Here is a 288,358-nt window from a genome sequence, read left to right on the forward strand (position 1 = left end):
TTTTTGTGTAAGTCCTGTAATCTCTTCTCACCCATTTGTACTTGGAGAAATTCTTGAAATTCAAGGAATTTGGAGCAGTTCATTTCTGAATTCCTAAAGGTAATAATGACAATTGTGTGACAGGTCAAGTTTGAGGGTACATCATTAGAAGAACTTATTAGAATATATTTATCCCCCTTAGTCTCACAGATCTTGGCAAAATGGAACTGGCCTGGAGAGGAGTGCTCATTCTCTGGTAGGGGTTTTTACTTCGAGACAGGAATTGGCCTATATTATGATCTATTGGCATGAATTCAGAAAAGAAATAACTTACCCTTTCTATGTGTATTTTCTGAATATGAAGGATCCTACACACATCTTTATCTCCCTAGGCACTTTGTGTTTTCATCTACCAAATATTGAATGTTCTCATGCGTCAGGCACTAGGGGGATGCAGAGATTAAGAAGAAATGGTCTCCGCCCATGAGTAGCTCCCAAGCTGGTAGGGGCGGCCAGAAACATAAGCCAATGATTATAATGCACAGGGATAAGTGTAAGAATAAAAGTATGAATTAAGTACATTAGGTTTTCTTAAAGATCTGCTTATGTAGAACATTATTTCATACAGATATAGATTAAATCGCATAGGACTTTTAAAAGTACATAATATAAACCTAAAAGAATGTACTTAACCACTTAAAAGTTAAATTGTTATTCAGTTGTGTGAGCCAGAAGGTATACAAACAATTACTGGCCACCTGTAGTATTCACAGCACTATGGTGGTATACTATCAATGTTGAAAGATACAAAAGAATATACAGCCTCATAATGAGCTGTTAGCCTCAAAGAAGGCAGGATTAGTGTGCTTTTAAAAGCAAAAGCCACCAACCCTTGCTGACATAAAATCTCAGCAGAGTTTATGGAAAGACCAGTGCTTACATTTGAAAAGCTATCAATAAGCAGATCTGGTACTTTTATTTAATACAAGGAAATTACTCGTGTCAAAAGCATAGTCACATTACAAACCTGAGTAGGAATTTTGGCTGCCAGTGACCATCATACGGTACTCTAGGAGCCACTGCATTCCATGTAGCTGTTAATCAGGGTTACACTGGATGTACTGAAATTTTATATAGTGGTAACTGAAGGATGAGATTCAGGACAAATATTAGCAGGTTGACCTGTGTGGCATTTGTTTCAGTCATTTTTGATAGAAAAATTTAAAGGGATATGAATATGAAAATTGTTTGAAGCCTAAAATACTTCCATAATGAGCTGATTGCCTATCTTCTTTTCCATGCCAAGCTGGGACATACTTTATAATTCATTTCCCAAGTGAGAAGTTGAGGTATAATATTTTGTCACTTGGCTTGAAGTTTTCATTTCCTGTTGTCTTTGTATTCTATCACAAATGGACTCCTCTTCTTTTACCTCCTCTAAGTGGTTTGTGTTTGTCTGTAGCCCAATAACTTCTATATATTTTATACCCATTACTTGACTGAATTATCTTTTTATTTCTAACAGTTTTTCTGTTTACTCTTTTCAGTTTTCTGATGATACAGTCATGCCATCTGCAGAAATTACTGTTACCCGATTTCTTTTTCTTATCTAATTGCACATGCTCATTGTAATATTCAAGCTGATTCTAAATTCTAATACTCATATTTCAAAGGGAGGTTTTAAAAATAGCCACAGTTTTGGAGGAGAATATCAAGGAAGAACCTGCCCTGCTATATAGCAAGACTTATTTGGAACAGAGTAGAGCCCAGAAACAGACCTGCGTCAATGTGGAGACTTGGAATAGTAAGAAGGTGGCAATGTAACACATCCCTATGAGTGGAATGTTCAGTAAATGGTGCTGGGACTGGAAATGAAAGTTAACATGTCAAAACAGAACTCCTCATGTTTCCCCCAAAACCTCCTCCTCCTGCCATCTTCCCCATTTCAGTTCGTGGTAGCGCCAGCCTAGTCGCCCTGGTCAGGAACCTTAGAGTCATCCTTGACACCTTTCTCTCCCACATCCCATGTCCAATCAATCTGTCAGGAGAGCTTGTTGGGCTCTGCCTTCAAAACACGTCTAGAGTCCAAGCACTTCTCACTGAGCTCCCACCACCATGCTGGTGTGTGCTGCCTGCCCTCTCCCGTGTGTGGCAGCGATAACCTTCTAGCTGGACCCCCTGATGCTACCTTTACTTTTTTCTACTCTTCTCAGCATGGCAGCCAAAGCAGATCATGCCACTCGCCTGCTAGAAACTGGCCAGGTAGCTGCTCACCTCACCCAGAGTCAAGGCGCAAGTCCTTACAATGGTCTCTGAAACCTCGTGTAACCCCCCCACCCCACCCCTTACCTCTGTGACCTCCTGGCATCCTCACCAACAACCTTTCTCACATGCTCAGCTTCAGCCAGACTGGCCTCTGCTCTTCTTCAGGCACTCAGGTATCCACTTGACGCCCTCCTTCATCTCCCTTAAGTCTTTCCCCAAAAGTCACCTCTTCAGTGCAGCTCACTCTGACCATCCAGTTTAGAGTGGAATCCTGTTACCCTGCTCTAGTCTTCTGTAGAATTGATCACCTTCAAACATTCTGTGAAACTCCCAGGATCATTATGTTCGTTGTTTGTCCGTCTCCCCCTACTAGAAGATAAAGGCCATAAAAATAGGTATTTGGGCCTCCTTTGTTCACTGCTGGATCCTGAGCACCTAGAACAGTGTCTGGCCCTCAGTTGAATTTTAAGAGAAAAATGGGCAAAGGATATTAGCAAGCATCCCACAGCACTTACTGGGTGTTAGGCATTCTACCAAGCGTAATGCTATATATGCATTTTTGAAAAGCTTCCACTGCCAGGCCACACACTAAAAGTCACAGTGATCATAGGGAGAATGGGATTAAGAGGTTCTGCAATCCTATGGGCCTTTGTAACCAGAGCACTAATGAAAGCAGCAATCCCAGTAGAAATGTGGGCACGGTTCCATGTCTGCTGCATTTGTACCTGGCTTTAGCTGATTCACGCCTTGGCTGCCTGTAGTGGGTAGAATGGTGTGTCCCCCCAAAGGACAGCGACCCACAACCTGTGAATGTGACCGTATTTGGGAAAAGGATCTTTGCAGTTGTGATTAAGTTTAGGATCTCAGGATGAGATCATCCTAGATTTAGGGTGGGCGGGCCCTAAATCCAATGACAGATGTCCTCCTAAGAGAAAGGAGGGGAAGATTTGAGACCCAGACATAGAGGAGAGAAGGCTATGTGAAAACAGGCAGAGATTGCAGCGATGCTGCCATAAGCCAAGGAACACCTGGAGCCACTAGAAGCTGGAAGAGGTGAGAAAGAATTCTCGCCTAAAGCCTCCAGAGGGTGTATGGCCCTGCTGACACCCTAATTTGGGGCATCTGCCCTGCAGAACCATCAGAGAGTAAATTTCTGTTGTTTTAAAAGCCATGCAAGTTTGTGTTAAATTTTTTAGGGCAACCTCATGGCTCATGCTCCCTTCTCTAGGATACAGGTTCTAGAAAGTGTCTGCTTCTAATAGAGACCATTCTCCTGAACATTAAAAATTGGATCCAGGCCAGATACAGTGGCTCACATCTGCAATCTCTGCACTTTGGTAGGCTAAGGCAGGAGGATCACCTGAGCCCAGAAATTCGAGACCAGCCTAGGCAACATAGTGAGACCCCCTCCTCCATCTCTACAAAAAAAAAAAAATTGTTTTAAGTAGCCAGGCATGGCAGTGCATGCTTGCAGTCCTAGCTACTTGGCCAGCTGAGGCAGGAGGATCGCCTGAGCCCAGGAGTTCGAGGTTACAGTGTTCAAGATTTTGCTGAGCTACGATTGCACTGCACTCCAGCCTGGCAACAAAGTGAGACCCTGTCTCTTTAAAAAAAAAACAAAAACGTAATACTAAACCGCAGCATTCTTCATCAGTGCATTGTCTTCACAGCTTCCTTGTTGGTGTGCACAGCTTCAGCAAATAGTTCAACACAGTAGAAAGCAGGATGGTTCTGGAAACCACTACATGTGGAAGGCACTTCTGTAGACGTTTGGCTTTTTTCTTTTTTTTTCCTTTCTTTCTTCTAAAAAAAAAGGGTGGGGGGATACATGTGCAGAACGTGCAGGTTTGTTACATAGGTATACGTGTGCCATGGTGGTTTGCTGCACCTATTGATCCATCCTCTAAGTTCCCTCCCCTCACCCGCCACTCCCCAACAGGCCCTGGTGTGTGTGTTCCCCTCTCTGTGTCCATGTGTTCTCAATGTTCACCTCCCACTTGTGAGCGAGAACATGCAGTGTTTGGTTTTCTGTTGCTGTGTTAGTTTGATGAGGATGATGGCTTCCAGCTTCATCCATGTCCCCGCAAAGGACATGATCCCATTCCTTTTTATGGCTGCATAGTATTCCATGGTGTATATGTACTGCATTTTCTTTATCCAGTCTATCACTGATGGGCATTTGGGTTGGTTCTATGTCTTTGCTATTGTAAATAGTGCTGCAGTAAACATGTGTGCATGTGTCTTTATAGTAGAATGATTTATATTCCTTTGAGTATAATGGGATTGCTGGGTCTAACGGTATTTCTGGTTCTAGATCCTTGAGGAATCGCCACACTGTCTTCCACAATGGTTGAACTAATTTACACTCCCACCAACAGTGTAAAAGTGTTCCTGTTTCTCCACAGCCTCCCCAGCATCTATCATTTCCTGACTTTTTAATAATCGCCATTCTGACTGGCATGAGATGGTATCTCATTGTGGTTTTGATTTGCGTTTCTCTGATGATCAGTGATGATGAGCTTTTTTTCATATCTTTTTTGGCCGCACTGTATGTCTTCTTTTGAGAAGTGTCTGTTCATATCCTTTGCCTACTTTCTGATGGGGTTGTTTATCTTTTATTTTTATAAATATGTTTAAGTTCCTTATAAATTCTGAATATTAGACCTTTGTCAGATGAGTAGATTGCAAAAATTTTCTCTTATTCTATAGATTGCCTGTTTACTCTGATGCTAGTTTCTTTTGCTGTGCAGAAGCTCTTTAGTTTAATTAGATCCTATTTGTCAATTTTGGCTTTTGTTGCAATTGTTTTTGGTGTTTTTGTCATGAAGTCTTTCCCCATGCCTATGTCCTGAATGGTATTGCCTAGGTTTTCTTCTAGGGTTTTCATGGTTTAGGGTTTTACATTAAGGTCTTCATATATTGCTTAAGCTTTCTAGAAAGTGCTTGCCCCTGATCCCTTCAAAACATTAACTTTCTGGAGTACTGTTCTGTTCTATATTTTGACCTGGGTGTGATTACCTAAATGTATACGTATGTCAAGATTCACTGAGCTGAACATCTGAAGATTTTGCACTGTGTGTGGTTTATATCTCAGTACAAAACTTTTAAAACTTAACATGCTGGGAGAGTCACGTTATGCTCCAGCCTGACTTCTGCCTTTGTATCAACATCAATCCCTTGTTTACTCATCAAAGTAGTCACCATTGTAGCAAAACAGATGCTATTAACTCACTTCACTCACACAATGCCATATGAGGGCTAGGCTGTTTTGATTCCCATTTTACAGATAGGGAAATGGAGGCACACAGAAGGTGAGGGGGCAAACCCAGCATTCATACCCAAGGCGGAGCATAGCAGAGCCGCTATGGCTGTCAGCCATGTATTCAGATGGGCAATAAGCACATGAAAAGATGTTCTAGCAGAGCAATACAAACGAAAACTACTGTGACATACCATGTCACAGCCCTCAAATTGGAAAAAAGAATAATAATCGTATGCTCCCAAGTTCTAGTGAGAACGCAGAACAATGGGAACTGCCAGGTATCACCAGCAGGAGCCTCTCTGCAGGCAATTTGGCAGCATCTGTTGAGGTTGAAAAGACCATATTCTACTTCTCAGCAGTTCCACCCCTAGGAAAATTCCTTAGAGAAACACTCGCATATGTGCTTGAGGAGATGTGTACAAGGATACTCAGTACAGCATTGAACACACTACCGAGGAGTCGTGGAAATCACTGATTACCCATCAGCCTGGGAAGGGGTGGAGAAACTGGTTTATTCCTTCAATGCAACTTAACAAGGATGAAATTCAGAAAACATGTTGGGTCAAAATGTCAATTGATAAATACCAGATGGTACCAGTGATGTAAACTTTGATAAAACACAAAGTAATACTGTATTTTGTTGCTGGATACTCACAGGAAAAGTGTCACAAATCTGCACAAAAAGGAAGGTCACATGGCAACTTGAGAAGTGTTGTCCCTCAGAGTGAAAGAGGACAGTGGGTCTGGGACGGGCAACACGGGAGACTGGAGCTGTGTCTCGGCTGACATATTTTCAAAGATGGTGACACGTGTGAGGAAATGTGTACATTAGGTATTTCTTGGTGAACAAATACTTAGTACTTGGGTGTTTAGTACTCTGTGTTGTACTTTCCTGTATGTGTCAGTGAGGCAGTAGTTAAGGAAAGTATGTATTATGGTAAACTTTGAGTAAAGGGCTTATTTACAAATCAGCAGTCACAGCAGATGGGTGGAACACGTGAGTTCTCATGACGTGCCTGGCGTAAAGTGTAACTCAAGTCTCTGGTTCTCTCCAGCAGCCGAATCCAGTGGAGCAGCGTTACATGGAGCTCTTAGCCTTACGCGACGAATACATAAAGCGGCTTGAGGAACTGCAGCTCGCCAACTCTGCCAAGCTTTCTGATCCCCCAACTTCACCTTCCAGTCCTTCGCAAATGATGCCCCATGTGCAAACTCACTTCTGAGGGGGACCCTGGCACCGCATTAGAGCTCGAAATAAAGGCGATAGCTGACTTTCATTTGGGGCATTTGTAAAAAGTAGATTAAAATATTTGCCTCCATGTAGAACTTGAACTAACATAATCTTAAACTCTTGAATATGTGCCTTCTAGAATACATATTACAAGAAAACTACAGGGTCCACACGGCAATCAGAAGAAAGGAGCTGAGATGAGGTTTTGGAAAACCCTGACACCTTTAAAAAGCAGTTTTTGAAAGACAAAATTTAGATTTAATTTACGTCTTGAGAAATACTATATATACAATATATATTTTGTGGGCTTAATTGAAACAACATTATTTTAAAATCAAAGGGGAAATATGTTCGTGGAATGGATTTTCCTGAAGCTGCTTAACAGTTGCTTTGGATTCTCTAAGATGAATCCAAATGTGAAAGATGCATGTTACTGCCAAAACCAAATTAAGCTCAGCTTCCTAGGCATTACCCAAAAGCAAGGTGTTTAAGTAATTGCCAGCTTTTATACCATCATGAGTGGTGACTTAAGGAGAAATAGCTGTATAGATGAGTTTTTCATTATTTGGAAATTTAGGGGTAGAAAATGTTTTCCCCTAATTTTCCAGAGAAGCCTATTTTTATATTTTTAAAAAACTGACAGGGCCCAGTTAAATATGATTTGCGTTTTTTAAATTTGCCAGTTGTATTTTCTAAATTCTTTCATGAGCTTGCCTAAAATTCGGAATGGTTTTCGGGTTGTGGCAAACCCCAAAGAGAGCACTGTCCAAGGATGTCGGGAGCATCCTGCTGCTTAGGGGAATGTTTTCGCAAATGTTGCTCTAGTCAGTCCAGCTCATCTGCCAAAATGTAGGGCTACCGTCTTGGATGCATGAGCTATTGCTAGAGCATCATCCTTGGAAATCAATGCCCCAGATGTACATGTGTTGAGCGTATTCTTGAAAGTATTGTGTTTATGCATTTCAATTTCAATGGTGTTGGCTTCCCCTCCCCACCCCACGCGTGCATAAAAACTGGTTCTACAAATTTTTACTTGAAGTACCAGGCCGTTTGCTTTTTCAGGTTGTTTTGTTTTATAGTATTAAGTGAAATTTTAAATGCACAGTTCTATTTGCTATCTGAACTAATTCATTTATTAAGTATATTTGTAAAAGCTAAGGCTTGAGTTAAAACAATGAAGTGTTTTACAATGATTTGTAAAGGACTATTTATAACTAATATGGTTTTGTTTTCAATGAAGTAAGAAAGATTAAATATATCTTTGTAAATTATTTTATGTCATAGTTTAATTGGTCTACCAAGTAAGACATCTCAAATACAGTAGGATAATGTATGAATTTTGTAAGTATAAGAAATTTTATTAGACATTCTCTTACTTTTTGTAAATGCTGTAAATATTTCATAAATTAACAAAGTGTCACTCCATAAAAAGAAAGCTAATACTAATAGCCTAAAAGATTTTGTGAAATTTCATGAAAACTTTTTAATGGCAATAATGACTAAAGACCTGCTGTAATAAATGTATTAACTGAAACCTAACACTGTTTTCAGGGCTGTGAGTGTGTATGTGTTGGAAATGTGCATGGTGGCCATCTGATTTCTTTGCCCGGATCTGCTTCATGTACTTTTTATCTCACTGGCAACCTTGCAGGGCTCTCCCAAAATTTCAGCAAGATTGGGCATTTAAGTGTATTAAACAGTGCAGATTTTAAGAGTCACGACTGTCTATGAGGATGGTTTTTGCAAAAGTGAACGCGCAAAACTTCAGGCTCTGAATAGGGAACACAGCAGTTGATAGTAAGGGATGCGAAGATACTGGTTAAGTAAGCCATAGTTGACGTCTCGTTAGGTAAGAATTTTTAAAATTCTTCAAACAATATTGCCAGTTGGAGATTATGTCGTTTACATATGTACGTTCTAAGAATGCTGAATAGTTGTAGCAGTAAACTAAAATTGACCATTTTTTGGCAATCAGAATAGATCACGTCCAACAGAGCTTAAAGAAAAAAAATCAGAATAGGACTCTTAAATGACTTAAGTGTATCTTTCATAACGATGAGTATTTGAAGTGCTTTGTGAAGTCCTTCCTCAGACATTGCCTCATTGAACCCTCACTAGGACCTTATGAGCTAGGGGGCATTCTGTTACCCCTATTTTTCGACTGAGGAGAATGCTGTTGTTCCAGGCGTTCACTGACATGCCCCACGTCCTACAGCACCACCACAAGTTTCATACTGGTGTTAGCCTGAAGTCTACATTTGAGTTCCCACTGAATGGCCTGAGCTCTGCCTTCTTCATTGAAATTGAAAGAACCTCTCTTCCTGGGACAACTCTTCAAATAATTCGGAATCATATACTTTTTAGTATAGGTTTTGTTTCTAAATATAGTCATAGCACTTTCTGACCTGTTTTTGATAATGCAGCAAAGCTTATCCTTTTGCTTTTTTGGAGGGAATAATATTCAAAAAGTCTCAGAATAAGCTGAGTAGTATCTTATCACTTGCATAATGCAGCTCTATGGTGTCATTCAGACAACTCCTGCGGCATTTGGTTACATTAGGCAAAAGCAGGACTGTCTAAAAGGAAAATTCTTAATGTGGGAATTTATTAAAGAGTGTATACAGCTGTTACTGGAGGATGCACCCACTGGTGGCCATTAAAGCAAAAGAGGGGACACCCGAGAGAAATGGGAAATGTATGCAGTGCGCACCCCACAAACAAGAATAATAGCACATTTGCAGAAAAGCGTTACGTGGTTGAACTACATTTGAGTTGAATTTTTTAGGTTTACAGAACCACTACAAGTATGAAGCTAGAATACCAATATTTGAAGTAGTCTGACATGCCAAACTTCATTGGTAGATTTAAAGTTAAGGGGTTGTTATCAAGGTCTTCCTTCCATATTGAACATACTTGGAAGAGGAAAGGGTAGTAAAATGCAGTATTCTCACTTTCTTATGAGGCTTAGATTCAGACATGGATTAGTTCTTATTTGCAATTTCTCCTTTAAAATCGAAGGTGATAACGTATTTTAAACACATAAAGTGGCTCAATGCTTAGACACGACCATTAAGCCTTAGCAGTTTGTTTCTCCGGCTTTTGAGAGCGCTGCTTATTCATTTACAGTGGTTCTGAAATTGTTTCACGGTGGCTTCCATGCAAATTATAAAAGTTGCTTACATTTTATGAACTCTGTATCACAAAGCTATATTAGAATCCTGGATGGGATGTGTGGAAACCAGGGTTCTCATCGGCACCAGCACTGACTTGTGGCCCTATTTCCTGAAGGAAAGATGTGAGTGAAGTCCTCCTAGCTCCCAGATGCTACAGATATGGAGAAGGCCTCAGCCTCCATCTGCTCAGTGAGGGTGTGGGCTGCACGTTCTCAAAGTTTCCTTACAACTGAAACACAGCCCTTCTCAGAAATGGATTTTTAATGACATTTCATGCAGAGATTCACCTTTTTAATTTTATTAAATTTATAACTGACACATTGTAATTGTATGTACTTATGAGGTAAAATGTGATGTTTCAATGTATGCATATAAGCCAGGCGCAGAAAAACAAACACTGTATGGCCTCACTTACGTGTGGAATCTTAAAAAGTTGATCTCATAGTAATAGAGAATAGAATAGTTACCAGAGACTGAGGAGGGTAGTGGGAAAGAAGGTACCAGGAGAAGTTGGTCAATGGGTGCCAAGTTACAGTTAGAGAAGAGTAAGTTTTGGTGTTCTCAAAAATGCATTTTAATCACTTGTGCATGTAAAATATTTATCACACAAGATGGCATTTGCCTCATATGAGTTTCCTGTTTCTGCTGTAAGAAATCCTCACAAACTTAGTGGCTTATCATCTTAAGACACAAATGCATTATCTTAAAATTCTAGAGGTCAAAAGTCTGAAATGGGTCTCACGGTTAAAATCAAGATGTTGGCAAGGCTGTGTTCCTTCTGGAAGCTCAAGGGAAGAATTCTTCTCCTTGCTTTTTCCAGCTTCTCGTGGCCACCTGCATTCCTTGATGCCACGGCCTCTTCCTCCATCTCCAAAGCCAGCAGCAGAACATCTTCAAGTCTCTGACTCTCTTTTTGCCTCCCTCTTTGACTTTTAAGGACCTTTGTGATACATTGGGCCCATCTGTATAGCCTAGAATAATCTACCTGTCTCAGGGTCAGCTAATTGGCAATCTTAATTCCTTCTTGTCTTGTAACATAGTCACGGGTTCTGGGGATTGGGCTGTGGGCAACTTGTGTGTGGGGGTGCATTATGGTGCCTACCACACCTCAGTTCCTTTAGCTTTGGATGGTCAGAGAGTACGCAAGGTGAGAAATCAGACACTGCTAGGCTTTCCTATTACAAGCTATGCAATTATAATTAGGTAAATGACTAGTTCATTTCCTTATATCTCAGACAAAATTTACACTTACAGTTGCCTTCAGTTTTATTCTCTATTTCTATTGTTGCTTCTATCCAAAGCCCTAGACCATGTACTTCAACTCCCTTGGTCTCTAAATGGAAGAAAGGGAGCTATTAATTTGGGCCATATGTGCCAAACACTGTACTATTTAGCCTCCCCATAACCTTATAAAATTGATCATAATTTTTTGGTCATTTTACAAATGAGAGAGGCTCAGAGCCAGAAGTATTTTTTATTTAAAGTAAGATCACTTCAACAAATATTTTCTATTATAACACAGACCCGTGCCAGCTGTCGAAATACAAATAAATAAAACAGTAGGCTCCTTCAAGGAGCATCTGGCTTAGTGGGAAGACAATCCAGTTAACCAGTAACTTCCAAGCAGGGTGCTGCCTGCAAGGGTAGAGACAGATGGTGGACTTCTGGGCCAGTATAGGGAACTAGGGAGGAACTTCTTGGCAATATTGTCAGAACTGAGCCTTGGAAGCTAAGTAGACATGCAAGGCTGGTTTAACATATAAATCAATGTAATATACCACATTAACACAATGAAAGATAAAAACCATAAAATCATCTCAATTGATGTGGAAAACCATTTCACAAAGTTTAGCATCCTTTCTTTTATGATAAAAACTCTTGATAGTTTATATTTAAAAAGTTTATCAACATAATAAAAGCCATTTATGAAAAACCCACAGCTAACGTAGTCAATGGGGAACAATTAAAGGCTTTTCCCCTAAGATCCAGTACAAGGCAAAGAAGCTCACTCTTGCCACTTTTATTCAACGTAGTACACAGTGCCAGGTGCAGTGGCTCATGCCTGTAATCCCAACACTTTGGGAGACCGAGGCAAGGAGATCACTTGAGGCTAGGAGTTGGAGACCAACCTGGGCAATATAGCAAGACCCTGTCTCTACTTAAAAAAAAGCCAGGTATGGTGGTGTGTACCTGTAGCCCCAGCTACTCAGGAGGCTGAGGCAGGAATTTGAGGCTGAGCCCAGGAATTTGCTTGAGCCCAGGAATTTGAGGCTGCAGTGAGCTATGATTGCACCACTGCATTACAGCCTGAATGACAGAGCAATTTCAGAGACTGCACCCTGTCTCTGAAAACAAAAACAAAACATAGTATTGGAAGAACTGGCAAGAGCAATCAGACAAGAAAATTAAAAGGCATACAAATCAGAAAGTAAGTAAAATTATCTCTGTTTTTATTTTTCTTTGAGGCAGGGTCTCACTTTGTCACCTAGACTGGAGTGCAGCAGCGTAATCATAGCACACTGCAGCCTTGGCCTCCTGGGCACAAACAATCCTCCTGCCTCAGCCCCTCAAGTAGCTGGGACTACAGGCATGCACTACCAAGCCCAGCTAATTTTTTTGTACTTTTTATAGAGACGGGGTTTCACTATGTTACCCATGCTGGTCTCAAACTCCTGAAGTGATCTGCCCACCTCAGCCTCACAAAGTGCTGGGATTACAGGCGTGAGCCACTGTGCCTGGCCCAAAATTATCTCTATTTGGAGATGACATGATCCTATATGTAGGAAACCCAAAAGACTCCACACACAAAAAAGCTATTACAACTAATAGATGAATTCAGTGAAGTTTCAGGATAGAAAAATCAATGTACAAAAACCGGTTGCATTTCTGTACACAAATAACAACCTATCCAAAAAAGAGATCAAGGGAACAGTCCCATTTACAATGGCATCAAAAAGAATAGAATGCTTAGGAATAAATTTTGCCAGGAAGGTGAAAGCTCTGAACACTGAAAACTGTAAAACTCTAATAATAAGAAATTGAAGAAGACACAAATAAATGGAAAGATATCCCATGCTAATGGATTGAAAGAATTAATATTATTAAAAAGGGTCATACTACCCAAGGCAATATACAGATTCAACACCATCCCTAGCATAATGGAATACTACACGCCCAGGATAAATGATCAAACCACAGCTACATGCAACACAGTTGAATCTCATAAGCATGTTAACTAAAAGATGCCAGGTACAAAAGAATATAAAGTAGCTCCCCCTTATCCATGGGGGATATGTTCCAACACCCCGAGTGGATGCTTGAAACCACAGATAGTACCAAACCCTATATATACTATGTTTCTTTCCTATATATACATAACTATGATAAAGTTTAATTTATAAATTAGACACAGTAAGAGATTAACAGTAGTTAATAACAAAATAGAACAATTATAACAATATGCTGTGATAAAAGTTACATAACTGTGTTCTCTCCCTTTCTCTCCCACTCTTCCCCTCTTGAAATACTGTAATATTTTCAGACCATTGTTTATCATGGGTAACTGAAACCATGGAAAGAGAAACCTCAGGTAAGGGGGGAACCACTGTATACAATATTGTTCCATTCATATAAGTTCAAAAACAAACTAAATTCATGTTTTGGGATGCATGTGTGGTAAAACAGCAAAGAAAAGCAAAGAAACCATCACCATAGAAGGGAACACTATGAGCAGAAGCAAATGGTGCATTAAGTAGGATGCAGCATTTGTGGAACTCAAAGCAAGCAGGTATCCCTGAGTCATAATGTGAACGGGCCTGGCAAAAGATGACTGAGACACAGGCAGGGGCAAGTCATGGAGTGCCTTGGGGGTCATGGGTGGGAGATGGATTTTAGGGTGGCAAGGTTGGGGACAGAAAGGCAAGTTTGAGGCTGATGTAGTTGACCAGATGGGGAGAACTGAGCCTGGAATAGAGACAAGTAGAGATGGAGATTGAAAAAAAATTTTTTAAGTTTGTGACTGAAAAAAAGAGACAAGAAAGAAGTCAAAGATGGTACTGAAGTTGTTGGTGGCTGCAATTGGTTGGCAAGTGGTATAATTTTCAGAAATAGAGGATATCAGGAGAGGATCGAGTCTAGAGCAATGCTGAGGCCAGTTTGGGATATGCTGAATGTGAGGAGAACAGGTGTCCAAGATGTGGTTAAGTTTAGCTCTGAAGCTCACAAAAGAAGTCGGAAACACAGATTTGGGGATAAAACTATGGAAGTAGATGACATTGCCCATGCAAGTAAATGGAGAAAAGTGGCACGCCCCAACTCCAGATTGTACGGGACAGACAGAGGAAGAGGAGACTTGGGATGAGATGGAGAAGGAAGGTCAGATAAGTGCAGAAGCAAACAGTTGCATCATGGAAGGTAAAAGAAGGATAATTTCAAGGAGTGAGTGCTTAGCATGGGAGATCTGGTGAATCAAGGATAAAAAAAAAATGTCCAGTCAATTTGGAAAGTAAGACGTCCCTGGAGGACATTCGCAAGAGCTCTTCCATTGAGGCAGAAGTCAAAGAACAGCGAGTTAAAAGTCACCAGCCAGGATTCTAGCTCAAGCAGCTAAGGGGTGCAAAAGGCCGGAAGCGCACCCAGTTTGAGAAACTATTATTTTGGCATCAGGGTCTGCTTTAGCACCACTAAGCTTCAAAAAGATGCGATGGCGTGTGTTCTAGGTCCTAGGGCAAGGGCCATGTAACAGTGAAGAGAAAAGAGAAACTGAAGAGGAATAGCCCCACCTCCTGCAGTCATTTATTCAACAAGTACCTGTGAGCTCTATCAGTTTAAATGCGACTTGATTATGGCACTCTTCCCCAGTGCCCCTCCCCTCAATACTATCTTAGGTCCCAGCGCTCTATGCTCCCTCAGGGCCTTATACCTCTCCTACTATTGCACTTGCCATACTTTGTTGAAATGAATGTCTTTCTTTTTCACTGCACTCTAAGCTGCCTTGTTTTTAGCTACAATGCCCAATAGGCTGCCTGGCACATGGTAGGTGCAAAATATATATATTTATTTGAATGCATGAATTAGTGAGTGAATGCACGAAGGGTACACAAGAGTGGGATTCTCTCTCTAGAGGGTTTGCTATAATGAAAGGTGAGAGTGGGGGGAGGGGGAGGGATAGCATTAGGAGATATACCTAATGCTAAATGACGAGTTAATGGGTGCAGCACACCAACATGGCACATGTATACATACGTAACAAACCTGAACGTTGTGCACATGTACCCTAAAACTTAAAGTATAATAATAATAAAATTTAAAAATAAATAAATAAATAATAAAAAAAGATTGACAGTAAAAAAAAAAGAAAGAAAGGCGAGAGATTGGATAATAACTGTTGAGAAATGAGACAGACAGAATGGGCTTTTGAAAGGAAGAGACTTTCTTGGGATCATACATCGGGAAGAAGCCAGTGGCGAATGAGAGACTGCATAGAGAAGAGGGAGCTGTTACCTGATTGAATAAGGCCTCAGAGTGGGGAAGAGCCCAAGGACACAGAGGGGGATTTGCTGTGCACAACATAAAGGACTCCTCTTCCTCAGCAACTAGAGAAGAGGAGGGTGGGTGCAGATGAAGAAACATTGACGGAGGGAATAATGGTTCCTCAAAGATGTCCATGTCCTAATTCTCCAGAACCTGTGAATATGTGAGGTTACATAGCAAAGGGGAATTAAGGTAGCAGATAGAATTAAGGTTGTGATACTAGCTGACCCTTATATGAGGAGATCATCTGGATTATTGAGGGGAACCCAATGTCATTACAAGGCTCTTTAAAAGTGGAAGCTGGAGGTGGAAGAGACATCAGAGTCATAGCCATGCCATGAGAGAAAGATGACTGGCCATGCTGGCTTTGAAGATGGAGCAAGGGGCCAGGAGCCAAGGACCGCACAGCCTCTAGAAGCTGGAAAAGACAGGGAACAGATTTTCCTCTAAAGCCTCCAGAAGGAACACAGCCCTGCCCACACCTTGAGTTTAGCCCAGTGAGACCTGGGTTGGACTTTCATCCCCAGAAATAATAAATGATTAATATAATATTAATAATAATTAGTGAGATAATAAATGTATGTTGTTTAAGCCACTAAGCTTGGGTAATCTGTTACAGCAACCATAGGGTATGAATACAAGGGGGATAGGGAATTTGAGGGAGTTCATGCCTGATTACCTCGATGTTCTTACACACTCCCACTATACCCACGATAGCAGAGGCCTGTAAGGAAAATTGCTTGGCCCAGAGCAGAGGAGAGGGAAGAAGATTCAAATGTCCCTGAGAAGTGGTGCTCACTAGCAGGCTTTCCAGTATAGTTCAAATTCACTTCACCTCAGTAGTTCAAAAATCCTCAGGCACCAGTCTTGTGGTGCCCCCAGGTGCCTGGTGGAAGCAAATGCTCTATGGAGGAACACACCTTTATCGCAGCCTCTAAGAATTGTCGCAAATCATTTTTCAAAGAAAATGAACATCTCTCAGTGAAAAATAGCAGACAGAAAGCCTTCAGCGAACATCAATAGAAACAAAAAAGCAGAAAACGACTTGTAAGGCTTCAGATTATTCAAATTATCAGACACAAGCAGTCATTCTGCTGGAGTTGGCTTATATAGGTTTGTCAGAGACAACTGTGAGCATCTCTTCCTAATTCTGTATTCAGTGATGTCAAGGTGGTACTTTGAAATTGGCCAAGCTGGGAAGAGTTACACCACAGAAATGAGCAAATGCTACAAATGAAAGCTTTGTCTTTCTTCAGAGAGCTGATAATTAAAAATGTACTAGAACATTGCTGGAGGCAGATTATAAAAATGAATATGAAAATTATCTTTAAAGAAATAAAATCTAGGTGATCTTGAGTTTGACAATGAGTGTTTAGATATAAAGCTCAAACACAATCTTTGAAAGAAAAAATTAACAAAATGGGCCACATTAAAATTTAAAACTTCCGTGAAAAACAGTTAAGAGAATGACAAGACAAGCTGCAGATTGGGAAGAAATCTTTGCAAAACACATATTCGATAAGGACTGTTATCCAAAATATAAAAAGAACCCTTCAAACTCAACAATAAACACAACACAATTTAAAAATGGCCAAAAGACTAACAGACACCTCACCAAGGAAGATCTACAGATGGCAAATAAGCATATGACAACATGCTTCACATCGTATGTCATCAGGGAAATGCAAATTAAGACAGCAATGAGATACCACTACACACCTATTAGAATGGCCAAATCCAAAGCACCAATGACATGAAATACTGGTGAGAATGTGGAGCAACAGGGCCGGGTGCGGTGGCTCACGCCTGTAATCCCAGCACTTTGGGAGGCCGAGGCGAGCGGATCACGAGGTCAGGAGATCGAGACCATCCTGGCTAACACGGTGAAACCCCGTCTCTACTAAAAATACAAAAAAATTAGCCGGGCATGGTGGCGGGTGCCTGTGGTCCCAGCTACTCGGGAGGCTGAGGCAGGAGAATGGCGTGAACCCGGGAGGTGGAGCTTGCAGTGAGCCGAGATCGCACCACTGCACTCCAGCCTGGGCAACAGAGCAAGACTCCGTCTCAAAAAAAAAAAAAAAAAAAAAGAGAATGTGGAGCAACAGAAACTCCCATTCATTGCTGGTGGGAATGCAAAATGGCACGGACACTTTGGAAGACAGTTTAGTTTCTTACAAAGCTAGACATAGCCTTACCATATGACCCAGCAACCATGCTCCTTGGCATTTATCCAGATGAATTGAAAACATGTCTAGGCAAATCCTTCACACAAACGTTTCCAGCAGATGCCCCATGTTTGTCACATAGTTGCCACAAATTGGTAGCAGTGAAAATGTTCTTCAATAGGTGAATGGGTAAACAAAACTATGGTACATTCAGACAATGAAATGTTATTCAGCACTAAAAGGAAATGAGCCTATCAAGCCATTAAAACACATGGAGGAAACTTAAGTGCATATTGCTAAGTGAAAGAAGCCAATCTGAAAAGGCTATATACTGTATGATTCCAACTATGTGACATTCTGGAAAAGGCAAAACTGTAGAGACAGTAAAAAGGCCAGTGGTTGCCAGGGGTTCAGGGAGAGGGAGGGAGGAAAAGAGGGAGGGATGAGTATGTGGAGCACAGGGGATTTTTAGAGCACTGAAACCAGAAACCATTGTTTATGATACTATAATGGTGGATACATGCCATTACCATGTATTTGTCAAAACCCATAGAATGTACAACACAAAGAATGAACCCTAATGTAAACGGTGGACTTGAGTTAATAATAATGTGTCAATATTGGGTCATCAATTGTAACTTGTGTACCACACTAATGCAAGATGTTGATAATAAGGAAACTGGGATGGGGGGTGGGGCGTACTGTGAGAGGGTATATGGGAATTCTCTATAATTTCCACTCAATTTTTCTGAAACCTAAAACTACATAAAGAAAGGTCTATTAATTTTTTAAAGGCACCCCAGGTAATTTTGTGCAGCTGGCCCAGTGCCAAGTGTTTAGAACTGACTATTTCAGGCAATACCTACATACTGGTCAAATTGCATCCTTAAATAGATGTCATTGAAAGAATTAATCACTGATTACAGAGTTAGCTCCTTTTGGAAAGGTGTGTTGTATTGATTGATACTTTGGACAGAAATAGGCTTTAAATGTAGAGATTTCTTTCTTTGGCCCTACACCTGTAGAAGCACTGCCTGGTAGGATTTCGTAGGAGGAATTCAATCATCAAGTGGGATGTGGATTGGAAATAGGAAGACATTAGATTAGCGTTTCTTTCAACCCAGTAAGTCTGTGAGTCTCTACGCCACTTATCAATGCGTTCTCAGCTCCAAAGCCATCCTCCTTTAACTGCTCTGTGATAATGGAGATGGGCTTTGTAAATATTTACCAGCTGGCATAATGTAAATCCTTGTCAGTAGAGGGCGCTAGAGAGACAGACCAGAGGAGAAAAAAGTTTTATCTTCCAGATTCTGGGGTGCCTCATCTTCTTGCCTCCTCCAGAGCACAGCTTGCTTTCTCTGTTGCTGGGCTCCTATGCACATGCTTTCTTTTGAGCTAGGCCCATGCATGTATCATCCCAAAGAAAACTACGTCAAAGCATTTAATAATCAAACGGCCAAAGATCAAACATTAAGAAAGAATCCTAAAAGCAGTAAGAGAATAGAAACAAATAACATACAGTGGAGCCCAAATAAGTCCAGCAGCAGACTCTTCAGTGCAAACCTTACAGGCCAGGAGAGTGTGGCATAGCGTATTTAAAGTGCTAAAGGAATACAACTTTAATGCTAGAATAGAATATCCAGCGAAAATATCCTTTAAGCATGAAGGAGAAATAAAGATCTTCCCAGACAAACAAAAGCTGAGGGATTTCATGAACACCAGACCTGTCCTATAAGAAATGCTAAAGGGAGTTCTTCAATCTGAGAGAAAAGGATATTAATGAGCAATAAGGGATTATCTAAAGGTACAAAACTCACTGGTAATAGCACAAAGAAAAACACAGAATATTATAAGACTGTGTGGTGTGTAAAACACTCAAGTAGAAAGACTAAACAATGAATAAATCAAAAATAATAACTAACTTTTCAAGACATAGGCAATACAATAAGGCAAAGGGAAACAATAGAAAGTTTAAAAACAGGCAGATAAAGTTAAAATGTAGAGATTTTATTAGTTCTCTTTTTGCTTGTTTATTTATTTGTTTATGCAATCAGTGCTAAGTTCTCATCAGCTTAAAATAATGGATTATCAGATAGTATTTGCAAGCCTCATGGTAACCTCAAATGTAAAAATATACAACAAATATGCAAAATGTAAAAAAGCAAGAAATTAAATCATACCACCAGAGAAAATCACCTTCACTTAAAGGAAAGAAGGAAGACAGACAGGAAAGAAGGAAGAAAGACAGGAAAGAAGGAAGAAAACACCACAGAACAAACCGCAAACAAATTACAAAATGACAGGAGTAGTCCTCACTTATTGATAATAACATTGAATGCAAATGGACTAAACTCTGTAATCAAAAGACATAGAGTGACTGAATGGATGAAAAAACAAGACCCTACAAGAAACTATCGCTTACAAGAAACACACTTCACCTATAAAGATACACAAAGATTGAAAATAAAGAATGGAAAATATAGTCCATGCTCCTGCTTCTCCAATGGACTCAAAATCTCATCCAAGAAAAGCATTTATCTTTCTCATCCCTAAATAAACACATCTGCACACCTCTCCTAAGACCTGATGGTTACTGTCTATAAATTTCAGCCTCTAATTACATCAAGTCAATTACTATGCTATTTCAGACTTAGAGAAATGGATAATCCATATATAATATCTGATGTTTTAACTTATATTTGAATGTGAATATCTCTAGTGTTTGAAAAATCTCTAACATTCAAACAAGAGTGTTAAAACTCTGCGCTGAAGGCCTTACAAAGCAGTCCAGCTTTGGAGTCCAGGTCTCCTGCTGCCCAGTCCACCCTAGGGCTGCAAAGCATCACTGCCCGAGCCCAGACTGAGTTGACGGCTGTCTGCATAGGTGGCAAAGAGACTGTGTGCTTTTCTCCCCACTTTTGGTGAGCCCCATGTGGTGGTGCTCAGGATGAAAAGGATCCCTCTAACTCCGGCTGACATCTACTTGGCAAGCAGGGCAATGGAAGGCTTCAACACTGGTTCTCAAAGATGGAGCCTCATGTACACAGTCCTTACTTGGCAGTCATATGTTATGGTCCTGGCACACAACAATGGCAACAAGAACAATGGCAACAACAACAACAACAACAGTGGGTCTCGGTTTTGTTTTCATTTTATCGGTCCATGCAACTCAAAACCTGTGACTAGGTGGTCTGAACTCACTGTCTCTCTTTTTGCCCTCCCAGTCATTTCTGTCCCTTGGGAGTGCTCTCAGCAGAGTCCACACCACCTCCTTGCAGTCAAATCCAGGGAACACTTCTTTGTCTTACCAGATGTCCCAGCAACACTTGACACTCTGGATCACTCTTTCCATCTTAGAACTCTTGACTTTCTTGGCTCCCATGCCCCCTCTGCCCTGACTCTTTGCTTGTCTCTGCCAACCCCTCGAGCTCTTCCCGGGCCGCTCTTCTTTCACCTGCCCTGTCAGTGCCAATGATCTAGTATGTCTCCTTGGCTCACTTGTCTTCTCATTTTACATGTTTTCCCCAGGCAAATTTACACATTCTCATCAGGGCCAACTTCATGGGTGTTTGGCCTGTGCACTCACACAGGGCCCCATGCTTAGAAAGGCCCCATTCCTGATTCAAAGCTTTCCTATCACCATCTGGAAATTTGTAATACTTTTGAACAAGGTACCCTGCATTTTTCATTTTGCACTGGGCCCTACACATTACACAGCTAGCCAGTTCTGCCTCTCGAGGTTTTACACCTTTAGGCTGAAATCTGTAGCCCGGCCTTTCTCCTGGGCACCAGACCCATCTACCCAATCACTCCTGGACATGTTACAGGCTCTTCCACTTCAAATAGCTTCTCTTTCTTTTTTTATTCTTTATTTTTATTTTTTAATCTCAGGGACTGGCATCACTTTCCACCCAGGCACCCAAGGTCAAGATTGATTCTGAAGACAAACAATGTTCTTCCTTTGACTTCATTGACAACCTCATCTCCTGGACCTCCTCCTATTTTGGACTCTTCTCCCTCCTTTGCAGACCACTACATCTCAGCTGCTTGCTTAAATGTGGCTGCCTTAAGGGAATTTATCTGGGAGAAATTTATGTGTTTACTGAGTGGGGCAAAAAGTGTGTCTCTGAAATATGCTTGCCAGGATGAGGCAAGTGGAGTCTCTGGAGCTTTAGAGAGTATGAGGTCTCTGGACCGCAGTCTCTGTGTGAAGGCGAGCTTGACACTGCATTGTAGAGCACCTGTCATAAGACTGAGGATACAGGAATCTCAGCATCAAAGAATGGTGGAGATGATGGGGGTGGTGAAGGCAAAAGCCTCCCGAGGCATCCTTTAGCCTTGCCAATAATTGAACTTGTGGCTGAGAACCTTCCAGATAACTTCTAAAGGCAAAGTTAAGTCATCTGTGGTGTTTTTTCTGTAGTTTATTGTTTTAGTCCATTTTCTGTTGCTTACAACAGAAGACCTGAAACTAGATAATTTATAAAGAAAATAAATTTTTTCTTACAATTCTGGAGGCTGGGAAGTCAAAGGTCAGGGGGCCGTATCTGGTGAGAGCCTTCTTCCTGGTGGGAACGCTGTTGCATCCCAAGGCAGTGCAGGGCCTCATATGGTGAGGAAGCTAGGCGTACTTGCTCGGGCCTCTCTTCCTCTTCTTGTAAAGCCACCAATTCCACTCCCATGATAATCCACTAACCCATTCATAAGGGCAGAAGCCCTGCTCTTTTGAGCTGACACTACAAACCCTCCAAATGATGGGAACATTTCTCTGCAGTGCAGTCACATGTAATTCCATTGAGGATTAGCTTTGCTCAGTCCTAGCAAAATTATGTTTTTGAGAAATTTATTTTACAAGGGATGATCAGGTCCACTTTCATTTGCTTAATTTGTTTTCAAGAAATGAAAGTGATGATCCCAACCGTAGTTTCCAAATCGTGAAGCTGAAGGTTAAATTACAAAGAGTTCCTCTGTCCTCAAATTTTACGAAAATTAGCCAACTTTTTATTACCTCTCTTTCCTGAGTTCCTTTCCAACTGTCTACTGGACGTCTCCACTTGGATACCCATAGGTACCCCCCAAGACTGCTATGCATTGTTGCACAGGTTGTGAAGTGCACAAGGGGGCCACATCTAAGGGGGACTGCTATGGTCTGAATGTCCCCAGTATTCACTTGTTGAAACTTAATCCCCATGGTGGTGGTGTTAAGAGTTGGGGCCTGCTGGGAAGTGATTAAGTCATGAGGGCTTGTCCTCATGAATGAGATTCAGTGCCCTTATAAAAGGGCTTAACAGAAGGTGTTCACCCTTTTACCTTCTGCCATGTGAGGACACAGCGTTTCTCCTCTCTGAAGAATGTAGCAACAAAGGCATCATTTTGGAAGCAGAGAGACCAGGCCCAGACCAGCGAGAGGTTTGATGTTTCACATCCCAGCCTCCAGAACTTGTGAGAAATAAATATCTATTGTTATCTATTGTTTCTAAATTACCCAGTCTGTGGTATTTTGTTGTAGCAGCACAAACAGACTAAGACAGGGATCCTTCAGAATGAGGTCCACATAGATTTCTAGGTCTATTATGGCAGTCTCTTGGCATATGGCAGCCAAAGGTTGAGCTTTAACAAAATTGGTTATACTATGACAATTTTATGACTAACAGAAGTCCAGTGTTGTTAGGAAGGGTTTTCTTTTTTCTAATATACACAAAGGCAACTTATGGGCTTGGACTTAGGGTGGGTCAAGCTCAACATGTCTAGAATGAATTCATCCTGGTCACTGACCTCTCCCACCTGCTTGTCATCTTGGATTCCTTATATCGGCGGCTAATATCTCCTTTACCCAGTTTTCCAAGTCTGAAACCTCAGTGCCAGGCTTGGCCCACATTGGCGTCTCCTTCCCTCCTCACTTCATGTCCAACATTCCATCAGTCACTGAGTCCTGTCCAATGTTAGGGTTCATGCATCAGGTCTTCCTTGATTATGACAACAACTTCTTAACTGACCTTCTCACAGCCACTCTTGCCCCTCCAGTCCATCCTCCATCATGCAATCCTAGTGATCTTTCTGGAGTGGAAATATGATCAGTTCACCCCTTTCCAAGATCTTGCTGTGGCTCCTTGTCACCTCTAATAGGGTTTCTCAAAGTGTGGTCCTCAAACCATGTATATCAGAATCACTTGAGGTGCTTTATCAAATGTGGATTCTTAGCACCCACCCTAGCTAACTACTAAATTTTCAGATTCTCTGTGGTGAAGCTCATGAATCTGCACATTAATTGATGTCCCAAGTCGTTTTCATGCGTGTAATTTTGAAAACTACTACTTTCTACATAAACATGTCATAAACATGCATAAACATGTAACAAAAATGCAGCATACTCATATACATTTCCCACTTCCCCAGCAGGAACTGCAGAGTGCAGCTGGGCATTCAAAGGAGGCCTTTCCTGTTTCCTGGTGAGCATCACCACGGGCCTGAGAAGTCACTCTTCACCTTGCCTCCCACCACACAACTCCAGCTCCAGGTGGCATACAAAAACCATGTGCCTGTCCTCTTAGAGTGATTTCTAGGAATGCAGTATAGTCAGCCCAGCAACTATGACTAGAACCCCATGTGGGCAGAAGGGGGTGGTAGGGCCTGTGTGTGTTTGGAGACAATTCACCATGACTATCTCAGGTTTCAGCACGGTCAGGGTTCTCTGAGGAAATACATTTACAGCCACGTTAATAAAGTTGGTATGAGGAGACATTCCAATCCAGGGTAGTAAATGTAAATCTCCACAAAGGACATTTGTTTACATCTGATCACTCATTCCAAGGTAACGAGTAATCTCTCTCCCTGCAGGGGAGAATGGGTAGGTCACTAGTAGCCAGAGTTTCCTGCGTTGGGGTTTTCTCTCCTGTGGTGTATCCCGTTACATGTGCAGATACTATCTAGCCTCCTATTGGTCAAAGGCAGTTACAGGCCAGCCCCCATTCAAAAGGAGGGGAAATAGGTACCACCTGTTTTTGTTATGTTTTGTTTTGTTTTGTTTGAGACGGAGTCTCGCACTGTCGCCCAGGCTGGAGTGCAGTGGCAGGATCTCAGCTCACTGCAACCTCTGCCTCCTGGGTTCAAGCGATTCTCCTACCTCAGCCTCCCAAGTAGCTGGGATTATAGGCATGTGTCACCACGCCCGGCTAATTTTTGTATTTTTAGTAGAGATGGGCTTTTGCCACGTTGGCCAGGCTGGTCTTGAACTCCTGACCTCAGGTGATCTGCCCACCTCGGCCTCCCAAAGTGCTAGGATTACAGGCGTGAGCCACCACGCCCAGCTGATACCACCTCTTAATGTAAGAGTGGCAAGGTTGCACTGCAGAACAGGATGCCACCCTGTAGAGACTGGGGTTCAGGATGCAGATCCAAGATATTGCTGTGGCTGCTGATTTCGCTGTGAATAATAAACTGTCTTTGTTTCGGATCCAGAGGCTTTATATTTTCTCTCAGAGTGTTAGAGTGTGGTGATCAACTAAATTTTCAGCTTGCTAGTAGGGTAAAATCTTAGATTATAACAGCTTCTGACCTACTACTGTGGAGTACCCTCCTTGGAGTGTGGCCGTGATTTGTGCATGGATTCCTACAGCTGAATGGGGAAGGGAGCTGAGCAGGTAGGGGATTACTTCTCTGGATCATTCATCAAGAGCAATGCTTGGGTGCTCTATTGCTGCACAAAAAATCACCCCAAAACCTAGTGGCTTAAAACCATAATTCATTAGTTTTCAAAAATCTGTGAGTCAATTGTATGATTCATCAGCTTCATGTGGTGTTGGCTAGGCCACCAGAATGACTGAAAGGCTTGAAATGGCCTCACTCACATAGCTGGCAGTTAGTGCTGGCTTCTGGCCATGTTGCCTGGGGAACTCAGCTAGGGCTGTTGGCTGAGAGCTTTGGTTCTCTTCCATATGGGCCTCTCCCTGTGGCTGCTTGGGCTTCCTCAGAGTATGGCAGCTGACTTCCAAGAAGGAGTATGCACAGAAACCAAACTGGAAGTTGCAAATCCCTTAAGGGTTAGCCTTGGAAATTATACAGCATCACCTCTGCTACATTCTATTGGTCAAAGGGGTTACAGGGCCAGTCCACATTCAAGGAGAAGGTAAACAGAATCCACCTCTTGATGTATGAGTGGTAAGGTCACCTTGCAAAAGAGTGTGTGGGATGGGGGATATTATTGCAGCAGTCTTTGGAAGCACAATCTATCAAATGGACGTAGATGGGGGACTATACAATAGTATTTCTCCAAGTGCAGCGAGCCCCGCATCAGAATCATGGGAGCATTTGCTGAAAATGCAGACTGGGGCTGATTCTTGCACACTAACATTTGAGATCTGGTGAGCTGCAGAACAAAGCTCAAACTTCTTGGCCTACCACCAGTCCAGATCCTCACTTATCTTGTCTGACTTTATGCTCCAGTAACACTCAATTTCTTGGCATTCTCTTGCACATAATAAGCTATTTAACCTACAGATAGAGTTTGGATGTTTGTGCCGTCCAAATCTCATGTTGAAATGTGAGCCCTAATGTTGGAGTTGGGGCTGAGTAAGAGGTGTCTGGGTTGCAAACTGGATTGTGAACATCCTGAAGGTGGACCCCTCAGGAAAGGCTTTGTGCCCTCCCCGTGGTAATGAGTGAATCCTTGTTCTATGAGTTCATGCAAGAGCTGGTCGTTTGAAAGAGTCTGGTGCCTCCCTCACCTTTCACTTGCTCCTTCTCTCACCATTTGACATGCCTGTTTCCTCTTCGCCTTCCACCATGATTGTAAGCTTGCTGAGGCCCTTACCAGAAGCAGATGCCAGCACTATGCTTCTTGTACGGTCTGCAGAACTGTGAGCCAAAATAAGCTTCTTTTCTTTATAAATTACCAGGTCTCTGGTATTCCTTTACAGCAAAGCAAAACAGATTAATATACCTACTAATCCACACCTCTGCCCATAACTGTGCCTTCTGCCTGGAATAACTTGACTCCTTTGCCTCATCAAGGATTTACTCATCTTTAAAGATTCAGTTTTATGTCACCTTTTTGGGGAAGTTTTCCTGACCTCCTCTTCTCCTATGGATTGGGGTAGGTGTTCCACATCCTGTGCAGTTGTCCCCATTATAGCACTTGCCAACTTGTAATGTCATTGTTAATTTGTCTGTCCCCTTCACTGGATTGTGAACATCTTAGGCAGGGATATGTCAGATTCATCTCTGTCCTCTAAATCCTAAGTGTACTTAACTGAATTGGAAGTATGACAGCGTCACAGTGAATTCCTCTTTGGCCTAATGTTTCTTAAAGAATATGGTACTTAAAATATGCTTAAAGTTGCACTGTTTTCTTTCTGACAATTCTCAGCACAGCTAAGATGCTTGCAGCTACTTGTAACAAAATACCCAACTAAAAGTGGGTGTCTTAGTGTGCTTAGGCTGCCAAAACAAAATACCATAGACTGGGTGGCTTAAACAACAGAAATTTATTTTCTCACAACTCTGGAGGCTGGAAAGTCCAAGATTAAGTGTCCAGCAGGGACCTAGTAAGGGCTCTGTTCCTGGCTTGCAGATGGCCACCTTCTTGCTGTGTACTTACACGGCCTTTTCTCAGTGTGTGCATGTGAGTGCATGAGATCAAGCTCTCTGGTGACCCTTCTTAAAAAGCACCAGTTCCATCAGACTAGAGCTTGGCCCTCATGACCTAATTGCCTCTCAAAGACCGCATCTCCAAATACCATCACACAGGGAATTAGGGCTTCAACATATGGACTTCAGGGGGATGAAAACATTCAGTCCATAACAGTGGGTTAACCATTTGATTTAATAATTTTAGAAAGCCAGCAACCTGCAGTCGGTGATTCTCCAGTGTGAGATAGGAGCTATTATTGTCTGGGGATCTTCCTTTCCTTCCTCCTAGCCCTCCTCACTCTGTCATCTTACCCCAGGCTCACCTCCTCTTGTGCGTAAAATGGCTGTCGGGGCTTCAGGCATCATATCCTCAAAGTTCAGTTTGAAGTTATTAAGCTGGTGGGGCAGGATGGGTTTGGGATGGGCATGAGTAACTCCCTGTCTGCAGATCTGCCTTTTAACAGTGAGCAAATTGTTCCCTTTATATCTTCTTTTCCAGACCTGGGTCGCAGGCCTCCTGTCTACACCCAGAGCAATCACAGGCAAAGAGGCTTAATCATGAGCCACACACCCACTCCCAGCTTAATCAGGGGTGAGGTGAGAGGGGATGAGCTGTTGGATATTCGAACCCAAACAAAATGAGCAAGGAAATAAATCTAGCCCAGAAAGCAAATGTCCTAAATGCCTCACCAAGATATTGGCTTGATTTTCATAGCAGTGATTTTTTAATCAACAGAAGTTAAATGTTACTCTTAACATAAACCATGGGCGGAAGTTCCGAGGGCGGCATCAGAACACTTGGTTGCCCTACAGATGGCAAGGGGGTGGGTTTGGGGCGGGGCGGGGGGGCGCGTATGGAGGGGGAGAGTGGAGGGAAGAATGGGGTGGGGAGGAATTGCTAAAATGCACGGAATTGCTCCTGCTTCAAGATGTCAAGACCGAGGGAGCTTGAGCTGTCCTATACCTTTTCCGGGAAGGACAACTGAGGGGGGAAATCATTTTTGATACTTGAATGTCTTCAAACTTCTTTTTACACCCCACGTCTCTGCAGTCAACCCGGTGTGACTATAGAGTGAAGCACGCTACGCATAATCCGTTTGGGGATTCCGAACCCCAGTGGCTCTGTACGCACCCAGGTCGCTGGAGCAGGAGGTCCCAGATCCCCGCTCCAAGGCTCCGTGGGCGAGCGCCCAGGTGGGGCTGGGCGAGGTAGGGGTTCCCGGCGCCGGCCCCGCGCGCCGCCCTCCCCGCCCCCGCTCCCGCCCCCCGACCCCCGCGCGCGCGGCCTTGTGGGTAACGCGGGGCCGCCAGGTGACAGCTAATGGCGGCGGCCGCCTGAGGCGGGCGGGCGGTAGAGCGGGCGGCAGGAGGCGAGCAGCGAAACCTTCCCGGCCGCCGCTCCCGTCCCGACGGCGGCTTCCCCAAGGCGGCAGGACTCGGCGCGCCATGGACAGGCCGGCGGCGGCGGCGGCGGGCTGCGAGGGCGGCGGGGGCCCGAACCCGGGGCCGGCGGGCGGCAGGAGGCCTCCTCGGGCCGCGGGGGGCGCCACCGCCGGCTCCCGGCAGCCCAGCGTGGAGACCCTGGACAGGTAAGCGGGGCCCGGGCTGCCCCGGCCTCCCGCGCCCCGACTCCCGAGGGCCCCGCGCGAGGCCCGCCCGCCCCCTCCCCGCGCGCTGCGCAGGGCCTGGCGGTGGCGGGGTGGGCGGCCCCTCTTCATCCCCTCTGGCCCCTCCTCCCCCCCACCCCCGGAAACCTCAGCGCCCCATCCGGGGGCTGCTGCCCTCGGACCTGCTGCGGGCCGCGCACCTGGCTCACTTCCGCCCCGAGAGCCCCAGCTCCTGGAACCCCGGGAGGGGCTTCGCAGCTGTCAAACCACTTCCCGCGCCGCCACCTGCTGCCCTTGGCGATCGCTTGGCTGTCCCTGCCCAGGCCACCAATCCTCTTGGGAGGGAGATCCCACCCGGGCTCTCCTCTTTTAGCATCACCTTGCCTCGTGTGATTTTAAGACCCCAATTCTGCTGTGGCTGCTTAGGGTCTTTGATGGGGGGTTGGGAGTGAGGACGGGGAGATGGGACCCCGCGGGCGTGGGAGCTGGTGCAGATCGAGGCAAAAATCTGAGATGGAAAACGTCCAAACTGCTCAGGAGGCAAGAAAACAGAACCATTTACTTTCAGTTCTTCACACTTTGAGGGAACCAGTTTATTGTTTTCATGAACACACAGGCAAGCCTACTGCTTCTGAGGCAGCTGCAGAACTAAGAGAAATCAGTTAGAAACATAAAGTGACCGTGTCGAACTGGGAGGGGCCACCGCCTCCTCCGACGACAAGAGATGGCCTATCGTGTAACCCGGAACATCCAGTTTTCCCACAACTTGGCCATTTCCCTGACACCAGAGTGCACTCAGGCAGCATGCACTGTTGGAATGTAGCTCAGTCAGTTTTACATGCCCATTCCTGCCTGTCTTGGTCATCCCATCGTGCCAGACTTTTGGGAGTTTCCAAAAGCACAGAAACAAGAAACGTTCCCTTCACTTTTGTTTCTACCTCAGTGTAATTACAATATATTTTAATAAATTAATCACCCAAGTGGTTAGTGTCACTGAAAACCAGTCACAGCTAAGACAGCACTTGAAATGGTGAGGACTTCACTCATCTGCAAATATTCAACCACACACGAGGTCTGGGCGATTCAGAGAATAGCACAACACGGCTTTTGCTGCCTTACCATTTTGCTAGGCTTACCATCTAGTGGAGAATACAAACCAACCAACAGTGGAAATCGAATGTGATAAATGAGATAGGTGGTAGAGGCGAACACAGAAGTACTCAGGATGGGCATGCATCAGAATCATTTAAGAAGCCAAAGGAGACCAGAATGTGTCACCCCCAAATATGCCTCATCTTCTGGTTTCCTTCAGAGATTTTGATGATCAGGGAAAGCCTGAGAAAGCTGACATTTGAGTAATGCCCCCAAAGAGGCGAGGGATCCAGCCATACAGATACCTGGGGGTGATAGTATTCTAGTCAGAGGCCTGTGCAAAGCCCCTGAGGTGAATGTGAGCCAAGTGTTCCTAGATCAGCGAGGAGACTAGGTGTCACTAGCAGGGAGGGAGCTAGGGAGAGACAAGTAAGGGATGACGTTAGAGAAGTCACAGAGCCAGATGGTGGAGAGCCTCAGAGGCCATGGGGAGCCACTGGGGACTTTGTGCAGAGGAGTGACATCATCTGTTGTAGATTTCAGTAGGCTCTCCATGGTGCTATGTGGACAATAGAGTGAAAGGGGAAGGAGTTGAAGCAGAGACTGTCAGTAGGAGGCTATTGTAGTAACCCAAGTGAGATGGTGGCTCAGGCCAGAGTGGAGCGGAGGAGGGGAGAAGTGGTCAGATTCTAGATGTAATTTGAAGACCTGCAGGGTAGAGCCAATGGGGTTTGCTGAAGATTGGTTGGTTGGTATGAGAGAAGAATCTGGGAGAATTCCAAAATTTTAGCTTGTGGGAAAATTGTGTTGCTGAGATGGAGAAGTCTTTCTAAGGTGGAGCAGGGTTAGAAAATAGCAGGCTCTTCGCTCTGGACATATCAATTTTGAGATGCCAATTATATGTCCCAGAATAGATGTCAAAGATATAGTTGGTCTATCTGAGCCTGGAGTTCAGGGTTGTCTGGGCTGGAGATTCAAACTGGGGAGTCATGGGCTTATAGATGAGGCTTAAATTCATGAGGCAGGTGGAGTTCACAGAAGAATGATGGAGGTCTGGAAAAGGGAATTGGGCTAGGAATAGGGCTGGGTGGATTTTCAAGATGCTTACCAGGTAAGAGTGACCCGACATGGTGAGCATTCAGATGTGAGGGGGGAGTGCTGGGTGGACTCCAAGGCAAACCTCAGCTTTCTAGTGTGTGGGGGCCGGATAACTGGCTGTGCTGCGCCCTGAGTTAGGAAACACGAGCGGAGTAGGTTGCGGGGCTGAGCGGCTGATGCTGGTTTAGACAGGTTGAATTGGTAGGGTCTCTGGGCCAGACTAGTGGACAGGTCTTGTAGGAACATCAGCATTGAGATCAGGAGAGTCCAGGTTGGAGAAACAGAGCTGGGAGCCTCCAGCCTGTAAGTAGTTATTGACACCAGGAGTATAGACGGCAATTGCACAGACTACAGAGAAGGGATGGGGGAGGAATCATGGCCTCCTTTCTCAGTTCTGTCAGCTCAACAAGCTCAGATTCACACTTTTCTTTGAAGAGTGACCTCTAGAATGGAACCTGGCTCTATGGGTGGGACTTGGCCATGTCCCTGGGACTATGGGGCCTTCACTTCTCTTCTGAATACTGTAATTAATAATGAGGAAGCTGTGGTCCTGTAAGAGGATGTGTCTTGCCAAAGATCATGGAGTTAGCTGGTGACAGAAGCAGGTCTCATGTCCAGGCCTCCTGTCTGCTAACCCACTGTGCTTCACTGTGTGTAACTACATTGGCCAGGATGCTTCTGGTTGCGGGTGACAGAAACCACAGTTCAATCTAGCTTAAGGCAAATGAGATGCCCTGGCTCACAGAACTGCTCCAGACAGGAGGAGAGATGGCCACAGGCACAGTTGAGGTCAGGATTGCAAACAGTGTTGTCGGGACTCCCCATCTCTCTCTCCCTCTCTCTTTTTTTTCCCTCACTTTTTAATCGCTGTGAGTTCCTTAAGATGGTAGGGGTGGGGTGGGGTGGGGAGTGGCCTCCAGCAGCTCTGGATACAGATCCATGTATTTCAGGATCCAAGGGGAAAAGTCTGGGATTGGCTGGTCCTAGGTAACTCACCTACAAGTGGGAGCAGGTGGAGGAAGGGGTCAACCTTCTTCTCCGCTTTCCCCCACAGAAGCCTGTGTTGTGGGGAAGGGCAGTTCCCAAAGTAAAGAGGAAGGTCTTTATCAGAAGAAGGGGGAAGGCATGCTGGGCAGGCAGGTGGTAATAGCAGGTCACACTCATGCTCAGCAGTTGGGTTTCTGCAGTTTCTTCCTGTATTTGCAACTGGTGGGTGCTGAGAGAAAAAGGCATTATGACAAGAAAAGTATGATATATGCGGGAATGAAAGTGACTTAACCTTTAAAAAGGAAACAAATTTCTCCCTTTTCCCTCCTTCTCCCCCTCAGGTCGAAATTGTGGTATATAGATTCCTGGCATGTGATAGGAATTTCTGCTCATTCAGTATTTTCAACCATACAGATAACCTCTGGTCTGTTTTGATCAGAGACTGCAATTTGGATCACTAGCACAGAACTTCAGTTTTCTTTCTTTTACTATTTGGGTCATTTTCCATATTGCCTGGGGATTCCAGGTGTTTCTGTCCTTCAGATATGTGAGTGTGGGTTTAATTGGTGATATCATTTTTTTTTTAAAGGCCTGAAACATTCTTTACAGTGAAAGCTACCTGCAAGGTAAACTTTTGTTAGTGTTTTTAGCCCTCTAGCTTGATTTCTTAGTGTTTTGCCAAATTGTGAGAGGAACCCGGCCTCTGGGGGCAATTGTTAAATCTCTTACTGCGCTAGTTGGCTTATGTGGCCTTTTAGGTCAGGTGAGTACAGCCTGACCACTTGCCAGTCGTGTGACCTTGGGCAAAACTGGACCTTAATTTTTTCATCTGTAAAATGGGTCACTGTGAGGCTGGGCAAGGCTACGTGTGTGAAAATGCTTTGATGCCTCAGAGCTCTGTGGGAGTGAAAGATGACATTTCCTTTGCATTGCTGTGTTTTCATATAAAGCGGTTGGCTCGCATCTGTGCTGCTGGCTTCAGTGCAGTGAGTCAGTCGCTATTGGTTGTTCCATGTCCTGTTGAGGACAGCCACTTTCTCACGGGGCATGTCACCTCTGTGCCTCGATTTTCTCTCCTCAAAGACAAGTCGGCTAGTCCCTGTTCTGCCTTCTCATCACACCATGGTTGTGAGGCTCTGATATAATAAAAACCATTTGTGCTTGTAATCCCAGCACTTTGGGAGGCCAAAGCGGGCGGATCACCTGAGGTCAGGAGTTCAAGACCAGCCTGGCCAACATGGTGAAAACCCGTCTCTACTAAAAATACAAAAATTAGCCAGGCATGGTGGCACACGCCTAAATAATCCTAGCTACTAGGGAGGCTGAGGCAGGAGAATTGCTTGAACCCAGAAGGGCAAAGTTTGCAGTGAGCCGAGATCGCGCCACTGCACTCCAGCCTGGGTGACAGAGCAAGACTCTGTCTCAAAAAAAATAAAAAATAAAAAAATAAAAACCATTTGTAAGTTGTCAAAGCACTTATAGAAGTGTAAGGTATGTATTGTTAGTACTACACAGAGAACATCATTTTTCTAGGCTGTAATTTATAAATCTCATGTTCAGCTTTACTTTTCTGAGTCACTTTGCTTCACTCAAAAGTATACTATTTTCTAGATTTAAAACTACCAACATGAAATTGATTGAATGTTTGAAAAGCCTATGCTGTAAGATAAATATTTCACATATTTCTCCCGGCTGGATGTGGTGGCTCATGCCTGTAATCCTAGCACTTTGGGAGGCTAAGGCGGGTGGATCACTTGAGCCCAGGAATTCGAGACTAGCCTGGGAAACATGGCAAAACCCTGTCTACACGCGCACACACACACACACACACACACACACACACACACACACACACACACACACACACACACAAGCCGGGCCTGGTGGCATGTGCCTGTAGTCCCAGCTACATAGGAGGCTGAGGTGGGAGGATCACTTGAACCTGGGAGGTTGCAGTGAGCTGAGATTGCGCCACTGCACTCCAGCCTGGGTGACAGAGTGAGACCCCATCTCAAAAAAAAAAAAAAAGAAGTATTTCTTCCATATAATTTTAATAGAGTAAAATTCCATTAAATGGTAGAGAATAGTAAGCTTAACTAACACCTAGAATCTTCAACTTTTTTTGAGAAAATTGGGTGATTCATTTAAAATTAACCTGGAATCTAATCTTATTTCCTAGTTGTCAGTCGCTATTTCAGTTCTTACATTAAATGTAAAGGTGACCAAAGAGTCTAGTTAGTTCATCTAAAAAAGGAAGTGTTATCATATTCCTATTCGGTGCTCAGTTTTTCACCGAGACCCTATGAGATAACGGTTTGTAATCCATGCTATTTTTTTTAGTCCCACAGGATCACATGTTGAATGGTGTAAACAGCTTATAGCTGCTACAATTTCTAGTCAGATTTCAGGTTCAGTGACATCAGAAAATGTATCCAGAGATTACAAGGTAAGCAACATTGAGTGTTTAATTCATTTTCAGTATGCTAAGTAGCCAAGAAGCTTTGCAGTTTTAATTCAAGTGAGCTGTTGGCCTTTTGATGCAACATGGCCATTTGCTCGAGAATAAGGATGAAAGGTTCTCTGTTGTTAGATCTGAAATGTAGAAGAGAAATTTTACCAGTATCCAGTACATGTAGTCATAGTTTTGTAATTGAAAGGAGAAGCTGTCTTTAGATGACGATGATTCTTTTAAAAATCAAGTTCCATTTTATAATAATAAATGCATATAGCTTCTTTGTTAGTATTGTGAGTTTCAGAAAATATCTTGATGTACAGTACTTCCCTAACTTCACAATTTTTTTATTTATGTATTATCTGTGAGTATTCAGCATTAACATGTGATACTAGAATGTATAAAAACCCTTCCAGAATCTCAAAAGAGTATTGTATGGGCAGCCTCATTTTTCAGTCCTTACTGAAGTGAAAATCTCTTTTTGTTCATTTTAAAAGTTAGATTCCCTGCTTATTCTAAATTTAAGTGATAAGCTCCTTGTCAGCAGAGACTAGGGCAGTTTTACTCACCACTGGCTTCCCAGGCACAATCCTGGAGCATAACAGTTGCTCAATAAATATTGAATCAATTAACAAATCAAAAAAATCGCTTGTTCCATCTTTGTTAAGGCTAAAGACTAACTTCGTTTTAATGTCAACAAACTATTAATAGGTATATTAAATGAAATCACATTTATATTTCAGTACTGATGTTTGCCTAAGTTGGGGTTTCTGTTTATTAGTAGTCATTTTTCCTGCTAGTAAGAGATGATTGATTTTTCACAAGTGTGTGTAAAATGCATTTGGTATCCCAGACTACCATTAGTTAATAGTCTCTCAATATCATGGTCCTTGCCAGACATCAAATCTTACAAATATCAAGAATTACAGTAAAGATCCTAATTAATTCTTAATAGGTACTCCTTGTTTAGGAGCTTTATCTTCAGTTCCTCTTTAGAGCTCATAGGGTAATAACAAGTGCAGAAACAGGCTCAGGAGGCCAATTAATTGAGATCTGGCTATGGTGCTGTCTCTTGCCTCATCCAAACTGGCAGATGCTGTTGATTATGCCTACCAAAGGAAGGCATAGCTGTGGATTAGCAGAAATTGGATAATCTGCCCAGCTAGAAGAGTGACAGTGTATTTCTTAATCATTTTTCCTGCTATCTGGTGTTCATGTTTGCCCATAAAAGAGCAGCTGGGGCTCCTGGACCTTAAAACCTGGTCGGGCAAACACACTGTCTCCAGGTGGGAGAACCATTTGCTGCATCACTGATGCGTGAATGGCTGGTCACTGAGCAGCTGCGGATCGCATCAGTTCCAGTTGCCCTATTGCCTGCACCTTAGCTGAGAAACTGCCCGCTGAGTAGAGAGACTTAAGAACCCATTTTAGCAGAGAATAGCTCTCACACTTCGGGGTGATTTTCTTTATGGACAATTATGAGTTAACTGTAATGTTTTCATTAAGGTTGAATAGTTGTTAGTGTTGTGTGTGTCCTATAAAAGACTGAATGTCGACTGTGTGCATAGCTTTCTAACATTGCATGAATAGATCAGACTGAATCTGTACTTTAACATGAAGCAACTAAGTTTTTTCAATCTTAGTCTATTTACAAATTTTGTGTAGCTGAATTAGCTCATGTTGGAATGGTTGAACAGATGGTATTCAGAAAAAATAAGGCTTTCTTTCTTTTGGAAATTAAATTTTAAGTTCCTACATCAGATCATAGCTAAAGTCTTTGATGAATTATTGTAAGGGAGCATGTTTTATAATTGTCTTTGTTATATTTGCCCTGTAGCCAAATCTGAAAATTTGGTGTTAAATTTATAACTCAGGGGTTGTTACACTTTCTTCAAGGAGAATTTTTTTTTTACATAATAAATACATAAAATATTTCTAAACCACAAGGATAATTGTACATGTTCCCTATAAAGTAGTTCTTAAAATCAGGGTAACCAAAATGGGCCTTTGGGACCCCTCTGGCATGGGAGCTATTGCATGGGGTTGACCCTGAAGATCCAGATAAAGTTCCTTGAGTATTTAAGTTGTAGTCATCAGCTGATATTTGAAATTATCTGTTGTGTAAATGTCTTATTTGAAATACACACTTAATTTGGGGGCTAATTTATTATAGATTAAACTCAACATCAGTAATTAAATGGGAGCAGATGTTTATGTGGAGCAGAATGCTTGGCATCTTATTTGAAATGCTGATTGTCTTCTGAGTTGTAACAGGCTGTCGAGAATGGTTCTATGTCATCATCATCATCATCATCATCAACCCTCTAACACATACAGGCTCTGGGGTTTTGTAATGCTTTTTGACATGCCATCCAGTTAAGCCTTAAAACAACTTAGTGAATCTGGGTGTGGTGGTCTGTAGTCTCAGCTACTTGGAAGGCTAAGATGGGAGGATCACTTGAGTCCAGGAGTTCAAGGCTGCAGTGTGTTGTGGTCACACTTGTGAAAAGCCAATGCACTCTAGCCTAGACAACATACAGAGATCTTGCTTCTTTAAAAAAGTCCATTGAGGTAGCTATTATTACAATCATCATTTAATGGATGAGGAAACCGAGGCCTAGAGAGATGAAATGACTTGCTTAGGGTCATACAGTTAGACTTGGGATTTGAACTCAAGTCATCCTATTGAAAAGCTAGAGTGATTTTAAGATTTTGTCCCACCCCCATTCCCATCCACTGCTTTTCATTCTTTTTTTTTCTTCTTTTTCTTCTTCTTCTTTCTTTTTTTTTTTTTTTATAGAGATGGGGTCTTACTACGTTGCCCAGGCTGGTCTTGAACTCCTGGGCTCAAGCGATCCTCCCATCTCGGCCTCCCAAAATGCTGGGATTACAGGTGTGAGCCACCATACCCAGCCTCATCCACTGTTTTTCAAAATGTGACCCTTGGGTCTTCCCAAGACAGCATTCTCTGGAGCACCTGTAAAAATGCAGCTTCCCGGGCTCCATCCAAGATTTACTGAATCAGAGTGTCTGAGGGAGGGAAACAAGTGTCTCATATATTTCTTATGCATGATAAAATCTGAAAACCTAGGCTTCCTGAGTTTCTATCTGTTGAAACTGGTGATGGGACCCTGCATTTCTGGTGTATTACTAAGAATCTGAATAATTAGCAACTCAGACATTGGAGAATAATTATTTTATTATTTACTCATATCATAAATTGTCAGTCAGCCCAGGGTCAGCTCATCTAAAGTACAGTAAGAATATCGCTGGTATCACGTGACATGAGTTTAGATGGTATGTCCATGGACGTATTTTAGTAGCTATGTAATTATTTTCTTGTGTATTAGAAAAATCAGCACATCAGGCTTGTGATTTAGTAGATGTTATGGCTTAGAGCAGGCAAAGTATTAAAAAGGAATGGATTTTAAATCAATATAAAGATAAATATAAAATTAGTATGGGCAGTTTGCAGATACAGCAAGCCAAACTTGTTGAGGTGGTATGTGAAATGGCAAGTTTGGCAAGCATTGTCCTAGCTGAAAGAGTAAATAGCTATTATACTGAATTGTGTGGCAGCTAAATTAATAAATGCCTGATTTAATACCGAGTCATCCTGAAGATTGGCCTGTTAATTAAGACTATTAGACAAAATGTAATAAAATATTTGTTTTGCTTGTCCCCCCTCCACTACCAACTCAATTGCTTTCATTTTTACTAGGCTAACAAATGGTAAAAAATCTCTCTTGAATTTGTCAGAAATTTTAAGAACAAAATTTGAATGTAATCTTCTGTAGATTAGATGAAATAATACAGTTACAAATGGAAACATTTTTAGGAACTATTAGTAGAAGTGACATCATTGGTCAGAGCTTCCATTGTTTGGAAAGTAGGACTAGGTTATGAAAAGAGAACATGATGGAGTAGTACAAACAATATTGGTTAGCTTGTGACCTTGTATAGTCTCTGAGGCTCAGTTTCCTTTTCTGGAAGGATAAAGGGGCTTGGATTAGATTATTCACCTCTAAATGCCTTTCTTGCTAGAACATTATTCAATTGTGTTCAAAAGAATTTGATCTGGGCCAGCTTTATGAAAATTAGGACACTATAGTTTTAATGTGATCATTTTCCTTCCTCTTGCTTCATCATTATCATCAGCTCTTCTCTGTTCTCCTTCCCTCACCCACACACACACAGTAGCTATATCTCTTCTTTCAACATTCTGAAGAAAAATGAGAAAATGGAGATGGCCTTATACTAAGTTTAATCATTGGATGGGATAGTACAGTAATTACATTTGGAGGGAAGTCAAAGGCAGAGTATAGGAAAGACTTCATTATGCTTGAGCTGGGTCTTGGTTAACATTTCTTAAATTGGGCCCTAGTCTATGAAAAGGGAAGCTTTAGCATGAACCTTCAAAATCTACTTCTGTAATCTATAGCCTGGCCTTGTGACTTATAAATCAGAGCTTGCAAACTCAGATGCCTTCATGGAACAGTTCACAAATCTAGGCAGACATGGAGGAGTGCTGTAGAGAACTGGAGAGTACAGAATGCCCACCTAACAGCAATTAAATTTTTTTTAAAAACCATAGGCCTCCAGTTTTGTAACCACTGTAATAGATAGAAGAGTGCTATCCTATCATGGTTTTTGTGGGAAATAATTATTTCTTAAAAATGTTAAGATTTAGACTTCTGTTTCTGGAAAAAATGGAGCAAATGTATTTTCTCTTATTCTTCGTACTAAGTACAACTAAAAACCTTGGACATTATCTGCAAAATAAACATAAGAATACTCTGAAAGGTAGAAAAGGCAGACTAGCTAGGGACCTCAAGACCCAAGGAATGACATGGTTGTGAGTTTCCTGGGTTTGTTTTTGCCACGTATGTCCCAGACTCATTGCTGAAGAAACCAGTGAGTCAGAAATGCCAACAGGCGCAGATAAGAAAAGCCTACTCTGTCTAGCCAGAGGACCAGGAAAGGGGCACCTAGCAAAAAGAAAACACACTAACTACTCTACTCCAGCCAAACACCACAGAAAAAAATTATGACCCCACACCCACTCCACCAACAAAGCCAGTTGGGAGAGCCTGGTTTCCACCCTTGCCAGGCTATAATGAGGCATACCAACTCCCTGCAGTGGTGGTGGTGTCAGGGGAGACCTAGTGAAGAGTCATGACTTTCACTGTCATCTATTGGTAGGCAGGTTGCCCCTTCTACTGTGGTGTCAGTAGAGGCCGTATCAAGGGCAACAATGAGGCACCCCTTTTTCTCTCAGCCAGGGAGGTTTCTGTGGAAGCCTAGCTGGGAGCTAGAACTCTCACCCTTGCTCAGCAGTAACGAGGAGCCCTCCACTCTGCAGTGTCAGTGGAGGCTGAGTACGGAACCTGGACTCCTACCCCTACCTAGAAGTAATGAAGTAGTGCCCCTCTTCTGTTGGAGCAGTGTCAGAGAAAGCCAGCTTAAACAGAGGGTTTGAATAAGACCCAGAGTCTTAAAACATAATGCCCCAAATGTGCAGATTTTAATGAAAAATCACTTGTTATACTAAGAATGAGGAAGATCTCAAACTGAATGAAAAAAGAGAATCAACAGATGTGAAAACTGAGATGATAGAGATGTTAGATTTTAAAGAAGTCATCATAAAATTGCTTCAATAAGCAATTACAGGTATGCTTGAAACAAACAATGAAAAAAAAAATAGAGAAGTTTCCACAAAGAAATGTAAGAGACAAAGAAGAACCAGATGGAAATTTTAAAACTAGAAAATACAATAAATGAAATAAACTCAAAGGATAGATTCAACACCATAATAGAGAGGACAGACAAAAAGAATCTGTGAACTTGAAAATTGAACAATAGGAATGACCCAATTTGAATAACAGAGATAAATGAACAGAGCCTCAGGGAATTGTGAGAGTATAACAAAAGATCTAACACTGATGTCCTCAAAGTCCCAAAGGAGAGAGAGGGGATGGGGCTGAAAAAGCACCTGAAGAAGTAATGGCTGGAAGCTCCCCAAATTTGGCAAAACACATAAGCCTACAGATTTAAGAAGCTGAGTGAATCCCAAATGAGAGAAATCCCTTCAAATTCACACAAAGACACATTATAGTCAAATTTCTGAAAACTGAAAACAAAGAAAAAAATATTGAAAGTAGTAAGAGAAATAACACTTTACCTATAAGGAAAATTAATTCTAATGACAGTGGATTTCTCATCAGAAACCATGAAGGTCAGAAGGAAGTGGCACAACATTTTCCAAGTGCTGAAAGAAAAACATCAACCATGTAAAAATATGCTACAGGAATGAAGAGGAAATCAAGACATTTTCAGATGAAGTAAACTGGAAGAGAAGTTGTCACTAGCATACCTATCCTAAAAGAATGGCTAAAGAAAGTTCTCTGAACAGAAAGGAAGCAATAAAAGGAGGAATCCTGAGACCCCAGGAAGGAAGAAAGAACACAGTAAGCAAAAAAACCTCCTAAATCTAATAAGTGAGTTTAGTGAGGTCACAGGATACAAGACAATATAGATAGATATAAGATTAATATACAAAAGTGAGTTGCATTTCTATGTACTAGCAACACGTGGGGACCAAAATTAAAAACACAGTGCCGTTTACATTAGTATTATAACAATGAAATACTTAGGTATTGTCTTAGTCTGTTTGCTGCTGCTGTAACAGAATGCCACAGACTGGGTAATTTATAAAGAAAATAAATTTTTTACTTTCAGTTCTAGAGGCTGGGAAGTCCAAGTTTGAGGGGTGAGCATCTGGTCAGGGCCTTCCTGCTGCATCATGACATGGCAGGAGACATCACATGGCAAGACAGAGCAAACCTGCTAGCTCAGATCTGTCTTCTTATAAAGTCACCAGTCCCATCATGGAAGCCCTACCCTGATGACCATATCTAATCCCAATTACGTTCCAAAGGCCTTACCTTCAGTCAACATGAATCTGGGGATTCAGTTTCCAATACATGAAATTTAGGGGACATGTTCAAACCCCTACAGTGGCTGTACCATTTTACATTCCCTCCAACAGTACACAGAGGTTCTGATTTCTTGATGTTCTTGCCAACAGTTGTTATTTGTGATGTTTGTGGTTTTTGTTGTTGCTGTTGAGACGTAGGAGTTTTTTTATATGTTCTGGGTATTAATACCTTGCCAGAGATGTGATTTGCAAATATTTTCTTATGAAATTTTGGGGATGTATTCCAACCATAGCAAGTATAAATCTAATAAGACATGAACAGGACTCATAAGCTGAAAACTATCAAATATTGATTAAAGAAATCAAAGAAGATCTAAATTAATGGAGACACACAGTGTTGTTCATGTATTTGGATGATTCAATATAGGGAAGATGTCACTTCTCCCGTAGTTGATATACACATTTAGCACAATTCCTATCAAAATCCCAGAAAGATTTTTTGTAGATACAGATTTAAAACTTATATGGAAAGGCAAAGGAACTGAAGTAGCTGAAACAATTTTGAAGAATAAAGTGGGAAGAATCAGTCTAAATGACTTCAAGACATGTTGTATAGCTACAGTAATCAAGACTATGGCAGAGGTACAGACACATAGATCAGTGGAACAGAGCAGAGAACCTAGAAGTCATCCCACAGAAATATGCTCAACCGATTTTTTTTTCCACCAAGACATGAAAACAATTTAATGGTTGAAAGATAGGCTTTTCAACAAATGCTGCTGGAGTAATTGGACATCTATAGACAAAAAAACAAAACAAAACAAAACAAAGCCTTGATCTAAGTCTCACATCTTATACAAAAATTAACTCAAAATGAATCACAAACTTAAAAATATAAAACTTTTACAGAAAAAAGAAAATCTTAAGGATCTGGGGCTAGGTAAATCATTCTTCTTAAACTTTACACCAAAAGCACAATCCATAAAAGGAAAAAATTGATCAAAATTTAAAATCTTTTGCTCTGTGAAAGACTCTGTGAAGATGAAAAGACAAGCTACAAAGTGGAAGAAAATATTTGCACACCTCATATCTGACAGATGACTAGTATTTAGAATATATAAGGAATATTTGAAACTCGACAGTAAAAACGTCAAACCATCCAATTAGAAAATGAGCAAAAAACATGAGGCATCTCAACAAAGAAGATATACACATGGCAGGTAAGCACGTGAAAAGACGTTCAACATCATTTCTCAATAGGGGAATATAAATTAAAGTCACAGTGAGATATCGCTATATCCTATTGGAATGGTTAGAAATTTTTAAAAAGTGACAACACCAAATATGGAGAACCAGATTATTCACTGATTGCTGATGGGAAAGTAAAATGGTACAGCCACTCTGGAAACACAGTCTGGCAGTTTCTTAAAAACGAAATGTGCACCTGCCATATGACCAAACAATTGTACTCCTGGGCATTTGTCCAAGAGAAATTAAATCTTATGTTTGCATAAAAACCTGTACATGAATGTTTTTAACAGTTTTATTCATAATCACCGAAAACTGGAACCCACCCAGATGTTCTTCATCAGGTATATTGTTAAACAAATTGTAGTACATCCATGCTATGGACTATATTACTCAACAATAAAAAGAAATAATCATACACACAAGCAACTTGGATGAATCTTAAAGGAATTACGTGAGTAAAAAAATGGCAGTACCAAAAGGTTACATACTGTATGACTTCATTTATATGACATTCTTCAAATGGCAAAATGATAGAAATAAAGACAGATGAGTGGTTGCCAGGGGCCAAGAAGAGAGGAAAGCAGGGAGGGGAGTAAGATGTGGCTATAAAAGGTCAACAGTAGAGTTCATTGTAGTGATGAAATTTTTCTGCATCTTGATTGTAATCAATGCCAATATCCTCGTTCTGATATTGTACTATAGTTTTGTAATATGCTACGACTGAGGAAATTGGATGACTGGTACATGGAATCTGTATTATTTCTCACAACTGCATGTGGTTCTACAATTATCCCAAAATTTAAAGTTTAATTTTAAATAAGTCAAGATTTTTAGACTGCTGAATGATTCTATATTACATGTAAAAATTTGTATCATTGTATTTATAACAACTGAAAAATATAGTTATACTAAAAAAGATGTTAGAAGTTAACTATTGTGTTTCTTATGTTAGATTTATATAACAACTGAAATATATAGTTATATTTCAGTTATATATATATAACTATATAACAACTGAAAAATATACTAAAAAAGATGTTAGAAGTTAACTATTATGTTTCTTATAATAAATTTAGTTAACGACAAGATGATGCAGTATGCTTGCTTTCTTAAATAGATTAAGATCACTATCAACTTTTTTTGCACCTTCTCATAGGTTCTTGACATGTTTAGGAGTTGAGGGAGGGGATGTGGGGCATGTGAAAATAGTTGTGGCACAAGTTGGGGCAGCTGAGACTCATCAACTGAAAAAGGTTACTTATCCACCCCAGGTACAATTATCTTAACTGATTTAACCCTGCCAACAATCTGCAAGGGAGGTGCTCTCGACATCTCCCATTTAGAGAAGAGGAGACTAAGATTCCAAGGTGGGTGTGTGGTTCACCTGAGGTCCTGTGGCCAGTAAGTAGGTGCTGGAGCTGGGATTTCACTCTGGAGTGTGTTCTTTTAACCACTATGCTGACTTACCTCCCTCAGCCTCAGTTTGGCAGATGTTTTCTTAAGTCTTCTAATGAGGCCTAGATACCCCGAATCCTTCGGAGTTGGGAACTGGTAGGGTCCTGGCAGTCATCCCATAGACTCCCCTCATTTTATGTGTCGAAACTGAGGCCCAGAATGCAGGCATTAGGAAGCTCTGTATCATCAGCAAAAGCTGGCTTCCAGGCCTCCTGGCTTACAACCTATTCTCCTACGGCTTGCATCAGAATCACATTTAAGAAGAAAATGAAGCTCTGTGCATGTGTCTGAAATGGCTTATTTCAGGAGAGGGACATGGTGAACCAGAGAAAACACAATAGGTATCAACTTAGAGACTTTTGGGTAAGCCTCCATTGACCTTCTCCCCTCCACCCCCATACCAGGAACACTGAGGATTTCATGGCAGTAAGTAAAGAATTATGTGAGTTTAAAAGCAGATTATCATCTCGCCCCTTTGCACCCTTTTTCAAGTTAGTTTCTCGTTCTAGTGGCAAAGGCCTATTGACAAGGAGTTATAGCTCCCATATATGAGGTTTGTGTTAGGCTGTTCTCACGTTGCTATAAAGAAATACCTGAGACTGGGTAATTTGTCAAGAAAAGAGGTTTACTGGGCTCACAGTTCTGCAGGTTTAACAGGAAGCATGGTGCTGGGATCTGTGTCGCTTCTGGGGAGGCCTCAGGAAGCTAACAGTCATGGTGGAAAGCAAAGGAGATGCTGACGTCTCACATGGCCAGAGTGGGAGCAAGGCAGCGGGAGGTGCCATACACTCTTAAATAACCAGATCTCAAAAGAATTAATTCACTAGCTCAAAGACAGCGCCCAGCCATGAGAGATCCACCCCCATGACGCAAACACCTCCCACCAAGCCCCACCTCCAACACTGGGGATTAGAATCCAACATGAGATTTAGAGGGGACCACGTCCAAACTATATCGGGGTTCAATTGCACAATTTGGTTCTGCAGTGGACAATATTTTCATAAAGATTTTGTTGTGAATGTTTTTAGTTTTCAGTTTTTACTATCAATTTATAGATAAAGCATCCAAACATTAATTGTAGTTACAGAATGGAGGTTGGGAGGTAGAGAGGTGGAGGAAGGGTTAGTGGTATTGATTTCTTCAAAAAACCTGAAGGGAGTTAAGAGATATTTAACATTTGAGGGGTCAAAATAGGTTTAGGGCTGTAGTTCAAATGGTTTAATGATAGAGGCGCCATGCTGAGGCAGTATAGCAGAGTTGTTATGGGCACAAATCCAGAGCCGGACTTCCAGGGTTTAACTACTTGCTCTGCCACGTTGAACTCAGCCAGATTACTTAAACTGTGCCTTGGTTTTCTCATCAAAACATGGGGCCAGTTATAGGTGTTTTTTCTGTTGTTTTGTTTTGTTTTGTTTTGTTTTTTTGAGACAGAGTCTGGCTCTCACCCAGGCTGGAGTGCAGTGTGTGATCTCGGCTCACTGCAACCTCTGCCTCCCAAGTTCAAGTGATTTTCCTGCCTCAGCCTCCCAAGTAGGTGGGATTACAGGCTCCTGCCACCAAGCCCGGCTAATGTTTTGTATTTTTAGTAGAGACGGGTTTCACCGTGTTGGTCAGGCTGGTTTCGAACTCCTGACCTCAAGTGATCCACTTGCCTCGGCCTCCCAAAGTGCTGGGATTACAGGCGTGAGCCACTGCGCCCGGCCATAATAGTTTTTATCTTATAAGGTTGTTCTGAGAATAAAATGAGTTAATACAGTGCTTAGAAGAGTATCTGAAACATAAAAATCATGAGTGTTTTTTATGATGCAGCAGCTGCTGAAGGAAAACAAAAGAACTCAAAATTAGCATTTCAATCAGCAGAGATTGGGAAGAGGGAGGTAGTAGTTTGAGAGTTAATTTTCTCATCTTTTAAAATGGGAGGTTAATAGACACTTTAAAGTTGACAAATCAAGAAATGGAAGCATAACTATCACAATGGAAGCAATTCTCAGAATTAAAAATAGATCTAGTTAAGTGTGGTTATTACTGGGGAATGAAGCTCTGGGAGACTTACTATTTTGAGTTATTACCATAAACATACTACTTTTATTTATTATCAAATTTCTTGATGTGTAGTTAACAAATGATAAACCTCAAATATTTAAAATATGCAATTTGATAAGCTTTGACAGAAATACACACATTTAAAGCCATCACCACAATTGAGGTAAACATATCCATCCTCCCAAAAAAAGACACATTTAAGCTTCTCAGTCTGAATAGTCTGTGTTTAGTAACTTATGTATAGACTTTGTCTTTTAGCTATATCATCACTTAATTCAGATACCTTTTAATGACTTCAAAGATTATTTTAATGATAATACAGTGATTTTTTTGAATCTGTATCATGCGATCTTATGCATCTTGAGTGAAACCATAAAGCTAGTAAGAACCTCCAGTGATTCTTTTTCTGATTATTTGTTTTCATAGGACATTCAGTGGTCAGAAGACAGGATTTCAGACTTTGAAATGGGGAACAGAGATGGTTAAAATCTTCCCAGGCTGTTACAACTATTTGCTTTTTAAAAATTCTGGCCATTCCCTCTGACCAGGGCTTTCTGAATGTGTATGCTGCATGTTCAATTAGGATTCACAGGCCTCAGGCACAACAAGAATATTGTTGCTAAAATCAGTGTCCCTGCTGAATAAAGCTGGGCTTTCCCTCCTCTCCGGGAACAGCCACTTACCTCTTCCCGCGTGGAGCCCCCCTTTGGCCATGCAGCTGGTGCTGGGGCGGGGAGCAGGCACCCTCCTCTCAGTAGTGGCCACATTGGAGTCCCCAGTATGAATTGGAAATGTAATTTCAGTAGAAAGCAGGTTAAGCTTTGCAGTTAACTCAGCTTTATGATACCATCAATGCAATATAGCTGAGCTGTGCTTGCTCTGGGTCCAAGGTGGGGATTTCTGTGGTTTTTTGGTTTTGTTTTCCTGGGCTGGTTTGGGCATATAACTGCCTTTTTTTTTTTTATCATTCATTTTTGGGGAAAATGCATTCAGTATTCCAAATGGAAACTAATGAACTTTTTGAACACAGCCTGTTCACAATAACTTGTAATAGCACTTGACAGAAGGGGTTTGCGTTTAAGGTAATGTAGTTAGTCTTAGCCTAAGGGCAACATGTTTCTCCAAATCATAGACTTCCCTGAAAATTATAGGACAAATGTGTTAGGATTGATCTGATATTGAATGAAACTTAGAGGGCAAATGTGTTATGATTGATCTTGTTGGTTTTACTTAGAGGATTATGATGTTTCTTAGGGAATGGGCTGTTGAACTTAATGGCATCTTTCACAGGTCAATAGTAACATATCCATGATGATGATATTCTGTATTTTAACTAACAGGTTTTCAGGAGGCCTGATATAAGGGTAAGGATATTTGGCTTTCAGCGGATGGGCCTCCTACTTGTGTGTGTCTGTGCTTTATCGAACACTTAGTCTATTTAGTGTTCTTTACCTTCTCACTGGTTTTTATGAATCACTCAGATCAATTTGCTCTGCTGTGTTATAGCTTTCAGTGTTCACTAGAAACGCTTTATTTGTTACAATGTTTTCATGTGCAATAAAAGCCAATGTGTGTGAGGGCGGGATGCTAAAATTGTTACCAGTGTGCAATACTGACTTTTGTTGTACTACATGAATTATGACCAAATGGATATTCATGACTGGGGTTATAAGGCTGGGGCTACTGAGGTCTCTTTTAATCTTGTTTATTGTGTAATTCATGCTACAGAATTTAGCAACTAAAAAAAAAAAAGGTTAGTTGGCTGTCCTATCTAAGTAAGATTTCAAGTCATGTTTGTGTTTGCATGTTGAATCCAAAAAAGCGGAAGTGCTAATCTTGAAGCTAAATTTAGCAAAATCAATCCCAGTTACTATTTTTTAAAATACAGATATAGTGGGTTACAGCTTATATTTTCCTCATGATTTTCCTTCCCTTTATTTCAGAACATTCATAAAGCAAGACAAAGATTGGTAATGTGCATGCATTTAACAGACATTGAAAATTAACCTATTTCTATTCAAGGAAAACAATGTGGATTTTGATAGTATAATAACTTCAGTTTAAAAGTTTTAATCTTATTGAAGCCAATGAAGTAGTACAAAAATAAGCAAGTTAAGTCTTGTTATTCTAGCTGGTTTTCCTTTGTTTAGTCTTGTTTTCATCATGTTTTCTTTTGCTTGTGGGAATCATTTTCTTTCATTGATTCACATTGTTAAATATTAGTGCTTGGCTTTACACTTGCATGAACTTTGAAATGTTGTATTTTTTGTTCATTGAGTTTTCTGTTTCTAAAAACTTAATTATTCGATTTTCTTTATATTTAAAAATTGGAAATTTCAAAAAACTGGCTGCACTGAAAAATTACACTGCCTTGAAGTATGCTAAACTATACCAACTGTGTACTAAATTCAATCTGATGATAAAATATAAAAGTACATTAAGGAGTTATTGTACTTTATTGACAAAAATGGAAGGTGGGAAATAGTAAATTCTTTTAAAGCTTTACTAGTTCTTCACTGGTTGCCTTTGTAAAAACGATAATCATTGCAACCAAAGTTTCATGAAGCAAAAATATATATAGGCTAAATTTTAATATTTTTAGCCTCGGAGACTTGATAGAATTTTAAAAAGAGATTACAATCTTGTCATCTTCAGTATTCATATTCTTTTTACCACCTGCTGAATAAAAAGCCCAACTTTTAAAGTTTCAAAAAATAGATTCTATAAAGAAATTAAGAACAGTATACCTTTAAAGGGATTGGAAAAAATTAAAGATGTGCGGCCTTTTAGCTGTTTCTTGGAAGTGCGTTGATAGAGTAATTAGAAATATTTAATATGATATTGAGTTATAAATAACAGAATTTAATTAGCAATAAGCAATAAGAAACAGACATGTATATATATGTGTGTACACACACACACACACACACACACACATATATATATATAATCTCCAGCATGTGATATATGCATGTGTGCAGTGGAATTGATCCCTGAGCAATGTAATATGAATACTTACTGTGTTTAAAATACATGTCTATAAACTGCCTTTGTATTTTGGCTTGACTTTGCCCTTTACCAGTTTTCTGTGGTATGCTTTATTTTCTGTGAGCACATTATGTGCCTGTTATTTTGTTTCTTTGCTATATGCTGTCTATTGCTTGGTTTTGAAAAGACAGTACATTCTTTGAAATCCATGATGTTTGTTTGCTTTTCATTTTTCTACCCCAACACAAACACAGAATAGATACTCCATTTTAGGCTGAGGATGCTATAGATGGCCTACATGTTATTTCCTTAACTCCAAGAGGGAAAATGTTGTGATTTGCAAAGTCATGAAAGGTGTGTCGACTTTTACATGCTTACTGTCTCCTTAAAAAAGAAATTCTGTCCTTTCACCTGTCTGTTTGCACGTGTTTCTCTTTCTCCTCTTTGCCTTTTCTTGTCCATGCACCTGGTGCTGTGCAGGAGATTCAGGAAGAACACAATGGCTACCCTTCTGAAGCTGAAGCTGATCAGGTGGCAAGTTCTACGTGTTCATCTGTTTGTAGCTACAGATCGTGTATTTAGAAGCCATTTCATTCTAGACTTCTAGATAATAAGCAAAGCTTTCCAGATGCCTCTACCACAATAGTAGTGCCCTCCTGTCCAAATTTGGTAGATTCCATATGACATTATTTGCAAAAATTGGTTTATCCAACATTTTGTCAACTAGAAATTTGTTTGTCTGTGTTTCTTGGTTTGCCCAGATAGGGTTATTGATGGGGTTAATGACCCTCCATCACGGTAGGATTCTGCAGTGCCTTTACATAGACATAGAGGGGACAGATACATATGCTAAGGGTGCTCCTTGAGGGTGCACACTTTGCTTTCTTCAAATATGCATGATCTATGCCCAACACAGTACCTGGTACCGTGTAGATATTTGTGGAATTGGTACATATATTAATCAGAATACAAAATTATTCATAGAGTATTCTTGAGTGCTTACTCTGCTCAGTACCTCTAGACCCTCTCTGGAGTCTTTTAAAGCTGCAGTACTTTCCCCAATGCTTATGTGAAACAAAGAGAAGAGCAGCTCCAGGGATGCGTGGCATGCCCCAGGTGCTCAGCTGCACCATTGTCCACCATCATCCAGCCTCACTCTCCTTTGGTGACCCTGGAAGCAACTTGAAGAGCCCAGTTTGAAAGCCACTGCTTTTGGCATGCAACCATTATATAAACTATCCACCTGGCGGCTTGGATTCAGGCTGAGGAGAAAAGTAGCGGAGAGGCCAGGGTTGTTGGGTGGGCTGGAGCCCTCAGGATCAAGTTCAGGGAGCTGGCAGACTTCGGCTAGACCTTCAGGGTCACTGGAACAAAGTTGGGATGAGGTCATCAGAGGGAATTCCCCAGCTGGGCAACACTTTGAGCCATGGCACCAAGAGGAATGGGTGTGTTTATGAAATCAAATTTAGTTCATAAGAATATTCCATCCTTTGATTGTGCTGAACATGGGTTGGATAAATCAAGGGTCAAATCATGTCCTGTGCAACCTTGTAGTTGCAGTAAAAGCTTAATGTAGCACAAGTGTGAGTCCCTTCTCCTAACAGCAGCTTCATAAAGGGAATCTACTATACTCACCAAAGCAAACAAAAAAACCTCCAGGCTTTTAAAACTCTTCTCCTCTTGAGTTTCTATGCTAAAGCTAAATGTGTTTCTTTTACAAAAGGAATCTCCTACGGGGAAATCTGAAGCAATTGGGTCACTTCTTTGTTTTATTCCAATAGTTGTTCTTTTTTGCCATTTAAAAAGCATGTCCCAGATTTATCAATTAGAGGTTTGCCTTACTGTGTCTCACTGACATATAAATGCACAGAAGTTTCAAGCCAAACTTGACATGACTATGGGAAGAGAAGAGAAATGCTTGATTTTCAACTTCTATCTTGAGAGCATTGTGTATCCCTAAAATGGTCCTAATCACCTCTGTCTCCTATATGCAGCATTTTATTAGCTAGTCCTGGATTGAGGACTTTAAAATGTTTGATGTGGCTTGCTCTAAATAGAGAGAGTCATACCTTTCCTAAGCTCCTCCAGATTCAGTTGATTAAAGCAGCTTGCTTTAGTAATTATATTTCAAAATAATCTATTTTCACTTATTTTTAACATATAAGAAACTTAAGTCTGTATAATACATGATAATTAGCCATTAAAATAGGCTTTAACAATGTAACATTTGAAGTAATTTAAAACTCTGATATTGATTAAAATAGCTTTCTCACTTCGTGAGATGCTATACAGTTAGTCACTAGTTCAGGCAATAAAGCAGTTTCAAATTAAGGCTTCTAAGATTGGAGATCTTTTAGTGTTTCTAAAACCAGACATTTATAAGTATACCTGTTAGTTTATGCTTTATTGCATAAAATATATTTCCAAAACAGATGTGAGTATAAAAATGAATCCATTAATCGTTCTCCACACCTACCCTTAATGTGTTTACTTCCAAAAAATTTTGGCAGAAAATGTCTTTAAAAACCAGTCTGGGCTAAAAATTTGAATTGAATTAACTGTTTGGAGGTAACGATGATTCCTAATCTATATTATTTTAACCATGCATCTTTTGATAAGGAGGAGGATGGACCATGTCATTTTGTGGTCTCCCAGTAGAACTAACATAGCCCTGACCAACATTTAACATTGAATTTGTTGTTTATAGTTTGGCTTTCTTCCTTGTATAAAATTTGATGAAACTACTATGTGTAGTATTTCTAAATTGACCTTTAGGTCCTTTAATAAAACATAGTGAAATATTCTTGTAACTATGAAAATAATTACTATTTTGAATTTTCAATAATTTAGAATTATAAAAGATATCCATTTAAAAATATTTTGCTTTACAAAATTATGCTGAAAGCGTAGTATTATTCGACCTATTTTCCACTGAACACTAGTGGCCTCCGATGTTAACAGGTGGAAAAAGCAGTCCCGATCAAATAGGTATGAGAAATGCATTATACTATGGCGCCCTCTTGCGGATTCGGTGTGCATTAACACACTAAAGATGTCTCACTAAAAAAAGCAGATGAGGCCGGGCGCGGTGGCTCAAGCCTGTAATCCCAGCACTTTGGGAGGCTGAGGTGGGCGGATCACGAGGTCAAGAGATGGAGACCATCCTGGCCAACAATGTGAAACCCCCGTCTCTACTAAAAGTACAAAAATCAGCCGGGCGTGGTGGTGTGCGCCTGTAGTCCCAGCTACTCGGGAGGCTGAGGCAGGAGAATTGCTTGAACCCGGAAGGCAGAGGTTGCAGTGAGCTGAGATTGTGCCACTGCACTCTAGCCTGGCGACAGAGCGAGACTCCATCTCAAAAAAAAAAAAAAAAAAAAAAGAAGAAGAAAAAAAGCAGCTGAACTTGTTTTGCTTAACCCAGCATTTCCCAAACTTTTATTTATTTATTTATTTTTTAAGACCTATTCACATCTCTTGGGAAAGTAATGCTCTATGAAATACAGCTTTGGAATTGCTGGGGGTTTTGATCACCTTATTCTTATTCATGACACATTATGTCAGAGATGCCAAGGAGAAAGTGACTGGTTTCCTTGGCAGCGTCTCACAGGGTGGCGGTACCTTGGAATAGGCCCCGAGTTCAGGCTTTGGTCCCTAGCTTTGTAGTTCAAGAACACCATTTTCTCACCTCCCCTCAATTATCTGGCACTATCCAACCAAGCTCACAAGGGAGTGGCTACTGGGCTGCAGTGCCTATCTGCTAATTTAAAAACGTGGGCGTGTATTTTTCTGGCCATCTAAGGTATCCTTTTCCTAGCATCATTGTAGCAAGGAAACCTAGTAAATCATTAGCAATTTTCTTGGTGAGTATGAAATTACTGCAAAGTAAATTGTCTTGAGACATGCCTGACGAAAACACCCTGCTCCGCAGCAGGGATTGGAATACTGTTGCCTGCCAGATGAGAGCACACTCTCTCATGGCCTGGATTGGGTGAACACTGACAACTTCACTCTTCATGTCCCTGGTCATACGCTTTGTGCATGCATGTCCGTGTGCACGAGCACACACAGACACACACACACATAGCTGGGCTGCAGTAGCAAAGCCTAGGCTTTTCCTTAGTTGTGTACTCTACCGAGACTATTCTCTGGTTATTTTCATTAGACTTCTGGCCTTCCCAAACTTTCTCTTAGGCTGGGTCATTTCTACAGTTAGCTAAGCACCTATAGCTCATGTTGGTTTCATTTGTATTAGTTTCATGCTCAGAAGGTAACCTTTTTCTGGCCTTATTTGCAAATTCTAGAGACACCTTTTAATAGCTATCTGTGTAGTGATTACAGTATCTTTCTGTCATGTCAAGCCATTTCTGTATTAATGCTTCCTAACTGTGAAATTTAAATATGTTGTAACAATTTGCTAGAATATGCAGCATGGTGTCTTGTGATGCTAAGCTTTTAAGTTGTCTTTGAAGGGGTTGGGTGCTTATTTTGCACGCTTCTGTAGCCTTATAGTGACATCACAGAACACCGAGATTCTTCACAGGTATACGGAAAGTGAGATTTACTCCCGTTTGGTGTTTTTTTTTTTTTTTTTGCCAGGCTCTAAGGGATGGAAATAAGCTGGCACAGATGGAAGAGGCTCCACTTTTCCCAGGAGAATCAATTAAAGCCATTGGTAAGTTTAGTGTGTACACTTTGCTTGTTGAGATCCATAAAATGAAATGGCACTTAATTTGCAAGTGGAGGTGATGTGTGTGCTGGAGATCAGCCAGACCAACTTAATTAGGGGACAAATGGACTAGATCTATTCATCCTCATTAGTGTCATCATGACCTAAGAGATAGAAGACTGCAGAGGATCCCGTTAAGTTCCAATTGAATATTTGATGGCATTCCCAACAGAAGAGGGGCCTGACTTTTCCTGGTGAACTGAAAGCTGATTAGAGAGTGTAATGTCAGTTCACTGCTTTGTTGGAATCCTTCAGTATAAGGAAAATTTATCAATAGGAGATCTATATCATGTTTTAATAACAGTTTTGAGAACTCAGCAAAGAAATTTTAGTGGTTTATCAGATCCCAAAAAGTACAATTTTGGTGCATGGCAAGGGCTTGTGTTGCCATCCTGGCTTTTAAAGGTGATGGCATGAGGGCTCCCATATCCCTCCATGGTGTACTGCCAGGCCTTTCAGGGAGTAGTTGATTGTGCCATGGGTGGATGGGAGGGGCAGCTGGATGCGACCCGTTCATCTCATCGCTTGGTTGGGTCGGACAGTCTGGTTTTCTAGACTGTTTCCTTCTTCCATCATGGCTTTCTCCCAAAGAGGCGCACTCAGTCTCAGAGTATAGTCATCTTGTGCCAAGAGTATTTGAGTAGTGGGGCTCTCCCACCAGATCCTCCAATCAATTATTGCTGCTGAATATCCTAGTCTGTGTCTGTGGACCATGCTTATCTTGTCCTTGGTTTTGAAATTATTTCCTTGGGTTCTAGGACTTCATTCTATCCTGGCAGTCCTCTGGCCTCTTTGTTCCTTCTCTGGGCGTTCTTCTAGCTCTGCCCTCATACTGTTTTCTTAATGATCTGTTTAAAATGCAGAGGTAATTATTGTCATGCCCCTGCTTCTTCTTCAGACAGTAAACAACACAGGCGTAAAATGTAAAATGTGAAGAGGTTGTTTTTCACTTTAGTTTTATAATTTGTCAGTGAGTCAAAGTGAGCTCAGAAAAGATTAGAGCTCATGTAGGTGATTGACAACTTTGCACATCAGATACATATTTTGAATGAGCAGGGAGCGTTATAAAAGCTTGGATTGCAAGCTCACAGTTGTTGTAGTAAGAAGAGAAGGCTTCAGTGGATTTAGCTGCAGTCCTGGTGCTCTTTCTCTCCCATTTTCTTTTCCTTTCACTCTGGAAACAGAGCTCAGAGAGAGAGAAACTCCTGCCTGGCCCCACTCCAATACGAATTATTGGAAATATCTTAGAGTTAGATCTTAAGGACATCTGCAAATCCTTAAGTGATGTAAGTATGCTTTATGCTCCTCTGGTGGCTTGCAAAGGGTAAGTAAATTGACCCTCTACTTTTTAATAAAATATGTTCCTGGAGGCAAACTATTTAAATAGGTCATTGTGAAGTAAAGTACTCCGTCTAGAGTATTAATTCAGTTTGTCATTGTCAGAATGTGAAGAGTTTTGACACAGTGTACACCTGAGAAACCATCATCACAGTCAAGGTAACAAACATATCCATCACCTCCCAGAAGTTTTCGTTTCCTTATTCCCCTTTATAATCCCTACTTCCTCTGCCTTCTCCGCCATCCCCAAGCACTATAGGCTAGCTTATGTTTTCTAGTGTTTTATGGAAATATAATCATAGAGTATGTTCTTTTTTTGTCTAGCTTCTTCAAATCAAATAATTATTTTGATATCCATATTGTGGCATGAGTTAACAGTCATTCTTTTTTATTGCTGGATAGAATTCCATTATATGGCTACATGACAGTTTGCTTATCCATTCATCTGTTGGTGGATATTTGGGTTGTTTCTACTGTTCGGCTGTTACAAATAAAGCTGCTGTGAACACTAATGTACAAGTCTGTATGAGCATACCTTTTCTTTTCTCCTGAGTAAATACCTAATAGATAAGTGGCTAGATCATATGATAGCTATACAGTTTCTTTAAAAAACTGCTAATGTGTTTTCCAAGTGGTTGTACCAGTATACATTTCTAGTAGCCGTATATGAGCATTCCAGTTTTTCCCTTCCAATTTGAATGCCTTTTATTTCTTTTTCTTACCCTATTACTCTTGATTGAACCTCCAGTATAATGTTAAAGAGAAGAAATGAGAGTGGACATTCTTGTCTTCTTTCTGATCTTGGGAAAGCTTTCAGTCTTTCACCATGAAGTATAATGTTAGCTGCAGGTTTTTACTATGGATGCCCTTTATCATGTTGAGGGAGTTCCTTTCTATTCCTAGTTTGCTGTGAGTTTTCATCAGGAATTGATGTTAGATTTTCTCAAATGCTCTTTCTGCATTGATTGATGTAACCATGATTTTTCTTCTTTAACCTATAGTATCCTGGGTTACATCAATTAATTTTTGATTGTTAAATCAACCTTGCATTCCCAGGATAAACTCATCTTGCTTATTATGTAGTATCCATTTTATAAATTTTTGGATTTGGTTTATTAAAAGTTTGTTTAGAAGTTTTACGTCAATATTCATTTATGAAAGATATTGGTCTGTAATTTTCTTGTAATTGCTTTGTCAGGTTTTGGTATCAGAGTAAAGCTGGCTTCATAGGATGAATTGAGAATTATTCTCTTCCTTAGTTTTCCGGGATAGCTTATTTTTTACTTAAATACCTGGTAGAGTTTACCAGTGAAGCTGCTTGGACTTTGTGTTTCTTTTGTGCGAAGGTTTTTAACTACAAATTTAATTTATTTAGTAGTTATATGACTGTTTAGACTGTGGTTTTCTTTTGGGTAAGCTTTGGTAGTTTATGTCTTTCTAGGATTTTGCCCATTTAATCCAAGTTGTCAAATTATTGTCATAAAGTCATTTATCATATTTCCTTACTCTTTAATATCTGTAGAATTTGCAGTGACATCTTTCTCATTTCTGATATTATTAATGTGCATGTCTTCCCTTTTTTGTTTTTCTCATCTGTCTGGCTAGAGGTTTATTAATTTTATTGATCTTCTCAAAGAGTCAGCTTTTGGTTTTATTATTTTCTTTGTTTTCTGTTTCATTGATTTCCACTCTGATCTTTATTATTTCCTTTCTTCTGCTTACTTTGGGTTTAATTCACTCTTTTTGTAGCTTTTGAGGTGGAAACTGTGGTCATTTATTTGAGATTTTTGTTATTTTCTAGTATAGGCATTTAGATTTTCCTCCCACTGCTACTTTAGCAGCATTTCATCAATTATGACCTTGTGTTTTTATTTTCATTCAGATCAAAATGCTTTTGAATTCCCCTTTTGATTTCTTCTTTGACCCTTGAGTTATTTAGGAGTGTGTCGTTTAATTTCCATATATTTGTGAATTTCCCAAATTTTCTTCGATTATTGAGTTCTACCTTCATTCCTTTGTGTTAAGAAAACATACTTTTTATAACTTGTATATTTTTATGTTCATCAAGTCTCGTATTATGTCCCAGAATATGCCCTGTCTTGGTAAATGTTCTATGTGCAGTTGAAAAGAATGTGTTTTCTGCTGTTGTTGAGTAGACTGTTCTATAAATGTCAATTAGATTTTGTCGATCTGTATTCTTAGCCATTTTCTGTCTATTTCTACCAATAGTAGAGAGAGAGGTTTTGAAATCTCTGACCATAATGGTGGATGTGTCAGTTTCTCCTTGCAGTTCTATTAGTTTTGCTTTATGTATTTTGAAGCTGTTGTTAGATACATACATGTTTAGGATTCTTACGTCCTCCTGACGAATTGACCTCGTTATTATCATGAAATGACCTTCTTTATTCTTGGTAATATTCTTTGCTCTGAAATCTACTTTGTCTGATATTATTATAGATATTATAGCTTTTAAAAAATTTTACTAACATGATATACCTATTTTCATTCTTTGAATTTCAAACTATTTGTGTCTTTATATTTAAGGTGAGTTTCTTTTAGGCCACATATAGTTGGTTCTTTCTTTTGTCTCCAAACTGACAATCTCTGCCTTCTAATTGGGGTGTTTAGATCATTTACATTTTATATAATTATTAATATAATTAGGTTTAAATCCACTATCTTGATAATTGGTTTTTATTAGTCTCATTTATTCTTTGTTCTTTTTTCCCTCTTTTTATGGTTGAATTGAGTACTTTTGTTTTAAACTTTTTTTATTTTTTTATTTTTTTATTATTATTATACTTTAAGTTTTAGGGTACATGTGCACAATGTGCAGGTTAGTTACATATGTATACATGTGCCATGCTGGTGTGCTGCACCCATTAACTCGTCATTTAGCGTAAGGTATATCTCCTAATGCTATCCCTCCCCCTTCCCCCCACCCCACAACAGTCCCCAGAGTGTAATGTTCCCCTTCCTGTGTCCATGTCTTCTCATTGTTCAATTCCCATCTATGAGTGAGAACATGCGGTGTTTGGTTTTTTGTCCTTGCGATAGTTTACTGAGAATGATGATTTCCAATTTCATCCATGTCCCTACAAAGGACATGAACTCATCCTTTTTTATGGCTGCACAGTATTCCATGGTGTATATGTGCCACATTTTCTTGATCCAGTCTATCATTGTTGGACATTTGGGTAGGTTCCAAGTCTTTGCTATTGTGAATAGTGCCGCAATAAACATACGTGTGCCTGTGTCTTTATAGCAGCATGATTTATAGTCCTTTGGGTATATACCCAGTAATGGGATGGCTGGGTCAAATGGTATTTCTAGTTCTAGATCCCTGAGGAATCGCCACACTGACTTCCACAATGGTTGAACTAGTTTACAGTCCCACCAACAGTGTAAAAGTGTTCCTATTTCTCCACATCCTCTCCAGCACCTGTTGTTTCCTGACTTTTTAATGATTGCCATTCTAACTGGTGTGAGATGGTATCTCATTGTGGTTTTGATTTGCATTTCTCTGATGGCCCTATTTTAGGTACATATGCATATAGGTAAACTTGTGTCATGGTAATTTGTTGTACAGATTATTTTATTACCCAGATACTAGGCCTAGAACCTAGTAGATATTTTTTCTGATCCTCTCCCTCCTCCCAACCTTCACCTTCAAGTAGGCCCCAATGTCTGTTGTTCCCTTCTTTGTGTCTGTGTCTGTGTTCTCATCATTTAGCTCCCACTTATAAGTGAGAACCTACAGTATTTGGTTTTCTGTTCCTGTGTTAGTTTGCTAAGGATGATGGCCTCCAGCTCTATCCATGTTCCTGCAGAGGACATGATCTCATCCTTTTTTATGGCTGCAAAATTCCATGATGTATATGTACCATATTTTATTTATCCAATCTGGCATTGATGGTCATTTAGATTGATTCCATGACTTTGCTATTGTGAGTAGTGCTGCAGCGGACATACACGTGAGTGTGTCTTTATGGTAGAATAATTTATATTCCTTTGGGCATATACCTAGTAATGGGACTGCTGGGTCAAATGGTAGTTCTATTTTTAGCTCCTTGAGGAATCACCACACTGCTTTCCACAACGGTTGAACTAATTTACACTCCTACCAACAGTGTGTAAGCGTTCCCTTTTCTCTGCAACCTCATCATCTCTTTTATTTTTTTTACTTTTTAATATGACAATAGCCATTCTGATTGGTGTGAGATGGTATCTCATTGTGGTTTTGATTTTCATTTCTCTAATGTTCAGTGATACTGAGCTTTTTTTTCATATGCTTATTGGCTGCATGTATGTCTTCTTTTGAAAAGTATCTATTCTTGTCCTTTGCCCACTTTTTAATGGGGTTGTTTGTTTTTTTTCTTGTAAATTTGTTAAATTCCTTATAGATGCTGGATATTAGACCTTTGTCAGATGCATAGTTTGCAAATATTTTCTCCCATTCTGTAGGCTGTTTACTTTGTTGATAGTTTCTTTTGCTGTGCAGAAGCTCTTTAGTTTCATTAGATTCCATTTGTCAACTTTTGCTTTTATTGTGATTGCTTTTGGCATCTTTATCATGAAATCTTTGCCAGTTCCTATGTCCAGAATGGTACTGCCTAGGTTGTCTTCCAGGGTTTTTACAGATTTGGGTTATACATTTAGGTCTCTAATCCACCTTGAATTGATTTTTGTGTATGGTGTAAGGAAGGGATCCAGTTTCAGTCATCTGCATATAGCTAGCTAATTATCCCAGCACCATTTGTTGAATAAGGAATTCTTTCCCTATTGCTTGCTTTTGTTGAAGATCATAGGGTTGTAGGTGTGCACCCTTATTTCTGGGTGCTCTATTCTGTTCCACTTGTCTATATGTGTCTGTTTTTGTACCAGTACCATGCTGTTTTGGTTACTGTGGGCCTGTAGTATAGTTTGAAGTCTGGTAACATGATGCCTCCAGCTTTGTTCTTTTTGCTTAGGATTGCCTTGGCTATTCTTTTTGGTTCCATATGAATTTTTAAATAGTTTTTTTCTAGTTCTGGGAATGTCATTGGTAGTTTGATAGGAATGGCATTGAATCTATAAATTGCTTTGGGCAGTATGGCCATTTTCACCATATTGATTGTTCCTATCCATGAGCATGGAATGTGTTTCCATTTGTTTATGTCATCTCTAATTTCTTCGAGCAGTATTTTGTAATTCTCATTGTACAGATCTTTCACCCCCCTGGATAGCCATATTCCTAGGTATTTTATTCTTTTTGTGGCTATTGTGAATGGGATTGCGTTCCTGATTTGGCTGTTGGCCTGGCTGTTGTTAGTATATAGGAATGCTAGTGATTTTTGTATGCTGATTTTGTATCCTGAAACTTTATCAAAGTTGTTTATCAGCTGAAGGAGCTTTTGGGTCGAGACTATGGGGTTTTTACTTTTTAGAATTCTATTTTATGTCCTGTGATTGCATATTAGCTATAATTGTTTGTTTTGTTATGTAACTAGTTATTTTACATCTTTATGTCTACCTTCAAATGATTGTATGCTGCTTCATGTACAGGATAAGAACCTTATAGTAGTATACTCCCATTTGTCCCCTCCTACCCTTTATGCTGTTGTTGTCATCCATTTTACTTTTACATATGTTATAAACCCCACAATATATGGTTTTTGTTTTTGTTTAAACAGTTATCTTTTAAGGATAATGATAATAATGCCTTAGTCTCCTACAGAAGCACTTGCCAATCCGCTCCCTGCCAACTTCTCTGGCCTCATATTCCACTGTCCTCACTGCACCCATTGATCCAGGCATACTAACCTCTAACAACTTATCACTGTGCCCTTCCTCCCTTCCTTCTCTTACTCCTCCTACCCACTTTCCTATTGAGTTAAGTTGATCCTTTTCTGAACTTCCATTGTAATACTTTGTGTCCACATTGTTATTTTAGCTTTTGTCAACCTCTAGTGCAGGGATCCCCAACCCATGGGCCGTGGATCAGCACTGGTCCATGGCCTGTTAGGAACGGGGCTGCACAGCAGGAGGTGAGCAGTGGGCTAGTGAGCATTACCGCCTGAGCTCCGTCTCCTGTCGGATCAGCGGTGGCATTAGATTCTCACAGGAGCGTGAACCCTGTTGTGAATTGCGCATGTGAGGAATCTAGGTTGTATGTTCCTTATGAGGGTCTAATGCCTGATAATCTGAGGTGGAACAGTTTCATCCTGAAACCATCCCCCTACCTCTGCCCTGGTCCGTGGAACAATTGTCTTCCATGAAACCAGTCCCTGGTGCCGAAAAGGTTGAGGACCTCTGCTCTAGTATAATGGCGATTTTTCTGTGTGGTATCTCTCACAGGTGATGGGCTGCTCATGGACAGGAACTTTTTCCAATTATACCCAGAATCCCAGCAATAGAAGGCTCTCAGTACATAAGGAGTATAGAAAAGTTAAATGGAAGTATTCTGAGAATTTGGTTCAGTGACGTTAATGCCTTTTGTTGTCTCACTTGGACTCATATATAGCTATGTATATTCTTGTCATTCCAGTGGAATGGCACTTTGGGAAAACATGAAGATGTGGTATCTTTGTGATAGAAGTGAGCTTCTTAACACTAATGGGAATTAAATATGTCATGCACTTAATAGATAATAACAAAAAATTACAACTGATAAGGGGATAAGGAATTTGAAATAAGTCTTTTTCCATTTCATTGATGTGGTTCTAGGTTTTGTCTTCTGTAAAAAGAGTTTCCTTTGGAGATGCATTAGGAGACAATCTTTAGTTTTCATTAGTTTTAAGTAGCAGTAATTCATGAAACCGTAGCCCAGGGTTTTCAGAGTTTAATTAATGTTTTGAATATGATTAATTTATCACCCAGGGAAAATGTTAACTACCTAGGAAAAATGACAGAATATAACTTCTTATGAGGCCCTTTACTTAAAACCTCATTAAGTAGCAAATCAGAATTTTGTTTTAAAAAATTGAAATTTATTAGAAGACTATGCATCTCTCTATATTGAAAGTCATAATTGATATAATCCTATAAAATACAAAATTCCTAGAAAACTGGAATCACAAATATATATTTGGAAAACTTGTGTTTTATGGAAGCACAAGTCTATGGCAGTAGTTGCTACTTTGGCCTTTTTCTTTCAGTGAAAGATGTCATGTATATCTGCCCATTTATGGGAGCAGTGAGTGGAACCCTGACAGTGACGGACTTTAAGCTGTACTTCAAAAATGTCGAGAGGGTGAGTTTTTTAAAGTGTGTTTTATTTTAAAAGAAACACTTTTAAAAGAACACTAAAAGAAGAAAGTGAAAAGTCCCCTGAAATCCCATTACCCTGAGATAACCACAGGTTGGGTTTTGAGATGTACACATTTGCAAACAGATGTTTGTATCTTGAAAACAAAGGCTGTTAAAGTACCGCTTAAACCTGGAGGGGAAATTCCATTGTTGTCTCAATATATATTTCATAAGGAATGCTATCAATCAGACTTCAATTTAGCTGGGACAAAGAGGAAATGCGAAGTAAACAAACATGTTTTGTAACCCAGCAAAGACTTAAAATATGAAAACTGTTGACTGACACTAATAGGCATTGATCTTAATTTTTGAACCTAGGACCCGCATTTTATCCTTGATGTTCCCCTTGGAGTGATCAGCAGAGTTGAGAAGATTGGAGCACAGAGCCATGGAGACAATTCCTGTGGTATAGAGATAGTGTGCAAGGTATAATAGAAACGCCAAGTGAAAACTAAAAGAGGGCAATCAGCTCTGAACTTTTTCTCCCTCAGTCTCTTCATGGTCTTTGGACAGTAGAATAATTTGTACTGCTAGTAACTCAAATGTTTTCGGGATAGCAACCTCTTCAAATCTCATATCGAATTTAAACTATTATGTAACCCTTTGAAGTAAACCTTTTCTGTCGAAGTCCAATTGTCCCTTGGTATCGGTGGGGGATTGATTCCAGGACCTCTGCCTCAGATACCAAAATCCATGGATGTCCAAGTCCTTTATATCAAACGATGTAGTATTTGCATATAACCTAAGAACATTCTCCCGTATACTTTAAATCATCTCTATATTGCTTATAATAACTAATACAGTGTAAACACTATGTAAATAGTTGTTATACTGTATTGTTTAGGGAATAGTGACAAGAAAAAATGTCTGTGCATGTTCAGCACAAATGCAACCATCCTTTTAAAAAATATTTTCCATCTGCAGTTGTTCGAATCCTCCAATGTGGAACCCATGGATAGGAAGGGCCAACTGTATTTCTAATTAACGTGGACCTATAACCTAAGTGATTGTTTGTCACATCTCAGAGAAGTCAAGTGAAAAGCAGAGACCAATACATTTCCCCAGTTTGTTGTTTTAAGACTACGTTCAGAACAATGTGGATGGTCAGAGACTTCCTAAAGGGACAGCAGTGGCCCATAAATTCTGTGATTAAAAATGAGATTAAGTTTCTTGGCTATGTTGGAATTTTTATGTTGAGCTGGGCTTATTTGTTTATTTTGTACCCTTCTTCTAATAATTTAAGTAGAAATGTGTGTGATAACTTTAATCACGAAGTCATGTAGGACCCACTCCTAATTGATGTATTTTATTCCCAGTGACTTGACTTTGGTAATGTTTACCAAAAACCCTACCTGAAGTACCAGAAAAGAGATCCTGCCTGCAGGATCATCAGCGCCCCTTCCAAATTTTGGGTTAGGATTCCTTACAATCTATTTATTTTGATTCAGTCTCTGAGGATAGCTCCCTCTGGTTGGTCCTAGACTGCGTTCAAAACCATTTTTTTTTCCAAAGAACCCTTTACTCTTCCAGATCATGAATCTGTTGGCTTACTAAACTTACTTTAGTCACTCCCTGACAACTGTCCTTCTCAGGCAGGGTTCCCCATATGGAACAATGGCAAGCAGAGGGGTGACTTGATCGGTTCTGCAATTTTGAAACATGTTGTCCCCTTTCTCATGACGCTTGAGTATCTTCCCATTATCCTTAGACTAAAAGAAAAACTCTCCTTACAAGACTGCTCTGCCTGACCCACTTTCCTCTGCAGCTTCGTCTCGAACTGCCCTCCTCTCATTCTGGCCATCCCAGTCACATGGGCTTTCCTTTGGTGGTTCATACTTGACACACCCACATACACACACACACATCCCAGAATCTTTGCATGTGCTCTTTCCTTAGCTTGTAAGCAATCTTAAATAGCAAGTCAGCTCAGTCAGCCACCAAGGTGTATGTGTGTAGCCATGTAGCTTAGAGGGAGGGCATGTCAGGAAATTATGTTGCTTAGGCAGGCGTCCTGGGGCTCTTTTACTAAGATATTTTTATGGCCGGGGTGAGCATTTGCTAACAACTGCTTTAATTGTTCTCTAACCTAGATTACTAAGGTAATGCTCCCAGCCTTCTCAGATCATGCCTAAGAGCCTTACAAGGTGTGGGGTTTATTTTTTAACAGGTGATATACAATTCAAAAGATACAAAAGCTGTATATAGTAAAAAATCAGTCTCCTTCCACCCACCACCCTGCCACCCTGTTCCACTCATTTCAGGCACCCACTGTGACTGATTTCTAGTGTAACCCTCCACAGATAGCCTATGCACATGAGAATGTATGTATAGTCCTTCTTTGAAAACATAAGTGGGGCCAGGCGCAGTGGCTCATGCCTGTAATCCCAGCACTTTGGAAGGCCGAGGCAGTTGGATTACGTGAGGTCAGGAGTTTGAGACCAGCCTGACCAACATAGTGAAACCTTGTCTCTACTAAAAATGCAAAAATTAGCGGGTAGTGGTGGTGGGTGCCTGTAATTCCAGCTACTCGGGAGGCTGAGGCAGGAGAATTGCTTGAACCAGGGAGGCGGAGGTTGCAATGAGTGGAGACTGTGCCGTTGGAGCAAGATAAAGTATAAAAGGAGAAATGAATAAAAAAAAAATTTCCTTATTTATGGCATGGTATCTGGCTTATAGGTGCCTGATGTATGTTGAATAACCGAGTTTTGCTAATTGTTTAACAGGATATGAGGAACTTGCGGCTTGCTTATAAACAGGAAGAACAGAGTAAACTAGGGATATTTGAAAACCTCAACAAACATGCATTTCCTCTTTCTAACGGACAGGTAAATACACCAAAGTAAACCTTTTCTGCATGCATTTGTGGGGGTCCAAATATCCTATGTTTAATTATTCCTTTTTCCAGAGGTTTTTTTTTTTTCCTCTCTTTTTTCCTCTGTTGGTGACTAATATTAGAATATTTGAAATTTGTCAGTTCTGGGTAATGCTTAAGAAAAGCTGCTACTTTGTTGCTGTAAAATTTACAGACTAAAATAGGAATCTTAATACACTCAGCTCATATTAGAATGAAAAGCTTTAATATTGGGTATATGATATAAAAAGAAATAGTAACATATATGTTTTGTGGTTTTTGTGTCCAGGCACTATTTGCATTCAGCTATAAAGAAAAATTTCCAATTAATGGCTGGAAAGTTTATGATCCAGTATCTGAATATAAGAGACAGGTAAAGTATATTGCTTATCAAACTGAAAATAATAGGTTGAGCATCTTTTTCTCTTCTAAAAGGTTAGAAATGATGTGGTGGAGAAGAAACTTTTTCAAACAAGTTATGCACAGGTTTAACTGCTAGCTTATAGGTTCTCCATCTTTCCTTGATTCTCTCTTCTCCCTGTGCCAAACCTTAGACTTTGTCATTGTTTGTTCATCCTGTTTCCAGAGGGTGAGTGGGACTCAAGGACAAGGACGGGTTTAAAAACCAAATTTGCCAGATGGTTTTTATTAGATGTTCTGGTAAAGAATTGATGAGTAAGGATCCAAACCACTGACTACAGTTAGATTCGAAGCATGTGGTGTGACTACATCTGTCTGATCCAGTGTTCCCGGGTCTGGGAACTCTTCAGTGCATTGTCAGCTTCAAATTATTCCACTAAGATCTTATTTTCATGACGTTTGTTTCATGACATTGTCTCTACCTTATATTTGGTATAATGTTTTACGTTACTTATTTTAGACATTTGTAAGAGGTATCTGTGTTTCTAAAGGACTTTTGAGTATATTCTCAAAAATAACACTGAGCTCATTATTTATAGAAAATAGGACAAGAAATATATAGAAATGTGATTCTAGCGTATAATTTTCATGTTTTAGTATGGTTTGGATATTCTTATGCTTCTTTAGATTTTTAGAAATGTCTAGGAAATGGGTTTTACCGAATAAATATATATATTGACTTTTAAGTTACAATAAACAATAAATTATAAACGGATTTTAGTTGCAAATAAGAAATGGATGTAGTTCATGCTTAGTACTTTTTAAAAGTGTAAAGTCATGCATTTCCCCCTCTTCTTCTTTCTCCAACACCTTACAGGGCTTGCCAAATGAGAGTTGGAAAATATCCAAAATAAACAGTAATTATGAGTTCTGTGACACCTACCCTGCCATCATTGTTGTGCCAACTAGTGTAAAAGATGATGACCTTTCAAAAGTGGCAGCTTTTCGAGCAAAAGGCAGAGTCCCTGTAAGTGATAAACATTGTCATTTATATAGGAATATATATTGTGTTAGATCTAATATGGAGAGATTTAAGACAAAAAAGAATCTAGTGAACAAAAATGGAAAGCAGAAAAATAAGCTTATAAACCTGAACATACCTTTGATTCTCAACAAATGCCTAATTATATAAACAATCTGTTTGCTATGACTCCCTCTTTTACGATTTCCTATAACTAAGTATAAGGGTAACTTCAGTCATACCCTCAAAAAGTAGTAGAGAATGACAAAGGAGTAGCAACAACAAGTTAGCATGCTATTGTATTACCAGTTGGCATTGCTGGTTTCACTGAATCATCCTAGAGAAAATGCTTCTTTTTTAGATATTGAGCATGATGCCATAGCTGCGTGGGAGGGACATCATTACAGAAGTAGTAGCAGACAGCTGGGAGTAATGGTTTGAGCCCAGAGTTTGCATCTGGTGTAATCCTGAGTCACTTGGCCACGGGAGGAAAATGAGAGGTGGGGTGGCAGAGTGTCAGATTTTATAAGAGACTGTATATTCACTTTGTCCTTACCCTGCCACGTATATTATCGTTGAGATACAAAGATGTTTTTAAAATTAGGAGACAAGGTAAAATTAGTCAATCAAATTGGAATGGGGCTAGATTTTAGTAATAGTTTGATTTAGGATTTGTTTTTCTTAGAATCATAGAATATTGGGGGTGGAAGGGGATTCTTAGAGCTCATGTAGTCAGAATTGTTTCATCCTGACCAAAACATTGAGTCTGATGGCCACTACAATGCTGTGATTGGCCTGCCCACTCTCACTTTTGAAGAAAATATGTATAAGAGACCGTGCTTGAGAAGGGAACTTGTTTTTCCTACCAGGTAATTAGAGCATACATTGCTTTAGGAACTGTACTAATATTTATTGCTTAAAAACACTAGGTGTTGTCATGGATTCATCCAGAAAGTCAAGCAACGATTACCCGTTGCAGCCAGCCACTTGTGGGTCCCAATGATAAGCGCTGCAAAGAGGATGAAAAATACTTGCAAACAATAATGGATGCTAATGCACAGTCACACAAGCTTATCATCTTTGATGCTCGACAAAACAGTGTCGCTGATACCAACAAGGTATATTCTTAATAGCATTGCAGAAACACTGGATATTTTCATGTCCTGTCTGTAAATCATTATGCAGTTGGAATAACTCATTGATTTCCTCACCACCTGAAGTTAGAATCATTTGGAGTCCATAGCTATTCCTCCCTGGTGTATGCTCCTTGGGCTGTGTTTGGTGTCTCACATGGGTTGGGATCTTGTCTGTTTCATTGCTTCTCTACAATATCCTGTCTGCTAAATCAATTAAGCAAAGACCTAGAAAGACAATTATCATCTAAAGGATTTAGCATTTTAATGAAATGATCGTGAGGTCCTTGGAAGTCCGTTTAAGGAATATAGTGGTTAGTTGATTAATTCATGTCTGGTCTGAATTTCTTTTAGAATGGAATCAGCCATGTGAAATGTGTAAATGTACAAAGTTTCCATAAATCTCATGGAGCACCTGTGTAGTGTACCTCGGGTGGCAGTGAGACATGGTTAAAAACACCTCCGTTCCCATGACTTTCATGATATCACACCCTGAGTTTCTCTCGCTCTTCAGCCTGGCCTTCTCCATCTCCTTCACTGATTTCTCTTCCCAGTCTTCAAATGGCATTGCTCCTCGAACTTGGTCTGGGGTCCTCTTTGCTCTACACAGACTCCTGGGGCCATCTCTGATGGCACGGCTTTAAACACTGTCTGTATGCTGAGTCCAACTTGAGCTTGACACTGCAGTTTCTCTCCTGTCCTGATCCCTCCTAAGGTTGAAACTGGATTTCTATCCCATTGTATGGTTGACATCTCTGCTTGGCTGTTTCCCAGACCACAAACCCTCCGTATATTCCAACTGGCCTGAGAGGCACGATGGCAAGTTGGTGAGACCCCTTGGCTTTGGAATCAGTTACACCTGGGTTTTCCTCCAGGTTCTGCCACTTGGTGCTCTAGAATCCTGAGCCGGTTACTTAACCTCTCTCTGTGCCTCAGGTTCCTCTTCTGTAAAACAGGAGATAATATCAGTGTCTCATGTCATGGGTTGTGTGAGGATTAAAATTCAGTGAGAAGAATGCATGTAAATGACTTAGCACAGTGGTGAGTGCATCCTCAGGGCACAGTACATGATGCTGATAAGCTCGCCACCCCTGTGGTCAAGGGGGCTGCCCAGGTGTCTGACTTGAGGGTGAATAGTGGTGTCTGTTACTGAGATGGGGAAGACTGGGAGAGGAACAGGGCAGGGAGCAAGATGGGGAAGTATTAGTTTTCTGAGGCTGTCATACAAATTACTACCAACTTGGTGGCTTACAGCACCAGAAATGTATTGATCACAATTCTGGAGGCCAATTCTGCTCCCTCTAAAGGTTCCAGGGGAGAATCTGTTCCTTGCCTCTTCCAGCATGGGGTGGCTGCCCCAGCCTTCCTGGGCTTGCAGCCACATCACTCCAATCTCTTCTTCCGTCATCACATGACCCTCTCTTGCTCTGGGTTTCTGCATCTCCTCCTTTCTCTTCTAATGACACTTGTGATGACATTTAGGTTCCGCCTGAAATAATCCTGGATCCTTAAACACATCTGCAAAGACCCTCTTTTCAATTAATCTTGGAATCCTTAAACACATCTGCAAATCTCAGGATCCTTAAACATCTGCAAAGACCTTCTCTTCAAATAAGGTCACATTCACCATTGCCAGCGATTCGATGTGGATGTCTTTGGCGGGGCCACTTTTCAGCCTACCATAGGGAAGCGTCCCTCAGTGAGGCCCCCTTGCTCCCCACATCTGGATCATTAGCTGTGTCAGTCTTTCTACATCTCTGCCTCCCACCTGTCACCACCATATCCCAAGGAATTACAAAATGTGAGAAAAGCCATATTGGTGGAGGCCATCTTCAGACTAGCCAACAGGCTGAGGGCAGTTCATTGTGTTTTATCCCATGCAGGAGAGATAGAGACAGGACACTAAATTGTATATCTAGAATAATTTTAACTATGGCAGTATATGTGTCTAGGAAACAGAGTATTTTCTAGGTCTCCACTGGTTCTTTGTATATAAGATTATGTCATATGCAAATCGAGATAATGTGACTTCTTCCTTTCCAATCTGGCTGCCTTTCATATCTTCTTCTTGCATTGGTATTACATTGGTTGATTTTTATATGTTGAACCACTGTAGTGGATTGAAAAATGTCTCCCAAAACTTTGTCCAACTGGAACCTCAGAATGTGACCTTATTTAGAAATAGGATCTTTGCAGATGTATTAATTATGATGAAGTCATCTTGGAGTAGGGTTGGCCCTAAATCCAGTGCCTAGTGTCCGTATAAGAAAGCCATGTAGAGACACAGGCACACACAGAAGGAAGATGGCGATGTGGCATTAGAGGCAGAGATTTAAATGATGCAGCTAGAAGCTGAGGAGTGCCAAGGACTTCCAGCAACCACCAGAAGCTAAGAGAGAGACATGGAACAGATTCTTCCCTATACCCTCCTAAAGGAACCAACTCTGCCAGCACCCTGATCTCGGACTTTCAGCCTCCAGAACTGTGAGAGAATAAATTTTATGTTGTTTTAAGTCCCCCAGTTTGTGATAGCACCCTTAGGAAGCTAATAAAACCTCCTTACATTCCTGGGATAAATCCCACCCGTTCATGGTATGTAATCAGTCCCCTTCATATACTCTTGGATTGGGTTTGCTAGTATTTTGTTGAGGATATTTGCATGTATTTTCATAAGGGATGTTAATCTGTGGTTTTCTCTTCTTGTGATGTCTTTGTCTAGCTTTGGTATCAGGATACAGCTAGCCTCATGGAATGAACTAGGAAGTATGCCCCCCTCTTCTAGTTTTTGGATGACCCATCATCTCTTACCTCACCTACAGCAGGAACCTTGAAATTGGACTTCTGCCTCACACCCTGCAATCTCATCTCCACATTATGACCAGAGTGATCTTTTTTTTAAAAAAAAACTTATTGTTACTATTTCAATTGATAAATGAATTGTATATATTTATGGTGTACAACGTGGTATTTTGATTGTGTACACATTGTGGAATGGCTAAATCAAGCTAATTAACACACCATTTTTTGTGGTGAGAACACTTAAAATCTACTCTCTCAGCAATTTTCAGATACAGACTACATTGTTATTGACTGTAGTCACCATGTTGTACAGAGTGATTTTCTCAGTGGACAACTCTGTGCACGTCCCTCAGAGCCGCAAGGCAGTGATATCCAGGTTCCTGAACAGGGTCTCCAAAGCCCTCCACCCACAGGTCCTTTCCTTCCTGTCTCGCCACATCTTCCAGGTCCATGTCTCAGCTATGTGAGGTTCTTTTCAGTTCCTTAAGCACATCCCACTGTTAGCTCAGAGATATGTTGCAGTCCTAACTCCAAGTACCTATAAATGTGGCCTTATTTCACAATAGGGTCTTTGTAAATGTAATTAAGTTAGGATGTGGTCATATTGAATTGGGGGGTGGGGGTTAAGCCAAATGACTGTGTCCTTAGAAGAAGAGGAGAAGAGACAGACACAGACAAAGGAAAGAAGGTCAGGTGGAAATGGAGGCAGAGATCAGAATGATGTGTGTATAAGCCAAGAACACCTGGGGCTATCGGAACCTGGGAGAGCCAAGGAAGGATCCTCCCCTAGAGTGTTCGGAGGAAGCATGGCACTGCCGATACCTTGAATTCAGACTTCCAGCCTCCAGAACTAGGAGAGAATAAACTTCTGTTGTTTTAAGCCACTGAGTTTGTGGTTCTTTTTCCAGCAGCCCTAGGAAACTCATACAAGGATATAGGAGGTTTATTTGCAGATGAGTTTGTTGCTTCTTTAGTGGTCTGTATCTCATAGCACTAGAAAGAATAGAAAAGTTAATTCCAGATAATGTGATGTATTTCTTTTGTTTTTCGTAGACAAAGGGTGGAGGATATGAAAGTGAAAGTGCTTACCCAAACGCAGAACTTGTGTTCTTGGAGATCCACAACATTCATGTCATGCGAGAGTCACTACGCAAATTAAAAGAGATTGTGTACCCTTCGATCGATGAGGCGCGGTGGCTCTCCAATGTGGATGGGACGCATTGGCTGGAATATATAAGGGTAAAGAGATCCAGCACTTTATATGCTTTCCAGTTAAGACTTCTTTGTGCCTGTGCCATAAATACGTATATCTCCAAGTGCCTCTTTGCTGTGTGCATGAACTTTCTTATTCAATAGTTTCCATGGACAGCATCAGACTGGGGTCTTTGTGGAGGGCTTTTGTGACATAGTGAAAAGGGAAAAATGCTTGCCTTAGGTCAGGCTTTTAAAGAACTTCGTGGCCCTTTAATAAGGAACCATATTTACTCCTGTAGTTTTTCTCCAGTATAAGATTTTTTCTTTTCTTTTTATTTTTTTAATGTGATGCTAATATTTCCTAGAGATTCTCAGCTGATTGCGTGCCATTCTTGTTTGGTTTATTGACCAGAACTTCCAAAGCTCTCCCCAGAATTATTTTACATTGTTTTACATTTAATTGAAATTCAATGTAGCCTGGTCTAATGTGCCTTTTTTTTCTGAAGATGCTGCTTGCTGGGGCAGTAAGAATTGCTGATAAAATAGAATCTGGGAAAACATCTGTGGTGGTGCATTGCAGCGACGGTTGGGACCGAACAGCCCAGCTCACATCTCTGGCTATGCTAATGTTGGACAGTTACTACAGGACCATTAAAGGATTTGAAACTCTCGTAGAAAAGGAGTGGATAAGCTTTGGACACAGGTTTGCACTGGTAAGTTCAGACAGTGAGGTTTATGCTGGACTGTTTTGCTGTATCATATGGATGTAAACGTCATGTGTGACACACATAAGCGCATATACACACACACACGTGCAGGCTTTCTCTTCTGTATCATATCAGACCTGAATTGCCATAATAAAATACATGGACCTCAGGCATTGTATGTTCCTCATAGGGCGTTTTTATTTTAGTGTATTTATGCCTTTTTAAAAAATTGAGGTAAAATTCATATAACATAGAATTAACCATTTAAAATGCTCAATTCGGTGTCCTTTAGTAGATTCACAGTATTATGTAACCATCACCTCTAGTTTGAAAACATACTCTGGCCAGGCGCAGTGGCTCATGCCTGTAATCCCAGCTCTTTGGGAGGCCCAGGCAGGCAGATCACCTGAGGTCAGGAGTTCGAGACCAGCCTGGCCAACATGGTGAAACCCCGTCTCTACTAAAAATAAAAAATTAGCCAGATGTGTTAGCGGGCGCCTGTAGTCCCAGCTACTGAGTAGGCTGAGGCAGGATAATTGCTTGAACCCGGGAGGCAGAGGTTGCAGTGAGCCGAGGTCATGCCACTGCACTCCAGCCTGGGCAACAGAGCAAAACTCCGTCTCAAAAAACAAAACAAAACAAAAACCATACTCTTCACCTCAAAAGGAAATGCTGTACACATTAAACAGTCATTCCTCACTTCCCCCAGCCCCTGACAACCACTAATATTTCTGTCTTCATATACATTTGCCTTTTCTAGGTACTTCATATAAGTGGAATCCTACAGTATTTGTCCTCCCATGACTGAGTTACTTCACTAAGCATAATATTTTCAAAGTTCATCCATGTTGTGACAAATATCAAATTTTCATGATTTTTTATAGCTGAATAGTATTCCCTTGTGTGTATATACCACATGTTGTTTATCTGCTGAGGGATGCTTGGATTGTTCCCACCTTTGCTATTGTGAAGAATACTGCGTGAATGTTAGTATATAAGTTTTTGCCATAACAAGGTACCACAGACTGCATGGTTGAAACAACAGAATTAATTTTCTCATAGTTCTGGAGCCTGGAAGTCCAAAATCAAGGTCCCAGCAGGATTGATTTCTCTTGAGGTCTCCCTTCTTTCCTTGCATATGGCCACCCTCTGGCTACCTCTTCACAAGGTCTTTCTTCCCTTTGGGAGCTACTGGACACCCCTGCTGTCTCTCTGGGTGGCCAAATGTCTTCATCTCATAAGGATACCAGTGAGATTGGCTTAGGGCCCACTTCAATGCCCTCATTTGAACTTCATCACCTCTTTAAAGGCCCTATCTCCAAATATGGACACATTGCTGAGCTACCGAATGTTCAGGCCTCACTTTTGGGGATCACAAGTCACCCTATAACAACTTGCTTACAATCTAGGGGGTTATATACCTAGGAGTGAAATTGTGAGGTCATCTAGTGGGGCATTCTTGGGCTGCCATTTGTGTTTTAGTCCAACTGGCAGCTACTTCTGGTCTGTCTAGGCCATTGAGCTGTTAGGGATCTGTCTGAACTGTGCATTGAATGGGAATACTCCTGAAGTCCCCATTAGACTTGCTATGGAAAGCGGGAAGATGGGTAGTGCAAGGATTTCATTGGCTTTGGTGTGAGTGTGCCAAGCTTCCAGCTGTCCCTGCACTCCTGGGATGGAGCGCCTGCAAGAGGACCTCCCAGAGAGAAGGGACAAGTCCGCAGTCTCTGAGCTGCATGCCCTTTGGGAGCTACTGGCAGATCCCTGGGCATGTTCCTTCCCCTCTCTTGCCTTGATTCCCTCCTCTCTGAAATGGGGCATTGTGTGGGAGAAATGAATTTATATGTGTCAAATGTTTAGGGCAGTGTTTGGCCCATGCTAAGTGCCAGGGAAGTTTTAAACAACATCACCAATTCCTTTGTTTCTTACCCCCTCAGCAAAAGCTGGTCTCGGTAAGGAAGAGAGAGTGTGTGGAATCTTTCCAGATGTTTGTACTGGGCCATCTCAGAAGACTCAGAGGCCACTGCCTTCTACCTTCCTCCCCAAACTGTATGTCCTAGGGGAGAGAAAGCTTGAATGGGTGCTTTGCCAGAGGGGTAGTGGTGAAGGCTGTCTAGCGAGATGCCAGCGATGGCAGCATGTACTGGGACTGTGCAGAGGTGCATGCATCAGGATGTGCCTACAGCGCCCTGCTTCCATCCCTACTTGCTAATGCTGGGGCTCACTGCACCATGGCCGCAGTGAAGCCAATAGGACTATCAGATTCCTAATGGCCTCAATTTACTAAGCCACCACTATGTGTTTGGCACTGTTAACGTGCAGCATCTTGTTTAATCCTGATAGTACTCTCATTGACAGATGGGGAAATTGAGGTTTCAAGAGTGTGTGTTATCTGCCTAAAGTCACACAGCTAGTTAGGGTGGAGCCAGCCTTTAAACAGTGATTTCAAGCCTGCAACCACCCACCCTCTGGATCTGTGTACTCTACTTTACCTGGAGTTCTGTGATTGAGCCATCAGGGCTTCCACCTGAGGCTGATCCTGCCCTTGCCTGCTTGCCTCCATCATGGAACTTTCCAATTGTTCTTCCCTTTATCCTGCCTCCATTCCCCCCTCTTCCCTAGATCATTCCCATTGGTGTAGAGACATTCTGTTATATCCTAAAACAAAAACCCTCTTGACCCCACAGCCCTCCTCAGCTGTCACCCTGATTCTCTGCTCTTCTTTACAACAGTCTCCTCAAAACTGTTGTCTGTACTCACTATCACTATTTCTCTCCTTCCAGACTGTCTTGAAAGCACTTCAGCCAGGGTTCCTTCTCACAATGCCCCCCCCCCCCAATCTGGTCGTGTCACCGTCATCACTTGTTTTATTTGGCCTGAGCATTCGATGCTGTTGATTCTTCCTTTCTTCCAAACACTTTCTTCATTCGGCTTCTAGATTTCTATGACCTTTTGAATTTCCTCCAACTTTCAGGTCTTCCCTCATCTTCCCAACCTCTTAATGTTGGGGTGTTCCAGAGATGAGTCCTTGGATCATTTTTCTTCTCTTTGTGGTTAACCTGTTAGTGATCTCAGCCAGTCCCATAACTTTGAATATATGGATAGCGAATCTGTGATCTCATCTCCATTGCCCCTGATGCTCCCGTAACTCAGGCCTTATCAACCCCCTTAGGCAGTCTCCTAGGTGGCTGTCCTAGTCTGTTTGTGTTTTTACAATGGAATACCTGAGGCTGGGTAATTTAGAAAGAAAAGAAATTTATTTGGCTCACGATTCTGCAGGCTGTACAAGAAGCATGGTGCCGGCATCTGCTTCTGGTGAGGGCCTCAGGCTGCTTCCACTCATGGTGGAAGGTAAAGGGGAGCCAGTGTGTAGAGATCACATGGTGAGAGAGGAAGCAAGAGAGAGGGGAGAGGGTGCCAGGCCCTTTGTAACAACCAGCTGTCTCGGGAACTAATAGAGAACTCACTCACACACTCCCCCATCCAAGGAGGGATTAATTTATGTATGAGGGATCCACCCCCATGACCCAACACCTCCCATTAGGCTCCACCTCCAACATTGGGGATCAAATTTCAACACGAGGTTTAGGAGGACAAACATCCCAACAATAGCAGTAGCCTTTCTGCAACCTAGCTCTGTCTAATCCATCGTCCCCATTGGAGCCAGATGGAGCATTCCAAACAACAGATTGGATGCTGCCACTCCACAGTGTGAGTCCCTCAGCACCTTCCTGTAGCACACAGGTTTATGAGCAAACTCCTCAGTGTGCACTCAAAGCCCTTGGTGATCTGGCCCTAGCTACATCTCCAGCCTCACCTCTCATCTTCTTTCCCTTGCCCCGTCTAAGACTCAGCTGTGCCCAGCTACTTGTGGCTTCCTTAGTGTTCCCCACCACATTCCCACTGGTTATCAATTCCTGGCTACCTGGGAAGCAGGCATCTCCCTGTCCTTCAAGGTTTATCTCAAATGAAATGTCCTTCATGACTATGACTCGCATGACTGTCCCTCCCTGTTCCTTCCCCTACCCCATCCTAGGATGGTTCACTCATTCCCTTTTGCTCCCACCATACCCACTGCATACTTGGAAGCCCTTGGAACACTTTATTGCCCTTGTGATTTATACATCTTTGTCCCTTGACTAGACCACAAATGAATTATTCATCAAGCACAAGTACAGTGTCTCATTTGCTCTGGTCTCCTAGGGGCCTAGCCAAGGACCGGGCCTCTACCAGACACCATGACAATGTCTGACATTCCGAGGGCCAGGCATGATGCCTTGCACACGCCATAGGAGTTCCATGGCTATCTGTTGAAAGAATGATCCTAAATTGTGAACTGTCATTGTAAAACAGTTCCCTAGGTGCCTTAAATACTGAACAGCAGGTCCTACAAGAGATTTTATAGTGGGGCAATGCATGGAGCTACTATGGAGAACAGAATGGCGGATACTCAGAAAATTAAACTTGGAACTACCACATGATCTGACAATTCCGCTGATGGGTATATACCCCAAAGAAGGGAAAGCAGGGGCCCAAACAGATATTTGTACATTGGTGTCCATAGTAGCTTTATTCACAGTAGCCCAAAGGTGGAAGCAACCCCAGTGTCCATCAGCAGACGAATGGAAAAACAAAATGTGGTCTATATATACAGTCATGTGGTGTGTGATGATGAGGATACATTCTGAGAAATGCATCATCAGGTGATTTTGTAATTGTGTGGACATCATAGAATGTACCTTACAGAAACCTAGATGGATAACCTGCTAACATCTAGGCTATATGGTACAGCCTGTTACTCCTAGGCTACATACCTGTGTGGCATGTGACTATACTGAATACCGTAGGCAACTGTAATACCATGGTAAGTATTTCTGTATCTAAACGTAGAAAAGGTACAGTAAAAATATGGTATTATAGCCTTATGGGACCACCATTGGATATGCAGTCATCATTGACTGAAACGTCATTATGTGGCACATGATTATACAGTGTAATGTTAGTCTTAAAAAGGGAAATTCTGGCATGTGCTATAACATGGATGAACCTTGAAAACATGCTCAGCAGGCCAGGCGCGGTGGCTCACGCCTGTAATCCCAGCACTTTGGGAGGCCGAGGCGGGCGGAGCACGAGGTCAGGAGATCGAGACCATCTTGGCTAACACGGTGAAACCCCGTCTCTACTAAAAATACAAAAAAATTAGCCGGGCGTGGTGGCGGGCGCCTGTAGTCCCAGCTACTCGGGAGGCTGAGGCAGGAGAATGGCGTGAACCTGGGAGGCAGAGCTTGCAGTGAGCCGAGATTGCGTCACTGCACTCCAGCCTGGGCGACAGAGTGCAGGCTGGAAAAAAAAAAAAAAAAAAAAGAAAGAAATCATGCTCAGCAAAATAAGCTAGCCACAAAAGGACAAATATTTATGTTTCCACTTGTATGAAGAAACTAGAATAATCAAATTCATAGAGACAAAAAGTGAAATGGTCATTGCCAGGGGCTAGGAGGTGGGGAATGGGGAGTTAGTGATTAATGGGTATAGAGTTTCTGTTTGGAAAGATTAACAAGTTCTAGAAATGGTGATGGTTGCATAATAACATGAGTGTGCTTGATGCCACTGAACTGGACACTTAAAAATGGTTAAGATGAGATTGGATGTAGTGGCTCATGCTTGTAATTCCCAGCATTTTGGGAGGCTGAGGTGGGAGGATCTCTTGAGGTCAAGAGTTCAAGACCAGCCTGGGCAGTATAGTGAGACCCCATCTCTACAAAATAAAGAATTAGCTGGGCATGGTGGCTCACACCTATAGTCCCAGCCACTCTGGAGTTTGAGGTGGGAGAATCACTTGAGCCCAGGAGTTAGAGGCTGCAGCAGGCTATGCTCGTGTCACTGCACTCCAGCCTGGGTGACAGAGCGAGGCCCTGTCTCTAAAAAAATAAAAATAAAAATAATGGTTCAAGTGATAAATTATATGTCATGTGTATTTCACCACAATTAAAATTTTTTTTATAAAGAAGGTAATACACTGTTACTCTGAGATGTTAATATTGATTTTGTCATTTCTTTGTTTTCATGTCTTTCCAGGTGGCAATTTCATAGAGTATTTTTGCTCTAAGTGATTGCTTTGTATTTTCTTAATGAGTTTTTTTCCCCACATCCTTTTGCTCATAGTCAAATTATTTGAAGCTTCTCTTAGAATCCTCACCCTTCAGCTATCTTTTTACTTGTGGCATTTTCAGTGTTTTGGCAATCCTATTTGTGTATTTGAGAATACTATCTTTTACCTTTTGGTATGAATCTATTGATGTCTTACAAAGTATCAAAAGATATGAAATACAATACTGGACTGCCTTAAGCAAGGACCCCACCTTTACCATTTCAAGATTGAGTTGTTGGGGTTCTCTGAGTCATGAAGAATTGGTTAAAAGTTGTAGATTGCTAATCATTATTTTGATTCTCAGACTTCCTGACATTTCTGAAAAATGGAAAAAATGTTTTTATACTTGTAGAGAAAATGGCATTCATAATGTGCTTTATGAACTGCTAATTGGCATCCTACGTTGACACTGTACACTGAGTGTGGTGGCTGGTCTTGACCCTACCATTTTAACTGAAAAGTTTGCTAGCTAGTTGCTTATACTTTCTTGATATCAGCTATATTAAAGAGAAATTATAAAACAACATGTAAAAATACTGTAAACTGAAATTTTGTTTTCTAAAAGTAATGGAAGTCGTTTCGATTTGATAGACATTTTTGAGTGCCTGTTATGTGCCAGGAATTCTATTAGGCCCGATGAGATGTGATTCTTACCACTGGACAACTTACAGTGACTTTCAAGAGGACTATAACATACGTTAAAACGTTTAACCTTCTGTTTCTGTTCAGCGAGTGGGCCATGGTAATGACAACCATGCGGATGCTGACCGATCTCCCATATTTCTGCAGTTTATTGATTGTGTTTGGCAAATGACAAGGCAGGTGAGAGATTTCAAGTATATTTCTATATAGTCTTTGCTTTAAATGTATCTTAAAGATTAAACTATTATTGCTGTTTCATTCAAGATGAATTTGTGTAAAATATGACCCCATTATTTAACACAATTTGATTCTAATTCACTTAGAAATATAAGCAGAACATTAGAAACAACCAATTTCACACCAAAAGTTACTTGTCTTTGCAAATGGTTTTTATCAATCATCTTGTCCACTAGGTCCAAACCAAGGCCCTACTCCTCTATAGATTCTGCTGCTTTTGCTCCCCTTCAAAAGGTTAAGGAAGTACAGTCTCCTGCTGAGCAGTTCATCTAAGATTTGGCCAGATGTTAGAAATGAGGATGGGAATGAACTGCTAGTATATGGGATTAGACCAGGCAATCCAGGAATCTCCACACTCTGCCCCAGTCCAGAGCCTCTCCCACCCCCAAGGTCACTGAGGGAAATGAGTGTCCAAGAACCAATGGCATAGAGGAAGCTGCATAGCATTTTGCTATTAGCTGGTGCGTCGTTCCCAAACCCCAACGCACAGGGCCCTGGTAAAGAAGGGAGCCATCTAGGGATCCCCTTCCCTTGAGCTGGTCAGGCCCTTTGGCTTCAGTTCAAAGTAGGCCATAAGACCATAGTTCCTGCACTGTTTTGTTGTTGTGGTTGTTTTCCCCCTCATCTCCAACATCTAAACCTGAGTTTGGTCTCCTATCCTTATGATAAGAGACAGTGCCAGGGCAATGGACCTGGAACCAGAGACAGAGAGAGGCAAAAGAGAGTAGTTTCCCCAGTGCCTGCTGCGCAACCTGGCTGAGGGTGGGGCTGTGGGGTACAGAACAAGTTAGGGGGCTGAGATCCAGGGTCTGAGCCTTCTCTTGCTAGTCATTCACCAGGAGCTCTGGCCTTGGCTGCTTCAGTCACGGGGAAGGGAAGCAGCCAGGACACTGCCGGTGATCTGCAGGGATGCTACCAACAGCCCTGCTGCTCTTGATTGATCCTCCTGCAGCCTTATCACCATCAGCCCAGGGCCTTTTCAGAGGACATCTGCCTCCCTACTGCAGAAAGTCTGTGAAATACTAGGCCTGTTTCCCCACTGAGAGCTACTGTTACTGATGGCAGTGTGTGTTGGGGCAGAAGGAAGGTTGATAGTCATGATGCTGCCTGTGCTGTCCGGCTCCCCAGCAGCTCTGCCCTGAGGAGGACCTGGAGAACTCAGAAGATGGCTCTCCACCTTGAGTGCACACAGCCAGCCCCTGGGAACCTTCTTCCTGTGAGCCTGGAGACAGGCTCAGGTGTGTGTAAAAGTTCCCCAGGTGATTCAGATGTGCAAATGAGTTTGACAACCAGTGATCTAGCTTAGTGCTCCAAATGTGGTCCTGAGAACTCGTTAGAGACACCAAACTTCAGCCTCACTGACGACCTTCCAGTGCTCTGGGTGTGGGGCCCAGCCCTTTGGTTCCACAAGCCCTTCTGGGGGCTGATGGATGCTCAACTTTGAGACCATTGCTGTAGACTAACATTGCTCAAACCTTAATGAGCACACAAATCCCCTGGGACTCTTATTGAAATGCAGATTCTGATTCAGTGGGGCTGAGGCAGAGCCTGAGATGCCACATTTCTGATAAGCTCTCAGGTGATGCCATCGGGTCACAGATCACATTTTCAGTGGCAAGGGAGCACAGAGACATACCTCTAGAAATAAGGAACAAAGGGGAGGGAGTCTGAATAGCCAAAGTAGATTTCATGGAGTCCTCAGGCCCTCACTTAGAAATTAACACTGACTTTTACACCCAGCTTCAACAAACTGATTGGGGTCTCACATGATCTGATGGCCAGGTCACAGGTGATTAAAGATAGCCTGTTAGAGAGCTGGCCCGGGTAAGAGGGGCTGGTCCCAGAGGTAGGTGTGCTGATGGTGCATGTGAAAGGTAGCAGCAAACACACTCCAGAAGCACGAAGACTGGCCTGAAGCCTTACTGTTTGATAGAGCCAGGCACTGTTGCTATTTGTGTTGATGCTGAGCCAATAACAAAGTTAAATGATTGTCATGTTCAGGTTAGGACAAGAAAGTATGAAACACATTTTAGAAAAATTGCATAAAAAGGTTGAACACAAAAAATAATTGCAGTGCTTCTAAAGGGATGAGCACCATTTCTGTGGATGTGAAATAGCTTATTCTTCCCAAATGTGGATTTTTTAACATCTTCAAACTGACCTCCATTCTTTATACTGCTTAGTGACTGTTTTCATGTCTAAGCCATGTCATTTTTGTGCTTTTATTGGATTTTAAGAAAAGGGGTTTGAATTAGAAGATTTCAGATGCTTCTCACAGCTCTAAGATTCTGTCTGTGAAATGTGTGTATAATTAATTTCTTTTAAAATTACATTGTTAATGCATTAGCACAGACATCCATGACTAGTCTTTATCAGTTCATTAAGAAATGAATGAGATATATAGCAGGTATAAGATGCAGTCATATGAAAGATTATTTTTAGGTTGCCTACTGTTAAGTAAGCTATGCAGTGTAAAATTGTCAAAAATATCAGAATAAAATGAACTAGTCTGTATGTGAACAAAGAAACTAAGGGAAAAATAATTGAGGGACTCTTTAGAGTCCCAAAGACACTCAATAATATCCATAGTTTAATACAATCCTTACTCCTCTGGATAGGTTTAATAGTCATTGATATTTTTGTTCCTCAAGAGGTGCAGAATTGGGGCCAGGTGTGGTGGCTCACGCCTATAATCTCAGCGACTCAGGAGGCTGAGGTAGAAGGATCGCTTGAGGCCAGGAATTCAAGACCAGCCTGGGCAGCATAGTGAGACCCCCCATCTCTTCAAAAAAAAAATTAAAAAATTAGCCAGGCATGGTGGTGTGCACCTGTAGTCCCAGTTACTCGGACGGCTGAGGCAGGAGGATTGCTTGAGTCCAGGAGTTCAAGGTTACAGTGAACTATGATTGTACCAGTGCACTCCAGCCTGGGTGACAGAGTGAGACCCTGTCTCTAAAACAATAAAAAAAGAGGTGCAGAATTTTATTATAGATTACTGTGCTATGTATTTTCGGAAATCATACTTTTAGGTAAAAGGTACAGTTTCCAGGAGAAGAGGCCAAAACAAACTATGAATTGCAGCGACCTAATCTTTCGTTTATATTACTCCACCTGCTACTGTTTCCCCCAATGAGCTGTTTTTTGAGTTGAGCTTAATGCCATGACACCCCCTGAGTTTAAATGGCAGTCTTGACCCAACATGAGTAGGTGGAGCCTTTGTTTTCCAGTTTTCATGGGTGCCAATGGGCTTGGACTGAGCCCTGCCCACTTTGACCTCCCATATCTGGTACCCAGTGACCAGAATAAGGCTTGTTGTCACTGACTCTAGAACACACCTTTCCAAGCTCCCAGATCTACAATGCAGGCTCAGGGGCTAGGAATGAAGACTCATTGTCATAGTCTGTTTGGGCTGCTGTAACAAAATATCATAAATGAGGTGGTTTATAAACAACAGAAATTCTTTCTCACAGTTCTGGAGGTTGGGAAATCCAACATCAAGGCCCCAGCAGATTCAGTGTCTGGTGAGGGCTTGCTTCCTGGTTCATAGATTAGCTGTCTTTTCATTGTAACCTGACATCATGGAAGCAACAAGAGAGCTCTCTTGGGCTTCTTTGAGAAGAGCACTAATCCCATTCACGAGAGCTCTACCCTCATGACCTGATCACTTCCCAAAGGCCCCACTTCCTCATACTACACCTTGGGGATTAGAATTTCAACATAGAAATTTTGGGGGGATACAGATATTCAGTTCATAGCACTTATATGGCTTGAAAATATGTCAGTAATTTGCTATCTTTTAGTAAACATTTGTTTTTAAAAGTTTGAGAATTATAAAATATAGGACAAAACCCTGGATCTTTCATTCCTATCCTTGATTTAATAAGGCTTCAGTACACAAAAATGTCATATATTTGCTTACAATTCACAAATTCTGTGGTGCCAATAATTTATGAATAGGGCATAACTAAGCAGCATAGAGAAGTCCTGGGAAAATTGGACATAGTGTGCCTGGCCTGTTAAAAGATAGCTATTTGAGCCGGGCACGGTAGCTCATGCCTATAATCCCAGCACTTTAGGAGGCCGAGATGGGAGGATCACTTGAGATCAGGAGCTCAAGACCAGCCTAGGTAACATAGGGAGACCTTGTCTTTACAAAAAAAAAACAAAAAAAAACTAGCTGGGTTGTGGCAGTAGTCCCAGCTACTTGGCGGGCTGAAGTGGGAGGGATCACTTGAGCCTGGGACGTTGAGGCTGCAGTGAACCACAGTCGCACCACTGCGCTCCAGCCTGGGCAACAAAGTGGGACCCTATCTAAATAAATAAATGCATGAATGAGAGAGAGAGAGAAATAGAGAAAGATAGCCGTTTGAAATGTGAGGCCACTGTCAGAGTTGCGAGGGGCAATCTTAAAGGCTCCAAGAAAGGATGAACCAGTAGATATTGTTAGCATTTCAGCCAGAGACATCACATCGTTGATTTAGTTCATCTAAGAACAAGGGGGCCAGTAAGAACCACCAGAATTAGTTTCCAGAGGTTTCTGAAGCAGTAATATTCTGATGGGATTCCTTAGAGGAGAGTTGTGTGTTTCTGAGAGCAATCCTTAAGATGGAGAGAGAAGCAAATCTTAATCCACGGTATCTGAGCATAATTCCTTAAGTCAGCTAATGTAATAGCCTGGTGAAGAAAGCAGTTTCAGGTGGAGTTTGGACAGTCCTGGATTGACCATTGTTCTAATTGAAAAGCCTGGTGCTAGTCTAGTAGTAAAGCTAAACTAAAAAATAAACTTCTCTACCAGTGATCCTGATGTGATCATTCTGGAGACGTGAAGATTTGTCATGATAGTGTGCACACAGCACTCTGATTGAAGAATAGGTTTTTAAGTAAACCGACTTAAATACAAGCATGCTGGGTAGTACTATTTGGCTTTGCTTCATTGAATAGGTGATGAATATTTTACTGTGTTTTTACATTAGAGTTCTGGCACATGGTAGGCACTCAGCACATGCCTGCTGTTAGGGTAATTATTATCACTTCCAGATCATCTCATGGCCACAACACACCAGCTACTGGCTAGAACCTGCTGGCAATAGTAATAGTCTTCATTGGAATTCTGCAAAACCCCATCAAGAATTACCTAAAACAATCAAGACGATCTGTGGTTTTGCTCCCTCACTCTGCCAATATGGTGAATTACAGTAACTGATTTGTTTTTGTAACATAGATTTTCATATGTTAAGCCAGGCTTACATTCGTAAAGTAAACCCCACTTGGTCATGTTGTGTTACCTTTTTAAAATATATTGCCAGGTTCAGCTTGCTCATTTACACTGGTAAGAAGTCAGGCGTGCTGTAATCCCAGCACTTTGGGAGGCCGAGGTGGGTGGATCACTTGAGGCCAGGAGTTCGAGACCAGCCTGGCCAACATGGTGAAACCCTGTCTCTACTAAAAATACAAAAATTAGTCGGGCGTGGTGGTGCACACCTGTAATCCCAGCTACTCAGGAGGCTGAGGCAGGAGAATCACTTGAACCCTGGTGGCGGAGGTTGCAGTGAGCCGAGATGGTGCCACGGTGCTATTGCACTCCAGCCTGGGGGACAGAGAGAGACTCCGTCTCAAAAAAAAAAAAATTCAGGGGTGTATGGTCATGGAGTTGTCTTTGTAGGAAGGTTCTTAACTAGGAGTTGTTTATTTAATAGCTGCAGAGCTATTCGGATTTTCTATTCTTCTTGAGTCACTTTGGGTACATGTTATGACTGGATCTACTGCTCCCCTTACCCCCGACCTGGGATGTGGCTGCAGTGGGGAAGCTGACACAATAGAGGGCTCCCCTCATTTGTTTCCCTTCTCTCAGGGTCACAGTCCAGTACTGCCTGTTGCCAGTGTCTGAAAACAGTCATTTCTTATATTGTATCCAGCTTGCTAGATGTTTCTGACAGAAGGGTGAGTCTGGGCTCTGTCCTACCGCCATGGTGAGAAGTGGAAGCTACATAAGCTTTTCTGGGCATTGAGGACAACAAATTTAGTTGCTGCTGGTTGTTTCTCAGCCAGATCTATAAGTTTGGGCCTAAAACTATAGGTAGTTGAACTTTACATGGGCTCAGTCTTCCTTTAAATGTTTGACTATATTCCAAGTTGTAGTTTCGCTGTCTTTCATAAAAAAGTAACATTACTTTTAGAAATTGGACTCTATGACTAAACCTTATTTTTCTCTTCATTTAAGTTTCCTTCAGCATTCGAGTTTAATGAGCTATTCTTGATTACAATTTTGGATCACCTTTATAGCTGTCTTTTTGGGACCTTTTTGTGCAACTGTGAACAGCAGCGATTCAAAGAGGTGAGTATGCTGCATCCTTGTCTGTTGCTTTCCCTGTGGCTCAGGCACCTCTCCTCGGAAGTGCCACTGTAGGAGGGCTGAGGGGAGGGAGGACTGCGCTCTGGTGCTATTGCTGACTGTAAATGCCCTCCCAGGGTTCTGGCCAGCCCCACCGCATGTGTCTAACACAAGCCCCTTCCTTTCTAGGCATGGGGGGCTGGGACCCAGCGAGCCCGTGGCTCTCTCAGGAGTAGATGAGTGCTAGACCCTGGACCTCCTGACTCCGAGTTCATGTAGTCTCCGCTGCACCAACTCCAAAACCGTGGGATTCTGCTTTTCATCCTCTGTGGTGTTGGCCAGATCGTACTTGAAGGCCTTGGAAATGGAGTCTGCTGATTAGCCAAAAAGCCCACTTTAGGTAGCAAGCTAACACTTTTTTACATCAAAGTAGTAAAGAAGCAGTTACCAAACTTCTCAGAGTTACATCTCATTTCTTTCTTTTTTCCTCAGTGTGGGATAAAAGAGAGACGTGGTCAAAAGTGAGAAGGCATTGGAAAAAGGCAGCTTAAGGAGTATATGATCCTGTTAATAAACAAGGACCAATGCCTGTGAGCCGAGTATGTTAGGACAGTATAGAATTCAGGAGAAAGCAGTCTGTCAGTAACGCCCGCCTCCCCCTCTCTCAGCAGCCTCCCCACAGTTGACAGTGCCCTCATTCTGTGACCCCACCTCGTCCTGCCTCTTTCCTGCCTCCTCGGCCTCCCCTGCTCAGTCTCCTCTGACTGGCTGCCATTTTAACCAGTCTCTAAAGTTGGAGTCACCTGGGCCCAGTCCCAGGTCCTCTTCTCCCCTCGACTCTTGTTCCGTCTTTCTAAGTGACTTTGTCTCGCCTCAGGGACCTAAAAGCCTTTTCCTGCTCCTCCCCTGCTCTTTTGCATCTCAGTTCACAGCACCACTGGCCATCCAGATGCCGAGGCCAAATACACGGGAGCCACCTTCCACTCCTCCCTCACCCTCACCCTAGCTACCACATCCAGTCCCCTGGTGAATGCTGCTGGCCTTGTCCCAAAGTATATTCTTTTTCTTTCTTTCTTTTTTTTTTTTTTTTTGACGGTGTTTTGCTCTTGTTGCCCAGGATGTAGTGCAGTGGCGCCATCTCAGCTCACTGCAAGCTCTGCCTACCACATTCAAGTGATTCTCCTGCTGCAGCCTCCCGAGTAGCTGGGATTATAGGCACCCGCCACCACGCCCGGCTAATTTTTTGTATGTTTAGTAGAGACAGGGTTTCGCCATGTTGGGCAGGCTGGTCTCAAACTCCTGACCTCAGGTGATCTGCCCGTCTCAGCCTCCCAAAGTGCTAGGATTATTGGCCCAAAGTATATTCTTAATCTGCCACTTCTTAACTGCCTTACAGCTATAAGCCTAGCTCAAGCCCCTACTGTCTCACACTCCTACTGTCTCACATCTGGACTAAGGCAGAAACCCAGGAATGGGCTTCCCTGATTCTCTTTCTGACCTTCAGTAGTCCATTCTAAACATAGCAACCAGAGCGAGCATTCAGTAACTGAAATCTGAAGCCTCTCCCCTGCTTCCCACCGCAGTTAGAGTAAAATCCACACTCCTGCGGGCCCAGTGTGATGGGGACTTGTTAACCTCCTAATAAAAAGAAAAACATTTTTAAAAGAGTGAGTTTTATGTTACGTGAATTATGTCTCAAAGCTATTTAAAACAAATAAAATCAGAAGCAGAAGAATGAAGTTCATATATAGAATTTTAACCATGGCTTTATCTTGTTTTTTTTTTTTTTTTTTTGAGAGGGGGAGTGCAAAATTCATTCTTAAAAAAATGAGCTCTCTTGATACATAATTTACATACCATAAAATTCACCCATCTAAAGTGTACAATTTCATGGTTCTAGCATATTCACATATTGTGCAGCCATCATCAATATTTAATTTCATAAAATTTCTTTATTTCTATTTTTTGTAGCAATTGGGGTCTTGCTGTGTTGCCCAGGCTGGTCTCAAACTCCTGGCCTCAAGTGATGCTCCCGCCTCGGCCTCCCAAAGTGCTGGGATTATAGGTGTAAGCCACTGTGCCTGGCCTAAGTTTATAAAATTTCTGTCACCCCCAAAAGAAATGGCATACTCGGTAGCAATCACTTCCCATTTCCCCCACCCCTATCCTCTAGCAACCATCAGTCTGCTTTCTGTCTCTACGGATTTGCCAATTCTGGACATTTCATAGAAATGGAATTATACAATAGGTGAACTTATATGACTGTCTTCCTTTGCTTAGCATAATGTTTTCAAGGTTCATCTATGCACCAATACATCCTTTTTATGGCTGAGCAATATTCCGTTATATGGATAGACCACATTTTGTTTATCCATTCATTGGTTGATAGAAATTTGGGTTGTTTCCACATTTTGGTTTTTAGGAATAATGCTACTATAACTATTCATGTACAAGTTTTTATGTGGACATACGCCTTCCTTCATTTATACCTACGAGTGGAATTGCCGGGTCATGTGGCAACTATGTTTAACCTATTGAGGAACCGCCAGATTGTTTTCCAAAGCAGTTGCACACACGAGCAATGTCTGAGGCTTCCAATTTCTCCACATGTCACCAACGCTTACTATTTTCCTTTTTAAAAAAATTATAGCCATCCTAGTGAGTGGGAAGTGGTATGTTGTGGTTTTAGATTTGCATTTCCCCAACGACTAATGATGTTGAGCATATTTCCATGTGCTTATTGGCCATTTGCATATCTTCTGTGGAGAATGTGTATTCAGCTCCTTAGTTCATTTTAAAATTGTGGTGTTTGTCCTTTTTATTATGGAGTTGTAAGAGTTCCTTATACATTCTTTATATATTCAAGTCCCTTATAAGATACATGATTTGCAAAAATTTTCTCCCACTCTAGGGGTTGTTTTTTTTACTTTCTTCATGGTGTTCTTTGAAGCACAAAAGTTTTTAATTTTGATGAAGTGCAATTTATCTTTTTTTTTCTCTTGCTGCTTATACTTTTGGTATCATATCTAAGAAACCATTGCTTAACCCAAAGTCATGAAGATTTGCTCCTGTTTTCTTCTAAGAGCTTTATACTTTTAGGTCTTACATTTAGGTCTGTGATCTGTTTTGAGGTAACGTTTGTATACGGTGTGAATTAAGGATCCAACTTCATTCTTTTGTGTGTTGGCTATCTAGCTGTCCCAGCACCATTTGTTGGAAAGATTTTCTTTCCCTCATTCAATTTTCTTGCCAACCTTGTTGAAGATCAGTTGACCGTAAATGTCAGAGAGTTCATTTCTGTGCTTTCTATTCTGTTCCATTGATCTGCATGTCTGTCCTTACGCCAGCACTGCTGGCATTGATTACTGTAGCTTTGTGGTAAGTTTTGAAAATGGGAAGTATGAGTCCTCCTACTTTGTTCTTTTTCAGGATTATTTTAGCTATTCCAGATCCTTTGAATTTTTGTTGGTGTTTCTCTTATAAATAAATAAATGTATACAAATTGAAATGGTCCTAATTGAATGTTCCTGTATTTAGATAGCTCATGGGAAGTCAGCAGCAGAATGGGAGAAAATGCTGTTGGCCTTGCCATTTTCTCATTTGACTTTGTCATTGTGCTTGATCCATTGTTTAATATTTACCTGCCTCACCATGCCTGCACATTTGGGTGTTTTTGTTCAGATGAGCAATGCAAGTAGGTACAGTGATTCTGAATAGTGTACTACAAAATTAGGGGAAGAAGAGATAACTTAGTGATATATTTACTTGTCTTTATAAAGCTTCTCCAGCCTGCACCACAGCACATTGTCCTCCAGATAGCTATGATTTTCCAGCACAAGGAACCTTAACTGTAAAATCTATTCTCATTTCTCAATATTAAGAGCCACAGCCAGGTGAGGTGGCTCACGCCTGTAATCCCAGCACTCTGGGAGGCCGAGGTGGGAGGATCACTTGAGGTCAAGAGTTCGAAACCAGCCTGGGCAACACAGTGAATCCCTATCTCCGCCAAAAAATACAAAAATTAGCCGGGCGTGGTGGCGTGCGCCTGTAGTCCCCAGCTACTCGGGAGGCTGAGGCAGGAAAATTGCTTGAACCCGGGAGGCAGACATTGCAGTGAGCTGAGATCATGCCACTGCACTCCAGCCTGGGTGACAGAGTGAGACTCCATCTCAAAAAAAAAAAAAAAAAAAAGGAGTCACAAAAGCTCTATTTTCTTTTAGAGGCAGGGTCTTGCTCTATTGCCCAGGCTGGAGTACAACGGCACAATCATAGCTCACTACAGCCTCAAACTCCTGGCCTCAAGCAATTCTGCCACCTCAGCCTCCTGAGGAGCTGGGACTATACTTGGCTAATCTTTAAATTTATTTTTTTTGTAGAGACAAAGTCTCACTGTGTTGCCCAGGCTAGTCTCAAACTTCTGCCTCAAGCAGTCCTTGCAATGTGGCCTCCCAAAGTGCTGGCCTTATAGGCTTGAGCTACTGTGCCCAGCCTACAAAAGCAAACCTTACACCAGAATTCAAAATTATATTTGTTATTGGTGGGCCCTATCATCCTGTGGTTGTTAGAAAGTTCTCACTCTGCCTTTCCATAGACACAGTTGTCGGATGCTACCTAACTTCAGCAATATGTTTTTCCAGGACAGCAAGCAGTGTGTTTTCATTTCATCCCACCATGAGGCCATGAGTGGGAAGAAGGTGGGGCTGGGACCTAGTAAATGTTCATGAATTTTTCAGCATTTGAATTCACTTCATTATTCAAGTCCTTTTCTCGGTGTAATACTAATTCTTGATGATATGAAGAAAAGTTTATTTCCAATGTTCTTTTTTGTTTTTCAGGATGTATATACAAAGACGATATCTTTATGGTCGTATATCAATAGCCAGCTAGACGAGTTTTCTAATCCCTTCTTTGTGAATTATGAAAACCACGTGTTATATCCTGTTGCTAGTCTGAGTCATTTGGAATTGTGGGTAAACTATTATGTACGATGGAATCCACGGATGAGACCTCAGGTATCTTTTTGTTTTTCTTTTCATGAATGAGAGAGTTTGCCTTTTTTTCCAAGTAAAGATGGTGGTATGAAAATGTGTTAATGGTAGATATTAACATACCATACTGACCGTCTTCTGCCCTCTCCTGTCAGGGTTCAATCCTTTGCATTCATGTTCCAGGAGGTTCCACCCATACGCCAACTCTGATGATGTTTGCTGGGTTACAGTTAAAAAGTCTTAGCACTTCTGTCTCGTACTGATGAGGTACATAAAATGCTATGTACTCCAGTGCTTGGCCCTTCATCTTATAAACTACTTTACCTGCAGATATGGGGGTTGGGGTGGCAGCCCTTTTCCCTGTTTCCACATAGAGGTGGTAGAAAGGCATGTGGAAAATGCATCAGGGCTACAGTGTATAGACCCTGTTAGTCCAGCAGTAGGAGGGCAGGTGCTTGAATCACAGAACAGGTGCCCCTTTGAAGAAGGGGGAGAGTTTGCCCCTCCCCACCACACTTTTTCACTGTAATATTTTCTGAGATTGAACAAAATTAGAGAATGGTGCACTACAGGGGCCAGTCCGCCAAGCCTGTGTCCTCTCTTTGTGTTCAGTGGCTGAGCTCTGGCTGCGGGTTCCTGAAGGGCTCCCCACATCCTCCACTGTGTTGTGGTTTGGATTCAGTCCTGCCCCGCACCCCCAGTCTCCACATGGGTGGCCAGGTCATGGTTGGTTCTGGGTGGTGAAGAAGACAGATAGAGGCAGCCTGTACCTCCATGGACAGATAACTGTCTGCTGAGACTTTTTTCTTTTTTCTTTATTTATTTTTTGAGACGGAGTCTTGCTCGTCACCCAGGCTGGAGTGCAGTGGCATGAGCTTGGCTCACTGCAACCCCTGCCTCCCAGGCTCAAGTGATTCTCCTGCTCTGGCCTCCCAAGTAGCTAGGATTACAGGTGTACAGCACCATGCCTGGCTAATTTTTGTATTTTTAGTAGAGACGGGATTTCACCATGTTGGCCTGGCTGGTCTCAAACTCCTGACCTCAAGTGATCTGCCCGCCTCGGCCTCCCAAAGTGCTGGGATTATGGGTGTGCACCACCGCGCCAGGCCTGAGATTTTTCTTTTGACTTGAATACTCTCATCAGAGTTTAACTGCAGTCCATCAGGAGTGTGTACCCAGGGCATTGTTTAATAGCATTGCTCTGTCAGCCAATGATACAGAAATCTGCCTTTCCTCTCCATCCTCCTGCTCCCTCATCCCTCTCACCTAGGGTCTTCATGATCTCTAGATCGTCTCCACACTCCACTAGCCATGGGGCAGTCTGAACTGCTCATGTTCCTTTTCAGCTGCCTGGCCCTGGAACCTCAAGGATACGTCACTATAGTACCCCGGCCTGCCAGCTGGAAAGCTCCCTCACTGGTGGCCTTAGCCCCATGCTCCATCTGCTGGGCGCTCCCCGCTGCCCCAGGCCGCTGCTTGGCCACTCCTCACTGGATCCTTTGCCCTCTACCACAGACCAGGCTGGTCATCACTTACCTCTTCTTTCCTAGATGGCTTTCTGTTTTGTTCCACAAAGCTTCCGCTGCAAACGCTTTTCTCCTCTGGACCCTCTGAGTTGGCCCTGCCACCCTTATGACCTCAGGAGTGTTTTCCAGAACACTGTGATGGGTGCCCACTCAGCCTAGTACTTGTACGCTGGGCCTGGGGAGTTGGGAAGGAGTCCTGGCTGCAGGGGTGCTCCTGCATCCTAGGGTGCCCTTAGCCACATCTCCCCTGTACACGCCCTGCCCCTGCTTGAAGCAGATCCCCCGTGTGAATGAGCCGCCCTTTGTGTCTTCACATGTATGAAAACAACTAGTGTTTGATCACCTCTTTCAGCTCTTCCCAGAGTCTTCCTTGGACAGGAGAGACTTGCATCTGTGTCCCTCTCCCACTAGCCAGGGAGCTGCTGGGACTTGTGCTGCCCTGGAGCCTTTCCCGTTGAGCGCCCTCTTCCCTGTTCACCTAGTGCTCTGGCGGCCCTATGTTGATTGCCCAAACTAGCGTACTTTGAGAAAGAGAGCGGAGGCGCTGCTAATAATCGGTCTGTAGAATTCCCCAAGACACTTGATACTGCACCGGCCTGTTTGCCTGCCTGCTGCCCCTACACACCACAGGCTTTGAAACCACAGGGCCCTCAGGATCTAGCATGGTGTTTGGCAACTAACGTAGACTCGACAGATGTGACTGAGTGAACGCATGAGTGAATGAAGAGGTGCGCCCCTCTGCTGCAGGCCAGTTCCCCCTGCACATCTGCTCTCTCCAGCCCCTTGAACCTGCATTTATTCCTTCTCCCTGTGGTGGCTCTTGCCCCTGAGCCTACAGAGGACTCACACCTGCCCACCCTAAACCTGTCCTGTCCCCACTGGCCTCTCCCTCAGGTCTCCCCTCCACACCCAGTCCTCTGGGATATTGGGACAGCTTTCTACCTACTCTCCCCGCCTCAGTCTGCCTTGTGTCCACACTCCACCTTCCTCCAGAGAGGCCTTTTGCTCCTGCCTAACAGCCCAGACATCACCTTCTGTGGCTGCCCGATGGCTCCAGCTCCCCACGCCCTCTGCCACTTGGCCACCACCTGAGCTCCTGGCATCAACTTAGCTTCCTTCTTCCTCTTTTTAAAAAAATTTACATTTCTGGCCGGGCACAGTAACTACGCCTGTAATCCTAGCACTTTGGGAGGCCGAGGTGGGCAGATCACGAGGCAGAAGTTTGAGACCAGCCTGACCAACATGGCAAAACCCCGTCTCTACTAAAAATACAAAAATTAGCCAGGTGTGGTGGTGCACGCCTATAATCCCAGCTACTCAGGAGGCCGAGGCAGGAGAATCGCTTGAACCTGGGAGGTGGAGGTTGCAGTGAGCTGAGATGAGATTGCGCCACTGCATTCCAGCCTGGGCGACAGAGTGAGACTCCGTCTCAAAAAAAAAAAAAAATTACATTTATCTCTCCCTTTAGGCTTTGTGCTCTGCAAGACTAGTCCCTGCTTGTTATTAATTGATCTTTAAGTTATTAATCTAATAACTGCTTGTCACTTGATTGAATCCTTCCCCAGATGAGAACTGAGTTTGAAGGCGAGCTGTCTTTGAAATGGTCCATGTGCCCAGGAACTATGAGTGAGCGTGAGAGGTTGCTGGTCCCATTAGCATCTTCTTTCCTGGCTTTCAGCCCAAGAAGTCTATGTGCAGGGTGACCTGCTGCCCTGTCACTGGAGTCTAGGTCCAGCACTGCCCTCCTTTCTGACTTCAGGTGCATTATTTGAGATGCTAAACACAGGGGCCCATCAAGCACTTCTTTCCAGTCAGTGGTCAACTTGGGAACCAAAGCCTACATCCCCCTTCCAGCACCTTCCTCTTCACTGATGTGTATTTCTACTTAGGCATCTTGCTGAGTTATTCTGTCCTGGGTGGCTTCTATTTCATCTGTTTTGGCAACAGGGAAGATGGGCTACAGAGAGTCAGAAGTCACTATGTTACTGAAATCACATAGGGTTACCAGGTGATATTGTTGGTGACTCAAAGGCCCGGGTGGTTGGTGGAGTGTCATGAACATTAGCAGAAAATCCAACAGAACCATGCCTGATCTGGAGTGCCTTTGGCTAAACAGAGCCTCTCGATTACTGCAGGAGACCCCCGTACCCCTGCCATGCTCCCCCTTGTGCAGCAGGTTGCAGAGGTGAAGAAATGCTGAGCAGCAGAGAGGGTTAGAGTGGTGTCCCACAGGGGCGCACCCAGGCTCAGATTCTTGCCCGCTGCGTGAGGCAGGGAACAGACCTTTCCTAAAACCCACAAACTGCGCGACAGATCTGTTCCCAGATGTGGTCAGGTTCTCACTCATGTAAGCGAAGCCACCTGCAACATCATGATGATGATGGAAACCACAGCGACCGCGCCTGTAACCTGCAGTCCTCTTGTGTGCCAGTGGGTTCTATACACACATGACCCCAGTTAACGCTCCCAGCAATTCCACGATGTAGAGAATGAGGGAAGGGTCAGAGAAGCAGTGACTTGGTTGAAATCTTGCTGCCCAGTGCGTGTAGTTGTGGAAGGATGCCCCCGACAGGGCCAGATCCCGTCTCTGGCAGTGACTCACCGCCTGATCTGCAGCAGGGTCCTGAGCCTCACGGGGACCTCACGGGGTTGCTGAGCAGGAAGTGAATCCATTCCAAGTGCACTGTGCTCGGAGGGTAGTAGGTGCGTGGTCCTGCTTTTTGCATTCTCCCTCCACTGTGCTACACAGAAGAGAGAACCAAAAAAGAGTACATGGGCCGCAGCTTGTTATCCTGTATGCAACAGGCATGTGTCGGACACCTCCTAGGTGTGGGAATGGGGGTGGGGGAGTGCATTGAAGACAGGCAGAGATCAGTGGCTGGTGTGGGTGTCCAGTGACAGGGCCTGAGGAGCCAGGTGAGGCAGAGAGAAGGAGGAAGAGAGGGGAGGGGAGGGAGTGCAGGGGGGTAAACGACGGGAGATGCAAGCCTGTTGGGCCTCTTTTCTCTGAGAAGGCAGTGGCTCGATTGGCTGCCGAGAAAGGGGTTCTTTGGGCATCCATCAGAGGATGGCTGGGTGTGGAAGGCCCAGGGGCGTCCTATTTCCTTTGGGACTGTCTTGCCTTATGTCTTGTGATGCTAGCACCCATGCGGCAAACATGACTGGCCCTTAGATGGGAATTTTCTCTAACACAATCCTCTGTTTAAGCCTCTGAGTTTTCTATTCCTTCAGGCATGCCCTCGATTTGTTGCAAATGAAAATATGTGAGTAGGCCAGGCGCGGTGGCTCACGCCTGTAATCCCAGCAGTTTGGGAGGCCAAGGCGGGCACATCACTTGAGATCAGGAGTTCGAGACTAGCCTGGCCAACATAGTGAAACCTCATCTCTATTAAAAATACAAAAATTAGCCAGACACAGTGGTGGCGGGCGCCTGTAATCCCAGCTGCTCAGGAAGCTGAGGCAGGAGAATCGCTTGAATTCAGGAGGCGGAGGTTGCAGTGAGATGAGATCGTGCCGCTGCACTCCAGCCTGGGGGAGAGAGTGAGACTGCATTCCGCCTCAAAAAAAAAAAAAAAAAAGAAAAGAAAAGAAAAGAAATAGGTGAGAAAAGATGCAAACAGCTGGTGAAGAGATGATAGTGGTGCGTTTGAGCAGTGCTGGGTCTAGCCCTGGGTGTGTGTCAGTGGGTGTATTTCCCTGCGTGTCTTGCTTCTTGCTGAGGCCACATGCCTGTAGATGGATAATGGGAACTTGATTGCAAGGCGTCCCTTGTCTGATCAGAATTAAAGATCCTACAGACAGGAAAACGCATGCCAGGTGGGTCCTAAGGGTAAGAGAGGAGCTGGTGCCACCTCCCAGAGGCCTGTGGGATCTGCCTTTGCCATCACACTCCACTCCTGTCCCCTCTGTTCTTCCTGTGGCCTGCCCAAGGGGGTCATTTCTTCTCAGCCCACTGGGTGCCGGTTACTGAGCACCTTGTTATTAGAGGGACCTGGCTGCCCTCTTGCGGTCTCGCTCTCATCCTCCTTCCGTCTCCCCCTTCCCTCCAGGAGGGCTGATCACCATTGGCACACACGGTGGAACAGCTCAGTCTTTGAGGGAGTGGGGGAAGGACCTGGTGAAAGATGAGCCAGAGGGCCAGGCTGGGGCCAGACTGTAGAGGGCCTCGAGGCCCCTCTCAGGGCAGGGGGAAGAAGTCCCTGGAAGGTGTTAAGTGGCCAGTCACACACATGGCCTGGCTGAGGCTTAGGAGCCAGCCCTGTGGCTGCTGTTTACACATGGGATCAGAGACAAGGGAAGGCTAGGGAGCTCCCCAGACCCCACCCTGTTTCTCCCTCAGCCCCAGTCGGTGACCCCTCGCTCTGGTCAGCCTTGCCCCCAGCCAAAGAGCTCCAGGTGAGAAAAGCTGGGTCTCGGATGTCTGGCCTCCTAGTAGCTGCTGGGGACAGCTTGTTAGGCGAGTGGGTTGGGTGCTATGACTATAAAATAGCAGGACTGGATGTCCCATATGCCCCAGGAAAACCTTTCTTGTTTATATTCACCCCTGCCCCACAGTTGATGGGTTTAAAAGAGAAAAGCTAATTAAGGTGAGGCATTGTGGTGATGCTGAGCAAGGAGGGAGGGGTTGGTCCTTGGGGAGGCTCCCCACCCCCCTGCCGGCACTGCCCGCTCCAGGGGGCTTCTGGCAGATCCTGCTCCAGTTGATGAAAACACAGCTTCAAGTTGTAAAAAGTGCTGATTTAACAGAAGGATTTTCAGTCAGCAGAGCTATTTATAAAAATGCAAAAATACTGAGATAATGGAGATGCTGGAAAGGGGTCTGCGTGGAAACATTTCTGACGCACAGTCTTTAGGACACTGCTCGTGCCGAGTCTGCACACGGCGCCCTCGGTTGATCCATAGTGCGCAGTGTCCCCGCGCCTGCTTGTCTTCTGAGAAACTGTGGGAGCCTCCCCATGGTGCCTTTTCATCCCGGCTCAGCGGCTCGGCCCCCGGAGCTGCAGGGCGGCCTCAGTGGCAGCCAAAGCTCATGGGATGGGGTCCCATTGTCCACCTGACGCGAGATCGGTCAACGCCTCAGGAGACTTTGGCCGCTCCAGGAGTCTGGATGGTGAAAAGCTCCTGAAGCCAACAGCATCTCCATGTGGAAACGCTGTGGTAGGAGGATGGCCTGATAATGCAGCTTTGTCTCTGCTCCCTCCAGATGCCCATTCACCAGAATCTCAAGGAGCTGCTGGCCGTCAGGGCGGAGCTGCAGAAGCGTGTGGAGGGCCTACAGCGGGAGGTGGCCACGCGCGCCGTCTCATCCTCATCTGAGCGGGGCTCCTCGCCCTCCCACTCCGCCACCTCCGTCCACACCTCGGTCTGATGGGCGAGGCCAGCCTGCTGCTCCACTGTCTCCCGGTGGCTCAGGAAAGGGACCTGGCGATCACTGTTATGGCTGTAGCTTGTGATCTTGTCTTTTAGGATTAGGCCCAGGGACCATTTGTGTGGCTAGGTGACAGCTCCCACTGTTGGCAAGTGCTTTTCGTTTTGTGAACAGCCCGTTACCCTCCTGTCAGCGGTTTCACAGGGGAGCCGTCTGTCACGTTCACCCTGTGAAGCAACTTCTGGCATTCAGGCAGCTTGGGAGAAACTAAGTGAACGGAATGCAGTACTGAGGTTCAAGAAAGCTGTACGCCATTTCTTTCCAACTTAAATCCTTCAGTAACAACAAACACCACTCACTTCGAGATGCATTGCCAGCCCCGTGGCTTCCCTCAGCTCTTGGCCACAACTTGAAAACTGTTTTGAATGAAGTACTTGGGGAGAAGACAGGCCACTGCCCTCTGTTCCACAGTTCTCTTCATGCACGGGGTCCTCCTGTTAACAATTACTGTTGTGTACATACAAGGTATTTTTAGAGAAGAGAAACAGGCCTTTATTTTCCTATGTCCTTTTTTACGTTTAGAATAGTCACCCGAGGAGGGATCAGCTCAACTGTACTGTGGGAGAAATTCTTTTCCAACAAACCTCATGCTCGTTTTTCTGTGGTGCAATTTCAAGGGCAACGTGTTCTGTCCTCACCTCACTCTGGTACTCGCCTCTTGGGGCGGCTCAGCCCATTCATGGGGATGGCACCAAGCGGCCATGCTCAGTCTTCCAGCCCCGCTGAGGGTAAACCGAGGCCTCTGGCAGCTGTGCACAGGTGCTGGCCTCTGGCTCCTTCAAGGAGCACTGCCTGTCACTCGCTCCTGGGCTGTCTAGCCATGTCTCCCACCCCCCACTTTACCGCAGCCAGCTGCTGGGATCAAAGCAAGTCTGTTCTTATGTTATTTGCCTGTATGAAATCATTTCTCATTTTATCACAATTCCTTCAACTCAGCTTACTCGCATGGCTGCCTGTTCATATTTGAAAGCAGCCACCGTGCTGTGGCTTTGGTTTGGAAAAGCATAGCACGCACTTCCCTTGGTTTTCCCTTCCCAGAGCCGACCGCAGCTGGTCAGCCCTCTCTTCCCGCTCCTGAACCTTTACTTACTGACTTTGAGCTCTGTGACTCTGTCGGTTCTCGCAGGAATTAACTTACCACCAATTGGTTCAATCCACTTGAGCGCCATAGCTCTGAGCTCCTCTGTGTGACATGCCCCTCCCATGTGCCGTGCCTGCTGCTGCAACTGCCCCCCACCCCGCCACTGGCTGCAGGAATTCAGCCTTTAGAGGCAGAGGTGGCTGCAGCGGCCCCTAAGGTCAAACCCCAGTGTGACTGCATAGCAATGTTAGCTGGTTGGTTTCAAACTACTGGATTCCAGGCAAAGTCCTACAGATTGACCTTATTTTTGAAAATATGTTAAGGGTTTTTTCATAGAGAATGGATTTTTTTTTTAACTGGGAACCTCCTGATTCTTACGGAAAATTATCCTTCTATAAGATACCAGAGAGATTTATTCAAGGTAATTTGATAACCTAAAATCAATTCTCCATTTTTTATCACATGTGGGATTTGTTGCTAAATCATGTTCGACATTAGCTTTTATGTTCCTAACATATCTGAAAGCTTATTTATGAATGGATGTACTGGATTATTGATATACTGATTTTTTTTTTTTAATTGGGACATTTGCCATTTTCTTCCCAGAAATACGTAATCCCCTGGCTGACTAGGACTGTTAAACATAGTGTGGACTGGATGATGCCTTCGACAAACCAGAGAAGCCAAGTTGGGGGGAGCTGGTGCCTGGAGTGGGCCCTGTGCACCTCACCTGGCGGAGGCTGGGGGGCTCTGTCAGCAGGATCCTAGAGACTCTCATTCGATTTTAAAGAAGCACAACGGGTCATTTTCCTTTTTATGTTCCTAGCGCAGAACTGTTTCTAAAACAACTTGAAGTATAATTTTGTTATCTAAGCAATTTTTGTTTTAAGTGTACTAGAATGCGAAGCCGTTACGGTTCAGGTTTTTAAAAACTGGTACAGTATTGTATTTGTCTCATCTGTTGCACTGTATTTCAATCTGTAATTAAAATGATCATATGTTTGCTCCCTGGTCTTTTTTAAGTATCTTAGTAGATTTTTCCTTTGAGGAAAATCGGTAATAAAATAACATGGATTGAATGTTTACTGTGCGTCAAGCACAGTTAATATATGTAAAAAGTAAAAGTAAAACTTTATGTGATTTAATTCATTCAGTAAATCGTAAATGTATCATGAGTCTTAAGTATTTTGGCTGAAACAGGAAATACTGATTGATTTGATTGTAAAGAAGTCAGAAACGCCCTCAGCTCTAACCTTGAGAAAACGTGGACGACTTGGGGAAAGGTCTGGAGACACCTGAGAGGAGCCGGTCAGCGTGATGAGTCCTTCGCATGCAAGTGCAGTGCTCTCTAAGGCCTCAAACTGCCCCCACCCCAAAGGGGTGTTCACCTTTTCAGGGCTACGAAGGCCTGGATGAAATCGCACCACCCCCTGTGCCCTCTGTGTGTTGGTCTTCTTCTTCTTAAGGGTGTGGGGTCCCTGTCCCTCTCCACACACGTTACTACTGAGTGAGCCAGAGAGCCCGGTATTTATTGGGCACAGAGGATGCCCAGGGGACTGCTTGCCAGCCAGCCTTCCCCAGCAGTGAGACCAGAGCAGCAAGCAAGGCTGGGAGGGCTGCTGCGCCAGGCCCCCGCTAGCCATGCAGAACTCCTGCACGAGACAGGCATATGGTGGTCTCGGGTTTGAGAGGACCTGATGCTATTTCACTAGAAGCCGAGGTTGGCAAAACAAAATGAAAAAACAACCGACCTCCATGTTAAAACCCAGGGTCCACTGCATCTTGTTTTCATGCTGAAATGCCCTGAACTGAACTGTCGTCTTCTCAATTTGAAGCCAACATGCGAGCTGATAAGAAGGACATACTTCATCCCAAATGGGCCACTCTCCATGAGGCTGCAACAAGTGACGAGGTGCAGGGCTCCTTTCTCACCCAGCTTTCTGCTTGAAAAACAACTGCGCGTTAACTGGAACCGCCACTGGTTACCAGTGTGCTTTGAAGGCGGCAGAGCAGTCGACTTGGGATTTCTGAGCCTGGGACTTTGCTGCTTCCAGGCCCCGGACTGCGCAACCCATGTAGCCCGGGAGCGGCCCCGCAGCACTCTGCTCCTGCCTCTGCCCTCTCTAACCCCAGGACATTGGTCGCTCCACATCCCCTGGCCTTAGCTGCTTGTACGGTGAGGGGTCACCCTTGGCAGTCCTGACACTGAGCTAGTCACTGAGGGGTAAATGCAAGAATTCTAAGCTTCTAGAGAAATACCTTCAGCTGGGGGCGGGGCGGGGGGGAGGGGGAGGAGGGCAGCTCTGCATCATAAATTACTTTAGGGAAAAGTGGCAACACTTGACCAAGGGCGTGCCTTAACACCATCAGAAGACAAGAATCTGCTCGGTGCCATTTTATTTAATGCAAACACTAGACAGTTTACAAGTCACACCTGGACACAAGCACGTGAACAGATGTACAGGGAATTCTGGAATTTTGAGATCAGTCCCCATTTCTTCCTCAGGGCCCTGGCACTGAACCCCAGCCCCTGTCCCAGAGCCTCCCCTCTGGGTCCCACCCCAGAAGCCACGCACACCTCCTTCCGCCCAGCTTTATCTTTCCTTGAGCTGTGACTTCACCCAGCATGTGCTCAGAGTTGTTACGAATTTTCTCTGCCAAATTAAGCTGATAGAGATTGGCCACTTTCAACCAGTCCTTTCAGTCCACTGTGTCTCCCCTCTCGCTTGGGACAGGCCCATGCTGGCCAGTGCAACCTTCAGATAGACACCAGAGCCCGCTAGGCTTCTGCAGGTGGCAGTGTCGAGCAAGTGTAAGATGTCTGTGGGAAGGAGAAGCTCCTGAAATGAACGTTCTGCAAACAGAAGGCTGAGGGGTCTTCCAGGCATGTCCAGTCACTAGGAGCTGCCACCGGTGGGCTTGAGTGCCAGGCTCTAGGCTTTGTGCAGAAAGCACCCGGGGCGGGGGGCGGTAAGGGAGAGCAAAATGGGTCTCTCTCAACTGCAGTCAGTGCTACTGTGAACATGGTTTCACAGACAGCACATATTCTACGTCACAGCTCTAGGGTTTCAAGGACTTAGCCATCCGACAGGCCTCACCATAAAGGTAAAGTGGACAAACCCTGAGGTCACACTGTCCAGGTGGCGACAGGCCACGCATGCCAAAATCCTCCATAGCCACCTCCGGCCCAGCACCAGCCAGAGGGTGGGGCCATCAGGTCTTGACATACTTGGTATCAGGGAGGGACAAGCCTGACAAAGTTCACAATCTGGCCAATGAGTGTGGGAGGCCCTGGAAACGGGCCAATCCTGCAAGCCACCCCACCCTTACTAACTTCCTGAAGCATGGGAAGCTTCTCGAGACCAGGCCAAGGTTTCTTTCCTTCATGGCACCACGCAGAGGCATTTCTTCAGCCACACAGTCCAGGTCTGTCAGGGATTAAAGGGCTGAGCAGGAAAAGGGGTGGTAAGGAGCTCAAGGGCACGCACTGGGAATGGCCTCACAAGGCAGCCTTGAGACACACAGTGCTACAACTGACTACCCTCCACCACAGGCATGTTTGCAAAACGAACACGAGGCATGCGTTAGACAGATGCATGTGGGGGCTGCAGATTCCAGTGGTTTCCTTAAGAAACTGGAGTTGGCTCATCCCACTCAGCAGACAATCCCGCTCAGTGGACAGCCTATGAAACGCATGGGGCCATCATGCAGACCAAAGAGGCCCGTGAGTTTTGTAAGATCCTGCCTGTCTAGTGACTCATATCTGCTTTCAGAAGTGGCCCTAGACCCTAGCGTGTGGTTCTGTCCCGTGAGCCTCTGACGACAGAGCTCACCGGGACAGAACCATATGTGGGCCAAAGGAACATTCCAGGAAACCAGCTCTGCTCCAGCCCAAACCAGGCAGCTCCATGCCAGGTGAGGGGCTAGTCATGGGGTTCCTGCGTTTGCCACGGTGAGCATGGGTCCCCACGCACTCTCCCTCAGAACAGACAAGTAGGCTGACCACAGAGCTACAAAGTCACGTGTGTTTCACTAAACCAAGCGAATGTCTCTTTCCCCTCTCCTCCCCCGCCGCCCCCAATTACATTTTTAAGCAAACAAGCATGATTCTGGCTTTGATGCTCGTTCTTGACATCGGTCACTCTTGCTACCAAAACAGGGATACAGGGTGGAGGGTGAGCACCTCTCCCCAATGCAGGATAAAACTCATCTCCAATGCAGAAATGATTGCTAAAGACCTTTCTCATGTCAACCCAAAGGCCACACCCAGCCCCCTATGGAATCAGATGGGAAACAGGCCTACGAATTGCTTCATACTTATCCGGAAGATTCCTAAGCTCTCAGGGCAGGACTATCACGAGATGCATGTTTGTACTTAAATCACTGAAAGCTTCCGCTTGGACCGGCTCTCCGGAAGCCCAGCAACATAAAACCTGGGATGGGGAAGACTGAAGTGAAACCATCATCCTGGGTGCTGCGTGTGTGTGGTGTTACTTGGTGCTGACCGGTTCGCTCCTTGCAGGGGCTCCAAGTGGGTGCGGGCTGAGCCCCCCACCTGCAGCTCCTTGAGGCCACTGTCAGGGGCTGTCTATTGGCAGAAACCTGCCACAATGAGCCACTCCAGTGTGCAGGGGTCACAGTCCCTTGAGTTCAAACTCTTGTCCCCTAAGCACAAATGTCATCAGGCCTCAGCATCATCTTGGCCCCCGCATCCTGTGCTCAGTAAAGCTGGAGGCAGGCTGGCTTTGGGAGTTGGTGGCTCACCAGCTCCCGAGGCTGGTGCTGGCTTTCTATCAGAGCTGGCTCTTGAATTTCGGCACCAAGTCTCAGCACACTTGGGGCAGGGCAGAGAAACCAAACTCACAAACACCCAGAGCTCATCCGGAAAACTCAGACCAACAAGGAGCCGATGACACAGAGCAGCACAGCAGCTGCGGGTCCAAATGAAGGGGTGGGGGGAGCCGGGTGACAAGCGGTGGCACCATTGTGCATGCCTGCAGCTGGACAGGGCCCTCAGATCCGGGCTGGTTCGGGCGGCGGCGGCGGCTCTGCAGACTGCGTGTGCAACGTGGAGTATTTCACTAGGGGAAAAAGAGGCCGTCAGAAGGAATTCTGCTCTGTCTTGCACAGAAGAAGCAAATACAGCAGCAAGCCCGTGCTGGGAACAGAACTGGGTTTCCCTTTGTATCCCGTGGGGGACCGCTTAGCCCTGCCTGTGCAACCTTCCCTCTGGGACCCACTCCCTGTCCCCAGTCAGGACTATCCTGAGCCTGGGAGCAGTTTTGGGCGGGTCAAGGGGAGATAAAGAGAAAGCTGGACAGGCCCTGGAAACAGCTCAGCCTCCATCTCCTCACCTAAAAAATGAGCATGTTCCTGCCAGCACTGCTGGAAGGGTTATTTTAAATAAAGTGCTCAACCTAGCACCTGCCCACACAGATGCTGGCCTCGTGGTGGCTAACCGTGGCAAAGCTCATGACAGCGGAATCCATTTTTCCACATCTGAACCCAGGCCTATTTTAGTTCATTTGGTGCAGCACTGCCACCCGTCTTCAGCAGCATTGTAGGGCACCTGGCTCCCAGTACACACCACACAGGCTGAGCCCCTCCTGGTCTCCCAGGCCCAGTCCCCACGGCTGCTGCACTGTGGTTCCACTGGCAACACTCGCCTGAGCTGTCCTAGTCTCCCTGCCTGCGCCACCAGGCCTCAGCTGCTGGGAAGCCGGCCTGCTCCCCGACCTCAGCAAGCCTTTCCGGACCTCCTCATTGGCATCCCGTGGGCACAGGTCATATCTGCCTCGAGCAGTTGGGCACTCTAGGCCTGTGGCCTGAACTTATGCGACCTCAAATTGCCAACAGCTCCTGAATCCAGAAAGTGCTTGATGACCACAGAAGGGGGAGGGAGGGGCACAGGTGTTGACAATAGGGTCTGGGTTTTACCCAAGTTCCCTCTTGCCTGTGGCAATTTGCAAAGGGAAAAGTTCTAGGTCTAGGTGAAAAGCTTCCCCATGGCTCTGTTCAGGATGTAATTGTATTCGCTGATGGGGAGCAGAGGTGCCTGGGGCTCTGGCTCGGACGAATCAAGGGCAGGGGCTGAGCAGCCGCAATGCCCAGAAGTCACAGGCATGGCAGCAGATGGCCCTGGCTGTCACCCCAGCATCTTTGGGCTCCTGAAACTGGGAGGCAGGCTCATCAGGGCAGGCTTTTGCTCTGGCCGGACATTCTAGAAGCAGACGCCTCTGTGTTTCCCTGCTTCTCTAGCACAGTTCTGCTCAGTGCTGGGACCAACTAGGAAAGCGTCAGCAAGGGACAGTGAGTACAAAGTTCTCACCTTGGGGTTCCTCACATACCACGGCTTCCAGGTTCTCTCCCTTCACATAGTCTGCGTTGAGACCCTCTGCAAAGGGAAAAGGGCAGAGTTAGTGATGCGCACAGGACCTAAGGGTCCCCAATCGTGACTGAGAACTCCTGACCAAGTCCTCTGCAGCTAAAAAAGCAGCACAGCTCCCCTGAGGAACTCAAAACCCTGCACCCTGAGCCACCTGAACATCCTTATCTGGATGAAGACTGTTCGTCCCAGAATTCACTGCCCAGGAGTTCTCATCATCGTCCTCAGAAATAACAACGACATGCAGCGAAGGCTTCCGGCACTCCATCCTCATAGGGCAGCTGCCACCGCGTCAAGACGGCAGCTCCGCCCAGTGGAGGGGGCACCCGATGGCAGGGCTCAGCACCATCCACAGGTCCGTGTGCGTGTGCGGCCCGGGGGCCAGGGAGCCAATTGCTATGAGTGATTGATGGATGCAGGGCAGGGAGGGGCGGACGGCTGAGTGGGGCTCACCATGTAGATGCAGCAAAGCCTCCTGCCAACATGCAGCCTCCCAGCAACACCCGCGCGGAGGCCAACTGCTCCTCCCAGCAGCAGGAATAACCACTGTGTCCACCTGAGCTTGGAGGGGCCAGCCCACCAGCAGCTGCTTCAGTCTAGTTAGTTATCTAGGCTTTCTCTACACCTGTTTACAAGAGGGATTCGGGGACTGTACCAAGCATTCCCTCCCGCCAGCCAGGGCCAGTGTTCAAGTTCTTAGAGTGGACCCCACCCCTGCTGCTGCTTGCAGAGTCAAGAGTCTGTGTCTCATCCCTGCGTAGCACAGGGACTGGAACCCTTCAGCCCCAGGTCTGTGGGAAAACTGGGGCATGGTTCCAACCAACCGACCGACCGACCCGGCACCAGTGCAAGTCAAGCCATCGTCCTGGGCTACAGGCTCCTTGCCTAAACAAGAATGCCCACCACCTGCCTGCCCCGGTGGCTGCTGGGCTTGGGGTGGGAGCCAAATGGGCCTGTGGCAAATGTGGGCGTTGCTCTTTGGCAGGTGTGGCCGGCCCCACGCAGAGCGGGGCAGGTGATGAGTGCAGTGGAAGCTGCCCCAGGTGCACCTTCCCAGCTGACAGGTGGAGGCCAGGAGACATACCCTGAGCCTCGTGATCACTGCTAGCTGCCAACCCAGTGGGCGCTGGATTGTCTCCTTCCTGTGGGTGGCCCTCTATGTGCTCCCCAGGCATGACCACCAGTGGGCACCTGAGTCCTCACCATGGCACCTCAACTCTCCCCCCGCCCCTGCCACATCCAGCCTGGGGACAGAGTGTCTGGCAGGTGGCATCCTCTCACACGCATCAGGGTAAGCTAAAGATGGTCCTGGTTACAGTCACGTCGGTGAGTGCCAGGGAAGCAGGAGGGAGAAGAGCGGCAAGGAAGCGCCAGAGCAGGGGGCGAATGAGGAAGCATCAAGGCTGAAGCAAAAGGAAAGTGAGGAAGGCAAAGCAGCGTTACCTTGACCTGCTGCTGCATCTGAAGGCAAGACACAAAGCTTAGAATCCCTGGAGTAAGAGCGCTCCTGACAGCAAACATGCGGGCTTTCCACACTGAGGGCAAAGGCAAGGGAAGCCAAGGGTCCCCAGCATGGGCCTTTTGGCAGCAGCAGAGGCCGAGAGCACCTGAGGGCCACAGTGGTGGGGGCAGGCCTTCCTCGCAGCCACCTCCTGCTGTCTCCCCAGAGCTTGGTGTTCTGCACCCCGGTACCCTCTACCGCCATCTCCATGTGGCAGTGGCTGAGACTCAGGGGAAAGAGTGGGGACAGGAGGCCCAACCCCCAGCTTCTCAGTGTTTTCAGCCACCCCACAAACGTCTGCGGGACTCCTCCTGATTCTGGCCCGGGCCAGGTGCCTGGGACATGATGTACACGCAGCCCCGCCACGGAATGGACGGTCCAGAGACTCCTGATCACGGAGGGGGCAAGGCGAGCCGGGAGTCGCACACACAGAAACCAACCGGCCCAATCCCGCCCCATGAGCACCAGGTGAGGTCAGCAGGGGGCGCTGTAGGACCACAGGCTGGGAGAGGCTGCTCCAGGCCTGCAGGGCGAGAGGAGCTAGGTCAGGACGGGGGACAGCAGAGGCCCGGGATGGGGATGGAAGAGCACATGGCGCCCTCGGGAAGTGAAAGGCCTCTGGGAAGCCTATGGAGGGGAAAGGATGTGGTTGGGACCAAACCATGAAGGGCTTCCACTGCCAAACTCAGGCTCAGCCAGGACCTTGAGGGCAGCAGGAAGCATAAGGGGGATCCAGGCATTTTAAAACAGGTCCTGCTGGAGGAGCGTGAGGTGTGGAGGAGACTGGACAGGCAAAAAGGTCTATGGAACCTTCTGGATGGGAGATGAGGAGAAGACCTTGGCTCTGGACTGGCAGGGGCCATGGCAATGGTGATAGGGAGGTGTGGCTCAAGAGGAGACCTACACAGGTGGCACAAATCCCAGGATTGGGGAATGCACGGACATGAGGTGGGGGGACAGGAGGACTCCCAGCCTCTAGCTTGGGGAGACAGCCACATAGGAAGGCGCCATGGGAGAAGGAAGGTTGGAGGGGAGGGGAAGGGCACTGAAATCCAAGATGGACACACTGGGCCGATGGGGTTCCTGGGAGCTGCCCCGCTTTGCCTGCTGATCCAATTCGCAAAACCTCACACTGGCCCGTTTTAGGAAATAAGCATGAAAATAATGTATTTTCCTTTCATTTTAATGTCCCACAGAGACAGATACAATCAAGATGTTCACTTTGTGCTTTGGAAATCAACCTATTTTTCTCTCTCTGTTCCTACTGACACCTGAGCAGCCTCAAGCCAGCCTCTGACTTTTTAATTCCAGAGCAGAAGGAAGTCGAGATACCCTTGATGGGGAAACTGAGGGCCCAGCAGGAGAGGGCCCAAGCCGGCCACCCTGTCTGCTCAGCCCAAGAACTCTCCCCATCCACGGCCCTGCCCTTGCCAGGCCGAGTTACAGGGCTGGCTTTTCACCCACGTGCAGAGCCCGGAAGAGAGGCAATGGCAGGTAGGTGGCAAGCGCACGATGCCCGGGACACTGCTCTTACTAGGAACTACAGACCTGTAGTTTAAATAGTTTCTTTTACCCAGCATGCTTTTTAAAGTCTCAAAGCCATCCTTTGGCCTGGCCATCTCACCCAGTTTTGTAATGGGCATGGATTTGAAAACTGTGGACTGTCGCATCTCACCATTAGGCTGATGATGCTATAGTGAAGAATGCCCCGCCCCATGCCAAAAAAGATCTGCGTGTGTCCTCATCCCTGGAACCTGTGAACATGGCCTTATTCAGGAACAGGGTCTTTGAAGGTGTAATTAAGTTAAGGATGTTAAGATGAGGTCATTCTGGATTTAGGATATAAACCGAGATTGGAATGATACGGCCACAAGCCTAGGAACATCCGGAGTCCCCTGGAACTGGGAGAGAATCAACTTCTGTTGTTTTGAGCCACTCAGTTTGTGACTCTCTGTTCTGCCAGCCCCAGCGAACTCATACAGCTTTGGCAAACCTCACCAGTGAGACCTTTTGGCTCCCAGGGCATTAGCCTTTTCGTTCAAAGAGCTCACAACTACTTTGTTGCTACGAACCAAACCTCCTTGCCACCCCAGCCACCTAGAAGGGGAAATCATCAGAAAATCAGGCCAAAATGTATCTGACATGGTGCTTCCAGCCAAATAAGCTCTCCAGCAAAGCTCCACACAGGAGAAGCCCTCTAGCCAGCCACCAGGACCTCCCCTGCCACTGTAGCCTCCATTTTGAGGACATCTCTGGGTGTAGGATTTTTTTTAATAATAAATATTTGTTCAGTGACATTTTAGTTACCAACTAGTTTAATCAGTCATACAGGAAAGATTTTTCTGTCAGTCAGTTCTAACTTTGTCCTGCAGATCTGGTTTAATCTAAATCTGGGCTTTTATCTTTTCCCAAGAGGCCACCTTGAGAACCTGGATGCTTATCCAAAATCTTCACTCCTCTCCTGGCAAGCGGGATGCTCTGAGTTGTTCTCCCAAAGTGTCCCTGGCCAGGTCCTTGCTCCCTCTCCTCTAAAACAGGGAGGGGAGACGAGTATGGAGAGTTCCCAGCCCAAAGAGCAGTTTCAAATGAGGATCCCTGGCCGTGGGGAAGGCCATGTGGATTGAGCTGTGTCCCAGAATCCCCATCTCGTTCCAATCCACCTGCCGGAGGGAGAGCCCACGGAGGACAGCCTTGGGGCCTCTTGAACAGAAAACCCCTGTATTAGGCGGCTTCTACTTTTTTGCCAAATGCAATAAGAACACGGTCAGAGATCAAGGGCTGTGACTATGTACCTGGTTGCCCTGGGCTCCTTGTTCCAGGCACAGCCCAGGAGGCTGATGCAAAACTGCCCCCGCCGCACTAAATGCAACTCGACCCTCTCGCCCAATGTCTCCTTCTAAATATCAGTGTCCAGGCAATTAGAAGGTTGGATTCCCATCTTTTTCACCAGTTAGAGGATTCCTTGATTTTTGATTTGAGGGAAAAGGGTAACTCTAAAAACAATCCAGTCCCCAGCCCTGGACTCTGTCTGACCCATTCCCTGCTCATGCCACTCTACAGTCAAGCTTCCGGATCCACGGTGGGTCCGTGGGATCTCAAGCAGGGTGGCCATGAACAGTTTTGCAGGCTGTGCACTGACATGTCAACGTGCTCCTGCAGTACTGCTGTGCCTGCTGTGTGTGTCGCCCTGGTCAAGAATGTTCTACAAGAGTGAAGCAAACAAATATGATGGTCAGATTAATAAACAATTGGAGACTTCAGTAAAGCATCTTGGGACCCAGGTTAGTTTTCTGGGAAGCTCAGCTCAGGCTAGACTTAAGGGCGGAGGACCACAGCAAGGGTAGGGAAAGACCCAGGTGGGTTGCTTCTAAGCTTCCCATTGCATCAAAGGGGCCGAGGAAGGAGTGGAAAGAGACAAGCTACAGCTGAGTCACATTCTGTCACTTGAACTGAAAATTGCCAGCCTTGAACTGGAGACACGCTCCACTCAGCAAACAGTGACACAGCATCCATCTGTGCTTACAAAAGGGACAAGCAAGGTCTTGTTCCCTCAACGGCATCCCCACAGGGCTGCCTGATGTGGGGCGCCGATGGATGAAGACAGGATTCCATTTGTAACTATTCCATTAATCTATGACTTCCAGACTCACAGCTACAGCATGAGATGAAAACTGTCTTTAAAAACCTAGTAAAGGGTGGTGGATGGGGGGGAACCACACCATTCTTTCTCTCACATTCCTACTTCTTTGGAGCAATTAATGATTCCATATAGTTTGTGGCTCGTAGGGGGAAGAGCACCAGGCAGTGACTTCTCAGGATGTGACGGGGGCACTGCCAGAGCAATAAGGGCCGTGCTTTGCAAACCTCCAGGAACTGCTGCCCTCTGCTCCTGAGGGAGCCAGCAGCATGGGAGGGAGCTGGTGACGCAGGGCCTCCAAAGGCCCTCATCCGCTTGGCTGAAGTCTGAAGCTATGGGTGCAGTCCAGGGTCCCTCCCATTCTACGTGAAGGAAACATCACAGTGGTCACTGAGCTCTGTCCCCACAGAAATACCCCTGGGAGCTGGGGCCCTGGAAGGTGAAGGTCATCAGGGCCAGCCCCATGCGCTCTTGCAGGGTGGTTTACACTTTAATTCAGCCTAGATCTGTCCCCAGGGATTTCCAAAACTGTTGCCTCCACCCCCGTCCCAGGAAGTCTGCTTGGGAGTGGGTCTCAGGCAGGCTGTGGAGGGATCTGGATCTGTGCTGGCCCCTTTCCCTCCAAAGACCTTGCCAGCTGGTTCCTAGCCACGAGTGGGTGGCTGCACTTACGCTGAATGCTGAAGCAGAACTTCTTCTGCTGGTAGGAGATGTAGCTGGAGACGGCACCGATGAGGGCCATGGCCAGGGCGCTGGCCACCCCGGCAATGGTGCCGGGCTCTGCCACCATGCCTGCGTGAAGAAGGGGGAGAAATGAGGACAGGTGAGGTCAGAGCCAAAGCACCGCAGGGAGCAGCCTGGGAGCCTGCTTCTCCTCTAGCACCAAACTAAGCTCATTCAGACGCCCCCAACCCCCAAGCCAGCAGGAGAGGGCCATGCCACACAGATCTACGGCATTACAAAGACATGGTGCCCCTTGGATTTGCCTAGGACTTCTCGTTTTCTGTAAGGACTTCACTTTTGAGGAGCTTGAAAGGGAGACATGGAAATGGTGCAGAGCTCTCTGTGACTGACGCCCTGCAGGCTTCCCACTGGGCTACTTCCCCCGGCACCCCAATCTTCATGCTTCCTTCCTTCAAATGGCTACACCCCTCTATTGGCCTCATGATTATCTATTGGAAACGTTCAGAGGAAGGCCAACTCTGAGACCAGAGTGGGTCAGCACTATGTCTCCTTGTAGTTGCTGTGAAATATCTGAGACGGGCCTCAATCAATTTAGAAAGTTTATTCTGCCAAGGTTAAGGACACACCCATGACACAGCCTCAGGAGGTCGTGACGACACGTGCCGAGGTGGCAGGGGCACAGCTGATTTTATACATTTCGGGAGACATGAGACATCAATCAATATGTGTAAGACGTACATTGGTTTGGTCCAGAAAGGTGGGACAACTCAAAGCAGGGGTAGAGGTGGGGTGCTTCCAGGTCATAGGGAGATAAGAGAAAGAGACAAAAGGTTGCATTCTTTTCAGTCCTTGACCAGCCTTTCACTGAATACACAATTTTGTCTGGCTCAGTGAACCTGCATTTTTACATAAGCAATTGGGCAGAGGAAGCAACCAGAGATGCATTTGTATCAGGGGAGCAGAGGGACGGCTCTCTCTCCCTCTGTAAAGATCAGCTATCAGTTTATATTGCCAGGGTGAAATTCACAGAACTGTTTTAGGGTAAAGATATTGAGGCCCACAAGAAATTTCTTGGTAGGCAAATGGTGAGGGAGGTGTGCAGCTTTTTCCATCTTTGTAGCTGTCTTATTTAGGAATAGAATGGGAGGCACGTTTGCCTGATGCAGTTTCTAGTTTGACTTTTCCCTTGGCTTAGTGATTTTGGGGTCCTGAGATTCATTTTCCTTTCACATGGCCAACAGGAGCCTCAGGATTCAGAAACCCACCAGATCCAGGGTCGTCATTGCTGCCGTACCGGCCATCACCTGAAGAAAAGACAAAAGCACTTAGTGCCAGCGACCAGCCAGCTCAGGCTCGAGCTCGGGCCTCTGCGAGATGGATGGCGGTGCCGGCCCTTCCAATCCCACCTATGCGACAAGACCCCAACCAGTGGATCACCCGTAGGCTTCTACTGGACTGCAGCGAGGCCTGCTTTCTTATGCCTACCACCTGCAAAGCCCAGGCCACCAGGTGGAACGTTTTATTATTAAAATGGCAGCCACCTTGCCCTGAGCATGCCTCACATGCCGGGCTCTTTAGACACAGTATTCTATTTCACCTCTTTGCTACCAGTGGTGCAGCTGCACATAGCAGCCTCACCATAAGTGGGGGGTGGGGTGGGGTGCTGTGCCGGGACAGCCCGACTCTGAGTGCCACCACCACGGGTCTCTGACATAGCCACTGCCTCAACTATAGCTGAAGTTGCTCTTGGAACATAAACAAATGTAGGCTCACAATCCCTTATCCACTATTTTGAAATTCAAAAGGATCTGAAGTATCACAGAGATGGAGAACAGATGAATGCTGGCAGGGGCTGGTGAGAGTTGGGAGGGAGGGAGTTGGCTATGATTATAAATGAGCAACAGTCAGGAGCCTTGTGGTGACAGACCGTTCTGTATATTGACTATGGTGGTGGTCACACAAATCACACACGATAGTACTGCAGAGAGTTAAATTCACACACGCACACACACACGCACGCACCCCTTCCACAGACAGCTACTCCCTGACAAGCCACTGGTGCCATTTCAGTACCTTAATTAGCGTTGAGTTCACCATTCATGCCACCCTCTTCTCAGGGCCGAACACTCATTAATGGAGGGAGACTGTGTTCCCAGAGCCCGGGGTTCTCAGGGGAAACCGCCCTGGGATATTGAAGGCAAATGAGCTCCAACATTTCCTTCACCAATCAAAGAGTCAGGAGGAATGGAGGTTCATGGGTTGTAAAAATGTACCACTCTGGCAGGGTGGGGGGGTATTGATAGTTGGGGAGGCTGTGCACATGTGGGGGTGGGGGAAATATGAGAACTCTCTGTACCTTCCTCTCTATTTTTCTGTGAAACTGAAACTGCTCTAAAAAATAAAGCCTATTAAAAGAAAAAGATTCATGTTGGTGTGCTGCACCCATTAACTCATCATTTACATTAGGGACATGTACCCTACAACTTAAAGTATAATAAAAAAAAAAAAATATATATATATATATATAAATAAAAGATTCTTGGGGAAAAATGAGGTTTGTTATGTTCCCACCTAAGGCTGAATCCTTGAGCTCTATGCAGTGTATAAAGATCCCTGATTGGATATGAATGGTTATTAACAAAGAGCACCAGCATTAAAAACAAAAAAAACAAACAAAAAAATACACACACACAATCATTGCTGTTGGAGAAAGGCATAACCAACAGGAAGATGGGGGTCACTGTGTGCAGCCAGATCAACAGAGAGGTCCCCTCCGCTATGCTGGAGGTGGCTGTCGTGATGGCATCCTCTGCTAATGTATTCATGTCACTAGACTTCCATTTTTCTGGACCCTGAATAATTCAACCTATTCTTTCACCTCAAGGCAGAAGGAAACTGAGTGTTCTCAGGTCTCCTTTCCCTTAGGAGTACTTGGCCACAAGGATTCCCAGCAACTTAAATATCACAAGACTGTGGAGCAACAGGCTGCGATAAGAAACATAAACAGGTCGAACCCCTTCCTAATTTCCCCCCAGGGACAAATGGACAGACGGGCTGACTCTCCCAGCCTTTCAAAAAGACTCAAAGCTCAATAGTTCACAGCTCCAGCAATTCCTAACTATCTGACCATTTGTGATTGTTGGAGGTCTTGTCCTAAAAAGATGACAAAAATGTGCTTCTCTTCCTCCTCAAAAAAAGTGATCCCATCCTGTGGGCAAGTCTTCTCAGATGGGCATGTGAACTGAAACTACTGTGAGGCTAAGAAACATCTGGAAGAAAAAACAGCCAGTCATCTTAGATCCTTCTGTCCTTTCTCACTGCATGAACCTGAAGTCAGCCACACAGGCCACTGGAGTTAACCAAGCCGAGGTCATCGCTTTGAGCCACGCTGGGCTACCGAGCTCCGCTTACTTCCTCTAGGCACAGGCTGAACCCCGTTACTTTACAAAATGCACACTGTGCAAAAGATGGTATTGGTGATGAGTCACAGGCATAAAATAAAATTACCCAACCCAATGCCATCCATGAAGATCAGTTCCCAGTAAAAATAAAGTGGATAAAGGCGTAAAAGCACTATAGAAAAATTTAGGGGTAAGGAATTTCTATTAGCTTGGGGTAAAAAATGACTTTCTAAATATGATCCTAAAGCCAGAAACTGAAAATGGAAAAGATCAGATCAAAAGTGAAAACTTCAGTACTAAAAGTGCAAGCAACAAAAGAAAAACTAAATTGGGCTTTGTCAAAATTAAAAACTTGTGTGCTTCAAAGGACATCATCAAGAAAGTAGAATGACAACCCACAGAATAGGAGAACATATTTGCAAAATATGTATCTGATAAGGAGCTAGTATTGAGAATATATAAAGGACCCCTTCAGCTCAATAATAAAAAGGCAAATCATTCAATCTAAAAATGGGCAAAGGACATGAAGAGATGTTTCTCCAAAGAGACATACAAATGGCCAATAAACACATGAAAAGATGCTCAACACTGATGGTCATTGGGGAAATGCAAACCAAAACCATAATGAGACACCATCTCATATCCACTAGGATAACTATAATCCAAAAAAAGAAAAAGGAAAGAAGACAAGGGGAAGGGAGAGAGGGAGAGAAAGGAAGAAGTGTTGGTAAGGATGTGAAGAAACTGGAACCACCCCTAAACATTGCTAGCGGGCATGTAAAATGGTGCAGCTGCTATGGAAAACAGTTTGATTGCTCCTTAAGAAGTTAAACATGGAGTTACAACATGACTAACAATTCCATTTCTAGATATATACCCGAGGTAACTGAAAACATATGTCCACATAAAAATGTGCACACACATGTTCATCGCAGTATTCATAAAAGCTATAAACAACCCAAAGGTTCATCAACTGATGAATGAATAAATAAAATGTTTATGGAATATATAAGGGCTTCCTAATCTCTAATGTAAAAGGAGTCCTTAAAATATATGAGAAAATATGCAGAAATATGCAGAAATGAGAAAATATGCAGACCCCAGTAAAAAAAAAAGTGGGCAAAGAACACAAACAGGCAATTCACAAAATATTTTAAGAGTGTCTAATAAGACATTGAAAAAGTGTTTCACTTCCTTTTAGATTCAAAGAAATGCATATTTAAACAGGATAGCATTTTGCTCTGAACAAATCTGCAAAGATAACAAAACTATAATGCCCAGTGGAGGTGATAATTTGAGAAAACAGGCACCTGTTTACTTACTAGTGGTGGAAATGGAGGTTGGCACAACCTTAATGGAATATCATTCAGCAGTACCACTCAAAGCGTCGCATCTTTAAAAGTGTCTGCTTTCTGTGACCCAGCCATTTGACTTCTGGGAAGTTATCTGACTAGGGTTGTGCACATTTGGCTAAGACAATGTTCATCACAGCACTGTGCAGAGCAGCAAAAAGCTGAGGGGAATCTCTGTACAAAAATAGGGTCCTGGTTAAATAAATTATGGTATATCATAATGTAATGTAACCACTGATATGGTATTTTAGAAGGACCCTTTAATGACAGAGAATGATATTCAGTGTATTATTGAATGACAAAAATGGTTTCAGGATAGCATGATCCCATTTTTATTTTTTTAAAAATCACAAATATTTACAAATATATACTTATGCATAGAAAAAGTACTCCAAGCACGCAGTCAGAAATATTACTAGTGATTCTTCCTGGATCATGAAACAACAAACAAGTCTTTTTCATGTAATTTGTAAGAAGTTTTAACTCTGCAAGCCCCATGCAAATCTATCCACCCCTCTTTCCCACAGCTGGAGAGAGAGCTCAAAGAGGCAATTTCACAGGTCACTGGAGGACTCTTCAGTTTCAGTATGTTTTGTATTCCCACCTGCCTTCTGAGTTCACAATTATATGCCAAAGAGACTACAGTAGCTTTCTAGTAGACCAGAAGTCTCCCTGCACAGTGTATCACATGCTGCAATTTGCTTTGAGTATAGATACCTATGCATATAGGTAGCTGTATGGACTGCCATAACTCTAGGGACTGCTGCCGTTGCTACAGCCACACCATAGCAATAGGGACCATCACTGTAGCAATAGTGACCACTGCCATAGCAGGTCTCATAGCTATAGGAACCTCTCTAGCTATAGCAACCACCATAGCTACAGAGGCCCTGTAGAAAGGAGGCATGACCTCAGTGAGAAAGTTGTGAATAAGCCCTGCGATCAAAGGAAGTGTCAGACCCTCAGCACCTCACAGACAAAAGACAATGCTATACGCATACATGGCAGCCTTGATTCCTACATAGCCATACATCTGGGGGAGGCGGGGATGCACCACACGGAGCTGCCCTTCTCTGACAGCAGCACAACCTGGGCTCACAGTGAGTGCCTGACCCACCTGGTTGCCAAGGGCATGGAGAGTAACGTAATGGTAGGAAGATTATAACTGCTGGGGGAGATGTTCAAGTATTTAAAGACATCTATAAGTGTTCTAGACTCTTCTAATAGACACAGCTAGGGCTTTTAGATATTTTAGAAATGTATTTTCATTATCTAAAAAAATGGCCAAAGTGCAAAATAAAAACAACTTTTAAAAAAATGAATAAACAAAGAGAAGAAAATCTTGCATCAAATACCCCATAGTTACCAAGTCAAACTGAACTGAAAAATCTACCAAAACATGGCTGCCTATGCTAGCCACTGGGTAGGGTACTCCTCACTGTTCCAGGAAGTCTCCAAGGCCCAGATTTTATCCATCCCCCACCACAGGGATGGGAATGCCCTCCCTCTAGGTAATATAATGGGTATCCCCTTCCAATCTGATACAGACCCTTAAAACTCTCCTTGTCTTACGTCAAACTCCTGAGATACCAGCAAGGTGGTCATCTGGGACAAAAGCCATGTTCACGCCGTGTTCCCAGGTACATGTTTGGGGAAGGGGAGTCTAAGGGAGCAAGTGGGTCTCTTCACATCACAGAACACCAGAGCTGGGGAGCTATTCCTCACATCTGAAACATCCTATTTCTTTACATGTTATGAAAGCTGAAATGAATGTGGAAATAGGTCCAAAGAAGAGAACTCTCAGGTATCTCTTCTTAAAACTAATCCCATCACAAAGACCCCACCTTCAAGACCTCACGTCACCCAAAGGCCCTACCCTCCAAATAACATCCTATTGGGGGTTAGGGTTTCAACACATGAATTTTCAGGAGACACAAACATTTAGTCCATAACAGAAAGGGATCATGAGAGGGCCCAGATACTTGAAGACAATGACTGTAAACACAGTGAAAATGGAAGAGAAATGTTTTCTTCAAAAACCCAAGAGGGTAAATGGATAGATAAAATGTGGTCTAGCCACACAATGGAATATTCAGCCATAAAAAGGAAGGAAATGCTGGTGCGTGCTACAACACAGATGAACTTTGACACTGTGCTGAACAATGAGAACACATGGACACAGGGAGGGGAACATCACACACCGGGGCCTGTCGGGGGGTAGGAGGCTAGGGGAGGGATAGCATTAGGAGAAATATCTAATGTACGTGACAGGTTGATGGGTGCAGCAAACCACCATGGCACGTGTATATCTATGTAACAAACCTGCACGTTCTGCACATGTATCCCAGAACTTAAAGTATATCTCTCTCTCTATATATATAAAACCGGGATCAACAGGCTACATTTCGAGGGAACTAATACTCAAAGTTACAGTCAACCAACTGATCATAGTCAGTACCGTCCCCTTTAACCCTGTGAACTACAAGTGAGGGCGTTCACACTTCACACTTGGGGACATCTCTAGATAGCCTCTGTATGCCACCCAGACACATGGGTAAGAGAATGTCTGTATGTCTTTAGAAGGAGGGTTTTTAGTCTTGGCTCAGTGTTTAAGAACTGCATGCTTTGGCCTTAAAAAAATGCCATCTTGGTGTAAAAATGTGCCCAATTTGATTCTAACATTTTCAAAATAATTTTTTTCTGATTAAGAAAAATGAGGCAGTGTTTCAGCCCTGTGAACCCACAGTAGTTATGAACAAGCAGTGTATAGCTGAGTGAGCCCAGCATATGGGCTGCTAAACCCAGCAGGTGGTGATCCAAAGAAAGGAATCAGTACAGTGAAATGCTGGGTGCTGCAAAGCAAGTTTCACCTTTAGACCCTGAAGGAGAAGTTCAGGTAGTGCTCCTCTCCTTCTGGTGTTCTCTGCAGTGCATGGAGGGTTTGCACTTGGAGCAGACACAAGGTTCACCGTGAAGACATCCATTTCGTACAACCCAAGGCCCCAAGTAGCACCCTTGAAAGAGCTGTCACGAAAACTCTAGCTTTGAGCAGACTCAGAAGTTTGGGAAAGGTCTGCAGATAACGAAGGAGAGGGTAAAACACCTAGCCCGAGCAATGGAGTAGACACTGCTTAGGGGATCCTTAAGGAGCACAGAAGGAAGACTCTCCTTCTGGGGATAGGGAGAAAGGAAAGCAGCAAATGGCCTCTTTCCCCAGCCAGCAGTGCCCTTGCCCCCATTTGGTTCCTTGCCCCCATTTGGTTCCTTGTGTTAATTTATCAAGAGTCTTCTGACCAACAGGCCAGTGAGGGTGATCCGGGAGTGCTAATAACACCCCTCCCCGCTTCTCCTCCCCTCCGGGTTCTTTACCAACTGAGAACAGATGTAAGGAGCCAGAGAAAGATCAAAGGTAAGGCATCTGCTTGATGAAGAGGCTAAAGTACAGCAGCACCCTCAAGAGCAGGGCTTCTGCGTACTAGTTAGAGGACATGGCCTGAGGCCACACAGAAGCTACGTGTTACTTCTCTCCCTTTTCCCTTCTCACAAAAATCATCCCAGAGCTCATGTGGGGGAAAGCTGGGCTTATAGAGCAGACACAGGGTTCACCTACTATAAGAGTGCACACTTCCCCAGCTAGCGATGTGGTGGGCCCTGGCTCTCGCACTCCTTTGAGGTTCCAGGAGAAAGCAGCAGGTCATGCCATGATCCCACCAGTAATGTGGCCCAGAGGATCAGCAGGCTCACCCTGGCTTCGCCAATCAAAAGTATCACTCTAGCCTTCACAGGGACGTGTGACAGAGAAGGCAGAGAGCAAAGCTGGGTGTTTGCTCCACAGTCCTCATGCCAGCAAACCTGCATGGAGGTGTCAGGGATACACAGGAAGCCCAGTCTAGCAGAAGCAAAAGAGATAAACACCACCCGCTGTGGTTCAGAATGACATGTGCTATCCTGTACCAGCGGAGTGACAGAAGCTCTAGGAGAGCCCAGGGGCAGGAGATGGAAGCTGTGCTGCAGGGCGGAGAGTGGGCAGGGAGACAGGACCACAGATGGGGGCAGCCTCCTGAGAGGAGGGGATCTCCAGCATGGGTAACTTAGCACTTGCTTGAGGATGACTGGGAATTTACATGGTGGAAGGCAAGCAGTTTAGACCGAGGAATGTCATCTGCAGGCACTGGCATATGTACCTACTGGCCTTTCTCCATGTTTGGAGATCACAGGAACCTGGCGGTCTAGGGCAGAAAGAACATGTCAGCAGACTAAGGGGCTTGAACTTATCTCGTAAGCAGTGGGGAACCACGAAAGAGGCTTTTGTTGTTGTTCCTGCTTCTTTAATTCTTTTCACCAACATCTAATTAAGAAAAATTTCAAACATACAAAAAAGTTTAAAACTTCTTGCAGTGAACACCCAAATTCCCAGCACGCAGACCTGTAATTAACATTTTGCATCATTCACTTTATCACGTCTGCCATCCCTCTTGTCAATCGATCTTATTTTTGTGACACATGTCAAAGTTACAGACATCAGTATACTTCAACCTATGGTTACCTAGCATTTTATATTTGCTTACGATTCCTTTTTTAAGGTAAAATTTACATATAGTGAAACACATAAATCTTCCACGTACCAGTGGATAACTTTTGACAGATGCACACAACTATGAAACCGAGACCCCTATCAAGACACAGAGCATAACCATCATCCCAGAAAGTGACGCCCAGTTGATCTTATTCACACACCTAACCCCCGCAGCCACAGATCTCATCTCTATCATTATAGCTTAGTTTTGGCTGTAGTGGAACTTCATATAATTGGGCTCAAATAATACATACTCTTTTTTCATTAGCCTCTTTTACTCAGCATATTGTTTTTGACATTTATCCATGCTGTCGTATCAGTAACTCATCCCACTGCAATAAACATATAAATGTATCACAGTTTGTCGATCAATTCTCCTATTGATACCTGGGTGTTTCCAAGTTTTGTTTTTGTTTTCTGCTATCGTAGATCAAGCAATGAGCATTCTTTTATAAGTCTTTTGTTTTGTTGTTGGAAGTGGGCAGAACATAGCTCTCATTTCTCTTGAATAGGGAATGAAATTGCTGGGTCGCTAGGTAGGTCTATGTTCAGCTTTAGAAGAAACTTGACATCCCTACCAATGATGTATGAGAACTGCAGTCACTCCACATCTTCATCAACATTTGATACTACCTTTTAAATTTTAGTTATTCTGGAGGATGTGTTGTGGTATCTCATTGTGGTTTGATTTGTATTTCCCCAAAGAATAATGATTTTGGTTTTTTTTAAAAAAAATATTTTAGGTTCAGGGGTACATGTGCAGGTTTGTTATACAGGTAAATTGTGTGTCATGGGGATTTGTTGTACAGATTATTTCATCGCCTAGGTATTAAGCCTAGTATTCATTAGTTATTTTTCCCGATCCTTTCCCTCCTCCCACCCTCCACCCCTTGATAGGCCCCAGTGTGTGTTGTTCCCCTCTATGTGTCTATGTGTTCTCATCATTTAGCTCCCACTTATAAGTGAGAACATGTGGTATCTGGTTTTCTGTTCCTGAGTTAGTTTGCTTAGGATAATGGCCTCCAGCTCCATCTATGTTGTTGCAAAGGACGTGATCTCATTTTTTTAAGGCTGTGTAGTATTTCCTGGTATATATGTACCATATTTTCTTCATCTAGTCCTCTGTTGATGGGCACTTAGGTTGACTCCGTGTCTTTGCTACCGTGAATAGTGCTGCAATGAACATACACATGCATGTGTGTTTATGATAGAGCAATTTGTGTTTGGGTATATACTAAATAATGGCATTGCTGGCTCAAATGGTAATTCTGTTTTAAGTTCTTTGAGAAATCACCAAACTTTTTTCAACACTGGCTGAACTAATTTACATTCCCATCAGCAGTGCATAAGTGTTCCCCTTTCTCCACAACCTCGTCAGCATTTATTTTTTGACTTTTTGATAACAGCCATTCTGACTGGTGTGAGAAGGTATCTCATTGTGGTTTTGATTTGCATTTCTCTAATGATTAGTGACGTTAAGCTTTTTTTCATATGCTTGTTGGCCGCATGTATGTCTTCTTTTGAGAAAAGTCTGTTCATGTCTTTTGCCCACTTTTTAATGGGATGGTTTGTTTTTTGCTAGTAAATTTGTTTAAGTTCCTTATAGATTCTGGATATTAGACCTTTGTTGGATGCATAGTTTGCAAATACTTTCTCCCATTCTATAGGTTGTCTGTTTACTCTGTTGATAGTTTCTTTTGCTGTGCAGAAGCTCTTTAGTTTGATGAGGTCCCATGTGTCGATTTTTGTTTTTGTTGCAATTGTTTTTGGTGTCTTTGTCATGAAGACTTTGCCTTCTGACAAAGGTCCTATGTCCAGAATAGTATTGCCTAGCTTGTCTTCAGGGTTTTCATAGATTTGGGTTTTACATTTAAGTCTTTAATCCATCTTGAGTTGATTTTTGCATATGGCAAAAAGGTAGGGGTCCAGCTTCAATCTTCTGCATATGGCCAGCCAGTTATCCCAGCACCATTTATTGAATAAAGAGTCCTAACCAACCCAAATGTCCATCAATGATAGACTGGATTAAGAAAATGTGGCACATATACACCATGGAATACTATGCAGCCATAAAAAAGGATAAGTTCATGTCCTTTGTAGAGACATGGATAAAGTTGGAAACCATCATTCTGAGCAAACTATCACAAAGACAGAAAACCAAACACCACATGTTCTCACTCATAGGTGGGAACTGAACAATGAGAACACTTGGACACAGGGTGGGGAACATCACACACTGGGACCTGTCGTGGGATGGGGGAGGGGGGAGGGATAGCACTAGGAGATATACCTAATGTAAATGACGAGTTAATGGGTACAGCAAACCAACATGGCACATGTATACATATGAAACAAACCCGCACGTTGTGTACATGTACCCTAGAACTTAAAGTATATATATATATATATATATATATATATATAAAAGGAGTCCTTTCCCCACTGCTTGTTTTGTCAATTTTGTTGAAGATCAGATGGCTGCAGGTCTGAGGCATTTTTTGTATGTTCTCTATTCTGTTCCACTGGTCTATGTGTCTGTTCTTGTACCAGTACCATGCTGTTTTGGTTACTGTAGCAGGACACAATACAAAAAGAAAACTTCAGGCCGATATCATTGATGAACATAGATGCAAAAATCCTCAACAAAATACCAGCAAATTGAATCCAGCAGCATATCAAAAAGCCAATCCAACACAATCAAGTAGACTTTATCCCTAGGATGCAAGATTGGTTCAACACACATAAATTATTTTGAACATCATGTAACTTCTTTTGTGATGTGTCTGTTCAAATCCTATGCTCATTTTTTAATTGGATTGTTTGTCTTTTCATTGTTACACAGTATTTTTTAAACAGAGCAATGACAGGGTCAGATTCATGTTCTTGATGGTTCTCTCTTGCGGCTGCATGGAGGACAAGCTGGAGCAAAGATACCAGTTAAGTGGTTAAGGTCAACACTCTTAACCGCTTAGCTGGTCATCCCAAGGGAGGGTGAAGATGGCCTGGGCTTGAGGGGAGATAAAGAGAAAGAATCATCTAGATTCAAAAGATACCAGGGAAGAGACTTCTGGCATGAGACAGTGAGGAGATCAACAAATCCTCTCCTCAAAAAGCAACTATAAACCTGGACAAAAAGTTAGTCATTTCAGGAAAGTCATTTGATTTCAGTAAAAACAGCTTGAGTCCACGGCATTTTTACCCAAGGCTGCTCTCATTTTTCCCTTCCCTAAGTCTGTCAGCAGACTGTTCAACCGGAGCAAAAACCAGCAATAGTGTATGACTGCTAGGTCATATGGCAAGTCTATGTTGAACTTTACAATAAACTGTCAAGCTCTCTTCCAAAGTGGCCGTACCATTTTGCATTCTCACAAACAATGAATGAGCGTTCTTGTTGCTCTGCATCCTCATCAGCAATTGATATTATCAGCTTTTTGGATTTTAGACATTCTAACAGGTGCATAGTGGTATCTTGTTTTCATTTGTATTTCCCTAGTGAGAAATGACGTTGAATATCTTATTTTCCTATTTTATATTCTTCTTTGGTGAAGTCTCTTCATATTTTTTACCCATTTTAAAATTGGGGTTGAGTTCTTATTGTTGACTTTTATGAATTCTTTTTTTCTTTTTTTTTTTTTTGAGACAGAGTCTTCCTCTGTCGCCCAGGCTGGAGTGCAGTGGTGTGATCTCGGCTCACTGCAACTTCCACCTCCCAGGTTCAAGCGATTCTCCTGCCTCAGCCTCCCGAGTAGCTGGGACTACAGGCACGTGCTACCACGCCCAGCTAATTTTTTGTATTTTTAATAGAGACGGGGTTTCACCGTGTTAGCCAGGATGGTCTCGATCTCCTGACCTCGTGATCCACCCGTGTCGGCCTCCAGAAGTGCTGGGATTACAGGCGTGAGCCACCACGCCCGGCCTATGAATTCTTTATATCATCTGAATACAAGTCCTTTATCAGGTATATGATTTTGCAAATATTTTCTCCAAATCTGTGGCTTGTCTTTTTCTTTTCTTCATAGTGTTGTTCACAGAACAAAAGTATAAAGTATTATGTGTATGTCTACACAGAAACCTGTATGTAATGTTTAAAAATGTTTATAGCTGGGCGCAACAGCTCACACCTGTATCCCAGCATATTGGGAGGCCAAGGCAGGAGAATCACCTGAGCCCAGGAGCTCAAGACCACCCTGGGCAACATAGCAAGACCCCATCCCTACAAAAATTTTAAAAGTTAGTCAAGTATGGTGGTGCGTATCTATGGTCCCAGATACTCAGGAGGCTGAGGTGGGAGGATTGCTTGAGCTCAGGAGGTCAATGCTTCAGTGAACTGTGTTTGCATTACTGCACTCCAGGCTAGGCAACAGAGTGAGATCCTATCTCAAAAAAAAGTATTTATAGCAGTTTTATTCATATTCACTCCAGACTGGAAGCAACCAAGATGTCCTTCAGCAGGTGAATGGATAAACAAAGTGGTACATCCATACAATGGGATATTGTTCAATGCTAAAAAGAACAAACTACCAAGCTATGAAAAAACATGAAAAAACTTTAAATGCATATTGCTAAGTGAAAGAAGCTAGTGTGAAAAGACTATATACTGTATGGCTCCAATTATATGGCATCCTGGATAAGGTAAAACTACAGAGAAGTAAACAAACCAGTGGTTGCGCTAATAGAAACTAGATTAGGGTTGAGGGAAGGGGGAGTGGCTGACTATCAAGGGCATGTACAGAAGTCCTTGCATGGTGAGGAAACTGTTCTGTATGGTACTTGGGTGCTGGACATGTGACTCTATGCATTTGCCAAAACCCACAGAACTATATGTTACAAAGAGGGAACTTTAATGCCTACAAGCAGAAGAACAAAACATCAACCAGGTGGGTGGGGGACTCCGAGGATGGAATGCAGACTATGACAAATGAATCTAACTCCATTATAAATGGGTGGCATTACTGTACTGAATGGATGAGGAAGGTAAAGGAACCGACCTAAGTAACTTTGAAAAACAGTATTTTGACTGGAAACTGTAAGGTAAAGACAAAAGAAACTGAACATAAACACTGGACTCTAGTTGGTAAAGTTGTTTCTCCTGGGGGTATGAGTTAGCAATTCTGATGCTCTATACGTGTATACCTGAATTGAGTAAGACAGTAAATGAATGACAGGAGCTAGGTGTCTCACTGTCAGAGAGGAAAGTTATACGTAAGTGAGAAAGGAAGATCAAAATAATCCTTCTGGCACTGGATTACAGTTGGAGATATAAGTATGAAGTCATGTTTAGGTTATATACCTGCTGACGGTTAAAAGAAATTATTTTGGATATGGGTATATATATGGTGTTATGTACTGAACATTTGTATCCCGTCTCTCAAGGTCATATGTTGAAGTCCTAACCTCCAATGTGATGATATTAGGAGGTGGGGTCTTTGGGAGTTAATTAGGTAATGAAGGTCGACCCCTCATGATAGGATTAGAACCCTTATAAGAAGAGACACCAGAGCTTTCTCCCCACTCTGTCCTCTCCACCAATCAGGGACACAACAAGAAGATAGCCATCTCCAAAACAGGATGCAGATCCTCACTGGATACTGTATCTATCCATGACTTGATCTTGGACTTCCCAGCCTCTAGAACTGTGAGAAACAAATGTCTGTTGCTTAATTATCACCCAGTCTGTGGTAATTTATTATAGCAGCCTGAAGTAAGACACATGGGTTAGTATATATACATATATTTCCTATTTCCTATCTCTGTCTGCTTAGACAGTCTAGAAGTAGCGATATACCACTAAGCAATGAATACTCAGATCTTGGTTTCTAATACCATTCTCTTTCCCAGTGAAAGAGAATGACATACAGAATTGGACACCAAGGAAATAAATTCAAGAGGCAGCAGTGTTCAGAAAGAAGCAGTGAATGAGACTCATGAATAAGACCAGTCAATGAGTGAGAAAGGGCCCAGGAGGAAAGAATGTTAAGGAGAAGGTGATCATCAAAGTCAAATGCTACAGAGGCCACACAGGACAGAGGGCTGTGACCATCAGGAAGCCATTGGGAACCACAGTGGGAGTAGGGGCTTGCATACTCTAGGGTATACATGGCAGGGGGGCCATGAGGAGTTGAAACATTGGCCTCAAATTTCTCAAAGTGCTATGGAAAGCAGTCTGTTGGCAGAAATGGGGGACAATCAGAGTCCTGCCCAGGCTGGGCAGGAAGGAAATAAGGGCAGAGGAGGAGGGCTTATAGGCCATCACCTTCTTAGAGAAAGGCAATAGGACCTGTTGACAAAAGACTGTCATCGTTACCTATAGGCAAAATGTGGGGCTTCTACAGGGTAAGAGGTCTTCCTGAGAAAAAAATCCATAACAAATAATGTATTGTTTCAAAAATACACTCCAAAATATAGCTGAATGTATGTGCCTAAGACCCAAGCCTGAAAAATGCATTAATTAGGATTCTTTTCATGCTGAAGATCATAATTTATTGAAATGTGATGTTTTACCTTTGCTCACAGCATTAGCATATTTTTGTGTAAAGGACAGTGTCTGAGAATTCCATGGTGTGCTTATCATAACCATGTTTCAGTTTCACACTTGTCCTTTTTTCCACGACCCCCTTTATCTTCTTTTCCTGACACCTATAATGGCAGAGGGTATAACTTAAGCTAACAATTGATTATTCTTTACAAGAGAAGTTCAAATATGAGCCTAATTAAAGAATTCCTGAACACTTCTTCCTTGCTAAAACATGCACTTTTAATAAGGAAAAGCCCCTGACATGCCATTCAGACTTTCATTCATGTGTGTGCTTACACGTGTGCCTACTGTTCTCATTTCACCATCTGGAAATACCACTTATCACCCAGAAGTAATTGGCTAATTTGCTGGATTTGCCCTTTAAATGTTCCATGTTCTCCTGACACCTGTAGGTTTCATTTAGAGGCTTTTTGTGCTTTTTAGTAGAGATGACTCTGTCTGGAAAGGTGTTTCAAAGGATAAATTTAACTATGGTATCCTTTAATCGGAAGAGAACACTATTCCCATACGAAAGGCACACCGTTCTTGCAAGAAAAGAGCAAACACTAGTAACCACAGCCAAGACTGTGGGGAGTGTATCAGAGTTACAACCAGATACACCCATAACTTGTCACACTTATAACCGGGTGTGACAGCAATTTGCCATTGCAACAGGTTACAACCAGAGTTACCACAATTTACCATCATAACATGTTGCTATCACAACAGATTATAATCACAAGTTACAATCACGACAGGTTACAACCACAAGTTACAATCACTAGCCTGCCTTGCCACATCAACAAATCTGGCTAATATTCCCTCCAGACTTGATGTATACTATGATAAAAGGTTGAAATCTTTGGTAGTTTGGGGAATTAACACTATCTGGCCTTGGGGAGGACATGACTATTCTGGGGTAACATGAGGGAACTTCTTTGTGGCGATGGAACAGTTCTGCCTGCTAATTATGGTAATGGTTACTCAAATCTACACACATAACATTTTATAGACCTACCCATACTCGCTCACACACGCATATCTGAATGCATGCAAAATCCGATGAAATCTGAACAAGGTCTGTAGCTGACTTAACAGTACTGTACTAATGTTGACTTCCTACTATGGTTATATAAGGAGAAGCTAGGGGAAGTGTACACATGAACTCTCTTGAACTATTTTTACAACTTCTTGTGAGAACCATTTCAAAATAAAAAGGTATTTTAAAAGATATCTGACTTGCTATGGGTCTCTTAAAAAAAATGCTCGTCATGATGACTTTGCTCCTCCCATCCCAAGAGTGAGTGAGTCTCTTGAAGCTGAGAGGGCTGCTTTCAGAGTCCACTGGCCCCCAGTTATTATCATTGGTGGTGTTGCCTTGGCAAATAGGCTTCAGCCAGCATGAAACGTTAACCTATCAGCACTGCTGCTTAAGGAACATCAGGGGAAATGTGGGGCTTTTCCAAGATGGCTTATAAATCCCCCCCTTGAACTGCATGGCTCACATCATTCCAAATGAACCCCAACTGGCAGGCTGGGATGTCTGGGAACTACCACTCATTTCCCAGAGGCTCAATTAATCTGGTTGCTGCATAATCACCTTTTTCACCAGAATAAGGGTTGTGTTGGCACAAATCAATGCTCCTACCTTTACCCTTGTCAGGTTTGTATTCTCCACCCCCTACTATGTCTTCAAGATCCTTGTCTGAAAAACCTGGAGAAAATAAAACATACATTTCAACAACAAGAAAAAAAAATCAGCAACAAGAAACTTGTGCTAATGTTGCCCAAAATTCAGAAAATGATTCCCAGTTCCACTTAGAAATGCCCTTGATGAAATTCTAAGAGGTCCCCCCAGACCCCCTCCCACTGGTGTACATGTCCCGCATAATGTCCCACCACTCTGAGTGTGAGTGGAACCATGGATAGGATGGCTATATCACTCCCATGATTAGGTTAGATTACATGCCAAAGGTGAAGGGATTTTGCAGAGGTGATTAAGGTACCAAATCAATTTGACTTTGCATTCATCAAAAAGGAGATTATCCTAGATGGGCATGACTTAATCAGGTGATATCCTCAAAAGCAGGTTCAGGCCTTCTCTGAGCTCAGACATGAGAAGCAACAGAGTCGGTCGGTCTCTCCTCCTTTCTCCCCCTACCAACCCGTCTGTTGGTCATTCTCCTGCTAGTCTTGAAGCAGCAAGCAGTCATTATTTCTATAGCTGCAAGGGAATGTACTGTCAACAACCAATTGAGCTTGGAAGGGAACCCAACTTCAGACGAGACCCCAGCCCTCACCAACACCTTGACTGCAGCTATATGAGCTCCTGAGCAGAAAACTCAGCTTAGCTGTTCCTCAACTCCGGACCAAAGGAAACAGTGGGATAATAAATGGGTGTTGCCTTAACTCAGAGTTTCTGATTTTTGTTATGCAGCAAGGAAACTGACACAAGGAAGCAGAAAATTTATGAACGGGTAAAAGGTCCACTGAAAGGACAAGATAGTCCCACGGAACCAAGTGTGGAAAGTTCACTGATAAGAGTTTCACACTCCACACTACGCTTAACCTGTAAGAAACAACTGTTTTTGTTGGGGCCAAGTTTTGGTGTCCTATCCGAGAAGATTATCCACAAGGATCTGAAAAGTCTGTGAAAATATTCCTCCCTTTCCCCACTGCCTATGGGTGTGAGGCCAGATTTCCTTCATATACTTCAACCAAAACAACATCTCACGATGGAATAAAGTGCCTGTGAGAAGCCAGCTGCTTCCATCCAGCCAGACATGAGAGAAATCTGCAAAAATGTAACAGCATGCCGCTCTCCTCAATACAAGTTTTTGTCTTGCCAAGCATAGTTATTTCTCATAAAAATGTTATTTATGTTAAATGTATGGGTTTAATGTTGTTCATTTTAGATTGATTAATAAAGTCTTTGAGTTTTAAATTCTATGATGAGTATTGATAAATGTGACCCACATAAGCAAAATCTCTCTTGAGATCTCAATGATTTCAGGAGTCCCCAGACCAAAAAAGTTTGAGTACCACCATTATAGGGTTCTTCAGTGGCTTGAAGTGCCTCCAGCTCTGCCAGGCCCAGGCTGGCTCTGGCTCTGTGGGATGATGTAATTAATGAGACAGAACCAGACCAGGTGGGACTCACCTCCTCCTCCAGCAATTGGTTTCCTGCGGCCATCATCTCGATCATTTCGATCATCCAGGGCATCAGCCAAGTCAAAATCATTTCCTTCATGGGGTCCCAAAATAAAAGAAATACTCAATTAGTTCATCTATGGGTAGCTCATTTGGATCCTGTCTCAGAGGGAGCCCCATGGGATCCTTGCCTTACTACTCTCCTCAGAGCGGCCACCTTACCTAAAGTATTTGCTGGAGCTCTGGTGGTTACTGGCCTCTTGGTCGTGGTGGTTACATGGTTCCATCTCTCTAAAAGGGGAAGGGAGGACAGCAAAGGGAGCACATTTAGGAACAAAATGCAGCAGTCATTCATGGCTCAGGGAAGTCACATCATGAATATTCTTGTCTTGGTCCTTGAGGCTCCTATAGGACCTCTGCAGAATCACTTTGAGATGGATGACAAAGAGATATAAAAGGCTTAAATGAGGTGGGTTCTGTTCACTTTTCTTCAGGGGATGGGGGTTATGAGGCAGACATAGTCCCACATGTGGCCAGGTAAGTGGTAAAGCTGGGACTTGAGCCCACATCTGCGGGAGATGACCACATGGACCAAGGAGTTCTAGAGCTTGAGCACGAGCGCTTGAGAGCTCCAAGCCTTGGTTCCACCACTGTCAACCTGGCACTTGAACTATAGCTAATCCTGCCCAGGGATGGACAGATTGAGGATGCATTCCCAGTGGACTGTGATAGTATCTTATACACGGAAAGTGGTTACAACACACACATATATAATTTTATATAACTGTGGTTACTATTATAAACATCAGGTCTCTGGGCTCAACCAGATTCCTTTCAAATATGGACTTCTTTCACACCAATTACACAGATGGCATTCATGAATTTTCCAAATGATTCTTCTCTTGAACTTCAGAAGACTGTGCTGTAACTGTTCCCACTATTGAAGTTAATAGAGGGAAAAGACAGAGACAGTGCTATATACAGCAAGCAACTGGGAGAGAAATAGCGATGTACGTGGGGAAAAAACCTAAATGAGTTTTACAGAGCAATAATGTGATATCCAAACTGCCTAGGGACATTTAAAATGTATTGCCTATCATTTTTCGATAGACCTTTGGTGTTGTCTGTGGATCAAAGAAATGTAGGTCTGAATCTTCTGCAAAGAAAATACAAAAACAATACAGTAAGTCAAGTCATAACCCAACAGTTCTCAGATGGAATGAAGAGGGATATTATAAAATGATAAAAGGATCAATCCACCAGGAAGACGTAACAAAATCCTGAATGTGTGTGCACCTAACAATAGAGTGTCTAGACACATTAAGTAAAACCTGATAGAGCTAAAAGGAGAAATAAGCAAATGCACATTTATAGTTGGGGACTTCAACACTCCACTCTCAGCAATTGGTAGAACTACTAGACAGAAAATCTACAAGGATATTGAAGGAGTGAACAATAATCAACCAATGGGATTTAACTGGCACAACAGGACACACCAGCCAATTACAGCAGAGTAAACAATTGTTTAAGCACTCACAGAATATTCACCTGAGATCATATTCTGAACCAGGAAATAAACTTCAACAAATTTAAAAGTATTGAAATTATGCAGAGAGTTATCATTGATTATACTTAATTCAAATTAGAAACAGAGAAGAAACAATAGAAAACAAGAAAATCTCTAAATATTTGGATATTAAACAACATATTTCTAAATGAAACAAGGGTCAAAGAAAAAGTTTCAAAGGAAATTTTAAAAAATACATAGAACTGTGTGAAAATGAAAACACAACATAGCAAAATATGTGGGATCTAAAGTAGTGCAGAGAGAAGTTTATAGCACTCAATGCATAAGTTAGACATGAAGAAGAGCCTCAAATCAATAATCTAAGTTACTAATTCAAGATGCTAGAAAAAGAAGCTAGCTAGATACTAGAAAAACAAAACCAAAGCAAGCAGATGGAAATAATAAACACAAGAGCAGAGATCCATGAAACTGAAAATAAGAATGCAATACTAAAAAAAAAAAAATCAATAAAACCAAAAGCTTATTTATACAGTAAAAAGGGATAAACCTCTAGACTTACTAACAAACATAAAAGTTAAAAAAGATGATATGCCAATAAAAGGACTGAAATGGGACACTGTAGATCTTGTAACCATTAAAAGAATAATAATGGAATAATATGAACATTTTTTAGCTCACATATTTGACAACTTGGAAGAAATGGACCAATTTCTCAAAAACCACCAACTATCAAAATACAACCTAATCCTGTGTTCATGGATTAGAAGACACTAAATTGTTAAAATGGCAATGCATACTATCTAAAGCAATCTACAGATTCAATGGAATCCCTACCAAAATCCCAATGACATTTGTTGCAGAAATAGACAAATTCATCCTAAAATTCACATGGAATTTCAAGGAATCTCAAACAGCCAAAACAATCTAGAAAAAGAACATAGAAGGGTCACACTTCCTGATTTTAAAACTTACTACAAAACTACAAATATCACAACACGTGTGGTACTGACATCAAGAACAGACATACAAACCAATGAAATATAATAGGAAGCCCAGAAATAGGCCAGGTGCAGTGGCTCACGCCTGTTATCTCAACACTTTGGGAGGCTGAGGCAGGTGGACTGCTTGAGCCCAGGAGTTCAAGGCCAGCCTGGCAACATTGTGAAATCCCATCTCTACAAAAAATACAAAAAATTAGCCAGGTGTGGTGGTGTGAGCCTGTGGTTCCAGCTACTTGAGAGGCTGAGATAGAAATATTGCTTGAGCCCAGGTGGAGGCTGCAGTGAGCCGTGACCACACCACTGTACTCCAGCATAGGCAACAGAATGAGACCCCGTCAAAAAAAAAAGAAGAAGAAGGAGAAGGAGAAGAAGGAGGAGAAGGAGGACAGAAGAGAGGAAGGGAGGGAGGGAGGGAGGAAAGGAAGGAAGGAAGGAAGGGAGGGAGGGAGGGAGGGTGGGAGAACAAAGGAGGGAAGAAGGGAAGGAAGGGAAAGGGGAGAAAGGAAAGGAAAAGGGAAAGGAAAGGAGGAAGGAAGGAAGAAAGCAAGCCCAGATATAAACCCTTGCATATACGGTCACTAGATTCTCAACAGTATGTCAAGACCATTCGATCAGGGAAAGGACAGTCTTTTCAACAAATGGTGCTGGGAAAATTGGCTAGCCACATGCAAACGAATGACTTCGGACCCTGACCTATACTATATACAAAAATTAACTCAAAATAGATAGAAGATTCTTAGACATGGTGGCATGAAAAAAAGAAATAGTTCAAAGACCTAAATATAAAAGCTAAAACTATAAAACTCTCAGGAGAAAATATTATGAAAAAGTTTCATGATACTGGATTTGATGATGATTTCCTGGATATGATACCAAAAGCACAGGCAACATCAACAACAAAAACAAAATAAATAAATTGATCTTCATCAAAATTTAAAACTTTTTTTGAGACAGGGTCTCACTCTGTCACCCAGGCTGGCTGGAGTGCAGTGGCACAATCATGCCACTCACTGCAACCTCTGCCTTCCAGACTCAAGTGATCCTCTTATCTTAGCCTTCTGAGTAGCTGGGACTACAGGTGTGCACCACCATGCCCAGCTAATTTTTGCATTTTTTGTACAGACAGGGTTGCCCCATGTTGGCAAAGCTGGTCTCAAACTCCTGGACTTAAGCCATCCACTTGCCTTGGCATCCCAAAGTGCTGGGATTATGGGCATGTGCACCATGCCCAGCCTAAAATTAAAAACTTTTGTGCATCAAAGGACAATATCAAGAGAGTAAAAAGATAACTCACAAGAATGGGAGAAAATATTTACAAATCTTACATCCAATAAAGGATTAATATCCATACTATATAAAGAACTTATACAAGTCAACAACAACAAAAACCCTGATTTTAAGGCTAGGCACAGTGGCTCATGCTTGTAATCCCAGAACTTTGGGAGGCTGAGGCAGGTGGATTACTTGAGTCCAGAAGTTCAAGACCAGCCTGGACAACATGGTGAAACCCTGTCTCTACCAAAAAAAAAAAAAAAAAACACACACACAAAAATTAGACAGGTGTGGTGGCACACCTGTAGTCCCACCTCCTCAGGAGGCTGAAGTAGGAGGACTGCTTGAGCCTGGAGATGGAGGTTGCAGTCAGCTGAGATCATACCACTGCACTCCAGACTGGGTGACAAAGCAAGACCCTGTCTCAAAAAAAAAAAAAAGGAAAAAAACCAAAAAAGTGGTTTTAAAATGGGCAAAGGACTTGAATAGACATATCTTCAAAGAAGATATACAAATGACCAATAAGCACATGAAAAGCTGCTCAGTGTCACTAGTCATTAGGGATATGCAAATAAAAACTGCAATGAGATACCAGTTTGCACCCATTAGGATGGCTATTATTAAAAGAAAAATGAAAAATTACAGGTATTGGTGAGGACATGAAGAAATTGGAACCCTGGTATATTGCTGGTGGGGATGTAAAATGGTGCAGCTGCTGTGGAAAACAGTTTGGTACTTCCTCAAAATGTGAAAGAGTTACCATATGATCCAGCAATTCCACTTCTAGGCCCATACCCAAATGAATTGAAAGCAGAGACTCTAACAGAAATCTGTACACCAATGCTCCTAACAGCATTATGCACAACAGCCAAAAGGTGGAAACAACACAAATGGCCATCAACATATAAATGGATAAGCAAAATATGGTATATACATATAATGCAATATTATTCAGCCTTAAAAGAAAGAAACTCTGGTACGTGCTGCAACATGGATAAACCTGGAAAACATTACATTAAGTGAAATAAACCAGACACAAAAGAACAAATATTGTGCAATTCTGCTTATAAGAGGTACCTAGAATGGGCAAATTCTTAGAGACAGAAAGTATAATAGAGGTTACCAGGGGCTAGGAGTAAGGAGAAATGAGGAGTTACTGTTGTATGGGTATAGGGTTTCTAGCTGGGCTGATGAAAAACTTTTGGAAATGATCATGGTAACAGCTGCATAACATTGTGAATACCGATGATCCTCCATATCCATAGGTTCCACATCCAGAATCATGTGTTTGACCAACCATGGATCAAAATATTCAAAGAACAAAAAACAAAAAATTATACAACTATAAAAATAATATAAATTTTTAAAATACAGTATAATAACTATTTACATAGCATTATATTGTATTAGGTATTATAAGTAATCTGGAAATGATTTAAGCTATATGGGAGGATATGTGTAGGCTACATGCAAATACTATGCCATTTCATATCAGAGAATTGAACATCAAAGGATTTTGGTATTTGCAGGGGGTCCCAGAACCAATGCCCAGCAAATACTAAAGGAGGGACAAATGTCTACTAAGTACCACTGAATAATACACTTAAAAATGGTTAAAACAGTAGATTTTATATGTATACTTACCACAATAATAAAAAACTCAGCTGGGTGCAGTGGCCCACACCTGTAATCCCAGCACTTTGGGAGGCTGAGGTGGGTGGATCACCTGAGTCAGGAGTTCGAGATCAGCCTGACCAACATGGAGAAACCCTGTCTCTACTAAAAATATAAAATTAGCCGGGTGTGGTGGTGCATGCCTATAATCCTGGCTACTCGGGAGGCTGAGACAGGAGATTTGCTTGAACCTGGGAGGCGGAGGTTACAGTGAGCCGAGATCACGCCATTGCACTCCAGCTTGGGCAACAAAAGTGAAACTTCGTCTCAAAAAAAAAAAAAAAAAAACCAAAAAAAACAAAAAAACAAAACCTCAACCTCCAGGACTTGGTGATTTACCTGGAGAGTTCTACCAAACATTTAAAAAGGAATTATCACCAAATGTATACAATCTCTTCCAGAAAGGAGACAAGAGGAAATACTTCCCCATTCATTTTGTAAGGCCAGTATTACCCTGGTAACAAACACAAATAAAGACCTGTATTAGTTCGTTTTCACACTGATATAAAGATACTGCCTGAGACAGGGTAATTTATAAAGAAAAGAGGTTTAATTGACTTACAGTTCCTCATGGCTGGGGAGGCCTCAGAAAACTTACGATCATAGTGGAAGGCAAAAGGGAGATTGGCATCTTCTTCACTTCACAAGGTGGCAGGAGAGAGAGAGGAGCAAAGCGGGAACTGCCAAACACTTTAAAAATCATCAGCTCTTGTGAGAACTCACTATCGTGAGAACAGCATGGGGAACCATCCCTATGATCCAATCACCTTCCACCAGGTCCCTCCCTAGATGCCTGGGGATTACAATTTGAGATGAGATTTGGATGCGGACACAGAGCCAAACCAGATCAAGACCTTATTAAAAAAGAAAAAACATATAGACTAATGTCTCTCATCAATTTACATGCCAAATCTTCAACAAAATATTAGCAAACAGAATAGAATGTATAAAGAGAATTAAACAGCATGAAAAATGGAATTTATTCCAGTCAGGCAAGTTGGATCAATACTTGAAAATCAATGTAATCTACCCTGTCAACAGGCCAAAGAAGACAAATCACATATCAATGGACATGAAAAAATCTAACACCCATTTATGGAAAAAAAATACTTTCAGCAAATTAGAAATAAAGGGGAACTATCTCAACTTCATAAAAAACATCTAGAAAACACCTATAGCTATCGTCAGACTTAATGGTGAAAGACTGAATGCTCTTTCTTTAAGGTCTGAAACAGCAAGGACATCACTCTTACCACTCTTATTTAATATGGTACTGAAATGTCTAGCATTGCAATCTGAAAAAATATATACAGATTGGAAAGGAAGAACTATATATGTTTCTATTTGCAGATGACATGATCATGTACATAGAAAATTCCAAGAAATCTACAAAAAATTTCTAGAATAAGTGAGTTCAGCAAGGTCTCAGGATACAAGTTCAACAATATTGATCACATATCACAGCAGTGAACATATCAAACCCAAAATTAGCCATTCACAATTGCTCCAAAGAAAATATTTAGGATGGGACGGTGGCTCACGCCTATAATGCCAGCACTTTGAGAGGCCAAAGTGGGCAGATCACCTGAGCTCAGGAGTTTGAGACCAGCCTGGGCAACATGGTGAAATCCCATCTTTACTAAAAATACAAAAGTTAGCCAGGTATGGTGGTATGTGCCTGTAGTCCCAGCTACTTGGGAGGCTGAGGTGGGAGAATCTTGCTTGAGTCAGGGAGGTGGAGGCTGCAGTGAGCCAAGATCACACCACTGCACTCCAGTCTGGGCAGCAGAGCGAGACTCAGGCTCAAAAAAAAGAAAAGACAATTTTTTTTTTTTTTTTTTGAGACAGAGTCTCGCTCTATCGCCCAGGCTGGAGTGCAGTGGCGTGATCTTGGCTCACTGCAAGCTCTGCCTCCCAGGTTCACGCCATTCTCCTGCCTCAGCCTCCTGAGTCGCTGGGACTACAGGCGCCCGCCACCACGCCCAGCTAATTTTTTGTATTTTTAGTAGAGACGGGGTTTCACCATGTTAGCCAGGATGGTCTCGATCTCCTGACCTCGTGATCTGCCCGCCTCGGCCTCCCAAAGTGCTGGGATTACAGGCGTGAGCCACCGTGCCCAGCCATTTTTTTTTTTTTTTTTTTTCTGAGACAGAGTCTCACTTTGTCGCCCAGGCTGGAGTGCAATAGCGAGATCTCAGCTCACTGCAAACTCCACCTCCCGGGTTCAAGCAATTCTCCTGCCTCAGCCTCCTGAGTCGCTGGGATTACAGATGCGTGCCACTACACCCCGCTAATTTTTGTATTTTTATTAAAGACAGAGTTTCACCATGTTGGTCAGGCTGGTCTCGAACTCCTGACCTCGTGATCTGCCCGCCTCGGCCTCCCAAAGTGCTGGGATTACAGGCGTGAGCCACCACACCCGGCTAGAAAAGAAAATATTTAAACATACATTTAAACATGTACAGGATCCTCTATACCAAAATTTACAGTGTTCTCAAGAAAAGACATCAAAGAAGACATAAATCAATTGAGAGACATACCGTATTCATGGATTAGAAGACTCCACAAAGTAAAAATGTCAACTGTCCCAAAATGGATCTATGTTTAATACACATCCTATCATAATCCCAGTAAGTTTTTTTCTAGACTAGGCAAAGACAAACTTAATCTAAAATTATATGAAAAGGCACAGGCCCTAGAAGAACCTTAAAAGAACTTGACAAAGCAGAATAAAGTGGAACAAATCACTCTAACCAATATTAAAGCTGAATTTATAGTTATAGTAATCAGGACTGTGGCAGAGGGACAGACAGACAGATCAATCAAACAGAATTTATAGCCCAAAAAGATCCCAAATACACTCAAGTGATTCTTGATAAAGGTACAAAAGCAATTTGATAAAGCATAGTCTTTTGAACAAACGGTGCTGGAGTAATTGGGCATCAATAGGTAAAAACAATGAATCTCAACCTAATCCTCACACCTTATTAAAAATGAGCTCAAAATGGATGATCATCTTTACTTAAATATAAAGTTATGAAACTTCAAAAGAAAACATAAAAAAAATCTTTGGGACTGAGAGCTTGGTAAAGAGTTCACACAATTGACAACAAAGCCACGTTTCATAAAAAGAAAAATTGATACATCCACCTTGTGAAAATTAAAACATTTCCTCTGTAAAAGACCTGGTTAAGAAGATGAAAATATTCCATTTTCAACAATGGACAGGTCATCCAGACAGAAAAATGAATAAGGAAACAGTGGGCCAGGACAACACTCTAGACCAAATGGACCTAACAGACATACACAAAACATTCTATCCAACAGCAGCAGAATTCACATTCTTTTCAAGCACACATGGAACATTCTCCAGGATAGGTCACATGTTAGGTCACAGAAAAGGTCTTAATAAATTTAACAAGATTGAAATCATATCAAGTGTCTTTTCCACCCACAATGGTACAAAACTAGAAGTTTGAACAGAGAATTGGAAAATTCACAAATGTGTGGAAACTGAACAACATTCTCCTGAACAACCAATGGGTCAAAGAAGAAATCAAAAGGGAAATTTAAAAAAATTTTGAGACAAATAAAAATAGAAACACAACATACCAAAACTTATGAGATGCAGCAAAAGCAGTCCTGAGAGAGAACTTTATAACAATAAATGCCAACCTAAACAAAAAACAAAGATCTCTCCAGGCACGGTGGCTCATGCCTATAATCCCAGCACTTTGGGAGACCATGGTGGGCAGATCACGAGGTCAGGAGTTCGAGAACAGCCTGGCCAAGAGACCAGCCTGGCCAACATGGTGAAACCCCATCTCTAGTAGAAACAGATGAAATAAGTAACAGAAGAACAATAAAGTCTATAAAAACAAAAGATGGTTTTTGAAAAGATCAACAAAATTGACAAACCTTTAGCAAGATTGACAAAGAAAAAGAGAGAGGACTCATTACTGAAATGAGAAATGAAAGAGAGGATATCACTAATGACTTAATAGAAATAAAAAGGATTTTAAGGGAATATCATTGACAAAAGTATGCCAATAAATTGGGCAGCCTAGATGAAATGGACAAACTCCTGGAAAGATATAAACTACTGAAGCTGACCCAAGAAGAAACAGATAATCTGGCCAGGCGTGGTGGCTCATGCCTGTAATCCCAGCACTTTGGGAGGCCGAGGCAGGAGGATCACCTGAGCACAGGAGTTCGACACCAGCCTAGGCAACATGGTGAGACCTTGTCTCTATTAAATTAAATAAAACAAAATAAAAATAAACTGAAACTCTACTAAAAATACAAAAATTAGCCAAGAGTGGTGGCAGATGCCTGTAATCCCAGGAGGTGGAGGTTGCAGTGACCTGAGATGGCGCCATTGCACTCCAGCCTGGGCAACAGAGCGAGACTCTAACTCAAAACAAACAAACAAACAAACAAACAAACACAAAGATCTCAAATAAACAACCCAACTTTACAACTCAAAGAAAATTAGAAAAAAAACCAAAACTGAACTCATAGAAGCATAGAGCAGAATACTGGTGGCCAGGGGCTGGGGTGGGGAGTAGGGAGATGCTAGTCAAAGGGTGCAAAGTTTCAGTTAGACAGCAGGAATAAGTTCTGGAGATTTATTATAGAGCAGGGTGACTATAGTTAATAATAATATATTATATACTCAAAAATTGCCAAGAGAGTAGATCTTGAATGTTCTCACCACAAAAATATGTTGGTAATGTCTTAACAAACTAAACCTATAACAACCACACAACCCAGCACTCACACAACTTAGCATTTATCCCACAGAAATGAAGAGTCATAGTCACATAAGAACGTGTATGTAAGTGCTTATAATAGTCAAAAACTGGGAGCAACCCAGATGACCTCCAAAAAGCGAATGGTTAAACAAACTATGGTACGTCCACACCATGAAATACTGTTCAGTGAGGAAAAGCAACAAATTATTGATATATACGGTGACTCGGAAGGATCTCAAGGGAATTTTGTTGAGTGAAAAAAGCCAGTCCCAAAACAGTATATACTCTGTGATTCCATTTTTGAAATTGCCAAATGCTACAGATGGAGAACAAATTAATGGTTGTCAGGGGTTAGAGACAGGCAAGGAGTGAGTGGCAAGAGGGGGTGTCTGTGTTTATAAAAGGGCAACAAGAGGGATCTTTGTGGTGATGAAATAGTTCTGTCTAGACTGTCATGGCAGATACACATACCCACACAAGTGATAAAACTGCATAGAAGTAAACACACACACACACTCAGTAGAAGTAAAACTGAGGAAATCTGAATAAGATCACCAGACTATATCAATGTCAATATCTTGGTTGTGATCTTATACTATAGTTGTGCAGGATGTTACCACTGGGGGAAACTGGGTATGGGGTGCATAGGATCTCTCTGTATTATTTCTTACAACTTCATGTGAATTTACAATTACCTCAAAATTAAAAGTCAAATTACCACGATTTGAGCATCAAGGTAATTTCGTGTTTTTTGAGACTGGGTTTCACTCTGTCACCCAGGCTGCAGTGCAGTGGCACGATCATAGCTCACCACAGTGTAGAACTCCCAGGCTCAAGTGATTCTCCCACCTCAGCCTGCTGAGCAGCTGGGACTACAGGCATGCACCACTATGCCCAGCTAATTTTTTCATCTTTTGTAGAGATGGGGTCTTGCTAAGTTGTCCAGGCTTATCAAGGTAATTTCTGATGCAAAAAAAAGGTCTGACATGCAAATGGCTGGTCTGCAGAGACTCAGGAATGTCTATTAATTGACACTAAAAATAAAATAACAAATCATGTAGACCTGACTTCGGAAAAATGGCAGTAGAAGGCCGGGCGTGAAGGCTCAAGCCTGTAATCCCAGCACTTTGGGAGGCCGAGATGGGCAGATCACCTGATGTCAGGAGTTTAAGACCAGCCTGGCCAACATGGTGAAAACCCGTCTCTACTAAAAACACAAAAATTAGCCGGGCGTGGTGGTGGGAGCCTGTAATCCCAGCTACTTGGGAGGCTGAGGCAGGAGAATCGCTTGAACCCTGGAGGCAGAGGTTGCTATAAGCTGAGACCATGCCATTGCACTCCAGCCTGGGCAACAAGAGCAAAACTGCACCTCAAAAAAAAAAAAAATGACACTGGATAAGAACATCTAGGAATGAGATGGTATACACAGGCAACTTTCCAGAGAACTAAAGCTTGTTCCTTCCTATGGCCAATGGTTTGTGTAACACTGATAACCTTCCAGATAGCAAATCTTTACAGAGCAATAGTAAATCTTTACAGAGCAAATAATACAGTTCTGTCACTTTGACATGAGTATACAGAATACCACCTTTCTTGGGGCAACTTTTCTGTTATTGCACTGTGCTTACCTCTTAAAGAGAAGTCCCTTTTTCAGCTTTCTAGATTTTTGAATCTAATCTTCCATTCAGTAGGAGAGCTGCCAAGCAGACCAGCAGGCACTATATATCAAAGCTTGTACTTTTGATTTTGAGGTATTCCAACAACTCTTTGGGGCAGGTTGACCTGTTCATGAATAGAGGATTTTCCAGGGTTTCTTTGGCCAAAGCACACCAATTGACCCTAAACTCGTCTTTTGGGTTATCAGTACCTTCTCTATGCAGACACTTCTCATGGCAACATGTTGTAGAAGAAAAGGCCCCCAAGGTAAAGCCAGGATCCCTGCACTTCAGGCCAGTTGTGCTGCTGGCTTGCAGCGCAACCTTGGACAAGTCCCTCTCATCCAAACAATGAGGGGAAAGGCCTCTCTCGTTCTCCAGTTCTAATCTAGAGTTCTTCCTCATTAGTAAAGATCACTTTAATTTTTAAGGTTTATTATAAAGGTAATATTTGCTCAATATAAAAAATACCCAGTGGTGTAGATTATAAGAAAAAAAGCCAGCCTCAAATCTATCCTAAGAGGGGGCTGCTCTGTACCTTTTCAGATCTGCCTGCAGGCCTGTGTGTGTGTGCACTCACATCCACTTATATTTGATAGAAATTGATTCATACTACATACATCCTGTTCTGTGACTTGCCTTTTTCATGTCAGTTCCAGAGCTCTACCTTATTTTTTGCAATGGCTTCAGAGTATGAATGGTTTAGAATTTGTATATTTCACTAGTGGGATTTAAGGGTGTTTAATTTTTGGCTGGTACAAAACACAAGAAATCACAAACATCATTTAAAATGTACCACTGCACACATGCATACGTATACCTAGAGGGAAAATGCTTTGAAGTAGAACTGCTCATTCAAATATTTTACTAAACTGCCCTCTCAAAAGGCTGCATTAATTTATATTACTTTCTACAGAAGTAAAACTGAAAAGGTGTAGCTTGATACAACAAAAGACATCTAAAGCAAGCTTCCTGCCTGCTGTAGCACCACAATACATGATTGCTGTACACTGATATCGAAAACATCACTGACCTGAATGAAAACATACTGATGCCACATGGCTGTGTAAGGTCATCTCCACAAATGGTTGTTCTCAAAGAGTGTTTCAAGGACCCCTGGGCTCCATAGATTATGAAAAACTATTTTCATAATCATGCTTTTATGGGGTTGGCACTTGCACTGTGGTGCAAAACCAACAATGAGTAAACCTGCTGGCCCTTAGCATGAACCGAGGCAGTGGCACCAAATGGTACTAGGAGTCATCAGATTCTTCACCACTATACAATGGCAGTTGAAAGAGAATGCCAGTCTTACTTAAGCATGTCCTAGATAAACATGGTAGACAGAATTCTAAGATGGCTGGCAAAATTCCCACCCCCAAGGTATACACCCTGTATAATCCTCACTCATGAGCATGGGAGGGTCCCATGAATAGGCTAGATATAACTGCTGTGATCAGATTATGACATAGCAGAGGTAAATGGATTTTGCAGATGTACTTAAGATGTCTTTGATGGGACTCTGAATTACTCAAAAGGGAGATTATTCTGGGTGATTCTAACATAACCAGGTACAGCCTTGAAAAGAGGGGTTTTACGCCTTCCCTGAGAAGACACTACAGGCAGCAGAAATTTTCTTACTCTTGCCAATCGTAAAGAAGGAAGCAGCCACGAGTTCTGTGATTATCCTGAATTATCTGGGTGGGGCCAGCAAAATCATAAGAGTCCTTATAAGGGAAAGGAAGAGCAGGAGAGTCAGAGAAGGAGATATGATGATAGAAGCAAAGGTAAGAGTCAGAGAGAGATTTGAAGATGCCACACTGCTGACTTTGAAGATGAAGGAAGTAACCACAAGCCAAGAAACGCAGGTGGCCTCTATAAGCAGGAAAAGGCAAGGAAATAAATTCTCCCCTAGAGTCTCCAAAAGGAATGGAGCCTGGCTAGCACCTTGATTTTAGCCCAGGAAGACCCAATTTTGGATTTCTGACCTCAATGATTATAAAATAACAAGTTTATGTTGTTTAAGCAATCAAGTTCATGGTAACTCATTACAAAAGCAATATGAAGTAATATAATATCAAACTTCAGACAAGACCCCTAGCCCCAGATGACATCTGAATTGCAACCTTGTATAAGACACCGAGCAGAGGAGCCAGCTACGTAGGACCCATACTCCTGACCCAGGGAAATTATGAGAGTGAATGAATACTACTTTAACTTGCTAATTTTATGGTAACATGTTATAAAGCAATACAAAATAAATATCAAAAAGCAGAAAAATAATTTTATTAGAGCTCAACCATGCGACTGGTGGTGATATTAGCAAACATGAGTTTTGAGTATTGGATAAGGAAAAGTGTCATCATTCAGAAACAACACAACTCACTCAGGGCATCAATATTTTCCAAACAACCTGTACAGGATGTTACAAAATGGTGAATGGACAAAAGATCCATTCATAAGATAAAATAGTCCAATGGGGTTCAATAGTAATGAATAGGGAAAGGTCACTGATGTTACTTAACCTTAAACAATAACTTTCCAATTTTGATGTCTAAATGTGCATTTGAACATTAATAAAAACAAGAGAAAGTGGGAGTGGTTATATTAATATCAGGTAAATGAGATGTCATAGCTAGGAAAATATTTTAGACAAAAAGAGTAACACAACACAATGATAAAAGAATCAATCCACTAGGAAGACATAATGATCCTAAATTTGGATGTATCAAAAAACAGAGACTCAAAATATATGAAACAAAAGTTGATAGAGCTAAAGGGAGAAACAAATCCATAATTATCGTTGGGGAAATTCCATACCCTATTGCCATCATTAATTGGATTAGTGGACAAAAAATTCACCATAGATGTACAACTGACCAATACAATAACTATCGAAATCGAAGTGACATATAGAGAACATTCCACCCAACAACAGCAGAATTTGCATTCCGCTCAAAGGCACTGGGAACATTCTCCTGGACAGACCTTCTGATATGCCACAAAACAAGCCTTAATAGATTTAAAAGAATTAAAATCAAAGAAAGTATGCTCTCCAATCATAATTGGAAATCAATGACAGAAATAAATTAGGGAAATTCACAAATATGTGGAAACCAAACAACACACACCAAAATAACCAATAGGTCAAATAAGAAATCAGAAGGGAAATTTTAACTTTGAGAAGAATGTAAACAAAAACACAATCCACAAAAACTTATGAGATACAGCAACAGTCATGTTTAGAAGCAAATTTACTACTGTAAAGGCCTATATTAAAAAAGGAGAAAGATTTGTAATCAGTAGCCTAACCTTTCACCTCAGAAACCAGAAAATGGAAACCAAACACAGAGCAAGCAGATTGAAGGAAGAAAAAAAGATGAGAATAGAAGAAAAATATATGAAAGTAGAAAAAAATGAAATAAATAACAGAAGAACAATAAAGTCTATAAAAGCAAAAGATGGTTTTTGAAAAGATCAACAAAATTGACAAACCTTTAGCAAGACTGACAAAGAAAAGGAGAGAAGACTCATTACTGAAATGAGAAATGAAAGAGAGGATATCACTAATGACTTAATAGAAATAAAAAGGATTTTAAGGGAATATCATTGACAAAAGTATGCCAATAAATTGGGCAGCCTAGATGAAATGGACAAACTCCTAGAAAGATACAAACTATTGAAGCTGACTCAAGAAGAAATAGAAAATCTGGCCAGGCGTGGTGGCTCATGCCTGTAATCCCAGCACTTTGGGAGGCCGAGGCAGGAGGATCACCTGAGCGCAGGAGTTGGATACCAGCCTAGGCAACATGGTGAGACCCTGTCTCTATTAAATTAAACAAAATAAAAATAAAAATGAAACTCACCAATAGAAACACAATAACCCAATTTAAAATGGACAAAGGATTTGAATAGACATTTCTCCAAAAAACATAAACAATATTCAATAAAGCACATGAAAAGATGCTTGATTTCATTAGCATTAGGGAAATGCACATCAAAACCACAATAAGACAATAAGACACCACTTCACGCCCATGAAGATGACTGCAATAAAAGAGACTTAAGACTCTACTTTCAGGGATCATTTCTGTAGTTTGTTATTAGAGAAGATTCTCTGAAGGTGTAGAGCATCAAAAATAAAATAAAATTTTAAAAAGGAAATAGAAAATCTGAATAGACCTACAATAGATAGAATTAATAATACAAAAAACTTCCCCAAAAGAAAAGCCCAGAGTCAAATGCCTTCACTGATAAATTCTATAAAATATTTAAATAATTAACAGCAATTCTTCAGTAACTCTTCCAGAAAATAAGAGGAGACAACACTACCTAAATAATCCAATGAAATCAGTAGTGCACTGGTATCAAAACCAGACAAAGACATCACAAGAAAAACTACAAACCTATTTCTGTTAGTAATATAGATGCAAAAATCCTCAACAAAATATAAGGATACCAAGTGCAACAAAAACAGTTATATTCCAAATGATTTTTTTAAGGCTCAAAAACAATTCAACGGGCAGATAGTCTTTTTAACAAATGGTCCTAGAACAATTAGACATTCACAGGCAAGCAAGCGAAGTTTCAGGAAAAAAAAAACATAGGAGAAAATCTATAAAACCTAGGTATAGGCAAAGAGTTCTTAGACTTGGCATCAAAAGCATGATCCAGGCCAAGTGCAGTGGCTCATGCCTGTAATCCTAGCACTTTGGGAGGCTAAGGTGGGTAGATGGCTTGAGCCCAGAGTTCAAGACCAGCCTAGGCAACATAGTGAGACCCTATCTCTGCAAAAAATACAAAAATTAGCCAAGTGTGGTGGTGTGCAACTATAGTCCCAGCTACTTGGGAAGCTGAGGTGGGAGGATCACTTGAGCCCGGGAGGTCAAGGCTGCAGTGAACCATGATCATGCCACTGCATTGCAGCCTGGGCAACAGAGTGAGACCCTGTCTTGGACAAAAAAAAAAAAAAAAAAAAAAGTATGATCAAAAAAAGGAAAAATTGACAAACTGAACATCATCAAAATCTAAAACTTCTGCAAAGGACTCTGTTAAGAGGATAAAAAGACAAGCTACAGAATGGAAGAAAATATTTGCAAACCATATATCTGACTAAGGACAAATGTCTACAATATTTAAGGAACTCTCAAACTCAATAGTAAGAAAAACAAAAAATCTAATTAGAAAATGGACCAAAAACATGAACAGACATTCCACTGAAAAGGATATACAGATGGCAAACAAATACATGAAAAGGTGTTCAATATCATTAGTCAGAGAAATGCAAACTAAACCACAATAAGATATTACCACACACTTATAAAATGGCTAAAATGGAAATAGTGATAGCACCAAATACTGGTGAAGATACAGAGAAAATGGCACTGACACAATGAATTAGGGACTGCAAAATATTACAGTCTTCATGGAAAACTGATCATTTCTTATAAAACTAAACATGTAGCTACCATGTGATCCAGTCACTGCACTCTTGGGCATTTATTCATAAAGAAAGAAAAATTTATGTTCACACAAAAATACTATACATGACAGTTTACAGCAGCCTTGTTCATAATAGCCAAAAACTGGGTTCAATACATCAAGTAAACAAACTGTGGTACACCCATCCCATGGAATACTCCTTGGCAATAAGAATGAATGAGCAATTAATACACCCAACAATATGAATGGATGCCAACTGAATTACACATGAAAAAGGCCAATTCCAAAGGGTTATCTACTTTATAATTACATTTACATAACATTTTTGAAATACAACTTTTTTTTTTGCCTCCCCCAAAACTGAATGTCATGAAATGACAACATTTTACAAATGGAAAACAGATCAATGGTTGCCAGGGGTTAGGAAAGGGATGGGGAAGGGGAAATAGAACTGTAGGAAGGTGGGTGTGATTATAAAATGTAATCATGGGATACTTATGATGACGGAACTGTTTGTATCTGACTGTGATGATAGATACACAAACCTACACACGTGATAAAATCGCAGAGAAGACACACACACATGTGAGTGTAAACAAAACTAGGAAATTTGAATAAATGCATAGATTATATCTATGTCAATATATGGCTATGATAGTAGAGTACAATTTTCAAGATGTTGCTATTAGGGGAAATTGGGTGAAGGGTACAAGGGGTCCTTCTCTATTATTTCTTACAACTACACATGAATCTATGATTATCTAAAAATGAAAGTTTAATTTTTAAAAAGTAGGTAAAGAGAAAGTTGAGAATCAAGGGTCATTTTGTCAAAAAAGTTTTGACGCTTAAATGGCTGAACTTCAGCAGCGCAGGGAAACCTAGAAAATAACTGAACATGGTTTTAAGCTACTAAGTTTACGATAGCATGTTCAGCAGCACTGGAAAACTAACATGAGGAAGTTAAAAATGTTTTAATTGTATTAGAGCACGACCTTTTAATATTTTCTAACAAAACAGGAAGTACATTTCAAGCATTTATGTGGCACATGGAAATACAAAAGTTGACATAAAAAAACAGCTTTATGTGATTATTTCCATTCTGAGCAGTATGAGCCACTCCTCTCAAAGAAGATTTTTTCCTTGAAAAAGTGAATTGAAGAGTAATTAATCAATATTTAAAGATTTTTTTAAAACCAACTATGGTTTTGCCAACTTTAATATCTATTAGATGTTTTCTTGAAAATGAATGAGCCTGTCAATTTAAAGAAACCCACTCATGGTATTTGTTGCCAATGATAAGATTTCAAGGAAAAGTTAGAACTTCAAACACATCTTTTTCTACCACTGTGAGTTTAACAGTTTCCCCAATGCATATTTTTTTCAAATGAGATGGGTGATGATATGAACAAATATGACTTTCAGTTTTACACAATGACGCATGACATTACTTGGAAGCTCGAAAAACCTCAAGGCACTAATATTTTCCAAATGACCAACATGCAATGTTACAAAATCATGAATGGGTAAAAGATCCATTGAAAGGACAAGACAGTCCCACGGAACCAAGTGTGGAAAGTTCACTGATAAGAGTTTCACACTCCACACTACGCTTAACCTGTAAGAAACAACCGCTTTTGTTGGGGCCAAGTTTTGGTGTCCTATCCGAGAAGATTATCCACAAGGATCTGAAAAGTCTGTGAAAATATTCCTCCCTTTCCCCACTGCGTATGGGTGTGAGGCCAGATTTCCTTCATATACTTCAACCAAAACAACATCTCACGATGGAAATAAAGTGCCTGTGAGAAGCCAGCTGCTTCCATCCAGCCAGACATGAGAGAAATCTGCAAAAATGTAACAGCATGCCGCTCTCCTCAATATAAGTTTTTGTCTTGCCAAGCATAGTTATTTCTCATAAAAATGTTATTTATGTTAAATGTATGGGTTTAGTGTTGTTCATTTTCGATTAATAAAGTCTTTCAGTTTTAAATTCTAAGATGATGAGCATTGGTAAACGTGACCCACATAAACAAAAATCTCTTGAGATCTCAATGATCTGGGGAGTCCTGAGACAAAAAAGGATTGAGAACTACTGTTACAGGGTTCTCCACTGGCTTGAAGTGCCTCCACCTCTGCCAAGCCCAGACTGACTCTGGCTCTGTGGGATGTTGATGTTGTAATTAATGAGACAGAATCCTGTAGTAGTTTCAACCAGCAAAGAGTTACCTGTTCCTCCTATACCCGGTTTCCTGTGGCCATCATCTTGATCATCCAAAGCATCAGCCAAGTCCAATCCACTACCTTCAGTGGGCCCCAAAACATAAAGGAAATAGCCAACTGATTAACAACTGGGTATAAGATTCCAAAATAAGCAAAATGCCCATGGGTTCAACTGATCAGTACCAACAATGGGTTAAGACAAAGAGACTTATATTGGAATCCGATTCTGTGTACAGACATTGATAATGAAAATATCTGCAGGATAGAAAAAGTTACTACTTTCTGACTTTGCAGTATACCACCAGTTTTTCAATTAATTTATATTCCTAGGTATTTTCTGCTTAGGCTAGCAGTCGGACCATTTTAACAATATACTCACTGACTGTAGGTATTAACCCAAAATTCAAAACCAGGTACACAGAGTCCATAAAGAGGACAACCAAAAGGGAGAGGTCATGTGGTCATGAAGCACCCCTTTGAATGTGGAAATGTGAAGAAATGAGGGCAAATCATAAAGCAGCAGTGACTTTCTTGCATCATCAGTGTCTCTTCGGAAGAAAGGTAGCTCTCTACCGCACAGAACTTTTATCATGCCCCGGACTACTGGTAACAAGTTGCTGGATGGGAGCAATGACTGGGATCCTAGCCACACCGTCACATTTTTCTTTACATCAGTGAAGATGTCTAAATCGTAAAGTGGCCCATCTGAAGAAAGGGTCAAGTGACAACAGGAAAGAGTTGTTAAGAAGAACCAAGTCCCAAAATCCTTTACTGAAAGATGACACTGTAAAATAAATGCCATTCCAAAATGTTCCATCTGCCTAAAGAAAATGCTTGATCGGCTTCATAAAACCTAAACAATTACATTTTCCCTGATTTTAGAAAATGAAACGGCTAAAAAGGGGAAGAAGTCCAAATGCATTTTCCTCTTGAAATTTTCCCAGGCAGGACTTTTCATAAAAAACACAGAAGGCATAGTGATCAGCCAGGTATGCACTCTATTAAGTTAAACTCAGCGTTCACATGGACGCCTTGATTGTTTCTGCACACATGGGGCTTAAAACTATAGGTAGTTCACTTGCATGCTACCCCAGAGGGAACTCCAGAGGGCCCTTCCTCACTGCCCTCCTTAAGGCAGCCACATTACCTGGAGGTTTTGCTGGAGCTCTGGTGGTTCCTGGCCTATTGGTTGTGGTGGTGGTGGTGTGGTCCCATGGCTCTAAAAGGGAGAGGGAGGACAGCAAGGGGAGCACGTTTAGTAACAAAACACAGCAGCTACTTTATGACTTGGGGAAGTCACACTGTGAGTAGAATATCCTTGTCTTGGTCCTTGAGGCCCCTCTAGCTAGGAGCTCCAGAGAATCACACTGAAAAGGATGACAAAATGATATAGGTTTAAATGAGATGAGTTCTGCTCACTTTTCTTTGGAGGCTGAGGGTGGTGAGGTGGACATGGTCTCACATGTGACCTGGTGATTAGTGAACCTGGGCTTGCGCCCAGATCTGCTGGAGATGACACGTGGTTCAGGGAGTTCCACAGCCTGAGCATGATCCTTGAGGGCTCCAAGCCTTGGTTCCACAACTATCAACCTGGCACTTTAAACATAGATAATCCTGCTGAGGGATAGACTGAGGTTACATTCCTAGTGGAATATGGGAGTATTTCATAAACTGAAAGTGGTTACAAGACATGCACACAATATTTTATATAAGTGTGGAACACTTTTACACCGTTGGTGGGACTGTAAACTAGTTCAACCATTGTGGAAGTCAGTGTGGCGATTCCTCAGGGATCTAGAACTAGAAATACCATTTGACCCAGCCATCCCATTACTGGGTATATACCCAAAGGACCATAAATCATGCTGCTATAAAGACACATGCACACGTATGTTTATTGCGGCACTATTCACAATAGCAAAGACTTGGAACCAACCCAAATGTCCATCAGTGATAGACTGGATCAAGAAAATGTGGCACATATACACCATGGAATACTATGCAGCCATAAAAAATGATGAGTTCATGTCCTTTGTAGGGACATGGATGAAATTGGAAACCATCATTCTCAGTAAACTATCACAAGAACAAAAAACCAAACACCGCATATTCTCACTCATAGGTGGGAATTGAACAATGAGAACACATGGACACAGGAAGGGGAACATCACACTCTGGGGACTGTTGTGGGGTGGGGGGAGGGGGGAGGGATAGCTTTAGGAGATATACCTAATGCTAAATGACGAGTTAATGGGTGCAGCACACCAGCATGGCACATGTATACATATGTAACTAACCTACCTGCACATTGTGCACATGTACCCTAAAACTTAAAGTATAATAATAATAAAATAAAAATAAAAAATAAATAAATAAAAAAATAAAAATAAAAGTGGTGACCCCAAGAGGCTTGCAGCACACTTCTGGGTCCCTTAAGTTGTATTATATAAGTAATTTAATAAAGACAATGAGCTAATTGACGATTTAAAAAAAATTATCCAAATAAAGTTAACATATTAAGATCCTCAAAAGCAAATAAAAATTATCAAATAAAAAAATAAGTGTGGTTACTACTGGAAATATTAGCTCTTTTGAGCTCAACCACATTCCTTTAAAATTGTAGATAACTTTCACAAGAATAATACAATGTGCATGAAGTTTTTCCAATAGTTTCTTTTCATAAACATCAAGACTATGTTGCACATATTCTCACTATTGAAAATATCAGAGAAAAAGATTTAAGGAATGGGAAAGGCAAAGGTGAAACAGGTTTAGCTTTGAATACAGCAAGTACCCAATAATTATTGACTATTCAGAAAACAAACAGCAAAAATAGAAATAAGTTGAGGTCAGGTGTAGTGTCATGTGCCTGTAGTCCTAGCTACTTGGGAATTTCAGGGAGGAGAATTGCTTAAGCCCATAAGTTTGAGGATACAATGCACTATGATCATGCACTCCAGCCTGGGCAACAAAGCAAGACCCCATCTCTAAAAAACATAAGTTGAAAGTAACAGAATGGAAGAAGATATACTATGCAAACAATAACCATAAGAGAGCTGGAGTAGCTATACTAATATCAGATAAGATTTACATTATAACAAAAATTGTTAATGGAGTCAAAGAGTGACAATTTATAATTATTTATAATGATGAAAGGATCAATCCAAGAGGAAGACATAATAATTTTAAATATATATGCACCTAACAACACAGCCCCAAAATACATGAAGCGAAAAATTACAAAATTGAAGAGAACAGATGATTTTACAAAAATAGTTGGAAATTTCAATGTCTTCTTTTCAATCACAGAAGAAACAAGTAGGTAGATATATATATATATATATATATATATATATATGACTTGAACAACTTTATAAACCAACTAGACCTAACAGACACCTATAGAACATACCACCCAATAGCAAAATACACATTCTACTCAAGTGCATGTGAAACATTCTTCAAGTTAGACCATATGTAGGTTACAAAATAAATCTCAATAAACTTAAAAAGACTGAAGCCATACAAATTATGCTCTTCAGCACAAATTATGTTCTTCAGCACAACAGAATGAAAGTAGAGATCAGTTTCAGAAGGGTATTTGGAAAATTCACAATTATATGGAATTAAAGAGCACACTCCTAAACAACCAATAGGTCAAAAAAAACCACAAGGGAAATTATGAAATACTTTGAGATCAATGAAAATGAAAACACAACATACCAAAACTTATGTGTTACACTGAAAGCAGTGCTTAGAGGGAAATTTGTAGCTGTAAATGCCTACATTAAAAAAAGAGAAAAATCTCAAATCGATAACCTAAACTTTCACTTTAATAAACTAGAAAAAGAAGGCTTTGCAGACACTGCCATCGTCAACCCCGGTCCAGTCCACTGTGTTCTTTGACACCGTCACTGTCTAAGGTGAGTCCTTGGGCCAGGTCTCCTTCAAACTGTTTGCAGACAAGTTCCAAAGACAGCAGGAAACTTTCATGCTCTGAGCACTGGAGAGAAAGGATTTGGTTATAAGGGTTCTTACTTTCCTAGAATTATTCCAGGGTTTATGTGCTAGGGTGGGGACTTCACATGCCATAATAGTAATGGTGGCAAATCTAACTACCAGGAGAAACTTGATGATGAGAACTTCAACCTGAAGCATACAAGTCCTGGCATCTTGCCCACAGCAAACGGTAGACCGAATACAAATGGTTCCCAGTTTTTCATCTCCACTGCCAAGACTGAGTGGTTGAATGGCAGGTATGTGGTCTTTGGCAAGGTCAAAGAGGCCATGAATGCCACAGAAGCCATGGAGCACTTTGGGTCCAGGAATGGCAAGACCAGCAAGAAGATCACCATTGCCAAATATGGACAACTCTAATAAATTTGACCTATTTTATCTTAACCACCAGACTATTTCTTCTGTAGCTCAAGAGAGCACCCCTCAATCCCATTTGCTCTCAATATCCTATAATCTTTGTGCACTCACTGAAGCTCTTTGGGTTCCATATTTTCCTTATTCCCTTCCACGTCTAGCTGGATTGCAGAGCTAAGTTCATTATTATAAAATAAAACCTACATAACAATTTTAAAGAGTAACTAGAAAAAGAAGAGCAAACTAAACCTAAAGCAGGCAGAGGAAGAAAACACCAAAGATTATAGCAGAAATAAAATGAAAGAGAGAAGAGAAAAATAAAGAACAAAAGAGGAAAGATCTCTTAAGATCAACAAAATTGATAAACTGTAGAAGACTTACCAAGATAAAGAGAGAGAAGACCCAAATCGCTAATTTCAGGAATGAGAGGATATTACTACCAACCTTAGAGAAATAAAAAATTATAAAGGAATATCTTGAACAATTATAATCCAAATAAATTCAATAACCTAGATGAAACAGATAACTTCCTATTAAAACACAACTACCTAAACTGACTTGAGAAGAAATAGAAAATCTGACTAGACTTATAGCAAGAGATTGAGTCAGTAACCAAAAACTTCCCACAAATAAAATTCTGGAACCAGAAGTCTTAATTGCTGAATTCTACCAAACATTTAAAAAAGAACCAACACCAATTAATCTCAAACTCTTCAAATAAGTAAATAAACAAACAAACCAAGAGAAGAGAACACTTCCTAACTCATTCTATGAGGCCAGTAGTATGTTAATACCGAAGTCAGACAAATACACATAAAAACTACAGAATACAGTTATGAATATAGAGGCAAAAATCCTCTTATGAATGTAGAGGCAAAAATCCTCAATAAAATACTAGCAAACCAAATCCAGCACCATATTAGGACTGACCATGACCAAGAGGGGTTTATCTCAGGAATGTAAGAGTAGTTCAACACAGTAAAATCAATCAATGTACTATCCCATATTAATAGAATGGAAGGAGAAAAAAAAAAAAACAAGATTACCTCCATAGATGCAGAAAAGGCATTTAACGAAAGTCAACCACCATTTCATGATAAAAACACTCAATAAATTAGGAATAGAAGAGAATTTCCCATTTTGTTCTGCTTACTTCATCAGAGTCTACTCTCTATGTGCTTTTTAATGATAATTAGGCTTACTCTATTGGATTTTTAAAAGCATTTAGATGGTTTATTTTGGCCTCATCTGTTAACTTCCTAGAAATAAAAGAGAATTTCCTCAACCTGATAAAGGGCATCTGTGAAAAATCTGCAACTGACAGCATACTTACAGGTGAAAGACTAAAAGCTTTTTTCCTAGAATCAGCAACAAGACAAGGATGTCCACTCTTACCACTCTTATTCAACATTGTAATGGACGTTCTAACTAGAGCAATTAGTCAAGAAAAAGAAAGAAACTCTTTGAGATTAGAAAGGAAGAAGTTCAACTATCTCTATTCACAGATGCTATGATTTTATATATAGAAAACCCTAAAGAATCCACACCAATAAAAAAAAACTATTAAAGCTAATGAGTTCAGCAAAGTTGCAAGATATAAGATCAACATGAAAATAAGCTGTATTTCTATACACTAGCAATGATCAATACAAAGAGCAAAAGAAGAAAATCATTTCATTTATAATAGCAATAAAAATAAAACTGTTAGAAATAAATTTAACCAAGGAAGTATAAAGACATGTACACTAAAAGTTACAACACACTGTTAAAAAATTAAAGACCTAAATTAATGGAATGAAATCCTACGTCCATAGATTACAAGACTCAATACTGTTAAAATGGCAATATTTCCCAAATTAATCTGCAGATCCTGTGCAATCCCCATCAAAATACCAATTGCCTTTTGTGCAGAAATGGACAAGCTAATCCTAATATCCACATGGAATTGCATGGGACCCTAAATAGCCAAATCAATCTTTAAAAAAAGAGCAAAATAGGAGTCACACCTCTCAATTTCAAAACTTACTACAAAGCTACAGTAACCAAAATAGTGTGGAACTAGCTTAAGAATACACATATAGATCAATGTTATAGGATTGACAGTCTAGAAGTAAACCTTCATATTTATGGTCAATTGATTTTCAACAGGATGCCAACACCATTCAATGGAGAAAGGACAGTCTTTTCAACAAATGGTGCTCAGACAGCTGGATAACCATATGCTAACAAAACTGGACCACTACTTCTCACCATATACAAAAATTAACTCAAATGGACCAAACATCTAAATATAAGAACTAAAACCACTCTTAGAAGAAAACATATGGGTAAATCTTCATGACCTTTGATTTGGCAATGGATACTTAGCAATGACATGCAAAGCATGGGCAACAAAAGAAAAAAACACATAAATTACACATTAATCAAAATTTAAAATTTTTGTGCATCTAAGGACATTATCAAGAAAGTGAAAAGACAATCTAGAAAATAGGAGAAAATTTGCAAATCATACATATGATAAATGTATAAAGAGATCATTAGTCATTAGTCTTTAGGGAAACGCAAATGAAAACCACAGTGAGGTCCCACCTCACAGCCACTAGGATGGCTTTCATTAAAAAAAATAAATAAACAAGTTGGCAAGGATGCAGATAAATTGGAACCCTCATACATTACTGATGGGAATGTAAAATGCTTCAGCCACTGTGGAAAACAATTTGGCAATTCCTCAAAAAGTTAAACAGAATGACCATAGTAACCAGAAATTCTACTCCTAGGTATATATCGAAAAGAATTTAAAACAGGTATTCAAATAAGTACGTGTATATAGCATGTTCATAGTAACATTATTCATAAGCTAAGAGGTGGAAACAACCAAATGTCCATCAACTGATGAGTGGATAAACAAAATTGTGGTATGTCTACACAATGGAGTATTACTTAGCCATAAAAAGGAATGAAGTACTTATACATGCTACAACATGGAAGTGCCTCCAAAACATTATGCTACACAAAAGAAGCCAGGCACAAAAGGCTACATGCTGTCCAGTTCCATTTATATAAAATATCCAGGATAAATTCACAGATACAGAAAGTAGGTTGGTGGTTATTTGGGGTTGGGAAGATAAAAGAATAGAGAGAAACTGCTCGATAGGTAAGGGATTTTTGCTGTGAAGTGATGGAAATGTTTTGGAACTGGATAAAGGAGGTGGTTGTACAACATTAAGAATATCCTAAAATGCCACTTAATTGCTCACTTTTAAATGAAGGGTAAAAGATACAAAGTAGCAGATATGTAAGATGAATAAGTCTAGCGATCTAATGTAAAACATGAGGACTATAGCTAATAACATTGTACTGTATTTGGAATTTTTGCTAAATGAAATATTGCTCTTCTTGTCCAACAAAAAAATTGGGTAATTATGTGAAATGATGGATATATTAACTTGCTTCACTAGAGTAACTATTTACCAAGTTGTATATGTATCTCATAATATGTTATATACCTCAAATATACACAATAAATTTTAAAAATAAAATGGTTAATTTTACATTGTATGATTTTACCTCAATAAATTATTTTTTTAAAGAAGGATGTCTGATATGGTTTGGCTGTGTTCTCTCCCAAATCTCATCTTGAATTGTAGTTCTCATAATCCCCACGTGTCATGGGAGGCACCCAGTGGGAGGTAACTGAATCATGGGGGAGGTTACCCTCATGCTGTTCTTGTGATAGTGAGTTCTCACAAGATTGGATGGTTTTATAAGGAGCTTTTCTCCCCCTTCACTCTGCACTTCTTCTTGCTGCTTCCATATGAAGGACATGTTTGCTTCTCCTTCCACCATGATTGTAAGTTTCCTGAGGCCTCCACAGCCATGATAAACTATGAGTCAATCAACTCTCTCCTTTATAAATTACCCAGTCTCAGGTATGTCTTTATTAGCAGCATGAGAATGGACTAACACAATGTCTTAGTCTTTTTTCTGCTGCTTATAACAGAATACCTGAAACTGGGTTGGTTGGTTGGTTATTTATTTATTTATTTTTGAGGCGGAATCTCACTCTGTCGCTCAGGCTGGAGTGCAGTGGTGCAATCTTGGCTCACTGCAACCTCTGCCTCCCAGGTTCAAGTGATTCTCCTGCCTCAGCCTCCCAAGTAGCTGGGATTACAGACATGTGCCACCACGCCCAGCTAATTTTTGTATTTTTAGTAGAGACGGGGTTTCAACACGTTGGCCAGGCTGGTCTCAAACTCCTGACCCCAAGTGATCCACCTGCCTCACCCTCCCAAAGTGCTGGAATTACAGGCGTGAGTCACCACGCCCAGCTGAAACTGGGTAATTTATAAAAAAGAGGAATTTATTTCTTACAGTCATAGAGGCTGAGAAGTCCAAGGTTGAGGTGCTGCATTTTGTGAGTGAGGGCCTTCTTGCAGGTGGGGACTCTCTGCAGAGCCTCAAGGTGGCACAGGACATCAAATGCCAAGTGGGGCTGGTTGCTAGCTCAGGTCTCTCTTTCCCTTCTTATAAAGCCACTAGTCCCACTCCCATGATAACCTACTAATCCATTCACCTATTAATCCATGAATGGGTTAATTCATTCATGAGGGCAGAACCCTCATGACCCAATCACCTCTTACTCAGGAGGCTGAGGTGGGAGGACCACTTGAGGCTAGGAGTTCAAGTCTAGCCTACGCAACGTAGCGAGACAATGTCTCATTTGTAGGAAAAAAAAGAAGAAGAAGAAAGAAGAAGAAGAAGAAGAAAGAAGAAGAAGAAGAGGAGGAGGAGGAAGAGGAAGAAGAAGAGGAGGAGGAAGAGGAGGAGGAGGAGGAAGAGGAAGAAGAAGAAGAAGAAGAAGAAGAAGAAGAAGAAGAAGAAGAAGAAGAAGAAGAAGAAGAAGAAGAAGAAGAAGAAGAAGAAGAAGAAGAACTTGCCTGTCAATACTGCCACATTGGGAATTAAATTTCAACATGAATTTTGGAGGGGAAAATCTTCCAAACCATAGCAAGGGGGTTGCTGCAGTTAGCTGTTTTAGTAAAAACTGTATTTGGAAGTTGAGAATATGGGAAGTCTTTCCCTTAAAATGATAATGTTTGCACACTACTCCTTAGGAAGATTTTGGGTACCCTAACTCATACCTCACTGTGAAGACCACACACCCCAGTGAATGGATATTTATGGTAAGAGAACCACATGTGATAACCTGTAGTCATTATGTGTGTGTATCTACGTATATATTTAATCTATCTCATCATCAGTTTAGAGATACTTTTGTCTCTAATTTCCATTTGACTTTGTACCAGTAAAATGCAAGAGTACAACTTGTCTAAATGAGTTTGTTTATGTATAATTATGATATAGATAGGTAAAAAAGAGGAATTACTGAAACCATTATTTGAGCAAGTTCCAGAAAAGCAATTGCCACTTATGTAAATATTACCTTAAAATTTGCATGACTCAAACAACTCTTGTGTAAAAGTATTTGTTTATCTGTCTTAAAGAAAATTAACTGACCATAAATATAAAGGTTTATTTTCAGACTCTCAATTGTGTTCCATTGACCTATGTGATGCCAGTACCACACAGTCTTAATTACGGTACCACATAGTTCCACACAGTCTTGATTACTTGTGCAGTTCTGCCCTGCAATTCCAGTTCTGGAAACGTCTCGTTTCTCTGAAGATCTGCAGGTGCCATTCAAGAAACAGCAGTCCCTACATGCATGTGGAATCAGTTGTTCTGTCAGAGCCCAAGCTTGTATTGATGTAGAACAAGAACTTCAATTTATGCACATTTTTAGAAACTATTAACTACAGATTTTCGTGTTGTGAGTCTTTAAATGGGATTTCTCATTCGTAATTGAGATGAGAAGAGTCTACTTATCAAGGACTAAGAATAGTAGGTCAACTTCATCAAAACACTTAGCTCCTAAAATAAAGAGACCCATTTCTGTGAAGCCTTTCTCAAAATGACAAACTCAGAAAAAATTCTTAGCTGCTCAGCAAATGCTTCCCGCAATATGGCACTCTGACCAGGAGTGATTCTCTGTAATATTGTGCTGTACCGAAACAGTAAACAAAACAGGGTGGGTTCCCCCAGGTGTGTCTGAATAATGGTAACTGCTTGGTCTGAATGTATATGTCCCCCCCACCCAGCCCCAAATTCATGTTGAAACTTAACCCCCATACTGATGGTATTCAAAGGTGAGGACTTTGGGGAGGTGATTAGGTCACAAAGGGCACCGTTCTCACAAATGGGATTAGTGCCCTGATAAAAGAGGCTTGAGGCAGCCCTTTTGCCCCTTCTGCCATGTGAGAACACAGCTAGAAGGCACCATTTATGAAGCACAGAGCAGCCCTCACCAGACACTGAATATGCCAGCACCTTGATCTTGGACTTCCCAGCCTCCAGAGCTGTGAGCAATATACTTCTGTTATTTATAAAGTATCTAGTCAAAGGCATTTTGTTATGGCAGCACAAATGGACTAATACAGGGCCCATGGTATTCCCAGGGAATGGGGACATTCATAAGAAGCTTTATTTGGCCGAATCAGAAGTGTGTTCCCCCATGAGATGATTACACACACAGAGAGAAAGGAAGAGATGGTGAGAGTGGTGGAGGACTCTGAAAGCAACATGGGTGAGCCTTGAAAACATTACACTAAGTGAAAGCAGCCAAACATAAAGTCCACATATTGAATGATTCCATCGATATGAAATATTCAGAATAGGGAAGTCCATGGAGACAGAAAGAGATTAGTGGTTGCTTGGGGGTGAGGGGTGGAAACAAGAAGAATTGGGGGATTGGGAAGTGATAGGTAAAGGATACAATGTTTCTTTTTGAAGTAATAAAAGTGTTCTAAAACAGACTGTAGTGATGGTTGTGCAACCTTGTGAATATACTAGTAAGATCCTGTGTGATCTGTCCCCTGACAACTTCTCTGTCTTTTCTCCAACATTCTCCAAACTCCAGCCACACAGGCTGCCTTCCGGGCCACAGAGTAAGCCTGGCTCTTCTCTGCCTCAGAACTCTTACAGCTGATCTCTTGGCCTCGAAGGCTCCTTCCTCACTTCCTTGCACATTACCTCTCCTCAGAGATGCCTTCACCACTTAATTTTAAAGTAGCTGCCCCTAATCTTGGGCCCTTGCTATCCCATCACCCTCTTGAATTTGGTTGAGAGTACTCAGCAATATCTGAAAATATTTTAGGTACTGTATGTCTCCTTCCAGAGAAAACAATTCATAAGGGCAGTGACCTCTTCCACATTGTTAGGCCTAGCACCTAGCAGCAAGCCGGCACTCAAAAAACATTGCCGAATAAATAAATAAAGGTCATTTACGATACAATCTCTGGCCTAGGTGGTTCAGGGGTTTTTAAAACAAGCAGAGGAATGCACAACGTGCAGAGAAGAACATTCTCTGCAAGATAAGTATCTGGACCAAGGTGAGGTGGAGAGGCCTATCTCTTTGAAACCTCAGTTACGAGAAACATAAGCTAAGATAGAAAAAAGGGTGGCAGCATGATGTGGTCTTGTGGGCTGTCATTCAAACACATACATCACATACAGGTGGTTCTAGGGGTTCCCAGAGACACTGGCTGATGGGTGCTGATGAGGAAGATCAGATGGGCCAGCACAAGACTCAAAAAGGGATTTTATATATTAAAAAGTCCCTGTCGATTGGAGATATGATATGCTGAGATTTTAAAAGTTCCCATCAAGAAGTTGACAAATTTATTGAAAGTCTATTTATATTTATCAAGTTTGTTTTGGTCCTGTTTGTTTTGGAGATGTTAAATGATTTCATTAAAACCATCATTGCTAATAAATTAAGTGTATTTATTTTCCTGGGGATCTAAGAGGACACCTGCATGCAGAGGACAGCATGAATATCCAGGAAAGACCTGAGAATGCCCAAACCGCTCACCTCACACTGTACACAAAAATTAACTTCTAAGAGACTTATACTTCCAGGTTTATGATCAATTTGGAGTTAATTTTTGTGTATGGTGTGAGGTAACGGTCCAACTTCATTTTTTTGCACGTAGATATCCTATGGTCCTAAGCACTGTTTGTTGAAGATTGACTGTTCTTTTCACTTTGAATAGGTCTTGGCGTCTTTGTCAAAAATCAACTGACCATAGATCTAAGGGTTTATTTCTAGACTCTCAGTTCTATTCCACTGATCTCTAGCCAGTAGCCTACTATCTTGATTATTGTAGGTCTACAGTCAGTGCTACAATTGATAAGTTCTCCATCATTTTCTTGTTTTTCAAGATTGTTTGGCTATTCTGAGTCCTTTGAATTTCCATATGAATTTTAAAGTCAGCTTATCCACTTCTGCAAAAAATCCATCTGGGATTTTGTCAGGAATTGTGTTGAGTTTGTCACTCGATTTAGGTCTGCTTGACTCACACCACAGGCCCAGCCACAGTCAGTCCTTCCAATCAAGTCAGTCAAAGAACAACAGTAAGGCTAATGCTTACTGAGCACTCACCTTGTTCCAAGGACTGTGCTGAGTGCTTCACATGGCTCCTCCCATGTCATCCTTACAGTGATCCTAGGAGGTAGGGCTTCTTATTATCTTCATGTAAGAGATAAGGAAACTGAGGTGCAGACAAGTCAGGTGACTTACCCAAGGTGACAGTTCAGAAGTGGCAGAGGTAGAGTTTAGACCCAAGAAGTCTGACTCCAAAGCCCTTGACTTTCTCAACTCAATATATAATACAAAGAGATCTTAATAAACCCATTTTTAAAAGGCAAGCAATCTGGCAGAAAAATGGGGGAAGAATGTGAACAATTTACCAAAGAGGCAAATGCAGATGGCCAGTAAATATATGATGCTCCATTTGACTACAATCAGGGGAATGCATAATAAGCAATGAGATATTATTTTGTCCATCATATTGGTAAAATATTTTTATTGATAAAATTCAGTGTTGGCGTGGGTCTGGGAAAACAGGTACTATTATAACAACATCAGTGACAGTGCATAATGGCAAATCCACTTTGGAAAACAATTTGGCAGAGTTTTTTATAATATAAAAAACACATATCTTTGGTCCTAGCAGTCACACTGCACTTAGGCACAAAGGACATGGACAAGAATGTCCACTGTAGCCCTATTTGTAATTGCATAAAAAGGAAATAAACCACGTGTCTGCCAGTAAGGAAATGGCAATACAGGTCATGGCCAAATCCACACTACTGGAACGCTGGCTCCACAAGGCACAGGTTTATGTGTGATTTGTCCATGGCTGTAGCCCCAAAGCCTAAAACAGTAACTGATACACAGCTGGCACTCAGACATTTACTGAATGCATACTATGGTATACTGTGCAGTGCTTAAAACGAATAAGGGATGTGTGTATATATATATGCGCACATATACGTATGTGTATATATATTATATATCTATAAATATATATTTCCTTATTTGGAAAAAGGATCTCTGCAGATGTAATTAAGTGAAAGATCTCAAGATGAGATCATCCTGGATTATCCAGGTGGGCCTTAAACCCACTAACAAGCATCTTTGTAAGAGAAAGGAGAGAGACACAGAAAGGGGAACACCACGTGACAACAGAGGCAGAGATTGGAGTGATGCAACCACAAACCAAGGAACACCTAGAGCCACCAGAAGTGGGGAAAGTCAAGGAAAGATTCTTCCCTAGACCCTTCAGAGAGAATGTGGCCCAACCAACACCTTGATATAGAACTTCTAGCATCCAGAACAGTGACAGAATAAAGTTCTGTTGTTTTAAGCCATCCAGTCTGTGGTACATTCCTAAGGCAGCTGGAAAAAACCAACATAGACATGTTCTCTAAGGACTTCAATACACATTAAATGAAAGAGCCTCACACCTGTTAACATTAAAAAAAAAAACAAAAAAAAAGACCAAACAATTTCTATCTATAGATGCACCTAACAGCATTGAAAACTAATTGGGATCAACATGCCCCAAACTGACTACAGTAGTTCTCATGTCAGTTAGAAGAGAGAAGGGTCAAGGGAAACCTTGGCTTTACTTTATAAGCAGTTATCATTTTTTAAAAGAATGGTTTAAGGAGGCCAGGCGTGGTGGCTCACACCTGTAATCCCAGCACTTTGGGAGGCTGAGGCGGGCGGATTGCCTGAGCTCAGGAGTTTGAGACCAGCCTGGGCAACACGGTGAAATCCCCTCTACTAAAATACAAAAAACTAGCTGGGCGTGGCGGTACGCACCTGTAGTCCCAGCTACTCGGGAAGCGGAGGCAGGAGAATTGCTTGAACCTAGGAGGGGGAGGTTGCAGTGAGCCGAGATTGCACCACTGCACTCCAGCCTGGGTGACAGAGCGAGACTCTGTCTCCAAAATAAATAAATAAACAAACAAATAAAGTTAAAAAATGAAAAAAAAAAGGAAAATTGATAACAAAGCCTAGCATTTAAGAAACTACACAGACTCCATTTTAAGAAAAGCCATGACTAGGTGTGGTGGCTAATGCTCATAATCTCAGTATTTTGGGAGGGCAAAATGGGAGAATCACTTAAGGCCAGGAGTTCAAGACCAGCTTGGACAAAACAGTGAGATTCTGTCTCCACAAAAAAATTTAAAAATTAGCCAGGTGTGGTAGCACACACCTATAGTTCCAGCTACTCGGAAGGCTGGGATGGAAGGATCACTTGAGCCTAGGAGTTTATGGCTACAGTAAAGCTAAGATGGTGCCACTGTACTCCAGCTTGGGCAATAGAGTAAGATCCTGTGTCAAGAAAAAAAAAAGCCATTATAAAATCAATCTAAAAGGAGAAACAAATCTTTTATTCACTTCAAAGTGCCTTTTTTTCTGAGTTAAGGAAGACAGCCCTTGGAGGCCACTGCTGATATGTCACACCAGTAGGGGCTATGACTTGAGCTACAGAAAATGATATATCAGTTATCACACATTGTTAGGTATTCTTAACAAAGGATTTAAATATTCAAATTTTATTTTAAATAATACAACCATTTCTTTTCTTTTCTTTTCTTTTTTGAGACGGAGATCTTGCTTCATCACCCAGGCTGGAGTGCAATGGTGTGATCTTGGCTCACTGCAACCTCCACCTCCCGGGTTCAAGCAATTCTCCTGCCTCAGCCTCCCGAGTAGCTGGTATTATAGGCATGCACCACCACACCCGGCTAATTTTTGTATTTTTAGTAGAGATGGGGTTTCACCATGTTGGCCAGGCTGGTCTCGAACTCCTGACCTCAATGATCCTCCCACCTTGGCCTCCCAAATTGCTGGGATTACAGGCGTGAGCTACCGTGCCCGGGCACTATCCATATTTCATCTGATCAAGTAAAATATATTGTTTTTCTTGCGCATATATTCTGAGTGGATGATACACATTAATCACTATTATTTGTTTTTAATAGTTTATTTGATTTACTACTCACGCTTTACTGAGGAAGTTTCTTTCACTGCATCCTCCAGGTTAAAATCATCAAAGTCCCCAGATCCTAAAAATTAAAAAAAAAAATTAAACTATCTTTGCATAAAACAAAGTAATAATGAAATATCCTCTAGAAATGGTCATTTCCCTTTAGAAAGTGAAGGAATAACAAAAGGTATTCCATGCAAATAGAAACCAAAAGTGAGTGGTGGTAGCTATACTTACATCAGACAAAATAGAGGCCAGTATTGTTAGCAAACTACTATACGAACAGAAAACCAAGTACCACATATTCTCACTTATAAGTGGGACTAAATGATGAGAACACATGAACACATAGAGGGGAACAACACACACTGGGGCCTATTGGAGAGTGGAGGGTGGGAGGAGGGAGAGGGTCAGGAAAAATAACCAATGGGTGCTAGGCTTATTACCTAGGTGAGGAAGTAATCTGTACAACAAACCCCCATGATACAAGTTTACCTATATAACAAACCTGCACATGTATCCCTGAACTGAAAATAAAAGTAAAACAAAAAAAATAGACTTTTAAAGTCAAAAACTGTAAAAAGAGACAAAGAAGGTCATTATATGCTAAAGGGGTCAATTCATTAAGAAAGTATAACAATTGTAAATATATGCACACCCAACATTGAAGCACCTAAATATATAGAGCAAATATTAATAAATCTAAAGAGAGAGACAGACTGCAATGCAATAATAGTAGAACACTTCAATACCTTACTTTCAACATTGAACAGATCATCTAGACAGAAAATCAATAAGGAAACATTGGACTTGAACTACACTTTAGACCAAATGAACCTAACAGATATTTACAGAACATTCCAACCAACAGCAACAAAATACACACTCTTCTCAAGTGCACACGAAACATTCTCCAGGATAGATCATATGTTAGGCCACAAAACAAGTCTTTACAAATTTAAGAAGACTGAAATCATATCGAGTATCTTTTCTGACCAAAATGGCCAGAAACTAGAAATAAACAACAGGAGAAATCTTGGAAAACTCACAAATATGTGGAAATTAAACAATCAACAGGTCAAAGAAGAAATTAAAAGGAAAATTTAAAAATATCTTGAGACGGCCAGGTGCAGTGGCTCACGCCTGTTATCCTAGCACTGTGGGAGGCCAAGGTGGGTAGATCACTTGAGGTCAGGAGTTTGGTACCAGCCTGGCCAACATGGTGAAACTCTGTCTCTATCAAAAAATACAAAAATTAGCTGGGTGTGGTGGTGCATGCCTGTAATCCCAGCTATTCATCTCAACAGATGCAGAAAAAATCATTTGATTCATTCAATAGTGAAGAGTTAAAAGCTTTTCCTTTAAGATCAGGAACAAGACAACTATGCCCACTCTCACTACTTCTATTCAACAGAATAAGTTATATCCAGAGCAGTTAGGCAAGAACAAGAAATAAAAGGCCTCTCTGTAGGAAAGGAAGAAGGTAAATTATCTCTGTTTGCAAATGACATGATCTTATGTGTAGAAAAACCTAAAGACTCCACCAGGGCCGGGCGTGGTGGCTCACGCCTGTAATCCCAGCACTTTGGGAGGCCGAGGCGGGCAGATCACGAGGTCAGGAGATCGAGACCATCCTGGCTAACACGGTGAAAACCCGTCTCTACTAAAAATACAAAAACAAAAAATTAGCTGGGCATGGTGGCGGGCGCCTGTAGTTCCAGCTGCTCAGGAGGCTGAGGCAGGAGAATGGCATGAACCCAGGAGGCAGTGCTTGCAGTGAGCCGAGATCGCGCCACTGCACTCCAGCCTGGGTGACAGAGCGAGACTCTGTCTCAGAAAAAAAAAAAAAAGACTCCACCAGAAAACTATAAGAACTGATAAACAAATTTAGTAAAGTAGCAGGTTACAAAATCAACATACAAAAATCAATAGCATTTCTATATTTGAACAATGAACCGTCTGAAAAAAAGAAAACAATCCCATTTATAATAACATCAAAAACGAAAATACTGAGTAGCAAACTTAACCAAGGAGGTAAAAGACCCGTACCTCCTAACCTGTACCTTGAAAACCATGAAACAATGATGAAAAATGAAAAACACAAATGAAAATATATCCCATGTTCATATATTAGAAGAATATTGTTAAAATGTCTATACTGACCAAAGTGATCTACAGATATGATGTAATTTTTATCAAAATTCCAATGTCATTTTTCACAGAAATGGAGAAAAAATCCTAAAATTTGTATGGAACCAGAAATGACCCCCAATAGCCAAAGCAATCTTGAGCAAAATGCACAAAGCTGGAGGCATCACACTTCTTGATTTCAAAATATATTATAAAGCTATTGTAATCAAAACAGCATGATACTGGCATAAAAACAGACACATGAACTAATGGAACAGGATAGAAAGCACCAAAATAAACTCAAATATTTACAGTTAATTGATCTCCAACAAGGACAGTCTCTTCAGTAAATGATGTAGAGAAACTGGATATGCACATGTGGAAGAATGAAACTGGACCCCTATCTCATACCATATACAAAAATTAACTCAAAATGAATAAAAGACTTAAATGCAAGACCTGAAACTGCAAAGCTACTAGAAAAAAACACAGGGAAAAAGTTGCACAACGTTAGTCTGGGCAACCATTTCCTAGATAAGACTCCAAAAGCACAGGCAACAAAAGTGAAAGTAGACAAATGAGACTGAATAAAACTAAAAAGTTTCTGCACGGCAAAGGAAACAACAGAGTAAAAAGACAACCCATGGATTAGGAGAAAATATTTGCAAACCATACATCTGAAAAGGGGTTAATATCCAAAATACATAAGGAACTCAACTCAATAGCAAGAAAACAAATAACCCAGTTAAAAATGGGCAAAGGCAAAGGAGCTTCTCAAAAGAAGAGATATGAATGGTCAATGGGTATATGAAAAAATGCTCAATATCTCTAATCATCAGGGAAACAAATTAAAACCAAAATGTGGGCTGGGCACAGTGGCTCATGCTTGTAATCCCAGCACTTTGGGAGGCCAAGGCAGGCAGATCACGAGGTCAAGAGATTGAGACCATCCTGGCCAACATGGTGAAACCCTGTCTCTACTAAAAATACAAAAATTAGCTGGGCGCGGTAGCATGTGCCTGTAGTCCCAGCTACTTGGGAGGCTGAGGCAGGAGAATCTCTCGAACCAGAGATGCAGAGGTTGCAGTGAGCTGAGATCGCGCCACTGCACTCCAGGCTGGTGACAGAGCAAGACACCATCTCCAAACAAAACAAAACAAAAACAAAAACAAACAAAAATGTGATGTCATCTTACATCTGTTAGAATGGCTATTATGAAGAAGACAAATGATATTTCTTGGTGAGGATATGGAGAAAAGGGAACACTTGCACAAGTTGTTAGGAATGTAAATTAATATAGCCATTTTGGAGAATGGTATGGAGGTTCCTCAAAAAAACAAAAAATGAAATTATCATATAATTCAGAAATCAGTCCCAGTTCTGTGTATGTATTAATATCCAAAGGAATTGAAATCACTATTTTAAAGAGATATCTGTACTCCCATGTTCATTTTGGTTTTACTTACACTATCAAAGGTATGGAAGCAACCTAAGTGTCCATTAACAAATGAATGGATAAAGAAAATGTGGTACATATATAAATGTAGTACTATACATCCTTTAGAAAGAAGGAAATTCTGTCATTCATGACAATATGGATGGAACTGAAGGACATTATGCTAAGTGAAATAAGCCATGCACAGAAATACAAATATTGTATGATCTCACTTAGATGTGGAATCTAAAAAAGTTGATCTGACAGAAATAGTAGAAAGGTAGCTAACCAGAGGCTGAGGGGAGGGAGAAGTATGGGGAAAGGGAAAGTGTTGATTAAAGAACACAAAGTTTCAGTTAGACAGGAGGAATTAAGTTTTAGCAACCTATTGCACTGCATGGTGACCACAATTAATAATAATGTATTGTATATTTTAAAATTGCTAATAGACTTTTACAATTCTCACTACAACAAAATAAGTTTGTGAGATAATGGATATGTTAATTAGCTTGAATGAATCTTACTACAATGTATACACAGACCAAAACATCACATTGTACCCTATAAATACATACAAAGACTATTTGTCAATTAAAAATAAATGTTAAAAATTATTTTTATTAGCCAGGCATGGTGGTGCACGCCTGTAGTCCCAATTACTTGGAAGGCTGAGGAAGGAGGATCGCTGGAGGCTAGGAGTTTGAGGTTACAGTGAGTGTGTATTGCTCTCTAGCATGGGCGACAGAGTGAGGCCCTGTCTGTAAAAAGCAACGATAACAAAACAAAGATTTTAAAATTTAACTGTCTTTGTATGAAACAAAATAATACTGAAATTCTCTCCTGAAATGGTCATGGCCCTTTAGACAGTGTCATGAATGTAACTCCACAAAAGGGAAATCTGTCAAAGCCACCCAAAGATATACTGAGCTGATAGCCTTCCTCAAACAACCTATCTATCCCCACCAAAAATAAAAATTAAAAAATAAAAACAAAACAAAACCCCAAGCTTCAGTCCACTAGAATGTTGAAGGCTCAGGTGTTTTGAACATGAAGTACTATCTCACAGAAAACCTTCTCCATAGAGAAGTAAGAGGGGTCATTGGAGCCCACAGCTCCACTGATGAGGGGACAAGTTCTTCCACCCCACCCCAGGTCTCACAAAGGCTACTCTATACTTTGTCAATCCAGGGTACCTTCTCTCCGATCCCCAGTACCCCACCTAGACTAGAGGCTCTGGCTAATCACACATAACTGAAAAAGCTCTGGGGAAAAGTTTTTCACAATAGAATTTGTCCTCACAAGTGGACCCATCTGCCCAACCTAGCGTCCTACTGAACTTGATAGCTACTGTTTCCTCTAGATGGGCACGTAGTTTATCATAAGGGTGTATAGCTTATCAGTTCTCAAGCAAACCATTATGCATGCATACTGGAATTGTCCTAAGTAAATGGATAGGGGATGGTGGGAGCCAGGTTTCTCACTATCAGAGAGAGAGGTTACAGATAAGAGGGGCAGGCTAAAATGACCCATACAAAAATGGATTAGAGTAGGAGACTTTAAGCTAAGTATGAAATCATATTTAGCTTAATTTTTTTTTTTTCTGAGATGGAGTTTCGCTCTTGTTGCCGAGGCTGGAGTGCAATAGCGCAATCTCAGCTCACCAGGTTCAAGCGATTCTCCTGCCTCAGCCCCCCAAGTAGCTGGGATTACAGGCGTCTGCCACCACGCCCAGCTAATTTTGTATTTTTGGTAAAGATGGGGTTTTTCCATGTTGGTCAGGCTGGTCTCGAACTCCCAACCTCAGGTGATCTGCCCGCCTCAGCCTCCCAAAGTGCTGGGATTACAGGTGTGAGCCACTGCACCCAGCCTAGCTTAATATTAACATAGTCATGTGTTGCTTAGCAACGGGGATACGTTCTGAGATGTGTTTGTTACACTTTTACCATTTTGTTATGCAAACATCATAGGGTGTCCTTACACAAATCTAGATGGTGTAGCCTACTACACACCTAGGCTGTATGGTAGAGCCTATTTCTCCTAGCCTACAAACCTGTACAGCATGTGACTGTACTGAATACTGTAGGCAACTATAACACCATGGTATTTGTGTATCTAAACACAGAAAAGGCACAGTAAAAATAAAGTATTATAATCTTATGAGCCCAACATTGTATATGTGGCCTGTCAACCAAAATATCACCATGTGGCACGTGACTATAAACAGATAGCTATATACAGAAATATTTATAGCCATGAGTATACATATGGGTTAGTATAAAGACACATATTCCCTTGCTCTGTCAACTGGGGGGAGGGGGGGCTGGAAGCAACAACACTCCGTAGCAATGAGCACATCTAGCACCCAGGTCTTCGTCTCTAATCCTACTCTCCAAAAAGGGAACCAGGGCTCCTTGGCTGATTTGACTGGGACAGAAAATATGTAAGATGAGCTTGAATCTTGAAGCATCTTGAGGTGCCAGAAAGTAAGAAAGTATTATTATTATTATTTTTTTTTGAGACGGAGCTTTGTTCTTGTCAGCCAGGCTAGAGTGCAATGGCACAATCTTGGCTCACTGCAACCTCCGCCACCCAGATTCAAGCAATTCTCCTGTCTCAGCCTCCTGATTAGCTGGGATTACAGGCACCCGCCACCACACTTGGCTAATTTTTGTATTTTTAGTAGAGACAGGGTTTCACTATGTTGGCCAGGCTGGTCTCGAACTCCTGACCTCTAGTGCCACCCACCTCGGCCTCCCAAAGTGCTGGGATTACAGGCGTGAGCCACTGCACCCGGCCTGGAAGTCTTTTTAAAAATCACATCAATTGGTATCTGTCAAAGGGGCACAGGAACCAACTGAAAGAGCTCCCAGTGGCTACGGCTGGAATAAATTTTTAAAGACTTTTTTCAGGACGGATATTAGCCGGAACGATTTGAAGAACAAAATAAAGTAGTATTGGGTTATAACCCCAAGTATAACATAAGTATCCACGAGTCCATGCTGAATGAATAAGTGATTACATAAATAAACAAAAGAGAGAGAATAGACAAATCTCTCATACAGAATAATTCAAATTCATTTCTGTAGCTATCTGTCTCTCATGGAGGTGAAGCACAATTCACCACTCCCTACGTATTAGCCACACATAGTAACTTCCTTCCCAAGATTACAGTATGATAAAGGGGAAATAGAAAAACTTTACTCTTTACAGAGGAGAAACCTGACAAACACTACCTAAGCCAGGTGACCAAGGTCAACAAGTACAATGATGAGTCCTGTTGACAGTATGTTCCCTTGATATAATGTGACAGGATGTGATGCGCATGGCACTTTGCCTCTGTGGTCTTTCTTTCAAAACCCCGTAACTCCAGTCTAATCATGAGAAAAACATTAAATAAATCCTGACTGGGGGGTGCTGTACAAAATAGCTGACCAATCTTCAAAATCACCAAGGTCATTAAAACCAAACAGAGTTTGAGAAACCGGCATAGCCTGAGAAGCTTAAGAAGACGTAAGGACTGACAGTCACATGGATTAGACTGGATCCTGGATTGGATTCTGGAACAGAAGAGGGCTTTACATAAAAACTGAGGAAATCTGAATAAAGTATAGACTTTAGTTAATAATAGTATATCTATATTGGTTCATTAACTGTGACAAATGCATCATGCTAATATAAAATGTTAATAGGGAAAACTGGATATGAAGCATATGGGAACTCTGTCCTAGCTCTGCAATTTTTCTGTATATCTAACTGTTCAAAAATAAAACTTATTTTAAAAAATCAATTTCTTATAGCAAAACCAATTAGGGGCAACTGCTAAATGAAGAGATATAGGATATATAACCTCAAAACCCATTTAAGGGGAAAAAATAAAAGGACAATAGCAACAACCAAAACTCAGTCAACCCCACAAAAGTCACCAGAGGTTAAAAAAAAAAAAGAACTATGATAAATAGAAAACAAACTTTTTGGGTTTTTTTGTAGAGATGGGGTCTCACTATGTTGCCTAGGCTGGTCTCCAACTCCTAGTCTCAAGCAATCCTCCGGCCTTGGCCTTCCAAAGTGTTGGGACTACAGGCATGAGCCACCATGCCCAGCGGAAAACATGAACTTTAACATAGGAATACGTATAATCATATCAGTAAAAAAAAAAAAAAAAAAAAAAAGGGGGGGGGTGTAAATAGGCTAAATCTCCCATTACAAGACAAATGAGATTAAAAGATATCTAACTATAGGCTATTGATAAAATGTACATTTAAAACAAAATGGCAAAAAAATGTAGAGAATGAACAAATATATACCAGGCAAACACTAACAGGAAGGAAACAGATATGATATTAATATAAGATAAAATTCAAGACCCAAAGCTCAAAGTAGGAAAAGAGCAATATTTCATGGAAATAAAGCATATAATATACCAGTAAATAAAAGTTATGGCACTTAATAACCTAGCTTCCAAAATTCTAAGGTAGACTTTTGCTTCTTGCTATGAGAATAACTGGGATCAGACCCGCCTTTCCACTGTAAATCATAAAATGAACAAAACCCATGAGGCAAAATCAGCACTGAACAAGAAAGAAGTGAGAGCCTGCAATCCTTGAGATTAGGGAAATTATAACAGCTAAATCCAACAGGTGATCTAGGATTGGATCCTGAACCTATAAAGGCCATTACTGGGACAATCAGCAAAGTTAAATTAGGTCTGTAGACCAGCTAGATGATAATACTGATCACTGTCAATTTCTGGTCTTGATGGAAATACTGTAGTCAGGAAGAGAGTACCCTTGTTTTTAGAAACTGCATACTGAAGTATCAAGAGGTAATAGGTATAGGCTTGGTACAGTAGCTCATGCCTGTAATCCCAGCACTTTGGAAGGCTGAAGCGGGAGAATTGCTTGAGCCCAGGAGTTCAAGACCAGCCTGGGTAACATAGGGAGACTCCATCTCAACAACCACAACAACAACAAAAATTTAAAAATTAGCCTGGGGTTGGGGGACCAGGTATGGTATCTCATGCCTATAACCCCAGCACTTTGAGAGGCTGAGGTGGGAGGACTCCTTGAGCCCAGGAGTTCAAGACCAGCCAAGGCCACATAGCAAGACCTCATCTCTACTAAGAATAAAAAAAAAAAACTAGCTGGGTGTGGTGGTGCATGCCTGTAGTCCCAGCTACTTGGGAGGCTAAGGCGGGAGGATCACTTGAGCCCAGGAGGTTGAAGCTTCAGTGAGCTATGATCATACTATTGCACTCAAGCCTGGGCAACAGAGTAAGACTCCGTCTCAAAAAAAAAAAAAAAAATTAGCTGGGCATGGAGGCACATGCTTGTACTCCCAGCTACTCTGGAGGCTGAGGCTGGGGGGATCACTTGAGTCTGAGAGGTTGAGGCTGCACTGAGCCTTGACAATGCCATTGCACTCCATCCTGGGTGCCAGAGGGAGACCCTACCTCAAAAAGAAAAAAGAAAAAAAGAAAAAAGAAAGAAAGAAAAAGAAAGAAAAAAAAGAAAAAAGAAAGAAAAAAAGGTAATAGATCTAATGTTTGCAACTAATTCTGAAATGGTTCAGGAAATTCATACACACACATGCACGTGGGGTGGGGAGAACACATACATATATAGAAAATGTGATAAATCTGGAAAATTTAGGTGAACAACATATATAAACTTTTTTTTTTTTTGAGACAGGGTCTGGCTCTGTCACCCAGGTTGGATTGCAGTGGTGCAATCACGGCTCCTGCAGCCTCAACCTCCTGGGTTCAAGTGATCTTCCCACCTCAGCCTCCCAAGTAGCTAGGAACACAGGCACATGCCACCATGCCTAACTTTTTTGTATTTTTTTGTAGAGATGGGGTCTCACTATGTTGCCCAAGCTGGTCTCAAACTTCTGAGCTCAAGCAATCTGCCTGCCTCAGCCTCCCAAAGTGCCGGGATTACAGGCATGAGCCACTGCGCCCAGTCAAGAACTCTTTGTATTATAATAGACATTATTGGGACAATTGTTAAAACTTGGATGGGGTCTGAGGATTTAGTGGTAATAATGTATCAATGTTAGTGTCCTGATTCTGATGGTTGCATTGTAGATATGTAAGAAGATGTCCTTATTTGTAGGAAATGCACTCTAATATATTGGGGGTGGGGGTGATAAGGCATTAGGTAACCAATTTACTCTCAAGTGGCTTGGTGGGGGAAAAAAAAAGTTCCTTGCACTGTACTTGCCAATTTTCTGAAAGTTTATAATTATTTCAACATTAAAAAATTAAAATATGCAAATACTTCAACCCAGCAATTCAATTTCTAGGTACCTGTTACAGACGAATACTAGAAACACGTACCCAAAGAAGTATGGACAAGGATGCTCACAACAGGAAAAAGAAATGGAAACAGTCCAAGGGTTCAGCAAAGATGACTGGTGAAATGAAATATGGCTCTTCCATACAATTAATGATTGTGTAGCTGTTAAAAAGAATGGGATAAGCCTATAATAGTGGCATGCAAGAGATCTCCACAACACACTAATAAATAAAGCAAAGTGCAGAGAAGTATTTTTCCATTTGCGTGTCTGTATCCATATCTATATCCATAAACATCTTCTGGAAGTTTACACAGGGAAACTGGTAACAGTAGTTATGTTTAGGGAATGAGAATAACGGTCAGGGGAAGGGAGAGGGAGCATTTTACATTAATTTAAACTCTTTTCTGCCTTTTTGTTTTCAATCCATGTACGTGTATTTCTCCTAAAAGTTCTACATCAATCCCTCCAAAGCCATAAGCCTACCATCTCAATGGGTCTTCCTTCAAATCTCTATCTCTGCTTCCTCACCCAAGAATTGCAAAAGTAGGTTCTCTGAAATGACATCTTACACAATAAGACGTTTTTAGCCTCAGCCATTCCCCCTACTGCTTGCTGATATATCCTGCTACATGTCATCGGGTAAATATGTTAAGAGGAACATAACACAATGTTGTGCTATGTACCCATCCCTTGTTGACCTTGGATTCAACAGACTCAAACTATCTGTGGATAAAACCATTCAGTTTCAATCTAGATCCTGAGCTATTAAGATGTCTTCAAAGCCCACAAGCAAGCACAGTTGCTAAAATCAAGTTCAGAAGAAATATTCTCAGGAGATACAATGCACCTCAAAAGGTGCAAAATAGGGTCATGTTCTATACCCCTTCTATGCAAGTTATTAACTAAACTCAGTTTTGGATGCAGGCAGACCACAGTCCTCTATGTTAGTGACACAGACTAACCCTCTGGCACCAACACGCATTAGAAAACAGCTGATTCACCACAGGCTCAATTCACAACCCCCAGTCCCTGTATCTGGGCAGCCAGTATTCAAGTATTCAGCAGAAAATTACTTCCACCGCAGAGGGCCACCAAGAATTCCTTTTAATGTAAAAAGCACCTAATGAGCTGATAATACTTCTCTGAAAATGTCCTTTGGAAATGTTGCCCATGGACTTGTGCATGTCCTTGAGAAGATTAATTTCATAAGAAAAGTGCTGTTTCCACCCGCAGACACTCCAACAGCCAGTGTCTGTCCTGGAGTAGATTTTGTCCCTTTGGGAAGGAACACAAGCTTGACCTCATGTTGCAATTTGACCCAACAGGACTGGCATCTAAAGCTAAGGCTAAGGGTGCACTTCAATAAAGGCTGTAAAACAAGGCACAGCTGCCCTTGTTAGAGAATTCCACCCTGAACTGGCTGTGATCCAGCACCTGCCAATGCCTGATTGAAACGTCTGATCCTTGAGAGAGATCATTTGATGGGCCCCTTAAGTAGCCTTTCATTTGGATTTCATTAATTATTCATTCCCTCCTCTGTTGTTGCTATCCACTCCACTCAGTTCATCCTGAAAGTACAGCCATTCCAGTTAAGTGTTTTTATGTGTCCTCTCTCTAGACTCGCCCCACTTAACATGGTAGCCACTAGCCACATGTGGCCATTTAAATTAAAATTAGCATTCGATAATTTTTTTAAATTCTGCTTCTTTATTGCACTAACCATATTTCAATGCTTGATAGCCACATGCAGCAGGTAACTACTGTGTTTGACAGCACAGACAGAGAACATTTCCATCATCACAGAAAGTTCCATAGGACAGTGCTGCTCTAGACAGTGAGCTGCCTTAAGCAGGGACTGGCACTTGGTAATTTCCATGCCAACACCACACACAGACCTGGCAGCAAGAAAGCATTTCCTAAAGGTGTGTTCATTTTGATTACCAAAACTCTGTCACCAGTAGATAGTACCTGATATTACTTTGTGACAAAATCCATTTGGATTTCATGCCAAGAGCAAGCATCTCTGCAGAGGAACGTGTGTCTGCTGCCTGCTGCTGGATTAATAACTGCAGAGGCAGCTGGGACCCCTGGCTGCCAAAGATTTCAGACTCAAAGTAGGGATTCTAGCAGGGAGACTGGCACCTCTCAAGCGGCCAGTTAGATTTATTTCCCCTGCTTTCTAAGGATGGTTTCTATTCTACCTTCCTTTGTACATGTAAGCAGTTTACAATTTGGGGGGAAGATGGGCCAGTATAAATCCTAAGTGAATGAATACTCACCTAAACTGCATCGGTTTTTAAATTTTAAAATCCTGACCCTTTTCTGGGCTGGGCACAGTGGCTCACGCCTGTAATCCCAGCACTTTGGGAGGCCGAGGCGGGCGGATCACAAGGTCAGGGGTTATAAGACCAGCCTGGCCAACATAGTGAAACCCCGTCTCTACTAAAAATACAAAAAAAATTAGCTAGGCATGGTGGCGGGCGCCTGTAGTCCCAGCTACTTGGGAGGCTGAGGCAGGAGAATCGCTTGAACCCAGGAGGCAGAGGTTGCAGTGAGCCAAGATCATGCCACTGCACTCCAGCCTGGGCAATGCAGTGAGACTCTGTCTCAAAATAATAATAATAATAATAATAAAATAAATAATAAAATCCTGACCCTTTTCTGTAGATGAATAAGAAAGCACACCAGGGACATCTTAGTCTGGTAAATCATAGATGCATCATCTCAGGATTTTCCATTTCTCTGCCTTAATGGAGGCTAAGTACTCACACTATCCCTACGTTTGTCCAGGAAAGCCAGGACGCCACTCACATGCCTGTCATCTGGGCTTACTGCCTGCACCTACACCACAAATTCAAGGGAACAGAGCTATTTATCAAAAAGGAAACCAACTTGGTCAATGGTGAGACCATTAACAAAAGCAAACAAGGCCCACTATAACATGGACCAGAATCAAAGCTGGACCTGAGGGATTGAATCGTGACCCAGCAAATGTGACAGTGGCACAAGCCTCTAGATCACTTGGGTTCAAGGAATAACACTCAAATCAGTCCCAGTAGATTGAGTCTGCTAATGGACGGGTGGGGAGCATAGCTTGATTCAACTTGAAATGAGCCATTTAATAAGAATGTTTCACCATCATATGATAAAGACCTCACCTGATGCAGCTGCTTGCAAAGCCTTGCCTTTCCCCTGCCCTCTGGCAAGGGGGTGATTAATCAAAGGAAAGCCTGCAGGTCAGAAAAACAACTTCACACCTCCCTGTCTACCATGGAAACATTCCTGGACACTGCTTGTGGGAAATCTATGCGACAAACTCACTGGTATGTATGGCCAATTTTACAAATGTCTCTTTGGTGAAAACAACTTCTCTCCCTTAACACAAACAAGTAGGTATCCCTCTCCCACCTTGTGCTAGAGAGGGTGGGGGAAAACCAAAAATGCTAGTTGTTAGTCCCCAGTTTCCCTGAATGTTTGCACCATTTTAACTCTTGTTACCTCAGTCTAGATTTGAACACATTTGTCTTGATGAATTTATGCTTTCACACCTCAAAGCATGCTGAGTAATTAATATCCTCTGGGCTTGCTAAGCACTGCAGCATTGCAAGTGAACATGAAAATGGCTTTCCTCTTATTCTGATTACTAAATGGATTTAGCTATTGCCACCTGAGCTCCAAATAATTTCACGAATAAATTTAAATCACTCCCAGAGAGGACAACAATGACATGAAGCATTTCAGTCCACAACAGCCACAGCCACCAATCCACCTGCAGTGGCCATAAGAGGTCTGATCCGGTCACTGACAGGGCACGCCTCTTCCAGTCACCCACTATGGAAAGGAAAACATGATAAATAAGGGGTCACTGAGATGCAAGCGCCTTGTCTAAAAGTCTTAAAGTGCTTTTACTTATTCCCGGGAAGTATCTAAGCGTCCGTATGTAGCAGGTTGCTTAATTTAAATGCAGGGGAAGGACTTTTTTTCTTTTTTAACAAATTGTATAAGTCACTTCGTTGATGAGTTTGTAATTGAAAGGCCAATTTCAATCTTCCTTTTCACACAGAAACGTAAATGTCTACAACGGTTGTTCACAAGGAAATCCCAAATGTGCTTCAGATGCCTGCAAGGATAACCTTTTCCAAGAAGTCAGAGCTGAGAGCTAGGGAACTACTTAGCAAAAGAAAAATGGAGTGGGCGCCAGGGGCTAGGGAGTGAAGGGAATGAAGACTGACTGCTAGAGGCTAAAGTGCATGGGGTTTCTTTTTCACGTTGTGAAATGTTTTCTAGAACTAGATAGTGGTGATAGTTGCACAACATAATGAGTATATTAAACACAGAGTCGTGGGCTTTAAAATGGTGAATTTTATGTTTTGTGAATGATGCCTCAGTTTTTTAAAAATGGTGTTAGTGTGTCTCCATATACTGTCCCTGGCATTCCACTCTGTGGGGGAGTGCCCTGGGACCTCAGAGATCAGATGTCCTTTTTATGGGTGGGAGCCCAAGAGCCACAGTGGTTAATCATTAGGTAGCAGACATAGAAATTGCCCCAAAGCCAGAAGATGCAAGGTCTTGTCCCAGACTGCCACTCACTGACTGGCGGTCCTAGAGCAATCACTTGATCCCCTAGGAGTGACCTGTTCCCCATGTGTAAAATGAAAGTGTCATACCTGATTACTCCTCCTCCCATGGTATAAGGTGGATGGCATGATAGAAATAAAACTAGCAAAGACAAATAAGGTGCTGTCATGATGTGTCACGAGGCTCAGGGTCCCATGATAACCCTATGACAAGTGGCACATTGCTCTCAGGGCCACAGTGTCTGTGAAGCAGTGCAAGATACTAAGTGCTTTGTTAGCTGGGCGCAGTGGCTTACGCCTGTAATCCTAGCACTTTGGGAGACTGAGGCGGGCAGATTACCTGAGCTCAGGAGTTTGAGACCAGCCTGGGCAACATGGCGAAACCCCGTCTCTACTAAAAATACAAAAAATGAGCCAGGCATGGTGGCATATGCCTGTAATCCCAGCTACTTGGGAGGCTAAGGCAGGAGAATCGCTTGAACCTGGAAGGCGGAGGTTGCAGTGAGCCAAGATTGTGCCACTGCACTCCAGCCTAGGCGACAGTGCGAGACTCTATCTCAAAAAATAAAAAATAATAAAAATAACTTAAAAATAAAAAGATACCACATGTTTGTCAAAGGTGACACTGCTGGTGTCACACACACAATTGGGGCCAAGGTTTCCAAACTCTGGTCAAAGGCTGTTCCAGGGCAACACATGAGGATATCAGCAATGGTGACCAGCTTTGGAGCCAAACAGGCAGGATGCAGACACCAGCTCTGCCACTTAGCAGGAGAGACACCTTGCGCAAGGGACTTAACAGTGCTATACCTCAGTTTCCTCATCTATAAAATGGAGATAACAAGAGACCCTACTGCAGTGAGTTAATGTGAGGATTAAATAATCATTATATATAAAGCATTTAGCACAATATGTGACATAGGAATCCCTCAAATGTTAGCTAATATTATTATTAAATTTGGTATTAAGTAGAATCCACTAGTAAGTAGAAGGCCTTCAATAAATATGCATGAGTAAATGGCTTATAAGAGAATCATTAAAATGTTCAAAAGCTTAATGGATGAAGAGAGAAAAAAGCCACACTCTAATCTAAACTCACCCAGTGCTTGATAAGCCTTTAGATTCTACTGATGCGACATAAGTTTGGGAAACTGAGGCACAAGAATGTAAGTGATTTGGACAAGGCCACCCCAAATCAGTCTGTTGACTAATAACAAATGCACATGGTATTTCCTTCCCCTGAAGGCAGCATAAACACCAATGGATCCTGTGTACTTTCTTAAGTCAGGTAAGAATCTATGTCTAGTTGGTGTTGCATGTATGAACATTTCCAAATCAGAGCCAGGCAGAGTGGAACAGGACCTCAGAAATCATCAAGATTTTCAGCCTTGCCATCTGGCCAGGCCAATGCAGAGGGAGAAAGGCACTGAGCACGAGGCACCTCCTCCCCTGTATCCCCAACCCAGACCTTTGTCCTCAATTCCAATCCTGCAGGTCCTGCTACCCAGGGGAGATTTCCATAGCACCTCCAAGGAAGCATGTCCTGAATTGGACTCTGTCTTCCCTTGTGCTAGTAATCCTGGTCCAGCTATCCTTGTGCTAGTAATACCCAGTCTTAACTACTGTTGTGTTGTAGTAAGTTTTGAAATTGGGAAGTGTGAGTCTACCAACTTTGTGCCTGTTTTTCAAGCTTGTTTGGCTATTTTGGGTCCCTTGGATTTCTGTATGAATTTTAGGATCAGCTTGTCAATTTCTGCAAAAAGACAGCTGGGATTCTGATAGGGATTGTGTTGAATCTGTAGTTCAATTTGGGAAGTATCATTCCATCTATTTTTAAACATGCTCAAATCTCTCCCATTTTAACTAGAAAACCCTCTTTTGACTGTACATCCCCATCTTGATACTGCTTTCTCTCCCATCCCTTCATAACCAAACTCATAAAATGACTATCTATCCTTGCTGTATCTGCTTGCTCCCTCTCAAATCACTCCTCAATATCTCACAGCCAGCTCCCACTCAGAATCCACAAAACTAAATGCCAAGCCCTGCCTCTCCAACCTAGACCCTTTTCCTGAGTTCCCTGTTTGTTTCACTGAATGGCACAGCCACCCACTGCATTGTCCAAGCCAGAAAGCTGTACACTGTCCTGACATCTTCTCCTTCATTCTCCACAGCCACCCTGTCACCAAGAACTGTCAATTCCACTCCCAGCACATGCACAAAGCCCACCACTTTTCCACTGCCACTACCAAGCCAGGCAGCGATCATCTTTCCCCTGGACAGCCACAAGCACCATCCTCCTGCTCCTTCCAGGTCTATGCTCCATCCAATCCATTCTCCACACAGCAGGCAGGGAGTCCTCCTTTTTCCTTTTTAAACAAACTTCAAGGCACATCACTTCCCTGCTCAAAACTCCCAAAGGCCTCCTCACTACACTGAATATAAGCTCCATATGCCTAACTATGGCCTGCAGGCCCCCCCCCCGCCCCTTGTACTATACCTCTCACAGTATTACATAAATTATATTATCTGTTTTCAAATAATGTGTGTCCACTGTGAAAATCTTAGAAAATGCAGAAAAGAAGAAATAAAATAACGGCAAGTGGTTAACAATATGGGTGAACCTTGAAAACATTATGCTAAGTGTAATAAGTCAATCACAAGAAGGCAAATACTATATTCCCATTTTATGAGGTCCCTAGAGTAGTCAAATTCACAGAGATAGATGGTAGAATGATGATTGCCAGGGGCTGGGAAGAGTGGGAGATGGGAAATTGCTTAATGATTAGAGGTTCAGTTTTGCAAGATAAAAAAGTTATGGAGATTGGTTGTACAACAATGTGAACACCCTTAACACCACTAACCATACACTTAGAAATCATCTAAGATGGTAAGTATTATGTGGGTTCTTTTTCCACAATTTAAAAAAAAAAACAGCAAGTGATGCTTTTTAAAAATCAAAATTCAGAAAGACAAAGCCAATTATCTCAAGGCATGTTAACTTTGGACAGAATCTGAAATATCATCTAATTGACCATCCCTAAAATGCAGCAAAGTAATCTCCAGTGTATAATAGAGGTTCTCAGCCAGGGAGGATGAGCTGACCAACCTCAGAAACCTCCTCCCCCTCAGAATTCACTGGGCTGGGGACCCAGGCATGTGCTTTGGAAGTACATTCATTCGTTGGAAGAGTCACGTTTTTGGAAAGTTTTTTTGTGTTGACCCCAAAACTGGCCAGTAGATTACCCTGGCACTACAAAGAATAAGTCTGTCCCCTGCTGTCGTGTGCTCCCTTAGACATGTGGATCCTGCGCTAAGGGTCACTGGCTACCCGCACCAGGAGATCTTGTCTCCCCGCCACAACCTCCACTTCAACCACTTCCTCCCTTTGACTTGTGCAACTTTTCTCCATGAACTTGTCCATGTGCGTCATACTGCCAGGAAACAGCTTGCTCAAATTCCCTTCCCAAATATACCTAATGGCAGACTGTGGCCTCTATCAACAATCACACTCAAATTCAACACCTGTGTACACAGTTAGGCGATGAAGCCCCAACAGCCGTTGGCACTTCTGTGGTGCTTTGTAAACACTGACTAAGCAATCTGGTGAGCAGCGTCAAAAACAGAATGAGGCCAGGCACGGTGGCTCATGACTGTAATCTCAGCACATTGGGAGGCCAAGGCAGGATGATTGCTTGAGCCCAGGAGTTTGAGACCAGCCTGAGCAACATGGTGAGACCCTGTCCCTATAAAAATTTTTAAAAAATTAAAAATTAGCTGGGTATGGTAGTACATGCCTGTAGTCCCAGCTACTTGGGAGGCTGAGGCAGGAGGATTACTTGAGCCAGCCAGGGTGACAGGGTGAGACTCCATCTCTACAAAAAGTTTTTTAAGATTAGCCAAGTGTGGTGGCATACACCTGTAGTCCCAGCTACTCAGCAGGCTGAGGTGGGAGGATTGCTTGAGCCCAGGAGGTTGAGGCTGCAGTGAGCCATGACTGCACCACTGCGCTCCAGCCTGGGAGACAGAGGTAGACTCTGTCTCAAATTGAAACTATACAAAACAAAACACAGAATGAGCTAGCCCTTGTATATCAGTACATCCTGCTCCATAACCTTCTGAAGCCAGCTTGTCATGGAAGCAGGCAATCAGTCTGGCTCATTCCACACCACAAATCTTCCAAGTGAGTAAGAACCCACTGATTCCTGCATCTGTAGAAAATGGGAGATAGGATGTATGACAACTTCAAGGAACATAACTAGGCCCACATCTGCTTGATCTGGCCAACTAAATCCCTAAGCCAGTTCTATATAATATAAATTAAATAAGCATTTAATACTACGCAAAATAAAATTACAGCTATTCAGCTGACCTTTCCCCTTTTCCACTCTGTATTTGTGCCTGTTTACAAGCCCAGTGGGGAAGGTATGCCAAGAATATAGATGTTCTGAGGACACAACAAGCCAATTAAAACAACAAAACAAAAAACTAGAAATGACAAATATCCTGCAAGTCTAGATTGTTGAACATGCCTGATCAGGTTGGAGAGGGAAGCAGGAGGAGCCCAGAGAAAGTCTCCTGTATGTCCTAAAGTGGAATCTAGCTTGCCTACTTTCTAAGCCACATTCCAGCCCACATGTGTGCCTTAAGACATGAACCAAGCCAGGCTTGGCAGCAGGCACCTCACCATTAAGGCCAGCTCAGCAGTGGCCATGCTCACCACTCAGAGCCCAGCAACTTAGTAGACCACGTTTATCCCCCAGTTTCACAGAACACATGCCCCTGACAGGGATCCCAAATTTCCCATCCCTACCTAGAACATGAAGGCACCAGCGGACGTGCACATAGAAACAAATATTACACCAGAGGGCTACTCATGTTGCAACAAAGTGATTCTCACAGAGATAAATGTTGCAACAAAGTGATAGAAACACAGTACAACAAAGTGATACTCCATAGAAACAAATGTTGCAACAAAGGATGATCTTATTTGTGTGAAGGACTAATATTTCCTATTCCATTTTATCTCATTCAATATGCTAGTTGCAACTCAACTACTTGCACAGGCCACTGATGGGTTGAGCCCCAGGTGCAACAACATTGTACAGATGCTGCCTAAGAAGTGAGGTGTTTCTTGTATCACAGCCAATCCAGGACTGAAGAAACTCTCTAACCAGGAGTACTTTTTTTTCTTTTTTTTTTTTTTTTTTTTTGAGATGAAGTCTCGCTCTGTCACCCAGACAGGAGTGCAGTGGCACGATCTCAGCTCACCGCAACCTCTGCCTCCCGGGTTCAAGCGACTCTCCTACCTCAGCCTCCCAAGAAGCTGGGATTACAGGCACGTGCCACGGCACGCGGCTAATTTTTTGTATTTTTAGTAGAGACAGGGTTTCACCATGTTGGCCAGGCTAGTCTTGAACTCCTGACCTCAGGTAATCTGCCTGCCTCGGCCTCCCAAAGTGCTAGGATTATAGGTGTGAGCCACCGCACCCAGCCTACCATGAGTATTTTCTAACCAAATGTGAAAGCCCTCCCCTCCAAGTCAAGACATCTGAATTCTTCACTTGATTCTGTGTCTTCGAACTTGGGCAAATTGCTCCCATCTTCTTCCTCCTTTTTCCCATTCTGTAGAAGGAAGGGATGGGATTAGATAATATAGGACAACATCCACTTATTGAGGACCTAGCAAGGAGCAGCTGCCATGTCAGACGCATGGCATCAACACTTTAGTGGTTTGTGAGCTGGCATGGTGCCGATGAGCAGCCTCTTTCACCAATGAGGAGCCGAGGCTCAGAAAGATGCAGCAGCACGGGGTCATGCAGCTGGACAGGTCTGATTCCACCACACATGCCTGCCCCTAAGGTGCTCTAAAAGTAAAGTGCTATGATGAGACAGCTGTATTTTCTATTGGTGCTATAACAAATTCCCACATAGTGGCTCAGAACAGGACAATTTTATGACCTTGCAGTTCCAGAGATCAGAAGTCTAAAATGGGTGGCCCTGGGCTAAAACCGGGGCACCAGCAGGCTGTGTTCCTTCTGAAGCTTCCAGCCCATTTCCATGCCTTTGCCAGCTTCTGGAGGTCACCTGCATTCCTTACTTAGCTCATGGCTCTTTCTCCATTTTCAAAGTACATCACTCCAAACCCTGCTTCTATCATCACATCTACCTCCCTCTTTGACATATCAGGCCCCCTTTGATCACACTGGGCCCACTTGGATAATCCAGGACAATTTCCCATCTTAAGATCCATAACTTAGCCCTATTTGAAAATCCCGTTTGCCATGTAACGTCACATATTCACAGGTCCCAGAGATTAGGATGTGGACCTCTGAGCAGGGAGGGAACATTAGTCTACTGACCACAACAGCCAATAACCATCATCTGTTTTACTGTTTCAAGCATTTAAATTGTTCACTACTGCTTGGATGAAAGAACTCTTCTCCACATCATTACTCCAGAGTGAAAATCCACTTTATGCTGGGTAGTTAAGGAAGGTGTGCCAGGGTGGTGAACTTACACTAAAAGGGGCCAACTCTGGAGTTGCGGAAGTGCATTTGGCCAAAACAACATTTTTAGAAGTTCGCTCTGTTGTGTGGAGACTTGTTTGTAGGAGGCCAGTTGGGGAGCTGTGGTTGTTTTCCAAACCTGTAAGGACAATGGCTCAGCACAGGATGACAGCTCCCCATCACACCCTGGACCTCTGGACTTCACTTGGTTGCTAAACCTCAGCAGGCTCTATCCCACCTCAGGGCCCTCAGGGGTCCCTCTGCCCGGAAGACTCCTCCCATCTCTTCCCTTCACTAAATTCTGCTTGGGCGCCTCAGACTCCTTTTTGAAGAGCTTTGTTGAAAGTGTGAAATTCAGTGATTTCTAGTATATTCACAATGTTGTGTAACCATCACCTATCATTTTCCACATTTCCATCACCCCAAAGGGAAAACCCGGACTCATTAAACAGTCCATCCTCCTCATCATCCCTCCCCCAGCCCCCAGCAACCACTAATCTCCTTTCTGTCTCTATAGATTTGCCTGCTCTGGTCACCTCAGATGAATGGAATCATCCAGTACATGGTCTTTCATGACTGGCTTCTTTCACTCAGCATGTCTTCAAGCTTCATCCATGTTGGAGCATAGATCCGAATTTCCTTCCTTCTTACGGCTGAAAAAAGTCCACTGAATGAGTAGACTACATTTTGTTCATCCATTCATCAGTTGATGGTCATTTGGGGTTTTCTTTCACTTTTTGCTATAATTATAAGTAGTGCTCTGTGAACATGTACAGACGGGTTTTCAGTTTTCTTGGGTCTATATGTAGGAGTAGAATGACTACTTTGACAGTAAAATACAATAAGCAATCACCACGGCAGTTTCTGAAATCCATTCATGCTGCACGTTCCTGCTGCTTATCACTGACCCCTCTTGACTCCCAGTCCTCAGGGAGGTGTACAGGGGACTACTACCCCACCATTCACAGCCACTTTAGGCCGTGTCACCCAGACTTGCACCTTCAGACAGACACAAGAACACACGTAAGTGCACCTAGACATACTCCAGTAAAAGTGAAATGATACGTGTATAGGATGAACCCAAGAAATGGAAAAGTTTTACCCACACATATTTGGAAATTATTTAGGAAGAAGAGCTCTGAACACTGTAACCTGCTCTGACATCCATGCTGTGTGGTGGTGGGGACAGCAAAGAGCACACATGCTAAAATCAGATCATCTGGGTGACAGTCCTGCCTCAAACCCCCCACCCACCCACTTCACTGCTGGGCACTTCAGTTTCCTTGCCTGTAAAATGAAGATGATAAAACAGTCCCTGCTGCATCAGGCTCTTGTGAGGACTCAGTGAGCTGGCACAGGTAAAGCACAGTGTTCGATAAGCATGCACAGTCCTCCCCTTCCCCTAGGAGCTTCAAGGGGCTCCAGCAGTCAAGGCCAGTCAGTTCTCCTGGTTTACAGCTCTGCCAAAATAGACCTAGCAAGAAGGGGTCTTCTCAAGGTCACTCAGCTGGTTGGCACAGGTCTGCGACTATAATCTCTTTAATGATATAAAAGCACAACGAAACTCCCTTGGGAAGACGAACTTCAGAAGTGATAAGCCTTTTCTACAGCACAAGCAGCAATGCAAGCCCCATTTAGCTGAAACAATCCAGTGCACCATGTTCAAACTATTCAAGAGTAATAACAAATCTGTGTTCAGTCCCCCATCTGGCAATCACTGCTATTACCATGAAGGTCCAATCCCAGAGACATACCTGAGAAGGATATGCCTGAGAGATGTTCCAGTATGATATGACAAAAAAGGAGGAGAAAAATCCAAGTAGCAGAGAATGGCTAATGAGCTATGAAGTTACAGTCAGATAGGCAAGATGCACCTCCTTTGGGAGCCCTTCTCTGATGTGTCCCCTCCACACCATCAAAACACCAGGTGTAATATCATCAGCTTCGCTCTTGCAACCCCCACATAACAGGAGCCCATGGGGCAGTGAGGAGACCAGTCCTCTTTCTTGTCCTAGGCCTGAGCCCAGAGCCTGGGCCCAGAGAATGCACACTTGAACTTTCGCTCTACTCGTAAAACAAGCGGCCCACCAAGTGCTTTTCCCAATAGCAAGCCACTCTTGAAATAATTTAATCTGAAATTATCCTGTCTGTTTTACCTGCCTACTCTGTCTGCCTCCACTTTGGGTCATTTAATTATTGCTACCCATAACAAGATGCAAAACTGCTTAGGAATTCCCTGGGTGCTGGTTGGCTGGGGACTTGTTGGCAGCTAATCCACAAAGTCTTAGCATAGGCAAAGAATGATGCCTTATACTTTTTGTTATGGGCTGAATTGTGCCCCCTCCCAACTCATACATTGAAATCCTAACTCCTATTAATTTAGAATATGACCATATTTGGAGAGAGGGTCTTAACAGAGGTAATCAAGTTAAAATGAAGTCATTAGGGTGGGCTCTAATTCATTATGACTGCTATCTTCATAAAAAGGGAGCATTTGAACACAGATGCACACAGAGAGAGAAGACAATGTGAAGAGACACAGAGAGAAGATGGATACTGATAAGCTCAGAAGAGCGGCCTGGAACAGATTCTGTCTCACAACCCTCAGAAGGAACCAACCCTGCCAACACCTTGACCTCAGATTTCCAGCCTCCAGAATCATGAGATTATACATACCTGCTGCAGAGGCCCCCGATTATGTGGCATTTCATGACAGTAGCTCTAGGAAACTAACATAGCCTTCATGGCTCCCTGTGGCTGCCTGCTGTCCCCCCTCCCCCCGGTGGTTCACTGCAGCTGGTACAATAAGGGAGGAAAGGGGACCCATGGAAACAGACAGATGGCCTAAAGAAGACATCTGCCTCTCTGCCAGGAACCTGAGCAATCGTGAGGAAGTGACTTTGCTGCTCTGTGCTCTCCATATGTAAGATGGAAGTAACACCTGCTGCCACGCACAATCACTACTGACTAGTGCATGACTGGTTATTGCTGTGGTTTGTACTGTGTCTCCCAGAAGGAAATGTTCAAATCTGAACACCTGGTACCTGTGAATGTGACTTTATTTGGAAATAGGGTCACTACAGATGTAATGAGTTAAGGTGAGGTCATACTGGAGTGGAGTGGGTCCCATATCCAGTGTGGCTGGTTGTATTAGTCCATTCTTGCCTTGCTATAAAGAACTACCTGAGACTACATAATTTATGAAGAAAAGAGGTTAAATTGATTCACAGTTCCATAGGCTATGCAGGAAGCATGGCTGAGGAGGCCTCAGGAAACTTACAGTCATGGTGGTAGGTAAAGGGGAAGCAGGCACATCTTCACATGGTGGAGCAGGAGAGAGACAGTGAGGGGGGAAGTGCCACACACTTTTAAACCATGAGATCTCGTGATAACTCACTCACTATCATGAGAACAACAAGGGAGAAATCCGTCCCCATGATCAAATCACCTCTTACCAGGTCCCTCCTCCAACGATGAGGATCACAATGAGACATGAGATTTGATTGAGGACAAAAATCCAAACCATATCACTGGTGTCCTTATAAGAAGAGCAAAAGATAGAGGCACACAAGGGAGAACTCCATGTGAACACGGAGGCAGAGATTGAAGTGATGTAGCCGCAGGCCAAGGAACACCAAGGATCGCTACCAGCAGCTAACGGGGGCAAGAAAGGACCCTCCCATACAGCTATCAGAGGGATTGTGCCCTGCTAACACCTTGATCTCTGAATTCTAGGCTCCAGAACTGTGGGAGAATGCATCTTTGTTGTTTTGAATCACATCATTTGTGGTTCATTGTAATGGCAGCCCCAGGAAACTCATACAGTCACTTAAATCCAAATTCATGGGCCTGGCACACAAGTCCCTCCCCAGTCTGGCCCTGACCTGCCACTTTTAAATTCTTCCCTATCATTCCCCACTGCACACATTCTGTATGCCCTGGCTGTGGTGATTCCCTGAAGGACAAACCTTGCCCACACTTTGGCATCTGCCATTTCCTGGGTCTGAAGCGTCCTTCTTTGTATTTTATGCCCAAGGATAGTTATTGCCTAAATTGAACATCATATCCTCTAGGAAGCCTCAGCCCACCCCACCAGACAGAGGACAATTTCCTCCTGTGTATCACACCACATTCCTGTGGCGGTTCTTGGCAAACAGAATATTCTAACTTCCATTCATGGCTAACTTCTCTACAGAACGGAGGTCTGAGAGGCTTGAGGCCACAGCACCTAAGGCAAGGCCAGGTGTACCACATGCCGACTGGGCACTCAGCATGCTTGTTACATGAAGTCACCTGGCCCAGCATTTTTCAGTAACACCAAAATGTTCCAGAGGAGGCTTTCCTCATCTGAGAGGGAAAGAAATGAATGATGGACATACACAATGACATGAATGAATCTCAGAATAATTATGCTGAGTGACAGAAGCCAGGCCAAAATAATAATAATAATAATAATAAAGACTACATGCTGTGTGATCCCATTTCTATAAAACTCTAGAAAACAAACCATAGTGAGAGAAAACAGATCAGACATCAATGTAAAAACACAGAAAACACGAAAATGCAAGGAAGTATGACACACCAAAGGAATACCATAATTCTCCAAAAAGAAACCTCAATAAAAAAGAAATTCATGAAATCCCAGAAAAAGAATTCAAATTATTGATTCTAAAGAAGTTCAGTGAGATACAAAAGAATTCCAAAAATCAATACAAAGAAATCAGTAAGACAATTCAGGATATAAATGAGAAATCTACCTCAGAGACAGATATAAAAATGAACTAAATAGAAATTTTGGAAGTGAAGAATTCATTGAAAGAATGACAAAATACATTCAAAAGCTTCAACAATAGACTAGCTCAAACAGAAGAAAGAATCTCAGAACTTGAAGACAGGTCTTTTGAGATAACCCAGTTGGACAAAAATAAAGAAAAAAGATAAAAAAAAAAAAGAATGAGCAAAGCCTTCATAATATATGAGAAATCATAAAGTGACCAAATTTACAAATTATCATTATCTCAGAAGGCGAAGAGAGAATGTAAGAGGTTGAAAAACTAATAAAATAATAGATGAAAACTTCCCATGCCTAGCAGGGAATATAGACATCCAGATCCAGGAGGTCCAGTGATCCCCAAACAAATATGATGCAAAAAGGTCTTTTCAATGGCACATTATAATCAGAATGTCTGAGGTCAAATTTAAAGAGCAACCCATAAAAACGGCAAGAGAAAAGCATCTAATCACCTATAAAGGAACCCCCATCAGACTAACAGCAGTAAAATTACAGGCCAGGAGAGAATGGCACGATATGTTCAAAATGCTGAAAGAAAAAAAAAATCTGCTATCCAAGGATACTATCCATCAAAATCATTCTTCATAAAATGAAGGAGAAATAAAGTCTTTCCCAGAGAAGCAAAAGCAGAGGGTATTCATCGACACGAGACTGGTCTAATAAGAAATGCTCAAAGGAGTCCTAAACCTGAAAGTGAAAGGACAACATTTACAATCATGAAAACATACAAAAGTAGAAAACTCAATGGTAAAGCAAACACACAAATGAGAAAGACAAAGGACTCAAATGGTACCACTACAGATAGCCACCAAACCACAATGGCAAACAATAAGAGAAGAAAAGGACAAACAACATACAAAACAACTAGAAAGCAACTAAAAATCTGACAGAGATGAAACCTCAGATATCAATAATAACCTTGAATGTAAATGGATTAAATTCTCCACTTTAAAAAATATAGACTGGCTGATGGATTAAAAAACATGATCCAACTATGTGCTGCCTATAAGAAGTGCACTTTACCTGTAAAGATACATATAGACTGAAAGTAAAGGGGTGGAAAAAGATATTCCATGCAAATGGAATCCAAAAGTGAGCAGAAGTAGCTATACTTACATGAGGTAAACTTATATCAGTTAAATGGACTTTAAGGCAAAAATAATTTCAAAAAGACAAAGAAGGTCATTGTATAATGATAAAGGGATTAATTCAGCAAGAAGAAATAACAATTCTAAATATATATGCATATAACACTGGAGCACCCAGGTTCAAAAAGCAAATATTACTACCTCTAAAGAGAGGGACAGACAGAGAGAGACTCAAATACGATCATGGTGGAGGACTTCAACACTCCACTCTCAGTGTTAGATCATCTAGACAGAAAATCAACAAAATAAAAATTGGATTTAAACTGGACTTTAGATCAGATGGACCTAATAGACATTTACAGAAGACTTTATCTAACAACAGCAGAATGCACATTCTTCTCATCAGCATGTGGAACATTCTGCAAGGCAGATCATATGTTAGGCCACAAAACAAGTCAGTGAATCTTTTTAAAATTAAATCACATCAAATATCTTCTCAGACCACAATGGAATAAAACTAGAAATCAATAACAAGAAGAACTTTGGAAACTATGCCAATGCATGCAAATTAAACAATATGCTCCTGACTAACCAATGGGTCAATGAAGAAGTTAAGAGAGAAATAAAAAAACTCTTGAAACAAATGAAAATTGAAACACAACATACCAAAACCTGTGGAATACAGCAAAAGCAGTATTAAAAGGGACATTTATGGCAATAAACACTTACATCAAAAAGTAGAAAGATTTCAAATAACTAGTCTAACAATACACCTCAAGGAACTAGAAAAGAATAATCCAAACCTAAAATTAGCAGAAAGAAAGAAAGAAAGATCAGAGCAGAACTAAATGAAACAGAGATTAAAATACAAAGAATCAATGAAACAAAAAGTTGGTTCCTTAAAAAGAAACAAAATTGATAAACCAATTTTGCTAGGCTAACCAAAATAGCTAGGCTAACCAAGAAGAAGAGAGAAGACCCAAGTAAACAAAATCAGAACTGAAAAAGGGGACATTACAATTCATGCCACAGAAATACAAAAGATTATCAGAGACTATTATGAACAACTATACACTAACAAACTGGAAAACCTAGAGGAAATGGATAAATTTCTAGAAACTACAACCTACCAAGATTGAATCAGGAAGAAATAGAAAATCTGAACAGACCAATAATGAGTAATGAGAGTGAATCAATAATAAAAAGTCTCAGCCACGTGCGGTGGCTCACGCCTGTAATCCCAGCACTTTGGGTGGCCGAGGCAGGTGGATCATGAGGTCAGGAGTTTGAGACCAGCCTGGCCAAGATGGTGAAACCCCGTCTCTACTAAAAATATAAAAATTAGCCAGGCATGGTGGCACGCAGCTATAATCCCAACTACTCGGGAGGCTGAGGCAGGGGAATCGCTTGAACCCGAGAGGGGGAGACTGCAGTGAGCCGAGATCGCGCCATTGCACTCCAGCCCAGGCAACAACAATGAAACTCCATCTTTTTTTTTTTTTTTTTTTTTTTGAGATGGAGTTTTGCTCTTGTTGCCCGGGCTGGAATGCAGTGACGTGATCTCAGCTCACTACAATCTCCGCCTTCCAGGTTTAGGCTATTCTCCTGCCTCAGCCTCCCAAGTAGCTGGGATTACAGGCACCTGCCACCATGCCCGGCTAATTTTTTGTATTTTTAGTAGAGACGGGGTTTCACCATGTTGGCCAGGCTGGTCTTGAACTCCTGACCTCAGGTGATCCACCTGCCTCAGCCTCCCAAAGTGCTGGGATTACAGGTGTAAGCCACCGCGCCCGGCAGCAAAACTCTGTCTTAAATAATAATGATAAAATAATAAAAAGTCTCCCAACAGAGAAACGCCCAGGACAGGATAGATTCACTACAGAATTCTAAAAGACATATAAAAAAGAACTAACAGTAATCCTCCTCAAACTATTCCAAAAAATTGAGGAGAAGGAAATTCTCCCTAACTTATTCTATGAGGCCAGCACTACCGTGATACCAAAATCAGTAAAGGACACAATACAAAAAGAAAACTACAGGCCAATATCCCTGATGAACAAAGATTCAAAATCCTCAACAAAATAATAGCAAACTGAATTCAATAGCACATCAAAAAAAAATACACCACGATCAAGTGGAATTTATACCAGGGACACAAGGATTGTTTAACACACACAAATCAATAAATGTGATACATCAACAGGATGAAGAACAAAAACCACACGATCATCTCAATAGACATAGAAAAAGCATTTAATAAAATGTAATATCCCTTCATGGTAAAAACTCAAACTAGGCATAGAAGAAACATACGTCAAAATACTAACAGCCATATTGACAAACCCACAGCTAACATCATATTGAACGAGGAAAGGCTGAAAGCATTTCCTCTAAGAACTGGAACAAGACAAAGGTGGCCACTTTTACCACTTCTATTCAACATAATACTGGAAGTTCTAGTCAGAAAAATCAGGCTACAGAAAGAAATAAAAGGCATCTATATTGGAAAAGAGAAAGCCAAATTGTTCCTCTTTGCCGATGACATATCTTACATTTAGAAACACTGAAAAACTTCACCAAAACAACTTTTAAAGCTGATATATTCAGTAAAGTCTCAAGATACAAAAATCAACACAAAAAATCAGTAGCATTTCTATACACAAATAATGAAACAACCAAAAAAGAAATCAAGAAGGTAATTCTATTTGTAATAGTTACCAAAAAAAGTAAAATAAATTTAACCAAGGAGGTGAAAAATCTCTAAAAGAAAAACTACAAAACACTGATGAAAGAAATTGAAGAGTACACAAACAAATGGAAAGACATTCCATGCTCATGGACTGAAAAAAAGAATATCATTGGCCAGGCGTGGTGGCTCATGCCTGTAATCCCAGCACTTTGGGAGGCAGGTGGATCACGAGGTCAGGAGATCAAGACCATCCTGGCCAACACGGTGAAACCCTGTCTCTATTAAAAACACAAAAAATTAGCCTGGTGTGGTGGCAGGCGCCTGTAGTCCCAGCTACTCGGGAGGCTGAGGCAGGAGAATGGCGTGAACCCAGGAGGCGGAGATTGCAGTGAGCCGAGATCGCACCGCTGCATTCCAGCCTGGGTGACAGAGTGAGACTCTGTCTCAAAAAAAAAAAAAAAAAAAAGAGTATCATTAAGATGACCATACTGCCTAAAGCAATATACAGATTCAATGTAATTGCTATCAAAATACCAATGCCATTTTTCACAGAAATAGAAAAAACAATCCGAAAATTTGTATGAAACCAACAAGGAGCCCAAATAGCCAAAGCAATCCTGAGCAAAAAGAATAAAGCTGGAGATATTACACTATCTGACTTCAAAATATATTACAAGGCTATGGTAACCAAAACAGCATGGTATTGGTGTAAAAACAGACACATAGACCAATGGAACAGAATAGATACACAGAAATAAATCCACATATTTACAGCCAGCTGATTTTTGATGAAGGCACCAAGAACATGGACTGGGGAAAGGATAGTCTCTTTAATAAATGGTGCTGGGTAATAAAAAATGATAAAGGGGATATCACCACTGATCTCACAGAAATACAAACTACCATCAGAGAATACTATAAACACCTAGCTGGGCGCAGTGGCTCACGCCTGTAATCCCAGCACTTTGGGAGGCTGAGGCAGGCGAATCACAAGGTCAGGAGTTCAAGACCAGCCTGGCCAACACGGTGAAACCCCGTCTCCACTAAAAAAAAATACAAAAAATTAGCTGGGCGTAGTGGCGGGCGCTTGTAATCTCAGCTACTCGGGAGGCTGAGGCAGGAGAATAGCTTGAACCTGGGATGCAGAGGTTTCAGTGAGCTGAGATCACTCCACTGTACTCCGGCCTGGGCAACAGAGCGAGACTCTTTCTCAAAAAAAAAAAAAAAAAAAAAGAGAGAGAGAGAGAGTACTATAAACACCTCTACGCAAATGAACTAGAAAATCTAGAAGAAATGGATAAATTCCTGGACACATACACCCTCCTAAGACTAAACGAGGAAGAAGCTGAATACCAATAACAAGTTTTGAAATTGAGCAATAATGGTAGTTGTCCATAGATGAGGTCTATTTTCTTATTTCCTGAGAACTTGTTATGTTTATATTTAAAAGCAATAAAACTATCTTTAAAAAGCACTGTGATATAATACAAAGGTAATAGCATCCAATACCCCTGTGGTAGGCAGAATTTCTCAAGGACATTCCCATTCTAACCCCCCAGAGCCTGTGACTCTTGTCACTTTATGTGGCAAAAGTGACTGCCAGATGTGATTAAGGATCCTGAGATGGAGAGATTACTCTGGATTACCTGGGTGGGCCCAAGGTAATCACAAGGGTCCCTATAAGTAAAACAGGGATGAGTGAGGGCCAGAGTCAGTGTCATCAGAGTAATGTGGGTCCAAGCCAAGGAACGCAGGCAGTCTCCAGGTCTCCAGACACTGGAAAATGCAAGGAATGGATTCACTCTCAGAGCCTCCAAAAGGAGCACAGCCATGCTGACACCTTGAGTTTAGCCAGTGAGACCCTTGTCAGCCTTTTAACCTCCAGAATGCAAGCAAATATACGGGTGTTGCTTTAAGCCTGTATGTGATTTGTTATAGCAGCCCTAGGAGACTGCTGGTCCCTTTCTTCTATGTATGTGTTAATCTGTTCTGTCAACAAGCCTTTGCTGAGCTCTACTATATGCCAGCCACCATCCTGGGCCTGGGGAATAGCATGAACATTACATCCCCTGGCCCAGAGAAATGGACACAGCAGTTGTCATCTATTTAAAAGAAACCAGGTGTGAAAGAAAGAAAAGAAAGAAAAAAAGAAGAAAGAAAGAAAGAAAGTAAAGAAAAGAAAGAGAAAGAGAGACAGAGAGAGAAAGAAAGAAAGAGAAAGAAAGAAAGAAAGAAAGAAAGAAAGAAAGAAAGAAAGAAAGAAAGAAAAGAAAAGAAAAGAAAAAGAAATCCACCAACCAGGTGCCCAACTTTGTTCTTAACAGATTTGCAGTATCCATTTGGAATTCATTCTATATCCTGTTCTGCTAAACCTTTAACGTCACATTTTCAACAATCACTTATTCTTAAAAGAGTGACCCTACTTACAATTAGGTATATTCTAATTGGGCAATATGACAGACAAAGGCCTTAATTATGGCCCACAATTCACACCTTAGTATGTTATTATGCCTTTGCTACAAGTTGGCATTTATGAACATTACACCATGGTTCTGTTCTTATTGTTCTTGCAGGGCATTTGTGTGAGGTAAGGTGACAAACGATGGCAGTCCAACCACCAGAGCCTTTTATTTACCTGAGGAAAACATCTTTTGGTCACTGGAACCCAAACCATACGGAGGGGCTTCCAGTAGGGATCAACTCTGTCCACAAGGAACTTAATTTGCTACTCTTGTAAATTATTGCACTAGTCATGTAAAGGTAGGATGATCACACTCCTATTTTCAGATGAGAAGACTAAAGCACAAAGCAATCAAAGGCAGCAACTCAAGGAGCAAGAATTCATTTGCCATCTGTTTCACTTTCCATGTGGATCTTGTAGCAATGGCTCCAAGAGGAGCAGCCACATAAACTTCCAGGCTGGCTCATGATTGGGGCATGAGCAGCCTTTCTTTTGGTGTTTTTTGTTTGTTTGTTTGTTTGTATGATTCTACTTGCTGCAGTGAAATCTGCCTGTATCACTGTACTGGGTTGAATAGTGTCCTCCCAAATTCATACCCAACCAAAATCTATGAATGTGATCTTATTTGGACGAATGGTCTTTGCAGATATAGTCAAGTTAAGCTGAGGTTATAATGGATAAGTGGGCCCTAATCCAACAAGAGGTGTTCTTATAAGAAGACACAAACTTGGAAACAGACTCAGGAGAGAATTCCATGTGAAGAGGGAGACACAGAGATTAGAGTGATGCAGCTGCAAGCTGAGGGATGCCAGGGACTGATGGCCACCACCAGCAGCAGGGAGAGACAAGATTATTCTACTTAGAGCCTTCAGGGAGAGAATGGCCCTCCCAACACCTTGATCTCAGACTTCTAGCCTCCAGAGTTGGGAGACAATACATTTCTGTTGTTTTCAGCCACCCAGTTTGTGATACTTTGTTACAGCAGCCCTAGGAAAGCTGTACAAGCACACATTACCTAAGTATTCTAGAATAATCAAGAGTAAGGAGTAGAGTAGGTAAGTTAATCTGACAGGCTTCCTGGAAGCTAGGAGCTTGAGAGAAGGTTCTTAAAGGAGGAAGAACACAGCTTGGGAAGGAGGATGACAGGTAACAAATGACATCTTCATCTGACCAAACTAAAGATTCCCTCCCAGGCCAGAAGATAACAAGGCATCCACACGTGCACAAAGCACCATGCATGACACTGCAGATATGCAACCTTTATCACAGCTGCTTAGCACGAGAGACTTTTCACATCTACCATGAAGGCAAAAATTCAAAAGATGAATGGATTTGGGAAGGATGTGGAAATATGGAAGCCCATGGGCCCTATTGGTGGGAGTATGAACCAGCAGTCATCCTAGAAGCCACCTGGCAGCACTTGGGGTGTGCCCCATGATGTGATATTCTGCTCCTGGGCACATGGAGAAGGATGCTTGCTGCTGCACTGACTGTGGAACAGGGAACTGGAGACACCTTGGGTGTCACACCCTAGGACAATTGGAAGCAACAAAGCAGATATAGCAACATGAAGAGATCTTGAAAACACGGTTCTGAGTGCAGACAGTAGGAAACAGATCAGCACAATACTATTCATAAAAAGCACACATGCACTCTACATATTTCACAAGGATATGTGCATATTTAATGACATATAAAGAACAGGTGCTTCACAACCATGTGAATGTACTTAATACCATGGAATTGTAGACTTAAAAACTGTTAAGATAGTAAATTTACCTGCCTGGGCAACATGAAACCCCATCCCTGTAAAAAATATAAAAATTAGCTGGATGTGGTGGTGCACACCTGTGGTCCCAGCTACTTGAAAAGTAGAGGCAGGAGAATTGCTTGAGCCCAGGAGGCAGAGGCTGCATTTGGTCAAGATCATGCTACTGTACTTCCAGCCTGGGAGACAGAGCGAGGCCCTGTCTCAAAAAAAAAAAAAAAAAGTAAATTTTACATATGTGTATTTCACCACAGGAAAAAATTGGGAGGAAAAAAAGAGTGGTGCTTAATGGGGGGGGGGGGGGGAAGTATAGATGGAGGATAAACGGGAATATAAAGTAATACAAGCGAAAGTAAGGCCTGGCATGGTGGTACATGCCTATAATTGTAACACTTTGGGAGGCCCAGGAGGGAGGATCTCTTGAGGCCAAGAGTTTGAGACCAGCCTGGGCAACATAGTGAGATTCCATCTCTATAAAAATTTAAAAATTAGCCAGGCATGGCAGGGTGGGGGTATGCCTGTAATTCTAGCTACTTGAGAGGCTCAGACAGGAGGACTGCTTGAGCCCAGGAGTTCAAGGCTGCAGTGAGCTATGATTGATTGACTGACAAATTAGATAGACTACACAGATGGATAAATAGATAAATAAATAATGTTTAAAATAAGAGAGGGGTCTTGCACACCTTCCATGGTGACCTGAGATGTGAGATGAACTCCACTTTCTGCATCAGAGAGCCAAGAGGGTTAGACTAGGACGCCAAACAAGGCCTGGCCCATCACAGTGACTGCACGGGAGGCCTTCAGGAAGTGGTGACTCTCCCCATCCCCAGCAACAACACACTTTTCCATGGACCTACTTGGAAATGGAATCATTGAGTCACCTTAAACTCCATCAGATGCAATAGCAACAGGAAAAAGAAGATGAAAACTACACTGAAGTTTGGGTAGTGGTATTTTTAAAAACTTAATTTAGGGGGCCAGGTGTGGTGGCTCCCACCTGTCATCCCAACACTTTGGGAGGCCGAGATGGGAGGATTGCTTGAGCCCAGAAGTTCGAGACCAGCCTGGCCAACGTAGTGAAAACCCATCTCTACAATAAATACAAAAATTGGCTGGGCGTGGTGATGCACTCCTGTAGTCCGTGCTACTCTGGAGGCTGAAGTGGGAGAATCGCTTAAGCCCAGGGGTGGTGGAGGCTGTGGTGAGCCGTGATTGTGCCACTGCACTCCAGCCTGGGCAACAGAGTGAGACCCTGTCTCAAAAAACAAAACAAAATAAAAAACCAATTTTAGGAATCCTTCAACTATCAGCCTGCAGAGAACCCAAAGACATGGGGAACTGTGCTCTTGGAATTCTTGACCATTCAGCCCAGCAATTCTCAGATGCAAAATGCCCAGGTAGGGGATGGGATCCTGGAACAACAACAAAAAAAACACATCAGGAAAAAACTAAGGAATTCTGAATAAAACATGGACTTTAATAACAGTGTATCAATACTGATTTATTGATTATGATAAATGTACTATACTAATTTGCAATGTCAATAAGAGAGGGATAAAGAGGTCAGATAATGGGTACAAAAACGCTGGGTGCAGTGGCTCATGCCTGTAATCTCAATACTTTGGGAGGCCAAGGCAGAAGGATTGCTTGAGGACAGGAGTTCAAGAACAGCCTAAGCAAAATAACAAGACCCTGTCTCTATTAAAAAAAAAATTAAACTTTTAAATGAGTGCAAAAATATAGTTAGAAAGATTAAGTTCTAGTATTATATAACACAGTAGAGTGACTCTAGTTAACAAGAATTTATTGTATATTTCAAAATAGCTAGATGAGAAGAATTATAATGTGCTCATCACAAAGAAATGATAAATGTATGAGGTGGTGGCTATTCTAATTACCTTGATTTGATCATTACACATGATATACATGTATCAGAGTATCACAGGTACCCCTACAATATGTACAATGATACATCAATTTTTATAAAGGTTTTTGAACAGGTGAAACTGGGTGTGTAGCACATGAGGAGACTCTGCTATTTTCACAATTTTTCTATAAATCCAAAATGTTCTAAAATTTAAAAATCAAAAGAAAAAAAAAACAGGTAGTTCCTGGGACCTATTTCATCCTACTCATCAGCCTGTTTTTTTTGTTTTCTAGTTTTTCTAAATGTGCAAAAACACTTTCCTAATTACTGTATGTTTACTGAAGACATTCCTTTTTTACTTTTATTTTTTAATTGACAAATAATAGTTGTACATGGCTGGAGGTGGTGGCTCACACCTGTAATTCCAGCACTTTGGGAGGATGGGGCAGGCAGATCACTCGAGTCCAGGAGTTCAAGACTAGCTTGGGCTATGTGGCAAAACCCTGTCTGTACCAAAAATACAAAAATTAGCCAGGTGTGGTGGGACACGCCTGTAGTTTCAGCTACTTGGGAGGCTGAGGCAGGAGGATCACTTGAGCTTGGGAAGCAAAGGTTGTAGTGAGCTGAGATCTCCCCCACCGCGCTCCAGCTTGGGCAACAGACTGAGACCTTGTCTCAAAATAATTAACTGTAGTACATATTCATGGGGCATATAGTGATGTGCTGATACATATAATAACATAATGTGGGCCAGGTGCGGTGGCTCACGCCTGTAATCCCAGAACTTTGAGAGGCCAAGGAGGGCGGATCACCTGAGGTCAGGAGTTCGAGACCAGCCTGGCCAACATGGTGAAACCCTGTCTCTAATAAAACTACATGGCCGGGCACGGTGGCTCACGCCTTTAATCCCAGCACTTTGGGAGGCCGAGACGGGGGGATCACAAGGTCAGGAGATCAAGACCATCCTGGCTAACACGGTGAAACCCCGTCTCTACTAAAAATACAAAAAATTAGCTGGGCGTGGTGGCATGTGCCTATAATCCCAGCTACTCGGGAGGCTGAGGCAGGAGAATCGCTTGAACCCGGGAGGTGGAGGTTGTAGTGAGCCAAGATCGTGCCACTGCACTCCAGCCTGGGCGACAGAGTGAGACTCTGTCTCAAAAAAAAAAAAAAAAACCTAAAAAAATTAGCTGGGCGTGGTAGCACATGCCTGTAATCCCAGCTACTTGGGAGGCTGAGGCAGGAAAATAGCTTGAGCCCGGGAGGCGGAGCTTGCAGTCAGCAGAGATCGTGCCATTGCACTCCAGCCTAGGCGACAGAGTGAGACTCCATCTCAAAAATAATAATAATAATAATAATAATAATAATAATAATAATAATATATTGTATGGTGCCCACATTAGTGTAATTAGCGTATCCATCATTTCAAACATTTATCATTTCTTCATGTTGGTAACATTCAATATCCTCCTTCTGGCTATTTAAAACCATATATTCTTGGCTGGGTACAGTGGCTCACGCCTATAATCCCAACAGTTTGAGAGGCCAAGGCGGGCAGATCACTTGAGATCAGGAGCTCGAGACCAGCCCGGCCAACATGGTGAAACCCCATCTCTACTAAAACTACAAAAATTAGCCGGGCATGGTGGCACATGCCTGTAATCCCAGCTACTCGGGAGGTTGAAGCAGAAGAATCGCTTAGCCTGGGAGGCAGAGGTTGCAGCAGTGAGCCAAGATCTCTGTACTCCAGCCTGGGCGACACAGTGAGACTCTTGTCACACACATACACAAGAAACATATATTCTTGTTAACTGTAGTCATCCTAATAGTATAGAACACTAGACTTATTCTTCCTATCTAGCTGTAATTTTGTATCCTTTAACAAATCTCTTCCTAACTGCCCCCTTCCCCCTACCCTTCCCAGCCTCTAGTATCCTCGAATCCACTTTTTACTTCTATGAGGTTAACTTTATTTAGCTTCCATATATGAGTGAGAACATGTGGTGTTTCACTTTCTGTTGCTATCAGCCTGGGTTTTAAGAGGACAGAGGCTCAGGGATGTAGGTGGTTTCCTGTGAAGACTCCAATCCTTTGAATAGAATCCATGGACGCATACTTGTGATGGCCTCGTGGCAGATGATGATTAAAACTGAGTTACACACATCAGAATCAATAAACAAAGATGACTATGATGCTGGATCAGATTTCTGTGATGTTCTCTTTTGCAATCTGCCAAATTCTCTGCTCTTCAACAGTTTCTCTCATGGTCAAGGCAAGTGAATGAGACTTTCCTGGATAATAAGTTTAGTATTTTCTGAAAATGAGCTTGTCCCGATGATGGTCCCTGTGAAATGCCTCTCCTTGTGAGTCTGTTCTCTCATCACTAGTAGGAATGTCTAGGTTCTGTATCCAGCCTAAGAACCTCCAAAGGAACCTCCTGGAAATCTCACCTTGTAAGTTCACTTCTCAGCATCTAACTCCCATGTGTGCAGGGAGACCTGTACAAACCATTGCCATCTGAGGAAATGGCACCACTGCTCCTCAAGCCAGAAACTTGGGCATTACCCATGACAACTCCTTCCCCTCACCACCCACATCCGACCCATCAATGAGGCCAGTCAATTCAACCTAACAAATCCCTCTTGCATCCAGTCATTTCCTTCAGGCCCACTGCCATCACCCTGGTCCCTCCACTAAGCACTTTGGACATACTTTACTCTCTAGTTCATTTCCACTTTGTTTCTATCTCATATTTGTATGTAATTCTAATGTTTTCTGTATATGTGTGATTGTGTCTTCTCCAGATTTCTTCTGGATCTTCCCAAGGTGCTCTACTGATCTGACAGAAAACACCCTTCAGAGTGCTCTGAGTGGCTGCCAGTCCACAGCTAGCCAGTCAGGAGAGGACGGCATGTGCTTGTATCACTGTTGCCAGCCAAGGCGTCTGCTCAGGCCCTCTCTTTGCCTTCCTCAATAAAGAGCTATTTTACAACCTTTGTACTAAAGAGAGAAGAAAATAATCAGACTCCCTCTTTGAGAAGTGTTCTTTGAAAATGACTATCCATATAAGCAAGTAGTTTTAAAAAAAAAAACTCTTTCAAACATGTTTGTATCTTTGGCCTTTTGGAGGAAGATGGGGAGGGGAGACTGGGGAGGGAAGACTGGGGAGGGAAGACGGGGAGGGAATAGCTGACTGGCAAGGTTGTTCTCATCCCCACCGCTGGTGAGGCATTTGATTTCGTAAGTATTAATCAGAATCACTCTTGATTATAGCAAAAACAACCTTTGCTATAATTTTAATGCAATTAACTAGAATATATGGTAATTCTGAGCAATCTTGCTCTTGAGATTAAAGAACAGCCTGCCAGGAAACATACGAATAAAGCTTTAAGATCAAAATTTGCATAATTAGGTTTCTTCCCTGCTCTGCCCACCCCAACCCCACCCTCTCTGGCTATGCTAAGTTCTGCTTAAAGGAGATATTCAAAGTCAGCAAGCCTACTGCCTGGGCTTCCCTCCCAGGCTGGCATGTTCCTCTGTGAAAGCATGTTTATGTTCCGTGCAACACAGCTCTGATGGACTAACAGACAGCCAAAGACAGGCGGACGAATTACAGAGTGCACAGATTTTGAGCCATACTTCCAGAGGCTGGAGTAAACAAGTCACAATGCCTTCATGGTACTAAACTGCCAGGAAGCAGTCTGTACAAAAATGAGTCGGGCATGGTGGCATGTGCCTGTAATCCCAGCTTCTCAGGAGGCTGAAGCAGAAGAATTGCTTAGCCAGTGAGGCAGAGGTTGCAAATTTGTCATCCTGCTCTGTGGAGGTATCATACTAATCAATGCATCAAACCCCAGAACTACAGGTTTCATATTCAATGTTTTAATGCCTGGTCACAAAGGATGTCCTCATCACATATTCCTCCCTCCTCCCAGGCTCAGGAACTGCTGCCACCAGAAAGGCTCCACCTCCTACACCCCTCCTTTAACAGGGGCTAGGACAGCCAGAGCCACTGTCTCACCCCACCGCACTGCACCCCCCTATCCTAGCAGCCCCAGAATCCCTAACTCTCTTGGGAGAGTCCGCCTTGCTCCAGGAGGGAAGAAAAGGCAGCAAGCAGTTATTTTCCTAAATAAGGGACAAGCAGAACTGTGCACATACACTCCTGAGAAGAGGGGGAATGCGAGGAGTGACGGGAGCACTCGCACCCATCTGGCACGCTGGCTGAGGCCTGAGCATCTACAGGAACTAGCGAAACAATCCCTATGCCTCCCACACACAAAAGGATTTTTAACATTTAAAATTGTGGGAAATGTCGACAGTCCCATTTCCTTTTAAATAACTTATTCTTGGATGTGCAGTAAGGCTTGGGCCAAAAGGTTAATATTCCTTTATCAGAAGGCTTAGAAGACACAGAAATCATTTTTGCTATTTGCTGCTTTGAAAATGCAGAAAGGAGGAAAATGACAAGACAGGGGAACAGTTGGTCCTTTTTTTATGTTCAACTTCAAGCTGTAACCCCACACCAGCGATTACTCACATAACTAAAAATAGGCTCTGACCTCTTGCTCAAGCACTGATATTTATATCCTCTATCTCTCAAAACCCCTGGAAAATATCAGAAAAGCAGCCTACAAGCAAATACATTCATGAAAGCACTAGAAACAGGAGGCAGGTAGGGAGGGCATCCACAGATTCAGACTGAAGGTTGATAAGATTGGAATGACAGAAAAATCAAAGCCGGAGGAGCTGAACACCAGCAAATATTGGATATGGTGCAGAGGAACTGGAACTCATATACTGCTGGTAGGAGTAGAAAATGGTACAACCACTTTGGAAAACTCTGTTTCTTAGAAAAAGTTAAACATATTCGCACCCCATGAGTCAGCAATCTCACTCCTAGGTTCCATCCAAGAGAAATGAAAACATATCCCCAAAAAGCCTTGGACACAAATATTCACAGCAGCTTGATTCGTAATAGCTCTAAAGTGAAAATAACCCAAGTGTCCGTCAATAGGAGAATAGATAAATAGAATAGATGCACATAATGGAAAACTGTTCAGCAGTGAAAAGGAATGCTGATACATACAGTACGGCTGAATCTTGAAAACATTATGCTGCATGAAAGAGCTAGAAACAAAAAAGGAAATAATCTATAGTTTCAATTCTATGAAATTCTAGAAGAGATAAAATTAACCTATGGTATAAAAATCAGATCAGGCTGGGCACAACGGCTCACCTGTCATCCCAGCACTTCAGGAGGCCGAGATAAGAGAATCACTTGAGCCCAGGAGTTCAAGACAAGCCTGGGCAATGTAGGGAGACCCTGTCTCTACAAAAAAGTTAAAAATCAGCCAGTCATGGTGGTACATGCCTATGGTCCCAGCTACTTGGGAGTCTGAGGTGGAAGGATTGCTGGAGCCCGGGAGGTCAAGGCTGCAGTGAGCTGTGATTGTGCCACTGTACTCCAGCCTGGGTGACAGAGTGAGACCCTGTCTCAAACAAAAACAAACAAAAAAACACTCATAAACAGATCAGTGGTTGCTGGGGGCAAGGTGGGGAAGTGCTATGAGGGAACATTCTGGGGGTGACAGAAAATGTTCTGTCTTGATATGCACTCATTGAAACTGACTGAACTTAAAGATCTTAATATGTTAGCATTTTACTGTATGTGAATGATACCTCATTAAAAAAATGTTTAGGAAACATACCAGAACTGAGCAAACAAAATTTTAAAACACTACCAAAGATGACTACTGAAGATCTTAATATCAGAAAGTTTTCCTGTGTGTAAATTATACCTCAATATGTAAAAAAAAAAAAAACTTAAGAACTATACTAGATACGAGTGGAAAAATATTTAAAACACTACTGAAGGCTACTCTGGGCACACTGCCTATAAGGCAGCCCTGCTCTGCAAGGAGCAGTTAAAAAAAAAAAAAATCCCCCACTACTGAAGAACACAAAAGAAGACTTGAGCAAATGAAAAGACACACTAGGTTGAGGATAAGGGGACCCAATATCAAAAAGACATCAATTCTCCCTCTGTTAATTTCTAAATAGGACAGTGTTTAAAATGCAAATAATAACAAGGAAAGGTATGGGAAGGAGCAAAGCTCAGCAAACAGTAGAGGATGGGCCAGTGGCCTGAGCAGGCCTGGCACCAAGAAGCAGTCCCTGTTCAGTTGGCCCCAACCTGGTCACTCACCACCTACAGCTCCAGCATGCAGCCTTCCCCCTCCACCTGTGTCCACTCCCATCCTCCCAGCCAGCTCTCCACTGAGGAATATCACCGAGCATTACCAGACACCGGGAAAAAACCAGCAGCCTCTATTCACTTATCCAACAGCTGGTTACCGACGAGCATGAACAGGTGCCCAGCTCTGATCTCAGCCCTGAGAAACATCCTCAAATGAGGTGGCTGCAGCTGATGACCTCACGGAGCAGAGTTCTAGTGGGAGAGGTACATCCATGTAGTGGAATATAATCCAGCCACAAAAAGGAACAAAGACGCATTGATCCATGCTACAACCTGGATAAGCCTTGAAAACATGATGCTAAGTGAAACGAGTCAGTTGCAAAAAGCCACATACGGTATGAGTCCACTTACACGAATGTCCAGAATAGGCAAATCCATACAGACTAGAGGTAAATTCGTGGTTGCCCAGGGTTGTGAGGTGGGACAAATATGGAGTGACTGCTTAATAGATACAGGGTCTCTTTTTGCAGTGATGAAAGTGTTTCAGAGCTGGTGAGAGACGCACAGCCTTGTGAACGCACTAAATGCCATTGAATTGCACACTTTAAAATGGTCAATTGTATGGGATGTGAATTATAATCTCAATTTTTTTGGAGCCATAAAAAATGAAAAGTCCATTTCAGGATCCTACGTTCACAGGGAAGGTAGCATAAAGATGATTCTAGTGAGACACTGCAGGGAATCAGGTTGGAGTCTACCATCTAAAACTGAGGCTGGTCTGCATAACAGGAAAGGAGAAGAGGAATGAGAAGGAGCCAAGCACCCAGAGCATGAGATGGGGAAGAGATGAGTCACATGCCTGGCTCACTATAAATACACCTGGCCTCCAACCAGGGCCTGAGCCTGACTACCCAAACATGAAACAGGATGTACCTTCCAGGGACCAGGGTGCCCTGCTTGAACACAAGTTCTGAACCTGCTGCTGTGATTCAAGTTTCTGCAAATTCAATCCTATTTCCAATGACCTAAGGAGCTTTCATTTCAAAGGAAATCCTGCAGTGAATGCTTTTCATAGGGTTGTAGAACCAGGAAGTTAGCATGGGACCATTTAGTCACCATAAACCAAAGACCTATGGAGTACCAGGTACTAGAGGAGACAGAAAGATTAGAAAACCAGAGTTCTTGGCCTCGGTCTAGTGGCAGAGACATTCAAACAAATGGGGCTATGAGAGCCTCACACGTGAGGTGCTACCTGATGCCAGCAGCAGCCACTAGCTCTGCCTGCAGGCTTTTAGGGAGTAGGTAGCATTGGAGCTAGGCTCAGAGACGTGAGCAGCCATTCTCTGGGAGCAGAGGGAGATGGCCTTCAGGCAGAGGAAACCTCCTGAGTCAGGTATTAGTGGTTTAGTAGCCCATCATTCTCAGAACAGGAAGATGCTAGTGAGGAAGAAGAAATTGGGAGAGTGGGAACAGAGCGTGTGGCAAGGAACGGCCACAGGAAAAGAGGAAGGCAGGTGAGAAAGGCCAGTGGGAAGAGTTCATAGGGGCTGCAGGAGTAAGAGGGTTGTGAGATGACCTACATGTGTCCCCTAGCCTACAGGCTAGAAGGATGGCACCATCCACCAAATGGGGGGTGGGGGCGGGGGGAGTATCGCAGGAGAGGGAGCCTTCAGGAGAAATGCCACACCCAGGTTTGCACCTGGCAGGCTTGAGGCCTCATTCTTCTGACTCCTCTACTGGCTTTGATGTCACTGGGCAACCTTCCTTGAAACACTTTGTCCTAAACCTCTGCAACATTTTCCTCCTCTGAATCTTGTCCTATCTCACTCATCACTCCTACTTGGTGGCCTTCACTGATCTGGCTCTGTCTAGCTCTTCAATTTCAGTGTTCCCCAGAAAGACAGAAATCTTTCATGTTCCCCCATCCTCCCAGACTGATTCCACCTGTTCCTATGATTTTAGTTTTTATTTTAGCTCCCCTCCACAAACTAGGTCCCCACACTCAGAGTGGCTCCCAAGCTCTGAACCCAGGCCTTCCTGCCAGGCATCTCTCTCTATCTGATCAATTACCTTGAGATCTGTTTAAATACTTCAGTGTTTCTGCCACCTCTTTCCTCCCTTGGCCTCCCCTTTTCTGAGTACAACCCTCTTGCTTGGTTGTTTTATACTATTAAGTAGATGTCTCCAGGAGGGTTGCTGAGTGACATGTAATTCCTAAAGCATTATATTATTTAATTGAAATTTTTATTGAGATAATTACAGATTCACAGACAGGTATAAGAAATAATACAAAGAGATCCCTTGTACACTTAGCTCAGTTTACTTTACCCAAATATCACACTATGCAAAATTATAGTGCACTATCACAATCAGGATGCTGACATTGATATAACCACACATCGTATTCAGAATTTCCCCAGTTTTACTTGCACTCATTTGTGCATGTTCATTAAGTTCTATACAACTTTATCACATGAGTGAGTCATGTAACCACCACCACAGTCAAGATAAAGAACAAGTTTAATCCCCATAAGGATCCCTTGTACTGCCCTTTTATAAGAGTACCTACCTCTCTCCCACCTCCTCTTTCCCCCACACCTGTCCCTAACCCCTGACAACCACTACTCTGTTCTCCATCTCTATAATAGTGTTACTCCAAGAATGTCACATTAGAATCATGCAGTACGTGTTTGATATGGTTTGGCTGTGTCCCCACCCAAATCTCATCTTGAATTCCCATGTGATGTGGGAGGGACCTGGTGGGAGGTAACTGAATCATTGGGGCAGGTCTTTTCTGTGCTGTTCTCATGATGGTAAGTCTCACAAGATCTGACAGTTTTATGAGAAAGAGTTTCCCCGCACAAGCTCTCTCTTTGCCTGCCACCATCCATGTAAGATGTGACTTGCTCCTCCTTGCCTTCTGCCATGATGTGAGGCCTCTCCAGCCACGTGGAATTGTAAGTCCATTAAACCTCTTTCTTTTGTAAATTGCCCAGTCTCAGGTATGTCTTTATCAGCAGCATGAAAACAGACTAATACAGAATTCTTCTAAGACTGCCTTTGTTCATGTGGCATGATGCATTTGAGATCCATCCAGGTTGTTGTGGTGTCAATAGTTTGTTCTTTTTTATTACTGAGTTGTATTCCATGGTATGAGACATGTGGGCTGATTCCAGTGTTTGGCAATTAGGAATAAAGCTGTTATGAACATGTGTGTACAGGAAGCCTTACATTTTTCAGAATGCTTTTGTGTTGCCTCTCCATGAGAATGACAACTTAGATCACACACTTTTGCCCTCTAAGTTAGTAGAGGCATTACCCCAATTTCTTCTGGCATCAAATATTGTCAGGAAGAAGGGTGAAGTGAACCTGAGTTCTTTTCTTCTAATAGGTGATTTGCTCCTTCTGCCTAGTTTCTTTTAAAAATGTTCACCAAAAGAGATCACCTCACTAACTTAATCAAGGGAAAAAAGGGCTGACATAAATTAGGAATGAGAAAATAGTAACTACTAATACAAAACAAATCAAAATAATGGTAAGACAAAGCTTTATACAGCTCCATTCTCATGAATGGGAAAAATCTAGCTTTATTTACTGATTACCTCTTTCATTTATTTGACAAATATCTACCAACACCTAGCATGTGCCTTATCCTGTTCTAGGTCCTGGGAATACAACAGTGAACAAAACAGATTTTTTAAATCCTGCCTTTATGAAACTTATATTCAACTAGATGAAATGGTTATCATCATAGAAATATGTACATTTTCAAAATTTAGTCAGGAATAAAGACAAAAATCTAAACAGAGAAAATGCCACGGGGAAGAACAGGAAAGTTGTCTTTGAATTACCTCTTTAAAAGAATCAACCTAAGCTCAGTCCACAAAAGAATTATGTCAGTCCTCAAAAGACAGATAATTTCTCTCCTGTTCCAATTTTCCAGAGCAGAGAAATAAGAAAAACTGCCCATTTCTTTTAGTAACAGCTGGAAAAGGTAGTACAGAAAAACTATACTACAGTCTAATCTCACTTTTAAATACTGATATAAAAATCATATCTAGGTCAGGCATGGTGGCTCATGCCTATATTCCCAGTACTTTGGGAGGCCAATGCAGGAGGAATGCTTGAGCCCAAGGGATCGAAACCAGCCTGGACAACATAGCAAGACCCTGTCTCTTAATAATAAAAAAAAAGAAACAAAGAAACAAAAAAGTCATAAATATACAGAAAAACTATTGATAGAATTTACTACATTAACAGGTTAAATAGAAGCAGAGAGACCTTGGGAGACACCAAAGGACCACTTGATAAAATTTGGCATCCAATTCTGATTTTTTAAAAAGACAAATCCTTAGTAAAAATAGGAGTCAGGATTTATCCTTAATGTGATAAAAATACATATCACAAACCAAAGTCAAGAACAAGCAAAGAGACTATTAGCACCACTATTATTTAATAGCCGGTAGAATCATATAAGAGAACCAGATAAGTGATTATAAAGGGAAAAATATTGGAAGAGGAAAGTCATCACTATTTGCAGATAATATGGTTATATACCTGGAAATGCCAACAGAATCAAGAGCAAAACTAGGAAAGGCCAGGCACGGTGGCTCATACCTGTAATCCCAGCACTTTGAAAGACTGAGGCAGGAGGATGGCTTGAGGCCAGGAGTTTAAGACCAGCTTGGGCATAACAAGAGCCCGTTTCTACATAAAATTTAAAAATTAGCCAAGTGTGGTGGCATGTGCCTGTAGTCCCAGCTACTCAGGAGGCTACGGCAGAAGAACTGCTTGAGGCCAGGAGTTTGAGGCTGCAGTGAGCTGTGATCGCACCACTGCATTCCAGCCTGGGCAACAGTGAGTCCATGTCTCAAAAAAAGAAAACAACACTAAAAATATACAAAACAATAAAACTACGAGAAATAAAAATAAAAAGATTGTTAGGTAAAGTGGCTAATGAAGAATGCTAGGCACTCCAGGCTGGGCAACAGAGTAAGACCTTATCTCAAACACACACACACACACACACACACACACACACACACACCAGTAGCTTTCTCAGACACCAACAATCATCACTAAGAAAACACAGTAGGGGGCCAGGTGCAGTGGCTCACGCTTGTAATCCCAGCACTTTGGGAGGCTGAGGCAGGTGGATCACCTGAGGTCAAGAGTTCAAGACCAGCCCGGCCAACATGGTGAAACCCCGTCTCTACTAAAAATACAAAAATTAGCTGGGCATGGTGGCACGTGCCTGTAATCCCAGCTACTCAGGAGGCTGAGACAGGATAATCACTTGAACCCAGGAGGCGGAGGCTGCAGTGAGCCAAGATCATACCACTGCACTCCAGCCTGGGCAACAAGGGCAAAACTCTGTCTAAAAAAAAAAAAGAAGGGAAAGAAAACATCATGGGGGAAAAATGTCCCATTCACAACAGGAATATATACTACAGAGCACTTGAGAATAAGCCTGACAAGCAATGTGAAAAATAAACTTGAAAAAAGTCATAAAACACAAAGACAACAGAACTAAATAGAGAGAGACCTTGAGTTTGAATAGGAAAACTTAATACTACTAAAAAAAAAAAAAAAGAAAGAAAAGAAAAAAAAAAAGGAAAAAAATGTTGATTTTCCTAAGACTCTCACCTAGTCAATGCAAGTCCAATCAGAATCCCAATGGACTTTTTTTAAAAACTTGACTCTAAAGTATATGTGAATAAAATGCATGGGAAAATACATTTCAAAACAAGAGTAATTTTTTAAAGGCCTGCCCCTATCAGATTCTAAAATTTCTGCAATTTATTAATCAAAGCAACATTTAAATACATTTTTTAAATTGCAGTACACATATGACCCAGCTACATCATTAACTGTTTACATTCAATGCTTGACCCCAATGTCAATTCAAAGGTCATTGGGGTCCATTATTTGGATATCACTAATGTAGACATTTCCTGCTACCAACTCTAAATAAGCAGTTCTATGCCACATTGCTACCATTGCCTGCTCTCTATCAAGCTAATTTAAGGACTTTCTTATATACATTCTCCCAAATAACAACTCTACAGCAAGGAGTGAGGTCACCCCTTCCTTCCAATTCCACTCATCAGAGAGGTCACTGGTATCAATGATTTGGGACCTGCTACTTCAATAATCAACCTAAAAAATACAGGCACCCTGGTGGCCGTAGAGAAACCTTCCAGTAGACAAGAGGGGAAGATGACAGAAGTCACACTCCAGTTTGACTGAGAATTGAAGGCAGATGAGGTAGAAAGGTAGGGAGTGGAGACCTAAAGGAGAAAGGAGATAAGATACTAGCTTATTAAAAGGGAGGCAGAGGAAAGAGAGATGTTGAAGGATGAAGGAAAACTTTAGCTTTTTAGGTGAGTGGAAAGAATTAAGAAAAGGGAGAAGGTGGCAATTGAAAACATAGAGCAGAAGTGTTGAATTTGACCATTAAGGTCCCTGCTCTCAAGTAGGAAGATGCATTTATAAAGGAATGATATACCATGAAGTACCTGGCAACAGATAAATCTAACAAGAAACATGAAGGACTCACCATGATTCAGGGTATGGCCAGGGCCTCCTGGTTCCCGGTTTAGTGCCCTTTGCCTTAAACAGAATTTTACTCTAGAACACATGATCTAATGAGCACATAAAAGGATGCCCAAGCCAGGTGTGGTGGCTCACACTTGTAATCCCAGCACTTTGGGAGGCCAAGGCAGAAGGATCAATTGAGCCTAGGAGTTCAAGACCAGCCTGGGCAACATGGCGAAACCCCGTCTCTACAAAAACTAAAAAAAAAAAAAAAAAAAAGCTGGGCATGGTGGTACACACCTGTAGCCCCAGCTAATCAGGAGGCTAAGGTGGGAAGATTGGTTGAGCCTGGGAGGCAGAGGCTGCAGTGAGCCTTGATGGTGCCACTGCACTCCAGCCTGGGTGACAGAGCAACACCCTGTAAAAAAAAAAAAAAAGACACCCAACTTCATTAGTCACTAGGGAAATGCAAATCAAACCCAAACCCATCATGAGTTACCACTTCACACTTACCAGGATGACTAAAATAAAAATGAAACAGAAAATAACAAGTGTTGGCAAGGACATAGAGAAACTGGAACCTTCCTACACTGCTGGTGGGATTGTAAAATGACACAGCAACTTTGTAAAATAGTCTGACAGTTCCTTACAAAGTTAAACATAGCATTACCATATGACTTCACAACTCCACCCAAGAGAATTAAAAACATAAGTCCACACAAACACCTGTACATAACTGTTCACAGCAGCACTATTCATAGCAGCTGCAAAGTAGAAACAACCTGAATGTTCATCAGCTGGGGAACAGATAAACACCATGTGGTCTACCCATAAAATGGAATACTATTTGATGATAAAAAGGAATGAATATCTGATCCATGCTACAACGTGGATGGACCTTGACAATATCACGCTAAGTAAAAGAAGCCAGACACAAAAGGCCAGATATTATATCATTCCATTTATATGAATGCCCAGAACAGGGAAATCCATAGAGGCTGAAAGCAGATTAGTAGCTGCTGAGGGCCAGGGGGAAGGTGGGAAATGGGAGGGGCTGGTAAGGGGTTTCTTTTTAGGGTAATAAAATGTTCTAAAATTAGATAATGAGAGTGATGGTTGCACAGTTTTGAATACACTAGAAACCACCGAGCTGTGTATTTTAACAGGTAAATCGTATGGTGTGTGAAAGAAAATGGAACTGTTTTAACATGTGGGAGGAGAAAGGAAATTAATCCTCTACACAAAAAAGCCTTCTGTAGTTTAGAGGCAGTGGATATAAAGGACGCATCTGTGACTTGGGGCAAGTCTCTTTGTGACTTTCTACCACTATTTTCTCTTCTAAAAAGAAGATTGGGGCCTTCCAAGAAACCCACCCTCACTCTCTAGTTACCTCTCTGAATTTCCTGTCTCCTAGGTTCTGTCATGGTTGTTCTTAGAATCTTGTCAGTACTTCAATGTACTTCAATGCTTGACGGCTGCAGTCACCTGGCTGTTGACCTGCTTCCTGAGGCTGTCCTCTCCTGACTTCCAGTACCCTTCCTCCTAGCGAGAGGGAGCTAGAGCGAGTGAGAGGGAGCTGCCTGGCTGTGGCTGGGTTCTCTCTTCACCCCAAGTCATCCTGCCCTTGGTCCCTTGACCTCCTTCCTCCTCTCCAGTGTCCTTCATGCTCTCATTTCACTTCATCCCACACTGGACAAGAAACTGTCCCGCCTTGGAAATCCCACTCTGTGGCCTTGGCTCTATCTTCCCAATCGTGGCCCAACCTATACCCCAGCAGGCCTGCAGAGCCTGCCAGGCCACCCTCAGGAATCCTTTCTGGTCCTCCTCAAACCTTCAATGGGCTCTACCTCCTTTGCCACCTGGCACAGTCCCAGCTAGGCCATCGCAGAGATTGTAACCAGAGCCAGCAATACCTGTCACAATGCTCTGCCCCTGCCCTGCCAATCCTCAACTTTGAAAAGAGAACCCACTCTCCCAACCCCACTGGACCAGGAGCTCCTTGAAACACAGCCAGTGCCCGCATCACCATTGGTCCAGCACCAAGCAAGATGCCTGGTGCATACACAGCACTCAATTAACAGTTCTTGGAGGGAACTGACCAGGAATGGTGATCTCGCCACCAGCCAGCCTTGCTGTATTCTGGGGTGGTGTCACATTGCAGGAGAAAGTCTTGTATCACTGTCCTGATTAGCACCGGCACAGGTGCCAGCTCAGGGTGTTTGAGTCAAGCCAGGCCCTTGGGGTATCTTGGCAATCCACATTTCCTTAATTGGTTCCCTTTGTCCCTGACAGTACTCTTTCCAATCTTTTTTTTTTTTTTTTTTTTTTTGAGACGGCGTCTCGCTCTGTTGCCCAGGCTGGAGTGCAATGGCATGATCTCAGCTCACTGCAACCTCCGCCTCCCGGGTTCAAGCGATTCTCCTGCCTCAGCCTCCTGAGTAGCTGGGACTACAGGCGCCTGCCACAACGCCCAGCTAATTTTTATACTTTTAATAGAGACGGGGTTTCACCATGTTGGCCAGGATGGTCTCGATCTCCTGACCTTGTGATCTGCCCGCCTCGGTCTCCCAAAATGCTGGGATTACAGGCGTGAGCCACTGCACCCGGCCTACTCTTTCCAATCTTAACTCTCTACCTGGCTCCTCATATACTCAGCACAAGACCTTGTCTCCTCCTCCAGGGAAAAGACCAAGGCCATTAGGCAGGATGGCTCCACGTGCCCTTCAGCCATCCCATGTGTACGTGTAACAAGAGTGACAAGAGTTAACATTAACTGAGCACTAAGGTTTAGACTCTCTCTCTCCTGCCTCTCCCTCCCACCCTGTAACTAGAAATAATGTTCATCCAAATATTATATACAAAGATATTTAATGAAATGTCATTTATAACAGCAAAGACCTAGAGTCAACCTAAATATTCATCAAAAATTATATTCAGGCTGGACGCAGTGGCTCACGCCTGTAATCATAGCACTTTGGGAGGCCAAGGGAGGCTGATCACTTGAGGTCAGGAGTTCGAGACCAGCCTGGCCAACATGGTGAAACCCCATCTCTACTAAAAATACTAAAAATTAGCCAGAAATCACTTGAACCCGGGAGGTGGAAGTTGCAGTCAGCCAAGACTATGGCACTGCACTCCAGACTGGGCAACAGAGCCAGACTCCACCTCAAAAAATAAAAAAAAATTATATTCAAAACATGTTTTAACTATAATACATAAGATACTCACAATATAAGGTTATATAAACAAAATAAAGATATATCAATTTGTGCTTCTAGTAATGGCAAAATAGATTATTTGGACCAATCTTCCCATTACAAACAACTAAAATGGTTGATTCTAAAATATCATTTTAAAACATTTAGAAGTATTGAAGAACTGACAAGTTGGTAAAAAGAAAACAACCATGAGAGGCCGGGCATGGTGGCTCATGCCTGTAATCCTAGCACTTTGGGAGGCCGAGGCGGGCGGATCACCTGAGGTCAGGAGTTCGAGACCAGCCTGACCAACATGGTGAAACCCCGTCTCTACTAAAAATACAAAATTAGCTGGGTGTGGTGGTGCATGCCTGTAATCCCAGCTACTCGGGAGGCTGAGGCAGGAAAATCGCTTGAAGCCGGGAGAATCGCTTGAAGCCGGGAGGCGGAGGTTGCAGTGAGCCAAGATCACGCCATTGCACTCCAGCCTGGGCAATGAGAGCAAAACTCCATCTCAAAAAACAAAAACAAAAACGAAACAAACAAAAAAAAGCATGACAACCCCTAAAAGACAGTGGAAAATCCAGGGAGGTAGGAGTCCATGCACATGCAGCCACAGGCTCTGAGGACATCTGCCAATCTGGACAAATTTTGACTTTGGTTTTGACAATATTCCAAGGCAGGCAAAGGGGGCTGAAGAGCAGGCCCATGACCATTAAAGGAATGTAACAGAAAATTCTTCTCATATTAAGCTGGGACCCCAACGTGTTACACCCTTGGGGCAAGGGCGACTCAGAAACAAATATGCCCCTCCCAAATTCCACCCCCAGAGGATTGCAAGAAAGGCTGCCTTGATGATGGCAAAACAAAGCGAAAATGGTAGAAACTTTAAGGTAGTCCCAGACTAATCACACAAGGCACCTGACAAAAATCAAACATAAATTCTTCTCTGGAAGAAGGCAAATTTACCCTAGACTTCAAAGATTCCCCAGATATATATTTCAATTACAGTAAGCAGTACACAGCCAAAAATAAAAAATAAAAAAATAAGTAAACCACCAAGCACACGAGGAAATAAAGAATCATGAGTGAGTATCAGTAGAAAAAGAATAAACAGGAAAATGAGCCAAAGACAACCAGGCAATTCATAAAAGAGGAAACCAAACTGGAAGATAAACATAGGAAAAGATGTTCAACCTCATTAGTAACCAGAAAGATGCAAATGAAACCATTACAATATTATAAAAAGCCCCAGTAGGCTAAATATCATAGTCAAGTCTGACAATACCAAGCGCTGGTGAGGCTGGCACAACAACAACTTTTTTACACTGCTGGTAGGAATATAAATTGGTACAACCATTTTGGAAGACAGTTTAGTACCACCTCATAAAACTCAAGTTCCAAATACTGCATAACTCAGGAAATTCACTTCTAGGTATAACCCTAGAGAAGCAATTTTCAAACTTTTTGGCCTGAAAGATTTTAAATATACTCAAAATTATTGAGGACCTCAAAGAGCTTTTATTTGTATCAGTGACTGCTATTGATATTTATCATATTAGAAATTAAAACAGGCATTTTTAAACCATAAGACACAAGCACACACTCCATTAGCCATCAGGGTGATGATACTGCATGTCACATAGCCTCTAAAAAACGCCACTGCATACTCGTGAGAGGAGAATGGGAAAGGCAGTTAACATCCTAGGATTAATATATAAGTAGTTGGGCTGGGCACAATGTCTCACACCTGTAATCCCCGCAGTTTGGGAAGCTGAGGTGGGTGGATTGCTTGAGCTTGGAGTTCAAGACTAGCCTGGGTAACATGGTGTAACCCCATCTCTACCAAAAATACAAAAAATTAGCCAGGCATGGTGGCATGCACCTGTGGTCCCAGTGACTGGGGAGGCTGAGGGGGGAGGATCAATCACTTGAGCCCGGGAGGTGGAGGTTTCAGTGAGCTGAGAATGCACCACTGCACTCCAGCCTGGGCAGCAGAGTGAGATCCCATCTCAATCAACCAATTAATCAATCAATAAATGTAGGGGACCTTGTAGACCCCCTGAAAAAGTCTCATAGGCCCCCACAAGGGTCCTCAGAGCACAGTGTGAGAACCTCTGCCCTAGAGAAACTTTTGCACATCTGCCTAAGAATGCTCCTGGCAGCACTACTTAAAATGGCCCCAAACTGGAAATTATCCAAATGTTCATTAATAAGAGAATGAATTAAAAAACAACTTGTGATATAGTCAAACAGTGGAATAACATATAGCAACGAAAACAAATGAACTACAGCGACACACAACAGATCGACAATAATGTTGGGGGAAAGACAAAACAGATTACACATGGTGTGATCCCATTTCTACAAGGTTAGAAGACAGGTAAAACAAAACTATATGATTTATGGCTGCATACATAGGTGGCACAGTATAAAGTAAAGGGAGAAAATGACCGCACAAAAGTCGGTAGTGGCTACCTCTACAGGGAGGGAGGGGGCTGTGACTGGGAGGGGCACACAGGGGTCTGTACAAGTGTTGTCAACATTCTATTTCTCCACCTGGTTGGTGGTGACACAGGTTTTCATTTTATACATTTTTGTTAAACTGTACATATATGGCTGAGACAGGAATATTGCTCGAGGCCAGGAATTCAGACAAACCTGGGAAACACAGTGAGACTCCACTTCTACAAAAAAAAAAAAAACAAAAAAACAACAACAACAACAACAAAAACTTTACATATAGGCTTTTCATGTTTTTCTATATCTGTTATATTTCACAATACAGGTGAAAACTATATACAGTTTGATGCCAATAATGTGAAATACATATTTCAGCATAGAAAAAATTATTGGCATACTGTATTCTAACATGCTAACAGTGGTTATCCCTAGGTAACGAGGTTTGTGTTTTCTCTACACTTCTCCACATTTCCCACGTTTACTACAAAGAGTATGTATTACTCTTGTAATTGTGTACACATTTGGTATGTCAGACTTTATTACAATTTTTAGTCTACCGGAGGGTATATAATGTTATCTTATTATAGTTTAATTTGCATCTCTCCGATTACTAATGAGGCTGATCATCTTTTTATATGTTTATTGTGCAATTTGATTTCTACCTATATGAATTGCCTGGTCAAATTTTTGGCTCATTTTGCTGTTTATTCTTTTTCACTGGTTCGCAGAAAATCATTAAATGCATTAAAAAAGACAAGGTCGCCATCTAAAATGGAAACTAATAAGGGTGAACATAAAAGAGATGAGACGAGCCATCTGTGGAAATCTATGCAGAAAATAACTAACTACACAGATTGGTGATGCATATGGTCTCACTAGGGTGACCTGAAAGTTCATCAAGGAGTCTAAGGTATGTTCCTAGAGTTGCCTGAGCTTAGAACTTGCCCTGTAGAGAAGAAAGAAAAAAATAGAACTGTCTGAGCTGATACCAATGCACAAGACTGGCTGAGACCTGACTTATTCTAACATGTCTGTCCTGGGCAATGTGACGATGGCAGAAAACTTTAGTGACTCACGAACAATACTGAAAACAGAGCGATATTTCAAAGAATATATAGTCATGTGGCCACATAGCAATATATTTCAGCCAAATGATGGGCTGCATATACAATGGTGGTCGCATAAGATTGTAACTGGGACCCTAGTTATTCTTATCACTTAGTGACATGGTAGCCATCATAACATGGTAGCACAACACATTACCTTTTCTATGTTTAGATGCATGAATGCTTGCCTTTGTATTACAACTGCCTACAGTATTCAGTACAGTCACATTGCTGTACAGGTTTGTAGCCTAGGGGCATGTAGTAGGCTATACCATCTATGCTTACATAAGTACACTCCATGACGTTCACACAATGAGATCACATGACATTTCTCAGAACATCTCTCCATTGTTAAGCAAGGCATGGCTGTATCTGTCTTTACAGTCGTGGTTCTCAACAAGGGGTGATTCGCCACCCCCCACCCCCTAGGGGACACTCGGCAATGTCTGGAGTTATTTTTGGTTGACAAGACTAGGGAGGGGTGTACTACCCACATCTAGTGGGCAGAAGCCAAGGATGCTGCTAAACATCCTCCAACACACAGGACACCCACCCACCTTATCCCTTGCAGAAAAATTATCTGGTCCAAAGGTCAACAGTGCCATGGTTGAGAAACTCTGCTCAATAGTCTATCTAGGAGAGTGCTCAGGCCAAGCACCATGGCTCACGCTTGTAATCCCAACACTTTGAGAGGCTGAGGTGGGAGGATCACTTGAGCCCAGGAGTTTGAGATTCTGTCTCTACAAATAAATAAAAAAATTAGTTGGGTATGGTATCACATCACATGTTTGTGGTCCCAGCTATGTGGGAGGCTGAGGTGGAAAGATCCCCTGAGCCCAGGGCTTGAGGCAGTATTGAGCCATGATGGTGCCACCACACTCTAACTTAGGTGACAGAGGGAGACTCTGTCAAAAAAAAAAAAAAAAACAACGAAGGCCGGGTGTAGTGGCTCACGCCTGTGATCCCACCACTTTGGGAGGCCAAGGTGGGTGGATCAACTGAGGTCAGGAGTTGGAGATCAGCCTGGCCAATATGGTGAAACCGTGTCTCTACTATTAATACAAAAATTAGCCAGGCATGGTGGCGCATGCCTGTAATCGCAGCTACTCAGGAGGCTGAGGCAGGAGAATCGCTTGAGCCCGGGAGGCGGAGGTTGCAGCAAGCTGAGAGTGCACCATTGCACTTCAGCCTGGGCGACAAGAGCAAAACTCCGTCTCCAGAAATAAATAAATAAATAAATAAATAAATAAATAAATAAATAAATAAAATAAAATAAAATAAAATAAAATAAAAAAATAAAGCTCAACCCCCAGGGACTCTTCTTCCAGGTGAAGAAGGGCAAATCCCCAGGCTGCCCCACCTTGAGGGTTAATCCAAACTCCTTGAGACCTACACTCAGCAAGCTCCTCCAAGGCTACACAGTAGGCACTGTGCTGTCAGAAGGAGGCCTCCCTCATGGAGAAAGCCTGTACAAATAAGATCACTTGGAGCCCACAGAACATCAGTGCTGAAGGGCTCTCAGAATCAGCTGATCCATCCCCCGCTCAGAGAGAGAGAACCTGACCGCTGATGACAGCAGCATGGCGTCACGGGAAGGAACAGAAAATGAAGAGGCACACACGGAGCTAGGCTACTAACTGGACACTAACAAATATACCTCATGGTGATTATTTCATAAAGAACTAGAGAGGTGAGAGAAGTCGCCATCACAATAGAGCTACAAGTAGTTACTCCCAGCTAGGAGAACTGGGATACGCTCCAGGGAGGGAGCAATATTTCAGCAGGACCCAGAAATGTGAGATTTGTGTGGCAGTTTTAAATGATGTCTAAGAATTCTTTGACACTCTTCCCTTAAGAGGTAGGATATATGTTCTCACTTTGAATCCAGACTACCCTCAACTGACTCATAACCTATGGAATTCAATGAAAGTCACGCTGGTAACTTCTGAGGCCAAGTCATAAAAGACCACGATCTAGGCATATATCCCAAAGAACTGAAAACAGTTGTTCAAACAAAGACTTGTGCACAAATGTCCACAGCAGCACTACTCACAATAGCCAAAGGGTGGAAACAACCCAAATGTCCATCAGCTGATGGCTGGACAAGCAAAACATGGTCTACCCATACAATAGAATACTATTCAACCATAAGAAGAAATGGAGTACTGATCCACACTACAACAGGCAGGAACCCAGAAAATATCATGCTAAGTGAAATAAGCCAGTCACAAAAGGACAAATACTACCTGATTCCGTTGCTATGAAATGTCCAGAATGGGCAAATCCAGATAGGAAGCAGATGAGCCAGTGCCAGGGGTTAGGGGAGGGGGAATGGTGATGATTACACAAAAAAATGTATTTAATGCCACTGAACTGTGTGCCTTAAAATGGTTAAAATGGTAAATGTTATGTGTATTTTACCACAATTTTTAAAAGGTTTCTAGGCCCATCTGTCTTCTACCTTGTCTACTGGAATGTTCATGCTTAGAACCTGAAGGGGCTATGTAAGAAGTTCAAATACAGTTGCCTTGCTATAAGGAAGCTCAAACCAGAGAGACCACATTTGGGTGTTCCAGTGGACAGCCCCAGCTAAGCCCATCCTTTATGACATGTGAGTAAAAAAAAACCTCCAGATGATTCTAGCCCCCAGCCATTTGAGTCCTCCTAGGTGACGTCCTAGATACAGTAGAGCAGAGACAGCCATCCTTGCTGCATTATCCTAATTCCCAACCTATGGAGTCTAAGAGCATAGTAAACAGTTGTTTCAAGCCACTAATGTGTGGAGGTTCATTATGCAGCAATAGGCGACAGCAACGGCCTTCAACCTGGGAGAAAGGGGGCAAGTGTCCTCTTGGCAGATAGCACTACAGCAATAATGGAATCCTTGTGTGTCTTTTAAGATACATGTGACTACGTATAGTTGCTTCCAGGTCTGTCTGGACTTTAATCTCCTTGAGGGCAGGTGCATGTTTTACCCTGCTCTGTTTCACCCACAGTGCCCCCACACGGGTCCTGGCTGCTCATTCAGGATAAGGCCTGCTGCCTGCCATCTGCCCTTCAGATCCACTCTCTGTGTCCGAGGCCACTGACTGGTATGAGCTTCATCAAAGGGCTTCTTTGTCCTCTGGCCTCCTTGGGGTTATCCCATGGGTTTCCTTAGTATCTCAAGTGCCATTCACATCTCAGTTTTTTTTCCCCCCACATTGCCCTTAGGCTGAAAGAAATACCCAATATAGTTCCACCATCCCAGGCTAGTTGAAGCAGCAATTAAAAAAAAAAAAAAAAGTAGAAGGTCAAAATGAGCCCCGGCTGTGCCTGGGCACTGTTTTGGTGGAAATAAATTCCACACTGCAGTAATACTTCCTGTGGAGAGTATCACCTCTAATTTAGAAAATAATCCCAAATACAACCACCTAACAATGACAGCTAGATGTTTTCTAGCCTCTCCTCTACACAGATGTTCACTGAACACGGGTGTCATATCTGTAGGATTCAACTACAGCAGTTTTCAAAGATATTTCTGCTGTAAAGCAGCAGAACGTTCTGACATCTTGTGAGAAGCCTGAGGTAGAAAACTAATAAAAACAAAGCTCAAAACTGGTTGAAGTGGAGTTGTTCTGCCTATGGAGTGGCCATTCTTTCATTCTTTTACTTTCTTAATAAACTTGCTAGCCAGGTGCGGTGGCTCACGCCTGTAATCCCAGCACTTTGGGAGGCCGAGGAGGGCGGATCACAAGGTCAGGAGATGGAGATCATCCTGGCTAACACGGTGAAACCCCGTCTCCACTAAAAATACAAAAAAATTAGCTGGGCGTGGTGGTGGGCGCCTGTAGTCCCAGCTACTCGGGAGGCTGAGGCAGGAGAATGGCATGAACCCGGGAGGCGGAGTTTGCAGTGAGCCAAGATCGCGCCACTGCACACCAGACTGGGCGAGAGCGAGACTCCGTCTCAAAAATAAATAAATAAATAAATAAATAAATAAACTTGCTTTCAGGCTGGGCACAGTGGCTCACGCCTGTAATCCCAGCACTTTGTGAGGCCATGACAGGTGGATCACCTGAGGTCAGGAGTTCAAGACCAGCCTGGCCAACATGGTGAAACCCCGTCTCTACTGAAAATACAAAAATTAGCTGGGCGAGGTGGCAGGCGCCTGTAATCCCGGATCCTCAGGAGGCTGAGGCAGGAGAATCATTTGAACCCGGGAGGCGGAGGTTGCAGTGAGCCGAGATTGCGCCATTGTACTCCAGCCTGGGTGACAAGAGCAAAACTCTGTCTCAAAAAATAATAATATAAATAAAATAAAAATAAACTTGCTTTCAAAAAACAAACCAACAAACAAAAAACAACACTGGTTGAAGTGGGAGTGGGGGATTCAGGTGCACCCGTTCCTGTCTGGTCCTCTCCCCACACCCCCGCCCCCACCTTGAGAGAGAGGGAATGGACACAATTAGCTGAAGCCACAGCACTGGTAAGGGCAGCCAGGAGAAAGGCAGGCTGGCAGCACACTCCTCCTCGTCCTCAGCGAAGGGGCAAGTGCGGCCTGCACAAATCAGAAACCCTCTGTCTGCTGGCCCCAGGCTGCATCCTGCTTCAAGTGCGGCCATCAGGACTGGAGGAGAAGGGTGGGAAAGGCCTCTGGAGACAGCCAGTGGCCTCCACTGCAGGTGGCCTGCAACATGGGCCATGCTCCAAAGCAGAAGTGCAGGCTCCCATCCCCTTGTAAAGCAGTTTGGAATCAAATGCAAGCACCAGAAATCCAGCTACCTTCTTGGGCCCTCAGATATGCTTCTAAACATTCATTGCTGCACCAAAAACATCACTACAACCCAATTTTCTGCACATTTATTTTAAAATGCTGAACTTAGAGCATTCTAGGGATTGATTTAAAAATGGTAAAACTGAAACAATGTAAGGAAATATCACATACTAGTTTTCCAAACAAGGAAGAGGATGCTAGTATCTAACTCTTAGCTTCTTACTAGCATCCTGTTTTGGCTATAACAAAATATACTGTATTCAACAGTTTAAAACAATACCCATTCATTATCTCACAGTTCTAGAGATAAAAGTCCAACCCAGGTCTCACTGGGCTAAACTCAAGGTGTGGGCAGGGCTGTGTTCCTTCTGGAGGCTTTAGAGAAAAATCTGTTCCCTGTCTTTTCCAGCTTCTAGAGGCTATGTGGTCCTTGGCTCCTGGCCCCTTGCTCCATCTTCAAAGCCAGCAATGGCCAGGCGAGTCCTTCGCATATGACATGGCTCTAATCCCCGACTCTTCTACCTCCCTCTTCTGTATTTAAAGGACCCGAGTGATTACACTGGGCCCACCTGGATAATCCAGGATAATAATATTTTAAGGTCAGCCGACTGGCAGCCTGAATTCCATCGGCTACCTTACTGAATTTCCCTTGCCATGGAGCCTAACACATTCACAGGTTCCAGAAATCAGGACGTGGATGTCTTTGGGGGCTCATTATTATTCTTTCTACCACAGCTTCCCACCCCACTCCATGTGGAACACGTGCCTACATGAAAGATTTTCCGGCCCGTTCTTGATAGGTGTCTACGATGACGTTAAGCTTTTGCATGCAAACCAACATTCACCAGTCAGTGGACCTAGCCTCAGGGAGGGCCCAGTCTGGATTGGGGGACAGGAACCCCTTGAGCCAGTCCTCCCAGGCACCCAAGAGCAGAAGAGGAATAACATGCAAAGTACAAAACCTAAGAGTGAGCCAGGCGTGGTGGCTCACACGTGTAATCCCAGCACTTTGGGAGGCTGAGGCAGGTGGATCACCTGAGGTCGAGAGTTGGAGACCAGCCTGACCAACATGGAGAAACCCCATCTCTACTAAAAATACAAAAAATTAGCCGGGTGTGGTGGTGCATGCCTGTAGTTCCAGCTACTCGGGAGGCTGAGGCAGGAGAATTGCTTGAACCCAGGAGGCAGAGGTTGCAGTGAGCCAAGATCGCGCCATTGCACTCCAGCCTGGGCAACAAGACTGAAACTCCATCTCGAAGGAAAATAAATAAATAAATAAACCCACCTAAGAGTGAACACACAGCAGAAAAAGCAAAACACCAGGTGGGGAAAAGAACAGAACAGGAGGCCGGGCACGGTGGCTCACGCCTGTAATCCCAGCACTTTGGGAGGCCGAGGCAGGCGGATCACGAGGTCAGGAGATTGAGACCATCCTGGCTAACACGGTGAAACCTCGCCTCTACTACAAATACAAAAAATCAGCCGGATGTGGTGACAGGCGCCTGTAGTCCCAGCTACTAGGGAGGCTGAGGCAGGAGAATGGCATGAACCCGGGAGGCAGAGCTTGCAGTGAGCCGAGATCGCGCCACTGCACTCCAACCTGGGCGACAGAGCGAGACTCTGTCTCAAAAAAAAAAAAAAAAAAAGAACAGAACAGGAAAGTTGATGTATCTGGAAGGTATCTCTCCTAAACTCACAAGAATGAAACCCAGCTCCTCCCAACACTCCCTTCCGAGCAGACAAAATGGGCCTAATTAGCATCATCTCCACTGAAGGCAACTTCAGGCCCTTCCTCAATGCCTACTGATGCTGACTCCTGCATGGTTTCTGTGCACGTGTTTAAAAACAAACACAAGCTGGGCGCGGTGGCTCACGCCTGTAATGCCAGCACTTTGGGAGGCCAAGGCAGGTGGAACACCTGAGGTCAGGAGTTTGAGACCAGCCTGGCCAACATGGCGAAACCCCGTCTCTACTAAAAATACAAAAAAATTAGCCGGGTGTGATGGTGGACTCCTGCAATCCCAGCTACTCAGTAGGCTGAGGCAGGAGAATCGCTTGAACCTGGGAGGTGGAGGTTGCAGTGAGATCGCACTATTGCACTCCCATCTCAAAAAAAAACAAAGAAACAAACAACACATTTGAGATATCCTGTGTCCAAAATAATGGAAGGGATAGGGATGTGACCTATGACAGCAAGGAAAAGGCTGAAAACCAGTCAAAGCAGGTAAGACTAACAGGCAGAGTCCCCAGACTTTCTGTCAGACGAGTGCAGCAACTGACTAGCGCCCATAAGGGCGACCCTGGAGCCATCTAGGAAAGGGAAGTTCTCCCTCTCCCTATCATGCCACTGTTCCAGGGACCATTCCTGAACTCGGGCAGGCAGGGTTAAGCATCTCTGGGCCAACTCTGCAGATGCTTTGTGGCCCATCTGGCCCAGCCCAATACCCCAAGTCAGCCCATGAGGCTTCTGCTTGGATCCCAGCCTGGCATCTCAGCACTGCCAGCACACGGGGCCCACTCTGCTCTTACGCCCCCCGAACCAAGTTCAAGCACCTTGAAAACAACCCCAATCCAGGGGTAACATGTTGCCACTTCTCACACTTATTCTGCTTGGACTATACAGTGAATTTTTTTTAATGGCAATGTAATTCCTATACAATTCACCCTTTTAAAGTGTACAAGTCAGTACATAGTGAATTTTTAAATGAAGATGCAGTTCCCATACAACTCAGCCCTTTTTTTTGTTTTGAGACAGAGTCTCGCTCTGTCGCCCAGACTGGAGTGCAGTGGCATGATCTAAGCTTACTGCAGCCTCTGCCTCCCGGATTCAAGAGATTCTCATGCTTTAGCCTCCCGAGTAGCTGGGACTACAAGCGTGTACCACCATGCCCAGCTAATTTTTGTATTTTTAGTAGAGACGGGGTTTCACCATGTTGGCCAGGCTGGTATCAAACTCCTGACCTCAGCTGATCCACCGCCTCAGCATCCCAACGAGCTGGGTTTACAGGCATGAGCCACTGCGCCTGGCCACAATTCAGCCTTTTTAAAGTGTACAATTCATGGTTTTTAGTACATTCACATATTTTGCAATCATAAACTCTATCTAGTTCCAGAACATTGTCATCATCCCAAACAGAAACCCCTTGCCCATTAAGCAGACACTCCCCATCCCCCTTCATCCCAGCTGCTGGCAACCACTAATCTACTTTCTGTCTCTATGGATTTGCCAACTCTGGACATTTTGTATAAATGATGCCTTTCAAGGTTTGCATCACGTATTTTTAAAATGTGGCTTGGAATGTCTTGCTCACTTGGAGCCAGGTGCCGTGCTACATGCTTTATACGTTTCTACTCATTTAATCCTAATAACCACCCCATGAGGTAGATAGTGTTGTTGTCCCTATTTCACAGTTGAGGAAACCGTAGCACCGAGCAGTTAGGCAAATGGGACAGAGTCATAGCAGCACTGGGCAGGTACGCTTTAAAGCCTACACTCCATGTGTAAGCTGGACCTCTCTTTAAGGGAGCAGGCACTTGGTGGCTTGCCAACATGCTCATCAAGTTTATTCTTTTATTCTTTTGTTTTGTGTGTGTGTGTGTGTGTGTGTGTGCGTTTTTAAGACAGGGTCTCACTCTGTCACCCAGGCTGAAGTGCAGTGGTGTGATCTTGGCTCATTGCAACCTCTGCCTCCCAGGCTCAAGCAATCCTCCCACCTCAGCCTCCCGAGTAGCTGGGACTACAGGCGCATGCCACCACGCCTGGCTAATTTTTGTATTTTTTGTAGAGATGGGGCTCTTGTTATGTTACCCAGGCTGGTCTCGAACTCCTGAGCTCAAGTAATCTGGCCACCTCAGCCTCCCAAAGTGCTGAGATTACAGGCATGAGCCACTGCGCCCGGCCCCCTCATCATGCTTATTCTTGACCACTTCTCACATTCCTATTACCTGCATGATCCCTGAAGGTATCTGTGTTCATGCCTTCTGCTCTGGTTATGCAGGTAAACCTGAGTTCAAATCCAATTCAGCTAAGTGTTAAGTTCCTAAACCTCTCTGGGCCCCATATTTTTCATCTGAGAAGTGGGTTACCAAACAGTTACCTGTAAGACTCTATGTAAAAGGGCCACTATGGACATCAGGAGGTGATATGGGTCACAGTGCCAACAGGTCGGGGTAATGTGGCGAGGCAGAGGGCCTGGCATATAGGTGTTCCAGAAATGAAGCTCCTGTTAAGATTACTACCCATCCACATCACTGACAGTCTTCTCCTTGCTGCTCAAAAGAACAGCTTCCCATTTCTGGAGGCACATACAGGCAGCATACCTGTCCTCAGAGGACTTTTTGGAACTAGTAAAATACACAGCAGACTGAAAAGCCCTCTGTAATTAGAACAAAGATAACTTGTTAACCGCCCTTTAAACTCCTGGGAGCCTAAAGCCAGCCTCTACTTGCTACTTGCTAGAGCCTGGAAGGATTTCTCAGATTATGCAAAGCTGCTTCTGTGTGCTTTCTGAGGTCTGCCAGGGTTACTCAGCCACATCCCACTACTGAGGACCAGGACCAAGAATAAAGTGGCTCTCAGCAGGCCTACCCAAAATGCCACTCCAGGGCCCAAGAAGAGCCAACTGGTGCCTAACTGAGGCACTTGCTTTGTGTTTGTCATTTTGACGCAGCAGCTCTGAGACTACCAGGATCCCAGAGAAGACCACCAATGCAAAAATCGTATTATCTTATTTTGGACAAAAGATCCAGAAAACTGTTGGCTGGGCACGGTAGCTCACACCTGTAATCCCAGCACTTTGGGAGGCCGAGGCAGGTGGATCATGAGGTCACGGGATAGAGACCATCCTGGCTAACATGGTGAAACTCTGTCTGTACTAAAAATACAAAAAGTTAGCCGGTGTGGTGGCTGGCACCTGTAGTCCCAGCTACTCAGGAGGCTGACGCAGGAGAATGGTGTGAATCCAGGAGGTGGAGCTTGTAGTGAGCCGAGATCGCGCCACTGCACTCTAGTCTGGGCGACATAGCGAGACTCTGTTTCCAAAAAAAAAAAAAAAAAAAGATCCAGAAAACTGGGCCCTTATCTTGAAACCAAAGCTGCTTCTGGTTTCGGTTAATTAATTTAAACAATAAGCTGGGCGTGGTGGCTCACGCCTGTAATCCCAGAACTTTGGGAGGCCGAGGCGGGTGGATCACGAGGTCAGGAGTTCGAGACCAGCCTGGCCAACACAGTGAAACCCCGTCTCTACTAAAAATACAAAAATTAGCCGGGTATGGTGGCACATGCCTGTAGTCCCAGCTACTTGGGAGGCTGAGGCAGGAGAATTGTTTGAACCCAGGAGGCGAAGGTTGCGGTGAGCCGAGATCAGGCCATTGCACTCCAGCCTGAGCAACAGAGCTAGACTCCGTCTCAAAAAAATTAATTAATTAATTAAAAATAATTTAAACAATAAAAGATAACTGGGTAGCAGTCTTATCTGGGTTGAATCCTGGCTCTATGTCTTCTGAGCTATATGACCAAGGCCCCCTCATCTGAAAGCCAGTGATAATATCTAGCCTGCAAAATTGTCGAGGCAATTTAAAGCAATATATGTGAAGTGCCTGGCACACAGGAAGAACTCAGGAGATGGTAGCTGGTAGCAAGGCTGTAGATCTAAGCCTGGTCCCCTCAAAACACCTTTGTGATTGTCAGGCATCATATGGATGATCAAACAGGTTCAGGGAACTCATTTTCCCATGGTCCCTAAGTGGTCGAAGTGGGGTACCTCCAGGTGCAAGGGCATACGCCTAGGGCTTAAAGGCAGTGACTGCGCAGTCAGACAAGCCTTGCATCAAATCATAATTCTGGCAATCGCTGTGTGACCTAAGGCAAGTTACTTCACCTCTCTGTGCCTCTGTTTCCTCATCTATAAAACAGATGTACTGTTTCTGTCTCCTCTACCACCTCTTAAATCAACAATTGTAACGTGCAAATCTGAGACCCAATCATTTCTATTCCCCACCTTCTCAACGTGCACACCATGTTGAAGACTTTCATTAGACAGCTTTGAAGGGAGTATCATTTTTCTAACTTTTTTTGTGCTTCTACTTTCAAGATTTCCATGTCATTAGATGCAAGTCAATCAAATGATCATACATTTTCCTACAAATGCATTGTAAACAAAATAAAAATGTTGTCCCAAAGGGAAAGTGAAAAAGAAAATTCAACAACTCTTTACCCCTATAACTTCCTTTATTTTTCTCCATAGCACTGACAATATATATAGATTTCAATGTTGGGCTTGTTTTCTGCCCGGACCAGGATGTAAGCTCCATGAAGACAGTCTCAGTTTTGTTCACTACCGCATCATCAGTTCCTAGAACAGAGCCTGGCACCTCTGTAGAATGTTAAATGGCTCTTCGTGAATCAACTCCAGGTGGGTTGCCCACATGAAAAACATTTCTGCATCTTTTGCAAAAGTGGCTTGGCTAGTACCATCCACTGTTTTCCAGTGTTCCTTTGTGTGACATAAATCTTACTAGAACTCAGTATTAGGACAAAGTGTGTGTGTGTGTGTGTGTGTGTGTGTGTGTGTGTGTGTGTGTGTGTTTCCTGAGCTCACATATTTTCCACCAGCTGGGTTCGCTTCTATTGTCAGGAAGCTTGGAGCATAATTCACGTTCAATTACAGTGTTTCCCTTAATCCCTTTTTCTGATGGGGACATAGGATATAAATAAGTGTAAGAAGATTCTGTTGGTACATGTTTAAGACCCTATTTTTAACCACAGACTGCATTTATTCTAATAAGATGCTTCTCAAACTTGAATGTGCCAGAGAATCACCCGCGGATCTAGTTGAAATGCAGAATCAGACTCAGTAGGTCGGGGGCGGGGCGTGAGATGCTGCAGTTCTTACAAGCTCCCAGGTGATGCCTATGCGGCTGGGCCCTGGACCATATTTTGAGTAGCAGAGGGTCTAAGAAACGTGCTTCCTTGATTCAGCGGGATTTCTCTCTCCTGCTCCTTGGCAAAACATGACCAAAGTCTCAAAAACTGAAGCGGACGGCAGAAGCACCTAGAGAGCTGGTTAGACCTACGCCTCGCTGACCCCACCCCCCGCCACAGCCCATGCCCGCTGTGATCCCGATGAAAGGGGCTAGGAATCCACCTAGGAAGTTCCCCAGGTGCTTCTGCTGTCGGTGGCCTCGCAGCAAATTTCGAAAATGACTGCTCTCTTCAAGGTTTTCTCAAAGGTAAACTCTTGGGGACAGCTGTTGTCACCAGCGGTACACCTGCTCGTTCAGGATTTTAGGGGGCCCATCCCGCTGTTTCCAGCCCAGCGTCAGGAGGGGTCCCACCCCTCCTCTCCGGCTACTCTGACCGCGGCGGAGTCAACCCCCACGGGCCCGGGGCTCGGACCCCCGCCGCTCCGCCTCGCACAGCCGGGCCGGCCGGTAGCAGCCACCGCAGGCCCGAGAGGCGGGGACCGTGCCGCTCATGCGCAGAGCGACCCCTGGGCCCACAAGGCGGAGTCCCCGCGCGCCCCCCGCCCGCCTTACCTCGCTGGACCAGGGTGGCCAAGGAGAAAGCGAGGCAGACAAGGAACGCCGAGCGCCAGGCCACCATGGCTGGGAGCAGGCGGAGGGCCCCAGAGGAGCACAGTTAGCGCGAGAGCGCCCGAAGGGGAGGCCGAGGAGGAGCGGGAGGAGGAGCCCCGCCGCCTCTGCAGGGTCCCGCCCAAAGCCCGCGCGCGCGCGCGGCGCGGCCCCGGGAAGATGGAGGTCGGGCGCGCTAGAGAGCCGGCGCCTGAGGGCGCCTGGGCTGGGGTTAGGCCGGGGGCGCGGGGCGAGGCTGCAGTATCGGGGGCGGGGCCGCGTTCTGGAGGCGGGGCTCCGGGCGAGGGGCGTGGCCTGCGGGCACCCGGTGGGTGGGGAGGTCTGGGTTGGGTTGGGCTGGGTCCAGCGGCAGCGCGCGGTCCGCAGACCCTGTCCCACCTCGGTCCTCGAGACCGAAGTCTCGGAGGTGGCCCCGCGGACCTGGAGCAGTGAGTCACCAGTGCCGGGGAGCGGGAGGCGGCAGCGCCGGTGGGCGCCGATTTCCTCCCGGGTAACCTTGAGAAGGGCTCTTCCCCTTCTGGCGTTGGTGTTCTCCCGGTGAAGGGTTGTTCCCTTGGGGCCCCTCCAGACACCGTCCAGCACGGAGCCCCGCACTCTGTCCCCACCCGCTGTTCCCTGCAGGAGTGAAACCCTGGCCGGAGACTGAAGAAAAGGACCGTTTTCGTGACTGGCTGCGGTCAACAAGCAGTGACACATCTCGAGAAAACGAGGCCGGGGGCGCCCGGGTGGGCGAGAGGGGAGGATGGGGGCGTCCCGGAGCCGAAGCGCCGCGGGCTCGGGAGACTGGGGGTAGGGACTGGGTCAGCTCTCCCGAGGCTTTGATGAATGCGCTGAAAGTGCAAGTTCATATCTGCAGAGTCGATCTCAAAAACGTGCTTAATGACCGACAAACGCGCTGCAGTCCTTTCCCATGAACCCCCGCAAACGGAGTCCGTCTCCCAGACCCGAAGAAATCAGATTCCGATACTGTGCCGACCAGCAAAATGCCCGCTGCAGCAGTTGATGGGAATGCTCCCTAGAAGAGCCCCAGCTGCAACCGGCTCTCGAAGACAAAGAGGAAGCGCTACTGCTCTCCGGAGTGGCAGCGTGAGCCTGTCCCTGCCATTATGCGGCACCGGCTGCCCAGGGCCACATCCTCCTTAGAGGGCGGCTACTACCACCTCCCCTCAATATCCATTCGGCAGCTTTCCTGTGCCCCCAACCCAGCCCTCGCTGCCATAGGCACCCCCCTCAGTGGCTCCCGCCAACCCCTAAGGAACAGTGGGGTGTGGGGTCTCCCTGAGATGGAGCCGAAATCTCCCGTGTGGCTTACATCCATTGCCCTGAATCTTAGGGCTGCAGAAACAAGACAGCATATGAGGAGTGGATCTTCCCAGGCTCAGGGCATTAATTACTCTATGAATGGAACATTATTCCATTCTAGCTGTAGAATTAACAGAAATAGCTGGTAGTTATTGAACACACACTATACACATGGCATATTCCAGGCATTTTACCCTTAATTTTTATTCCTCACAATGCCTTATGTATCATCACCTATTAACGAGGGAAAAGCAGCAAAATGGAGGTTCCTTGAGGTTGGGGAGTTAGCCAGGTCTAGTCTCATGTGTCAAAGGGGGAGGGTACCACTAGGAACCCCAGCTGGTGAATGGCTAAGAATGTGTGCTGTAGAGCCAGACCGGGTACAAATCCTGGCTAAACCCAATAAGGTTGTGCTAAGGATTAAATGAGATGGTGAAAAGTGGACAGCCTGCACACAGTGACAGAGGGCAGGGACCATTACTGGTTAATCTAGTAACAGCTAAGGAAATAGTGGCCACTGTGAGGTCAGGAGGTTACTGTCTATTCCAGGCTGTGGACATGCCCCCACCTTTGCTACTAAGTGCCCTGAGCCATTCCATAGGCCCTGGTGGTACCATCTGTACCTGGAGGGCACTAGATTTTCTGGTCTTTAGGAGTCTTCCAGGATCTGATGGGTAAACCCTGATGCATACACACTCATCTACACTGAGGAGGTGAGAAGCACGTAACCTCTAAGTTTGAGGCCATGTCAATCAATATGCAGTGGACAGTCACACTCAACTGGAACTCTAGCTGCTAAAGGTGCTACAATGCCATATGCAATAAGACTGTCTTCTAGCTCAAGAATAGTTCTCAAACTACACCCCGTGGGCTAAATCCTACTCCCACCTGTTTGTTCAGCCTTCCAGCCAAAAGTAGTGGTTGCATTTTTAAATGGTTGAAAAAAATCAAAAGAATGTTATGACATGAGAAAGTGATACAACATTCAAATTTCAGGGTTCATGAAGTTTATGAGAACACAGCCATGCCCATTGATTTTTGTATTCCCTATGGTGGCTTTTGTGCTGCCACAGTGGAGTTGAACAGTTGTGATAGAGACCATGGGGCACACAAAGCCTAAAATATTTACTGTCTAACCCTTACAGAAAAAGTTTACTGACCTTCGTTCTAGCAGATTGAACCATGGCAAGGATGAACATTAGCAGGTGATGATATGGGACCTTAAGAGTGTGCTCCTCTAAAGCGCAAAATGAACATAGATGACCTGCTCTGACACAGGAATAAGAACCAAAAGAAAAGGACAATGTTTATCATTGCGGCCAAAAGATACTCACAAATAGTTCCTTAATCAAAATATTGCAAATGTCAGAGATGGATTATCCTACCAGATACCTCTCCCTTTGTAAAATAGCTTATCTTGGTCCTGGTTTGTCTCTCAGTCTCTTGTAAGTTAGGTTAATGTGAGTTAGAGAGGGCTGATTTGCCTGCCAGACTGAAGACCTGCTGGGAACTTAGTGAGCCTCTCAGTCAGGTACTGCTATCCTGCTGAATTGCAATTAAACATGCAGTTGATTTACATACGGGAAATTGTACACTTAAAAACTATGATCTGGGAGCACCTCCCCAACTTAGTTTGGAAGTGTCTTTCCCAGGAGAAAAAAAATTATTATTAAAAAATTTTTTTCAAAGCCATTATCTGTGCTCCCCACCCCCACACATCATATATACTCCCCACTGCCAATGCACATGGGTTCAGGGACCCACTCTTGCCCAAGCCTGCCTTGTCTACACACCACTCCCTTGTTCCCACCCTCTTGCTACACCTAGTTCCTCCCTGAACTTCTCATACCCTGAAAACTGCCATCAATTGGAAAACCATTTGGCCTGACAAGATTCTCTCCTAAAAATGTCCACCTTTCCCAAGCTGTGGCCAGTGTGGCATGGATAAACAGCCACCAGGGTGGCCTGGGAAAACAGGAGAGGCACACATATAGGGCTGGGTGGGTTTACACCAATCTCAGGTAAATAGGATTATGTGGGCCAGCTAGGTATCCATGGGTCATGGGTTTACATACAGGAAATTGTGCACTTAAAAACCACGATCTGGGAGCACCTCCCCAACTTAGTCTGGAAGTGTATTTCCCAGGAGAAAAAAAAAATTATTATTAAAAAAAAAATTTTCAAAGCCATTATCCGTGCTCCCCACCCCCACACATGGTATATACTTTGGGGACAAAGACTATACTTTCAGGAATTGTTTCTGTAGTACATTACTAGAGAATGTTCTCTGAATGTGTAGAGCACAGAAAAATACAAAATAATAATAAATTCCAAATCAGCTGAGTACCTGGGTGGCCTCCCTCACCCATGATCAAAATCAGCTGTGAAAGGGCCTTGCCACCACCCCCACCACTGCTGAAGATGCCCATCAGGAGAGCACCACTGTCCATGCTGACAGCACCCTTTCCTGAATACCCACCCAGCCACTGATCCTTAGGGACCAGAGCCGAGAGGGAGTCCACACGGGAATGAGGGCAGGGACAAAGGCTTTGCCCCAACTCAAGGTCACCTTCTGTGCCCTGGGACCTAAAGCAGCTCTGCTGGTGCTCAGGGCTTCGTCTACCCTCCCACAGCCTTGGAGCTTAATCCCTCTAACCAAACCTGTTGGAGGGCCCTGGCTGGGTACAAAGGGACAGCACACCCTCCCTTCCCACCTCACTCCCCACTGTGCGGGGCAATTAAGAGACAAAGACTCACTTGCATCTCAATGGGCATGCAAACAGCCCTGGCTGGCTGGGGGAGGGGCGCATGGGGCTCTACAGCAATTTTCCCAAATGCCTGACTTCACAGTCAAGTTTCACCAGTCCCAGGAGAAATACAAAAAAATGAGGTTGTCGTGGCAAGTTTCCCCCCATAAAGCTAGAGTATTGACCTTTATCTTGAAATCATGAACTTGTTTTGGTATACAAAAGTCCTTTTATTTCGTGAAAAGATGGTAGTGTTTTGTTTAATATGCTTACTTTGCAAAATAAGAAGTTGGCAACCCTACCCGTCCCCAAACTGAAAAAAGAAAAGAAATCTACTCATTGGTGAAGTTCACAAGTCTGGGAACCGCTGGCTATCCCAATAATAGTCAGCTCACCCAGGCCCAGATTCATAGGAATTTTTGGAACACACCCCATATGTAAACAGAAGCCCTGAAAATGCATTCTAAAACAATGTTTCCTCTGATATTTTTTGAGTTGTAAGCACATTATCCCTTAGTCTCCTCCGCCTCTCCACAGCCTTCTTATTCTCTCCTCTCTTGGATTTTACAGTATGGCAAGGACAGGCAGGGCTTTGAATGCCATGCTAATGAGCAAAGATTTGGTTCTGAAAACAGAGGAGGAGCCACTGAACGCTTTTAAGCATGAAGCAGCAGCGACAGGGAACTGGTCTACAGGAGTGCTACTGGCATCATGTAGGGAGAGAGGCTGGGGACTGTGGGGCTGGAGAGAGGAGTTTGGATTCCTGGTGTGGACGTGGTGGAGGTAGCAACTGCCATAGAAAAGAGGGCCTGGGTATGTAGGCCTGGCCCAATTCTCAGGGCTGGGAAGAAAAGGAAGTCCAAGGGCGGAGACAGATGATAGGCAATTATTACTCTGTGTGATGCAGGTGGTTAAAGAGTTGAGCACACAGTGTGATGGGAACACGGAGGTGCAGCCCCTCTCCCAGTGCATGGTCAGCGTAGAGCTGACTCAAAGAAATAATGGTTTGGCCTGCAGACGGCAGGGTGTCCTGAGAGAACCGCTGAAATGAGAGGAAGTGCAACACGTAGAATCGAATTGACTGGAACCAGGTCACACAGGACTTGCAGACCGGGTGAAGATTGGGCTGTACTCAAAGGCAACCATGAACCCCCAGGAGTGTTAAGTGGGGATGGGGTGGTACTGCCGGGTGATAAGATCAGATTGATGTTCCATGATTTCATTTATCCATGGAGTCTCAGGACTCTGTTGTACAGAACCCAGAAAATGCTGCTCTAGGTGACAGGCGCCATTAGAGTGAAAAGCTGGGGAGAGTGGAGAAGAGACAGAGGCGGGGGAGGAGAGGGAGGAGGCAGTGCAGAAGTCCTGGGAATGCTTTGGCTGGGCTCAGGAGGAAGGGTGAGGTGGCGTGGAGACTCTCTGGCTCTGCCTGCTTGTCCCAGAAACAGCCCAGTGTGGTGGATCAGGAGCAGCGGCTTCACAGACAGCAGGGTCATCTTCCATTGCCATGTTTCTGCAGAGCAGCACCCCCCTACCACCACCACCACCACCACCAATCACTCCTGTCTTACATGCAGCAGAGTTGCTCACTCCCAAAGGGGACCCTCTGTAATGTAATGCAACAAATTTCAATGAGATAGGAATCATCTCATCTTTTTTGATTCCTGTTAGGATTCCCATTGGTGGTTTGAGGAATTTTCTTAACACACCAACGACCACACAATAGTGATGATATTGGCAATTATGGCCATGGTGACTATGATCCCAAAAGAAAAGAAGACGATGCCGAAGGCCGGTGAGTCACGACTTCGTTTTAAGGCTCATTATCACGGGAAGGCGTCCTCTTCCTTGGAAATCTAAATGCAGAACACCCAGCCATCTTCAGGAAGCCTGTGTGTGCCAAGTCAGGCAGGGCAAAACCTTATACCTGCATGTTTTCCTAATGTGAGAGACTGCTCTGTAAATTTCTTTCTAGTGCTCAGTCGAGTTAATATGGAATTTGCATAAGCACTTGGCAAGAAATAACGTATGTCTCTGTAATATTTCCGAGGCAGTATTTTCTCCTCCAAACCCTGACCTCTGTAGGAACGGGACTTAACATTTGCCTCCCAAATGCAGAGTAGGGCTGTATTTAACTTACCCAGTGAAGTCTCCCCTAAGCACTCAGGGGACTCAAACCGTAGAAACCAACATTTGGTCTCTTTGAATTAAGTCTTTTCATATAATTGAAGCAGCCCAAGAAACCTCCCAGAAAATGTTTCGGAACACAAATGTGGAATGGGGCATCCAATTAACAGCAATAACATTTTGTTCAAAAATACCTTTTGCAGACATATTGCGATGTCCAAAACAGAACTGCCCATTGCCGGCCCCCAAACCACTCTGCTCCTCCCACAAGTGTTCTCCTATCTTAGTAAATGGCACCACCAATCTCCCAGTTGCTAGGGCCCCAAACCTTGGAGGCAGAAGTTCCCCCCTCCCCTGGTCTCACTCACTCCATTACCAAATCCTGAGAACTCTGTCTCCTAAAGTCTTGAATGTGTACACTCATCCCTGCCCTGAATAACTGCACAACAGCTTCCTCCAGCCCGTTTTTTTTTTTTTACCCAGCAACCACGGGAAGCTTCTTAAAAAGTAAATCAGATCATGTTGTTCCCTTGCTTAAAACCCTCTAGTCTCATGTCCCAGGCCTTCCATCTCACTCACAGTAAATCCAAATTTCTGTTCATGGTCTACACAGCCCCACATGATCTGATCAGGCCCCTGCCTCCCTATTTAATTCTTCAACTCATTCCAGCTTCCCTTCTACACTGCCTCCCGCCCCACAACCGTCACCTCCCTGACCCCACCACTCCACCTGTCTGGAATAACTTCCCTTCCTTCCTTCACCTGGCCGTTCCCAGTTTATCCCTCATGCCACAAAAGAACATACTGTTCCCAGCCTAGGAAAGGCTCAGGACCCATCCCTTCTACCCTCACAGACCCTATGCTGAGTCCACCTTAACACTGAGCTTTGAATCCAGATGTGAGTTCAACTTGCTTTGCAATTTGCTGTCTCCTCACACTGGTCCCGTTTCTCAACCCTAGCAGCATGACGGAATCTTTGAGGAAGCTTTTTTTTTTTTTCATTTAAATTGAGGTAAAATTCATATAATATAAAATTAACCTTTAAATGTGTACAATTTAGTGGCATTTACTACATTTGCAATATTGTGCAACTATCACCTCCATCTAGTTCTAGAACATTCCCATCACCCCAAAAGGAAATCCCAGACACATTAAGCAGTCACTCCCCATTAGCCCTCCCCCAGCCCCGGGCAACCACTAATCTTTCTGTCTTTATGGATTTTGCCTATTGTGGACATTTTGTATAAATGGAACCATACACTATGTGGCCTTTTGTGTCTGGCTTCTTTTGCTGAGCGTAACGTTTTTGAGGCTCGTTCATGTTCTACTATGTATCAGAATTTCATGTCTTTTATGGCTGAATACTATTCAATTGTATAATAATACCACATTTTGTTGATCCATTCATCAGTAGACAGATATTTGGGTTGTTTCCAATTTGGGGCTATTGTGAGCAATGCTGCTATGAACATGGATGTACATACAAGCTTTTTGGTGGACATGTGTTTTTATTTCTCTTGGGTATACGCATGAATTGCTGGGTATCAGGGAAGCTTTGAAAACCACGTTTGCCAGGGCTCTACTCTCCAAGTTTTCAATGTACTTGGCCTGAGGTAGGATAAGGCATTCCTATCCATCTAAAAGCTGAGACCATGGCAGGGCAAACTAAGGCCAGTGGGCCAAGTCCCGCCCACTGCCTGTTTTCATGTGACCCCTAAACAAAGAATGGTTGAGAAAAATAAAAACGAAGAATATTTTGTGACACATGAAAATGATGTGACATTTACTTTTTAGTATTTAAGTTGAGAGGCCAAGGTGGGAGGATCACTTGAGCCCAAGAATTCCACACCAGCCTAGGCAACATAGCAAGATCTCATCTCTACAAAAAATAAAAAGTTAGCCAGGCATGGTGGTGTGCACCTGTAGTCCTAGCTACTTGGGAGGCTGAGGCAGGAGAATGACTTGAGCCCCGGAGGTCAAGACTGCAGTGAGCCATGATCACGCCACTACAGTCCAGGCTGGACAGCAGAGTGAGACCCTGTAACCAAAAAACAACAAAACAAAACAAAACAAAACAAAAAAGTTTCAGTATCCGTAGAGTGTTATTGGCACACCCACTTGTTTACATACTGTCTATAACTGCTTGTGTGCTACCAGGTCAGAGTCGAGGAGAGGCAACAGATTGTATGGCCCTCAAAGCTGAATATTCACTATCTGGTCCTTTACAGAAAAAGTTTGCTGGCCCCTACCTTTGTCCACTCTCAGTCCTCTTGTTACTAGATCTTTCAGCAATGGTGGGCATCGTTGATCACTCTCTACTGCCTGAAATACTTTCTTCAACTTGACTGCTGGAAACCTACTCTTTTCCAGGGCTGCCTCTCTGCAGCTTGGGGAAGTACTACTGAGGGTGGATCTGTGGGTTCCAGTGTTCAGCAGCTAAGGCACTTGCCCTCTCTCATTTGGATATCAGTGGGACAGGGGAGGTATTAGTAGATCACTTCGTGGCTGTGGGCAAGTCACTCTTCTTCCCTGGGGCTTGTTTTTTTTTAAAATTCTGTAAACTGAGTTGGTTGGATAAGACTACTTCTAAGGTTTCAAGCTCTCTGATGATCACAGTATCGAGCACTGTCACCTGCATTACCTTGTCAAATCCTCCCGGCAACCCACGGAGGATGGCACCATTTCTATCATTACTGCAATCTTACAGATGCAGTAATATTCAGAGAAGGAAACTGACTTTAGCCAGGTCACCTGGCAAGTCAGCGGCCAACCCCGGGCTCAAACTAATGTCCAGCCAACCCCACTCTCTCTAATAGAAAGACAGATGTGCCAGGCACCTGCTGTTTAAGCCGACAAGACCTCAGAGAACTTGTGGGGCTGGGGAGGGCACACTGGCAGGTGATGGCTGGGTCTGCTTTGTGTCATGGATGTAGGCAGCAGTGAGTGAGACCCGAGAAGCCCTGGGCAATGTGCCCAACACTGTGATAAACACTTGACAAATCTCATACTTAATAATTTCAATACTTCGGCCAGGCATGGTGGCTCACGCCTGTAATCTCAGTATTTTGGGCGGCCGAGGTGGGTGGATCATCTGAGGTCAGGAGTTCGAGACCAGCCTGACCAACATGGCGAAACCCTGTCTCTACTAATAATACAAAAATTAGCCAGGCATGGTGGTGGGCGCCTGTAATCCCAATTACTCAGGAGGCTGAGGCAGGAGAATCGCTTGAATCCAGGAGGCGGAGGTTGCAGTGAGCCTAGATCGCGCCATTGCACTCCAGCCTGGGCGACAGAGTGAGACGCTGTCTCAAAAATAGTAATAATAATAATTGCAATACTTCATGAGGGCGTATATTAGTTTCCTATGGTTGCTGCAACAAATTACCACAAATGTGGAGGCTTAAAACAACAGAAATTTATTCTCTCACAGTTTTGGAGGCTGAAAGTCCAAAATCAAAGTGTCACCAGGACCATGCTTCCTCTAGGGTAGAATCCTTCCTTGCCTCCTCCAGCTTCTGCTGTCAGGCAGTCCTTGGTATGTCCACCCTTATAGCTGCATCACTCCAATCTCTGCCTCTGTCTTCACTTGGCCTTCTTATAAAGTCACCAGGACCCATGCTAAATCGAGTATGATCTCATTTCAAGATTTTTAATTACATCAGCAAAGATCCTGTCTCCAAATAAGGTCACATTCTGAGGTTCCTGATGGACATGAATTTTAGGGGACACTATTCAACCCACTCCAGGGGGCAATACTATTCCCAGTCTACAGATGAAAAAGCTGAGGCCCACTCTCATGCCATGAGACCAGTGCCCCCCTTAACTAGTTCTTTAGTGACTTTGGAACCAATGCCTAGTACTGGATCATTTCAACCCCTTACTTCTCATAAGACAGAAGAAAAAAAAGGAGGATGTACAAAAAACCCACATGAACCTTATCTTACACTGTATACAAAATGGAATTCAAAATAGATCAAAGACCTGAACTTAAGAGCTAAAACCATAAAACTCTTAGAATAAAATATTGAGGAAAATCTTTATGACATTGGATTTAACAACAAGCTTATAGATATGACACTAAAAAAGTACAAGCAAGAAAAGAAAAAATAGATAAATTAGATTTCATCAAAATTGAAAATTTTTGTACATCAAAGATACTGTTGTTAGGTGTGGTGGCTTGTACCTATAATCCCAGCTACTTAAGAGGCTGAGGCAGGAGGGTTGCTTGAGGCCAGAAGTTCAAGATGAGCCTGGACAACATAGCGAGACTCCATTCCTAAAAATAATTTAAAAAATTAGTTGAGTGTTGCAGTGTGCACCTGTAGTCTCAGTGTATTATGCTGTTCTTGTATTACTATAAAGGAATACCTGAGACTGGGTAATTTATAAAGACAAGAACTTTAATTGGTTCATGGCTCTGCAGGCTGTACAAGCATGGCACCGACATCTGCTTGGCTTCTTCTGAGGGCCTCAGGAAGCTTACAGTCATGGCATAAGGCAGAGCAGGAGCAGGCATCTCACAGGATGAGAAGGAGGTGAGGGGGAGGTACCAGACTTTTCAACAACCAGATTTTGTGTGAACTGAGCAAGAACTCACTTATCACCAAGGGGATGGTGCTAAGTCATCTATGAGGATCTGTCCCCATGATCAAATCACCTCCCACCAGGACCCACCTTCAACATTGGGCATCACATTTCAATATGAGATTTGGAAGGAACAAACATCGAAAGCATATCACCTAGCTACTCAGGAGGCTGAGATAGGAGGATAGCCTGAGCCCAGGAGTTCAAGGCTGTAGTGAGCCATGATTGCACCACTGCAATCCAGCCTGGGCAACAAAGCGAGACCCTGTTTTTATTTTTTATCTCTAAAAAATAAAAATTAAATTAAATTAAATTAAATTTAAAAGGGTGCTATCAAGGATGTTATCAACAGAGTGAAAAGGCAACAAACTACAGAATGGGAGAAAATATTTGCAAATCATATATTTGATAAGGGATTAATATGAAGAACTTCTATAACTCAACAATGAAAAATTCCGACTAAAAAATGGACAGGTTGGGCACAGTGGCTCATGCCTGTAATCTCAGCACTTTGGGAGGCCAAAGTGGGAGGATTACTCGAGGCCAGGAGTTCAAGACCAGCCTGGGCAACATAGTGAGACCGTGTCTCCACAAAAAAAATTAAAAAGGACAAAGGACTGGAACAGACATTTCTTCCAAGAAGACATATAAATGGCCAACAAGCACATGAAAAGATGGTCAACATAACTAATCATGAGGGAAGTGCAAATCAAAACCACAATCAGATACTACTTCACACCTACTGGAATGGCTATGATTTTTTTTTCTTTTATCATTTTTTTTGAGACAGAGTCTTGCTGTTCTCACCCAGGCTGGAGTGTAGTGGCACAATCTTGGCTCACTGCAACGTCTGCCTCCCAGGTTCAAGAGGTTCTCCTGCCTCAGCCTCCCAAGTAGCTGGGATTATAGGAGCCCGCTACCACGCCCAGCTTTTTTTTTTTTTTTAAGTAGAAATGGAGTTTCACCATGTTGGTCAGGCTGGTCTCGAACCCCTGACCTCAGGGGATCCAAACCCCCTTGCCCTCCCAAAGTTCTGGGATTACAAGTGTGAGCCACCATGCCCGGCCGTGGGATGGCTATAATTTTAAAAGAAATGGAAAATAACAAGAGTTGGCAAGAATGTGGAGGAGTTTGAACCCTCATGCATTTCTGGTGGGAATGTAAAGTGGTACAGCTGCTATAGAAAACAATATGGTGGTTTATCAAAGAATTAAACAATTACTAGCAATGCCTCTTCTGTGTATATATCCAAAATAATTAAAAGCAGGGCATGTTCATAGCAGCATTATTTACAATAGCCAAAAGGTGAAAACAACTCCAGTATCCATTGACAGGTGAACGGATAAACAAAATGTGGTATATACACACAATAAAATATTATTCAGCCATGAAAAGGAAAGAAATTTTGATATATGCTACAACATAAATGCACCCTGAAAACATGCTTAGTGAAATAAGCCAGACACTTAAGGACAAGTATTGTATGATTCCACTTATACGAGATACTCAGAATGGGCAAATTCTTAGAGACAGAAAGTAGAATAAAGGTTATTGTGAGATGGGAGGAAGGGGGAAGAACTTATTATTTAATGAGTATAAGGTTTATGTTGGGGATGATAATAAAAGTTTTGGATAAAGATAGTGGTTATGAGTATACAACATTGAGGATTTAATTAATGCCACTGAACTGTATACTTACGGATGATTAAAATGATAAATATTATGCTATGTATATTTTACCACATTAAAAAAAAAACTGTTAAAAAATGTTACCTCCTAAGGAATGCATTTTAGAAAAGAAAATGGAAGGCTGCCCTCCCCAGATTCAGGGCAGTCGGGTAGAATCTTCATTTTCACCACTTGCTTGGCCCGTAGCACATCTCCTGTGCCTCGCCCTGCCTCTGGTGAATGCCTCTGGAATGCACTGGAAGGACTTTGGGGGCCAGCCTCACTGGTGACAGGCTCCCTGAAACCTCTCTTCACAGTCTCCCTTGAATCTGGCTTTCACACTTTTCTTTATGCATAGGCAGAGTCCTAAAGAGAAAGAGATTCCCGCACACCTGTCCATCTCTGTTTATTTCTTCTCATTCATTCACTCATACATTTATTTATTTATTGAGACAGGATCTTGCTGTGGTCCAGGCTGGAGTGCAGTGGTGTGGTCATGGCTCACTGCAGCCTTGACCTCCTGGGCTCAATTGATTTTCCTACCTCAGCCTCCAGGGTAGCTGGGACTAGAGGCATACGCCACCAAGCCCAGCTATGTTGCCCAGGCTGGTCTCAAACTATTGGGCTCAAGTGATCCTCCTGCCTCGCCGTCCCCAAGTGCTGGGATTACAGGCATGAGCTACCATGTCCAGCCTATTTATTATTATTATTATTATTACTATTATTATTATTATTATTTTTAGAGACAGGGTCTTGCTCTGTCATCCAGGCTGGAGTGCAGTGGCGTGATCATAGCTCACTGCAGCCTCAAACTCCTAGGCTCAAGCTATCCTTGTGTCTAAGCCTCCTGAGTAGCTGGGACTAAGGCGTGCACCACCACGCCTGGCTCTTCTAGCTCTATCGTCCTCTATATCCAGCCCATTTCTGATCTCAGGTCTCCACTTCCTGACACTTCTTTTTGGCCCCTGTCCAGATATAACAAGGCCTTGAGGGTGACATTTGCCATCTTGTACCTTCGTGCACTCTGTGGCTGGTCTCTGTTAGAGCCCCAGAATTGCTCACTTGCGTGTCTGTCATCAGAAGGCAGATTGATTTCCCCTGCTGGCTGAGTGGTACCTCGCCCTTTAGAGTGTCCATCACCTTGATCCTTTCCTTTTTTGATATAATATCCCCTATCTCCCCATTGCCTACAGGATCAGGCAACATGCCTTGGCCTGGCATTCAATGCCGAGCTTTTCCTACCTCAGTACATCTGGCCTAATAGGTGACCTCACTGTTTTCTGAGTGGGCTTCATGCCTTTCTGCCTTCTTGCCTTTGCTATGTGGTTTCCATTGCCTGTTGTACTGTCTCTTAAGCCTTTGCATCCTGGCACCCAAATGCGAATGTCCCCTGAGCCCTGGATCAAGATGCACCTCTTTCTTGAAGCCTTTGGAGGACAAATGTAGCAAGGAATCATCTGTGATCCCCTTGTGTGAGCATTTCTATTTTCTATTATTTTTCAAATATACCTTGATGTTGATTTTATCTCAAGAGGAAGATTCTGGAAGTCAGGGACACATCGTACCTTGCGTTTCTCTCTGGGAGCCATGCATATGATTGGTGCAAAATGAACATTGTCCAAGTTGGCTTCGTGGAGAGGAGAATATTTGGTGCTCCTGGCACAGGGATCTCTCTTTCCTCTGTCACCTCCACTCTTTCCATCAGAGTCCAGCATGCCGGGTGGCCCTGGGCCCAGAGTAAGGGGGAGTGAGCAGTGCCCTGTCCCCCACCCCCTGTCCTCATCACCTGTGGGGATTTTCCTTTAGAAACTCTGACTTTTCAATTTTTCCAAGACTATCTTTCTGCAGTGAAAGATTGGGAGAGAACTAAGTGAAAGTATTCCACTTGGGGATCTGCTCACTGTCTGCTTACTGTGTCTTTTTGGACCCTCCCCGCTTCATTGCCGCCACCACCTCCACCTGGCTCCTGCTGTCTCCATCTCGAATGGGAATTACTGGACCCTTGTCCAGCTGCTCCCTGGTCCCACTGCCTTCGTTGCTGCACCCACCAACCCAGGCTCCACATGGCAATCAGAATGGTCATCCTAAAATAGATTTCTTCTTTTCACGCCCCAGCTCATAGATGGCAACTCATCTTCAAAATAAAACCAAGCTACTGAGTGTTGGCATCCAGGCACCCCAAGTCTCAGCCTTTGGCATGCCTCCTACACCTCTGATACTGCATTTATGGTACAAACTTGTTCATTTCCAAAATGCAGCGGGTGCATCGATGTCTCTAACACTCAGTCTGGGCAATTCTCCCCTCCTGGACACCTCCCCCGCCTCTATCTCTGACCACTCACAACAAATCCTGAAAGATTTGTCTCCTCTCCAAAGCCTTGTCTCCCCAGGTCTCTCTCACTTTTGGACCTAGCCCCAGTATGAAACCAATAAATACTCTCTAAAGTGAAGCAATTAGTTCACAATGAGATCCCACTTCACAGCCACCAGGGAGGCTGTAATCAAAAAGGCAGATACTAAACAGCATTGGTGAGGATGTGGAAAATCATACAGTGCTGATAGGAGTGTAAAATGGTGCAACTACCATGGAAAACAATTTGGGAGTTCTTCAACAAGTTAACTATAGAGTTACCATATGACTCAGCAATTCCACAGCTAAGTATATACCCAAGAGAATTGAAAGCACATGTTCAGGCTGGGCGCAGAGGCTCACGCCTGTAATCCTAGCACTTTTTTTTTTTTTTTTTTGCAACAGAGTCTTGCTCTGTTGCCCAAGCTGGAGTGCAGTGGCGCCATCTCAGCTCACTGCAACCTCGGCCTCCGGGGTTCAAGCGATTCTCCAGCCTCAGCCTCCTGAGTAGCTGGGATTACAGCGTGCACCACAACGCCCAGCTAATTTTTTGTATTTTTAGTAGAGAGGGGGTTTTGCCATTTTGGCCAGACTGGTCTTGAACTTCTGACCTCAAGTGGTCTGCCCACCTTGGCCTCCCAAACTGCTGGGATTACAGGTGTGAGTCACCACACTCGGCCAAATCCTAGCACTTTGAGAGGCCAAGGCAGGTGGATTGCTTGAGCCTAGGAGTTCAAGACCAGCCTGGGTAACATGGCAACATCCTGTCTCTACAAAAAATATGAAAAATTAGCTGAGTGTGGTGGTGTGCGCCTGTGGTCCTAGCTACTTGGGAGGCTGAGGTAGGAGGATCACCTGAGCCTGGGAGGTTGAGGCTACAGTGAGGGGTGACAAAGTAAAACCCTGTCTAAAAAAAAAAAAAAAGGAAAGAAAGAAAGAAAGAAAAAAGCAAGCACATATCCACACAATGACTTGTACATGAATGTTCACAGCAACTTTATTCTTAATAGCCAAAGCGGAAATAACTCAAATGTCCATCAATGGATGAATAATCAAAATGTGGTCTACTCATAAAATGCAGTATTATTCAACCGTAAAAAAATAAAGTATGGATACATGCTATAAAATCAATTAACATTGAAAACATGATGCTAAGTGAAAGAAGCCAGACAGAAAAGACCACATATTATATGATTCTGTTTATACAAAATGTCCAGAATAGACAAATCCATAGAGACAGAAAGTAGATAAGTGGTTGCCTAGGGCTAGCGGGAGGAGGGTTGGTAGTTGATGGCAAAGAGGAGCAGGATTTCTTTGGCGAGTGAAGAAAATGTTTTGGAATTAGATGGTGATGGTTGTACAACCTTGTAAATATACTGAAAACCACTGAATTGTATATTTTAAAAGAGTGAATGGCCGGGTATGGTGGCACACACCTGTAATCCCAGCACTTTGGGAGGCCAAGACAGGAGACCTGCTTGAGGCTAAGGAGTTCAAGACCAGCCTGGGCAACATAGTGAGACCTCCATCTGTACAAAAAAAACAATTAAAAGTTTGCCGGGCATGGTGGCTCATGCCTGTAGTCCCAGCTACTCAGGAAACTGAGGTGGGAGGATTGCTTGAGCCCAGGAGTTTGAGGCTACAGTGAGCCATGATTACACTACTGCAGTGCACCCTGGGCAACAGAGTGAGATCCTGTCTCAAAAAAAAAAATATATATATATATATGTGAATGAATTATATGATATGTGAATTATATCTCAATAAAGCTCAGTACCAGACACTGAGCAAGTATTTTACAGGCATTAGCTCCTCAATTCTCATAAAACCCTATGAGATAGTGTTATGGACTGAATGCTTGTGTCCCCCCACCAAATTCCTATGTTGAAACCCTAACCCCCACCAGGCGTGGTGGCTCACATCTGTAATCCGAGCACTTTGGGAGGCTGAGTCGGGCGGGTCACGAGGTCAAGAGTTTGAGACCAGCCTGACCAACATGGTGAAACCCCGTCTCTACTAAAAATACAAAAATTAACTGGGCGTGGTGGCGCAAGCCTGTAATCCCAGCTACTCAGGAGGCTGAGGCAGGAGAATCACTTGAACCCAGGAGGCAGATGTTGCAGTGAGCCAAGATCACACCACTGCACTCCAACCTGGGCAACAGAGTGAGACTCCATCTCAAAAAAAACAAAAAAACTAAAAACAAAACAAAACAAAAAACCCCTAACTCCCAATGTGATGGTATTAGGAGGTGGGGCCTCTGAGAGGAAATTAGTTTATGAAGGCGGGGCTCCCATGATGGGACTGGTGCCCTTATAAGAATAAAAAACACTAGTGTTCTCTCTCTCTTGCTGACATGTGAGGATACAGCAAGAAGGTGGCCATCTGCAAGCCAGAAAGAGACCTCTCACCAGAAACCCAATCTGCCACCACCCTGATCTTGGACTTCCCAGCCTCCAAAACTGTGTGAGATCACTGTTGTTTAAGCAACCCAATCTATGATATCTTATTATAGCAGCCTTAGTGGACTAAGACAGATCAGTGCTATTTTAATATCTATTTTACAGCTGGGGAAACTGAGGCACAGTTAAGTAGCTTGCTCAAGGTCACTCAGCTGGTGAGTGGCAGCACCAGGATGTGAACCCAGGAAGCCTGGCTTACATACCCCTGTTCTTAACTGCCTCTCTGGTAGACAGATGTGTGCTATAGGGCTTACAGTCAGAAAAGGGAGAATGGGTTCCTCATTCACTCTGCTTCAGAAAAAGGATTCAAGGAGTCCCCAACTCCCAACAGCTGTGTTGTCCTGGGAAGTCCTGGCAGAATGTGTCTAAGGAGCTATTCGCCAGGTCTCTACCATATCTATAAGTAGGCAAAGCTCCCCAGATCCTTTATACAATGGCCAGGTCAGTGGGAAGGGGGTCTTCTGCCTTTATCCAGAGGATCTTTACAGGGTGGGTTTTTGCGTCCTCCACCCTGCTTTAGCCTTGAAATCAAGGCTGGTAGACCAAGCCAACCCAACAGGGCTGCTTATTGTTCTGGGGCTCCATTCAAGAGGACCAGTAGAAAGCCAGGATGAGTATCCCTGACCTTTAGCTTTCCTGATGCCAGGGCAGGACCTCTGCTTCTATGTATTACAGGACCTTGCATTTGTGGACCCAAGGCATAGGGAAGGGGGTTCCTGAAGCCAATATTGGGGCCTGGTATCGCTTATTGCTAATGACAGACTACGGGCACGCAGTCATTCATTCAGTATATAGAAGGTGTCATCCAGCCATAGATGTAGAGAGCATGGACTCTGGAGCCAGCCAGGCTGTTTAAAGTTGGGCAAGTCACCTTGCCTCTCTGGTCCTCAGTGTCCTGATCTACAAAATGGGCAAAATAATGGCACTTACATCTTAAGGCTTTTGTGTAGAGGAAACACATTGATACACATGGAAAGTGCACAGAACAGTGCCTGGCACATAGTAAGCTCTCAACAAGCGATAGCCTTTCGTATTGTTTTGTTTTATCTGTTATTATGTTGGCTAAGTAGGTGGGAAGAGAAGGAGGCACAATAAGAGACATCTGGGTTATTACTATGGTTTCAGGACTTTTACTCTCCAAAACCCATGTTGAAATATAATCCCCAGTGTGGCAGCATTGAGAGGTGGGGCCTTTAAGAGATGATTGTGTCATGAGGGCTCTGCCCTCATGAGTGGACTAATCCATTCATGGTTTAATGGATTAATGGGTTATCACAGGAGTGGAACTGGTGGCTTTATAAGAAAAGGAAGAGAGACCTGAGTGAGCATGCTCAGCCCCCTCGACATGTGATGTCCTTTGCCACCTCAGTACTCTGCAGAATCCCCACCGGCAAGAAGTCCCTGACCAGATGCAGCCCCTCAACCTTGGACGTTTCAGCCTCCACAACTGTAAGAAATAAATTCCTTTTCCTTATAAATTACCCAGTTTGGGGTATTCTGTTGTAAACAACAGAAAACAGGCTAAGAGAGTTAGAGATGCTTCCTGAATCACAACAGAAAGTTCTGTACATCTTTTATCCCTATACCGTCTGAGGAGCTTATTCTGCTCTAGACGGACAGAGGTGATATCCCACTCATCTCCTGGTCAGCTCACAGTGCCTGGATGCATGTCATGTTCTGGGTACCAGTAGCCTCTCTGAGAGACATTAACAGGCTGGATTTGCTTCAGGAACCAGTGATCAGGATGGTAAAGGGAAGTTAGAATTTTCTTTTCTTTTCTTTTCTTTCTTTTTCTTTTTCTTTTCTTTTCTTTTTTTTTTTTTTTTTTTTTTTTTTGAGATAGAGTCTCGCTCTGTCACCCAGGCTGGACTGCAGTGGTGTGATCTTGGCTCACTGCAACCTCTGCTGCCCAGGTTCAAGCCATTTTCCTGCCTCAGCCTCCTGAGTAACTGGGACTACAGGCATGCACCACCACGTCCAGTTAATTTTTGTGTTTTTAGTAGAGATGTGGTTTCATCATGTTGGCCAGGCTGGTCTTGAACTCCTGACCTCTAGCAATCTGCCCGCCTTGGCCTCCCAAAGTGCTAGGATTACAGGTGTGAGCCACTGCACCTGACCTATGGAAGTTGGAATTTTCATACAATGAATAATCTTGGTGAGTGTTTGGACCGGAGAAAAAGATGACTGTAAGGGGTAAAAAGGAAAGGAGTGATGAGGGAGAGTCCTGGAGGGAGCTCCTGGGGGATTTGATCTGTATTCGGTGGCCTCAACTTATGAAAATAAGGATAAAGGGGAAAAGCTACAGGGTGATGGACTCTGGAACTTTCTTGTTTTAGAAGAGACAGAGTCTCACCCTGTCACCCAGGCTGGAGTGTAGTGGTATGATCATAGCTCACTGTAGACACAAACTTTTGGACTCAAGTAATCCTCCTGCCTTAGCCCCCCAAGTAGCTAGAACGATAGATACATGCCACCCCACCCAGCTAATTTTTTTAATTTTTATTTTTGTAGAGATGAGTCTTACTATGTTGCCCAGGCTGGTCTCTAACTGCTGGCCTCAAGTGATCCTCCCCGCCTTGGCCTTCCAGAGTGCTGGGATTAGAGGCATGAGCCACCATGCCTGCCTGGCTGGATTCGGGAACTTCCTAAGGGGCAGAACAACCTCAAGATGGAGGAGCTGCCTCTGTAGGAAGAGAGTTCCCATTCTTCAAGATCTCCAGCCTAGTCTCCCTTTGAGGTCCTTTTCAACCTAGAGGCCCCATGACTCTCCTCCCGCATGAGGTTTGAGCCAGGATAATATGGAAAGTCTGGGTTCCAAAACTGCTAGAGAAAAGCAAAAAGAGGTTTGGCAGGTCCTTTGGTTAGCCCCACATTTGAGACACACCTTTGAGGCTCTGCCACGTCCCACCTATGGCTGAACGGAATCATACACAGATTTTTCTGCCCACCTTTCCACACTCACCCTGTGATCCAGAGCTCAGAGAGTGAGACTGAGAGAGCTGATGCCGGGAGCTTTTAGCTGTCAAGAAAAGGAGTCATCACGTCTTTAGAAACAGGATGAATGGGGAAAGCATACACACTGAAACGATTTCTAAGATTCTATATAGATCAAGGCCAGGGTCTAGCTGCTGAATTGGGGCCTAGCCTATCCTTTCCAGACAACACAATTCTAAAGTGCATTTCTCTCTTTTTTTTTTTAATTTATTATTATTATACTTTAAGTTTTAGGGTACATGTGTAAAGTGCATTTCTCAACACACCCCTTCATCTCTTGAAAATGAAATGCTGCCGGCCGCGGTGGCTCATGCCTGTAATGCCAGCACTTTGGGAGGCTGAGGTGGGCGGATCACGAGGTCAGGAGTTCGAGACCAGTCTGACGAACATAGGGAAACCCCTTCTCTGCTAAAGATACAAAACAAAATTAGCCGGGTTTGGTGGCGGGCACCTGTAATTCCAGCTACTCAAGAGGCTGAGGCAAGAAAATCACTTGAACCCAGGAGGCGGAGGTTGCAGTGAGCTGAGATAGCGCCACTGTACTCAAGCCTGGGCAATAGAGCAAGACTCTGTCTCAAAGAAAAAAAAAAGAAAAGAAACAAGGAAAAGAAAATGAAATGTAATCCATGTCCTTGCAGGTTCTTCATCAGATCTGCATTGAGAGCTACATGAGAGGCTTTCCAAGCACAGCACAATAGAGCAGGGGCCTCCCTCAGTGTAATCTGCTTCAGCCCCCATGTTGAAAGAGGAAGGGACTGAGGCCCAGAAATGGGGAACAACTTGTCCGAAGTCACACAGGAAGGCAGTGGCAACATAAACCAGGCCTCGTGCCTTCACATGGGCTCAGTGCCATTGCAGCGTTGCAGGCAGTGTGACTTACCCTACTGTGGCTTTTCAGTGGCCCCCTGGGGGCCACACCTGCCACCCTGTTCTCCCTGCTAAAAGGTCTTTTCCTTTGTACCAGGTACTTCTGTCAAGTCCAAATCAAGCAGAATGGGTTCCAACCAGCAGCAGGGTTTTCACTTGTAAGCAAACCACAGAAGGGATCAGCCACCAACCCAACAGATGAACAACTTGACTTGCTTTCCAATGGAGCCCAGCATTTGAAGCTGTGATAATTGTCAGTTTAAATGTTAGTAAGTGAATGCTTGTAATTTACAAGTGAAGCTGCTTCTCTTATCAAGGGTCCCATTTCCTGTGGGCTGTTTGGAAGTATAAACTGTTATCAGAGGATTTGTGCTTATTTGAGGCTTGGCTTGCCCATCTGGTCAGAGAGAGAAAGTCTGGAGAGTATGCTGAGTCTAATTCTGCTGTACCCCATGACGAGCCTATCCTGTTCAACATTCCACTTGCGGTCCATGAATCAAGCGCTATTCATGGGCACAGAACAGAATGAACCAACCTAAACCATTTCGCTTGCTTGACATTCTCTAAATCCCACTCCCCCCTTTAAACCCACAAGCTCAGGGCCTGTTTCAAAGGGCAAATATTGTGAAAATGAAGAAATTGTTACAGATTATACTTGGAAAGAGTTCAAATGTTGTTGAAATACCGTGATCTGTAGGTGGCATGTCTTCAAAGAGATCCATTTGAATAGATCAGGCTGAGGAACAGTCAATAGCAAAATAGTTATTTGTGTATCAAGTATGGACAAATTCTCACATACCAGGAGGCTGCGAGACAGCACTTTCACAAGCTGATTTTAGATTTTGGCCCAACAGGTCTAAAGGCAAAGGCTTTCTAGGCTAAAGGGATGATTAGAAAGATAATAGACAAAGTCAACTCCAGATGTACCAGTTGACCACCCCTCTGCCAACTGAAACCCTACTCTTGGGTTGATTTCACGGCTCAGGAGGGGATCTCAAACTCAAACTTGTCAATTTTGTGACTCAATAACAGACCCACTTTGGGGTGGGAGAAAAATGGAAGTATGAGCTAAAAAGGAGATTCTTTCAATTGCCTTTGCCCTTCTGTTTTCTAGGCTGTCTATGTCCTCCAACAGCTCAGAGACTCAGAGTTGATACGCTGGATTCTACTGCAAGTTGCGTCTTGATAAACATAGTTACTATGTGAGCCAGCAAATTCCATTTCTAGATATATACCCAAGAGAAATAAAAACTCATGTTCACAGGAATACTTGTACACAAATGATCATAGCAGCATCATTCATAATAGCCAAAGTGGGAGCAAACCAAATGTCCATCAAGCAATGGATGGATAAACAAAATGTGATCCAGTCATACAATGGAATATTATTCAGCCATTAAAAGAAATGAAATACTGATCTGTGCTCAAACATGGATGGACCTTGAAAACATTAGGCTAAATGGAAAATGCCAGACACAGAAGATAGGACACATAATCAGACACATGTTGTATGATTCCATTTATATGAAATGTACAGAATGGGCAAATCCACAGAGACAGAAAGCAGATGAATGGTTGCCAGGGGCTGGGGGGAGAGGGATGAAGAATGACTCCTTAATGGGTGCAGGGTTTCTTGTAGGGTGAAGAAAATATTCTAAAATTGATTTTATAATGGTGATTGCCCAACTCTGTGAATGTACTAAAAACCACAGGTAGTACATTTTAAAATGGTTAAGTGGTAAATGTTTTTTTTAAACATTTTATTATCACTACATATATCATAAAAGTTATTATTTTGACCATTATTAAGTATACAATTCATTGACATTAAGTACATTTACAATATTGTGCAACTGTCACCACCATCCATCTCCAGAACTTTCTCATCATCCTAAACTGCAACTCCATACCCATTAAATACTTGCTATTACTCCCTCCCTTCCCCCAGCCCCTGGAGATTTTTTTTGTTTTGTTTTGTTTTGTTTTGAGATGGCATCTCAGTCTGTCACCCAGGTTGGAGTGCAGCAGTGCAATCTCAGCTCACTGCAACCTCTGCCTCCAGGGTTCAAGCAATTCTCTTGCCTCAGCCTCCCGAGTAGCTGGGATTACAGGTATGCGCCATCACACCCGGCTAATTTTTGTATTTTTAGTAGAGATGGGGTTTTGCCATGTTGGCCAGGCTGGTCTCGAACTCCTGACCTCAGGTGAGCTGCCCGCCTTGGCCTCCCAAAGTGCTGGGATTACAGGCATGAGTCACCGCCCCCAGACCCCACTGGAGATTTCTAATCTATTTGCTCTCTCAATGATTTTGACTATTCTAGGTACTTTATATAAGCGGAATCAAACAATATTTGGCCTTTTGTGTCTGGTTTATTTCACTTAGCATAATGTTTTCAAAGTTCATTTGTCAGCCAAGTGTGGTGGGTCACGCCTGTAACCCCAGCACTTTAGGAGGCTGAGGCAAGTGGATCACTTGAGCTCAGGAGTTTGAGACCAGACTGGGCAATATGGCGAAACCTCATCTCTACAAAAACAAACAAATGGACAGAAAATTACCCGGGTATGATGGCACGCACCTGTAGTCCCACCTACTTGGGAGGCTGAGATGGGGGGATTGCTTGAACCTGGGACGTCAAGGCTACAGTGAGCAGAGATGGCACCACTGTACTCCAGCATGGGTGACAGAACAAGACCCTGTCTTTTTTTTTTTTTTTTTTTTTAAGAGGGAGTCTCACTCTGTTGCCAGGCTGAAGTGCAGTGGCATGATCTCGGCTCACTGCAACCTCCGCCTCCCGGGTTCAAGCGATTCTCCTGCCTCAGCCTCCCGAGTAGCTGTGACTACAAGTGCACACCACCACACCCAGCTAATTTTTGTATTTTTAGTAGAGATGGGGTTTCACCATGTTGGCCAGGATGCTCTCGATCTCTTGACTTCGAGACCTGCTCACCTCAGCCTCCCACAGTGCTGGGATTACAGGCGTGAGCCACCACACCTGACTCCAAGACCCTGTCTTATAAACAAAATAAAATAAAAACAAAAACAAAAAACAAAGTTCATTCATGTTGTAGAATGGATTAAAATGTTAAATTTTATATTATGTGAGTTTTATCTCAATTTTAAAATGATTGGCTGGGCACAATGGCTCACGCCTGTAATCACAGCACTTTGAGAGGCTGAGGTGGGCAGATTGCTTAAGCTCAGGAGTTCAAGGCCAGCCTGGGCAACATAGTTAGACCTCATCTCTACGACAACAACAACAAAATACAAAAATTAACCAGGCATGGTGGTGCCACTGTACTCCAGCCTGGGTGACAGAGACCCAGTCTCAAAAAAAAAAAAAAAAAATATATATATATATATATATGTATGTATATATGTACACACACACACACATATATATATACACATACACGTATATATACATATATATATATATATATATTGCATCCAGGCTGGGCTTATGCCTGTAATCCCAGAACTTTGAGAGGCCCAAGCAAGAGGATCACTTGAGCTCAGGAGTTCAACACCAGCCTGGGCAACGTAGCAAGACCCTACCTCTACAAAAAATTAGCTGGGCATGGTGACACACACCTGTAGTCCCAGCTACTCGGGAGACTGAGGGTGGAGGATTGCTTAAGCCTGGGAGGTAGAAGCTGCAGTGAGTAATGATGGCACCACTGCACTCCAGCCTTGGCAACAAAGCAAGACCTTGTCTCAAAAATACATATATATACTGCACCCTGATGTGAGGTTTCCCTGTGTGTTAGGAACAGACACCTCTTAAATAACCTTGGTGTCAGGGCATAGGGCCCAAACAACTCCCACGGCCCCCTTGGGCTGTATGTAGCCATACATACATGAATTCCTTCATGAATGCGTTTGAAACCTCTGTGCAGTTGCTGGGGTCATAGATGCATACACCACCCAGTCCCAACCCTGAGGGAATGGCATGGGTCAGGCAGGCCTTCAAAGTGAATAACAGATACACAGAAGTGCAAGGACAGACAAGGAAAGAATTGCTTTTGGAGGGGGTGGTGAGGGAAATTGTCCTAGAGGAAGTGGCCCTTGGGAAGCTGCACAGAGAGAAGAATGAACATGAGTTCTGGTGTCAGAGATATTTAAACTCACATTCTTTCTTGGTACTAGTTTCCTTTGGCCATTGTAACAAACTGCTACAAACGTAGTGGCCTAGGATAACACACATTAATTCTCTTCCAGTTCTGAAAGTTAGAAGCCCAGAATTGGTCTCACTGGGCTAAAATCAATGCACGGGCAGGGCTGCAGGCTGCCTAGAGACTCTAGGAGAGAATCTGTTTTTGTGCCTTTTCCAACTTCTAGAGGTTGGCTGCATTCCTTGGCTCATGGCCCCTTCCTTGCAGCACTCCAAGCTCTTGCTTCTATTCTCACACCTTCTCTTTTGTGTCTAATCTCTCTATGCCCCACTTTTATAAGGGACACTTGTGATTGCATTTAGAGTTGACCTGAATAATCCGAGATACTCTCCCCATCTCAAGACCCTTAACTCAATCACATCTGACAGTTACTTTTGGCATATAAGGTAACACTTACAGGTTCTGGGGCTTAGGACCTGGACATCTTTGGGGATCAGTATTGAGCCGACCACAGACTTGATCACTTATTCACTAGGTGGCTGTGAACAAATCTCCTTCCATCTCAGTGCTTTAGTTTTCATATCTGGAGGAAAACAGGACTAGCCTTTCCTACTTTGTAGGGCTGTTGAGATGACTAAAGGAAATACTGCATGTGCTTTAGCCAGCCTGACGCCCAGCAGGCACAAACTATCTCCTCACTGCTCTTGAATAAGTGAAGCCTTGAAAGCTGAGTGCATTTGGAGGATTTCAGAAGAGAATGTAGGCATTCCAGGCTGAGAGACTGCCATCAACGAAGGCACAAAAGGCCGGGCGCAGTGGCTCATGCTTGTTATCCCAGCACTTTGGGAGGCAAAGGCAGGAGGATTGCCTAAGCCCAGGAGTTTGAGACCAGCCTAGGCAACATGGCAAGACCCTATTCTCTATTTAAAACAAACAAAGGCACCAAGGTAGCATGGTTTGTTTCAGGAGACAAAAGTAGTCCAGAGAGGAGGGAGTAAAAGCTGTAGGTAGAGAAAGGAGGTATTGTTGAAGATGGGGCTGACCCATCTACAGGGCCTGATCAAGTGGGGACCATAGAACGTGATCCTGCTGTCAGCCATGGGGAGCCACTGAAGGGCTTATCAGGGTGTGATGTAGGGAGACATGGGCATCGGGAAGTTCATTCTGGGGCAGTGAGGGGTCAGGAGGGTTGTCAGGGGGACCAGTTGGCAGGCTGGCATGCCACTATGCCCTTGGAAGAAATTTAGGCATTGAGACAGGGCATTCCTTGGGGTAGCGGATGTGGTTCACTCTGCTGTGTCTGTAATGGGCTCTACCATACATATGAAGGCTGGAAAGTGCCATGATACATCAGCAAGCAAAAGCAGGTGACCTATTAACAAGAAGCAGTAATCAGGGAATATGGTGCTGACCTGAGGTCCAGGTGTCCACAAGACCAGTGGTTGGTGGCTGCTGTTGATCTCAGGAGCGGTGCTCCCTGTTTACCTCAGCACAATGGGAACTGGTGTCATTGTAATTCAGACCAGCAGTAAAAGAGCCTCTTGAGGGATCCTGAAGCCTCTCTCATTGCCATTTGGGGCAGAAGGTTTGGGTTGGTCAATGTAGATTCCAAACCCACAGGCAGACAGTTTCCCCTCTGCTCCTGTGAGAAGTTGAATAACGGCCTGCAAAGATGGCCATGTCCTGATTCTCAGAGCTTGTGAATGCGATCTTATATGGCAAAAAAGACTTTGCAGATGGGATTTAGTTAAGGATCTTGACATGGGGAGATTATCTTGGATTATCTGGATGGGCCCTAAATAAAATCACAAGTGTTCTCATAAGAGAGAGACAGAGGGGGCCAGGCTCAGTGGCTCATGCCTGTAATCCCAGCACTTTGAGGCAGAGGTGGGTGGATCACAAGGTCAGGAGTTCCAGACCAGCCTGGCCAACATGGCGAAACCCCATCTCTATTAAAAATACAAAAATTAGCCAGGCTTGGTGGTGCACGCCTGTAATTCCAGCTACTCAGGAGGCTGAGGAAGGAGAATTGCTTGAATTCGGGAGGCGGAGGTTGCAGTGAGCCGAGATCGTGCCACTGCACTCCAGCCTGGGCAACAGAGTGAGACTCCGTCCGCCCGCTCCCCCCAAAAAGGAGAGAGAGAGAGACAGAGGGACATTGCACACAGAGGAGAAGGGCCATGTGACCACTGAAGCATGATGCTCTGCTGCTGGCTTTGCAGATGGAGGAAGGGCCCATGAGCCAAGGAATGCCAAGAATGCAGCCGTAGATGCCGAAAAAACCAGGAAAATGGATTATACTCTAGAGCCTCCTGAGGGTGGGCAGCCCAGCATACACCTTGGTTTGGAGCCAGTGAAACTGATTTGGACTTCTGACTTCCAGAAATGTAAGAGAATAAATATGTGTTTTTTTAAGCCACGAAGTTGTTAGTAATCTGTTATAACAACTGTAGGGAACAAATAAAACATTCCTGATGTGATCGGCTTCAAAAAGGCACTGCAATCAGAGGTATGCACTCAGGAACAGGGCATTTGGTGTCCATTTGCTCCTTGCTAAAGACAGTCTCCACTGGTCTGACTGAGCTGTGTTATGTGCAATGCCCTGCCTGCTCTGGAACTTGATGGAATGTTCCATGGAATAATAGGAGGCATGCAGAGGGCCACACTGTTCAGTCCTGGCAGACCAGTTTGCCCAGTATAGAGGATCCTGCTCCCTTAGCCTAGAGCTGTGGGCAGAGCTTGCCTCTGCCTGGGCATCTGAAAGGGCAGAACATGGTTAAAAGGGGTATATGTTCATTATCTTAACAAATCTACTCTGCAGGGTCTACTCCAAGAAATGATTGAAACTTCCGGATTTAGTGATTTAATTCAAGTACTTATCTGTTCTTCAGTTATTTTCAAACAGGTCCTGCTAATTTAGAGGAACCTCGGAGTATTGGGTGAAAAATTAAAGTGAGACCTCAAGGGAAGTGGAATCACAAGAAATAAAAAGAATTCCAGGGGAACCCCTTAGCTCTCACCTCTTTCATGTCTGGACCATCTACAGGCTCTGAGAGCTACTAGTGGATCAGAAAGTGAGGAGGGAAGAAACAAAGGCCTACGGGCCTTAGGCATTCTGCCTTGTGGCCAGGAAGACATACATTTTCCCATCCTGCTTTGTGATCTCACCTTGGCAGAGGCCTTGCTGGCTCTTCCCCAGGTAGCTTTTGGTTTGCCCAGCAATCATCAGGCCTTTATGAGTTTCTACTCTGTGCCCTCAACTGTGCTTGGCTTAAAGTCTGAGCTATACAGTCATCTTTCTGTATCCATGGGGGATTGGTTCTGGGACCCCCCTGCAGATGCCAGCACCCAACGATACTCAATTCCCATATATAAAATGGTGGGTTTTTTTGTTTTTGTTTTTTGCAAACTATTGCTCTGTTGTTCAGGCTGGAGTGCCGTGGTGCGATCTCGGCTCACTACAAGCTCTGCCTCCTGGGCTCAAGCGATCCTCCCACTTCAGCCTCCTGAGTAGCTGGGACTTCAGGCGCATGCCACCACACCTGGCTGATTTCTGTAGAGACGGAGTTTCACCATGTTGCCTAGGCTGGTCTCCAACTCCTCGGCTCAAACAATCTGCCCACCCCAGCCTCCCAAAGTGTTGGAATTATAGGTGTGAGCCACCATCCCCAGCCCGGTGTAATATTTGTGTGTAGCCAATGAACATCCTCCTTTATACTTTAAATTATGTCTAGATATAATAACTAATGCAATATAAATGCTATGCAAAAAGCTGTCAGACTGTATTGTTTTTTAAATTTGTAGTATTTTTACTGTTGTATTGTTATTTTTCATTTTTTTTTCCCCAAACATTTTCTTTTCTTTTCTTTTTTTTTTGAGGTGGAGTTTTGTTCTTGTTGCCTAGGCTGGAATGCAATGGCTCGATTTCGGCTCACTGCAACCTCCACCTCCTGGGTTCAAGCGATTCTCTTGCCTCAGCCTCCTGAGGAGCTGGGATTACAGGTGTCTGCCACCACACCCGGCTGATTTTTTGTATTTTTAGTAGAGATGGGGTTTCACCAGGTTAGCCAGGCTGGTCTCGAACTCCTGACCTCAGGTGATCCACCCGCCTCGGCCTCCCAAAGTGCTGGGATTACAGGCATGAGCCACTGCTCCCAGCCTCCCCAAGTATTTTCAAACTGAGGTTGGTTGAATCCAAAGATGCAGAATCCAAGGATATGAAGGGCTGACTGTATTTGCTTATGAGTTTACCAAACAGTCACCAAGGGCCGTACTCCCTCTAAAGTTTCTAGGGAAGGATCTGTTCCAGGCCTATCTCCTAGCTTCTGGCAATTCCTGGCATTCCTTAACTTGTAGATGCATCACTTCAATCTCTGTCTTTGTCTTCACATGGCCTTCTCCTCATGTGTCTCTGTCCTTGTGTCTTTACATGGCTTTAAAGTTTTCTTTTTTGGTAGAGACAGTCTTGCTATGTTGCCCAGGCTGATCTTCATTTCCTGGGCTCAAGCAATCCTCCTGCCTTGGCCTCCCAAAGCATTGGGATTACAGGCATGAGCCACTCAGCTACATGGCTTTTTCACAAGGACACCAGACATTGGATTTAGGGCCTACCCTACTCCATTATGACCTTACCTTAACTTGATTATATCTGTAAAGACTCTATTTCCAAATAAGGGCACATTGACAGGCACTAGGGGTTAGGACATTACCATATCTTTTTAGGGGATTTGATTCAACCCAGAACACCTTCCAGTCTTGGCAATATCTTGCAGCTTTGGAGCAAAGCTGACGGTCCCTCCCATCCAGGGTCAATTGTATTTCTTTTCCTTCTCTTAGCTAGGACATCAGGATGAGAAGCAGACATCTTCAGGGCTGGGTGCAGTGGCTCGTACCTGTAATCCCAGCACTTTGGGAGGCCGAGGCAGGAGGATGGCTTGGCCCCAGGAGTTCAAGACCAGCCTGAGCAACATAGTAAGACCCTATGTCTACAAAAAATATTGAAGAATTAGCCAGGCATGGCGTCACGTGCCTGTAGTCTCAGCTACTCAGGAGGCTGAGGTGGGAGGATTGCTTGAGCCCAGGAGTTTGGGGCTGCTATGAGCTGTGACTGAGCCATTACACTCCAGCCTGGGTGACAGAGCAAGATCCTAACTTTAGAAAAAAGATAATAATAAAATGAAATCAAATTGGCTGTGGTAAAGGTTGCACAACTCTGTGAATATACTCAAAACCATTGAATTATTTACTTTAAATTGGTGAATGGTATGGAATGTGAATTATATCTCAATAAAGGTGTCCAAAAATATGTCATGGATTCATGCTATTCTTACATATATACTCATGTAATATATAGTTCCTATTCTACTAAACTTATATGAGGGCCTCACACTCAGCTATCTTGTTATTACATGGTTGTTTTGTTTAATTACGTTGGGTTAGTTCCACCCATAGTTTTGAATGATCACTGGAATTCAACTGATATACAACAAGTAAACCTAAGTCTCCAAGTAAACCTAAGTTTCCTAAATAACCTGTACTTTGTTCTTTAGGATAATTGGTATTTACCCATAGTCTGTTTTGTTCTATAATGCTAAGACTGGCCTTTAGCTTAACGGATGTATCAGTTTCCTATTGTTGCTGTAGCTAATTACCACAAACTTAGTGACTTCAAACAACACAAATGTATTGCCCTACAATTCTGGCTATCAGATTTTTTTTTTTTTAGACTCCAGCCTGTCTCCCAGGTTGGAGTGCAGTGATGCAATCCCGGCTTACTGCAACCTCCGCCTCCCAGGTTCACGCCATTCTCCTGCCTCAGCCTCCCCAAGCAGCTGGGATTGCAGGCGCCTGCTACCATGTCCAGCTAATTTTGTATTTTTAGTAGAGATGGGGTTTCACCATCTCAGCCAGGCTGGTCTTGAACTCCTGACCTCGTGATCCACCGGCCTTACCTCCCAAAGTGCTGGGATTACAGGCGTGAGTCACCACGCCCGGCCCAGAAAACTTAAAATGAGGGTGTCAGCAAGGCTGCATTCCTGCTGGAGGCCTAGGGGACAATCTATTTCCTTGCCTTTTTGTAGCTTTCAGAGGCCACCTGCCGTCCTTGGCTCATGGCTCTTTCTTCCATCTTCAAAGCCAGCAGCACATTTTCTTTTCTTTTCTTTTCTTTTTTTTTTTTTTGAGACGGAGTCTCGCTCTGTCTCCCCGGCTGGAGTGCAGTGGCGTGATCTTGGCTCACTGCAAGCTCCACCTCCCGGGTTCACGCCATTCTCCTGCCTCAGCCTCCCAAGTAGCTGAGACTACAGGCGCCCACCACCGCGCCCGGCTAATTTTTTGTATTTTTAGTACAGACAGGGTTTCACTGTGTTAGCCAGGATGGTCTCGATCTCCTGACCTCGTGATCTGCCCACCCCGACTTCCCAAAGTTCTGGGATTGCAGGCGTGAGCCACTGCACCCGGCCTAGCACAACATTTTCAAATCTCCGACTCTGACCCCCCGCCCACCTCTTCAAAGGACCCTTGTGATGACATTGGGCCCACCTGGAAAGTCCAAAATAATCTTATCTTCAGATCATTAACTTAATCACATCTACCCCTTTTAGCATGTAAGGTCACATATTCACAGGTTTCAGGAATAAGGACAAGGCCATCTTGGGGGGCTGTTATCCAGCCTACCACAGTGCAGTTCCTTTTTATCTATTTATTTTATTTTTATTTTTATTTTTTTGAGACCAAGTTTCGCTCTTTGTTGCCCAGGCTGGAGTGCAATGGTACGTTCTCAGTTCACTGCAACCTCCACCTGGCGGGTTCAAGCGATTCTCCTGCCTCAGCCTCCCGAGTAGCTGGGACTACAGGCACCCGCCACCACGCCTGGCTAATGTTTTGTGTTTTTAGTAGAGACGGGGTTTCACCACGTTGGCCAGGATGGTCTCGAACTCCTAACATCAGGTGATCCACCCATCTCGGCCTCCCAAAGTGCTGGGATTACAGGCGTGAGCCACCGCGCCCGGCCACAGTTCCTTTTTAGAGATAATATTTAACACAGAGTCTCTCAGAAGACTACCAGTGAGAGCTAAAAGAGAAGGAAGAGGTCCGGGCACCTATAATCTCAGCACTTTGGGAGGCCAAGGTGGGAGGATGGCTTAAGTCCAGGAGTTTGAAACCAGCCTGGGCAGCATGGCGAAACCCCATCTATACAATAAATACAAAAATTAACCAGGCATGGTGGCACGCGCCTGTAGTCCTAACTACTCAGGAGGCTGAGGTGGAAGGGTCATTTGAACCCGGGAGGTTGAGACTGCAGTGAGCCATGATTGCGCCACTGCACTCCATCTTAGGTGACGGAAATGAAATCCTCTCTCAAAAAAGTACAAATAAAAAAAAGAAAGAAGAGACTTCACAACCTAGTTATTCTATGTCTTCTGTAGAGGATCCTCCCATTTGGAGATACCACAAGGAAAAATCTGCTTTCCTGTGTGATGTAGCCTCTCCACCACTTCCAGTCCCAGGGCACTGCTTTGCACGACCAACATGCTTGGTAACCATGGGCCCAAGGCTGACTGGGTCCCTGCCTCAGGAGAGGATGAAGGGCAGTCTAAAAGGGTCCCAGTGGATGGACTGTTTCAAGGCCATCACTAAAGAATCTTTTTAATTAACAATTCCACTCTTCTTGGGGGCTAATTTAAATCTCTCCTACCATGATGGAAGGCCATTTGCTCTTGTTTGCGTCTCAGGGCAAACAAGAAATGTACAATAGCTTCTGAACAGAACATCCATATCCTGGAAAAGCACCATTAATTTACTCTGAGGCCTTTGGAGTAGGTGAAATCATCTCAGTTCCTTTATTTTTCTTCACAGGGCCTTCTTTCACAGAAACTACCCACACTGCAGCGAATGTTACTCCTGTTCTTCTAAAAGACCCAGAAATTCTCCTATGTCCAATCCTTCACTGCTAACAGATACTCATTGAGTGATCTGCTGTGAACTCACTGTCTTTCCTTCTTTCCCCACTGGTCTGGCTTTCTGTCTCCGGCTGATTTTTGCTTGTTTCACTGTAGGCAGGCATTGGGGCAGAATAGAAGGAACATGAAATTTGGAATCAGAAAACATGGATTGGAATTCAGCTGTGAACCTGCTGGCTGTGTGATCTTTGGCCAGCCACCTCCCCTCCAGAACCTAGGTTTCTTCATTTGAAAGGGGGAGAAGTGGTTAAAAATCCCTGTGTTGGCTGGGTGCAGTGGCTCACACCTGTAATCCCAGCACTTTGGGAGGCTGAGGTGGGTGGATCACTTGAGGCTAGGAGTTCGAGACTAGCCTGGTCAACACAGCGAAACCCCATCTCTACTAAAAAACAGAAAAATTCAGCTGGGTGTGGTGGCACACACCTGTAATCTCAGCTATTCCGGAGGCTGAGGCATGAAAATCGCTTGAACCTGGGATGCAGAGGTTGCAGTGAGCTGAGATCATGCCACTGCACTCCAGCCTGGGCAACAGAGTGAGACTCTGTTTCAAAAAAAAAAAAAAAATCCCTGTGCTCAGTCAAGTATGATGGCTCATGCCTGTAATCCCAGCACTTCGGGAGGCTGAGGCCAGAGGATCACTTTGGGACCAGCCTGGGCAGCATAGTGAGATGCTGCTTCTACAGAAACATAAAATAGCCAGGCATGGTGGTGTGTGCCTGTAGTCCTAGCTACTTGGGAGGCTGTTGTTGGAGGGTTGTTTGATCCCAGGAGTTTGAGGCTGCAGTGAGCCATAATTGTGTCACTGCACTACAGTCTAGGTGACAGAGCAAGACACTGGCTCAAAAAAAAAAAAAAATTGCCCATGCTCAGTCTCTCCCTCCACAGGTGTGGGGGTGGGGCAGGAGGCTCCTCAGGACCTGCTAATGAAATGCTGCTTTTCCCAAATCTCTTGATGAAGTTGTAGCAAAAGGAACTCTGACTGAACTTCCTCTTCAGAAGCCCTTGGGGAATTGAGACATTGAGCCCAATAGAATGTAAATCAAAGAAGCCATCCTTGCCATTAACTCAAAATGGATCCAAGACTTAAATACGACAGCTACAACTTTCAAAACTATAAAATTCTTAGAAGAAAACATAGGGGTAAATCTTTGTGACCTTGGCAATGGTTTCCTTCATATGGGAACAAAAATACGAACAACCAAAGAAAAAAATAAATAAATTGAACTTCATCAAAATTAAAAACATTTCTGGCTGGGTGCAGTGGCTCACACCTGTAATCCCAGCATTTTGGGAGGCTGAGAGGAGTAGCTCACTTGAGGTCAGAAGTTCAAGACCAGCCTGGCCATTATGGTGAAACCCTGTCTCTACTAAAAGTACAAAAATTAGCCGGATGTGATGGCGCACACCTGTAACCCCAGCTACTCGGATGGCTGAGGCAGGAGAATCACTTGAACCTAGGAGGCGGAGGCTGCAGGGAGCCGAGATTGCACCACTGCACTCCAGCCTGGGTGACAGAGCAAGACTCTGTCTCAAAAAAAAAAAAAAAAAAAAAATTAAAAACATTTCTGCTTCAAAGAATATGTCTTGTGGAGAATACTTCTTTGCAGTTATATTGTCTTTATAACCCTGAATTAAAAATTGCATGTGCAGGGTTCTGGCATAAGGATAGACATATAGGTCAATGGATGTCTATTCAGTGGAGTAGAATTGAGATTCCAGAAACAAAACCTCACAGCTATGGTCAATTGCTTTTCCACAAGTGTGCCACAACAATTCAATGGGAGAAGGAATAGTCTTTTCAGCAAATGGTACTGGGAAAATTGGACATTCACATGCAAAAGAATGAATTTGGACCTCCTCCTTCACATCATATACAAACATTAACTCAAGGTGGATTACAGACCTTAATGTAAGAGCTAAAACGCTAAAATTGTTAGAAGAAAATGTAGGTGTCAATCTTCATGACCTTGAATTAGGCAATGGTTTCTTAGATATGACACCAAAAGCACAAGTGACTGTGATGGTTAATTGTATGCGTCAACTTGACTGGGCTAAACAATGCCCAGATATCTGGTCAAACATTATTTCTGGCTGTACCTATGAGAATGTTTCCAGAAGAGATTAGCATATGATTTGGTAGACTCAGTAAAGAAAAGCCTCCCTCCCCGCTGTGCATAGGCATCAGCCAGTCTGTGGAGGGCCCTAAGAGAATAAAAAGGCAGAAGAAAGGTGAATTTGCTCTCCCTGCTTGAGCTGGGACATCCATGTTCGCCTGTCTTCAGACATCAGTGCTCCTCGTTCCTGGCCCTTCAGACTTACACTGAATTACATCGACTTTCCTGGTTCTCCAGCCTACACAGACAGCAGCTCAAGGAGATTCTTGGCTGATTCTTCCATATTATGTGTGTGTGTGTGTTGCACTTAATAAATATAGGCTGTGCTCATATAAGTATGGTTGTGGTGTGGTTGCTATTCTCAGCTGGACGAGAGAAGACTCTTGAGGTGGGCTAGTATCTGTCTTAAATTCCTTAAGGGCTATAAAAGAGAGAAGGAATTCAACTTTCTCTCCAAGTCTGAGCCATAAAAATGGGAACAAAAGAAGGTTGTTACAGGGAAACAGGCTTCAGCTCAAGGTAGCAGGGAATTTCCTACAGGGCTTTACCAGGAGGCAAGGGGCTGCCTCAAGAGGTGGTGAGGAGAGGAGAGGTGTCCAAGCAGAGCCTGGACGAGCCCTTGGTGGTGCCATGCTGCGTGTAGCAGTCTGGGCCAGACAGCCTCCAAGCCTCCAACCTTGAGAAGCTCGGGTTTTGTGGATTACACAGCGAGTCAGGTGATGACTCTGCAGGGAGGCTGCCAGCATTCTCTGTGATGCTCTTGTGAACTGGAGAAAGGCCAATTTGCTTCAGCAAGGAGAAAGGAAGAGGCCGACAGCAAATTCCTGTGATGGCAGGCACCCTTTAGGAAACGGACTGTGTAAGCAGGTGGGGGAGCCGCTCTTTGGCGGGCTGGCTGCCTGCATGTGCGCGCAGCTGTGTGTGTGCTGTGTGCGTGTGCGCCTCTCCTCCTGGGCTGTGAAAGAAAACAGGGCTCCCTCTAGCTCCTCCTGAAAATTGAACAGGCAGCTCTCCTTCTCTCTCTCTCCTTTTGGGATGGCAGCTCCACGAGAGACCAGCCTGGGGGATATGTTAAAGGCATAAGAAAGGGTAGGTCTCTGTGGGCACAAGAACTTGAGGCTTTCCCGAGGTGGGAGGACAAGGTTAGGCTGTGGCTGGGTGGGACTGGCTCACACCGAGTGGAGGGCTACCCCTTTCACATCCCACGTGGAAATGCTCCTGCAAAGATGGAGTGAGATTCTCTCCCTTTTCTGCCCACCTTCCTCTCAATATGGAGGAACCCACCTACCCCCAAAATGCTGCTCTACAGTCCTTTGGCAATTTTCCTTTTGAAAAGCTGACCAATAAAGTCCACATATCATATACTTCCATTCAAATGAAAGTCCAGACTAGGAAAATCTATACAGACAGAAAGTAGGTTACTGGCTGCTTAGGGTCGGGGGGAGAGGGATGTAGGAGGAAAATAGTTTAAAGGGTATGAGGTTTCTTTGGGGAGTGACAAAAATATCTAAAATTGGCTGGTGATGGTTGCACAGCTCCGTTAATACACTACAAACCATTAAATTGTACACCTCAAATGGGTGACTCTGTGCTATGTGAATTATATTTCAATAAAGCTGTTTAAATGAAAGAAAGCTGATTGTTGGACAGTCCTTCCTTAGCTGCCCCACCTCGCTTTATTTCCAAGGAGCCCTGGAAGAACGTGTGCCGTGGATCCTTCTGCACCTGGCCTGTACCAGGGCCACTCTTGGGAATGTCGTTGCTCGTGCTGGGCGCCACTCTGTAGGGCTGGGCACCTCATTGTGATTGCAGATGGTTGGCCAATGCACCGTGTGTGTGCAGCAATGAGAACTATGTGGAAGGCATTTAATATAGTGACTCACAGGGTCATGCTTGGAAAATTAATTCAAATTGGCTTGGCATCAAGCCAAGGAAAACTGTCTGAAGAGGCTGTAAACAGAAGGTAATGGATTGAGCTGAAGCAGGGCTAGAGGGAAGGCACAGGGGGAGACAGCTGGCAGGAGGGGGTTGGTGTGGGGACCTGGTTGGGGGTGGGGCACAGAGGCTGAAGTCTGGGAACTCCATCTCCTGCCAGTTCCTCTCCCCACTCTGCAGTCCCCGGTACCTGGTCTGCTTCCCCTGGTCACACTGATCCTTGTCACTCCTGGGCATCCCGGGCATTCAGATATTTCTGTTTGCACTTTCTCTCTGTCCCAACTGGGAGCTCTCTGAGGGCAGGAAGGCGGTATCTGTAGACAAAGGAGAGCTATGAGTTCCCCGAGTGTCTGCCCCAGCGAGTCCCTGGTGGGCTGCCAAGGGGCCCCACCTTTTTAAACTCACACCTCACCAGACAAAAATATGAATGCAAACTTTACCTCCAGTGGTTTGCGCTGGGAAAATACAGCTCTCTTTATGGGCTTTCTAAAGAGATGTTATAATTTTTTTTTAACAGATTTATTGAGGTATAATGTAGATACCATAAATTGCAAGTGTATAACTCAGCAATGTTTAGAAAATGTATAGAGTTGTGCAATCATCACCACAATCTCTGCTCAGAACATTTCCATCCCTAACTGTGTCTTTTAAACTATGCCTTACCCCATATTCTGATGCACACAGGGATGTAAGATGTCCCCTTTCTTCCCCTCCCCAGTTCTGGAAAGTGAAAAGCTCAGTGACCTGGGGTCCTGCCATCTGTGTAGACACCAGCTGGACCCAGTTGTTGGGCTCTAGACTTGCAGGTAGCAGAGCTCTCAGCTTTTGCCCTGCCCTCCTGGCATTGTAAGAGCATCTCTCCCTGCACAGCTGGGAGCTAGGGTAAGGAGGCTTCCAGACGCTTCCTGGGCAGAGTCTTTGGGTCTGGGATTCCTTTCCCAGGCATTCAAATGCCCCTCACCCCAACCCCCAGCAGACACATTTACGATCCCCGCAGCTGGTGGTGCGACCACAGCCAAGCAAGACCAGTCTTGGGCAGACAGAACAGAATGTGAACATCCATAGGAAACCCAACTCCTTCAGAGAGGGGCGAGAGGCCTTGCACATTTGTCATGGCCCCCTGGCTCAATGCCTCTCCCGGCTGAGTGAATTCAAACAAACTTTTCCTGAGTGCCAACTAGGGGTCAGGGTTCAGGTGAGGAGGCCCTGCAAGGGATGGGGACATGACAAGACATGGTTCAGGCCTTGGGGAGCTCCACATTCTCTAGAGTGGAAGAAACAAGGTGCATTAGTTTCCTGCCACTGCTGTAAGGAATTGCTACAAGTTTAGTGGTTTCAAGACAATGCAAATTTATTACTTTCTTTGGTTTGTTTTTTGAGACAGGGTCTCATTCTGTCTTTCAGGCTAAAGTGCACTGGAGCCATCGCAGCTCACTGCAGCCTCGACATCCCAAGCTCAAGCAATCCTCCCACCTCAGCCTCCCAAGTAGCTGGGACCATACCTAGGTGCATGCCACCATGCCTAGCTAATTATTTGTATTTTTGTAGGGCCAGGGCCTTGCTATGTTGTCCAGGCTGGTCTCAAACTCCTGGGCTCAAGCAGTCCTCCTACTTCGGCCTTCCAAAGTTTTGGGATTACAGGTGTGAGTCACTGTGCCCGGCCACCAATTTATTATCTTACAGTTCTAGAAGTCAGGAGTTTCGGATGGGTCTCACTGGACTAAAGTTAAGACAGGGCTGCATTCCTTTTGGAGGCTCTAGGAGAGAACGTGTTTTCTTGCCTTTTATGCCTTCTAGAGGCTGTCTACATTCCTTGGCTTGTGGCCACATCACTTCTCCTTCTGCTTCCATCATCACATCTTCTTCTCTGATTCTCACCTTCCTGCCTCCCTCTTATGAAGACCATTTGTGATTACAGGGGGCTGGCTCAAATAATCCAGGATAATTCTCTCATCTTAAAATCCTTAACTTAATCACATCTGCTAGGTCTCTTTCGCCATTTAAGGTAACACACTCACAGGTTCTAGGAATTAGGACATGGACATCTTTGGGGGCCATTATTCTCTTCACCATGTAAGGCCTGAGTTGGGCAGCCCTGTGGGTGCCACCCAAGTGGGGCAGGTGAGAACACTCCAGGCAGTGGGGCCTGGCCTTGTGACAGCCTCCACGATAAAGGAGCTTTGGCATTAAGGATGGCTTTCATTTCTAGAAAGTAAAGTTTGAGGTATAAGTTGAGGGATCAAGGATAATATGCAGTTAGAAGGACAACCAAAGTGTGACCATAAGTCAGTGTGCCTGGGGTTCGTTCATCTAAAGCCAAAAGTAGCCTTGCAAATGTTACCTAAACATGAGATTGTGCTGGCGCACACCTGCATTCCCAGCTACTTGGGAGGCTGAAGCAGGAGAATGGCTTGAACCCAGGAGTTTGAGGCTATAGTATATTATGATGGTACCTGTGAATAGACAGTGTACTCCAGCCTGGACAGCCAGGTGTGACTTCAGCTCTAAAATAATAATAAAAATAATAATAATAATAATAACAACATATGTGACCCACATTATAAATAGATAAATAAAACATACAAGTCTATTTCTTGTATGTTTTACAAGAAAGGAAAAGAAAGGAAGTGGTGCAGGAGACCTGAGTTCATACTTTTTAAAAACAAGTTTTAATTTTGAAATGATTTTAAACTTATAGAAAAGTTGTGAGACTAGTACAAAGAACTCATTACTGACTGGGTGTGGTAGCTTATGCCTGCCATTCCAGCACTTTGGCAGGCTGAGGTGGGAGGATCACTTGAGGCCAGGAGTTTGAGACCAGCCTAGGCAACATAATGAGACCACATCTCTACTAAAAATAAAATAAAATAAAAATTAGCCAGCTGTGGTGCCATGTGCCTGTAGCCCCAGCTACTCAGGAGGCTGAGGTGGGAGGATGGCTTGAGCCCAGGAGATAGAGGCTGCAGTGAGTTATGATTGCGCCACTGCATCCCAGCCTGTGGCAGTGTGAGACACTGTCTCAAAACAAAGCAAAACAAAACAAAACAAAACAAAACAAAAAGGACTCTTTACCTCTTTAACCTTTCTGTGGATTCCCAATTGTTAACATTTTACCATATGTGTCTTATGGTTCTCTCTCTCCTGCTCTGTCTCTCTCACTATTATTTTTACCAAATCATTTGAAAGTAAGTTGCTGACCTGACGCTCCATTACCCCTAAATAGTTGAGTGTGTGTTTTCTAAAATTAAAGACACTCTCCTACAAAACCATAGTACACCAATGAGAATCAGGAAATTAGCATTTAACATTACCTAATCCATAGATTTTACTTAAATTTCCCTGATTGTCCAAATAATTAATGCTCTTTGTAGTGAAAACAACAAACAAACAAACAAAAATCTTTGCCATCATCATCAACACCATCATCATCATCATCAACAACAACTTTATTTTTCCTGGTTTTCTTTCTCATCCAGGATCCAATCCCAGACCATATGTTGCATGTAGTTGTCTTGTCTCTTTGGTCTACTGCAATCTGGAATAGTTACTCAGTCTTTCCTTGTTCTTTATGACCTTGACATTTTTGAAGAGTACAGGCCAAGTATTATATAGAATGTCCCTCAGTTTGGGTTTGCTTGATATTCCCTCTGGAATACCTTGGGAGTGATGTGTTCTAAGGACACCCTATCAGGTGGCATATAATATGGATTAATGTAATATGGAGTAATGATACGGAATAACGATAATGCTATCATTACTGATAACATTAACTTTGATCACTTGATTAAAGTGTTATTTGTCAGATCTTTCCACTATAACATGAATTAGCAGGGCTTTTGTACTTATTAATTTATAAATAATTAATAAGTATCAGGGGGAGGTATCTTGCGATTGTATAAATATCTGTTCCTCATTAAACTTTCACCCACTAGTTTTAGCATCTATTGATAATTCCTGCCTGAATTAGTTGTTATCATTATGGTTGCCAAATTATGATTTTCTCATGCTATCGTTCCTTCTACATTTATTAGCTGGCATTCTGCTCTAGGAAGGGCCTTCCCTTCTCTCCCATTTGTTTGCCTGTTTGTTTATATTGGCATGGGCTCATGAACTCCTATTCCATGGTTTATATACAATTCATTGTTTATTTTGATGCTCATATCGTCCCAGACTTGGTCAGTGGCAGCCCATTTCCTCATGGTCCCATCATTCTTTGAACACATCCTGACTTTCTTGGCAGCACCGGATGTTTCAGGTTCATCTTGAAACTTCACTGTCCCAGGGAATCAACCATTCCTCTTAAGAAACCTGGTTCCTTTCAGTGGACAATATTATTCAGAAACTAAGATCTGGGTGCTGGGTATGCTCATTGCCACCAGGGTGTCATTGCTTCTAGGCTCTCTCAGCTGACAGAACTAGGAAACGGATGTATAATCATGCACATGCACACACACTACTATAGATTGACTCTGTATGTCCCTTTCCCAAATTCCTGTGCTGAAATTGCCACACACAAGGTGATGGTATTACGAGGTGGGGCCTTGGGGAGGTGATTAGGTCATGAGGATGGGGCCCTCATGAATGGGATTAATGCCCACATAAGAAGAGGCCCCCCGGACAGGTGCCGTGGCTCACACCTGTAATCCCAGCACTTTGGGAGGCCGAGGTGGGTGGATCACGAGGTTAGGAGTTCGAGACCAGCCTGGCAAACTTGGTGAAACGCCATCTCCACTAAAAATACAAAAATTAGCCGGGCATGGTGGTGTGTGCCCGTAATCCCAGCTACTCAGGAGGCTGAGACAGGGGAATTGCTTGAACCTGGGAGGCAGAGGTTGCAGTGAGCCAAGATCATGCCACTGCACTCCAGCCTAGGTGACAGAGCGAGACTCTGTCTCAAAAAAAGAAAAGAAAAAAAAAGAAGAGGCCTCAGAGAGCTCCCTTACCCCTTCTGTAATGTGACGACACCGGGGAAAAACAGCTATCTATCTAAAACCGGGAATTCACACCAATTCTTGCCATTTGAATCCAACAATCAGAGTTGATTCTTGCATGCCACTCTTCCATATTTACATTTCCCTCCCCACCCCTGCCAAGAAACCTGATTCTTATAATCCTCAACATATTTATTTTTTTGCTCAATTTCCCCATATGGCCACTAATCTCCTTGTCACAAAGGCCATCTCAGCTATTGCCCTATTGCACCTGCCAGCTGTACCTGCTGAAGCACCCTGTCCTGGCACTGCCAAAGGCTGGCTGTGCCAGTTGAGTTTGCCTGAACCCGACACCACCCTGCTCCATAACCTTGGCCTGCTCCCTCTGTCTAGCCCAGGCAAAGGGAGTGGCAAGGAGAAATTTGTGCCTTTTCTGAGCAATGAGCAGAGCACTGTGTGTGTGGCCATAGTGTCAGGAAAGGGTCGCAAGTGACATGAGATGAGGAGAGAGCCCTGGGCTTTGTTTCCACCCTACCCCCCGCCCCCGGGAGAGTGAGGAGTTTGGACTGGGTCAGTGCTTCTCAGACTGTGGCTCACAGACACCCAGAGGCTGCTGCTGACTACGGGGGAGGCTTGGGCAGATCCTGGAGAAGTAAGGAATCTGGATCAGTACCGGGCCCTGTGGGGACTGGAGCTAGGAAGACTGTGAACTGGAGTGAGCAGATCAAATTCGCATTTGATTTAGCGGCTCTAGTGATCAAGTGAGTGTTCAATGGGGAGGTGGGAGCAGACAGAGGAGGGAAAAGACTGGAGACAGAGACCGGTTAGGAGGAGGCTGTTGCGGGAGGCCAGGGAGGGGGAATGGGTGTAGGAACTATGGCAGGGGCAGAAGAGGAAACAAGCCACAGGATGGCCAAGGTCAGGGAACACCTCTCCATGCTGTGGCACTTAGAGACCAACTGTCTGAAGTCAGGTTGGAGAGGCCTCAGGCAGAGACTGAGAGAGACTGGGAGAGAGCTGCTGGGGGAGGGGGAAGGCAGAGGGAGCTGAAGGGAGGGGTTTTTTGATGTGGAGGTGACAGTGGGATCTCAAAGAGAAGCCTCTGCACCGGGTAGATAAAGGTCCAGAATTCAGAAGAGGCACTGTACGGGGGGAAAACTCATCAAGGTCAGAAGCAGGGAGCTCTCCAAGTGGCAGAGAATGTGGGGCCCCTGGAGGAGACCTGGGTAGTAGACAGTTGAGGTGGTGGGAGTGTGGGGCAGAGAAAGAAGAGCCAGGGCAGGAGGCAAAGGGAAGAGGGGGAAGGAAGGAGGGGAGACAAGCAAGAGCATGTCCTGAACAGCGGCTCACCCTGGCAGAGTAGGATCCACGGCTGGTCCTGGCCAGTGACCTGCTGGGATTGCTGGATTGACTGTTGTCTGTAAGCTCCAGCAAATGCTGGAATCACCTGGGAGATCATCCAGCATCTCCAACCTCCCCTACCTGAAGGAAGCCTGAGCTGGTCACCTGCTCATCCATATGGGCCCTATTCAACCCTATGGATTTCTCTAACAGTCTTTAAACACCCTCTCCTCCAGGCAGGCAGCCATGATTTGCAGGAAGCTCTGAGGATTCAGATGTTCCTGAAGGGTCGCATGTAATTCCCATCACAGACTTTCCTTTCTACCATTGACAATTTCAACAGGATTACCCACTTTCATATCACTGGACCCCAGTGATGCGTGTCCCAATTTTCCTAAAGGGAGCACCCTACGGTGGCCCAGAATCAGTTATTGATGACGCCGCTCTATCTTAACTCCTACCTAGGCAGTGAAGAGAAGATGAGGCCATTCCTGGAAGCAATGTAACAGTGTATGTCGACAGCAACAAGAATAGTCATGTCACCCATGAGCATATGTGACACTCTGTGGCAGGCCCTGACCCAGCCTGGTATGCCTTGGTGTCTTGGCTACTCTTCCCACCCGGTTCCCTCCTCTGTCTAGAGCCTGGAGCTGGCCCCTAACTGCTCTGCCTCCGCCATCCTGTGAAGGCCCAGAACTCTGGTAGAGGTCTGCTTGCCTGCTTGGAGTGCTCATGACAGCTACGGCTGGAGCCTGAGCAGAGGGCTGGCCCCGAGAGCCTGGTCCTTTTTCTGGCTCCTGCATGGCACTATCCTCCAGGCTCCTCATCAGAAGCACCCAAAGCACCATAGGCTTCTTAACCTAGCACATCTGGAGTAAGGCAGGGGACCCAGCACAACAGAGATCACAGGCCAGCCTTGGAAGCAACAGGCTGCCTCGGGTCCTGTTGGATTCATCTGGCTGGCTTCTTCATAAGTGTGTGCTTTATAGACCATTAGCGGTCAGTGATTATTTGTTGCTGACTTTGAAAGCCGTGTCATAACCCACTTAGCTTACTTGGGCAGTCAATTCATTGATCTGTACAGCGTAGGGGTGGAGCTCAGGGTGTTCCCAGGCCCTGAGGAGAGCTGCAGGGGAGGGCCCAGCAGACAGGGCCAACTCTCACTGCGCCCGTCCTGAAGCCGGTGGTAATTATTGTCAATTTGATTCAATGCACATTTCCCAGCAGGCCCCCAGTGAGAGCCCCTGGACAGGTGCCACGGGGATACAAGGTGAAGCAGCAGCTCTGGCCCTGACCTTGGTTTGCTGTGGTTGCTCTGGTCTTGTATGCAACCTGGAGGCATGCTCATTATTCCAGTTATGCTTCTCTCCACAGTCACTGTGGCTGTCCTTGCTGGACCACCTGGCTGTCCTCATAAGCTGGGAAGCAGGCAGATGCAGTGGTCTGGGTGAAGAATATGGTGTTCACAAAGCCGTGAGGAAGAAAGGTTGGTCCCTAGGTTAAAAGGGGAACAGGATGGAGTTCGTTTTTTGTTTTTTTGTTTTTAAACAAAACACCTAGAGAGTGTTTCAAAAATACACACTCCTTTGACCAAGCCTTTAAATCTCCCTGCCAGGTGACAGGAAATACAGGAGCTAGGCACATGTGTCTCTCTAGCAGCAGGGGAACACCTTTCATTCATTCATTCAGTCAGTCAGATACTCTTAAGTATTGACTGAGCATTTACTAAGCACTCAGATGCCAAGAATACATACAACCTTGAACAAGAAAACACAGCCTCAGGCTGGGCACAGTGGCTCATGCCTGTAATCCCAGCACTTTAGGAGGCCAAGGTGGGCAGATCATGAGGTCAGGAGTTCGAGACCAGCCTGACCAACATGGTGAAACCTCATCTCTACTAAAATTACAAAAATTAGCCTGGCATAGTGGCTGGTGCCTGTAATCCCAGCTACTCAGGAGGCTGAGGCGGGAGAACCACTTGAACCCTGGAGGCAGAGGTTGCAGTGAGCCGAGATTGCACGACTGCACTCCAGCCTGGCAACAGAGTGAGACTCCGTCTCAAAAAAACAAAAACAAAACAAAACAACAACAACAAAAAACAGCCTCTGCCCCAGCAGAACTCACAGTCTAGTGGGAAAGATCTACAAGCAGAGAATGATAATATGGCCCAAGAGCTGCTGGGACAGAGGCACTCAGTGGGCATATAGTGGCAGGTCCCTCTCTTGGCCAAGGCTGACCCTGGGCAGCAGTAATCCCTACCTGCTCTATAAAGAGGGAGGCAGACATGCAAATAAATGAGCTCAGTGGTTGGCAAACTTGAGTGTGCATCAACATCCCATGGAGGGCTTGTTCAAATGCAGATTCCTGGGTGTCAGACCAGAGCTTCTGATTCAATAGGTCTGGGATGGGGCCAGACCATTCATGTTTCTTACAAGTCCCCATGTGATGCTGATGCTGCTGGTCCGGGAACCACACCTCATCAGCTCCCCAGACTGTCAGGCCCTGGGACAGAAATCTGCACCAGAAGGGAAGCACCCCAAGGGGAAGGAGGACATCAGGTTTGGGGAAGTAATGGGCTCAGCTGGGAAAGACTTGCACCTATAGAAAAGCAGCTGTATTAGCTTCCTATCACTGGTTGAACAAACTGCTACAAACTTCGTGGCTTTAAGCCACACACATACATTACCTTATAGCTCTGGAGGTCAGAAGTCTGAATGGGTTTCACTGGGCTAAAGTCAAGGCGTTAGTCAGCAGGGCTGTGTTTCTTCGGGAGGCTCCAGGCAAGAATCTGTTCCTTTGTCTTTCCAGCTTGTAGAGGCCACTTGCAGTCTTCGGTTCACGGCTGCATTTTTGAACTCTGCTTGCCTGGTGTCATCACATCTTCTCTCTGACCCTCCTGCCTCCCTCTTCCCTATTTAAGTCCGTTGTGACTAGTGTGGTCCCACCTGGATAAGACAGGACACTCTCCTTTTGTCAAGATCCTTAACTTAATCACATCTGCACAGACCTTTTTGTCATATAAGATCACATATATATTCATGGGTTCTGGGGATTGGGACACGGACATCTTTTAGGAGACAGTATTCAGCTGTCCACAGCAACTGAGGTTAGGACCAAAGAGTAATAGCAGCTAATCTCAATGTGGCATCTAGTACAGGGCAGGCGCTGCCCTGAGGGTGTCACATCCACCCTCCCTGATTTTCACTGCAGCCCCCCGTAGTAGATCTTAGGGGCACCCCAGTTTTATGGCCAAGGAACCAAACTTAGAGAGTTGAAGTGCCATGCCCAAGGTCATATTGCTAGTAAGTGATGGAGCTGGGCCAGTCTCTCTGGCCCCAGAGCCCATGTTTTTGGCCATTGGTCTGGACTCTACTGCTTCGGTAGTGCAGCTCAGGTTGGTAAGAAACTTCAATCTTCAAGACAAGTCCTTCTGGGCTTTCTTCTCTCCCTACTTCCCACCCTGCCTTCATCCAGACCCCACTCTCTGTATGCAGCACTTGGCTCCTTGCCCCTCAGTCTCCTTTCTGCCAGGGGGCCCACTACTGACCTTTTTATTGCCCTCAGTTCTTGTAGCCCAGAGGCCTTCACCTCTGCCCAGCTTCCAGATATCCCTCAGCAGGAAGGAGAAAAGACTCTCTGAAACCAGCAAGGGCTCCTGGGAGACTGGTGCCTGTTCTTTCACTTCAGGGAAAGGGGCAGAGTTGTGAGGATGGGGACTTCTGCTTCACTTCCACCTCCCCAGTCAACTCTAGCTGGTGACATCTTGATGGGGGAAGGATGGTTAGCTAGTCTGCTTGGCCTGTTGGTTTTCTGGTTGGAGCTTTAGGAGTTTTAGGAGCTTTCTTATTCAAGGAGCTTCCTGGTTGGAGCTGGCAGCCTCCCACCCCTGCCTCCTACCCCTGTATTACCTTGGAGATGTTACCTAGCTTCTCTGTGCCTCAGGTTCCCCCTCTGTAAAATGGGGATGATAATAGAAATCACCAAAGAAATAACACCTGCAGGCCCGGCATGGTGGCTCACGCCTGTAATCCCAACACTTTGCAAGGCCAAGGTGGGCGGATCTCTGAGATCAGGAGTTTGAGACCAGCCTGGCCAACTTGTTGAAACCCCATCTCTACTAAAAATACAAAAATTAGCTGTGCATGGTAGCAGATGCCTGTAATCCCAGCTACTGGGGAGGCTGAGGCAAGAGAATTGCTTGAACAGGGGAGGCAGAGGTTGCAGTGAGCCAGGATCGCGCCACTGTAGTCCAGCCTGGGCAATGAATGAGACCCTGTCTTAAAAAAAAAAATTAAATTAAATTAAAAAAAAAACACTTGCTAACCGTTCAGTACATTAATGAGTACATAGTGAGGAACAGGTAACTGGGAACCATTGTTCTGATTATTACTCGACCAGTAGCCTCTGCCACGGCTGCTAGGCTGCACAGGAGGCTGGCTCCATAGACCTCTTAGAAGCTTCTGGCTGTCGTAGCTTTGGACCCTGCCACAGTAATCCCCTTTTTCCTGGAAGGGAACCGAGAAAAGAGCTCAAGGCCCCACTTTTACCTCCATAACCCCCAAAGCTGTCTGGCTTTCACCTAAGCTCCCTTCTTTCCCTTCCTCCAGTTCAAAGCTGGCAGGCTTCATGGAGCTAAAGGGAAGAGCCCCTGGGGTACACAAGCCAGTGTGTGTGTGTGTGTGTGTGTGTGTGTGTGTGTGTGTGTGTGTTCAGGGTGACCAGGAATTGGCCAGTGGGGAGATGCTGGCCCACCTGGAGCCCAGGCTGGTTTTGAACGCCTGTGCTCAAGTGATCCTCCCACCTTGGCTTCACAAAGTGCTCATATTACAGGCATGAACCACCACATCCAGCCTGCCTCTCTCCATCCCAAGCAACGCTGGACAACCCATGGAGGAATGGAGTGGGGAGTGAGTCCCTTACCTCATCCCTCTTGACTATGGTCCGTCTCAGCTACACTGATGATGAGAGAATTTCAGGGACCTGAATTTTCTCCATTAGGCTCAGTTCTCTGACCTGAGACTTTAGCACCTATTAACTGGCAAATGCCCCTAGGAAGGGTAATCAATCCATTCTTTGTACTCACCTGTGATCTTGAAACCTGAGTGGGAGGTAGGGGGCAGGGCCAGAAGCTCTGTTACAGGAAATCCAGATCTCCACCTGGGGGAGAGTCAGCTTTGGATTTCTCATGTGTTAAAAGCAGATGCTGTCCTCTCAGAAGCCCCCTGGTCCCAGGATAGTATTCCTGGATCATGAAAGAGGGACTACATTTGGGCATTCATGCCCCCGATGTGGCATGTATCGGATTAACTCACTAGGTGCTCCTCAAGGGCAGAGTCTGGTCCTTGTTCTTGTAGCTACTGTGACAAATTGCCACAAACTTAGTGCCGAAAAATGACAGAAATTTATTCTCTCCTAGTTCTGGGGGCAGAAGTCCAAAATCAAGGTGTTGGGAGGACCTCATTTCCTCTGGAGCCTTTAGAAGTGACTCCTTCCTGCCTCTCCCAGCTTTGGTGGCTCCGTGCATTCCTTGGCTTGTGGCCACATCACTCCAATCTCTGCCTCCATCTTCACATGGTCCTCTCCTCTGTGTGTGTGTATGTGTCATCAAATCTCCCTGTTTATGGGGATACATATGATAGCATCTAGGGCCCACTTAGATAATCCAAGACAATCTCCCCATATCAAGGTCTTTAATTTAACCACATCCACAGTGACCTTTTTGTTACATACACTAGCATTCACAGGATTCAGGGATTAGAAGCCATTATTAGCCACCCCACAGCCCTCAAGTACCTAGCCTGGGACCCAGCTCACACGAGGTATTCCAGAAGATGTTTGTAGGCTAGCTGAATGAATTGTAGTTTGGACTCTAAACTCTAAACCCAGTAGCCTCCATGTGGATTCTAGGCCACCAAGAAAGGGTTTGTTTTGGAGTTAGTTGTGTACTTGTTCCTGTATTGGGGAAAGAAGATGTTACGATCAGTTGTGGACTGCAGGGGTAGAGACAGATAAGTCCAAGGTCAAGAGTACTGGGCTAGCTGGGTCCCTTAGTGCAAGTCCATTGCCCTCTCTGGACCTCAGTTTCTCTAAAATCAGATTCATAATCCCTGCCCTGCCTGCCTGCAGATACTAGAGCAATGACAGCGTGAAGGAGGGATGTCTAATATTGCACACATGCCAAGCATTATTAGAAATATTACTATAGAGCTTAAAAGGAGGAAGGGGCCAGGTGCAGTGGCTCATGCCTGTAATCCTAGCACTTTGTGAGACCAAGGTGGGTGGATCACTTGAACCCAGGAGTTTGAGACCAGCCTGGGCAACATGGTGATACCCCATCTCTACCAAAAAAGATATAAAAATTAGCTGGGCATGGTGGCGTGCACCTGTAGTCCCAGCTACTCAGGAGGCTGAGGTGGGAGGATCTCTCGAGCCCAGGATGTAGAGGTTACAGTGAACCTAGATCATGTCTCTGCACTCCAGTTTGGTGACAGAGTGAGACCCCGTCTCAAAAAAAAAAAAAAAAAAAAACCAGAGGAAAGAGGGTAACGTTCAACTCAGAGAATCCCATCTCTAATAGTGGAATTTAGGTTTGTAGGAGAACTGCAGGAGCTTTCAAGCCCTGTGGACTCCTGTAGCTGTCAGTATAGTGGCCCTAGCACTTCGGGCATGGCCCTTCAGAGCTCTCCTGCCGCCCTGAGTAGAGGGGCTAGAGTGGGGGGCTTCCTTGGATACACAGCCACAGCTCTGACCTGTTGCTGGCCTTCCCTCTGCTTCCCTACAACATGTGAGGTGAAGCACAGAAAGCCATGCCACTCCGTCTTGGCACAGAGACGAGGAGGGGCTGCCCACAGACTCCTGGGCCAGGGCTCCTTCCTCAGGGGCTGAGCACACCTGGGGCGCCGTGGCCCTGGAGAAGAAGAAATGCAGCGGTAAAGTCAGATAGTTTTGCAAAGTGACACGAGATTGGCTCTTTAGCACCTCCTGGAATTCCTGGGTTTTTCTTTTTCTTTTTCTGTTTCTCTTTCTTTCTTTCTTTCTTTCTTTCTTTCTTTCTTTCTTTCTTTCTTTCTTTCTTTTCTTTCTTTCTTCCTTTCTCTCTTTTTTTTTTTTTGAGATGGGGTCTCCCTCTGTCACCCAGACTGGAGTGCAGTGGTGTGATCACAGCTCAGCGCAGCCTCAAGCTCCTAGCCTCAGGTGATCCTGTCACCTCACCCTCCCGAGTAGCTGCGACTACAGGCATGGATCACCATGTCCGGCAATTTTTTTTTCTTTTCTTTTCTTTTTTTTTTTTTTTGTAGAAACAGGGTTTCCCCATGTTGCCCAGGCTGGTCTCCTGAGCTCAAGAAATCCTCCACCTCGACCTCCAAAAATCCTGGGATCACAGGCATGAGCTACCGCGCCCAGCCCCAGAATTCCTGTTTTCTTTATTGTTCCCACCTTGCTGTCTCCTACGGAGAACCAGATGGCCTGAGAAGTCCAGGCTGGCCTTCTACCCACCCTTGGGTTGAGCTCTGGCTTCCGGCCCTCCCAGGACCTGTTCCTGTTTGCCCTTAGAGGTCCTCATCCTCCAGCCTGCTCCTGGAACCTCTCTGTGAGTTTCAATACCTGTGTCCTTTCTGCAAACCAGGGAAGAACAGAGCACAGCAGTGCTGGTGCACAGTTGTGCTGTGTGAACTTCACAGACATCAGGAAGTGTTTCGCCTGCTAGCCCCCTCTCACTGGGGACAGAATGGAGCATGCCTGCAGCAGCATGAGTGATGCTAAAAGCATTGGGCAGAGACAGGTCACTCAGTCCTTAAGAGCCAAATGGATAGCAGACACTGTCAGGCTTCCCTTTCCACCTGTTTCCAGCAGTTTTCCCACGGAGGGAGCATTGTCTCAGGAATGGCTTGGCTTTACTGGTGCCAGGGGCTATTCCCCAGTTGCCTTTGGGTCCTGCAGGTTTCCTTTGTGTGCAATCATCAGAAGCAAGTGGGGTTGATGTCAGGAGGGAGCACTGACTTCAGGGTTTCCAGAGTGCCAAGCCCCCAGAGCTCATTTGGTTCAAGGCCCCAGAAGCAGCCAGGGACAAGAGATGGGAACCCCTGAGGGCAGGCAGGCTGGAAAAGATGCTGAAGAGTGAGCAGGCAGGGATATGTTAGGATAGAAAAGGCTCCTGTGGAGTGGCTGGGGCCAAGGCTTCTAGTCTCCACTCTACCACTGGCCAGCCTGCGACCTTGGGTAAGTCACTTCCCCTCCGCTGGCCCTCACTTTCCCCATCTGAACACGAAGGGTTAGGACGTGACTTATTTGTTCATTCACTTTCGGGCCAAATAGGCACTAAGCGCCTGCTGTATTTCAGGTCTATTTCAGGCACTGGGGATGCAGAAAGAAACTGGACCACGCCCCGGGCCCCTAAGAGCAGGATGGAAGGGCAGAGGATAGAGGGGAGCAGAGGAAAGCAAGCCTGGCCTTGTGGGGACAGGAGACAAGGTTGCAGGAGCGGCACTAAGACTGGAGCTGGACTCTGAAGGCAGAGTAAGAGTGTAGAATGGCCGAGGACAAAAGGGAACGAATGCTGGCTTTTTTTTTTTTTTTTAGTGGTAAAATACACATAACAAGAAATTTAGCATTTCAAAGTGTAAAATTCAATGATATTTAGTACAGTTACAATGTTGTGCAATCATCACCTCTATCTAGTTCCAGAACTTTTCCATTATCCCAAAAAGAGACCCTGTACCCATGAAGCAGTCACTTCCCATTCTCACTATCCCAGTCCCTGGCACCCATTCATCTACTTTCCATCTCTATGGATTTCCCATTCTGTACATTTCGTAGAAATGGAATCAGACCATATTTGTCCTTTTGTGTGGCTTTTTTCACTTAGTGTAATGTTTCCAAGGTCTATCCATGTTGTAGCATGAGTTGGTACTTCATTCTTCTTCTTCTCTTTTTTTGAGACAGGGCCTCCCTCTGTTGCCTAAGCTGGAGTGCAGTGGCATGATCATAGCTCAATGCAGCCTCAAACTCTTGGTCTACAGTGATCCTCCCACCTCAGCCTCCGGAGTAGCTGGGACTACAGGCACATACCACGATGCCCAGCTAATTTTATTTATTTATTATTTTTAAAAATGTTTTTGTAAGGCCAGGCTCAGTGGCTCACGCCTATAATCCTAGCACTTTGGCAGGTCAAGGCGGGCAGATCACCTGAGGTCAGGAGTTCGAGTCCAGCCTGGCCAACATGGTGAAACGCCATCTCTACTAAAAATACAAAGAAAATTAGCCGGGCGTGGTGGCACGTGCCTGTAATCCCAGCTACTCAAGAGGCTGAGGCAGGAGAAGTGCTTGAACCTGGGAGGCAGAGGTTGCGGTGAGCCGAGATCGTGCCACTGTACTCCAGCCTGGGCGACAACAGCAAAACTCCATCTCAAAAAAATAAAAATGTTTTTGTAGAGATGGGGTCTTACTAGGTTGCTCAGGGTGATCTCAAGCTCCTGGACTCGAGTGATCCTCCTGTCTTGGCCTCCCAAAGCTCTGGGTTTCAAGCAGCCACTGCACCTGGGCTTCATTCTTCTTATGGCTGAATAATGTTCCATTGTATGGCTAGACTACCTTTTGCTTATTCATTCACCTGTTGATAGACATTTCCATTGTTTCCACCTTTTGGTTATTGTGAATAATGCTGAATGAAATTTGTGTGCAGTTCCTGTTTTGATATACAGCTCCTGAGTCCCTGTTTTCAGTTCTTTTGGGTATATACTCTAGAATGGAATTGCTGGGTCATATGGTAATTCTATGTTCAACCTTTTGAGGAATCAAACTGTTTTCCATAGCAGCTGCGCCATTTTACATTCCCACTGGCAGTGTCTGAGGGTTCCTATGTTCCCACATCCTCCCCATCATTTGGTATTTGGATGTCAACTCGTGAAGGATAGGTTAAGGAGGATGAGTCTGAATGAGACCAGCAGAAGCAGCAGCCAGGGAGAGAGGAGGAAAATCTGGAAGCCAAGGAGACAGCAAGTGGTGAGCAGTATGAGCTGCTAGCAGGATGACTGGTCAGAGGGCTAGGTCTAGGGCAGGGGGCAGGGGCAGGGCCTGGCCAGGCACTTGAGGCTTGGGGGAAGATGAGGGCATGGCAAGGTGTGGACATGTAGCCAGCTGGGAGTGGGTAGAGTTGGTGTGTAGCAGTAGCTGAGGTGGTGAAGTGGGGAGGGCACATGTGTGGGAACCTGGGGTTCAAGATGGGGCTTTTAGCAGGGCTGGAGGACTTGCTGGCAGGAGAAGGGCAATACCCTCCTTTCTGGCTGGGGCTGGAGCATATGCCGAAGGCCAGAGGTCCAGCTGAGCTGACAGCTTTTTGAAAGAGAGACTGCCCCCAGGAAACCTGGTAAAAGCAGCACTGGGAGAGGCAGATCCAGGGCTTGGGGAAACTCAGGAATGCTGGAGAGGTGCCAGCACCCTCCCCACTGTGGAAATGAGGGGTTGGTTCATAGCAGCGCCCTGTGGGCAGGGCCTCTGAAAACCCCAGGGCTCAGCTCAGTGCCTGGCTAATTGTGAGGACTCAGTAAATGCATTTGGATGAAGGAATGAAAGCCTGTGAGGAACATGTGAGGTCATACATGAGATCCTGTGAGCTCAGGGACAGGTGGTGGTGGCAGCTGCTGAGGCCATGGACAGCCAGGGCAGCCCAAGAGACGAGAGGCTGGCAGGCCAAAGGGCTTAAGGGTCACCCCCGGCTATGTCCTTCTGCCCCTTTTCCTTGGCCCATTCCTTGATATTTGATGCAAAGGGCTCGGAAAGACCCACAGTGAGGGTAAAGTTTCGAAGCAGCCCTTTGACAGTGGCCAAGCACTGAGGCCTGAGCCCAGCTGGCAGGGCCTATGCCTGACTCCACTCTGTGGCCCCAAGGCCAGTGGGGCTTGGTGCAGTTGGGTGCCCAGTGGCCCAGTGAGTAGTGGAAGGTCTGATTGGCACAGTAGGCAACCCATGGCACTGGGGTCTCTGAATGCCTTGCCAATCTCCCCAGCCTGGCTGATGTTTTGCTGAAAACAGGAGAGGCTGGACTTCCAGAACTGAAAGGTAAGAGGGAGAATGCAAGGTGGGGTGGAAAGGCTGGGTGCTACGGCTCATGCCTGTATTCCCAGTGCTTTGGGAAGCTGAGATGGGAGGATCACTTGAGGCTAAGAGTTGGAGACCAGCCTGGGCAACATAGTGAGACCTCATCTCTCAGAAAAAAAAAAAAAAAAAAAAAAATTAGCCAGGTGCGGTGATGTGTGCCTGTAGTCCCAGCTACTTGGGAGGCTGAGCCAGGAGGATCACTGGAGCCTAGGAGTTCAAGGCTGCAGTGAACTGTGATTGCACCACTGCACTCCAGCCGGGGTGACACAGTGAGACCCTGTCTCTAAATAAATAAATAAATGAAAAAGTGAAGCTAGTCTCAGAAAACACAAAAACAGACCAGATGGGGTGGGGTGGTAGGGGTAGGGGTAAAGTGGGGGCTGGTAGTGTCAGGGCCATCCCACTGTACTGCTTCTTTTTCAAAAAGCATATCACCCTTTCCAAAGCCTTTCCCATGTCCTCTCCTCATCCACAGGAGCCCCCAGGGCCCCAGCTTCCCGCTCCCCATGCACTGAGCCATCCCCCACTACCTGCTATGGCTGGGGCACCAGAGGCTCTTCCGCTTCACCCAGCTGCCTCCCTGCAGGGTCCCTCTTGGAGGAGCCACCTTCAGTCATTCGCTCTCCAAGCCTATTGCCCATTCCCTCCCCTGCGTCCTCTTTCCCTCCCTTTCAGTTTCCCTTCCCGCTCTATACCACTTCCACCTCTGTCCCCCCTCCTTCTCTGTTTTCTCGCACCACCTCCCCACCTCCCTTCCCTCCTTTCTCTCCAACCTTCAACTCCCCTCTCTATTTCCCTTCCTCCCCAGCCAGTCTCCTCTCTTGGAGGGGGCCCTGTCACCTTGCGG

The 288,358-nt window shown here is 43.6% G+C and overlaps 3 protein-coding genes, 1 long non-coding RNA gene and 2 pseudogenes across 20 annotated transcripts in view; 5 read left to right on the forward strand and 1 right to left on the reverse strand.

The window, feature by feature from the left end:
* Positions 1-8,276, forward strand: part of MTM1 (myotubularin 1) — a 106,269-nt gene extending 97,993 nt beyond the window's left edge. The window contains exon 15 of one of the 2 annotated variants that reach the window (XM_004065006.3): positions 6,562-8,276. In XM_004065006.3, the coding sequence (XP_004065054.1) occupies positions 6,562-6,729 (168 nt within the window). In that variant the 3' untranslated portion in view covers positions 6,730-8,276. The remainder of the gene's footprint in view (positions 1-6,561) is intronic. The other variant, XM_055376072.2, reaches the window with a different exon arrangement.
* A 20,243-nt stretch (positions 8,277-28,519) lies between these two features.
* On the forward strand, positions 28,520-99,944 carry MTMR1 (myotubularin related protein 1). Of its 8 annotated transcripts, XM_055376075.2 has the most exons (17): positions 28,521-28,823; positions 34,359-34,464; positions 47,497-47,520; positions 48,100-48,126; positions 53,741-53,816; positions 62,345-62,439; positions 62,814-62,921; positions 65,219-65,320; positions 65,636-65,719; positions 66,584-66,733; positions 67,657-67,845; positions 71,713-71,898; positions 72,360-72,566; positions 79,438-79,530; positions 85,808-85,921; positions 90,754-90,930; positions 97,636-99,944. In XM_055376075.2, the coding sequence occupies exons 1-17, from the start codon at positions 28,681-28,683 to the stop codon at positions 97,798-97,800; spliced, it is 2,046 nt and encodes a 681-aa protein (XP_055232050.1). In that variant the 5' UTR covers positions 28,521-28,680; the 3' UTR covers positions 97,801-99,944. The 8 variants fall into 8 exon arrangements, 6 of the variants coding, with proteins under 6 accessions (XP_063559210.1, XP_055232050.1, XP_030861881.2 ...); XR_010132539.1 differs by lacking the exons at positions 47,497-47,520; positions 48,100-48,126; positions 97,636-99,944 and adding exons at positions 49,625-49,675; positions 86,108-86,318 and having other exon boundaries at positions 28,520-28,823; positions 90,754-90,816; XM_063703140.1 differs by lacking the exons at positions 47,497-47,520; positions 48,100-48,126 and adding an exon at positions 49,625-49,675 and having other exon boundaries at positions 28,520-28,823; positions 99,548-99,944.
* Positions 99,945-101,321: 1,377 nt separating this feature from the next.
* On the reverse strand, positions 101,322-233,182 carry CD99L2 (CD99 molecule like 2). 9 transcript variants are annotated; one of them, XM_019019312.4, is made up of 12 exons: positions 232,862-233,182; positions 165,474-165,536; positions 150,832-150,903; positions 149,691-149,765; positions 130,364-130,432; positions 130,152-130,235; positions 128,640-128,705; positions 112,414-112,452; positions 111,137-111,256; positions 106,770-106,787; positions 105,270-105,335; positions 101,322-104,022 (listed from the first exon to the last, which is right to left on the reverse strand). In XM_019019312.4, exons 1-12 carry the CDS (start codon positions 232,926-232,928, stop codon positions 103,955-103,957), a joined length of 807 nt encoding a protein of 268 aa, XP_018874857.1. In that variant the 5' UTR covers positions 232,929-233,182; the 3' UTR covers positions 101,322-103,954. The 9 variants fall into 9 exon arrangements, with proteins under 9 accessions (XP_018874857.1, XP_018874858.1, XP_004065057.1 ...); XM_019019313.4 differs by lacking the exon at positions 149,691-149,765 and having other exon boundaries at positions 232,862-233,152; XM_004065009.5 differs by lacking the exon at positions 106,770-106,787 and having other exon boundaries at positions 232,862-233,151.
* LOC115932605 (uncharacterized) lies at positions 146,091-146,201 on the forward strand (annotated as a pseudogene).
* Positions 233,183-236,455: 3,273 nt separating the features above from the next.
* LOC115932607 (uncharacterized) lies at positions 236,456-236,566 on the forward strand (annotated as a pseudogene).
* A 14,959-nt stretch (positions 236,567-251,525) lies between these two features.
* Positions 251,526-255,286, forward strand: LOC134757929 (uncharacterized). The gene is made up of 3 exons (XR_010132551.1): positions 251,526-251,607; positions 254,117-254,284; positions 255,134-255,286. It is a non-coding gene; the product is annotated as an uncharacterized lncRNA (long non-coding RNA).
* The last annotated feature ends 33,072 nt before the right edge of the window (positions 255,287-288,358 follow it).

Source organism: Gorilla gorilla, chromosome X (assembly GCF_029281585.2).
Source record: "Gorilla gorilla gorilla isolate KB3781 chromosome X, NHGRI_mGorGor1-v2.1_pri, whole genome shotgun sequence".
Lineage (NCBI taxonomy): Eukaryota > Metazoa > Chordata > Mammalia > Primates > Hominidae > Gorilla > Gorilla gorilla.

Coding starts and splice junctions, on each gene's coding strand:
- MTMR1 (XM_055376075.2), top strand. CDS start 28,681: ATGGACAGGCCGGCGGCGGCGGCGGCGGGCTGCGAGGGCGGCGGGGGC. Junction 62,440..62,813: donor ACTTCAAAAATGTCGAGAGG/GTGAGTTTTTTA, acceptor TTTTGAACCTAG/GACCCGCATTTTATCCTTGA. Junction 72,567..79,437: donor TTGGACACAGGTTTGCACTG/GTAAGTTCAGAC, acceptor GTTTCTGTTCAG/CGAGTGGGCCATGGTAATGA.
- CD99L2 (XM_019019312.4), bottom strand. CDS start 232,928: ATGGTGGCCTGGCGCTCGGCGTTCCTTGTCTGCCTCGCTTTCTCCTTG. Junction 165,537..232,861: donor GGCCACCCTGGTCCAGCGAG/GTAAGGCGGGCG, acceptor TTTAATTTTTAG/GATCTGGGGACTTTGATGAT. Junction 111,257..112,413: donor CAATGACGACCCTGGATCTG/GTGGGTTTCTGA, acceptor TTCTTCACGCAG/GCATGGTGGCAGAGCCCGGC.